The 288,358-nt window shown below is 40.7% G+C and overlaps 1 protein-coding gene across 3 annotated transcripts; it reads left to right on the top strand.

Annotated features, from left to right (window-relative positions):
• Positions 1–59,967: 59,967 nt before the first annotated feature.
• NR5A2 (nuclear receptor subfamily 5 group A member 2) lies at positions 59,968–258,809 on the top strand. Of its 3 annotated transcripts, none has more exons than XM_082264774.1 (7): positions 59,968–60,217; positions 110,038–110,156; positions 113,113–113,254; positions 117,785–118,431; positions 208,305–208,424; positions 229,345–229,492; positions 257,598–258,809. In XM_082264774.1, the coding sequence occupies exons 1-7, from the start codon at positions 60,154–60,156 to the stop codon at positions 257,843–257,845; spliced, it is 1,488 nt and encodes a 495-aa protein (XP_082120900.1). In that variant the 5' UTR covers positions 59,968–60,153; the 3' UTR covers positions 257,846–258,809. The 3 variants fall into 3 exon arrangements, with proteins under 3 accessions (XP_082120900.1, XP_082120901.1, XP_082120902.1); XM_082264775.1 differs by lacking the exon at positions 59,968–60,217 and adding an exon at positions 103,717–103,764; XM_082264776.1 differs by lacking the exon at positions 59,968–60,217 and adding an exon at positions 104,176–104,263.
• Positions 258,810–288,358: the final 29,549 nt, after the last annotated feature.

Genomic DNA, 288,358 nt, shown 5'->3' with positions numbered 1-288,358 from the left:
AGGCCTATCGCCCAAAAGAAGTACAAGAACTTCTTTTGGGCGTCAGGAGTCCATCGATTCTGTTTGCGTGATTTTACCGCGATTCATCGTGCAACAATCACAGAAAAATGGCGCCGCGTTTGTGGTGAAGTGACACGAATCACACGGGCATACTGCGATTTACCATGAATTGGGATCTCGCGGGCAGGATCGCGGGCAGAATCGCAGCAATTCTGCCCGTGATCCGGGATGCCAATATGTGAATAGAGCCTTACACTGACAGTGAAAATGTGCTCCTCTACATTAGTGATCAGTGGCAAAATACCATTGTTTTCTAATAAAAAAAAAACAAAAAACAATAGTACAAACACATGAGTCAAAAATCCAAAAAAGGATAGAAAGACATAATGGCCCTTGCATTGTTAACTGTGATTTTATGCACTATAAACTTATACTGTAGCCTTCTTTTAATGGACTAAGTAAAAGAAAATGTTTTAAGCATTACATTTAGTATGTGTTAATTAAACATTTTGGATCAAAAAAAAGTGGTCACTGTAAAGCCCCCTTATATTTGTGGTCTTTGAAGAAGTGTTCATTACATTGATGGTCAAAATACTGGGTGATTGCAGTGCCAGAATTATTCAGGTGACAGTGGGCTGATTGGTGCCACCTGTGCAAAGCACAACTGTCCCCTTTTCTGTGGCTTGTCATGGTTCATAACTACCTGTTTAAGTGGTGTTTAAGTGGTACTCCAATCGGTTCTATTTTTTTTTATTTTTAGAAAAATGTATAGGTTTTCACCAACTTAATACATATTCAATGCAACTTAAAAAAACTGTTAGTTGAAGGAAACAAAAAAATGTGTTTTCAATTAGATATTCATGGAAGTAGGCTTCAGGAATGACCAGATGCAAGTACAATCATCTGACATACACTATATAACCAAAAGTGTTGGGATGCCTGTCATTACATTTAATGGCATCCCAGTCTTAGTCCGTAGGGGACAATATTATGTTGGCCCACCCTTTGCAGCTATAACAGCTTCAACTCTTCTGGGAAGGCTGTCCATAAGGTTTATGAGTGTGTCTATTGGAATGTCTCACCATTCTTCCAGAAGCTCCTTGCCCCTCCCTCCTGTCGAGTGTCCCCACAGCAAGCAGCTAGCTATGGGGGTACCCGAGCCAAGCAGCAGCTCCGTGTCTGAATGGGCCCCTGCCCCCTCTCTCTCCTTATTGGCTAAGTGACTTTGATTGACAACCGTTGGAGCCAATGGTGCCACGGCTGTGTCTCAGCCAATCAGAAGGTAGAGTCCCAGACAGCCTAGGGGACTCATGGACATCGCTGGACAGAGAAGGGGCTCAGGTAGGTAATAGGGGGTGCTTGGGAGGCTGCTACACACAGAAGGCTTTTTATCTTAATGCATAGAATGCATTAAGATAAAAAACCTTCTGCCTTTACAACTCCTTTAAAGTTCATATGCGTGTAAAGGCAGGCATCCCTATACTTTTACTATCATATTGTATGTCCTGTGGATAGCTCATATTGGAAAACTGCAGTAAAATATATGTGATGCCCAATGACAGTAGATTTTGCCATCCCTGAGCATCCTACAGGTTTGGCCATTAATTTGAAAATAAAGGTATAAACATTGATGATCAATTTGGAAGCATTGCTGATTCACTCATTTATTTTATTTGCTGCAAAAAATGCATGCAGATCTGTCTGATCTGCTGAGCATTATGCAATTTTAAAACCTAAAGCATATCTATAAGTGATCAGTATGATTCCCTGCACATTGGACATATATAAAACGTGTGTTTACAGACATGTTTATCTTCCTATTTCTTTATTAATATCTCATCCACAACAGAATTTGTCTCATTTAGGATTTTCTATACCACCTCATTTCTTAACCTAACAGCTGCCACTTTTCTGACGTTATCAGGTTAACTTTTTCCACCCAGGCTTGTAATCGGCTAAGATACCCAGCTGCTAAGAATGACTTTCCTTATCATTGGTCAGTTTAGTATTGGCCCAGCTGTGTTTCTTTATTTTCTCAAACTCGAGCAATAAATAGTCAAATGGCTTTTTTTTTTTTTTTAGTGGTGCAATGCAAAGGTTCATGGAAGCAAAAAAAATAAATAAATAAATAAAGTGCAAGTAAACAAACATCTTTTATGTTAGTAGCTACAATAAAAGTATGCTACAATGTGTAGAATTACATAGAATGGAATCACATAGGATAGAATCACATAGGATAGAATCACATAGGATAGTATCACATAGTATCACATAGGAGAGAAGCTATAATTCATTGCACTTCTTTTTTATTTTGAATTACCACGTCGTGGACCTGAGGTATGTAACTAAAATGTAATGCGTCGATTTGGGCAGTTGAAAGCATAGGATTGCAGTCTATTTAATTTAACATTGAATGTGCCCTATCTTTCAAACATACATATTTCAGAGCTGCACTATGCAAACAGAAAATCACAGTAACAAAATTTGCAAATCACAAAAACTGAAAATTAAGGTACAGAAATAGTGAAATGGTAAAGTCCACGTGAATGAGTAGAAAATTCTTCTTTGAAAAGTTCATAGATACTGTAAACATCCATCATCAGCAGCAAATTGAAGCCTCCTTGTGCAACAACTCCACCTCTAGTATCAAGAGTGCTTACCAGGTGTAGTTGACCTTCAATTTTTAGAAAGGTCTAATAAGCGCTGAACATCCCTCAGCAAATCTTTCAGGCACTGATAGAGACACACTTCCTATAGGCACCAGAAACAATGGTCTTCCGTCTGATCAACCTCCCCACACACCGGTGATAAGGGTATGAAAAACAGAATGCTCCAATAGTGTAAAACCTTCCAAGGTATTTTATTAAAAGGTAAAATTGCACTTACACGCTGTATGGATAAAAACGCCAAACACTGTACAGTAATGTCACCGCCAACACATCCAAACCTGTGCTTCTGGATCGGTAGGGGCACAATGATGCCAGCACGCAGCTCCTCCCTACACATTTTGTCATACGTGATGCCGTTTTGGGCACCTGGGGAGATTGGTCCGACGGAAGATCATTGTTCCTGGTACCTATAGGAAGTTTGTCTCTATCATCGCCTGAAAGATTTGCTGAAGGATATATTCAGAGCTTAATAGACCTTTCTAGAAATAGAAGGTCAGCTACATCTGGTAAGTGCTCTTGATAAAAGAGGTGTAAGTTTTGCACAAGGAGGCTTCAATTTGCTGCTGGTGAGGGATGTTCATCTTTGAACTTCTTAACTACTTTCCGCCCGCGCTATAGCCAAAAGACGGCTACAGCGTGGGCCTTAATTGCCAGGAGGGCGTACACTGACGTCCTCCCGTGCACGAGCAGCCTGTGCGCTCCCTGTGGAGCGTTCCCAGGTCGCTCTGTGATCAGCGAGTCCATGAGACTCGTCTGATCACAGACCGGAGTAAGTGGGCGGTTCCGCCCCCTTATCATGTGATCAGATGTCAGCCAATGACAGCTGATCATGTGAAGTAAACAGCAGCCGGCAATCAGCTGTTTTTTTATCCTCACACTATCAGTGTGAGGAGAAAAAAAATGATCGCCGGCTGCTGTCAGAGGGACATCGGAGCTGAAGAGAAGAGGGCAAATTGTGCCCACCAGTGCCACCTACCAGTGCCCACCAATGTCACACACCAGTGTCCACCAGTGCCACCTATTGATGCCCACCAGCGCCACCTACCTGTGCCCCCCAGTGCCATCTGCCAGTGCCCACTTGTGCTACCTACCAGTGTCCACCCACCAGCACCATCTACCATTGCCACCTATCAGTGCTCACCAGTGCCACCTATCAGTGCCAATCAGTGCCCCATCATAAGGGTCACCTACCAGTACCTATCATTGCCCATCAGTGCCATCTATTAGTGCCCATCAGTGCCCATAAGTGCTGCCTATTAGTGCCCTTCAGCGCCACCTACCAGTGACCTTCAGTGCCGCCCATCAGTGCCACCTATCAGTGCTGCCTTATCAGTGCCACCTTATCAGTGCCATCTTATTAGTGTTCATCATTGCCGCCTTATCAGTGTTCATCAGTGTCGCTATCAATGCCCAACAGTGCAGCCTATCAGTGGCCAACAGTGCAGCATATCAGTGCCCAACAGTACAGCCTATCAGTGCCTATCATCAATGAAGGGTAAAAATTACCTGTTTGCAAAATTTTATAACAAACTATAAAAACTGTTTGTTTGTTTTTTCAAAATTTTCGGTCTTTTTTGTTTGTTCAGCAAAAAATAAAAACCCCAGCAGTGATTAAATACCACCAAAAGAAAGCTCTATTTATTTGACAAAAATTATAAAAATTTCATTTGGGTACAGTGTTGCATGACCGTGTCATTCAAAGTGCATCAGCGCTGGAAGCTGAGAATTGGCCTGGGCAGGAGGGGGGTTTTAAGTGCCCTGTAGGCATGTGGTTACAGAAAAAGGTTCTACTCCGCTAAAAAAAAATATTTTTAATTTTTGTGGATAGCAAAGGGAAGGGTGAACACCCCTGTAAGGTTTGTTTTGCTGTGTGTGCCCCTGTTCAGAAGATTTCACCTCACTTTCTGTCCCTGTGACAAATGGATCTTGAACATTTCAGGTTATAGTGGAAAAAAGAATTGGTGATAAAGCTTCAGTGGAGAAACTTTATTCCCTTGATAACTCACAGAATTGAATTTCCCTTCCTATGGGCAGATTTCTGCTCACTTCCTGTTTTACCCCTCCGTTTTTGTAAGTATGAGTTGTATGTAAGTCGAATGTTTGTAACTTGGGGACTGCCAGTAGTTCCCTGATGCACTTAATGCATACCTTTCGAGGGATGATGTAGACATTTTAAAAGCTTTGTAACTTTAGGACTTTTTCTTTATAATGCATCACCCAGTGAATGTTTCTGATTATACATTTTTAGCTAGGGTTTTTTGAGTCAGGGACCCTTACCAGTGGGTGCACCCTGTGTAGTATTGATAATAGTGGCTCCCCCTCCCCAGCCCCCTCTAAATACTCACCTGAACCCATTCTCAGTCCAGCATTGTGTGCGTCTGCAGCAGTTCTTCTCCCCTTTCCCAGTTCTGCCAGGCTTGGCTGAGAGCAGGAAGCCACTGGCTCCTGCTGCTTTAAGTCAAAACCTGTCAGCAGAGAGTGAAGGGAGGGGGAAGGGCCGAGTCGGGTTGTGTTTCTGAATGAGTGCCCCCATGGGAAACAGTTTCCTATGAGCACAACTGGGGGAGGAGCTAGAAGCCCTGGCAAAGGACCCAGGAAGAGAAGGATCCAGGCTGCTCTGTGCAAAAACCATTGCACAGAACAGGTAAGTTTGACAAGTTTGTAGTTTAAAAAAAAAGTTTAAGCTTTACTATCACTTTAAAGCTGAAATTGTAACATGAAACCGATGCATCAATATAGGTCCCACTGAGTATGTTTCATTAGTCGATTTCATAAAGGAAAATCCTATAGTGTTATTTGACCTAAACCTGGCTCGCAGTCTCTACTCTAATTCATCCCAAAGATGTTCTATCGGGTTGAGGTCAAGTTCCTCCACCCCAAACTATCCATGTCTTTATGGACCTTGCTTTGTGCACTGGTGCGCAGTCATGTTGGAACAGGAAGGGGCCATCCCCAAACTGTTCCCACAAAGTTGGGAGCATGAAATAGCCCAAAAAGTCTTGGTATGCTGATGCCTAAAGAGTTCCCTTCACTAACATTAGGAGGCCAAGTCCAACCCCTGAAAAAAACATAACACTTCATAATCCCTCCTGCACCAAATGATTTGGACCAGTGCACAAAGCAAGGTCTATAAAGACATGGATGAGTGAGTTTGGGGTGGAGGAACTTGACTGACCTGCAACCCTGACCTGACCTCAACCCGATAGAACATCTTTGGGATGAATTAGAGTGGGGACTGCAAGCCAGGCCTTCTCATCCACATTAGTGCCTGACCTCACAAATGCGCTTCTATGGACACACTCCTAAACCTTATAGACAGCCTTCCCAGAAATGTTGAAGCTGTTATAGCTGGGCCAACTCAATATTGAACCCTACGGACTAAGACTGGGATGCCATTAAAGTTAATGTGCCTGTAAAGGCAGGTGTCCCAATACTTTTGGTAATATAGTGTATGTGCAATTATAAATGTTTGCTCCAACCTATGGGTGCTCAGAGGAACAATGAAATATGGTACTTGGAAAGGCACAGCTTTTACATGAGAAGTATTATTTGAGGAGAACAGAGTAAAACATCGATACGGAGAGATTCTGTTACATTTGTACTGTAGTAATAAACATATTAGGAAATGTTACTCCATATATGATTTGCTCTCACAAACTGTACTGAGAAAGTTGTGCTGTGAAAATGAAGAAGGCAAGTATTAAAAAAGCTGTCTAAAAGTTAACAATAAAGAGAATATTAGAATTTTTGGGGAAGAGGGGAACCAGAAGCTGTTAGTTGGCACAGAATACAAATGTTTGGTATTACAAGCAGATCAGCACAAAGAGTAGCAAAAAAAAGAAGGTAATTACCATTCATCACCTAAGATAGAAGTATGAGAAATAAAATAAAGAGAAGAATCTCTTACGGCTGGAATAAAAGTTAGATGAGTTGAATATCTAGCAGCTTCTTTAGTTCTATTCAAGGAGTTCTACTTGTGAGTAATAAGCAGCCTGAAGGAATTTGAACTGGATAAACTTATTCTCTGTTAGGAGCAGAGAAGAATATGAAGATACAAATTATTTCTTTCTGTATCTTTTGCAAAGGCCTAACTTGTTCCCAGGACCTCAGTATGTCCTTAATCTGATTTTTTATTTTACATTAATCAAGGTGCAATATATCAATGTATGCCTCTGGTTAAGGTTACGTTGATGTAAACAAGATTCTAAAGTTGATAAGTCAACGACTATGGGCTATTTATCAAAGTTGGACTAAACTATGTCATGTAGTTAAAAACAGCCGTATCTTTGTATTATATAAAGTTAAACCTTGCAGATAGGTGGTAAAATAGTATCATGGTACAGACATTCTTTAGGAAATAAATGCTAAAAAAAAAAAAAAAAAAATGTAATGGGATTTATCTGAATTTACTTATTTTCACAGACTAAGAAAATGTCTCAAAGAGGGCTTACGATAAAATGACAGTTACACAACCTAATTGTAATGACTTCTTTGAAGCTTGTTAGGCTGCTAAAATGGTTGCCATAGATAATTCCTCATGTGGGTGTTAATGCTTAAGAGAATATTTTTAAGACCCTCTTTCACAGTCTCAAGATAAATACTTCCATTGTTGATGCAAAATTTTCCAAATTAGGCTTTGTCACGATTACCACTAGAGCAGGTGGTCAGACTCTATAGCTGAATACTGTGTTCTTCACCTATAGCAGCTCATTTTCCCATAAGGCAAGCAAGCCTACCGGTACTCAGTTGCCCCCAGGACTTATACACAATGCTATAGTGCCTGGTCATCATGCCAGGGCATGTGCAAACTGAGCAAAGCAAACAGGTACTTCCGGTTGGCAGACAGGCAGAGAGGGCCATCAACAGTCCAGGTAAAATGTAGGCAAAGTTCAGAGAATAGAAAATAGTTGATATCCAATCCAAGGTCATACACAGGGAAATCCAATCTAACAGAGCAGGGCAGACAAATAGGCAGCTTGATCAAGTATTTTACACTCTATCACACGCATGAGACTGCAAGCTTGCCTAGCTTAAATCAGGTTTGGTCTCCACCCAGTCTAGCAAAAATCAATCACCTTGCAAATGGACAGATAGACAAGGAGAATGCCATTGCCAAAACCAGGATGCTGGAACTATCAGCTATGGTGGAGCAGTAGCGTTTCTGACAGAACTCAAGCACACAGGACTTTTTGCAATCTCTCCTAGAAGCTTCCCCGCAAGCAGCGGTTTGGCAGAAAAAGAGCCTTGTAAAAGTGTCTAAAGCTTCTACAAGCCTTTAGGCATGTTTACAGGCATCAAGAGCTTGGGCGTTTATTCATTTTACTGTCCAGAATAATAATTTATTCTGGATATTGAAATGAATAAATGCTCAAGTGCTAAATGCACCTAGTGTTTAAAAGCGTTAAGGCACGTTTAGGCAGGTTTAGACACGTTTAGCATCTAAAACTCTTATTTTCTGCCAAAACTTTGCTGCTCCTGGATACAATTGCAGTAGTGCCCTGCCTCTAAGGCCTTATGTTCACTGGACATTGAAGACCTTACCTGGATGCTGGAACTTGACAGCTAGTGAACAAAGGTAAGAAAGTTCTGTTTGACCACTTTTACATGCCAAGTTTACCGGCGTTTATCAGCGTTTTCGTCTAGAAACATTTTTGCAGATAATAGTCTCTCTCTCTCTCTCTCTCCCTCTCCCTCTCCCTCTCCCTCTCTCTCTCTCTTTCCCTCTCCCTCTCTCTCTCTCTCTCTCTCCCTCTCTCTCTCTCTCTCTCTCCCTCTGTCTCTCTCTCTCTCCCTCTCTCTCTCTCTCTCTCCCCCCCCTCTCTCTCTCTCTCTCTCTCTCCCCCTCTCTCTCTCTCTCTCTCTCTCTCTCTCGAAAATGCCTATAAACTTTTCTAATATGTTTAGACACATTTGCAAGCTGTTACAAGCATTTGGCATTTCAAATGCCTATAAACTTCCATCCTGAACGTATTTTTGTTGCTTTCAAGAAAATACCTCTAAACGCAACTGCCTCTAAATGTCTATGAAAAACATGGACATGGACAGATAAGATAACACAGAGGCGAGTTCAGGGGCTGCTGAAAAAAAACGCACAACTGCTCCTGAATGTCCGTTTATCAGCAGCAGCTGGCAGCGCCTGAACTTGAGTTTAGGAGCTTTTGGCGTCTTTTTGGCAAAGCTCCTAAACTCAAAACCCTAAAAACCTATGTGTCAATGTACACATAGGCTTTTAGCAGAGTTTGGGAGCTGTCATGTTTAGGTGAGGTTAAACCTCACTCTTCTGAACGTGGAAGAATCACGTTCAGGATATTAACGTTTTGACAGCAGAGTGAGGGAAAATGCAAATCACTGTAAAATCACTGAAGAAACACAGTTTGTGTTTTTGCCACATTTTAGTGTTTTCCCACAGCTGCGGTCAGGAACTGCTAGAAGCCTAAAAGCTCCTGCCACTAAATTCTGCTAAAAGCCTATATGTGCATGGAGAAATATGCTAACATGCAGGGGAGTCCTGAGGAGGAAAACGCCTGACGCCCCTAGAAGCAGCTGCAAAAACATCCAGTGTGTATGAGGCGGGGCCTTAAGGTGAAAGTCACAGCAGCATAATCAAATCAACTGGTAAGAAATTAAACAGTGTGTTACATAAAACATGGCTTTGTCTTGTAGGATTACAAATATAATGCAAGGCAATAAAGCATTTTATAGACTTTTTTTATATTTAGTGAGGTAAAATGTCCAGAGCATATAGCTGTGATAAATTTTTAGGTAACCTGCTTGTATTTGGTTAAAATTAGATTTTCCCTGTCAAGGGGACATATGTGCATTTTTTCCCTAAAAAGAAGATCCTAGAAGTAAATATATTTTAGCATCATTAGATGACCATTTATTGTTGCTCCAAAAGTTATCTTCATCTATTATATAAATGTATTTTGGATCTAAAGGAGAGGTTCATTTTAATAAGAAGTACCGGTATTCTTATCATTCATTTATGATTCATTTTTGGAATATTCTGAAATACCAAATAAAATATTCTGAAGCTCTAATTAGTCTTTAACAATGTGTAATCAGTTTTTGCCATGCATAAAAATGTGTTAAATGATGCCTTAATTTCTAAAATAAATATTAAAAAATCACTAGCCTACTCTCTCTCTATATAAGTTATCGTTACATTTTAAGAATGACTTTAATGAGTATTTCAAATTCTATTAAGATAATCTTCCAGTATGGGCAGAGATATTATGCTTATAATAAATGTAGTTTATCATTTTAAATTACCTTTTCTGCTTATATTTATTAAAATGAACAGTAGCCAATATATTAAATAGCAGTTTTAGATATTTGCCTTATGAGTCACAAAGTACTAAATTAGATGTTTTTAACAAAAAATTGAAATGCCACTCATATATCTGCTCTAAGCTGTATGATATATTTCAGAAAATTTAGGACAACAGTGAGTAAAGTAAGTTTCTGGCAAGAATAGTAAATTCGTTTTGGAAATTTAGAAAACAAAGAGCACTTGCTTTGCCAGGTCAGGCCTCGAACATTCTAATAAATATATTTGAAACTGTTCATGTTTTAATGATATTCTTACTATAAAAGGGAGATGGAAATGCCCATATTTCTCCCAAAAAATGGATGAGGAGACTAAAGCCACAAAGAAATGAAATAGATATAATATCAGCATGCCAAAGGAAAATTAAGTAATGATGATATCATCAGAATACTGCCAAGAACCACTGAGTATCTTTATTAAAAAATGTAAGACTGGGTGATCCTGCCAGAAGGCCATGCTAACGTCATTCCATCACAATGCATTAGGAGCATCAGGATTCCTTCATTGCATTAAAGCGGTAATGATATAGGATATTCAAAGCAAAAATCTGATATGGGTACTCTGTTTTTAAGTTTATATTTTGGGTTTTGGTCAACTTTAACCACTTCAGCTCCGGAAGGTTTATCCCCCTTCATGACAAGACCATTTTTTGCGATACGGCACTGCGTTACATTAACTGACAATTGCACGGTCGTGCAACGCTGTATCCAAATAAAATTGATTTCCTTTTTTTCCCACAAATAGAGATTTCTTTTGGGGGTATTTGATCACCTCTGCAGTTTTTGATTTTTGCGCTATAAACGAAAAAAAAATTTTGAAAAAAAAAAACTATAATGCTATAAAACACATTCAATAAAAAAATGTAAAAATCAAGTTTCTTCATCAATTTAGGCCAATAAGTATTCTGCTACATATTTTTGGTAAAGAAAAAATCCCAATAAGAGTATAATAATTGGTTTGCACAAAAGTTATAGCATCTACAAACTATGGGGATATTTTTATGAAATTTTTATTATTAATTTTTACTAGAAATGGCCACGATCAGCAACTTAAAGCGGGACTGCAACATTGCAGCGGACAAATCGAACGCTAAGTGACACTTTTGAAATATTTTTGGGGACCAGTGACCCTAATTCAGTTATCAGTGCTAAAAACATATGCACTGCCACTGTACCAATGACACTGGCAGACAAGGGGTTAACATCAGGGGGTGATCAAAGGGTCAAATGTGTTCCTAGGGAGTGCTTTCTAACTTTGGGGGAGGTGCTTTGGCTGGGGGAAGACAGAGATCTGTGTTCTGCTTAGCAGAAACACATGATCTCTATCTTCCCTACTAACAGAACGGCGTTCTGCCTTATTTACATACGAAGACCGCCGTTCTGCTTCTCTCGGGAACAATCAGCGGGTCCTGCTGATTGGTTCCCGCTGTGTACAATGACGGTGGAAGCGGATCGCCGGTGGCTCGCATGCACGCCCCAGACCCAAAAGTGCAGAATGACGTCCCTGTATGTAAATCTGCACACATGAGCCGCTGCCCCACAGTAAATTTACATGAGGTGGTCGGCAAGGGGTAATATCAAAAAGCGATTACACCAGGAATAGGACACAAACCAATTTAGCAGGTACTGTATATTAAAATGAATCCTAAGTTTTATAGGGTGTGTGGGGTTTACTGCAAAAATTAAAAAATAAAAGAACCAGTGGAAACCTTCCACTAAATTTTCATGTGAATTTTGTCCTTATGATGCTGGAAGACCCAGAATACAAATGATTTTCGGACTGGAATGATTCCCAGCTTTTGATTGAAGATTTTGGCCCGCTATTTTTAGACTTTTAACATCTTTAAGAATGATTTAACAATCTCTATGTGAACATCTACATTGCATTCTATGCAAACACCAACTTCCAATAAGTGACCCTTAAAAGGACATAAGGATCTAAGGAATCTGTTTTAATAATCAGTGTGGTCACAACAGCCACAACAGTCTCCACAAGAGCTACAATATTTTGAGAAATTAAGACCATCTATAGATTTTGAGGCTTTATTTGAAAGGGTGTTACTACATTACCCCAAAAAGTTATCTTTTCTAAGGGTTTAGTGTGAGGGCACTATTTTTGGGGCCAAGGTATTTGTGTGTTAAAAAGCTAAGAAATTTGAAAATCCCTTGAAAATGATCATTGACACCTACTATTGATGGAGGCTTTATGATTTTTTTTTTGTCCAGCTTGAAACTTGTGAACTGAGTTGAGGTTATACTAAAAAAGATTGAGTTTGCTATTCAAGACTAACAGAGAAAATAACACAATTTGGACAATTTAGAGGTATGGCAGAGTTCAAGCATTCATATTTACAAAAATAATTCTTGACTTTATTAAAGCTGGACTCCAGGAAAACAGCTAAATACACTTATGAAACATATTTAAATGATGTGTTTTACTTGCCAAAGGATTTGTATTTCTGTTTTCCATTTGTCTGGTTTACAAGCTTTTCCTCACAGCTTAGCCCTTTCTGGCAGGAAAAATAACCTGATTTTTGTCTTTCTTTGCTACAGTCAGGGGCGTAACTACAGGGGTTACAGGGGTTGCAATTGCAACCGGGCCCTATGCTCCAGGGCCTGTGCGGTTTCCCAGTACACCTGGATAGGAGGGGCGGTGGGGGCAGCATGTAGAGAAATCACTGTCCTCCTTTTTCCTCCTGTAGCTGCAGGAGGAAAATGGAGGAGATTGGTTCCTCAGTATGCTGCCCCCACCACTCCTCCTATCTAGCTTTCTCTGGGTCCCTTTGTGCTCCCCTGGTCCCCCCCACACTGTGCTGCCCCCCCTCCCCCACACTGTGCTCCCTCCCCTCTCATACTGGCTGCTGCAGGTGATGTGTCACAATAGAGAACCAGGAAGGGGGTCGGTAAATATGTAATTTTCCAGCTCCTTCCTTTTCTGAATGGACAGAGTCATAGTCAGTGACATTGTAAAAAATAAAATAAAATGATAAAAAATAATAAAATCAAAATACCAAAAAATAAATACTACTGACACTAGTGGGTGAACTTCCAGGACCGCAAAGGTCACACTTGCAACCGGGCCCTGGCATTCCACTACCATGGGGAGGCCCCAAGATGGTAGGAAGGGGGCCCACTACAGAACTTATGAAAGGGTCCAGCTGCTGGACCATAATAAAGGGCCGCGCAATGAGAGTAAAGGGCCCCAGGCTTGAAAGAAAGGGCCCCAGCCAGGGGTCCCCTTCATAGTTTCTTGCACCGGGACCCCGAAGGATCTAGTTATGCCTGTGGCAACAGTTAAGGAAGTCTTACAGGTCTTCACCCTGGCTCAAGCCTCTGACTATTGAGTGAAAGGAAAAACAGCAGACTGTTGAGCTCTTCTTTATGTCACTCAGATGTCTCCTGCTGTCAGCATGTTTTTTGTTAGCACATGAGCACTGCAGTAAAAATAACTTTACCCATGTGTTGCTTCACCTTATCCATATCTGAGCTCTGCTGTAAAAGGGGTTGCAAAAGTCTAATACCAGGTAAAATGCAGGTACTTACACTAAGTTGGGGGTTTTCTAGCTCATTGGAAGTGCAAAAACAAGGAGTTTACTCCACACCACATGTACATTTCAGGGCTTTTCCTGCCCACTGATTTTTAAAGAAAGCAAAAATTCACAAATGTATAGCTTCCCACGCAGGGGGGTTCTCACCATCAAAGCAACAAAGAACAATATTCAAGCTTCCTGGCTCTCTTTGCAGCTCTATTGCTCAGGTCTCAAGCCCTGGTCCTCCAGACCATCTAGCACCCACTGCTAGTACACAAACACTGTGTCTTTCCTTTACAGCTCCCAGCTGTTCTGTCTCTCATAGACTCTCTCTCCGACTTGAGCCTTTGGCTTGGGGCACCTCTGACTCCCGGGTAAGACCCTGTGTTGGCTTCTTTCTCTCAGACTTGGGCCTCTGGCTTGGGGCACCTCTGACCCCAGATTGAAACTCTGTCAGCTTCTTGGCCTGTCCTGTTCTGGACAGCAAGGGTGCAAATGTGCACCTCTCGTCTCCCTTACAATCACTGACTCCCTTCAGGAGGGTGGGGAACAGATCTCTAATTCTGATACTAATAAAAGAACAGCACACACACCTGTGCCATTAGTGGGCCTGTTTTCTCCAAAACCTGGCACAGACTTCCTGTGACATGGTCTCGCCGTGCTACAGTATATATACCAGGAATCTTCAAAAAGTCTCCTCACTTTTACATATATAACTTATTTTTAAAAAATTCTGCAACTTTTTGAAGAACCTATATATATATATATATATATATATATATATATATGTAGCACAATTCCCAGCGTAGGTGCTGGCTGTGGGTCCCCCTGGGTCACCGAGTGCAACAAAAGTACCTTTCAACATGTTTCTCCAAGTGTGAGCACTGAGACAAGAACCAGTCCAGTATCTTTCGGTTTTTAGGTCTATCTAGGAACTTGGATGGGAGAAGGGATGAGTGGAATACTCCTACAATTTAACTATACACAACTTGCCCGGGACTCTGAATAAATGCTGCTTGCTTGACACTGATTAGCGCTGGCTTGATGCTGGTTAACGCTGGCTTGATGCTGGTTAACCCTGGCCGAATGCCGGTTAACACTGACTTAATTCTGTAACTTCCCTTTTTAATATGGAAGTCCCTTTTAGCTCCCTGAATCACTCTCGCCTGAGGTAGCTACTTGTACACCTTTGCTGCACTGCTGAACGCTTCAGGGCCCACACTGGTGCCCCTTTTTCACTTCCCTATCTTCAGGGCTTTGAACACTTGGCACCCCCTTTTCACTGCCAATACTACAGGTTAGCTGGCTCCTGGATCCCCTTGACCTTCTGGAGTGGTCCCCTTTCCTAGGCAGACCCCTGGGCAGACCTTGAGTACTCACGATACTGTTTTTCCTGAAGTTCTGCCCAGCAGCTCCACTCTGTCAGCAACACTCTGGATCCCTCTTTGCAGCACAGCTCAACCTCTGGTCCCCGTAGGTCAACTTCCTGCTCCACCTTCACTCTCTGACAGGAGGAGAGACAGCCCTCACCTCCTCCTGGGACTGATGCTCCCACCAAAAGACGCCCTGTCACATGCTCCCTTCCTATTTATGTGCAATCCCAGGATGCATTGCAGGAATGCCCTCCCACTGGAACTGACATAAAACAGAGTGTGCTACTGGCTGGGTTTCCTCCACTGTCCAATGAGCTCCCTCATTGGCTACAGTGGGGACACTCCCCCAGTGAATCACACCTGAAAACATGTGACAGGCTAAACTAATAGATCAGGCCCTCCTGATAAGCAGACAAGGCCACATATGTGTTTACCTATCACCTACCTAGGAGGGTGCTACATCTATATATATATATATATATATATATATATATATATATATATATATATATATATATATATATTCATACAGTATTTCACAAAAGTGAATACACCCCACACATTTTTGTAAATATTTTATTATATCTTTTCATGTGACAACACTGAAGAAATGACACTTTGCTACAATGTAAAGTAGTGAGTGTACAGCTTGTATAACAGTGTAAATATGCTGTCCCCTCAAAATGAGTCAACACACAGCCATTAATGTCCAAACCGCTGGCAAAAAAAGTGAGTACACCCTAAGTGAAAATGTCCAAATTGGGCCCAATCAGCCATTTTACCTCACCGGTGTCATGTGACTCATTAGTGTTACAAGGTCCCAGGTGTGAATGGGGAGCGGGTGTGGTAAATTTGTTGTTATCGCTTTCACTTTCTCATACTGGTCACTGGAAGTTCAACATGGCACCTCATGGCAAAGAACTCTCTGAGGATCTGAAAAAAATAATTGTTACCCTACATAAAGATGGCCTAGGCTATAAGAAGATTGCCTAGACCCTTAAACTGAGGAACAGAATGGTGGCCAAGACCATACAGCGGTTTAAAAGGACAGGTTCCACAAAGAACAGGCCTCGCCATGGTTGACCAAAGAAGTGCATGTCCTCAGCGTCATATCCAGAGGTTGTCTTTTGGAAATAATCGTATGCGTGCTGCCAGCATTGCTGCAAAGGTTGAAGGGGTGGGGGGGTCAGCCTGTCAGTGCTAAGACCATACACCGCATACTGCATCAAATTGGACTGCATGGCTGTCATCTCAGAAGGAAGCCTCTTCTAAAGATGATGCACAAGAAAGCCAACACACAGTTTGCTGAAGGCAAGCAGACTAAGAACATGGATTACTGGAACCATGTCCTGTGGTCTGATGAGACCAAGATAAACGTATTTGGTTCAGATGGTGTCAAGTGTGTGTAGCGACAACCAGGTGAGGAGTACAAAGACAAGTGTGTCTTGCCTACAGTCAAGCATGGTGGTGGGAGTGTCATGGTCTGGGACTGCATGAGTGCACTGAGGAACTACAGTTCATTGAGGGAATCATGAATGCCAACATGTACTGTGACATACTGAGCATGATCCCCTCCCTTCGGAGACTGGGCCGCAGGGCAGTATTCCAACATTATAAGGACCCCGAACACACCTCCAAGATGACCACTACCTTGCTAAAGAAGCTGAGGGTAAAGGTGATGGACTGGCCAAGCATGTCTCCAGACCTAAACCCTATTGAGCATCTGTGGGGTATCTTCAAATGGAAAGTGGAAGAGTGCAAGATCTCTAACATCCACCACCTGCGTGATGTCGTTATGGAGGAGTAGATGAGGACTCCAGTGGCAATCTGTGAAGCTCTGGTGAACTCCATGCCTAAGAGGGTTAAGGCAGTGCTGGAAAATGATGGCAGCCACACAAAATATTGACACTTTGGGCCCAATTTAGACATTTTCACTTAGGGGTGTACTCACTTTTGTTGTCAGTGGTTTAGACATTAATGGCTGTGTGTTGAGTTATTTTGAGGGGGCAGAAAATTTACACTGTTATACAAGCTGTACACTCACTACTTTACATTGTACCAAAATTTTATTTTTTCAGTGTTGTCACATAAAAATATATAATAAATAATTTACGAAAATGTGAGGGGTGTACTCACTTTTGTGAGATACTGTAAAATAATATATACAGTATGTTGAATATAATGCTGCGATAGCTTTTGTTTTTTTTCTGCTTAGAGTTCAGCCTTAACTCAGTCTGATTTTTTCAGTGCTCATAATTTTTAGAAACATATCTCCAAAACATTTATATAACAAAAAGTTAGAGTTATGACCACTTTAAAAGTATAAACAGTAAACCCATTTACACCACTACTGAAGCTGAAGACAATGAGAAGCTGACAATCACTACCAGCACATCTGGCTGTACCTTGGGAATTTAAACGGTTACAAAGGTTATTAGGTTACCATAAGTGTAAATCCCATCAATTAACAAAAATAGCAAGTATCAGGCACAGTAAGCAATATCTAAGTAGATCTAAATGCTAACTGTATGGTATTCATATCATAAACAATTGCCAGACATGTGAGCAACTTTCCAGCATGCATTAAAATTCTTAAACCACATGGCCAGGTTGGTTACACTGATAACTGCCCTCTCTCACCTCATTCCTAATGGAAAATTTACAAAAGATGTATACGCATCTGCTGCACTACCAGCAACTCATTCTGAACGGCTGGTTTGATGTAGTGTTTCCTTCATTCATCACCAAGAATAGGTAAAACAAAACTAGAGAGGGTAAACAAGAACTTCTTTCTATTACCTTTAAAGCAATATAGTTTATTTAGTTTAAATAATTCTCTGGAACCTTGACTGCACAGTACAATGACATCTAAACTTACTATGCACAATTGCACACCAGGGATTCTGTTATTTTACTAATACTGCTTTAGGCTTATACACCCCAACAGATTATCAATCCCTTATAGAGATGTACAGTGGGTACGGAAATTATTCAGACCCCCTTAAATTTTCCACTCTTTGTTATATTGCAGCCATTTGCTAAAATCATTTAAGTTCATTCTTCTTCCTCATGAATGTACACATAGCACCCCATACTGACAGAAAAACACAGAATTGTTGACATTGTTGCAGATTTATTAAAAAAGAAAAACTGAAATATCACATGGTCCTAAGTATTCAGACCCTTTGCTCAGTATTTAGTAGAAGCCCCCTTTTGATCTAATACAGCCAGGAGTCTTTTTGGGAAAGATGCAACAAGTCTTTCACACCTGGATTTGAGGATCCTCTGCCATTCCTCCTTGCAGATCCTCTCCAGTTCTGTCAGGTTGGATGGTAAACGTTGGTGGACAGCCATTTTTAGGTCTCTCCAGAGATGCTCAATTGGGTTTAAGTCAGGGCTCTGGCTGGGCCATTCAAGAACAGTCACGGAGTTGTTGTGAAGCCACTCCTTCGTTATTTTAGCTGTGTGCTTAGGGTCATTGTCTTGTTGGAAGGTAAACCTTCGGCCCAGTCTGAGGTCCAGAGCACTCTGGAGAAGGTTTTTGTCCAGGATATCCCTGTACTTGGCCACATTCATCTTTCCCTCGATTGCAACCAGTCGTCCTGTCCCTGCAGCTGAAAAACACCCCCACAGCATGATGCTGCCACCACCATGCTTCACTGTTGGGACTGTATTGGACAGGTGATGAGCAGTGCCTGGTTTTCTCCACACATACCGCTTAGAATTAAGGCCAAAAAGTTCTATTTTGGTCTCATCAGACCAGAGAATCTTATTTCTCACCATCTTGGAGTCCTTCAGGTGTTTTTTAGCAAACTCCATGCGGGCTTTCATGTGTCTTACACTGAGGAGAGGCTTCCGTCGGGCCACTCTGCCATAAAGCCCCGACTGGTGGAGGGCTGCAGTGATGGTTGACTTTCTACAACTTTCTCCCATCTCCTGACTGCATCTCTGGAGCTCAGCCACAGTGATCTTTGGGTTCTTCTTTACCTCTCTCACCAAGGCTCTTCTCCCCCGATAGCTCAGTTTGGCCGGACGGCCAGCTCTAGGAAGGGTTCTGGTTGTCCCAAACGTCTTCCATTTGAGGATTATGGAGGCCACTTTGCTCTTAGGAACCTTAAGTGCAGCAGAAATCTTTTTGTAACCTTGGCCAGATCTGTGCCTTGCCACAATTCTGTCTCTGAGCTCTTCAGGCAGTTCCTTTGACCTCATGATTCTCATTTGCTCTGACATGCATTGTGATCTGGAAGGTCTTATATAGACAGGTGTGTGGCTTTCCTAATCAAGTCCAATCAGTATAATCAAACACAGCTGGACTCAAATGAAGGTGTAGAACCATCTCAAGGATGATCAGAAGAAATGGAAAGCACCTGAGTTAAATATGAGTGTCACAGCAAAGGGTCTGAATACTTAGGACCATATGATATTTCAGTTTTTCTTTTTTAATAAATCTGCAACAATGTCAACAATTCTGTGTTTTTCTGTCAGTATGGGGTGCTATGTGTACATTCATGAGGAAGAAGAATGAACTTAAATGATTTTAGCAAATGGCTGCAATATAACAAAGAGTGAAAAATTTAAGGGGGTCTGAATACTTTCCGTACCCACTGTATAGTAAATAAGTAGAACTACTTCACTACTGTACTTAAGTACCAAAAGGCGGTATCTGTACTTTCCTAGAGTAGAATTTTTTTCTCCTACTTCTACTTTTACTTCACTACATTTTTTCAATGATTTCAATACTTCTACTCCGATATTTTTTTTTGTGCTGCATAGTTACTCGTTACAATTATAAAAATTACCACTGCCAGAAAAGTAGATTGCAGGTTTCATGAAGCTCAAAACATGTGTATTATCAGCGCATACGAAAATAAATGCTACTGTATGTATAAATAAAAGCTGCATTTGAAATAATAAAAAACAATATGATGTTCAAACTTTTATTTTTTTCTTTAATAACTACATAACACAGTACTTGTACTTTTACTTTCAGTACTTGAGTAGCAATTTTTTTTTTCAAAACTACTTGTACTTTTACTTTCAGTACTTGAGTAGCAAATTTTTTAAAAAAAACTACTTGCAATACTTAAGTACAAAAAATGTTGAATACTTTAGTACTTCTACTCAAGTCACTTTTTGATCGAGCACTTGTACTTTTACTCAATTATGGGTTTCGAGTACTTTATACAACTCTGATCCCCTATAACAGGAAGTATTTGAACAAGGACTTTCATAGCAGGGTCACCAGGAATACTTTTAGGGCCCTTTCACACACGGAGTCCACCAGGCGGATCAATCCCCTGCTGAGCAGGAGGATGACAGCTGTCAGTTCCCCATGCATCTCTATGGGGGAATGGGATAGGAACGGACCATCTGTCCGTTCTCATCCGATCCGATCTGATCCGCTTGACGGATGGAAAATAGGGTTTCCATCCGTCCAGATTTGACGGATCGGATGTCAGCGGACATGTCTCCGCTGACATCCGATGCCCCATAGAGATGCATGGGGTGACCGTTCAGATCCGCCAAAAAAACTGACAGGCGGATCTGAACGGTCCGCCTGTGTGAGAGGGGCCTTAGGCTCCATGCACATAGAGCTTAAAAAAATGCCAGTTCCCTTGGCAGAAAAAAAAACACTCATACTGATCGTTTTTGTACAGGAGTTTCGGAAAGCTTAGGAGCATTTTTTTTTTTGTTCTGCCAGAAGGCTCTAACCAAAATTGAAAAGCAGAAGGTTTTCTACTCCTGCCTCTAAACATTGAGCTTAACCACTTTAAGACCGGAAGGATTTGCCCCCTTAATGACCAGGCCCTATAATGCAATTCGGCACTGCATTACTTTAACGGACAATTGCACGTTCGTGCGACGCTGTACCCAATGAAAATTGACATCCTTTTTTTCCCACAAATAGAGCTTTCTTTTGGTGGTATTTGATCACCTCTGCGATTTTTACTTTTTGCACTATAAACAAAAAAAGAGCGACAATTTTGAAAAAAAAAAAAACAATATGTTTCACATTCTGCTATATGACATTCTCAAAAAAAAAAAAAAAATTTAAAAAATCCAAATTTTTTTAACATTTTAGGCCAAATTGTTTTCTGCTACATATTTTTTGTAAAAAAAATTGCAATAAGTGTAATTTGATTGGTTTGCGCAAAAGTTATCGCGTCTACTAACTGCAGGAAAGATTTATGTCATTTGTATTTTCTTTTTTTTTTTTACTAGTAATGGCGGCGATCTGCGATTGCAGCAGACAGATCGGACCCCTAACTGACATTTTTGACAATTTTGGGGGGACCAGTGACATTGCTACAGTAATCAGTGCTAAAAATATGCACTGTTACTGTAATAATGACACTGGCAGGGAAGCGGTTAACAGTATAGGCGATCAAGGGGTAAATGTGACCCTAGGGGAGTGATTTTAACTGGGGGGCATTGTGGCTTCTGAGATGACCATAGAGACATGTGATCCTATATAGAAGGATCACATGAGCTCTGTGATCATTTCAGGGAGGATGGTCGGCTGTGTTTACAACAGCCGACTGTCCTTCTCTCTCAGGGGGGAGCGATCGCGGGTGTCAGGCGGCAATCGGAGCACACGCATCGGCTTCCCCGCTGATGATGGGGGTCAGGAGCGCGCTGCCGGTGGAGCGGGCTCGCCCCCTAGCTGCCACCAGGCAACCAACGTTTTGCCTGTAGGAGCCACTCTGCCACTGTATATATAAAGTAAGCGGTCGGCAAGTGGTTAAAGTATGCCTGTAATAGTCCTAATGTGCATGGATACATAGGATAACATTGAGCTGCTTCTACAGACAAAACACCAAACTTCTGTAGAAGCAGCGTTTTTTAACCACTTGCTGACCGCCCCACGTATATACAGTGTCTTGCAAAAGTATTCGGCCCCCTTGAACTTTGCGACCTTTTGCTACATTTCAGGCTTCAAACATAAAGATATAAAACTGTAATTTTTTTGTGAAGAATCAACAAGTGGGACACAATCATGAAGTGGAACGAAATTTATTGGATATTTCAAACTTTGTTAAATAAAAAACTGAAAAATTGGGTGTGCAAAATTATTCAGCCCCTTTACTTTCAGTGCAGCAAACTCTCTCCAGAAGTTCAGTGAGGATCTCTGAATGATCCAATGTGGACCTAAATGACTAATGATGATAAATAGAATCCACCTTTGTGTAATCAAGTCTCCGTATAAATGCACCTGCACTGTGATAGTTTCAGAGGTCCGTTTAAAGCGCAGAGAGCATCATGAAGAACAAGGAACAAACCAGGCAGGTCCAAGATACTGTTGTGGAGAAGTTTAAAGCTGGATTTGGATACAAAAAGATTTCCCAAGCTTTAAACATCCCAAGGAGCACTGTGCAAGCGATAATATTGAAATGGAAGGAGTATCAGACCACTGCAAATCTACGAAGACCTGGCCGTCCCTCTAAACTTTCAGCTCATACAAGGAGAAGACTGATCAGAGATGCAGCCAAGAGGCCCATGATCACTCTGGATGAACTGCAGAGATCTACAGCTGAGGTGGGAGACTCTGTCCATAGGACAACAATCAGTCATATACTGCACAAATCTGGCCTTTATGGAAGAGTGGCAAGAAGAAAGCCATTTCTTAAAGATATCCATAAAAAGTGTCGTTTAAAGTTTGCCACAAGCCACCTGGGAGACACACCAAACATGTGGAAGAAGGTGCTCTGGTCAGATGAAACCAAAATCAAACTTTTTGGCAACAATGCAAAACGTTATGTTTGGCGTAAAAGCAACACAGCTCATCACCCTGAACACACCATCCCCACTGTCAAACATGGTGGTGGCAGCATCATGGTTTGGGCCTGCTTTTCTTCAGCAGGGACAGGGAAGATTGTTAAAATTGATGGGAAGATGGATGGAGCCAAATACAGGACCATTCTGGAAGAAAACCTGATGGAGTCTGCAAAAGACCTGAGACTAGACGGAGATTTGTCTTCCAACAAGACAATGATCCAAAACATAAAGCGAAATCTATAATGGAATGGTTCACAAATAAACATATCCAGGTGTTAGAATGGCCAAGTCAAAGTCCAGACCTGAATCCAATCGAGAATCTGTGGAAAGAACTGAAAACTGCTGTTCACAAACGCTCTCCATCCAACCTCACTGAGCTCGAGCTGTTTTGCAAGGAGGAATGGGCAAAAATTTCAGTCTCTCGATGTGCAAAACGAATAGAGACATACCCCAAGCGACTTACAGCTGTAATAATTTTGCACGCAAGTGCTCCCTCGGTGACCAGCTCCCGCTGTGATTGGACCCGATGGGACCCGCTAATCGTACCTGACAGGCAGATCGCCGTTCTGTGACAAGGGAAGACAGAGATCCTGTGCTTCTGCTATGCAGGAACACGGTTCTCTGTCTTCCCACAGTACAAGCACCTCCCCACACAGTAAGCAAGCACTCCGTAGGGACACATTTAACCCTTTGATCGCCCCTGATGTCAACCCCTTCCCTGCCAATGTCATTAGTACAGTGATAGGGCATATTTTCTTTAGCACTGATCACTGTATTTGTGTCACTGGTCCCCAAAAAAGTGTCACTTAATGTCCGATTTGTCCACCGCTATGATGTAGTCCTGCTATAAATGGCTGATCGCTGCCATTACTAGTACAAAAATAATTAAATAAAAAATCCATAGAAATATCCCATCATTTGTAGACGCTATAACTGTTGCTCAAACCAATCAATATATACTTATTGGGATTTTTTTTTTTTTACCAAAAACTTGAAGCAGAATACATATTGGCCCAAATTGATGAATACATTTATTTTTTTTACATTTTTAATAGGATGTCTTTTAAAGAAGAAAAAAAAATGTTTTTTTTTTTTTTAAATTAATGATCTTTTTTGTTTATAGCGCAAAAAAATAAAAACCGCAGAGGTGATCAATTACCACCAAAAGAAAGCTCTATTCGTGGGAAAAAAAGGACATCAATTTTATTTGGGTACAGCGTCGCATGTCGGTTAAAATACCGCAGTGCCATGTTGCAAAAAATGGCCTGGTCATGAAGGCTGGTAAACCATCCGGAGCTGAAGTGGTTAAGACATTGTGCATGAACCCTTAATTAAAGCTGCATATTAAGGAGGAGATTTATTAAAACTGCTGCATGTAAAACCTAGTGCAGCTCTGCATAGAAACCAATCAATTTACAGGTCTTATTGCCAAAGCTTAACTGAACAAGCTGAAGTTAGACGCTGATTGGCTACCATGCACTACATTCTGAGTTCTCCAATTTTGATAAATCTCCTCCTCTTCCTCTGTTCACGCTAGATGCAGTGAGAATTTTCTGCGGACTCCGCACAGCATCTAAATCGCAACTTTTCCATGCAAACCGATTGCGGAGTGCATGTTAAGTTAACAAGACCCCGTAATCTGTTTGCAAAATGCAGTGCAATTTGCAGAATTGGATCTCATGGTTGTAAACACCCATGAGATCCGATTCTGGTGTGGACAAAAAAAAGGTCCTGCAGCAGTTTGGTGCAAATCCGGTGCGATTTGAGCCATACAAATTCATGGCTCAAATCGCACCCCAGAGACACCACATGTAATTCGCACAGGATTGTGCTGCGATTCCTGTGCGAAATACATGCGGTCTCTGCACCGCAGCATTGTGAACCCAGGCTTAAAGAGATTGAAAACATACAGTGGAATCATGTTATTATGGTAATATATGTTTTTTAAGATTTTACAGAGTGGGTCTAGATATTCTTTAATAATATACATTTGTCAACTTTCTTTGCACAGAAAGAAAATATAGATTCAGCGGGTTTTCTAATAGATGTGATTATTCCTAGGAGATTATACAACCTGTAGGTTTTTCATGCCGTTCCCTGTGGGAATTCTGCATCTGGCATTTCAGATAATTGCTGGCAAAGCTCTATTAAAGGGTGGTAAATATGACACTCTGTTAATGGTACTAATAATTAAACCAAATGTTCCACATCAAGCAGTCATTCAAAAGCTGGAGTGGTGGAGGAACATGCTTTGTACAGCTTGAGCCATTTTACTGATCAATACTTCAAAATAAGAAATCCCATTTCTTGAACAGTGTTGCCAAAGTTTGACAACAATTCTGGCTTCTCATGTTTTCTCTATTATTGAAATTTCACCTCTTAGGGCTCTTTCACACATACGGTCCGTTCAGTTCATCAGTTCAGTCACGTTTTTTGTCTTCAGTCAACGTCCGTTTTCATCTCAGTTCATATCCGTTTTTCATCCTTTTTTCATCAGTTGTCATCCGTTTTTCATCCTATTTTCATCAGTTGTCGTCCGTTTTTCATCCTTTTTTCATCAGTTGTCATCCGTTTTTCATCTGTTTTTCATCAGTTGTCATCTGTTTTTCATCTGTTTTTAGTCAGTTGTCATCCGTTTTTCATCCGTTTTTCGTCAGTTGTTATCCGTTTTTCATCCGTTTTCATCCGTTGTCATCTGTTTTTCGTCCGATCTGTTTTTTTGACGGATGAAAAATAGGGCATTCATCTGTAAACATCCGTTTTTATCCGCTTCCATCAATGTCCGTTTTTTGGAACGGATGAATGCCCTATTTTTCATCTGTCAAAAAAACGGATCGGATGAAAAAACAGATGTAAACGGACAAATGGTCCTTTTTTCATTGGTAGTAGATGTAAAAAAAAACGGATGAAAAGCGGATGAAAAATAGATGAAAAACGGATAAAAACAGATGAAAAACGGATAAGAAATGGATGAAAAATGGATGGAAAACTGATACATTTTGACGTGACTGGACTGATGAATGGACCATATGTGTGAAAGGGGCCTAAAGGCTCGTACACACTATAAGAAAATCGAGCGAACATTTTCGTCCAAGGAATTTTCGTACGATTTTCGTATAGAGTGTACAGAACTTTCTACAGCCGATTCTGAATTTCCGTACGAAAATTCTCAAAGGGACAAACTCAAATTTTTTCTCGTATGGGAAAAAAATAACGATTTTCATTTAATGTGTACCGTTTTTGTCTGTTTTTGTAAGAAAAATCAGAAAAGAAAGACTGCGCATGATCAGAAACAATAAACAACAAAAAAAAGCCTTTGTCGTACGAGAACTTTCGTACGAATTTCGTTCATCGTTTCCGGTTTGCTGTGAACCCACAAGGAAAATTGGACGATCATTTGCCCGATTTTCTTATAGCGTGTACCCCACTTTAGACTCCTAAAAAAATGGCCAGTATTTTACCTGCATAGACAATTAAACAGGTGGAAGAAGTAAACACAAGAGCTTTCATCTTTTGCTCTTCTCACCTTCTACATTATAGCCAGAAAGTAAACCAAGTCCAGTATAACTGAAGGCAAATCTTAGAGATCTCAGAACTTAGAGATCTATAAGTTAAAGCAGCACACTTTATACATATCATATATACTTAGACACACAATTAACTCCTTGATTTCCCTAGATGTTAACCCCTTATCAGCCACTGTCATTAGTACAGTGACAGTGTATAGTATTATCACTGATCACTGTCACTGGTGAAGTCAGTGGCAATTAGCCAGCCCCCCCCCCCCGTGCCAGTTAGTGTCAAATTGTCCACCGCTCTATCACAGTCCCATTATAAGTTGCTGACCACTGTGTTTAGTAGTATATATATTAAAAAAAATTCCAGTATTTATACCATAGTTTGCAAGCGCTATAACTTTCCCAAAAACCAATCAATATACACTTATTGTTTTTTTTTTTTATTAAATACATATAGCAGAATACATTTTGGCCAAATAGTATATAGAAATTGATTTTTTTTTACATTTTTTTATTAGATATGTTTTGTAGCAGAAAGTAAAAAATTCTTTTTTTTTTTTTTTCAAAATTGTCTGTCTTTTTTTTGTTTATATCACAAGAACGAAAAACCCAGTGGTGATCAAATGCCACCAAAAGAAAGCTATATTTGTGTGAAAAAAAAAATGATATAAATGTTGTTTGGGTACAGCCTGTCATGACCGCGCAATTTCCAGTAAAAGTAGCGCAGTTGAATTGCAAAAAATGGACTGATCATGAAGGGAGTAACATAATTTAGAGCTTAGGTGGTTAAACTGACCAAGGGAAGCAGATGCCAGAGAAAAAAATTACCTCTCGCAAATGAATCAGATGGGACAGAATTATGCCAGTGTGCCTTTTGTTTTAGATGCTTCACTGGCATAACTCTGCCCTATCTGATTGATTCCTTCCTTACTACTGTGAAAGTACCACTTCTCTGGCATCTGCTTCCCTCAGTCCATTTAAACCATTAAAAAGAGGGGAGCATATTTTGCCCCCAAAATATTGGAGGGTAGCTTTTAAAATGATTGCCTTCTTTCCCTTAACTACTCAGTATCAATTAGCATTAAAGTCTCAGTACCTCTCAGATGTATCCTTTTAAAGCCTCTTACTCTTAGGCTTTCATTGATATCTGTGCCTCCATTAGGGAGATTCACCCCCTCTATTTGTTCCGGTGACCATCATCAACGAAAGTGACAGTAAAAGAAAACCCTAAAATTTGAGTGGTCACTAGAAAAGGAAAAGAGGGAAAATCTTGCAATGAGGACACTTCTGGTAACCATGATGACTAGCAGGAATTTTTCTCACATTGAAGGGATTTTCTGTCACTTCCTGTTTTAGTTATGGGGCAGGAACTGAAGGGAAATCTCCAGATTGTGACATAGATGGCATAAAAACCTGACAGGGGTTTAAACCCTTTATTACTTTTCCAAAATTTAAGGATGAGTTTTGCCTGCATTTTTACTTTAACCACTTCCTGCCCGCCCTATAGGCAAATGACGGCGGGAAGGGGGTTGTAAAATTCTGACCAGACGGGGGGGGGGGGCGCAGATCGTCGATTGGTGATGCGGCGTGTCACTCTGACACACCGATCTCGGTAAAGAGCCTACTGGCGGTGGCTCTTTACCATGTGACCAGCTGTGTCCAATCACAGCTGGTCACATAGTAAATAGGCAGTGCCGTTGATCGGCTTTCCTCAGGTCGTGCCTGACAGACACGAGTAGAGGAGAGACGATCTGCGGCTCTGCTGACTGGGGGAGTCTGTGCTGGTAATCAGAGCATTGATTACCAGTGCAGACCCTTGGGGGGGGGGTTTCACTAGAACCACCAGGGATGCCCACCCATGACCCCAGGGATGCCCACCCATGACCCCAGGGATGCCCACCATGGCCACCGGAGATGGCAATCAGGGCTCAGGGAGCCCGCCAGTGCCCTCCCTATCAGTGCTGCCCACCAGTGCCCATCATTGCCATCTATCAGTGCTACCCACAGTGCCCATTATTGCCCACCAGTGCCACCTATCAGTGCCCATCAATGCCCAGCAGTGCCGTCCATCAGTGCCGATCAGTGCCGCCTATCAGCACCCATCAGTGCCCATCAGTTCTGCCTATCAGTGCCTATCAGTGCCCATCAATTCCGCCTATCAGTGCCCACCAGTGCTGCATATCAGCACTACCTATCAGTGCCACATATCAGTGCCCATCAGTGCTGCATATCAGTGCTGCCTATCAGTGCCGCATATTAGTGCCACCCCATCAGTGCCACCCCATCAGTGCCTCCTCATCAGTGCCTGTCAGTGCGGCCTCATCAGTGCTCATCATTACAGGAAAAAACGTATCTATTTAAAAAATTGTATAACATAAACAAAAAAACTTTTTTTTTTCAAACTTTTCGGTTGTTTTAATTTGTTTTGCAAAAAAGAAAAAACCCAGAGGTAATCAAATACCAATACCAAAGAAAGCTCTATTCGTGGGGAAAAAATGACATAAATTTGGTTTAGGAAACAGTGTTGCATGACCGTGCAATTGTCATTCAAAATGCAACAGCGCTAAAAGCTTTAAATTGGCCTGGGCGGGAAGGGGGAAAAATGCCTGGTATTGAAGTGGTTAAAGGAGGCTTCAAAAAAGTAAATTAGTCTAAACATAAAGGAGCCTGCTTCCTTAAAAATTAACAACAAAGCCACCTTCCCAATAGTATACCATTACACAGTGAAACCAAAAGGGGAAATTGGTGCTAGATCAACTTTGACATGATAAAGCTAGAAAAAGAAAGTCCATAAATAAAGTCCATAGATCAAACTTGTTGATCCCATACCATAAAAATGTGCAATCCTCTTATATTTGAAGAGTGATCCTCCAGAAAGTCACCAATGACCACCACCAATGTCAAAAGTGCTCATTCACCGTAGCTCCAGTGACCCAGTGAATAAAGGTCAATAAACGCTTCAGAATATTGACTGGTCCATCAGAATCGATTACAGCCTTCCATTAGATTTCCAGATAGTTTCCTATTCTCCTCCTCTCTCTTCAAGGATATCACCACCATAAACCAAAGGGATACTATAGTGTAGTATGTTTATTCACCAATTTAAAAGATAACAAGGGTATTGCACCCACATGTATTTGTGCCCTGACTTGACACAAATGTATACAGTCTTATGTTTAAATGCACCATGTCTTCTCCCTCCCGGGATCGGCGTGCGGTCCGACACCAGGAAGTCTGTGACATCAGATGTAACCGGAAGTGACAGCGGCTGTAGAGCTTCCGACTAGTTTCGCAAAATGCGTCTTCAGGAAAGCCACCTTGCCTCCATACAAGTAAACCTTAGAAATAAACTATATAAAAGGCTTCATGTACATGCTGGTCGTGGGAAAATGCAGGACGTGGCAAAATTGTGGCAAGTTTTTAGGCCAGAGGTCAAAATGTTCCTATCCTGAACATGATTCTTCTGCGTTCAGGAGAGGGGTGTTGAGGGAGGTTGAAGTTCGCCTAACCGCAGCAGCTCCTAAACTCAGGTAAAAGCCTATCTGTACATTGACACAAAGGCTTTTATAGAGTTGAGTTAGAAGCTTTGGCAAAAAAACATCAAAATCTCCTAAACTCAATTTAGGAGTTATAGTGTACATGAAGCTTAATTACTACTACTACTACTACTACTACTACTACTACTACTACTACTACTACATGGTGAAAATTACTTTTTCAATCTGGCACCACAAACGCCAGCATGCAAAAAGAGGTTTCGTATAGAGGTTCCTACAGGGACTCTATTACATTAAGAATACATAACTTCAACAGTTTTATTAACCTATTCTTTACCAAGTTTTGTACTTTTCCGATCAGCCAAAGCCCTGAAACCTCTGGGTAGTTTTGGAGTGAGACTTTTATGTTGGCAGAGAGACTGCTGCTGGAATATACTCTAAGAGGATTTTTATAAATGTTTTTACACAAAATTCACACAAATCTCACTTAAGATTCACACATTTTTCTAACTGATATTATTTGGAAGAATGACGAAATCCTGGGTGAAAGTTGTATAAATTTTGTGTTAAAAAATTTCATATATAGACTTCTAAAGGGATATAGATATTTTAAAAAAATTAGCCATGCAGATATCGCAAGCATTCATACAGGTGCCACAAATGATTGTTGTATTTGATTATTCTCCCTGGAGAAGAGACGCCTGAGAGGGGACATGATGGCAATTTATAAATATCTCAATGGTGATCTTGGCATAGAAATACAGCGATTCAGTCGAAGGGATTGCATGAGGACTCCAGGGCATACAATGCGATTAGAGGAGAAGCATTTTAACCTCAGGCAACGCGAGGGGTTCTTTACTGTTAGGGCTACAAGATTGTGGAATTCTCTACCACAAGAGGTGGTTTCTGTGGGAAGAATGGTGGCCATTTAAAAGACTCTTAGACGTACCAAGGATCAGAACATTCAGGGGTATGTGAGATGATTACGGCCACACACACCTACACAGGTTGAACTGGATGGACTATCTTTATTCAACCTCACCTACTATGTAACTATGTAACTATGCTCTATCTAGTGGCCATAATACGGTATTTTCCTGAAATGTCTCAGTTAAAAAATACTGCATAATGGACACTAGATGGAGCTAACATTCATAGAAGATAATCATATTAAAAACAATACAACAATCATTTGTGGTATCAGTGAGAATTCTTAACCACTTGCCGACCGCCGCACGACTATCTACGTCGGCGGTCAGCCCCTCACAGGCAAACTAACGTAGGGCTACGTTACTTGCTTGTGAGGGTCTAGGGAGCGAGCGCGCGCCCCCGGAGGCGCGCTCCCGCTCCCGCGTGGTCACGGACCCCCCCGCGCGTGTGACCAGCGGACCCGATGTCCGCCGGCCACTCAGCGATCGGCGGGGGAGAGGGAGAATGTCAGGCAGCTTGTGTAAACAAGCTGCCTGTCATTCTCCTCGCTGTAAAGACACTGATCACATGGATCTACTATGTAGATCCGTTGATCAGTGTCCTTACAGCTCAAGCCACAGCCAATCACAGTAGAAAGCACGCCCCTAGGGACACACACAGCCCCTCCCTCCCAAATAAAGTTAACCCCTTCACTACCAGTGTATTTTTACAGTAACAGTGCATATATATAGCACTGATTACTGTAGAAATGTTACTGGTAACCCCAAAAGTGTCAAAAATGTCAGTCAAGGGTCCGATCTGTCCGCCGCAATGTCGCAGTACCGCAAAAAAAATCGCAGATCGCCGCCATTACGCGTTAAAAAAAAAAACAACAAAAATGACAAAAATCTTTCCCTTTGTTAGTAAATGCAATAACTTTTGCACAAACCAATCAAAATACGCTTTTTGCGATTTTTTTTACCAAACATAGGTAGCATAAAACAAATTGGCCGAAAATGTTAAAAAATTTTGATTTTTACATTTTTTTTGGGGGGGAATTTCATATAAAAAAATGTGAAAAATATTGCTATTTTTGCAAAATTGACGCTCTTTTTTTGTTTATAGCGCGTGATCAAAAAATCGCACAGGTGATCAAATTCCACCAAAAGACAGCTCTGTTTGTGGGAAAAAAGGACGCCAAATTCGTTTAGGTACAGCGTCGCACGACCGCGCAATTGTCCGTTAAAGTCACGCAGTGCCGAATCGCAAAATACCCCCTGGTCGGAATGGGGGTAAAATCTTCCGGGGCTTAAGTGGTTAAGATACCCTCACAGCGATTTTTTTATACAAACACCCCAAAGTGTCCAAAAGAGCAATACGCCCTCTACAAAGCCCAAACTTATGTTATGCCCCCAGCACCCAAGAGGTGACGCAGCATGGACAGGCAGGAAGGCAGCCTGTGGTATACTGGAAATGTACAGAGCAGGACTGTGTTACAGTGGTAGTTGGAGTCAGCTCTTTCTATGGAGCACAGCAAGTCTTTTCCTGCCTGTAAAAAAAGAGCACCCTGGCTCAATAAGTGCTAGTCTAAGCTTGTTCATAATGGCAAAGACATACATGCATTCATAGGACATTTTAAATAAATGTTATTATTTTAAATAGTATATTTCATGCTGCATTTTACCTGCATGTAGGTGCATTCAGTTTAGCTGCATTCAGAAAAAATTGAATTCTGTGCATCCAGGAGCAAACATGTTATCCTGAACATGTCTAAATGCAGGCAAATTCACATGGTTACTTTTTGTCAAGGTGAGAGGGTCAGCTCTCTCAAATTATAAGATTAGGAGGCATCCAGGGCACCTAGAGGAGAAAAATGAGACTAACAATGGAAAGGGTTTAAAACTTGGGCCTACATACAGAGTGCAGGGGTCAGAAATATGTAGGGTCAGGAGTGGGTAATGCAGAGAGTGCAGTGGTCAGGTGTATGTAACTACACAGTGCAGGGGTCATAAATATTTACAGCCCAGCTCCCACTATGATTCATTTTTCCTCCACCCCCCTAAGCATAGGACAACAGTACCCCTTATTCACACTGTCTGTATACACTATACACACACAGTTATACCTATTTACACACTGTACATATGCATATATACAAACACTGTTATACCGATATACAAGGTGTACAGTATACACATACAGTATAGACCAGTGATGGCAAACCTTGGAACCCCAGATGTTTTGGAACTACATTTCCCATGATGCTCAACTACACTGTAGAGTGCATGAACATCATGGGAAATGTAATTCCAAAACATCTGGGGTGCCATGGTTCGCCACCACTGGTATAGACATACGTACATATGGTAACATTGATACTGTAGCTGTCTCTTCAGGCACTTCTGCCAGCAAAAACGAGTAGGGGTGGAAGGAATTATCCTCAGTGCATTCCCGGCCTCCTCTGCCACTACATCCGTCACATTGACAGGTGCATGGCAGAGGAGTTTTGTACTAGGGTAGGTGGAGCCTGCTGTGCCCTCAATAACACGCAAGGTGGACCTGATGGTAAACTAGCATTAGCGTTCCCCATTATTATTATTATTATTATACAGGATTTATATAGCGCCAACAGTTTGCACAGCGCTTTACAACATAAGGGCAGACAGTACAGTTACAATACAATTCAATACAGGAGGAATCAGAGGGCCCTTCTCATTAGAGCTTACAATCTAGAAGGGAGGGTCAAGCGATACAAAAGGTAATAACTGTAAGGGATGAGCTGATAAAGAAAATGAAAGTACCGTTGTTGGGTGGAGGCAGGATAGGCTTCTCTGAAGAGAAAAGTTTTCAGGGATCACCTAAAAGTAGATAGAGTTGGAGATAGACAGATTGGGGTAAGGTATTCCAAAAGATGGGAGAGGCTCTGGAGAAGTCTTGGAGGTGAGTATGGGAGGAGGCGATGAGGGAGCTAGAAAGCCAGAGGTCTTGGGAGGAAGGAAGAGGACGATTTGGTTGGTATTTTGACACTAGATTAGTGATGTAGCTGGGGGTTGAGTTGTGGATAGCTTTGTTATTTAGTGTTAGTATTTTGAATTTAATGTGTTGGGTGAGTGGCAGCCAATGGAGGGATTGGCAGAGAGGGGTAGCAGACACTAAGCAGTTTGTAAGATGGATGAGTCTGGCAGCAGCATTCATGATGAAGTGAAGGGGGGGGGGGGGATAACCTATTTAAAGGTAAGCCATTGAGTAGGGAGTTGTAGCAGTGGAGGTGAGCGATAACCAGGGAGTGAATCATTCCCCATCAGGCTCTCCCTACCCAACAGTCGAATCATTGTTCATTTTTAAGATGGTGCAGACGGAACAGTTGCTGTTTGGTTTTTTTTAACCACTTGCCTACTGGGCACTTTTACCCCCTTCCTGCCCAGGCCAATTTTCAGCTTTCAGCGCTCTCACGCTTTGAATGACAATTGCGCGGTCATGCTACACTGTACCCATATGACATTTTTATCATTTTTTTCACACAAATAGAGCTTTCTTTTGGTGGTATTTAATAACCTCTGGGTTTTTTATTTCTTACAAAAAAAAAAGAAAAAAGACAGAAAATGGTGAAAAAAAAAAGTTTTTCTTATTTTCTGTGAGTAAATTTTGAAAATAAAAAAATGTTTCTCCTTCACTGATGTGCGCTGATGAGGCGGCACTGATGGGCACTGATAGGCTGCACTGATGGGCACTGATGAGGTGGAACTTATGGGCACTGATGAGGTGGCACTTATGGGCACTGATGAGGAGGTACTAATATGCTGCACTGCTGGGCACTGAGAGGCAGCACTGACGGGCGGCACTGATGGGCACTGAGAGGCGGCACTGATGGGCACTGAGAGGCGGCACTGATGGACACTGATGGGTGGAACTGATGGACACTGACTGGTGGCACTGATGGGCGGCACTGATGAGCACTGTTGGGCAGCACCATCAGTGCCCACACTCAGTGCCCATAGTGCTGCTAGTCAGTGCCCATCAGTGCCTAGATGAGCAGGCACTGATGGGCACTGACTGGCAGCACTATTGGCACTGATTGTGGGCACTGATGGGGGGCACTGATGGCGGGCACTGTGGGCAGTTATGGCATTTTTTCCCCTCTTGTGTAATCAGGGCACTGGTGATCAGTCCCCTGATTATATTCCTCTGTGTCCCCTTACCGCTGATCGGCTCTCCTCTTCCTCACACTGCAGTCTCTGTGTGAGGAAGGAGAGCTGGCGATGAGAGATGATCTCATATGTTTACATATGAGATCATCTCTCATTGCACGGTCCGATCACGTGGTAAATGACCGCTGTCATTGGCCATTCACCACGATCTGTGATTGGCTGTGTCCAAGGGACACGGCCGACACAGATTTTCCCCGATGCGCGCTTTAAAGACGGCCTCCCGGAAATTAGAGCCCGCGCTGTAGCCGTCTTTCGGCTATAGCTCGGGAGGAAGGTGGTTAAAAAGGACTTAAACAATTACAAATAATATTTGCAATACCTATTTAAGCAAGATTCACACAGGCGATAGTTCCACATTTTTATCACCCCCCCAAAACTGCCCACCTACAAAGTGACATGGCAGTCACCCAGCAGTGATGTTTCTCCTCACAGTACGGCAGTTTCAACTTAGCATGTCGGGTTTGGCAAGCGCTGCCACTTGGCAAACTTGCCCATCGAACCCATTAGGACCACTGCAACCACGACTCAAATATCTTATATCTTAAAAGTTATACAGCAAGCAGATTACCATAAATGTTGAATCTGCTTAAAATATCTGTTATTTGGACAACTTTGTTCATGCAGAAAGTTAAACACTCCTCTGATAAGACAAGAGTAGAAAAGATCTCTGTGATTTGGTAGGGCTCTGAATGTAAACTAACTTTATAAAGCTGCCCATTGTTGACCAATTGTAAAATGTATTCCCACTTATAAATGGTAACAATGGGAATGTAGCACAAACAGCAATAGAGTTAGTGTTTCTCCTTTTTTCTGGTCAGAGGGGAAGATAAGACATCTTTTATTTCAGTCATCTCATTAACTATCAGCTGTTCTCTTCCACTTCAAAGAGTCAACACACTGAACAAGGCAAAGTCCCGTGGGTGCCTTTGGTTCTCTCGAATTGCAAGTACTGTGTGGTCTCACCAAGAGTGAAGTTACCAACTATCTCTTCTATACCCTTTCTCTTGATTGAGGCTCTAGGCATTTCAATGGACAATCCATCATCACTTCTTCAGAGGTTCTCCAGCTTTATAGCTGCATGTCGATTCCTTCAATTCTTTCAATTAGAAAATGCTAGAATGCAGTGAGAATTATTGCAATATATGTTTATTTTACTTTGCATGTAAAGGTCAATATAAAACATATGTATGTATCTTGTGAGTGCCGATGTCATTGCATTTATCTGGACAATGCAGGTATCCAGCAAAAATGTAAATGTTGCCTATAAATATGTCACAACATCCTCTATTGAATGGAAAACTGCCCACAAAGATACATACATGTGAGAGCAGGGAACATTACAGACTGGAAGCAGGTTTTATTAAATCACAAATGTGTGCTATACAGTTAAAAGGGTTTTAAAGGTCACAGGGTACTATCATATGTTTTATATGGCTAGAAAACTGCCCTGTAACTTGTAATTTTCCTCAATTTAACTTTTTATATGTTGCCCTGTCAATTTACACACTGAGCTAAGTTAACCACTTACCAACTGGGCACCTAAACCCCCTTCCTAATCAGAGCAATTTTCAGCTTTCAGTGCTCTCACATTTTGAATGACTATTACTCAATCATGCAACACTGTACCCATATGACATTTTCACAATTTTTTTCACACAAACAGAGCTTTCATTTGGTGGTATTTAACCACTTGCCGACCGCTCACATTGAGAGTACTGTGGCAAAGTGGCTCGTTATCGTCCAGCGACGTAGACCTACGTCGCTTGACTCCTTACCTTGTGGGCGGCGCGCGCGCGCCGCCGGAGGCTCGCTCCCGCTGTATTCAGACACAGCAGGAGTCGGGCTAGGGGAGGAGAGGTGGTGATCACTGCCGCTCTTCCCCGATCATCGGGGATCGAGTGTGGAGATCCGCCGCTTGTGTAAACAAAGCGGGCGGATCTCCTATGTGACAGGCAGGGACAGATTACAGGATTCAGCATAGCTGAACCTGCGATCTGTGCCTGTGTCACACAGTCCCCTCCCCCCACACACGTCAGTAAGCACCAGGCATACATTAACCCCTTGATCACCAATAAAAGTTAACCCCTTCCCTGCCAGTGTCATTTTTACAGTAACAGTGCATATTTATAGCACTGATTACTGTAGTAATGTCACTGGTACCCTCAAAAGTGTCAAAAATGTCAGTTAGGGGTCCAATCTGTCTGCTGCAATGTCGCAGTCCCGCAAAAAAATCGCAGATCGCCGCCATTACTAGTTTAAAAAAAACAATAAAAATGACATAAATTTCCCGCAGTTAGTAGCTGCGATAACTTTTGCGCAAACTAATCAAAATACGCTTACTGCAATTTTTTTTACCAAACATATGTAGCAGAAAACAAATTGGCCTAAAATGTTAAAAAATTTTGATTTTAACATTTTTTTGGGGGAATTTCATATAAAAAATGTGAAAAATATTGTTATTTTTTTTCCAAATTGTCGCTCTTTGTCGCTACCACCAAAAGAAAGCTCTATTTGTGGGGAAAACAAGGACATCATTTTAATTTGGGTACAGCCTCGCACAACCGTGCAATTGTCCGTTAAAGTAACGCAGTGCCGAATTGCAAAATATGGCCTGGTCAGCAATGGGTTAAAATCTTCCGGTCTTAAAGCGGTTAAAAATACGCTCATTGAGAATTTTTTGTCAAAGACATGTAGCTAAATACATTTTGGCCTAAATATATGACAAAAATGTAATATATTGGATATTTTTTAACTGTCAAAGTAGAAAAATATTGTTATTTTTTTCAAAATTGTCGCATTTTTTATTAATATCGCAAAAAATAAAAAGCGCAGAGGTAATCAAATACCACCAAGAGAAAGCTCTGTTTGTGGGGAAAAAAGGACGTAAATTTTGTTCGGGTACGGCGTTGCATGACCGCGCAATTGTCAGTTAAATTCGCACAGTGCCGAATCGCAAAAAGTGGCCTGGACGTAAAGCAGGAAAATCCTCCGGTGGTAAAGTGGTTAATTATAATTGGGGTTTTTATACCTCCACCTGTATCCCATCCATCCATTAGCAGTCATGTGCTTCAATTGTGGAGACACTCAGGTTGAGTAGTGTTAGGACGGCAAGATACACAGGATGCCATGAAGAGGCCTTGCAGCTTACACATGCGTTTGCAAATGTCTGGTTTATTTGGTTTGTTAGCAGACTGGTGGGTCAAGCTAAGGGCTGGCTGTCTTCCCCACACCTCTTTTAGTCCCCTTTTTCTTCAGTTTTTTGGTGAGTTTTTTGAAGTTGTAATTTCTTTCCCACAATTCTTTATTTTTCACAAAATTGTCATATTACCAAGTTATTTCTCATAAACCTTATTGGCATACTTGCAACTACACCCCAAAATACATTCTGCTACTCCTCCTGAGTATGGTGATACCACATGTGTGGGACTTTTCCACAGCCTGACCACATACATAGGCCTAATATCCAAGTAGCACCGTCAGGCGTTCTAGGAGAAAAAATTACACATATACCGTATTTATCGGCGTATAACACGCAACGGCGTATAACACACGCCGGTGTATGACGCTCACCTCAATATTAGGAGAGAAATTTCAGGAAAAACACTTAAATTTAAAATAAACAGCTTTGAACTCAGAACATTTTTTTTTAATCAAATGACATCTCACCATTGCCCATGAATGCAGCCTCATCAGCACAGTGTCCAGCAATGCAACCTCACCAGCAGTCTCCAGTAATGCAGCCTCATCAGCAGTGTCCAGCAATGTAGCCTCATCAGCAGTGTCCAGCAATGCAACCTCACCAGCAGTCTCCAGCAATGCAGCCTCATCAGCAGTGTCCAGCAATGCAGCCTCATCAGCAGTGTCCAGCAATGCAGCCTCATCAGCAGTCTCCAGCAATGCAGCCTCATCATCAGTCTCCAGCAATGCAGCCTCGCCAGCGCAGTGTCCATATATGCTGCCTCGCAAGCGCCATTGACACTATCCAAATCAGTTTTAAAAAAGGCCGGGAAGCAGCGCCAAAAGCAGAACGGGGCGGGCTGGGCAGAGGAGAAGGGAGAACGAGCGATTGCTGTTATCGGAAGTCCCGCCTATGATAGACGTCACGTCACACGTCTCGGCAGAGGAGGTGGGACTTCCTATGAAAGCTCGTCCTTCCTTCTTCTCGGGGCCGGCCCGCCCCCTTCTGCTCTCGGCGCTGCTTCCTGGCCTTTTTTTTTAATATCGGCATATAACACGCACTATTGCTTTTTCCTCCATTTTTAGGAGGAAAAAGTGTGTGTTATACGCCGATAAATACGGTAATTTCCTGACAACCTATCACAATTTTGAAGGCCCTGGAGCACCAGGACAATGGAAACGCCCACAAAGTGACCCCATTTTGGAAAGCAAACACCCAACACATAATCTAGGAGCCATAATGAGTCTTTTGAACATGTCATTTTTTTTCACAAGTTTTTGGAAAATGTGGAAAGAAAATGAAAACGCATTTTTTTTTACAAAAAGTTGTCCATTTATAAGATATTTCTAACACGTAGCATGTACATAGAAAAAATGACACCCCAAAATACTTTCTGCTACTCCTGAGTATGGAGATACCACGTGTGACACTTTTCCAGAGCCTAGCCACATACAGAGGCCCAACATACAGGGAGCTTCTTCATTTCCTGATTTCCCATTACAATTTTGTGAGGCACTGTAGGGCACTGATAAGCACTGTAGTGGCACTGATGTGGCATTGATGAGCACTGACGTGGCATGGATGTGGCGCGCATGAGCACTGATGTGGCACGGATGAGCACTGACGTGGCATGGATGTGGCATGGATGAGCACTGAAGTGGCATGGATTTGGCACTGATGAGCACTGATGGGGCATGGATGTGGCACTGATGAACACTGACATGGCATGGATGTGGCACTGATGAGCACTGACGTTGCATGGATGAGCACTGACATGGCCTGGATGTGGCATGGATGAGCACTGACATGGCCTGGATGTGGCATGGATGAGCACTGACATGGCCTGGATGTGGCATGGATGAGCACTGACATGGTATGGATGTGGCACGGATGAGCACTAATGTGGCATGGATGGTGCACAGATGAGCACTGATGTGGCATTGAGAAGCACTGATGTGGCACAGATGTGGCACGGATGAGGCATGTATGTGGCACGCATGAGGCACAGATGTGGCACGGATGAGCACGGATGTGGCATGGATGGGCACTGAGGTGGCATGGGTGGGCACTGATGTGGCATGGATGAGCACTGAGGTGGCATGGATGAGGCATGGATGTGGCACGCATGAGGCACGGATGTAGCATGGATGTGGCACGGATGAGGCATGGATTAGGCACGGATGGGGCACGGATGAGGCATGGATGTGGCATGGATGAGGCACAGTTGATGTATGGAGGAGGCAGAGGAGGAGTGCAGCTGCAGTTTCTCTTCTCTACTCGCACACTGTACCGATCGTTGTGTACAGGGTGTGAGGAGAGGAGAGAAATGAACCGGACATGCGCCGGTTTGTTGACAAGTGATCACTCCGTCATTGGACAGAGCGTCATTGGACGGAGCGATCACCTGGTAAAGGGCCACTGTCATTGGCCCTTTACCACTCCATGTGCGTACCCTCCCAGAATTAGCCGACCAAGTTGTAGCCGTCATTTGGCTATGGCCCAGTCGGTAAGTGGTTAAAGTGATAGTAAATTAATTATTTATTTTTTGAAAAATAACAAACGGCAAAACAAAACAACAAATGTCATACTTACCTGGTCTCTGTAATGGTTTTGCACACAGAAGCCCCAATCCTCCTCTTCTCGGATCCTGCGCCAGTACTCTGGGTTCCTCTTCCTGCTGAGTGTCCCCATAGCAAGCCACTTGCTATGGGGGCACTGTTGCATGGCCACTCTCAAGCCACGCACTTTGTGTCCATTGACACACAGAATGGGGCTCATTCCTACCCCCCCCCCCTCTCCTTCCTCACTGGCTGTGTTTGACAGCCAATGGCTCCCGCTGCTGTGTCTGAGCCAATGAGCAGTAGGAAAGCTGGGAGAGCAGCTGCTCTCATACTCATCACTGGAACGAGACCGGGCTCAGGTAAGCATTGGGGGGAAAACTGCACACAGAAGGTTTTTTTTTACCTTCAGCCTTTAGATCCACTTTATTGCTAAATGTTCAACACTGGGGAAAATTATTATTTAAGTGATAAGTGCAAAGCTAAATGCCTTAACAAATAGTAACAGTAAGGGCTAGTTTACATTAGCAGTTGGGGGTGAAAAAACCACACAGTTGAGCCACCACTCAACTGTTCCCCATTTAGCTGAAAAGGAAGCAAGGTGTGGACGGTGCCCTAGTGGGAATGGGGAGGAGTGCTCTCTAGTGACCCTAGAGGCAGCCAGAGGCACGTCCCTACACACAGGTATAGCATTTAATACAGCTCTCCCCATAAAAGCACCACTTCTTCATGCAGACATTAGTTAACTCCTTGTAATCTGTGGCACATTTCTTTAACTCTTTTACTCTATACACTATACATAAGATATAGATGCATCTAATATAGATTTTAGCAACATTTCTAAGCCAGTGCTGGAGAGCATGCACTAGACCCACCACCTCAGTTACCAGTCATCTTTTCCCAGTGACGTTAATGCATATGTTAAGTTTGAATTCCAGGAAGCTTGACTCTGTACATAATAGTGATCGACCAATATCGTTTTTTCATTGCCGATACTGATACCGATATTTTGGTCATCACGTATCGGTATTGGCCGATATTTTCGTACATTTAATTATTTTTTTTTAACTTGACAGGTACTCTTATGGAGGGATCTGGGGGTCTAAAAGACCCCAAACCCCTCTTCTGCACTTAAAAGCATTCAAAACGTTTGAATGCTGTCTTTTTTTTTAATCTGGCGCCAGTACCCGGAAGTGATGTCATGACATCACTTTACGTTTTTTTGCATGGAGACCCGATCAGAGCCAAATGCGGCTTTGATCGGGTCTTCATCAACCATGCAGGCTGGTTGTCCAGTTCTCCCGATGGGACAGGAGACCTGGTCGAGCCGCGGAAGGCGGCGGGAAGGGGGGGACGTTCCCTTTCCGGTTCCTGTAATGACTGCCAAGCGGCTTCTCACCTCATCGGTTGTCATTACAAGACAGCCGACCATCGTCTATGGACACCGGTACCGGGGTGATGTGTCTAGCTGCAGGCATCACTCCAGTACAAGCACTTTCTGAAATATCGGTAATATCGGCCACCTTGGTGGCCAATTCCGATATATCGGGGAAAGTGCATATCGGCCCTCGATATATTGGCTTTGCCAATAATGGGTCGATCCCTAGTACATAACTTGTACTTATTTTCCTTGAGGCCTCATTCGATGATAAATGATATACAGGCTGGGTCCCTAGGATGCCCGAACTGCAAGTCGCACCATAATTGAGGTTTCTAAGCACATAAGCTCCTTCACTACTGGGACCTCCTGTCACCTATGACAAGTCACCTCCTGTTCCCGACTGGCTGAATGCTTATGCACCTAGATGCTAGTACTGTAGTCATTAACAAATGGCAACATAGCCTTTCCTTGGTTAGCTTGACAGCACATTAGACACCTGTACTGCATCTGTATTGTCTTGTCCCCTGGTGTGAACTATGTTCTGTGATATGCAATCTATGCATGCACCCCTTTAACTTATATCCTTATGTAGCTTCAGAACAGGCCAGTCCTTGACCTCCGGAAGATTTACCCCCCTGCGATATGGCACTGCAATACTTTACCTGACAATTGCGTGACCGTGCAACTCTGTAACTCTGTAACGAAAGAAAATATATGTCATGTTTTTCCCACAAATAGAGCTTTTATTTGGTGTTGTTTGATCACCACTGCATTTTTTATTTTTTGAGCTATAAACATAAAAATTCCGTAAATGTAAAAAAAAAAAAAAAAAAACTGTATTTTTTACTTTCTGCTATAAAGCATATCCAATAAGAAAATGTAAAAAATCTAACTTTTTCATAAATGTAGGCCAATATGCATTCTGCTACATATTTTTGGTAAAAAAAAAAATTAACGAATTAATACCAATTATCGTATATTGATTGGTTTATGCAAATTTTATAGCACCTACAAACTAAGGTATATATACTGGATTTTTTTTTCTTTTGTACTAGTAATGGTGGCGATCAGTGACTTATAGAGCGACTGTGATATTGCAGTAGACAATCGGACACTAATTGACACTTTGCCAAAACCAGTAACACTAATACAGTGATCAGTGCTAAAAATATGCACTGTCACTGTACTAATGACACTGGCTGGGAAAGGGTTAAACACCTAGGGCGCTCAAAGGGTTAACTGTGCACCTAGCCAGTGTTTGTGTTTACTATGTGTGCTGCTTTTACTAGGGAAAGAGATGGATTTTAGTTCCTGCTTTGCAGGAACAACGAATTTGTACATACATAAAAAAAAAAAACAATTTCATGTATATACATACCGATGACACATTACAATTTATCTACATAGATGGATATCATCATGAAACTTTGCACTATAAAATATTGAAAGCCATTGCTGCTCCGTATTGTTGGATCATTAAGAAAAGTAGAAGTTACATAGAAAGGTCTAAGAATAAAAAATGCAAAATGCACCGTATCTTGAAAACATATATGCACATAAAAAATGATGACGCATTTCTTGGATTCGTTCCACTTCTTGCATTATTTGTACCTGTTTATTTAAATTGCAACACATACACATGCATACATTCCCTGGCAATAAAATGTGCAGTTACGTCACTTTTTTTTCAGTGACCAATATACTCTTTTAATAAATCAAGTCCATTGAGACAAATTGGAGGGAAGGGGGTTTACTACATAAGTTGTTTTTTTGTTTTTTGTTTTTTTTAACAAGACTAGTAAAGTTGATGACGCAAAGTTTGTTTTCAAAAGTTAGCATCCTTTATCAAATGGTAACTCAACGTAAATCTGATAGTTCAGTTATGTTTGGGCAATGAAGGGTTGTGTCACTAGTAGAATCCAATTAAAAATGTTCAAATGTTCTAGCCACCTCTGTTCCCGTTATTTATCTAATTAATTGCTTCTCCTAAAATATGGAAAATCCATCAATAAGTGTGAGATCCTTAGTTGACTATGTAGTGGCCATGGAAACATGGCAGAAATGGGTAATCCAGCAGGACTATCTTACCTCTTTAAGCAGGCCATAGACGAGTCAAAATCTGAAGGAAAATTCTTGGTTGTTAATTTTTCACATCATAAGTGTGCCGGCTGTGACACATGATTTTCATGCCGCAATGGAAAGTGCCTTATCCAACATGCTGAATTTTGTTTAGAAAAACAAAACAAACGATGGCACAATCGTATGCGCCATTTTCGTTTTTTAAATAACGGAAGGTTTGTTTTTTTTACTCATCAATGGCTGGCCGCAGGGCTGCCATCAGGGGGGGGGGGGGGCAGCCCATACACACTTAGGTGGCTCCTGCATCACTAGGGGCACAGCCACTCTGGTGTCCCAAGCTGCCGAGGGGATGTCTCTTTGCTGGATTTGGATGTGTTTTTTGTTGGATTGGGCTGTCTGTTTGATGGAGGGGCTGTCTCTTTGATGGAGGGGCTGTCTCTTTGCTGAACTGAGCTGTGTTTTTGCTGGAGGGGATGTCTCTTTGCTGAATTGGTATGTCTCTTTGTGGGATAGGAATGTATTTTTGCTGAATATATGGGGCTGTCTCTTTGCTGGATTGAAATGAAATGGCCATGTGAAGGAAGGTAGGGTGAAAATATTACCCCCCTGTGAAATGGGCATGTAAAGGAAGGAGAGGTGAAAAATCATGGTGGCAGGCTTCATATTTTTTGGCCAAAATATAATTGCTTACAATTAAATCTTAAAAGCACTGATGACTTGGAATACACTCTTCATTTTCATATATTATGTTGTAGGAGTGTTAAATAAAAGTGGGTGCACTGAAGGACTTGGTGAGATGGACATTGGGCCCTGGGGAATGTTGGTGGTCAGGCCTGGGGGGCCCCGGCCTAAAGTTGTATTAGGGGCCCCAAAATTTTTAAAGGCTGCACTGGCTGGCCTTAGTGCTGATTAGTGCCATACATATACAATTATATATCAAGACGAATACTACAAAGATATAGTGCATATTAAAATAAAATACTTGGAAGGAAACTTGATGTGCACAAAGCAGGCTCAGAACACCTCAACCATTCTATAGACTCCAGATGTTAAATAAGCGTCAAGCCAAAAATGTTTTTTTTTTTTTTTTTTTTTTCAGGGGTTAGTGACATATATATCCAACATATATATAATATATATATCCTACATATATTTTCTCTCTCAAATATATATATATATAATATATATATATATATATATATGTATGTATATATATATATATACATATATATATATATATATATATATACATATATATATTTTTTTTTTCTTTTCTTTTTTTTTTTCATTGTAAAGGTATATAAAGAAATGTAAATCTAAACTGTGCCACCATTTTTAAACTGCCGATAAGCAACACCTGTTATTTGTCATATCCTCATTTCTCCTCATTTACCTGCTAGGAAAAAACCTGTGATTTTTCACATGAGGCAAAATAGCTTGTTTCAACTCTCTAAACAAAATTAGCTATCCAGATAAAGCTTCAAAGGAGCCATAGAACTCGTTAGTATAATATTTCTTTAAAATGTCAATAAGCGAGTCTGACTGGTGAATGGCAAATCGTAGGTGTTAGGAGGAGGGCAGGAGAATTCCCAGAGGTTCTAATCCAGCACGTTTTTGAATCAGAGCAGCGTCTGTTATAAATTAATGAAACTGTGTCTGGCAACTCTCATTTTCATATTCTTTCAGGATCATGACAAGGGAATGCAAAATATAAATATCTGTTAAAAGTCAGACTTTAACAAGTGAGTTACATGGGATACATTTTTATTGGACTCACTTAAAAAACAATAATGCATTTTTTCAAACTGACATCTAAAATTGCCTTCTTTAATTCTTCTGCTGAAATCCTTCAGTAGTTTTGGAACATCAAGATGAACGTATTTCTGGAGTTATTTTTGTGGTATAATAAAAAGTCACGGAGATGTTAAAGGGAAATAATTTAATATTTCAGTGATTGCGTACATTTGCTTTGCCTCTGATAAATATTAGGGAGGGCTGCTTATGCAAGAGAATATAAACATTTGTTTTGCTAACCTGGATTCTGCCTAATTTGCTTCTCATCACAGTTACAAAGTTATTTACAAATACCATTAGACTTTTGTGCAATCTGACTGTAAAAGGCCAACATTAAAAAAATAAAGCCATAATTTAAAACTTTTTTTTGTTGTTGTTGATGAATTATAAAACAGGCTGATTGTAAGGGTGGGACCAGACGTGACGTCACCACGCTACTTTGGCCGGTCTTTTCTGTGATGAGAATTTGCTTCTCATCACAGTTACACAGTTATTTACTAGACGAATACCATTAGACTTTTGTGCAATCTTACTGTAAAAGGCCAACATTAAAAAAATAAAGCCATAATTTAAAACTTTTTTTTGTTGTTGTTGATGAATTATAAAACAGGCTGATTGTAAGGGTGGGACCAGATGTGACGTCACCACGCTACTTTGGCTGGTCTTTTCTGTGATGAGAATTTGCTTCTCATCACAGTTACACAGTTATTTACTAGACGAATACCATTAGACTTTTGTGCAATCTTATGTAAAAGGCCAACATTAAAAAAATAAAGCCATAATTTAAAACTTTTTTTTGTTGTTGTTGATGAATTATAAAACAGGCTGATTGTAAGGGTGGGACCAGACGTGATGTCACTACGCTACTCCGGCCGGTCTTTTCTGTGATGAGAATTTGCTTCTCATCACAGTTACACAGTTATTTACGAATACCATTAGACTTTTGTGCAATCTGACTGTAAAAGGCCAACATTAAAAAATAAAGCCGTAATTTAAAACTTTTTTTTTTTTTAAAGAATTATAAAACAGGCTGATTGTAAGGGTGGGACCAGATGTGACGTCACCACGCTACTTTGGCTGGTCTTTTCTGTGATGAGAATTTGCTTCTCATCACAGTTACACAGTTATTTACTAGACGAATACCATTAGACTTTTGTGCAATCTTATGTAAAAGGCCAACATTAAAAAAATAAAGCCATAATTTAAAACTTTTTTTTGTTGTTGTTGATGAATTATAAAACAGGCTGATTGTAAGGGTGGGACCAGACGTGATGTCACTACGCTACTCCGGCCGGTCTTTTCTGTGATGAGAATTTGCTTCTCATCACAGTTACACAGTTATTTACGAATACCATTAGACTTTTGTGCAATCTGACTGTAAAAGGCCAACATTAAAAAATAAAGCCGTAATTTAAAACTTTTTTTTTTTTTAAAGAATTATAAAACAGGCTGATTGTAAGGGTGGGACCAGATGTGACGTCACCACGCTACTCCGTCCGGTCTTTTCTGTGATGAGAATTTGCTTCTCATCACAGTTACACAGTTATTTACTAGACGAATACCATTAGACTTTTGTGTAATCTGACTGTAAAAGGCCAACATTAAAAAAATAAAGCCATCATTTAAAACCTTTTTTTTTTTTCATGGTTGATGAATTATAAAACAGGTTGATTGTAAGGGTGGGACCAGATGTGACGTCACCACGCTACTCCGGATGGTCTTTTCTGTCTATGTACGCTGCAGCTTGATGTTACATCCGAATTTCTGACATATGATACATGCCCTCTTATCTTTGATGTTTGTAAGTGCAATCTTTTTTAATAAATGTATTTGTTCCATACTGTATTACGCTATGAGCCTTTCTTTATCCACATCCATTGGAACCCTCATGCTTTCGGCGAATGAATATTGCTGATGTCTCTACATGACTGGGATATCTATTTAGCATGTTTGGCTTTCCCATTAAGTTGGGGGCCATCGGATTCTGGTAAGCTGCCATCCTCTTCAGTGTTTGGTGTGGTGTTTTTCACATAGCGGAGTTGCTTTTGGAGATTATCCTTCACGCATGCTGGGACTGGTGGTGCTTTCTACACATTTTTTTTGCTTCAATATTTTCTATTATTGAACTTTGTTGGATTTTTTTCACTCTATTGTTGTAAATGACTTTTCATGATCTATTATCGCTATTTTTGTATTTTTGTGGAATTGTTTTGATCACTTCGCACAATCTTTTTATATTATATATATTGGATTTTTTTCACTTTATTGTCACATGTAAATGGACTTTTCATGATCTATTATCGCTATTTTTGTATTTTTGTGGGATTGTTTTGATCACTTTGCACAATCTTTTTTTATTTAATTTAATTTTTTTCATATTTGATTTTATTTTTCATATATGAATTTATTGTCTATATATATGATTCTATATACTTTTTTCACAATATTTAATCAATTTTTTTGTGAGCGCTGCGCTTTCTTTTATTTTTGCTGTAGGGTTTTATCTATTGACCTGTGCGAGATGCTACTGTTTATAATATTATTTATTTTGTTTTTCATCTATTGAGCTCAGGTTTTTTACTTTTTTCTTTGATTGTAAAAGTAATTTTACCCTTACATCCCCTCCAATACCGGGAAGTAGCCTCACCTTATTATTCCTGTAATTATTCTATACAGGAGGTGTCTTTATGGTTGATGAATAATAGTCGAAGGGGCAAAGAAGACCTGCAGTACTAAAGTAAGTGGTTCCATCCATAAATATGAGCAGTCACATTAAAGTGGAACTTCACTCTCCCAATCAACAATGATTATTTGTAATCCACATGCTGCTAACATTAGTAAATAGATAGGAAAGTATATCATATTTGCTTGTTTAAAACTTTTTTTTTTTTTACATTTATTTAGTTACTTCCTGGTTTCTTGCCTGGACAAATGATGTCATACATCCTAGGAGCCTTCAGGAGGGATGGAGATGAGGAGGGTTTTTCTCAACTAAGCACACTCTCCTGCTTGAGTTAAGGGCAGGAAGTAAATGCTACATGAATTATTTGCCCTTACTCAAGATGGCAACGGCCAGAAATGCTAGTGGGGTGTTTTCAAAGCGATTACTCACCAATATAAAGTGTAGAGACATGGATGAATGGGTGAGTTTACTTTGAATATAAAAAATGAATTAAATAGCGTTTTTGGTTTGCGGTGCTCAGATGCAGCGAAGATCTGTTTTAAACAATTATGTGTTAAGGAATATAGATCCCTGTGTACACCTCCAGTTCTGGTTTATCAGGGTCAAAACATAAGTGATAAGTGAGTATTCAGTCCTTTTTCCACCAGTGGAGCATCATCCAGCAGTTTATGAACTGAACTTATTCTCTCTGGAGAAGAGACGATTGAGGGGGGATATGATATCAATGTACAAATACTGTACTGGCGACCCTAGCATAAGGAACAAACTTAAAATACGTAAGGGGTTCTTCACTGTCAGAGCAGTAAGGATGTGGAATTCTCTTCCACAAGCAGTGGTATCAGCAGGGAGCATCGATAGTTTAAAAAACTATTAGATGGGCACCTTAAAAACCACAACATACAGGGGTATACAATGTACAGTTAACAGCAAACACACACACACACATATCATAGGTTGAACTGGATGGACTGATGTCTTTTTTCAACCTCACAAACTATGTAACTATGAACCAACCCAAAAGACGTTAGATTGAACAGAGAGACTATCATCTAAACTCTATGGGCCCATATATTATGTTGGCCTAACCAAAGGTAGAGGAAGTAGCTGAACAGGCCCTAAACTGCAGAGGAAAATTTTAAGGGCAGTGATAGGAAAGGTGGCCTAGACAAAAGCCCTGCAATGGAGCTTTGTTGGAGGTTTTTTCAACCTTAGCCACATAAACCCTTGTTCACTTGAATTGATTATTTAGAGTAAATAAAAAAATTGCATTTTATTTAAAAATAAAAATATATACAGTATTTGAGATTAGAAGTACTTTGTTAATCCAGCATAAATCTTTTTGATAAATCTGTGTATTATTTTAGTTTTAAAACTATTTCGTTGAAAAAAAAAAAACTTTAGCAAAGTTTCATCTTCTATTAACAACCCCCAAAAATTCAAAGGTCCTATATGCATAAAAGTTTATAAAATGTACTAATTCAGAAAGGCATTCTACATTCTGAATCCACTGTCAAAGTTTCTTTTCGTTTGTGAATTGACAACTCCATTTGAATCGACAGATTCACATAGATTGACAGTGAATTCACAGACTTGGATCAGCAGACTTGTAAACGTCAGGTCTTGGACCACCCATTACCAGTCACTAGAACACAGTTCTGCATCACTTCATATCAACTGCTACAGCTTAACACTTGCAAGGGGAAATAAGTTCAAGATGTGGGTCTGACAGTATTATGAGGGGCTCGCCCTCCTCCTCACCCTCACCTCCTCGTTCCTTCTCCACCCCAGAATCAAGTATGTTTACAACTACTTGGTAATTTTAGGTCTATGAAATCATTTGCTTGGTGTGAAAGGGGAAGGGGTTCCGAGCCAAAATAAATGTGCACACTGCCAAGATGGGAAGAAGAAAAGGATTTAGTAGAGGAGAAAAGAATGAACTGTTTCATGCAATGTATTACAAGTAAGACCCTAATAATATGGGTTTATTTGCTGTGGTTGGTTGAAGGTTGACAGCAGGGAGCTAAATAATATTTGTTGTTTTCCTAAGAGGGATTCAGAAACTGTTATTTTCACTGGTGACCTAAAGGAACTCCTCTGCATATAAAATAATTGTAAGGGAAAATGATAGCCAAGACATGGCTTATGTAAGTAGAATAAGGTACTGCACTATGGGGAAATGCTGACAGCATAAACAGCAGGATTAAAACAGATGTAGGAATATTGGAGAAAATGGCAAGACTGCAAATGCAAAGAAAAAATGTGAATAAACAAGGTCATTTTCGAAAAAGACAGAAACAATGTTAGTTTGAGATTTTTGGTTGGCTGTCAAAAAAGTGATATTGACAACCAATGTAAACATTGTAATCTAGTGATGTATAGTGTAAAGTATAACTGACACTAAACTCATTGTTGGTTGAAAATATATTGTTTGTTGAGAAATGTTTTTTCAGTTGATATTTGTTCAAGTGTGTAGGGGGGAGGGCAGACTCTTTTTCAAGTCATTGGTATATTTTTCTCTCTGTCATGTTCCAGGTATTCAGTTAGTCTCAGAGGTGTAACTACAACTTTCAGGGCCCCAGTACAAGAAACCATGAAGGGCCCCACGGACCCTTGCCTTCAAGCCTGGGGCTCTTTCCACTGATCCTGGGGCCCTTTACTCTCGTTGCTGGCCCTTTATTACGGTCCCTCAGTGGGACCCTTTCACAAGTCCTGCAGTGGGCCCCCTTCCTGTCATCTTGGGGCCTCCCCATGGTGGTGGAATGCCAGGGCTTGGTTTCAAGTGTGACCTTTGCAATCCTGGAATTTCACGACAAAAATGGGTATATTGGCGCTCCCGGACAAAATGGCACAAGGACAAAATGGATGCTGCTCGGAATCTTGAAACATTAAACTTATTTATTAAAAACAGTTAAAATAAGCTCCTTGACAGAAAAAACCAGTGGTGTGCCCAGGGTGCAGCAAGCAACAGTCAGATGTAAAACCGGTAAAGATACCTCAAAGCAAGGAGGACCCAGGAGCGGGGAAGCGACGTCTAACCACCTGTGAAGCCTGGATGGTGTGGCACTTGTGGGTGGAGTGTCGGCCTCGATCAAACCGGGAAGCTTCTCTGCTGATGTGCCTCCAGACTGGATGATGCCTGGGATGTAGAGAGGAGGCAGGGGGGGGGAGTGAAGTACTCAACCCCCACAGACAGCTCCGGTAGCGGATGGTGCACACCCGAGGTGGCGGCGGCCGCTGCTCCTCGGACCCGACTATCGTTCAACCCATGGGGGACAAGGTATTAAGCTTATAAATCCAGAACGTCTCTCTCTTGCAAAGCAAGGAGAGACGTTCGTTGATGGTCAGGGAGCCCTTGGGTACGCACTCCACCGCCCACACCTTCAAATCTTGAACTAGGCCCTTGTGATGGGTGGCGAAGTGGCGGGGGACACTGTGTGGTGGTTTCCCATTTTTGGTATTCAGTCCTTGTGCAATGCCCCTACGGTGCTCACCTATCCGTGTCTGCAGATGGTGGATGGTGCGGCCCACGTAGAGTAAATTGCAAGGACATTGTAGGATGTAAACCACATATTCAGTGGAACAGGTGATGAATTGACGTATGGTGTAACTCTTGCCTGAGGAATCGCAAAAGGAATCACGACCATGTTGGATAAAGCAACATGTGAGGCACCCTCTCTTCCTACACTGAAAAATGCCCACCTTGTCGCTGAAATAGGACCTAATGTCCAAAGGCCTGTTGGTCGTGGGTACGTTTAATTTTCTGGGAGCTATGGCATTCTTGATGGTCCGTGCCCTCCTATAGACCACCTGGGGTACTACGGGGAGATGGGGGCCTAATCTGGGGTCTGAACGTAATATGGACCAATGTTTCTTCAGGATGTGGGAAATTTGTCTGTAATTATTGTTGAACCCGGTGATGAATCGGGCTTGGTGGATAGTTTGCATTGTGGAGGTAGACCCGGGTGGATGGAGAGAAGATGTGTCCCTGCACTCGGTGAAGGCTTTTAGGACCAACTCCTCCGGGAAACCCTTTTCCAGGAATCTCACTTTCATGAGTTGGCCCTGGGTCTCGTAATCTTCCAAACGGGAACAGTTTCTGCGTAGCCGCAGGAACTGTCCCTTGGGTATATTGGTCTTCCAGGATGGGTGGTGGCAACTCTCGTAATGGAGATAAGAGTTGCCAGCCACCGGTTTGGTGTGATTCAGGGTCACAATCACGTTGTCGGCGTGTGTGAGCTCTAGATCAAGGAAGACCAGACGCACGGGGTCAATGACATGGGTGAAGGACAACCCGAAGGTGTTCCCATTGCAGTGATCCACGAAGGCCTGAAAGGTATCCAGGTCCCCGTCCCAGATGATCAACACATCGTCTATGTAGCGGCCATAATAGACTAGGTGTTTGGAGAACGGGTTGTTATGCCAGACCTGGATCTCTTCCCACAGACCCATCGTGAGATTGGCATAGCAGGGTGCAAAGCTTGCACCCATCGCTGTGCCCTGGGTCTGTAAATAAAACTTATCCAAAAAGGAAAAGTAGTTGTGCTCAAGACAGAAATGTGTGCCCTCCACTAGAAAGGAAACCTGGCGGGAATTAAGTTGGCCATCCTTGGTGAGGAAGTGTTGCAGGGTTCGGATACCCACATCATGGGGGATAGACGTGTACAAAGAGCACACGTCTAAAGAGGCCCAATGATAACGACTCTCCCAAGGGTAATGTTTCAATATGTCCAGCACATGGCCCGAGTCACGGATATGTGATGGCAGCTGTTGCACTACAGGTTGTAGAAACCAATCAATATATTCGGACAGGCCGCTGGTGAAACTATTAGTGCCTGCCACAATGGGCCTGCCTGGAGGGTCCACCAGGGATTTGTGGACCTTGGGGAGATGGTAAAAGTACGGTGTGCTACAGACCGAGGGGAGGAGAAATTGGCGTTCCCTCTTGGTAAGCACTCCCGCCATGGAGGCCGCTTGAACCATCTCCCCAAGGGCCAACTAGTATGCCGGGAGGGGATCGTGGGGGAGAGCAGTGTAGGTGTTGGTATTGGATAGGAGCCGTAAGGACTCACTGATGTAGGTCGTCCGATCCTGAACCACAATGCTCCCTCCCTTGTCTGCTTGTTTGACGACAATATTCTTATTCTGTTTGAGTGCCTTAAGGGCAGTCGTTTCAAAAGATGTCAAGTTGGACCTCTGTGAAGTAGTGTTGTCACACATGTTCAACAACTCCTTGTAAACAACGTGGTAATATGTCTCCAAGAAGGGCCCTCTTGATTGGGACGGATAAAACAAAGACCGTGGGCGGAAGGATGTGTGGATCACGGGGGGATCAAAACAGGCCTCGAGGGGTTGGCTATCTATGTGGCCCTCTTCCCAGAGGTCCCAAAGGTCTTGGAGACAGCCCGTCTCTGATATGTCCACAGGAGGGCTGATGACGGGGGAAGGGGTGTGGTTGGGTGCTGTCGGTGCAGGAAAGACAGTGGCCGTGGTGGGCTGTATGTAGTGCCGCTGGACCGTCAGGTTCCTGATGAAACGGTTCAGGTCTTTAAAAATTTGAAACTTGTTGGCTCTAACATTAGGGCAGAAGCTCAGCCCCCTGGACAATAGTGACTGTTCGGGCTCCGTCAGGGGATGAGAGGACAGGTTATAAATTTTGATTGTCGACTTGCTGTTACCTAATAATCCTTCCTGTCTTTTTTGTGCCTGTTTTCTTCATTTTGAACCTCCCCTTCTACCTCTTGTAGTTTTCTTTTTTCTGTTGGGCAGAGGGGGGGTGGCCCTAAAAAAGGAGACGAGGAGGGCCCAGGGATGCTGGTGGGTGCAGCGGGACTGCGTGGGACTCCCACGGGATCACTGATGGGGGGACCGGAGGAATGGGACAGAGGGGGACTGTGGGAAATGGCATGCGATGGGGAGGGTGCGACCAAATGAATGGAAGAAGAGGAGGAGCTACATGGAGCGCCAACTTTGTGGGGAGCAATGTTATGAGATGTCATGAGTGGGGGTGGTGGACCACCGGATGAAGGTACTCGACACTGCTGTTCATTCGGGTGCTTATTTTTGTTTTTATATTTCCTGGAAGTTCACCCACTGTTGTCAGTAGTTTTAATTTTTTGGGATTTTTAATTGTATTATTTGTAATCATTTTATTTTATTTTTTTACAATGTCACTGACTATGACTCTGTTCATTCAAAAAAGGAAGGAGCTGGTAAATTACATATTTACTGACCCCTTCCTAGTTCTCTATTGGGACACATCCCCTGCAGCAGCCGGCAGGAGAGGTGAGGGAGCACAGGGGGAGGGGGGCAGGGGAGCACACAGGGACCCAGAGACAGCAGAACACAGAGGAACCCATCTCCTCCATTTTCCTCCTGCAGCTACAGGAGGAAAAAGGAGGATGGTGATTTCTCTACATTCTGCCCCCTCCGCTTCTCCTATCCAGGTGTACAGGGGAGCCACACAAGCCCCCTGGAGCATGGGGCTCGGTTGCAATTGCAACCCCTGTAGTTACACCCCTGGTTAGTCTGTTCCACCCCTGTGCCAAGCTACGCAGTGGGTGGGTGAAGCTAGGTGAGGGGAATGGGTGCTCAAGATGGAGAACGTGGAATACTAAAAGGTGCCTATATGTTGTTCCACACCTTTGTGGGCACCCTGAAATGTACAATAACCAGATGGAAAAAAATGGTGAGCTTCAGGTTCTCTGGAACATCACATAGCAGGTAGCACTGCAGCAATCCTCTTTTTATAGGACATATGGAAAAGATAATGTGCTAGTTATATCAGCATATGGAGATGGGATTTGTGACGTATGGAAATGTTTATGTGTATACCAATGATGTACACTGTTTATCACTGGTGTAGGATCTAAAGCAGATTCCACACAGTTGACTACAGCATCCATGCATGAGACAGACTAAAGATGGCAGTAGGAGCTTCAGCCAATTCACAGGAATTGCCCAAAATTCTAACAAATGATGGCCCTGTTGGCTTGACAAATATTGTTTGCTTCCGTGAAACAAGCCGGGCCAAAAAAAATGTAAATTGAACAGTGCGTGCAGCTAATCAGCTGTACAACCCGTTCATATACTGTATTCTTTCCTGCATTGCATCCATTCACACTGATACGATGCAGGAAACGCGCAAGATTAACTGCGTTTCCCCACATCACATCGCACTCTAACCAATCGCACGGTGTCCATGCGATCTGCTGTTTGTGTCAATGTTATCCTAACGTCACCCCAAAACAGAACGCAGTGCGATTGCCAGAATTGCATTGCCTGGGTGTGAACACCCATGCAATGCGATTCAGATGTGGAGGAAAAAAAATGTTCTGCACCATTTTGGTGTGAATGCAATGCAATTTCAGCCATACAAAACTGTATGGTTGAAATTGCTCTGCACAGACATCCCATCTGATGTGCACAGGAATGCGGTGCAAATCACATGCAATGCCTGCAATCGCACCAGTGTGAACCTATCCTTAAAGACTGCACTAGCAGCTGTTGGAATACAATACCCTGGTAGGGGGGATTCCTTTATCCCCACCATTTGTGTGGATGGAGGGATCTGTTAGATTTTCAGCTGTGGACTGAATAAACAAATCCATCAGTGTATTGCCAGCTTAACGGGTAAGTCTACCCTAACACTAAAATCGCTACATCTACAAGCATCCATGATCTAAGACTAATCTATCTAGATTTCTTCTTTACAGGGCTAGATAGGTTAGTGTTAGATCATGGATGCCTGTAGATGTAGCAATTTTAGTGTTAGGGTGGACCTTTCCTTTAAGGGTATGCCCAGATTTTGGACTACAATCTCCATGATAGTGTCAAATTCCGTGCGATCAGATTAAGGTCAGGATGTTCATGGAATACAACATGCCTCAACAAATATCCTCAAAAAACCCTTCATGAGGAAAACCTCAATTGACTTGCTTGTAGTTTTTGCTAGATGCACAGAGCACTGTATAAGATAGAAGCATAAGATATTATATAGGCATGCAAAGGGCTTACAAGTCCAGGCCTCTTGGGAGATAAAGATAAGTGCTTGTAATTATATGAAGGTATGGCGTGCTATCATGATAAAGCAGAGAATGATGTATCACTTAAGGTAAACAATTATGAAATGGTATTACTGTATCATATATGCTCTTTGCTGCTTTAGTTTTTCAACCCAACTGCATCCAAGTCATAAGTCATCACACAGACTCTGAGACCTTAATAAATGTCTCAGTCGGTGGTTTCAATCAAGTATTATTCTAGACTGCTTTGCCATTTCTGTAGCTAGCCCATAGTTCTCTGTTAAGGCTTAAAGAAGATGTTTGAGGTTAATACAAAAAATAAAAAAAAGCAAGCATAAATACTCACCTATATGCTGCAGCAACGGTGTGATGCTGCAGCTGTCCACTGCTGACTCTAAGGCTGTCAGCCACGTGCTCTCCACTCTGCCCCTCCAGTGCTCACTGGAGTTCAGGGCTAGAAAGGGGCAGGCGCAGCTGGCTTTAGCTCAAAGCAATATGTTCAGTATCCTTCCAGACCCTGAAGTGTTTCTGTGACATAAGCTGACAGGAAACGTTAGCCCACTGTCGACTAATTCTGGGTCAGTGCACTCCTGTGACCCAGAAGAAAATTATGGTCAAAAAAGCTTTAGCCATTCTTTTCTTTTAAATGTTTTCTTCTACTTCTTAAAATGATTGTAAATGATAACCTTGTAAAACAACCCATTCAGTTTAAAAAATAAATAAAAAAACATTTGTGTATAGATATAATAAAAGATATTATAAATACCTTATTTCCCCTTTTTCTCAGTGATCACATTCCCTCTGTTCTCAGCTGCATAAGAACTGGGAGAAGAGAAGCAACAGTACATTGAGGTTCGCAGTGAATGTCAGGACAAGTCTGATCATTGGAGGAGAGCAGGCTGAGCTTCCAGCATAGCTAGAGAACTGACCGCAGTGTGTTCACCTGCGTAGAATGATCAGTTTTTTATAGGGAAGCAGAGGGACTGGCAAGAACACCAGGGATTTCACACAAAGGAAGCAATACTAAAAGAACAGAATACTTTTTCTTCCAAGTACATGGTATAGCAGCCACATATCTGAAATGCTGGGGTAACAAACACTTTAAGATTGTAAATAAACCTAAAAGTGTGAAATGGTCCTTAAACCTAATGCCCAACTCTAGGCAAAAATAGAACCTAAAGTAGAGCTACACCCAAAAGGAGAAGCTCCACTTGTTCGCACTCTTTCCCCCCTCCATTGCCACATTTTGAACTTTTTTGGGGGGAGCGGGTGCCTAGTTTTGACGGTACCCGCTCCTACTTCCGGGTAAGATCACCGCGGCAATCTCTGCGTATTTTCGACCTCTCTTCCTTCTCTTCACTGCCTTCTGGGACACACACAGGTCCCAGAGGACAGTGGGACCATTTAGAAAGTGCAGCGTAAAGTGCACATGTGCAGGAGGAAACCGGCTGTGAAGCCTGAAGACTGATCGGCTTCCGGTGCAGGTACCGGCATCTTCACTAAGGGAAAATGACTATGGAGCCTGAAGGTTGATCGGCTTCCGGTGCAGTCGCCGTCATCTTCACTAAGGGAAACTGGCTGTGAAGACTGAAGTCTGATCGGCTTCTGGTGCACGCGCCAGCATATTCACTAAGGGAAACCGGCTGTGAAGCCTGAAGGCTGATCGGCTTCTGGTGCACGCGTCGGCATCTTCACTAAGGGAAAATGGCTGTGAAGCCTGAAGGCTGATCGGCTTCCGGTGCAGTTGCCGGCATCTTCATTAAGGGAAACCGGCTGTAAAGCCTGAAGGCTAATCGGCTTCCAGTGCAGTGCCGGCATCTTCACTAAGGGAAAATGGCTGTGAAGCCTGAAGTCTGATCGGCTTCTGGTGCACGCGCCGGCATATTCACTAAGGGAAACCGGCTGTGAAGCCTGAAGGCTGATCGGCTTCTGGTGCACGCGCCGGCATCTTCACTATGGGAAAATAGCTGTGAAGCCTGAAGGCTGATCGGCTTCCGGTGCAGTTGCCGGCATCTTCATTAAGGGAAACCGGCTGTAAATCCTGAAGGCTAATCGGCTTACAGTGCAGTGCGGGCATCTTCACTAAGGGAAAATGGCTGTGAAGCCTGAAGACTGATCGGCTTTCGATGCAGGCGCCGGCATCTTCACTAAGGGAAAATGGCTGCGAAGACTGAAAGCTTCACAGCCGTTTTCCCTTAGTGAAGATGTTGGTGCCTGCACCGTAAGTGGATTAACAAATCGGCTCAGGGTGCGGCCATCTCTGAATCCCTGGACAGGTTAGTGTCCTTTTATTAAAAGTCAGCAGCTACAGTAATTTTAGCTGCTGTAATGATTCTGATGCAAGGAGGCATGGCGGGGTTTATGATCATGTGACGACTGTGATGTGGCTTTCACAGCGGTCACATGATTGGAAAGCTCCTGATAGCAAGTAGCAAATGGGAGCTTTCTGTTAGGCGCCAGTAACTATGCCGGGAGCGCGCATGGCGTACGATCTTGGCACAGGTTTGTTTACATTTTGGTACACAAATATGCGGCCGCTCAGCATTAAGCCCACCTGCCGAGAGGCTAAAAATCGCTGATCGCCGCCATTATTAATTAAAAAAATAAATAAATAAAAAGCCCAAAAATCTATCCCGTAGTTTGTAAACGCTATAATTTTTACGCAAACCAATAAAAATATGCTTTTTGGGATTTTTCTTACCAAAAATATGTAGCAAAAAATAAATTGGCCTAAACTGATAAAAAATTAGTTTTTAAAAAATTTTTATTGGGAATGTTTTATAGCAGAAAGTAAAAAATATATATATATTTTTTTAAATTGTTGCTCTTTTTTTGTTTATAGCGCAAAATCTAAAAACCGCAGAGGTGATCAAATAACACCAAAAGAAAGCTCTATTTGTTGGAAAAAAAAGGATATCAATTGTATTTTTGTACAGAGCCGCACAATTGTTAGTTAAGTGGTTAAATAGGATCCATAATTTTGGCAAGGTCTGGTTCTCAAATGACTGAATGTAAGCCCTCAGATTGATGATACAGAGTCTCAATACTGAAGTATTTATTTTTAATTGTTTCTCACCCATAAATCAGACAGCAAACAGAAAGAGTATCATAAAAATGAAGAAAGAAAAATTTGCAGGTGTTAAAAAAAAAAAAGTAAAATAGACTTTTGCAAATTACACTAGAAAATCACAACACTGTCCGCTCAATATGTGCACCTTTATAACCCAGCTCTCTTCCCTGTACCTTTCAGCTTGATAGTTAATCATTTGTTTGTCTCTATCTACTAGAACTTCTTATCTACTCTCCTGTCACTTTACAACCTGAGTTCTCTTATCACATTGACAAAGACCATGTGACTCAAAGCAACCAATGAAGTCCAGCAAACCCTCTCATTACATCCCATCTCCAAATGGGACGGATGGTTTACAACAGGTCAGTAATGCTCAGTAGAGTACAGAGTCCAGGCTGAGAAATACTTGTTACTTTCTGTACTAGGCATCATATTTGTACATCCCCAGTCACTTTCTCTGGAATATATGTGACAGTTTGTCCCATTGCAAGGCTTCTCCTGTTTTTTTTTTAATGTATTAGTTATCAGAATCGATGAAATTTTCAAGGACTTGGACAATATATATCATTTGGAGCTGACCATGGCTGCACGACATGAAAGTGTCATCATACAAGATCCCGTGAAACATGGATATAACCCACAGGGTGAGTGTGCTTAGTCTGGAACTTCTGAAATACACCCGTAGGTGGCAGGAGAAAATTATTTTGGCTGTTCTGTCCCTTGGTTTTACTACACTAACAGGTATTAGTAGTCCATTATTCAACTAACACCAAATCTCCACTATGTAATTCACTGAATAATGTGGCCTAAATATGTGCAGTAGTTTTATGTTTTTTAGGTTGGGTGCTACAAAATGTTTAAAGTGTATCTAAAGCTAAAACCTTTTTTTTTTTTTTTTTTTTTTAATTGGATAAAGTAGGAAATGGTTAAAGTTTTGCTACTGTCTGGGTTCGTAGGGAAGAAGATTCAACCATCCTAATTTGCCATGGTAGGAATTGTCTCTAAAACAAATGATGTGATGGGGAATTTTAAAAACTCTGTCTCTGGAACAAGAATAGAAGTCATCCAATGGGGAAGTCATCCAATGGGGACACTTGTAGTGATTGACTTGCAACTGTCTAAGAGGAAGAGAAGATGGGAAGGGAAGAAAAACCTGCACAATGGGAAATAGGGTACAAAAATAGAAACTGGCAAGGTTTTATCCACCATTTCCTAATCTATCCAAAACTAAAAAACAAAACAAAAAAATGATAATGCTGTGTTATAGGGAAATAAATGTATTTATTTGGTTAAAATGTATAAATTAACAGTTATGTTCATTTATTTAAAAAAAAAAAAAAAAAAGAAATAAAAAAATAAGGTGAAAGATACTATATTTCCGTATAACAAAAATTAAAAAAAAATTATTCCAGCTGCTAGATCTGTAGAGTAGGTTATAAAATAAACAAAGACGCCTAAAAGGTTGGCATGAGCAACAAAATCTTTTTTTTTTTTCTATAGAATTTGCCATATTGTATTTAAGTAGTCAAAAAAAAAAAAAAAAAAGCATGAGCAAGCAGAAAAAGAATAGAGCTGTTTAGTGGAATGTCAATGTGTTTGTATGAGACAATGTAGTAGGTCATAAATGATAATGACTGGACCAGTAGGAGGAGAAAAATGGAGCATTACAAGGAGCAGCACAGACTAGGTGATGTCATGTGAGGAATGAAAGATCCCAAAATTGTTTCAGAATTTCATTCAGATGTAATACAGATGTTTTCTCAGTTCTCCCTCTGTCACTTTCAATAAAGTTACAGAGACATCAGAGGCATGAGTGGAAATGATCAGACCCTGTTAAACGACTGCATTCTGCTAGCAACAGATGTAAGGGTGTACATAATTAAAAAAAAAAAAAAAAATATATATATATATATATATATATATATATATATATATATATATATATATATATATATATATATATATATAAATATATATATATATATAATACCTGTTCTAAAAATTAATTTTCGAAAATATTCTGACTGAAAAATGACTCCAAATCTAAGTGACTGTTGGAAGTAGCTTCATGTCTACTGAACTGGTGTACAAATGCTCTCTTTGGTAAATCAGTTCTATAGACTTTATATGTCTGGTTTTCTAAAGGCACAGCCATGTTCCTGGCAATACTAAAAAGTAGTTTACATAGATACATCGATGATCACACATGGAACATATTTTTACTAAGATCTAGTACCTATTCTCCTCGATGTAACTATGTATTTCCAACAATAGTTACTATGGGGCTTATTTATTAAAGTGGATTTACCAAGATGTTTGAACTGAACATCAGATCTCTTACGTTCCCTTTCCCCCACTTCAAACTTGAATAAATCTAGTAAACATCAAACTCAAAATTGCGTTGGGCAAGAACAAGATAGCGGGCTTGATTTACTAAAACTGTTGGATGCAAAATCTGGTGCAGCTCTGCAAAGAAACCAATCAGCCTTCAGTTTTTTTTTTTTTATCAAAGTTTAAAATATAACTAAAGGCCAATTTTTTTTAGGTTTGGATAGAGCAAAGAGGGGTTAGAACACCTGTTGTTTGCAGTCTGTGCCCCCATTAGGAAGATTTGCACTCTTTATTTGTCCCGTTTACCTTTATCATGAAAAGTGAAAGTAAAAGAAACCTCAAATTTTGTGTTGTCTCCAGAAAAGTAATAGAGGGGAAATCTTCCAATGGGGACACAAGTTCTGTTGACCTGGGGGTCCCCCAGGAATTCCTTTGATTTGCAGAGATGTTCCCACTTCCTGTTTTGGCTATGGGATGGGAAGTGAAGGTAAATCTCCTCAATTGGACGAAGATGGCAAAAAATAGACTCCCGTACTCTATCCGAAGTGAAAATAAAAAAGTTTTGCTCATAGTTCTTTAATTAAACAAGCTGAAGTTAGAGGCTGATTGACTACCGTACACAGCTGCACCAGATTTTACAGTCTCCAGTTTTAGTAAATCAATCTTAGCATGCTTTATGTCTTATGGCTTCAGTTCGTGCCAACATACTTCAATGGTTGCATCTTTTTGTGCAGCATGTTCTGTTGTACTGTAACGCATCCCAATGTGCTGTGCCTTAGGGGAATTACATACTGGACGAAAAAAACACTGCAATAAAAGAGAGCACTGTATCTTTAACGACACATTGTAGACTTGCAGTGAAAGTCAACGTGCATTCACAATGCCCACATTAACGCACGCCCTAAAATATACATATATTTAAAAGAAGTGAACTTCTCACATTCACAGACTGAAATGTCTTGCTGCACTGGAATCAATGGCACTAGCTGTAAGAGGAAGTAATATAATTATATAATACATTTTTTTTACATGCTGGCAAGCATCTTTTTTTTCTTACCTAAATTTTCAAGTTGCAGATATTCAAATGAACATAAATGTATTGCATTAACTAGTGAAAATGAACACAACCCAACCTTTACGGGCAGCATATGGTTGAGTGATGTGCTCTAAAGGTATGACCTGTATATATGATCAACATGGTCAATTAACACTGGGTGTTATTAAAAAAAAAAAAATTACCCAAAATCCACATTGCATGACTAGCTATTCATGTTGCTGTTTTTGCATCGCCTAGTCAAGAATATCTGCTCCTAGCCTGGGCCGCAGATGGAACTATGGGTCCACTTATTGCCATTTCCCCAGCACAGGACACAGTGAAACATACTTAAAGCTACACCAACTCCTGACTCCCTTCTACACCCAGTGCCCATGTGTACAAGCCTTTCGGGAGTCTGGACTGTGTCACTTTGGGTCACTTAAGCTGTTTCCATTTATTTACACTGTTTTAATTTGGTAATGATTCCAAGCCCCATTTTATGCCACACTAAGAAGTCATACAAGTGTGAATTTGAAAGCAAGGTCACACCCTAGAAATTGCTACCACCAACTGCTAAAGTCTTTTTTACAGCTGATACAAGCCAGAAGAGGAAGTGTATCTGTTAACTTTTTTTTTTAAATGAACTTTCTTTTTTGTTCCTGCTTGAATGACTAGCTGACAGTTTTTTTTTTTATTTAATATAAATATATATAATCTATTATTAGGCTACAGGTAAATGTACTTTTTACATATTCTGCATACACTAACCAGCAAGGGTTTTTTTTTTTCTGTTGCTATATGATTTTTTAATTATTATTGCTACTAATTATATTATTGCTTTTTTTGACCCAATACTTATCAAATACAAAGAATTATATGGCACCATACACTTGATAATAGCTATAGGCAGTTTTCAGCTGCATAAATATCAAGCTCTTTTTTTTATATGATAACTGTCCTGATTTTGGTAGGAAATGCCCATAAATTAACAAAAAATGCTGCATCTTGAAAACTGGACAGCATTTGAATATTGTGGTCTTTAAGAACATGTTTATTAAAATTTTAGCTGCATTTTTTAGCTTATAGGAAAAAAGCATTTCACTACTTGAGATGCTCCTTGCCAAAACAAAAACTCATATAAAATGCTTTTTCTATGTAGCACTCTGCAACAGTAAAATATTGTAAAATATCTATGGCTTTTATCTAATTTTTTCTTGTAACCAAAAAAAAAAAATCTGTTGGTTTTACAACAGACATACAGTTACAATTTCTATTTGGGATTTAGCATATTTTTGAATACATAATTGGTCTTTCATTTTTCTGAGACTAGACGGAAAAAAGACACATTTTTTAAATGTTTTTTCCAATGTAATCTCAAGTTCATGCATCAACTTTGCACATGTTTAGGGATAATTACCATAGTTTACATTCCTTTAATTGGTAGACACGTTGATGGCTTATGTGAACAAATGTTGCTGTGCCATTGTAAAAATGAACTACTCTGTTAACTAACTCTAGTTTTATAGTTTTAGACAACATTTCTCAACTGTCAATGAGCTGACAAATACAGAGAAATACAATTCTAATATAACTTTATGGTGATTGTATAAGAGATACCTTTTGGTCTTACACATATATCACAAGGACGATTTTTATTAGTTTTATAGAACAACTTTTGCCACCTTTGAATAATAGAAATTTGAAACTAACATTTCTCAAAATCCATTTTTTGTGTTTTGTTTATGGAATTTGTCCAGATGATCCTATGGAAAGTATACACACCTGATTTATAAAGGTTACCAATTCACGTACTAGGCCATCAATCGGAAAGGATAACTTACTCTGATTTCCTAAGGGTCTATGCACACCGTGTTTAAAAAATTCAGTTTCTACAGGTGTTTTGTGCTTTTTTTTTCCCATGCCTATAGAAGCAGCTCAGTGTTATCCTATGTGCCCAAGCGCATTAGGGCGTTTAGAGGCATATTTCAAGGGGAGAGTTTAGAGGCAGAAAAAAAAAAAAAACATCATTAGTGCGTTTTTGTGAGTTTTCAGGCAGAAAAAAAAATGCGTATAAAAGCAAATGCCCATAAACGCTCCAAAACTCTTGTGCAATATGGGCACTAAGAGCATTTTTTATGCTGCTTTTATGCCAGAGGTTCTGGCATTTTTTTCTGCTGCTAGTGAGCATAGAGCCTTAAAGCGGTTGTATACTCATAAAAAAACAACAACAAAAAAAAGCAAACCCTGTAAGACAAAATCATAATGAGCTAGTATGCATCGCATACTAGCTCATTATGAAATACCTACCTTAGTTAGAACGAAGCCCCAGCACGGTCATCTGGACAACGCTGAGGGAGCTGACATTCTCCCTACGTCACAGTTTCAATTTCCGGCAAGATCCGGCAAGGAGCTCTGAAGGTCCGCCGGACCTTCAGAGCGCATGCGCCACAGACGTCAGCGGCTGCATGCAGGTTTAGGAGATATTAATTGTACCTACAGGTAAGCCTTATTATAGGCTTACCAGTAGGTAAAAGTCATATAGCGTAGTATACTACCGCTTTAAAGTGCATGTCATGAAATCGATGTGCCTCTGAGCTTTTCAAACTCCAATTTGCTAAAGGATGTTATGGCTAAATGTATTTATTTTTACAATATTAAATTATAAACTTGGTGCCAGATTGTGTTTTCAAATTGTTGTAAATCACTTTAGAAATATGTTCATACAAATAAGCCTGCAAAACATTTTTTTTCATACACTTTACAGTTATACATTTATATCATAATATATACTTATTACACATATCTGTACTGTATATAATTACATATTCTATTATTATATCATATTACCTACTTATAATAATACTTTTTATATATTTTAAATGCTTTTATATTATTACTTATAATTGTAAGTACTTACCAGTAGGCATGTATGCTGATTTGTGTCCATCAGGTTGGAACTGAGAGACTGTAAAAATGTACTTTTATATTATATTATATTTTATATTGTACAATATATATATTCCACAACTGCTTTGTACATCCATGTATAACCATTCAAATATTTCTCCTAGCCATTGCTACTCATCATTTTGGATATCATTAAAGGGATTCTAAAGGTTTTTTTTTTTTTATATATACAAGTTATACTTACCTGCTCTGTGCAATGGTGTTGGTTGCACAGAGCAGCCCTGATCCTCCTTTTATGAGGTCTCCCATCGGTGCTACTGGCACCCCCCAACCCCGACTCTGAGTGCCCCCATAGCAAGCCACTTGCCACTGGGACACTCATGCTGGCTTACTCCTGAGCCTTGCTCTGGGAGCTGCTGACGGAAGGTTTTCTACCCTAATGCAGAGAATTATAGTAAAAAAACCTTCTATCTTCAGAATCATTTCAATGTTTATCTAAACTCAAGAAAAAATATGTAATATAACGTGTCTTAACAATCCTTAGGTGTAGTTTCTGAACTGTTTTTCACTTTTTAGGCAGTTTTTCGTTTATTTGCACCTTGTGATTCTGCAAGTAACACACTCCCTGTCCTGGGGGTGGGGGGGGGGGGGGGCAACTTTCAATCACCGTACTGTATCTACGGAGGAGCAGTGTTGGCCCCCTTTGTACATAAATGGGTTGATTTATTAAAGGCCTATAGACTGTGGATATGGCAAAGTGAAGTTGCTCCAGAGCTTAGTAAATGAGCAGAAGCTCTGCTGACGTCCATCATCCAATCCAATCATCCAAAAATGCATTTTTTTTATTTTCCTTGCACATAATTGGGTATTCTTTGCAAAGTGAAGTTTTACCTCATTTACTAAGCTGTGGAGCAACTTCTCCTGCAGAGTGCAATTGCACTTTGCAAAGTGCACAGTCTATTTGCCTTTAGTAAATCAACCCCAAAGTGAGTTAGGACTATAGAACACTTCCTCCCCTCTTTATCTTCATAACATAGGGTGAGATGATCTGTAGTCCATGATGAGAACTTTTACATATACTTACTAAAAACAGTACAATAGACATACAGTGCATAAGAAGTTATCAGCACAGTAGATTTCTGGAAGTATCAACAAGTATTCTTTGCACTAATAAAACAGATATAACAAAACACTTTCAATTGTATATTTACCAGACCAAAAGAAAGCCATTATGGGAAATACATTGTTAGGGTTTATTTTAAATTTCATATATTCTCTCTATCCCTGAATCTAAACTGGGCACGGAAAGGAGAAGAGCCCAATGCATCACATGTAGACAAAAGCTAAACTCCAGACAAACCAAACAAATAGTCGGGATGTAAAGTGGGGAGCTTTTTTACCTATCAAAAAATGTTAGTCTTGTCTAGAAAGGCATAAGCTTGGTGACCTGACTTTCCTTCACTATAGTTAAGATGGAACGTCCCCCAAAAGGGGATGTTCCATTTTAAGTCTTCCTCCAACGATTTTTCCTCCAACGATTTTCTGCCACATTTGGCATGTCATTTTTTTTTTGGGGGGGGGGGCAAGGTACCTAGTTTTGACAGGTACCCGCTCCCACTTCACCTAGGTAGGTCACCTAGGTAATCTGAGTGGAAGTTTGTCGTCCCCCCCCCCCCTCTTCACCCACAGCTTTCTGGGACACGTCACAGGTCCCAGAAGGCTGCAGGACTATTCATAAAGCACAATGTGGCTCGTGTATTAGGAAGCCAGCTGTGAAGCTGCAAGCTGTCACAGCTGGCATCCCACACTAAAGATGCCGGTGCCGGAAACCTGGAGACTAGTGAAGAACTAGCCCAGGTGAGGACAGTGCTGGATCCCTGGACAGGTAAGTGTCCTTATATTAAAAGTCAGCAGATACAGTATTTGTAGCTGCTGACTTTCAATTATTTTTTTCAGAGGGAAGGACCTCTTTAAGTAATGCAGCCAAGCAAGGCCAGCCTTGGAATAAAATTCAGCCCTGGAAATAATTTCATACCAGCCCCATAGCATTATTATACCAGCCCAACAGCATAACGTCATTATTTTCTTGTTCATAAAAGGGAAAACCATGCATTTTAAAGCACATTTGAAGAGTGTATTATATATAGATAAGACACATATGAAAGCACATAGGGCTTTATATATATAAGAGCAAATTCCAGGTAAAAGTGGTAAAAGTGCAGACATGTCACAGGAGGTGGTCATAAGCTGTGTGGACATGGTACAGAAGGACATGTCAGAGGCTGTGGACATGGTAAAGGAGATGCAGGGGCTTCGGACATGGTACAGGAGATGCAGGGGCTGCGGACATGGTACAGGACATGCAGATGCTGCGGACATTTTACAGGAGATGTAAGGGCTGTGGACCTAGTACAGGAGATGTCAGAGGCTGTGGGCATGACACAGAAGATGAAGAGGCTGTGGGGGCATGGTACAGGAGATGCAGAGGCTGCGGGCATTGTACAGGAGATAAAGAGGCTGTGCAGGCATGGTACAGGAGATTCAGAGGCTGCAGGCATGGTACAGGAGATTTCAGAGGCTGTGTGGGCATGGTACAGGAGATGCAGAGGCTGCGGGCATGGTACAGGAGATGCAGAGGCTGTGGGCATGGTACAGGAATTGCAAGGGCTGTGGACATAGTACAGGAGATGCAGGGGCTGTGGAGGGGTCTTGCTTTCCCATCGGCGCTATCACGTCACTGTGCATGCGCCGTCTGCCCGAGAATGGCCGAGCATGTACGGGCTTTCCCGAGCTGCGGTGGCAGGGCATGCTCAGTTGACATGTCAGGCCGGCGGCAGCCATATTTGTTTATGGGTGCCCCTGCAGGCAGCCCCAGGGCAGAGGGACCTGTCGGCCTACCGGGAGACTTCCCAGTATGCCAGTAGGCCAGTCCTGGCCCTGCAGCAATCCTTGTCAATACATGCAGCTAATCTGATTGGCCCTTAATGCACTTCCTCCATCGCCTAGTCTAAGTGCTGCTGTACAGGGTATTACAAGAAGCCGATATTTTCAAATTCAGGTATCTACACTAGCTGCATTTAAAAGTACATTTTCTACATTCTATTGAATTCATGCATGAATTAATTGCTGTTACGGATCTGAGATTTTCAGGTCCGCTAAACACACAGCAAATAAAAACAGGTAACAATATTCAGAATTTTAGCCACATGGGATTTGTTAAAACATCTGCAAGCCATAGATAGGCGGGTTCCCATTTGTGAAGAGTCAACCTAGTGATCAACTCTTCTTGAATGGGAATGTTGGAAAATTTGTGTTCGATTAGTGTATGCAGCTAATTGGCTTCAGTGCTGATCAATGTATTCTGGAAATAGAAGAGTCACCGTTGTCAGAAAACAATAGCACGGCAGGGAGGATTCCTTCATCCGCCTTCAATGCGTGGATAGGGCAATCTGTTCTTTTTTTTTTTAAATCAACCGGCTAATCAAAAAAAAAAAATTAAAAAAAAATTATCTATGGCCAACTTTAATCAAATATGCAGGTAAAAAGAACTCATTGATGCACTGGGTACACAGTCAGCATGTATAGGAGTGATTGTGGTTGTGTATCTGTGTGTACCAAGCAGTAGGATTGTGCATCATAATCACTTGTGCTAACACTTGTTATTGTGTTTACTGGGAGTCGTTCTATTATACTTAGAGTGTTTAGCACTGATTTTATCACAAAAACTCTACCTACACTATAATGCTATCTCCTAGATAAACACGGTTTATGATAACCTCTTCATGTGCATGACTAGTTTAGACTAGACAGATTTTGAAGCTGTAACATGATCAATTTAGAGCACTAGTAATACCATGTAACACAGGTCATCCATATACACTGGTGCAACTCCTAAATTACGTTTAACCATTTCCACCAAAGGACGTGCCCGTACATCCTTGGGTTTGAGTGGTTATACTGGGATGATGCCTGCACCTACAGGCATCATCCCGATACCGTTATTTTCAGGCGGCAATTCTCTACAAAGCAGAAGTGATCTTAGTAGCAAATTAGCCACTCGATCACTTCTGCGGGTGGTGAAAGGGGGTCCCATCCTCCTTACGCCGCTGCCTCTCCTGGGCTCTCTGGTTCCCATCACGGAGGCTGGGAGAAATGCGGCTGGCGGCGATGGCTGCCTGGGACAGAGAGAGAGGAACTGACGTCATTACCCTCTCTCTGTAACCCTGGAAACCGGGAGCGACAAGTATTCATCACTTCTGGTTCCGCCCCTTTGTTTTCCTGGCCACCAGCAGCCAGAAAAGCAGCCGATCGGCCAGAGAAGCAGCCGAGACCGGAAAGCTACAGCTTTCTACAGCGGACGCTACTGGCTTTTTTATAACGTCCAGTGTGCATGAGGCCTTAGGCTGGCATTGCAGAAACACATTAAGCAACACTCTGCCATTTTGGATGAATGGGCTGTTTTATTTATTATCATTTTTTTTTTTTTGTGGGGGGAATGTAATTATTAAAAAAATAAGTGACTGAACTTTAGGTAAATTTTTCCTTCAAGCTAAACCTTTTATGTTTGCTCATTCAGGGCAAGGTAACTGATGTCTTTATAACTTATTTTCTGTGTTACAAATACCCTCCCTTAACTCTCTTGCTACCTCTTTTACCAGCTGGAAGATTTGGTACTTGCCTGGTACTTCTGAGTATGGGGAGCATGTGGCCTCTTCCCCTTCCGCCCACTATAGAGTGCACACATGGTCAGTAGCCAATCACTAGGCTGAGAACTGTCATGTAGGTGTAGGGTTGTTTGCCCTTTTGAGATCCTTCATGGCATTGTGACAGATTTATTTAATTTAATCGGTCACTCAATCTTTTACTGTTTTTAAATTTCTACAAATGTCCTAAATCAGACATCTATCATGGGAAGATTATAAAAGAAATGTTTTTATTAATACAAGTCATTATCAAATGATTATATTAAACAAAAGGTACACAACAAAGCAATTTTTTTTGTTGTTGTTTTACTTGAAGTGACTGTAAAACCTTAAAAAACAATACATCTGTGGACACCTGTGTAAGGCTCCATTCACATATAGCTGTTTCAGATCACGAGCAGAATTGCCGCGACTCTGCCCGCAATCCCAAACCATTGCAAGTCATGGGACGCCCCGTGCGATTCTCGTGACTTGCAATGGCACCCCAAACATGGTGCGATTTTGCCGCAATTGTCGCCTGACAAATCGCAGTAAATTCGAGCAAACAGAATCAAGAGACGCCTGTCACCCAAAAGAAGTTCTTGTACTCCTTTTAGGCGACAAGCATCCTGCGATGCTTGCACAGAGCAGGTAAGTATAACATGTTTATTAATTTAAGAAAAAAAAAATATATGCCTTAAAACCATTTTAAAGATGTACAACTACAGCTAAATACACAGTTAGTACAGTGATATATGATCTGTATTATCTGCAGAGAGGATTGTTATGCTGTCCTACCACTTAAAGAGGTAAACCCCAAAACATTTTTTTTTTCTTTGTGCAACCTGAAAGAGAAACACATAATGAGCTAGTATGCACCGCATATTAGCTCATTATGAAATACTTACCTTAGAACGAGCCCCCGCCGTGCCGTCCGCTTACCTGTATGACGGGCGACATGTCCAGTCGCCTGTCTTCCGGGATCGCGGCATCCGGCCATCTGATTGGCCGGAGCCGCGGTGACGTCATTCCCGCGCACGCGCGCGGGAGCCGACGGTCACGGCACGGGGCTCTAAAGAAACGGCACCAGCGGCCGTTCCTTCAGAGCGCATGCGCCAGTGACGTCACTGGCTGAATGTAAGGTAAATATCTCCTAAACGGTACATGTTTAGGAGATATTTACAGTACCTATAGGTAAGCCTTATCATAGGCTTACCTATAGGTACAACTTGCAGAGGAGGGTTTACTTCCTCTTTAAATCATTTATGCTTTTTTGGTAGACATTGCAGTTAGGAAGGTGATGAAATTTACCCTGTTAAAGTTATCAAATACAGTGTTGAAATTGTTAAACCCTTTTAGCATATCAGCCCAGCTGTGTGCAGGGCAAAGGCTTTTGGGAGATGTGGTTCTGGGGATGTCGACAGCAGAAGGAACTAGCCTAGCAATAGCTGTTCCTGCAAGAATTTTTCAAGGCCTGGAGAGGAAGAGGGGGGGAGAGGGAGGTTTGTGATTAAATTTGTGTATGGACACTTTTTCAAATGGGACACTATATTATTATTGTCATTATTATGCCATTATTCTATTTTATTTATTTAGTCTGGAAATGCATAATTTTCCAATTTTGCTGTGTTACAATAAATTAATAGTAGACACCTAATATTATATATTATTATGTTTATTTATTATAATATTCATATTATTATATTTTTATATTATATTATTATATTTTCCAAGTCTTACATCTGTAGTTTGACCAATAAATTGCTAAGCTGTATCTTGTCACTTTTTGCATTAAATGCAATGTGTTCTGGAGAGATGGGAATTCGCCTCACAAGTGATTGCCCTGGTGGCAATGTTTAGGCCATTTTCTATGAATAGAGATTAACAAATAATGTATGGCCTGCCTTATAGGCATTGATAAGATGGTCTGCTGGGTTGCTTGTTGAGAAAAGTCGCAGTACTTTGGCATTACTTTTGTATAAGTCTTGCTGCCACCCACCCTGAGCCCAAAAGTGTAGTCTAATGCTAGCGACACACTAACAATTTCAAGTAAATTAAACTACTTTCAACCAGCTTTTAATTACAAAGATCTGAAGTTTTGGTGATAGGTTACCTTGTAATTACTCAAAAAGGGGGAGCGGTACCAAAACGACTAATAAAATAAAATACTGTAACATATACACTTTACTGACGAAGATTAAAATTGATCATACATCAATATATAACAAACCAATGCATCAGTAAAGCTCTGCATCATATGAAGTTCCATCTATTAAGGTGTCATTCAGATGGCAACGAGAGAACCTCAATGCATTTCAACTCATAAAGAACCTTCATCAGAAGAAAATTGATATATTACATACTCCAAGATACATTAATAAAAAACAACAGAGGAATGCATGTCCAAGTGAGAGACCCCAGATAGGAAATCAGATAGGATATAAGGGAGACAAGGCTCAAGTGACTCCAGTGCTATCCCTGTGTTGGATTTGTTGCTACCATTGAGGCGGTCCTTGGAGCCGTGGACTGTGTAACCGATTTGTATAAGGTCATTATTCCCTACCATCATTGCTCAGTTTGGTGTTTATTGCTAAATTGTTTTTTTTTTTTTGTTTTTGGTTTTCTTGGAATGGTGCATGTGATCAGCACAGAGCCAACCAGCACTGTCCAAACAGAGGGCCAAGGGTCCTGCAGCCTCATAGGACAGTTAGAGGAGAATGAAAACTCCTCCTACAATCTTTACCAGATGCTAAAAGAAGTCACAAGACTTAAAAATGCTGCTGATGAGAAAACAGATATAGCAGTTTATATTTACTAAAATAATTGCATTTCCATGTTCTGTGTACTGTGGGAGACCAGATATAGTGAATGCAGGGTCTTGGGTTTTAGAACAGAATTCTTGCCATTTTCACAGAAACGGGTTTCTCTGTTGGATAACCATCTCTGTCCTCTTGCTCTGATGCCAATGTGTATAGATTTCTCCTCACTTTCTGTCTTGGTAACAGTGCCCACAAGGACAAATGGAGGGGCCCAGTGGTGACTAAGACCACAATAAAAACGTGACAGAGGGCCTAATTCTTATCTACTTTATCCAAGACAAATATATACCTTTACATACACTTTATGGTACATATAGAAATTTAATTTTGGCAGGACTGGCCAATGCCCTTAGATCTATGGGCACTGTCAGACAACTTTCCTTACCTCAAGGCCAAGAATTCTCAGGGTAGATAGCCATTATTTCTATTGAAATGATGATGTGATTCCAAAGAGTTTATTTCTTAACATAAGCAAACACACTTCACCAATCTGAGATTAAATGTTTTGTGAGCTGCCAGAATACATAGATGCATAAGGACAGTTTTATTGTGCTTGCAAATATGACCGCCCACTCAAACATCTATGTATGGCCTCAAAGAACACTTAAAGACTCCAGTATTACAGTCTAAAAACTATGGAAGCAAGGTACTATGTGATGTACAAGCCTCACAAATGAAACCACAAATTCCTATATTCCAATAAAATATATCTAATGCGGACACAGACTGCAAAAATAAACCCAACCTAGGTTCCTAGTCTTCCCCAAGCCATCCAAAACAAAAGCCAAAAGCTTTTGTTTAACGATTAACCTTTGATTTAACCTTTTTAAGTTATATGTAATCAAACAATTGAACTTTATCAATTTACCAATCTAATCATCAGAATATCCAGCCTCAAAGCAGACACTATTATGACAATGACAAGTAAACATATTGTTGTCTACATATCTTGCTACCTGAGACTTCTACTGTTTTTTTTACAACCTTTACTCCTTTATGAGTTTCTTTTGTGTGTAAGGTGACTTTAGTATGTGGTTTACATATGTTACTAGAACATTTATATGTGTTCCCTTGCACTGCATGCATTTAAAACTAACAATATGGTAAAATAGATCTGCCAAACCAGTTATTTGAGTCAAACAACTTATGCACACTGCAGCAATGTAAGAGAAAGTGTTGTGGGGCTGCAATTATAGAGATTGCTATCATGGTTCAATAAACACTAGTTATAGAGCCAGGTTCTCTAAAAAGTAAAACTACAACTCAATTTATTCGAGTATCTTTTTGCATTAAAAATTACCTACATTTTGTTGGAGGTGTAACAGTACCAGATGCACTTACATTCACATTGGATGGGAGTGCGACAGGATTTGACCCTTTTAGCACTCCATTTTTAACAATGACCTACAGTATATGGTAATTCCCAATACCAACTCCTAAAATTGCATTATTGTCCATCCCCCCGGCTCAGTAGCTCATCAAAAACTCAGTTTTTATGACATTTTCTCTCGTATGATAGACAACTGATTCCTCATTATTGGAAGACCATGGAGACCTCCTCGTTGGTAAAATAGGTTGGCATAATGAATGATGTTATAAGAATGGAAGAACTCCTAGCTTTTGATACGGATACTACTGCTAAATGTTTTACCCTGTGGATAGTATGGAGTTTATATTTTGAGTCAGGTGCCTTAGGAAGTAGGTTATGACCCTGTTTCGAAGAGAAAGGTAGGTGACCTCACTCTAATATATGGAAAATTCAAACATTTATTAGAAGTAATTAATAAATAAAAGCACATCACAGGATAGAAAACAAATATTTCATGCAACAAGACCTTAGCCATAAATTATTTTGACTAAGTGCTTGTAGCATGAAACACATCAAAGTTCGGTCTCTGTCTTGACAGGCTGTGATGTGCTTTTATTGATAGATTATTTCTAAAAATCTTTTGGATTTTCCATACATTCGCGTGCGGTCACCCACCTTTCTCTATAAAGCATTTTGTGGTTAAGAGCTGGACCGCCTACTCCTTGTGTGGATTTGTGAGTTAGTATTTAGGTGGACTGACCTGGAGCAGTGAATTTGTATTATTGGATAAGTTGTGACCTTGCTTGCCCTAAGACAATATCTTAACATGTATCTCCACAATTATTGCACAATCCACAATTATTGTTACCTTTTTTCACTTCTTCGGGACAGGTTTTTTTCTCATATGAGTTCCAGACTAGGACCTCCCCTTCCCCCTTTGGTTCTTTCTTTGTCTTTTTCTACATTTCTTCTTTTTTCTTCTCTTTTTCTAATCTTTTATTATTGGTACTGTTCATTTTATTGGTTACACTGTTTGCGCTTTGTATGCTAGGTGTTTGCACTGTTTGACCTTAGGCTCCATTCACACCTGGGCTTTTTCAGCTCCAAAAACGCTCAAAAGAAACGCTTCCAAAACGCCCAACAAGTAAAACCCCATTCATTTAAATGGCCCCTGTTCACATCTGAGCGTTTTGCAAAACGCCTGTAGCTGAAAAAAGTACATGAGCTTCTTTTTGGGCTGATTACCAGCGTTTTTGATAGATGTCAATGAAAAACGCCTGAAAAAATCGCGGTAAAATCGCGGTAAAAATCGCAGTAAAAAACGCTACGCTCAAGTGTGAATGCAGCCTTAGGGTTGATTTTTGACATGCTCCATTTGGTAGTTTTCACATTTTGATCCCAGTTTATTAATGTATTTCATTGAAGATTGTATGTCATTCTATTACCAATTGTATAGTATAGCATTGACTCGTACATTTGCATATTGTACTGCACCAGACTATTCTCCTTTTCTCCTATTGTAAATTGTTCATAAAACATGTATTCAGCTATACAAATTACCTAAACTTTATGGTCAAAAGTTGGTGAAAATCTGATCATCACACATATGAGTAGGGCTGAGATTCAGGATCACTGCTACCATGGGTTCAAGGCAAATCCTGTGGGTTCAAGATTCACAGTCCTGGCACAGATTTGCCTGGGATAATTTTTTCAAACATAATGCACTGTATGACCTTTGAACTATGGGCACCAGGCTTAGAAGAGCTAATAAGGGGGCTTTTGGTTAGGCCTGGAGACTGGTGTAGGGGAAGCATAGGGAAAATTACAAACTACTTAGGGAGGGATTAAGGTAGTTTAGGAAACTGTACATCAATTCTGAGTTCTAGTTCTTTGTTCTTCTTTTCTGACATTTTTGTTATTATTGGGGTTTTTTGCCTTTTATTTTATTTTGCGGAGGATTTGAAGTCAGCGCCTACTTTTAGCTGTTGTCTCATCTAATTTTTTTGCTGCAAGGCTTTCCTTTAAAAAATGGGCTTTTGTTTCAGTGGGGGCATTGTGGGTTTTTATTTCATTTTAAAATATATTGTTTTTTATATTATGTTGATAGGGCCTTTATTTTAGGTTTACCTGTTTTTCTTTTAAATAGGGTTTTGTTTCAGGGGTGGCAATTTTTTCATATGGACTTTGTTTTGGTTTGGGGTGCAGAGCATTCAGTTGTTATTGACCATCTGTTCTTGGAGCTCTCTTTTATTAATAGCACATCAGTGCATTATTTGAAAGGAAAAAATGTATGTTCACTTACATTTATGGCACCCCTCTCCCTGTAGGTAAAATAAATGTTAGGCAAACACCAGTTATACCATGAATAAACTGTCCTACCAATCTTACATAGCGGAATCTTCTGAGCATCTCAGCCTGCACTCTCTGTCTATATGAGGTTGATTTACTAAAACTGGAGTACAAAATGTGGTGCAGCTATGCATGGTAGCTAATCAGCTTCTAACTTCAGCTTATTCAACTCAGCTTTGACAATAAAACCTGGAAGCTGATTGATTTCTGTGCAGCGCTGCACTAGATTTTGCACTCTCCAGTTTTAGTAAATCAGCCCCTATGAGCCTAGTCTTGTTTATTAACCACTTAAGCCCCAGGCCTATTTCTGACGCTTTTTGTTTACAAGTTAAAATCAGTATTTTTTCCTAGAAAACTACTTAGAACCCCCAAACATTATATATATATATATTTTTTTTTAGCAAAGACTCTGGAGAATAAAATGGCAGTCATTGCAATATTTTTTGCCACGCAGTATTTGCGAAGCGGTCTTTAACCGATTGCCGACCGCCGCAAGTAGATATACTGCGGCGGTCAACCCCTCACAGGCAAAGTGACGTTTATAAACGTCACTAGCCTGTGAGGCTCTGGGGAGCGAGCGCGCACTGCCGGAGGCGCGCTCCCGCGCGGTCACGGACCCCCCCCCCGCGCGTGTGACCGGCGGACCCGATGTCGGCCGGTCACTCTGCGATCGTCGGGGGAGAGGGAGAAAGTCAGGCGGCTAGTGTAAACAAGCCGCCTGTCATTCTCCCCTGTGTAGAAACACTGATCATACGGTTCTACTATGTAGGACCGTTGATCATTGTTCCTACACTTCAAGCCACAGCCAATCACAGTAAGAATCACGCCCCTAGGGACACACACAGCCCCTCCCTCTCAAATAAAGTTAACCCCTTCACTACCAGTGTATTTTTACAGTAACAGTGCATATGTATAGCACTGATTACTGCAGTAATGTCACTGGTAACCCCAAAAGTTGGCACCCTAGACACATAGCACATAGCACAAAGGCAGGAAAGGTGTCCAGTGTGTCCCCTCACCAATAGTTACAACAGTAACAAAGAAATGGCCCCTGCTCACATCTATAACTGGCCTTCACAGCAAGGAGCACATGGAGGGTCAAACGCATGAAAGACAAAACCAGAGAAAATTCCCAGCTCAACTTACCAACCAGTCTGCTTACCTACCAAACTAACCTGTCCAACAGTACGTGTTAAAAACAGGGGTTTTGGTTAGCACACATTTGCAAACGCATACCTCCAGGCTCACCTGCCTTCTATTCATCCATTAGAATGCATATGCTCCCACTGTGAAGACTCTCATAAATTTAGAAGGGTTAAGACTGCAAGTAATACAGGGTGTTGTGAAGGGGCCTTGCAGCTTACGCATGCATTTGCAAATGAGTGCTAACTAAACCCCTGTTTTTAACGCATACTGTTGGATAGGTTAATTCCGGAATATACAGCGCAGTGTTCAGAATGAGGTTGCGTGGAACAGGAAACGTACAGCACAGCATACAGAATGAGTAGGTACAGAAAGGGAATGTACAGTGCAGTGTAAAGAATAAGCAATGTGGAAAAGGTAATGCACAGCACAGAATAGAGAATGAGTAGGTACAGAATAAGGAATGTGCAGTACAGTGTATAGAATGAGGCTGTATGGAGTAGAGTTTGTACAGTGAAGTGTACAGAATGATGTGGTGCAGGATAGGGGAATATACACAGCAGTGTAAATGAGGCTGGTGACATCATTGGTTGTTATAACCACCTCAATACGGGACACTTTTACCCCCTTCCTGCCCAGGCCAATTTTCAGCTTTCAGTGCTCTCACACTTTGCATGACAATTACTCTTGCAACACTGTACCCAAACAAAATTTTTTATCATTTTTTTAGACAGCTAGAGCTTTCCTTTGGCGGTATTTAATCACCACTGGGTTTTTTATTTTTTGCAATATAAGTGCAAATATATATATATTTAAAATTTGGGGGAAAAAAACAAATAATAGAATTGTGCAAAAAAAGTAATTTTTCTTCACAAATTTAGGCCAAAATTTGTACTGCTACATTTCTTTGGTAAAAGTTACCCAAATCAAATCAGTATATATTATTTAGTCTGTGTGAAAGTTAGAGTACTAGCTATGGTACATACCATTGAAAATTGATCATTCCTGATGTACTGACAGCCTTTCTCATTTATTGAGGCCCTAACATGCTAGGAAAGTACAAATACCCCAAAATGAGCCCTTTTTGAAAAGTGGACAGTTTAAGGTGGGGGTCAGCAACCTGTCAATCGCGATCTACCCGTTGATCGAGAGAGGGTCAGGGGTTGATCTCAAGGTCTGGCAGTGCAGACCTTGCTTTCAAAACAACTCCATCCTTAGCAGAGCCGCACGCAGAAGCAGACAGCTCTGCAGCATGGCTACACTGACACCTGTGATCCTCCCCTCACATCTGTCCTGCCCATTTTCCTCATCTCATACAGGCACTCAGTATAGATGCCAGGGGACGGAAAGCAGCATGTCAGAACAGGCAGGTAAGGAACTGATCATTAGGGAAGGGTAAAGCAGTAGTTTTAAAAAAGAGCAGGTGAAAGGAGGATACTGACAGCTGGGCATAGGAGACATGGCAGGATCTACACAGGAACTTCGACCTGTGTACTACTGACCTGTGAATGCTAGGCCAAATATTCCTGACCTGTGAATGCTAGGCTATGTATTCCTGACCTGTGAATTCTAGACTATATATTCCTGACCTGTGAAGTAGTGATCAACCGATATCGGTTTTTCGTTGCCGATACCGATACCGATATTTTGGCCATTGCATATCGGTATCAGCCGATATTGGCCGATATTTTCATACATTTAAATTTTTTTTTTTTTTACTTGATAGGTACTCTTGTGGAGGGATCTGGGGGTCTAAAAGCATTCAAAACGCCAAGTATGGCTGCTTTGAATGCTGTAATTTTTTTTAATCTGACACCAGTACCCGGAAGTGATGTCATGACATCTTTAATTTGTACATATATGAGTGGCATATTCAATAACATTTGTAAATGGAATTATGCTATGTGACATCTTTTTACTCTTACATGAGCAATATTTGGAATATCGGCAATATCGGCCAGTTCCAGGGCCGATACAGATATATCGGCAAAAGTCAATATTGGCCATTGATATATATCGGAATGCCGAGCTTTATACTCCTGACCTGTGAACGCTGTACTGTATACTCCTGACCTGTGAAAGCTAAGCTACATATTCATGACCTGTGAACACTGCACTGTATACTCCTGACCTGTAAAAACTGCACTGTATACTCCTTTCCTGTGAACTTTAGTTATTCCTGACTTAGATAAGTTCATATTTTTACATTTGTATTATTATATTTTTCTAAGGGCCGGTTCACACCAGAATGCGGTGCAGGAAAGATGCATTCCATGAGCTGTTTCTGCACTGCCGGTGACCACACTGCCTTTGTGATCTGCATGCAGGTGGCAGTGTATTGGTAATGGCACCCCAAATACACATCACAAATGCAGTGTGTCTGTGGACATCATATCGCATGGTTCTGCAGTACCATGCTGTTTGGTGCAAAGTTCTTTTAAAAGTAATGCATACACTGTTTTTTCTGCATTCCAGTGTGATTTGCAACCTATTCAAACGAATAAGCTGTCAAAATGCACCACACGGGGAAACTTTTGGAAATGCACAGGAGTGTGTGCTACATTACCATGCGATCCCGGAGTGAATTGGCCCCAAGTTTTCAAAACTGCCTTACTTTTAATGGCCTTGATAGGTTAGCTCCCAAAAATAGTGTGCTGTGGTCAGTGATCTTTGATTTATACCATGTTGTTCAGATAGATCTTCACCGCTCTAAGGTTGCTGACCCCTGGTTTAATGTATTTAGTAAGCGGCATGGTGAGTTTTTTTAAGTTGTAATTTTTTTTTCCACAATTCAGTGGAAAATTAAGATGAATTTAATTTTTTTTCACAAAATTGTCATATTAACAAGGTATTTCTAACACACGGCATAAGAATACTTGTAATTACACCCCAAAACACATTCTGCTACTCCTCCTGAGTATGATGATACAACATGTGTGAGACTTTTCCACAGCCTAGCCACATACAGAGTGGCCCAACATCAAAGTAGCAACTTCAGCCATTCTAAGGGCATACATTACACATCTAATTTCCTGACAACCTATTAAAATTTTGAAGGCTCTGGAGCACCAATACCATATGTGTGAGACTTTTCCGAAGCCTAGACACATAGGGAGACCCAACATCAAAGTAGCACCTTTAGGCGTTCTTGAGGCATAAATTACATATCTAATTTCCTGACAACCTATCACATTTTTGAGGGCGCTGGATCACCAGGACAGTGAAAACACCCACAAAATTACCCCATTTTGGAAAGCAAACACCCCAATGTATTTTCTATGAGCTATAATTAGTATTTTGAACATGTCATTTTTTTCCACAAGTTCTTCGAAAAAGTGGAAAGAAAATGAAAATGTATTTTTTTTACGCAAAGTTGTTAATGTATAAGATATTTCCAACACACAGCATGTACATACCAAGAATTACACTCCAAAATACATTATGCTACTCCTCCTGAGTATGGCAATACCATATGTGTGAGACTTTCCACAGCCTAGCCGCATAGGGAGATCCAACATCAAAGTACCACCTTTAGGCGTTCTTGAGGCATAAATTACACATCTAATTTTTCTGAAAACCTATCACATTTTTGAGGCCCTGGATCACCAGCAAAGTGGAAACACCCACAAAATGACCCCATTTTGGAAAGCAAACACCTCAATGTATTTTCTATGAGGCATGAGTATTCTGAATTTTTTTTAAACACGTTTTTCTAAAAAGTGGAAAGAAATAAAAACGTATTTTATTTTACACAAAGTTGTCAACCCTAAAAAATATTTCTAACAAACAGCATGTACATACTTGGAAATACACCCCAAAATACATTCTGCTACTCCTCCCAATTATGGGGATACCACATGTGTGTGACCTTTTCAATGTCTAAACAGATTAGGTACCCAACATTGCAAGCTATGTAACACAAAAATCAACCAATACTGTATAGAAAACAATGTATTGAAAGGGTCGACTCTGTAAGAGTGGCCAGTAAATATAGCATAGTGTAGCCTCACCTACAACAGTTCCTGTTCCTAAAAGTCAAGTAAGCCTAACCTACTGGTATGTGCCTGCCCCCATAGCACAATGCTATATTCACTGCCCAGGAAGTATAGGAGGCTAAACAAAGGGTAAACAACAGATAACCTGTGGTTTGAAGAGAGCATTGGTCCAGGAAACAGGCAGAGACATAGTCAGCAACAGCCAAAGAAATCGTACAGGCAACAGGCAGACATATGGTCTATATACATGCCAGGGTCAGTACAGGCAGAATGCTGACATCCAGGCACCAGGCAGGAACATGGTCCATAAATAACCCAGGGTCAGTACAGGCAGCAGGCAGAGATATGGTGAGCACAGCCAAAGTATTGTTCCAGGCGGCAGGCAGGAACATGGTCCATAAAAAGTCCTGGGTCATTACAGACAGTAGGCAGAGATATGGGCAGCACAACCAAAGTATTGGTCCAGGCAGCAGGCAGAAACATCAGGCTTAGGGCCTCGGTCAGGAAAGAATGGGCACAGGGGTAGAGGTTTCTTCCCACCCAAATCTCTTTGAAGCCTCCAGTCTACAGACAAGGATATGGGAATTACAAAACAAAGAGAACACCAAAAAATGTTTATCTCTACTCAAAACACTATTCTGAAGCCCCTCACATACAGTATGTGAGACCCCTGTGTTATCTTGAATCCCACTACTACAGTAAAAGATCAGTCCAAATGGCAGGCAAAAAACATGGTCGATTAACTGGCCGAAGAAAGTGCAGGTAGAAGGCAGAAATGTGGTTGATAAACAATTCAGAGGGCAGGCAGAATTATGGCCGATAAACAGGCCAGGGTCAGTTCACATGGTAGGCAAAAACGTGGTTGATATACAATGCAGATGGCAGGCAGAGGCATACCCAGGCCAGGGTCAGTTAAGGTGGAAGGCAGAGGTATGATCTGTTGAGGCAGCAGGCAAATGATCAGCAGATATTAGAAATTGGGAAATGTCAGGCTTTTAGAAATATAGGGTAATATTTTAGTGATGTGTGATAATGTCAGAAGCCGTCTCCGATGCATAGGCTTAAGAGGGACATTGGGCACAATGAAAACTGGTGTCTCTTCTAATTCCCCCTTTGCTGCATACCTGACATCTTTTTTGGCATCCTCAGTCTGCTGTTGGTGACATGCTGTCAGGCAAATGTTTTCTGCATAAGGAAGATCCCTTCTGGGAGATAAGGGCAATTGTAGATAAGTATAGGTGATGATTTCTTCTATAAATTTGAGAAAGTTAGTGGATTTTCCGTGGATTTGTGGTAAGTGATATATGCATTATAAATGGGCAAATTAATAAGGTAAATTGAAACTTTTTTGTACCAGAAATGGGACTTTCTTGTTACTAAAAAGGGCTGTAGCATCTGATCATTTACAGTCAGGTCCATAAATATTGGGACATCGACACAATTCTAATCTTTTTGGCTCTATACATCACCACAATGGATTTGAAATGAAACAAACGAGATGTGCTTTAACTGCAGACTTTCAGCTTAAATTTGAGGGTATTTACATCCAAATCAGGTGAACGGTGTAGGAATTACAACAATTTGCATATGTGCCTCCCACTTTTTAAGGGACCAAAAGTAATGAGACAGATTAACAATCACAAATCAAACTTTCACTTTTTAATACTTGGTTGCAAATCCTTTGCAGCCAATTACAGCCTGAAGTCTGGAATGCATAGACATCACCAGACGCTGGGTTTCATCCCTGGTGATGTTCTGCCAGGCCTCTACTACAACTGTCTTCAGTTCCTGCTTGTTCTTGGGGCATTTTCCCTTTAGTTTTGTCTTCAGCAAGTGAAATGAATGCTCAATCAGATTCAGGTCAGGTGCTTGACTTGGCCATTGCATAACATTCCTCTTTTTTCCCTTAAAAAAACTCTTTTGTTGCTTTCGCAGTATGATTCAGGTCATTGTCCATCTGCATTGTGAAGTGCCGGCCAATGAGTTCTGAAGCATTTGGCTGAATATGAGCAGATAATATTGCCTGAAGCACTTCAGAATTCATCCTGCTGCTTTTGTCAGCAGTCACATCATCAATAAATACAAGAGAACCAGTTCCATTGGCAGCCATCCATGCCCACGCCATGACACTACCACCACCATGCTTTACTGATGAGGGGGTATGCTTTGGATCATGAGCAGTTCTTTTCCTTCTCCATACTCTTCTCTTCCCATCACTCTGGTACAAGTTGATCTTGGTCTAATCTGTCCATAGGATGTTGTTCCAGAACTCTAAAGGCTTTTTTAGACATTGTTTGGCAAACTCTAATCTGGCCTTCCTGTTTTTGAGGCTCACCAATGGTTTACATCTTGTGGTGAACCCTCTGTATTCTCTCTGGTGAAGTCTTCTCTTGATTGTTGACTTGGACACACATACACCTACCTCCTGGAAAGTGTTCTTGATCTGGCCAACTGTTGTGAAGGGTGTTTTCTTCACCAGGGAAAGACCGTGGTCTTCCGGGTCTTTTGGTGTTGCTGAGTTCACCGGTGCGTTCTTTCTTTTTAAGGATGTTCCAAACAGTTGATTTAGCCACACCTAATGTTTTTGCTATTTTTCTGATGGGTTTGTTTTGTTTTTTCAGCCTAATGATAGCTTGCTTCACTGATAGTGACAGCTCTTTGGATCTCATATTGAGAGTTGACAGCAACAGATTCCAAATGCAAATAGCACACTTGAAATTAACTCTGGACCTTTTATCTGCTCCTTGTAAATTGGATTATGAGCTGTGACGAGACCAATCTCGCCACTGGGCATTGGAGAAGCCTGGTTGCTCGCCTCCTGCAAGGTGACTATGGACCCTCTCATCAGCCCATGCCAAACGTAAACCCCATGGCAATTTGACTATGTTTGTGGCATCTGAGCGCTGTTTGGATATGTTGAGCGCTCAGATCCAGGCTCTCTGGGGATGGGTTGAAAGTGGGGGTTCTGTTCAGTAGACTGGGAGTTATGCATTTTTGTGTCTTTTTGTGTTTCTTTAACCATTGTGGCTAATGAAGTCTTGCCTCTATCCTGGAAGCTAAAACTTATTCCTGTAAACTGTAAGGAACAGGAAGTCAACTCCTAATATGGTCATTCCAGGAAGTTCTGAGGAGACGGACTGTCTAAGGTGGCTCCCCATTCACCTTTTGTCAGGTGTGCTAACGACCTCACCTGTTGTCTGCTAAGGGAGGTATTGACACTCAGAGTAATGTGTATTGAGGGCTCATTAGGGAACCATTGTTCTGTGTCTGACTATAGTTTACATTGATTGCCCCCTGGGGCTTCTGTCTCCTTGCATTGGTCAAAGCTATCTGACCAATCCCTGTTGACTCATTTTCAAGTCCTAATTTGCATAGCAGCCCTCCTGGTCAAGCTATCTGACCAATCACTACTGACTCATTTTCGAGCCCTCATTTGCATGTTTGGAGAGGACCTTATGGGGGACTGCAGGTACTGTGAAATTGACCAATGGGAAAGCGGTTGTTGGGGGAAGGATGTTCCAAATTTCTGTATAAAAGTGTGCTGTGTTCTTCCAATAAATGTTGATGTTGTTCCTGTTTTACCCTCAACTCGGAGCTTTGTCTCGTTCTTGGGGGGATTCACTGTATGCTGTTGGAGACTGATTGCTAGGAGTGTAAGCTGATGTATGCTTTTCCTGTTCGTCTGCTAGCAGCTATTCGTGAGGTTCCAGGTTGGAGTGCTATTTTGTATCCAGTTTGGGAGTTCAGTGTCCTGCAAGTAGCTGTGCCTGTCTCTCAGAAAGGGGCATATCGCCTAAACTGATTTTAACCCCTTGTCGGCTGAAACGGTCCGTTACATGAGCGAATAACACACACCTGGCCATGGAACAGCTGAGCAGCCAATGGTCCCATTATTTTTGGTCCCTTAAAAAGTGGGAGACACACATACAAACTGTTGTAATTCCTACAACTTTCACCTGATTTGGATGTAAATACCCTCAAATTAAAGCTGAAAGTCTGCAGTTAAAGCACATATTGTGTGTTTCATTTCAAATCCATTGTGGTGGTGTATAGAGTCAAAAATATTAGAATTGTGTTGATGTCCCAATATTTATGGACCTGACTGTAAATATTTCGCACCCCCCCCCCCCCCCATGTAGTGATTATAATCTTGGATGTACGCAGGCTTATGGATGGAACTAAACTTTTTGGGAAGCCCTTCCTGTTTGTTCAGGTGGTACCGCAGGCCAAGGTTTTCTCAAGGGACAGGTAGTGGAAAAGGGGCAGACTTGTATAGAAGTTATCCAGGTAGATGTGATAGCCCATTTCGAAAAGTAGAATTTCCAGGTCCCAGAAAATGTTTCCACTTGTGCCAATGTAGGTTGGGCACTCAGGGGGCTGGAGCTGAGAATCTTTGCCTTCTGTCACGATCAGGGGTCAAGATCGAAGTCCAGCTGCTATAGCAGTTGCGTAGCTACCACCGACCAGCAAGATAGGTACACAGGCAGTCACCCTGGTGGATGCTGTGGGCTCATCTGAGGTGCCGAGTCTAAGTACTAACCAATATTCACTAGAGCTCCTGAGGATGGAGATGGATTTTGCTCTGTGTTGGTACCAGGTCGCAGCCCTCAGGATCGCTCCCCCATATGTTTTGTTCAGGGACATAAAGTTCATCAAATGTCTGGGAAAAAAAAAAATCAATAAGTGGGCAAATTTTGTATAGTTTGTCTTAGTTAGGATGATCTCAGGTAGGGCACTGGGTATTGTCACTGAAATAAAGGAAGCACATGATCATTCCATAGCATGACCTGGGCATTACCTCAAAGTCCGTAAAGTCCATATATCCATGTCCTAGGAAACCCTGACTGGGTTCTTGCCAAGGGTCGAACAATAAGGCAACATTCAACCACATAATCTCCTCTCTGGTTCCCATACATGCAGATCTTCCCTTGTATTTATATGCCACCGATAGCGGGCGGCACCATGAACACTCGGAAATGGTGCACAACACTACCTGAGGGTTGCTGGAAGCGGACAGGTGGCCACAGACAGGGATTGCCAGGAGAGTCCGATGAGCAGGACGATGAGCAGGCAGCGGGTGCTGGAGACCATAGTCAGGATAGCAGGAGAAGCTGGGTGAACCTTCTCAGGCAGGATGGATGGATCTGGGGAAGACAAGGGCGTGGTAAGACAAGCCAGGGTTGGGAGCCAATCGGTAATGTAGGAGCCAGTGGGAGCAGACAGATGCGGAGGTCACAGGACAAGCCGAGGTCGGGGCAGGAGGAGAGCAGAGGATGGTCAGGACAAGCCGGGTCTGGAACTTGGAAACAGGATAGAGGTTCCTGTTACAGGTAACAGGAACCAAGGCTGAAGACAAAGCAGCACTGGAGCTGAGCACAGACTGGGTTTAAATAGCCCATTTGGCGCCAGCATCTATCGCACGTTGCGTACTTGCGAACGTGAGTGCACGGCTGCGCGAGTTCGCACACGCACATTCGCCATCACCTAGTCTCTGCGAGTTCTAACAGGAGCATGTCTTTGCATGTGAACAGCAAACCTCTTCTTACATTGCTCCCTCCCAATGGGCAGCCTCCGGATGCCCAACTGGGCAAGTTTCTCTGGGTGATTGCACTTAAATGCTTGGATTAAATCTCTTGCATGGATATTGTCCACTGGTTCCCATGACTTTTCCTCTGGTCCATAACCCTTCCATTTGATTAGGTATTGAACTTGGTTACCCCTTTTTCTGCAATCAATAATTACTTCTACTTCAAACTCCTCTTCTCCATCAACTAATACAGGTTCGGGGGGACCATTGTTCCTTTCAGGGAAGGGGTGTGGAATTGCAGGTTTCAACAGAGAAACGTGAAAAACAGGGTGCATTTTAAAAGAGTCGGGAAACACCAGTTCATAGGAGACGTCATTGATTTTCCCTTTAACAGAAAAGGGACCCACATATTTAGGTCCAAGTTTCTTTGATGGACAGGTTAACTTCAGGTTAGTTGTCGCCAACCATACCTGGTTGCCAGGTTCCAATACCAGCTCTCCCCTTCTTTTCCTGTCAAAGAATCTTTTATTATTTTCCTGAGCTTTTTCCATAGTCTCCTGCAGCAATTCATTATTGGATGCAAAGAAGTTTGTCCTGGACAGCAGGGACAGGGCACTCGGGAACTGTGGTGATCAGGAAGGAAGGGTGGTAACCAGAAAAATGTAATAGGCATTGCTTTGCGGCAAAAAACACTGTAAAAAATTGCGTGACTTTGAGGTCGCAAAAGTGTTAAAGGGGCCTTCAGCAATTAAGGTATAGCGTGCCCCTTTTCAATGCAGAGAGACCAGCGTGCCCCCTTTCAATGCACAGTGACCCCCCTTTCAATGCACAGTGACCAGCGTGCCCCCTTTCAATGCACAGTGACCAGTGTGCCCCCTTCAAAACAGTGACCAGCGTACCCCCTTCAAAACAGTGACCAGCGTACACACCCCCTTTCAATGCAGTGACCAGCGTACATGCCCCTTTCAATGCAGTGACCAGCGTACATGCCCCCTTCAATGCAGTGACCAGCGTACATGCCCCCTTCAATGCAGTGACCAGCGTACATGCCCCCTTCCATGCAGTGACCAGCATACATGCCCCTTTCAATGCAGAGACCAGCGTACATGCCCCCTTCAATGCAGTGACCAGCATACATTCCCCCAATGCAGTGACCAGCATACATGCCCCCAATGCAGTGACCAGCGTACATGCCCCCCCTGTGAGAAAGAAGAAAAACAGTGTAGATATTGTTCCAGTGTCTGATTGGTCCTTTCTGTCTGACCATTGGTCTGCGGATGATATTTTCGAAGAAAAGGACAATTCAATTTTCATTATTCATCATTTCATTATTCATTATTTTATGCCAATTTTCAATTCTGCTACATATTTTTGGTGAAAAAAATCCCAATAAGCATATTTTGATTGGTTTGCGCAAAAGTTATTGTGTCTACAAACTGGGGGAAAGAATTATGTCATTATTTTTTTACTTTCAATGGCGTGATCTGTGATTGTTTGCGGGACTGCGACATTGCAGCGGACAGATCGGACCCCTAACTGACATTTTTTACCCTTTTGGGGGGACCAAAAAATATATGGTTTCCCCTAGGGTGGGATTTTTTAGGCACAGCAAAATAAATTGTTGGCAGAAAAATAAGACTTATACATTTTATTAGCATACAAAATATATGATGAACATTAAAAACATAGGCAAGCATGAAATATACACGTAGTGTCAGAACCAACCACCCAGGCCAAAGTCGATGCCCGACGCGTTTCGAAGTCACTGCCTCTTCATCAGGGGTGACTTTGGATGGTTTTATGGTTGACTGCACATGGATAATGGATGCTTGCTCAAGTAAAAACAGCCTGCCATCGGGAGCCTGGTGATCCACACACTTCCTATTTTTGCTTTTTCCGGAAAAAGGCACCTATGCCGAAACATGTAAAGAGGACTAAGTCAGCCCAGCTGTTTTTTGTATTTTACACGCTATTCCTTCACGGATGTTTGTAAGTTTATCAGCTATTTTAAAATAAACCTGTTTTTAGCAATATTACGCTATGTCCCCCCCTGTTTTTTCTGATATACCATCCAACAAGTGGAAGTGGAGCCTCTGACTGAGTACATCCATTGGAGATCTATATGCTTTCTACTGTGGCCGGTGAATCCTATCAGGATACTTCATCCACTCTCAAGCCCGTTTGACCCATAAAACCATCCAAAGTCACCCCTGATGAAGAGGCAGTGACTTTGAAACACGTCGGGCATCGACTTTGGATTGGGTGGTTGGTTCTGACACTATGTGTATATTTCATGCTTGCCTATGTTTTTAATGTTCATCATATATTTTGTATGCTAATAAAATTTATAAATCTTATTTTTTTGCCAACAATTTATTTTGCTGTGCCTAAAAAATACCACCCTAGGGGAAACCATATATTTTTTGGCTTATCAAATAGGGATGTGGCACATTTTTTAGAAAGCCTCGTCAAGAGCACACATTGCTTTTGGGGGGACCAGTGACATTACTACAGTAATCAGTGCTAAAAATATGCACTGTTACTGTAATAATGACACTGGCAGGGAAGGGGTTAACCCAGGGGTGATCAAAGGGTTAAGTATGAGCCTAGGGGAGTGCTTTCTAACTGTATGAGGGAGGTACTTCTGGAATCAACACAGAGACCTGTGATCCTATATAGGAGGAACACAGGCTCTCTGTGTTCATTCCAGAGGGAACAACGGTCTGCTGTGTTTACAACAGCAGACCGTCCTCTCTCAGCGGGGAGCAATAGCCTGTGCCCGGTGGCCGCGATTGCCACCGGTCCTATGAATCGGCTTCCCCGCTTCCTAATGGGGGCGAGTGCACACCCCCAGGAGTGCTTCCACGAACCGATGTACCCATGTGCCGGGTTTGCGCAGCCGAGCCCGCTTGCCGCAGCATATCTGCGGTAGGCAGTCGGCAAGTGGCTAAAAAACACAAATATGATTGCATAAAACTTCTTGTATCTCCCAGAATAATAAAGGGGCGTGATTCACATACATACACCCAAATTGATGGATATGCATGTAAAATACTGACCAGTAGTACAGATTTTTTTTATTGATCTGGGGTGCTATTTTTCTGAAAATGATGTGCCTGTGTGTACAGGCTCATTGAAAGCAATAGGTTGCATTCTGATCATTAGAAAATAAAGCCTAAACCCCCAAAAGCATTGTGTTGTTGTCATCCGTGTGTAGGAGCCCGGACAGTTGTAATATTCAGACTAGGTTTCTGGATTCTGGACTGGCAGCTTCTCCCCACCAAAGAACTCCCACCATCTTCTTTGCAACAGAGAAAGCTTTTGAAGGGCCACTCCAGTAGTTGATCATCCAGACACAAATGTTTTCCTAATCGATATACTGCTGTCACATGACCCAGCTCTTTCCCAGCCTGTCTGCAGAGAAACATAAGCAGGAGGAGCTTCTAGTCCTCGCAGTGACCAGCGTACATGCCCCCTTCCATGCAGTGACCAGCATACATGCCCCTTTCAATGCAGAGACCAGCGTACATGCCCCCTTCAATGCAGTGACCAGCATACATGCCCCCACTGCAGTGACCAGCATACATTCCCCCAATACAGTGACCAGCATACATGCCCCCAATGCAGTGACCAGCGTACATGCCCCCAATGCAGTGACCAGCATACATTCCCCCAATGCAGTGACCAGCATACATGCCCCCAATGCAGTGACCAGCATACATGCCCCCAATGCAGGGACCAGCATACATGCCCCCAATGCAGTGACCAGCGTACATGCCCCCAATGCTGTGACCAGCATACATTCCCCCAATGCAGTGACCAGCATACATGCCCCCAATGCAGTGACCAGCATACATGCCCCCAATGCAGAGATCAGTGCGCGTGCCCCCTTCAATGCAGTGACCAGCATACATTCCCCCAATGCAGAGATCAGCGTGCGTGGCTCCTTACTTACCTGGAGCAGCAGCGGCGGTGGGCGGCTTCTGATCAGTCTCTCTGCGTCGGCTTCTCCTCGGTCCCGGCAGCGCGTCTCCTCCAGTCCTCCCACTCACGCCTCCTCCTCAGCCAATGGCATGGGGTTTGCCTTGCGGCCAACCAGGAAGCGCGTATCGGACGCGCTTCCTGATTGGCCAGGAGGAGGATCGGTGTGATAATTGCGAATTTTCATTCGCTATTGTCAAACAATGGGTGGGCTCGGGACGCACTGCTCTGTGCCCCGGCTCCACCCTTTGCATCGCCCTATTAGAGCCTCTGGCTCTAATCAGGTGATGCAAAAAAAAAAAGCCCCATTGAACTCCAATGCGTCCGGCGCCCCTGCATGCAGATTAGGGGGCCGGACGCATGGATGGGGGGCGGCGCCCCTGCGCCCTCAGTACACCGGCCACCACTGCTCATGACGAATCCACCGCTGGGACCACTTATGTGAAAGAAGACTACCAGCCATGTATAAAAATACCAGGGTTATGGCAGCTATCTGCTGCCATAACATCGGTATTTAATGTCAAAGTACTGACGTAAGTAAGTGGCAGGTGGACCGGAAGTGGTTAAAGTGATTGTAAAGGTAAATAAAAAAATAAAAAATAATAACAAACATGTCTATACTTACCTGCTCTGTGCAATGAAATTGCATAGAGCGGCCACAAACCTCCTCTTCTCAGGTCCACTGCCAGTGCTCCTGGCCCCTCCCCTCTGTCCAGTGCCCCCATGGGAAGCAGCTTTCCATGGGGGCACTCAATGCGTGCTTTCACCCGAGCCTCGCTGTTGCATTCATTGACACAGACAGCCGGACTCGACCCCGCCCCACGCTCCCTTATCACTGGCTTTGATTGACAGAGCAGGGAGCCAATGGCTCCAGGCGCCCCAGCAAAGCCAGTGAGACCCGGACGTGAGGGGAGAGAAGAGCTGCAGACGTTCACAGCACTGGTTTGAATGAGGGCTCAGGCAAGTAAAAGGGGGGGTGAGGGGGTGAGGAGGTGAGGGGGGATAATGAAACCTAAACATTTTTTACCCTAATGCAAGGAATGCATTAAAGTGATATTAAAGTCTCGTTTTTTAAAAATGAAAATAACAAACATGTCATACTTACCTGCTCTGTGCAATAGTTTTGCACAGAGCAGCCCAGATCCTCCTCTTCTCGGCTCCCTCTTTGGTGCTCCTGGCCCCTCCCTCTTGCTTGCTATGGGACACCTGAGCTGAGCTGTAGCTCCCTGTGTCCATTCAGACACAAAGCTGTGGCCTGGCCCTGCCCCCTTTCTTTCTTCATTGGCTCACTGACTTTGATTGACATCAGTGGGAGCCAATGGCACCACGCTGCTGTCTCAGCCAATGAGGAGGGGAGTCCCAGACAGCCAAGTCTCTCGTGCAAGATCGTTGCATCTGGATGGACCTCAGGTAAGTATTAGGGAGGCTGCTGCACACAGAAGGTTTTTTTTTTTTATCTGAATGCATATAATGCATTCAGATAAAAAATCCTTCTGCCTTTACAAACATTTTAAAGGAGTTGTAAAGTCAGAAGGTTTTTTATCTTAATGCATTCTGTGTGTAGCAGTCTCCCCAGCACCCCCTAATACTTACCTGAGCTCCATCTCTGTCCAGCGATGTCCACTATTTCCCCAGCCATCCGGGACTCTCCCTTCTGATTGGCTAAGACACAGCGTTGGCGCCATTAGCTTCAGCGGCTGTCAATCAAAGTAAGTTAGCCTATCAGGAGAGAGAGAGGGGCGGGGTCGAATTGCAGCTTCGTGTCTGAATGGACACAGGGAGCTGCTTGCTGTGGGGGCACTCGATAGGAGGAAGGGACCAGGAACAGCAGCGAGGGACCAGAGAAATGGGGGTTGCTCTGCGCAAAATCAACTGCTCAGAGGAGGTAAGTATAACATGTTTGTTATTAAAAGAAAAAAAAAAAAATGGGACTTTACAATCACTTTAACCACTTAAGCCCCAGCCCTATTTCGGACACTTTTTGTTTACAAGTTAAAACCAGTATTTTTTCCTAGAAAACTACTTAGAACCCCCAAACATTATATATATATTTTTAGCAAAGACTCTGGAGAATAAAATTGCTAAATTTTTTGTCACGCGGTATTTGCGCAGCGGTCTTTAAAACGCCATTTTTTTGGAAAAAATTTGAAAAATCACATTTCACTGCATTTAAAAAATACTAAACAGTAAAGTTAGCCCATTTTTTTTGTATATTGTGAAAGATGATGTCACCCAGAGTAAATAGATACCCAACATGTTACGGTTTAAAATTTCGCCCCCCCGTGGGATGGCGACAAACTACGGTCAATAGAGATCTCAATCTGCGACGCTTTAAATTTATTTAACGGTTAGCAGTTTAGAGTTAGAGTGTAGCTCTTTTTTTTTAATTATTGCCCACGCTCTGGCGATCGCGGCGATACCTCACATGTGTGGGTTGAACAGCAATTTAATTCGCGGCTCGACTTGCGTATACGTTTTTTTTTGTGCGCGAGCTAACGGTGACGGGGGCGGCTAAATTTTTTATTTTTTTTCCTATTTATTTTTTCTTTTTTTTTAACTTTATTACAGGTTTTTTAAAAAAAAAAAATCTGATCACATTTATTGCTGTCACAAGCAATGTAAACATCCCTTGTGACACCAATATGTAGTGACAGGTACACTTTATGGAGGGATCGAGGGTCTAGGGACCCTAGACCCCTCCACTACACTTCCCTGTATGCAAAACGCCGAAAACAGCCGTTTTTCAAATTTGCCGCCTTTTGCAGCACAGTAACCCGGACGTGACGTCATGGACGCCGCCTCCGGGTTACGTCATCGGAGACCCGATCGATGCCGTTTCCGGCATTCATCGGGACTCCATCCAGCCGGCGGACGCGCCGGCTGGGTGCTCGGGGCTCCCGGTGGGACGGGAGCCCCGAGCAAAGCCACGGAAGGCGGTGGGAGGGGGGGACGTCCCCTTCCGCCCCCCCGGGGTAACGATCGAGCGGCTCCCGAGCCGCATCGGTCGTTACCGATGGAAAGCCGACCGTCGGCTTCAAACCACGGTACCGGGATGATGTCTCTAGCTAGAGGCATCATCCCGGTATAAGCCCGCAAAGTTTACCGACGTAGCCCTACGTCGATATGCGGTAAGTGGTTAAGGTAAAAAATGTTTAGGCTTTACAACCACATTAAATGAACAAGCTGAAGTTAGAAGCTGATTGTCTACCATGCAGAGCTGTACTAGACTTTGCACTCTCCAGTTTTAGTAAATCAACCCCTGTGGTACTATGGAGAATGAATCTAGCCATCCTCTAACAGAGAAGGGCGACCAAACTGATAAGAGGCATGGAGGAGCTCAGCTATGAGAAAAGATTAGAGGAACTGAATTTATTCTCTTTTGAGAAGAGAAGATTAAGGGGGTTATGATCAACATGTATAAATACATAAGGGGTCCATATAGTGAACTTGGTGTTGAGTTATTCAATTTAAAGTCATCACAGAGGACAAGGGGGGCACTCTTTACATCTGGAGGAAAAGAGATTTTGTCTCCAAATACGGAAAGGTTTCCTCACAGTAGGAGTTGTGAAAATGTGGAATAGACTCCTTCAAGAGGTGGTTCTGGCCAACTCACTAGATTGCTTAAGGCTACGATCACATCTTGGAGTTGCTATTACAGGCGTTTTTATGGGCGTTTTTTCAGGCGTTTTTTCAGGCGTTTTATGGGCGTTTTTACAGGCGTTTTTACAGGCATTTTTAAAGGCGTTTTTTATGCAGGCGTTTTTAGATTGACTAGAGACCAATGGAAAACGCCTGTAATCTGCCCAAAAAGAAGCTCATGTACTTTTTTGAGCGTTGGGCGTTTTGCTCACGGCGTCAAAACGCTCAGATGTGCACAGGGGCCATTGAAATGAATAGGATTTGTCTTGTTGGGTGTTTTGAGAGCTGATCCTAGAGCAGAAAAACGCCCCCAAAACGCCTACATGTGAACGTAGCCTAAGGCTACGTTCACATCTTGGCGTTGCTATTACAGGCGTTTTTATGGGCGTTTTTGCAGGCATTTTACAGGCGTTTTTACAGGCATTTTTTGTGCAGGTGTGTTTAGATTGACTAGAGACCAAGGAAAACGCCTGTAGTCTGCCCAAAAAGAAGCTCATGTGCTTTTTTGAGCGTTGGGCGTTTAGCTCACGACATCAAAACGCTCAGATGTGAACAGGGGCCATTGAAATGAATAGGATTTGTCTTGTTGGGCGTTTTGAGAGCTGATCCTTGAGTAGAAAAACGCCCCCAAAACGCCTACATGTGAACGTTGCCTAAAAAAAAAAGCCTGGATTCTTTCCTAGGTGTAAATAATATAACTGGGTATTAACATTTATAGGTAAAGTTGATCCAGGGAATATCCGATTGCTTCAGGAAGGTATTTTTTCCCCTGCTGGAGCAAATTGGATCAGGCTTTTTCGCCTTCCTCTGGATCAACTGCGGATATAGGCTTGTGTATATGGGATTGTATAATTTAGTTTTTTTTTTATAGTTTTTTTGTTTTTTATTGGTTAAAACTTTTTTTCAACCTGACTATGAAACTATGTAACAGGGAGTCAGATCACAGCAAAAAAAAAAAAAAAAAAAAAAAAAAAAAAAAAAAAGCAAAAAAAAGGAAATTAGAAATGTAATTTGGAAGTGTCTAAGTTCAATAGAAGGTAATGTTTGGAGTAAAGAATGTACTTATATAGAGTTTTTTTATTTTTATTTAAAACATAAATTTATCATAGTTTAAATGTAAACCGTAACTTTGTCTTCATATTCTAAAAAATGAATATAAAAAATGTCTGATTGTACTGGAACTGAAATAAAAAAAAAAAAAAACAATTAAAAGGTTAAGAAACTTTTTAAGAGAATGGAAAGAGAGAGGGAGTGAGAAGGATAGGAAGGCAGAAAGAGATATGGATAAAAAGTAACAGAGGTGGGGACTTCTGTTGTCCCTTTTCATAGCTTTTTGTAGTTTTCAGTGTTTGCATACATCTATAAAATTTCCCTGAGCAGCTTAGTAAATCGCGATCTTTATGATAAGTGTCAACCTTTGCTGCCGACAACAACGTGACTTGAAATTCTTGTGCTATAGTAAAGAGGGCTTGGCTGACAGTTGAATGCCTATAAAATAAAAAGAACGAATGGTCCACTTCTGTCCCATGAAATCATAAAACAATCCCTACCCCTGAAAAAAAAACTAAAAGGATTGATTAAGGCATGATCCAAATATAGAAATCTCCAGGGGAATGAAATCGGATATTTGGTTAGGAAATAATTAGTAAAGAAATCGCTCATCTTGGCGTTTCCCTGTCTTGTGTGTATTCATCGGTTGCTGTCACCTGTGGACCCGACAGACAGGATTTTATTGCATTGAACGAAATATAGATTGACAGCATATAAAACATTCGTAGGAAAATAAAAAGGCTGTAAAATTGGAGTTTGGCCGATTCTTGAGCAAAGTGCATTTCAGAAAGTTTACAAACGAAATCCGTTTAGATTAGTCTGTTTTTCTATAACTTTTTGGCGTTTGAAGAAAACAATGGGGGGCTAAATATAGATCTAAATGAGGGTATTGTAGAAGAGTCGGGTGATTAGAGAGGATCATTAAATGCTACTAAATAAATACACAATGGGGGTCATCACTGGGGTCGTGGTTTTATCAAACAATCGCATGTATGTCTATAAATACATAAACATTCTACATACAGATCCATACAAGTAAAAAAAAAAAAAAAAATATATATATATATATAAACGAAAAAACGGATCAGAATAGATCTAGTATTTTTTTTAAATGCTATAAATATTTAAATCCCCCTTTTTAACTTTACAGATACAATATCAATCCATCCAGTCCAAAGATTACCCATAGATTTATAAAATTGCATTAACATCTATAGCGATAATTGTCCGATCGCTGCTTGTCAATTTGTTTCTGAGTTTAGATGTTTGCACATGTGTTGAAATAAATGACAGTAAAGATAATTTTCGGTGGAAAAATTCGTTTTTTTTTTTCCTCCTTTCCTTCTCTGGAATGCTGCTGGAAATAAAATACCTGTTTGCACAACCTCTTGACTCCAGCAGTTACGTGGTGATAAGGTTAATTTTTAATTAAATTGTGATGTTACATTGTGTAAAGAGAGCTTATTTGCACAGAGGGAAATAAAAACGGTGTAAAACTTCAGCTTGGTGCCTTTCCACATGTGTCTTATTATAATAACAGTAATCAGCAGCTGGGGTGCACCCAGACACCCCCTGTGGGGGTTATTTACTAAAACTGGAAAGAGCAAAATTTGGTGCAGCTCTGTTCTAGTTTTAGCCATTCAATATGTAAATTTTGCAAATCAGTGGGGTTGATTTACTAAAACTGGAGAGTGCAAAATCAGGTGCTGCTCTGCATAGAAACCAATCAGCTTTTTATTTCCAAAGCTTAATTGAACAAGCTGAAGCTAAAAGCTGATTGGTTACCATGCACAGCTGCACCAGATGCAGAGTGCACCAATTTTAGTAAATCTGCCCCATAGTTATGTCCTGTATAGTTGTAGTTTTAGCCATACAATATGTAAATTCTGCAGATCAGGGAGGTTGATTTACTAAAACTGGTGAGTGCAAAATCAGGTGCTGCTCTGCATAGAAACCAATCAGCTTCCAAGTTTTATTTTCAAAGCTTAATTGAACAAGCTGAAGTCAGAAGCTGATTGGTTACCATGCACAGCTGCACCAGATGCAGAGTGCACCCAGTTTAGTAAATCTGCCCCATAGATATGTCCTGTATAGTTCTAGTTTTAGCCATTCAATATGTAAATTCTGCAGATCAGTGGGGTTGATTTACTAAAACTGGATAATGCAAAATCAGGTGCTGCTCTGCATAGAAACCAATCAGCTTTTTATTGCCAAAGCATAATTGAACAAGCTGAAGTTATAAGCTGATTGGTTACCATGCACAGCTGCACCAGATGCAGAGTGCACCCATTTTAGTAAATCTGCCCCATAGCTATGTCCTGTATAGTTGTAGTTTTAGCCATTCAATATGTAAATTCTGCAGATCAGTATAGATATGTTCTGTATAATTCTAGTTGTAGTCACTCAATATGTAAAATCTGCAGATCAGTGATAGCAGTCAGCAGGCTGAAGCAGGAACAGCAGAGTTTTCTGGCCAGTGATACTTATTTCAACTCTTGTGTCCACCAAACATGCTTCAACCGATGTGCGATTCCCTCAAAACCATGTAATGGGTAAACAATTAAATAGGTATAACTTCCATTTCAACCAATTTGGACTCAAGCTGGGCATACATTATACAATTTTTTTTTTTTTAATTTCCTTTAGATTTACCTTTAACTATGTAGTGCAAGGGCCTGCCTGATTGCATACAAATTGAAAGTGTTTAGGTTTGAGATCCTATAATATGATGTTGGTAAATCTAAAAGAAAATTGTACAAGAAAATTGTATAATGTATGGCCAGCCTTAGGTCAGATTTAATCAAACTGCTGTGATTGGTCAAGGCCTCAAATGATTGATCTTTTTGTATGGATTGGCAGAACTCAGATGCTTTGGCTGTAAATTTATTAGTATTTCGCCAATCAGATTATGAGACTGCACATGGAAAACATAGGTGTGATGGAAAACTTGCAATTCTATCCTCCATCTGTCAATCAAAATCCAATTACCTGTGTGTGAGGTATCAGTTGAATGGGTTGTGCACTATAGATGGATTATTCCTTTTGAGAGAGATTGATCAGAAAGTAAATTGATCACTTATCAAAGTGTGTATGGCCACCGTTAGCCATTTGTTTGAGATTGGCTGTGATACTTACCTTGTGGGGCTAATTTTCTAAAGGAGTGGAGACTTTTCACTTAGAAAAGGAAATGCCAACTTTGCAAAGTTGAAAAGGCTCCTTTCACACGGGCGGTGTGCCCGACGGACTCTGTTTTGCTCAGCAGGGATTGATCCACCGATCCCCGCTGAGCAGGCAGATGACAGATTCATCTCTGCTCTCTGTGCTGAGACGGAGCTGTCAGATCCCCGCTGTCCTCTATGGGAGATCAGATAAGAATGGAGCGCCTGTCCATTTTCATCCAATCCTATTCGATCCAATCCTCCAGACGGATGGAAAGTAGGGTTTCCATCCGTCTGGATTTCACGGACAGGATCGGATCGGATAGCAGTGGGTGTCAGTAGAGATGTCTCCGCTGATATCCGCTGCTCAATAGAGGTGCATGAAGCATCCGATCAGGTCCTCCTGAAAAACTGACAGGCGGACAGGATCGGAAAGCCCAGGTGAAACGGGCCTAAGAAAGGGGGAGATTTACTAAAACTGGTGCACACAGAATCTGGTTTGTTCAATTAAGCTTTGACAATAAATCCTAGAAGGTGATTGGCTATTATGCAGAACTGCATCAGATTCTGTGTGCACCAGTTACAGTAAATCTCCTCTAAAGTGAACTGTGCTCATTACAAATACTCAATTGGTGATTTCAAGTCACTTTATTTACCACTCTCAGCAAATAATCACTTCGCTAAATTAAAAGTCACTACTCCTTTAGATCTTCTGTCAGTCAGGACACATGCGAAGAGCTTTAAATGGACGTGTTATACCTGATCTCTGTTTAGGTGTGTATAACATATGTGATCATTTACAACTGGAATTCAGTGCAATAATAGGATGTAGAAAGATCTTGCTGACATTATGAGTGTGATGTTGTAGATTCTCTCCCTCAGTATATAAGTACCCCCAACAAGTCATATTTTCAGGATTTTCTTCAGGTGACACTAAATCCATATTCTTCAAAAATATTCTACACACTTCTACTACTTAATGTCCCTGTAATCTATTTTTCATGAAACGGTTTCTTACTGTTTTCTGCCTCCTTGTAATGTCTGTGAGCTCCCAAACCTCTGTCTTCTCCCCTCACATTTGTTTGGAAGGAACAGTGTGTGTTATTTGTAGTCATCTGCACTGCTCTATGCACACTACAAATCCCACATTCCATAGTTTATAGTCCTTAGTGCATCTTGGGAGTAAGCAAGAGAGGGTGGCTACATGTCTTCATAAAGTGGGACCATTAAGAAGGTAGCCACATACAGTGGGACCATGGAGAAAGTAGCCACATACAGTGGGACCATGGAGAAGGTAGCCACATACAGTGGGACCATGGAGAAGGTAGCCACATACAGTGGGACCATGGAGAAGGTAGCCACATACAGTGGGACCATGGAGAAGGTAGCCACATACAGAAGGACAATAGAGAAGGTAGCCACATACAGTAGGACCATGGAGAAGGTAGCCACATACAGTGGGACCATGGAGAAGGTAGCCACATACAGTGGGACCATGGAGAAGGTAGCCACATACAGTGGGACCATGGAGAAAGTAGCCACATACAGTGGGACCATGGAGAAAGTAGCCACATACAGTGGGACCATGAAGAAGGTAGCCACATACAGTGGGACCATGAAGAAGGTAGCCACATACAGTGGGACCATGTAGAAGGTAGCCCTGTGCAGTGGAACCATGGAGAAAGTAGCCACATACAGTGGGACCATGGAGAAGGTAGCCACATACAGTGGGACAATGTAGAAGGTAGCCATGTGCAGTGGAACCATGGAGAAAGTAGCCACATACAGTGGGACCATGAAGAAGGTAGCCACATACAGTGGGACCATGGAGAAGGTAGCCACATACAGTGGGATAATGGAGAAGGTAGCCACATACAGTGGGACCATGTAGAAGGTAGCCATGTGCAGTGGAACCATGGAGAAAGTAGCCACATACAGTGGGACCATGGAGAAGGTAGCCACATACAGTGGGACGATGTAGAAGGTAGCCATGTGCAGTGGAACCATGGAGAAAGTAGCCACATACAGTGGGACCATGAAGAAGGTAGCCACATACAGTGGGACCATGGAGAAGGTAGCCACATACAGTGGGACAATGTAGAAGGTAGCCATGTGCAGTGGAACCATGGAGAAGGTAGCCACAAGCAGTGGGACCATGGAGAAGGTAGCCACATACAGTAGGACCATGGAGAAGATAGCCACATACAGTGGGACCATGGAGAAGGTAGCCACATACAGTGGGACCATGGAGAAGGTAACCACATACGTTTGGACCATGGAGAAGGTAGCCACATACAGTGGGACCATGGAGAAGGTAGCCACATACAATGGGACCATGGAGAAGGTAACCACATACAGTGGGACCATGGAGAAGGTAGCCACCCTCTCACAGGAAGTCAGATCGCAGCAGCAAACAGCAAAAAAAAAATGAGTTTGGAGATCTGAAGGTGGCTGAGAGCAATATAAAGTACTTTTTAATGTTAAAGTAGAAGTCCACCCAAACACTAAAATCCCTGCATCCATAGACCTCCATGATCTAACACTAACCTATCTAGCCCTGTAAAGAAGAAATCAGTAAATATACCATTTTTGAAGCCGACCCAATCCCACACTGATTTGTCAGCCGTTGATTCGCTGTGGTTGCGGGTGCAGAGGACACATCCGACAATGGAAACCCCATAGTAAGTCTATAGGTGACTTCACTCCTGATTTATTTGACAGCCGTTGTTGGCCGTGTCCTCTACAGAGCTTCCGCCGCAGGAGACCCAATAGGATCGGCTTCAAAAAAGGTTTGAAGGAAGGAAATCAGGAGTGACATCACCCAAAGACTTACTATGGGGTTTCCATTGTCGGATGTGTCCTCTGCACCCGCCTCCACAGTGAATCCACGGCTGACAACTCAGTGTGGAATTGGGTCGGCTTCAAAAAAGGTATGTATACCGCTTTCTTCTTTACAGGGAAAGATAGGTTAGTGTTAGATCGTGGATGTCTATAGATGCAGGGATTTTAGTTTTAGGGTGGACTAACACTTCAAAGTGTTACTAACCCCAGGACCCCGCATTCACTATATCCAGTCTCCCACAGTATACAGTACACGGAAATGCAATTATTCTAGTAAATATAAACTGCTAAATAACTTTTCTCATCAGCTGTATATAGCAGTCCTATAAATTCTATCAGCGTCTGGTTAAAGCTTGCAGGAGGAATTTTTATTCTCCCCCTGATTGTCCTATGAGGCTGCAGGCCCCCTGACCCTCTGTCGGAACAGTACTGATTGGCCCTCTGCTCATCACATGCACCCTCCCACAAGAAAAAAAACAAAAAACTCTCTAGCAATGTCCAGAGCGTCCCCACGTTTCTGTTATATCAGGAGATGGATTTGGACAGTGTAAGAAAGGGAGGATCAGAGAAGACAGGATCAAACAGCCTTTTTACACAATGCAGAGGATCAGGAGGTTCCACAGTGAGTATAACAAGCATGCTTGACTGCATATACACACTGATTTTACTGTTGTGGGTTTACCAACACTTTAAGAATACATAGAACCTTGTACAGGTATGTTGGGGGTACCTGAGGTTGGGGGTCACTCTTCTAGATAATTATCTACATCTGTATATTCCATATGCTACACAATGACTCATGATCTGCTTATGTGACTTACAATGAGCTGTCATTGGTTGCTGACTTTATCAAGCACTGTGAAGACACCAGCCTGCCATGACCAGTATTGACATGAGGGTGGGCTGTCATTGATTGGGTGACGTCACACATCAATAAGAAGGATGGTGCTGGCTAATGTCTGTAAACATCTGATCATCCTGGGCTCTTTGGATGAAGGCAGTGATGGCACATGGCAGGGTCAGAGGACAGTAATGGGAATTAGAAGAAGTGATGATTTCTGTGACTCTAACAATCTACATAATGTATAAAGGGAGAGCAGCAACCTAAGTGCTGATCCTACATCAGAAACCCTCTACATACATGAGGCTGGATGTCAGTGAAGAGGAGTGACCCCCATGCTCCCCCCTGTGCTCTATACTGCCGATCTCCTATCTGGATAGATAGAGGGAAAGAAGCACCAAGTTCACAACTTACGGAGACACAACAGAGCGAGGGAGGCGTGGCTACAGGAGAGGCCCCTGATTGGAGGAGACGCGGTAGAGGCGATCCAGCCCCCAGCGCTTGACAGAGTGACAGAGATGAGAGGAGACAGAGCTCAGCCTGGCCGGCTGGATCACACACAGCTTGGGAGGGGAGCCAGGAGGTACGGGATGTCCTTTCCTCTCCTACACACCTGACACACACACCGATATATACACTGATACACACACACAGATATATACACTGATACTCACACACCGATATATACACTGATACACACACACAGATATATACACTGATACTCACAGATATATATACTCATACTCACAGATATATACACTGATACTCACAGATATATCTACTCCTACTCACAGATATATACACTGATACTCCTCAGTCCTTGTGTACATGACAAGTCCACATCCTGTCCCCCACCCACCCACCTACCTACCTCCTCCTATCACCACAACACGAGCCAATGCCACCCTTCCATAGACACTAGGCAGGCGGCACATGTCACACCTATCACTTACCTCTCCTGACATCTCAGCGCACTCTGTGGGTGTCCCCTGTCCCAGACATGCTGCCCAAAGTGGAGTCCGAGGCTTTAGGACTGTCCCGGTCACATGGGGAGCACGGACACATGCCGGACAACATGCAAGGTAAGTGGCCCTCCCTCCGATCTCTACACAGGGGCCCCTACTCATCACCGAGGGGAAGGGACAGGGCACAGAGGAGCTACAAACTACTAACTAATGTCATTCCATTACTAGGGCTTAGGAAGGGGTAGAGACATTCTTTTATTAATCAGAGAAAAACAACATGCTAGGAAAAAAAGTATCCATCCATTCATCCATCCATCCATCCATCCATCCATCTATCTATCTATCTATCTATCTATCTATCTATCTATCTATCTATCTATCTATCTATCTATCTATCTATCTATCTATCTATCTATCTATCCTTCTCTCTCTCTCTCTCTCTATATATATATATATATATCCATCCATCCATTCATCCCTCTCTATCTATCCATCCATCCATCCCTCTTTATCTATCCATCCATCCCTTTCTCTCTTTCTGTCTCTCTGTCTATCCATCTATCCATCCCTATCTATCTATCTATCTATCTATCTATCTATCTATCTATCTATCTATCTATCTATCTATCTATCTATCTATCTATCTATCTATCTATCTATCTATCTATCCCTCTCTCTCTATCTATCCATCCATCCCTCTCTATCTATCCATCCATCCCTCTTTATCCATCCACCCATCCATCCATCCCTTTCTCTCTTTCTCTCTCTCTGTCTATCCATCTATCCATCCCTCTCTATTATCTATCTATCAATCTGAATTTTTTTCTCATATATATATATATATATATATATATATATATATATATATATATATATATATATATATATATATATAGTCTTGTTCATATATATATTTATATATATATTTATATGTATGGGTGTGTGTGTGTGTGTATATATATATATATATATATATATATATATATATATATATATACACACACACATACATGTATAGATATATTTACATATTTACATAAACACACACATTATATATATATATATATATATATATATATATACCCACACACACAGATATACATCTATATATGTATATATATATATATATATATATATATACATATATATACATATATATATACACATAGATATGTTTGTATACATGTATATCATGTATATATATATATATATTACAATATTGACATATTGTAATATTGTATAGTAGGTCTGCACCTATAGGCTGCAGAGGCATAGGGGTGGCTTTTCCAAGTACAGTTCCTGGCCACACATTTGCCTTCCATCATCAGTAGTTATGGTCATCTCATAAAAGCTTATATACACATTGAAGATTATTTGCTAAAGAAGTTGTGAATCTTCACTAACATTTAAAAAAAACTGCATTCCACGTATGTGAAAAGCATCATAATTGGGTATTCATAAGTGATCAGGTTCTGACTTGTATAAATAAAAATTTTTTTTTTTTTTGGTTAAGATTCTCAACTTCTTTACTAAATCAGCTTCATTATCACACATTATGACAATAATCTAAGCCAAGTTGGGACCATAAAACAATAACAAATGTCTGGTTAAGGAGGTGATCCTAAAAGAGGGGTCCCAAAAGGTGCATGCTTATAGATCTGGATATATATATATATATATATATATATATATATATATATATATATGTATACACACACACACACACACACAGATGGTATGTGTGTGTGTGTGTAAGCTGTATGATATAAGTGTGCCTAAGCTCAGATAGATGAGTGGATGACAAGTTGCACATGTAGTACTGTATATAAAATAATATTGTGTCAATTTCCCCTTCCCCACTTCCTGCATAGAAGTATGTGACAATGAGTATACAGGATATCCCAGTATAGGACTGTGACAGGGAATTAGGGAAGATGATCACATAGGGGTCATCCTCTGTCATGCAGTTGTTCTAGGATACACCGTATGCATGGTACAGATATTGCCAGGGACTGTTACAAAGCGCTTTATTGGACTCATTAGTGTTGGTGATAATGAGCATAATGAGAGAATAGAAATACATATAGACTATCAAACAGGCACTTTTAGTGTGCAGGAAACAGAGAGTTAATGTATAGGTACTTTTGTTCCCAGAAATTCCTCTAATTTCACTTTTTTTAATGCAGTTTTTTGCAGGAAGCGTTAATATGATTTATTTTAATACTGACGCCATTAAATATGTCCAGTTAAAGTATATCAGTTTGAGTAATTCGAGTTTTTATATCAAATTCAAATCCCAATTCTAAACCTTGGTTTAAACCAAAGCTTTAAGCTTACACATATACAGGCTTATATTCACATTTATATGTATTTATGGTAAAAGAAAAAAAATATAATAAAAGTAAAAATATAATAATCTCTACCAAGTAAGAATATAACTTTCTTATTGCACTTGCAATTTATTTTCATGTAAGTTTTTTAAGAGAAAATAAATTGTATGTGCAATAAATAAATTAAATTCGAGTTTATTATATTCCTACTTAGTAGAAATTATTATATTCTTACTTTGTAAAAATTATTACATTAGTACAGATTATTATATTCTAATTTAGTAGAGATTATTTGACACACAAAGACATTGAAAATCCCAGGTTTTCTTTCTATTTAATTTCATGGTTAAATTCTAAAAAATATATTTATTTTATTTATTTGAATTCTTCTTTCTTTTTCAAGTTTAATTTAAAAGGAATAAGCAGCCAAAATCTAGATTATTTTTAGAAATGTAAGTACTGTATACTGAGAAATTCACATGAATAGTAGACAAATTTTCCTAAGAAATGTTTGATTTGAAAACACTGCTGAAATTTTGGAAACTCCAACCTGTAACTGGAGGCGACTGTGCAGACAGTAGAATAGCAAAGTTTCTGTATGAAACTAATTGCAGCTCACATTTCTGCCTAATTCAAGCTGACTTGTTAAACTGATACAACATAGGCAATACAGTGCATGCAGGTTGTACAACTCAAAAACGATTTCATATTGACAGAGCTTCTAGTTTTTATTTCCATTTAGCTAAACTTGATGATTTCTGGTCCTGTTTGGTAAATGACTTGTATTTCATGTAGGGTGTTTATTTTGTGGTTTTTATTTTGTGTATGAAAATCAGTTTATTTTGAAGTTATGTACATGCAGACTTTTGCCATGAAGTCAAGTAAAAACAAAATAGAATGTTTGTTTTAACTGATAAACTAGCAACCAATGTTCCGGTTACTGTCCATGTACATATTATTGCACTTTTTACATGTATACACAGATACACAATGAGTTTATAATGTATGAATAGCATACAATGCTGTAATGTACTAGTGTGTATACAATGTTTCCTAATTCTTATGTGCGCTAAAGAGCCAAACAAGGTTTTATCTCTTTTTTTTTTTTAAAACAGTTTTGTAGGCACCAGGAGCTTACAATCTAATTGGGGTGGCTCTGATTTAAGTGGCATTTGTTGTGCAATGGGTTTATGCAAAATTAACTTTCTGTAGGAATTTATTGATGCCATATTTCAAATATGTGTTCTTATGAAAATACAGCTGACAGTAATATTTTGAAAATTTCTCATAGGCACTGCAAATGCTTCTTCTTTCTAATTCTGTTCTAAAATTGTGCAATAGTAAAATTAGCTATTATTTTTAAACACAATTTGATCATTTTTTTCTAACAGAGGAGAGATGCAGGTGATTTCCCTATGAAATGATCTGCACCCTCATCTGGGATCACCTAATAAATACCCAGTTAGATTTAGAGGAAATTAAATTTTTTAAAATTCTAAATCTAAATCTGACTGGGTATTTAAAGTGATTTTATGTAGGTCAGCATTTTTTTTTACTGTATTAGCACCAAAGGATTTTGCATAATTTTCCAAATTCAGATCAATTGATAGTAAAATGCTATTAATGTACAGTGTGAGAGATTTTTAGTAAGAAAGCCTATGTATTTGAGGAACACATAAAAATATGTAACTTTCTAAATTACACTGAAAGCAATATATATATATATATATATATATATATATATATATATATATATATATATATATATATAATGGACTTATTAATATGGTAACTGCAAAATACTTTTCACATAGACTTGAATCCAGTTATTTCTCCTGAACTGTTGTGATTATTTACCTGTCAGATTAGGTTCTTGGTGCAAATAAACAATTTTGCAATACATATAAAAACTGTTCATAATTTTGTATATTTATAGAAAGACATTTTGGTATTTTAAATATATTTATGGACACGCTAACTTTATATATATAGTATATATATATATATATATATATATATATATATATATATATATATATATATATATATATAAGGAAATGGAGTATGTAACACTATATATATATATATATATATATATATATATATATATATATATATAGTGTTACATAATATATATATATATATATATTTATATATATGTGTGTGTGTGTGTAGTGTATGTAACTATAATATATAATATATATGTATATATATATATATATATATATATATATATATATATTGTGTTTATGTGTCCCTATATTCATTATTTATATATATATATATATATATATATATATATATATATATATATATATATATATATATATATATATATATATATACATATATATATACATATATATATATATATCAGAATTCAGAATCTGCAGGATATAACTGTGGGATGCATATTAGCAGTTCAAGAGGGGTGTTACTTTTTTCCCAAGAGTCGGGTTTGGAATGATCAATAATATGACTGCAGATTTTATTAGAGGATAAGGATAATTTAGTGGCCCAGCTGCAGCCTGTTTTTAAATTATAGTTAAAAGCTAGACTGTGTTGCAGCTATTAATATCATTTCTAATTCATGAATCACAGAGCATTCACACGTGCACAACTCCCCAAATCAGGTATAGGCAACCTGTCCCTCCATATGGTATGCTGCTGTTCTGAGCCACAAAACAGAGGTCGACAGGACAGGCTGGGACTTATAGTTCCACAACATGCTGATTAACAAATAGCTTCCGAGATAGGAAGTAATGGGCTGTGTTAGACTCAAACTAAATGTTTTTTATTTTTTCTGGAAGATTTTTGAGCTGCCTTTTAATTAACACTAGCGCATACACAACATTATGTTGTCTAATGTATTTAAGGGTAGATGTATGGTACTTCAAGTAAATCTGTCACTTTCAAAAGAATGCAGGGACATGCAGCAATTCAATAATTAGACAAACTAACGTTTTTCTCCAAGGCCATTTTTATCCAGATTAATGTTACAATGTAATCATGCATTCACCGTGGTGCTGACACATGAGATAACTGTGAACTATGTCCAGAGACAGAGCAGTGTGGAGAGATCCAGTTCTGTACATCTTCCTTCAGCTGATAGGCTGCTTTATGGATATATGTTGGAGATTTAAATAAAAGGTGCCTCTGATGTTATTGGGGAGTAACCCACAACTTCAGCATGGACTTAAAAAAACGGAAATGTGATTTCTGTATCATTTCATCCTGCTTTACAACACAGCTATTGTTTTTTTGTGACAGGTTCACTTTAAGGATCGTATTGGAAAAAATTAAGTCATGGTGGAACATCTGTCTATAATCTTTAACTTTTACAAACCAGCTGTACAATTTTAGTCTCCTTGTAAGCTCATCAAAAATTGTTCTCCTCTTTTGCAGCATTTTTTATGTCTAAAGTACTTCATTTTAAAATCAGCATTCATTTCGATATTTTTCTGCTCTTAAAAAACACAATGGTGTTATTGGGTGTAGGCTTTTGCTACCTACAGAAGCATACATTTTATTTTTAAGCTTTGTTCTCATTTTTTTACTCAGTGTCACAGTTTAAAATGATGGGTTACTCCTATGATGAGGACCTGGAGGAGATGTGTCCAGTCTGCGGGGACAAAGTATCTGGATATCATTATGGACTGTTGACCTGCGAGAGTTGCAAGGTGCGTAGTTAAGAATGTCAATGTGTGCTGCATGCCTACAATCCAATCCAAAAAAGATGCTTAACTCTGTTATTGCTCATTACTCTTTAATTGCACTACTATTGGTTACATAGTTCTACTTAGAGGTCATGTAAACTTACACAGCTGTGTATGTGAATATATCTGAAATTAACAGAAATATATATATATATATATATGTAAGTATGTATATATATATATATATATATATATATATATATATATATGTATATATATACATATATATATATATATATGTGTGTATATATATATATATATATATATATATATATGTATATATATATATATATATATATATATATATATATATATATATATGAAATAATATCTGATGTCATCCTGGAATATTCCCCCGGCTGTCCAACTGCTTCTGGTGTTGTCGTAGCACTATATGCTGCAGGTGGGTTCTCCCCACACCTCCCTGGATTACTGCATTTTTCAGCCTGGCTCCCTGAGATGACTTTCCTTGGTTTTAAGATATGCCTTCTTTGTTCCTAATGTGAGTGTTTTTTTTTTTTTTTTTTTACGGTTTTAATAATAAACATTAACTTGCTACATTTAAAAAAAAAAAAAAAAAAAAAAGGAAAAAATAAATAAAATATTATCCAAAGAAACAATGCTATAAAACCAAATAATAAACCTAAATTTATAATATAAATACAAAAAAAAAATCTTTAATTGTACAGTTTGCATTTTATTTTGCGATGTAGTTATGTCACTATAGTGCTGTATATGTCTAAAATCCTGAATGGCTGTTATTTAGGGTTCTAAGTGAAGAACGTACAAAGTTTCACCAGGTATAGTTGTGCATTAGAAGCAAATAAAGCTGTCTAAATATGTAACCTTATATGTAGTCTGTATGGTTATCAGGTTTATATACAGTCAATGGAAAAGGACTGAACAAATCTCAGGATTCTATCTGGGGCCTACTTTTTGTAATAGGCTTTCTAGATCTGTAAAAGTCTTTATTGATGCTTAGATTGACCTGACTGGTCCCTAAAGCCTACCGTACATTACTTTGTCTATTCTGTGTCTGGACTGCATTTATCAATAGGAAGCACAAAAAAGCTGTTAGATTCATAGCGAGGTTTATAAAGTAAAACAAGTCTCGGACAAAATGATATTTGGAATCCAGAGTTAGGCTGGCCATGCATGTTCAATTTTCTGTTAGATTTACCAAAAACCATATAATATGACGTCAAAACTAAACAACACTTTCAATTGTATCCAATTAGGCAGGCCTTTGTACTACATAGTTGAAGGTGAAATTAAAGAAAATTGCACAGAAAATTGTATAATGTATGGCCAGCCTTAAAGCCTCGTATACTTGCTTGTCTGATCTTTCAGTGTACCATTAGCTGAGCATGTCACTGCTACATACACAATTGCTTTCAAACTGAAGAACGTTTGCAGCAATTTAAACATTTTCACAGTAGCAATGCAATACAGTTTAGCTGGGCTACTGTAAAAATCCTTCCTGGAAATACATTTTAAATCACTTGAGTAAAGGGATTTTAATCAAGGTTGATATTTTATACTGGATACTTAGATAAAAATATCTAATAACTGTCAACATTAAACCGTAAAGGTTTGGGGTAAGATTGCCAAAGTGGTCATTTTGAGTTGACAATGGCTGTTCAGAATTTGAAACAAATAACATATTAACGTTTCACCTATCTGAGTGGGTAGAGACTGTGACATGTTTAAAGGGGGATTGTGAAAATGACTATTTCTGAATGTCACCCCGTCTTTACTTTGTACTGTGGTCAACATGAAATGCTACCCATGCTATTGCCGGCTTATTCTTAAAATGAGACGCCTTGGCCTAAGTGCCTGCCTATTTTACCCTATTGCAAAACTTATTTAGAGCTGTATTACAGAAAACTAACAATCAGTAGTACATGAAAGAGGAATTGCAAAAATTACTGTTTCTAAATGTCATCCCTCTTTTACTTTTTACGATGGTCAAAATTCAATGTTACTTGTGCTACTGCAGGCTAAGTGCCTACCTTTTTTAAAGACTATTGCAAACATATTTAGGTTGTTTAATAGAAAACTAATAGTCAGTTGCATATGGACATCTTTCTATCTTTTAAAGTCATGAATAACATGTTTAAATATACAAATAAGATATGATTTATTTATTATTTTTTTTTTCATATTGAGGTTGCTTTACTAAAGAAGTAGAGGCTATTCACTGGGCAAAGCCAATAATTGTTTTGCAAAGTGAATGTTCAATAACTTAGTGGATAAAGTGAAATTTACGAATCCCTCAACGGTGATCTCAGCATAGAAAAAAAAATATTCATTCGCATAGAGTGCAAGAGGATACAAGGTCATTCAATGCGATTAGAGGAGAATCGATTTAACCCCACACGACGCAAAGGATTTTTTACAGTAAGGGCAATACGATTTTGGAACTCTCTACCACAAATAGTAGTAACTGCGGGGAGTATGGCTACATTTAAAAGACTCTTGGACATACATCTCTAAGATCAAAACATTCAGGGTTATGTGAAATGATTGCGTCCACACACACCTACACAGATTGAACTGGATGGACTATTGTCTTTATTCAACCTCAACTACTATATACATAAATACTATATATAAATTGTGTTTACTTCAACCACCCAATAATGTGCAAGATAAATTAATTAAAAAATAGATTTTTGCATACACGTGATTGGATGGTTGGTTTCAACATAACTTTATGGTATTCAATAAATTTAGTAAACAGTTCTACTCCTTAAGTAAACTGGCCCCATTGGGTAAAAGTGTCTTAGTAAAGGCAGGTCAACGGTTTGGTCACCTGTGGTGAAAAGTAGAAAAGTTCTTCCACTCAAATCATAGGGCAGGTATCTTTTGTCTTTCGCACATATCCAGTGATAACTTTACTCCTCTTATACACCTCAAGGGCTTTTTCAAACGGACAGTTCAGAACAATAAAAGATATACTTGCATCGAAAACCAGACCTGTCAGATTGATAAGACTCAGAGGAAGAGGTGTCCTTACTGCCGATTCCAGAAGTGTCTCAGCGTGGGGATGAAGTTAGAAGGTAAGGTAATAGTAATTAAGCAGTGAAAACCTATATGTATTAGGGATGGACCGATATCGGTTTTTCATTGCCGATACCGATATTTTGCCCATTGCATATCGGCCGATATGGGCCGATATTTTGTACATTTAAAGTTTTGAAAAATAAAGACAATTTTTGACACAAATCTGGTACTGAACATGTGGGGTAGGTCTTTTAGCTTTAATGTGCGGTCTTCCCTTCCCTCCCTGCCTGCCAGGAATCCCGTGTGAACCTAGTTTAGTGTCATTAAAATCCTAGAATCCACTTTATTAGTGTTTTATTTAATGTTCAGTGTTGGTTTAAAAGGACAAGCGGCAATGTAATGAAGGTATTTCACACTATTAGATTACAAAAACACACACTGGACATTTTATAAAACACTAATAAAGTGGATTCTAGGATTTTACATACACTAATATTACATACAGTAATATCGGCAATATTGGTAACCTCCGGGGCCGATACCGATATATCAGGGAAAGTGCATATCGGCCCTTCGATATACCGGCCTTGCCGATAATCGGCCGATCCCTAATACATATAAATGCTTTTATTTATGTAGTCATAGAATAAAAACATCATCCTATGTTTCAGTGCCAAAGTTGTATAACAATATCACTACAATTATTATAAATACATTTTCGACTTTGAGTTGGAAGTTCATTTGATCTCAGTACAAGGTCCAATGTATTACACTGGAGTCTGCATTTTATAAAGCCTACTTCCGTTCCCTAGGAGATTCCCTAGGAGATTGCAACTCAGATGGGGCCTTTGCAGTGTCACAGGGTGATGTTTTATTGAAAAGCATTGCATTACATATCAATGTGCAATTATTCTGCAACACAGAACAAATAATGTACTGGGGCTTAGCTGTAAATATTAGGAATTGATGCCAATCATTTCTACTGGTATGATCTCAGTTGTTTTTTAAAAGGTAATCGTTGGATATTTATGTGTGTGCCGAGTTTGTCAGTGACAAAAATAATGTTACAAAACAATCCAAAATTCAGTATGGCTGTAGTAATGCTAAATGATTATCCACAATATATATACACAGGGCAGTGCAGAGAATCCCAACCAATGGCTTGCTGCCAAGGTGTCAGAGGTTCAAATAGAAAGTAATAGGAAAAAAAGGGGTTGATTTACTAAAACTTGAGAGTGCAAAATCTGGCGCAGCTCTGCATGGTAGCCAATCAGCATTTAAAGTCAAACTTTGCCAGCAGCTGTTTTGTGCTGCTCTTTACCATTTTTTTCTTTAAATCAGCATTTAAATTCAGCTTGTTCAATTAAGCTTTGAGAAATTAAAAAAAAAACTGGAAGTTGTTTTCTATGCAGTGCTGCACCAGATTTTGCACTCTCAAGTTTTAGTAAATCAGCCCCAAAAAGACTTGCTTTTTTTCCCACCGCTGATTACTCAGCAATAGCAGCTGGAATTTAAAAAGTAAATGTGGAAATGTAAATAGTGATACAGTACAAGGGTCTTGCATGGGACAGATTTGGTTTGAGTTATAAAGCTAGGGATTGTTGAAGCCAACCTGAGGAATTACAAGCAGCTTACAATATGTAAAGATTGGCTTTAGTTCCTGTGATAATAAGTGAAAATGCAGAGCAATAGAAACGGTGTCGCTAATACCCTCTTATCCTCTGAAGTCGGCAATTTCAAGGACAAAAAAAAGAGGTTTCGAGCAAAAGGTCACCAGGGTCAACCAAACCACAAATACATTTTTTGATTATCACCCTGCAACTGATCTTTTCATTTGGGACGTCAAACTTTCTTTTCTCTTAAAAAAAGACACTTTTATAGGTTTCCAGATGTGGAAAGTATAGTATATAAAATGCCTAAAAAGAAAAATAAACCCAGCAGACAGGGAAATGTGAGAAGAACATTTTTTTTTTTTTTTCTCGAGGACTTTCTTTTCCACCCCCAAAAAAACTTTCTCTGTATCTAATTATTGAAAGAATTTCAGAATTACTAAGAAAAATTTTAAGAAAAAATAACATTTCTGATGTACTGTTTTACAGTTTGTTATAATCCTAACATATAGATTACGTTAAAAAAATCTGTATCTGTCTATAACCCAAAAAAAGAAAAATATATATATATATGTACACACACACACACACATATATATATATATATATGTATATATATGAATTCATATATATATATATATATATATATATATATACACACACACATATATATATATATATATATATATATATACACACACATATATATATATATATATATGAATACATATATATATATATATATATATATATATATAGATCTACACATATATGCCAGGATAGATAGATAGATAGATAGATAGATAGATAGATAGATAGATAGATAGATAGATAGATAGATAGATAGATAGATAGATAGATAGATAGAGAGAGAGAGAGAAAGAGAGAGAGATAGATAGATAGATAGATAGATAGATAGATAGATAGATAGATAGATAGATAGATAGATAGATAGATAGATAGATAGATAGATAGATAGATAGATAGATAGATAGATAGATATATGATGTACTGTTTTACAATTTGCCATAATCCTAACATATATTATTTAAAAAAAATCTGTATCGGGCTATAACTAAAAAAAATAAAATATATATATATATACATATATATATACATACACTTACACATACACATGTATACACATATATGCCAGTATAACCAGTATAACTAGCAGAGCCCTCTGATTCCTACTGTATTAGTGTATTGTATTTGTACTGTCTACCCTCAAGTTGTAAAGCGCTGCGTAAACTGTCGGCGCTATATAAATCCTATATAATAATAATATACCCACATTATCACTTGATATAAGTAACATGATAACGTATACACATATATGCCATTATAACCATATAATTGCTTGATATAAGTAACATAATATTTTTAGATTCCTGTAATAAGATGTACATCTACTTTAATGTAGCCTTTGTCCATAACTCATACTCCACGTAATGACACCACAGTGTATACTTTGCTAATAGACCCATTAAACTTAAATTGTAGCCTATAAATTACTCAGATTCATTAATTGCAGAAGTCTTTATGCTGGATGTGTATCTGAGATCCCCATGCATTTTTAATGGTGCTGTAATCACTCCTTTGCATAAGAGCCACTGGCCAAGGTAGGCTCAGTCAGTGTCACTCGCTATCCCATTAAAGTTGCACTGCAGCGAAACTCACCGCTGTGCTAATCCCCATTAAAATCCCCCCCCTGGCTGCAGCTGAACCACACTTCTGTTTAATTATTCCTAAAACTGAAGACTTTTGCTTTTCACAAGCTTTTGTTAAAATAAATTGCTTTTCTTTTTTTTTCCCCTTTTTACGAAAGTGACGAGCTGACAAAATTATAGTTTCATTTTTGAAGGCAGAAATATCTTGACGTGTATCTAGGAAAGGATTTCAATTTAAACTCCTGTGACAAATGGCAGATTTTGACTTCATCCTTTTAGCAGTTGTACTCAATACTGTTTCTATGTACTTCAAAAAGCATATCTAACCCTATGTATTAAAAAAATAAATAAATAAATATTTAGCTGTAGCATTCTTTTGAGGGGTTAATTAAGCTACTTTATTTTTTTTAGTTTACACTATGACTTATTGAGGGCCTAAAGTGGCTATGTCTTGATGGAGTTCATTTACTAAGGTAGTTTAGGAAGCTGATTACTTCAACCATCCAATCACGTGCAAGGAAATTTCCTATATTTTTAATTTCCCCCAAACATGGGGGTATGTTGGGTTTTTAAAGTAAAAAGTGCCTACCTCTTTAGTAAATCAACTCTAATTAGTAATCTCTTTTTTTATAACAAACATATAGATTAAACCCCCCTCCACCCTATAACTTACAGATTGTGTAATATAGTACCTACATTCTAGTAGAGAATAAAATAGGATCATAGGATCAAGATTCCTGCTTGATACCCTTGAAAAGCAACACTAGTTTTCCAATGTGCTCTGCTGTTCTACAGCTGTCCCGAATCATTTGCTAGCCCAAATGAATATATTATATTTATAATTTGTATATATATTATATAATATACAATGAATTTAATATTTATGTTAATGAATGAATAATGAATGATGGAGACATATTAGACCCTAGACTTGGACTCAGACAGAAACCCATGTTGTCATGATATCATGTAGCTGCATCGGTAAGCTGTTTTTTATGTCAGCTTCCTGTTTAAGTATACATAAGGGCGCCAGAAACAAACATGGTAGGTTGGGTTTTGCATTTTATTACTTTAATTTTCCATGTATAGTAAAGCATCAGGTCATCATGAGAATAAAGGAACCACTGTAAACAGTAGAGTCGTGGCTACATAAATGTATATTATTTTATCACAAATTAGATCAAGTAGATTGCAAATCTAAATCTTTATCTTATGATAGTCACCAGGCCTTATTTGTAGTGAGGAGAATCAAGGATACTGTATCTTCAAAATGTGTTTGACTTTTTTTTTTAAATTTGCTTTATAGCTGTGAGAGCAGACCGGATGCGAGGAGGAAGAAACAAATTTGGGCCAATGTATAAAAGGGACCGAGCTCTTAAACAACAGAAAAAAGCTTTAATTCGAGCAAATGGACTCAAACTAGAAGCTATGAGTCAAGTCATCCAAGCCATTCCCACCGATCTCACTATTTCATCAGCTATCCAAAATATCCATTCTGCATCCAAGGGTCTACCTCTAAACCATGCTGCCCTTCCCTCAGCAGACTATGACAGAAGCCCCTTTGTAACTTCACCCATTAGCATGGCTATGCCACCTCATGGCAGCCTGCAGAGTTATCAAGCCTATGGTCACTTCCCAAGTCGAGCTATCAAATCGGAGTACCCGGATCCCTACACCAGTTCTCCAGAATCGCTCATGGGATACTCTTATATGGACAGTTATCAGTCCAGTTCCCCCTCCAACATCCCGCACCTTATAGTGGAACTCTTGAAATGTGAGCCAGATGAACCTCAAGTCCAAAGCAAGATCATGTCATATTTGCAGCAGGAACAGGCCAACAGGAGCAAACATGATAAACTCAACACCTTTGGACTAATGTGCAAAATGGCTGACCAGACGTTGTTTTCCATTGTTGAATGGGCAAGGAGTAGCATATTCTTCAGAGAGTTAAAGGTAAGACAATCCTTGATGGCGAAGAGGTAATCTTACAGAGCTTAGTATGAGTACAGTATTACTTAAAAATGGTTGAGTACTTTAATCTTGAAATAAATGTTGAAATCCATACATGCCTCTTGGAGTATAGCAGGTAGGCAGAAAGTCACTTTTACCAGCAGTAGGTAATTTGTAGGGTTTTTTTTTTTTTTTTTTTTTTTTTTACGTATATGCTGTCTTAACCAGGGAAGCTGTGCTTACTTTAGTCATCGTATGCTAGACAAAATCCTGTTTTTTTGTTTCATGAAATTCTTCTGCACAAGATTTGGTATTTAAAGTGACCATAGCTCCATTTATTTAGGAGAAAATTCACTTTTTTAATGCATCCCCACTGGCATGAAGTCCCAAAGCAGAGTGTGAAACCCATTCCCCTGTCTTTTGCTGAGGACACACAAAGCGAATCACTTATCTTTAGCTTGCGTTTCCTTACTACTATTACATTTTTGGCGTATTGAACAACACAGGCATAAAATAATCTTACTCAGTGACAAACTGAATAGCTGTGCTTTGCTGGCCATACACTAGCCGAAAAATCGTTTGAAAATCTGTCATATGGTCCATTCGTTTTTCGTCCATGTAATGGGCACAAATAGAAAATCAGTTTTAACTTTTCAGAGCTGAAAAATCAAAGAAACAGTTTGGAAAATTCTGCCGAAAGAACAATAAATTTAAAGTTTAATATGTTTCTCCCCCGAACTGTTTGCACTTGGCATATGTGACAAAATTAACGAAAAACTGATTCATTTTTGTCCATTGAACGATTTATCGATCAAAATTCGATCATATGTATGTAATGGTGAAGGATCAATATTCTAGGATACATATGAGAATACCAATCCCTAGGTAAAATTAGCCAAATGGACCAGCCTATGTTAAGATGTTGAGAAATTACATTTTTTCTTTTATACTATATATTTTTTTTCTCTCTTCTTTCCTTCTTCTTTTTCTTTTTTTTTTTCTGTCATAGAGTATAGATCATAGATTTCGATATTGTGATCGTTATTTTTCTTTCTTTTTGTATGATTGTTGGTTATAAAATGAATAAAAAGAGTTAATATAGAAAATTTGATCATTACATGATGGCACGATCGTCTGCTCTCAGGGCCGAGTGTTCGTTTTTCGAAAATGATTTTGAACGATTTTTTCAGATAGTGTATGGCCAGCATTAATATAGTCATATAATGAAATGTTTATACACAACTGCCTAGACAGTTCAAATATATTATATGCATGATACTGTTTTTAATTCCCTTTGGATTTCAGTCTTTTTTTTTTTCATTTAAATATAATGCATCAATTTTCTCCCTTAAAGAAGCGGTTCATATAGCTCTATATAGTTTACAGACTTCTAGAGGAAAATGAGGCATAAATGTCATGTTAGGAAAATATTTTGGAAAGCCACAGAGAGCAGCGGATAAGTGGTTATTATTTTTATCAATTGACTTTTTTTTACTTCTTGGACTGAAGTTCAAAGAGTGAATTTACTTTGGTTGCATCAAACAAGCGCGCACTGTGCCCGGTAAATTATTATGGGGTCAGAGAATGTGTATTTGCCAATTCAACATAAAGTACGACGTCAATGAACCTTACTGATTTGGTTTCAGCAATATCTAAACTTCTGCACAGCACAATCTTGTGGAGTTCACTTAAAAACTCATTCGAGTTATTGAAAATACACATGACTGACCCACAGGGTCAGGACTTTCCACGGCAGCGCTGAAAGGATGTTTAATTATTTAGGCTAACAAGTCACATATAATTAGACAGCTAGAAGTGTCTTGGTTTTTTTTTTTAAAGTTATAAAAGCAGGAAATGTCTCTAACGGGCTTGATGAAAGGAACGTTTAGGTCTGTTCTTTCAATAACTGATCGCACACAGCAGGCACAGCAGTGGGCCTATTGTACAAATAACTGAATTGTACAACTTCCCTGCCAGTTATTACAAGACACCAGTATTTTTCCAGCTACTTGTCTTGGGGAACGAAGACCTTTGTATTAGCTATGGGTTTAGGCCTAAAAAGTTTATGCAAGTCATAGTATGAGCGAATCTCACGTTTTCTCTTTCTTTGATGCATCATGTCCTTAATTAATACATCTTTTCAATCACTTTAAAAAAAATGGCCATAGTTCTGTCTACAGATATTGGGTTTTCCTGGCCCTGCTTTGAATCTTTACTACCTGGGTAGTGGATATGTCATTTGCACTTCGTCTTCTTTGGAGAAGTGTTATTGGAATTTTCAGTGAAGACATTTACAATAATAGGGATACCTTACTTTAAAAATACAAAAGATCACTCATCTAAGCAGGGCTAGGTGTTAGAAGGCCAACATCCCTGGAAAAATTATTGAAAAGAAAAACCCCCCTGAAGTGAATGGGACTCTTGTCTGACCTGACAAGTATTTTATCATGTTATGTGTCTGTATTTCCTATTTGTTGTTTTTTCTATGCAGTTGATTTTATGTCTACTCAATAAACTCATGTTTTAATTAATTATTTGGTGTTATTTCGGCCTCAAAAGTCCCATTCCCTTCAGGTGGGATTTTCTTTTCAATAACCTTACTTTGAGAAATTCTGACTTTCAACAGTAAAGTGCTGAATTAAACTTCTGCTTGTATAGACTTTTGAAAGAGAGGATTCACTTTGCTTTTCAAAGATCCGCGTTTTATAAGACTGATATCTGGTAAAATAGGAAAGAAATATGCTTGTAAATAACCTTTAAAGGAACGCATGAATAAAGTATAGGCTGCATGAATAAAGTATAGACTGCATCAAAAAGTAACAAGGCACGGTAATGCAGTCAAATACACATCTTTATAAAAGTCATTGATATTTTTTATTTATTTTTAGTTCAGAATGCTTTTTGCAAGATTACTATAGGCTGTAGTCTATCCCGCCTCCTTTAAAAAGTTGATAACGCACATATTGTATATCTAAAAATGTTTATTCTAACACTAAACCACCGGTATTGGAAAAAATAATTTTTTTAATTAAATTAAAGAAATAGTTTATTAGTTAAGAAATATTCTACCAATAACATTTATTTTTCAGCGTAGGATATGGCTTCGGTGAACAAGGCCAATATTCTTGCGTTATATGATTCATTTATGTTAATCTAGCGCAGCTTCTTTTGATATATACATTTGTTATAATTCTTACGTCATGCTTAGAACTAACAAATTAGGAATAGTGACATATTTATCATATTCTGTCTTCATTGATAAATACAATAGCATTTAGCAGCAAATCAAATTTTCCCTGTTACCTTAAATCAGAGGAATACAATGAAATGTTGATTTCTGCCAGATGACTGAATGGGGATGATTTACCAAAGGATTCGAGACTGCATTTAGCAAAGTGAATGTTCACCAATTTGTCCAATCATGTGCTAGCTAAAATCCTGTCTTTTCAATTTCATAAATGGGTGAACACAGCTTCACATTATTTACTGTCATTTGCTTTGCAAAGTGAACAGCCTCTACTGCTTTACTAAAACGACCCTATTGTGTATTTATTATCTTAGTGAATAGGCCTTAATGGAATACCTTAATATCTTTTCAAATAAAAAGCATTCAAAAAAAATATATTATAATTTTTCATACTACTTAAGCTTATATCACCACACACTGTCAAAATCGTATTTTTTTTATACTACTTGATTCGCCTGTCTGATGTATTGAAAATGTCATAAATGTTGAGATTTTTTTTTTTTTTTTTATGCTAAGTGCTCTATGTTAAGTGGACTCAATCTAAATGTTTTCATAAAAATTGCCTTCAGAAATAGGTAGTTAGGGGAGCACTTTTTTTTTTTTATTAAAACTGATAGCAACAGGTTTTTGTGAAGAATGGTACTCTGATCCCAAAATGTTTTATAAAGTCCAAATATAAAATGGTTACAGAAAGGTCAATATCCCCTGTGTCATGAAAGTAAACTATTAAAAGCTATTTAAATCTACTGACTTTAAATAAACCCCAAATTGAAGAGTGTGTAGCTTTGGATTTGCCTAATAAACAGAGGAAATATAATGAATAAAGTGTTCTACTCTCGGGTCCTTTTTATATTTAGCACTTCCAGTAATTTGAGCCAAGTAGGAACAAAAGGAGGGTTAAATATAGACGAGGGATAATAGATAGCCACAGCAATATTCCTCAGATAATGTTTCCATATCACAGGGAACGTTCAAAGGGGCAATGATTATTTTTAAGGATTTCTCATATTAACAATAGGGCTCTATACTAACAGTGGTCATGTTGTGATATTTCTGCGAATACCAACACATAGGATGGTGTACTCCAGTCTTCAGTTTAGAAAATAGTAGAACAAAAGAATATAATCTATACAGAATCTTTGTAATTTGCTACCAACTCACCACTGTTTGGTCAGAAATATAATTTAATATTACTTATGGTGCCAAAATAGAGGAACCGTGTTTGCTACATCCAGTCAATGAGGTTTGAGTGGAAAATTAAAATTCAGAATAAACAAATATTCTCTAATCTGATTGTGTTTTTGAAAGCCACATCCTCTTTGGGTTGGCGAACCCTTAGTAAACCAAACTATTTTGGATTAGTCATTTTTTTTTACCGTATTTTATTTCATTTATTTACTCAATCAGGCTTATGGAAATGTTCTATTATTATAATTCTCTTAAACCTAATCAGGGATTTAAAGTTAACAAGACTAAGCAGATAGTGATTATTTTAGGAACCTGTCCCTACTGTGTTCATAAAACATTTACAAGACACATTGAAAATATACGTTATCTTAATCACGCCACCTTTGGTAGCTATCTTGATGGCCTGGGACAATTCATGAAATAATGAGAAGTTAGAAAAATTTGCTACAAGTAATGAACTAAGCTAGCCCTACATAACTCGCTTTTCAGCCAATCCCTGCTTCATTGGTCAAGCTTTTGATTGCCCAACCACCATGACAAATGTCAACTTAAAAATCAACTGAGCCAAATAGAAATTTCTCAAACAATGACTTTGTCCTATCAGATGTAGTCACTGTTCGGGTATTCATACACTTTTGGGTGCTGTGACCAAATGAATACAATAGCCCAGATGCAGATTCCTCTATCCAGGCTCAATTATAGAAATCTAAAGGTGTATAGAAAGATTAAGGCTTTACGATACAATTTTCTTACAATTTTCTGAACAATTTTCTTGAAATTTACCTTCAACTATGTAGTACAAAGGCCTGCCTAATTAGATACAAGTGAAAGTGTTGTTTAGCTTTGACCTCATATTATGTGGTTTGTGGTAAATCTAACAGAAAATTGTACAACAAAAGTTGAACATATATGGCCAGCCTCCCTTTCACACATACGGAATGTTTATTTTATCAGTTCAGTCACGTCAAAATGGATGAAGTATTCATTAGTTTTTCATCAGTGCTCATCAGTTTTTCATCAGTGGCCATCCGTTTTTCATCAGTGGTCATCAGTTTTTCATCAGTGGTCATCAGTTTTTCATCAATGGTCATCAGTTTTTCATTAGTGGTCATCAGTTTTTCATCAGTGGTCATCAGTTTTTCATCAGTGGTCATCAGTTTTTCATCAGTGGTCATCAGTTTTTCTTTAGTGGTCATCAGTTTTTCATCAATGGTCATCAGTTTTTCATCAGTGGCCATCCGTTTTTCATCAGTGGCCATCCGTTTTTCATCAGTGGTCATCAGTTTTTCATCAGTGGTCATCAGTTTTTCTTTAGCGGTCATCTGTTTTTCATCAGTGGTCATCCGTTTTTCATCAGTGGTCATCAGTTTTTCATTAGTGGTCATCAGTTTTTCATCAGTGGTCATCAGTTTTTCATTAGTGGTCATCAGTTTTTCATCAGTGGTCATCAGTTTTTCATCAGTGGTCATCAGTTTTTCTTTAGTGGTCATCAGTTTTTCATCAGTGGTCATCAGTTTTTCATCAGTGGCCATCCGTTTTTCATCAGTGGTCATCAGTTTTTCATCAGTGGTCATCAGTTTTTCATCAGTGGTCATCAGTTTTTCATCAGTGGTCATCAGTTTTTCTTTAGCGGTCATCTGTTTTTCATCAGTGGTCATCCGTTTTTCATCAGTGGTCATCCGTTTTTCATCAGTGGTCATCAGTTTTTCATTAGTGGTCATCAGTTTTTCATCAGTGGTCATCAGTTTTTCATTAGTGGTCATCAGTTTTTCATCAGTGGTCATCAGTTTTTCATCAGTGGTCATCAGTTTTTCTTTAGTGGTCATCAGTTTTTCATCAGTGGTCATCAGTGGTCATCAGTTTTTCATCAGTGGTCATCAGTTTTTCATCAGTGGTCATCAATTTCTTTAGTGGTCATCAGGTTTTCATCAGTGGTCATCAGTTTTTCTTTAGTGGTCATCCTTTTTTCAACAGTGGTCATCAGATTTTCATCAGTGGTCATCAGTTTTTCATCAGTGATCATCAGTTTTTCATCAGTGGTCATCAGTTTTTCATCAGTGGTCATCAATTTTTCTTTAGTGGTCATCAGGTTTTCATCAGTGGTCATCAGTGCTCATCAGTTTTTCATCAGTTTTTCTTTAGGCACCTTTCACACTGTCCGCTCCGTTGGCAGACTCAGTTTTTCTCAGCGGGGGATCGATCCGCTGATCCCCCGCTGAGCAGGCAGATGGCAACTCCGTCTCCGCTCTGTGTGCAGAGACGGAGCTGTCAGGACCCCGCTGTCTTCTATGGGGGAAGCTGATGAGAACGGACTGCCTGTCCATTCTCATCCGATCCGCCAGACGGATGGAAAATAGGGTTTCCATCTGTCCGGATTTGACGGACAGGATCGGATCGGATGTCAGCGGACATGTCTCCGCTGACATCCGCTGCCCCATAGAGATGCATGGGGCATCTGTTTAGAGCCGCCTGAAAAAGTAACAGGCGGATCTGAACGGTCCGCATGTGTGAAAGGGGCCTAAGTGGTCATCAGTTTTTCATCAGTGGTCATCAGTGCTCATCAGTTTTTCATCAGTGCTAATCAGTTGTCATCAGTGCTCATCAGTTGTCATCAGTGCTCATCAGTTTTCATCAGTGCTCATCAGTTTTTCATCAGTTTTTTACATCCACTACCAATGCACAAACGTATGAAAAACTGACCATTTGTCAGTTTACATCTGTTTTTCGTCCGATCCATTTTTTTAACTGAAAAAAAATAGAGCTTTGATCAGTTAAAAAAAATGGATGATGACGGATGCGGATATAAACTGATGTAAATGGATGATCATCCATTTACGTCCATTTTTCTATAGAGATGCATTGATGTCAGTTTTTCATCCATCAACAGATGGATGAAAAACGGACAAACGGACAGCATGTGTGAAAGGGGCCTTATTCAAATGTTTAAGTTATATAAACACATAAACAAAGCTATAATATATTTCAGCTTACAGTCTAAGGCTGGCCATACACTATACAATTTTCTTGTTCAACTTTCCATTAGATTTACCAAAACCATGTAATATAGGGTCAAACCTAAACACTTTCAATTTGTATGCAGTCAGGCAGGCCCTTGCACTACATAGTTTAAGGTAAATCTAAAGGAAATTGAATAAGAAAATTGTATAGTGTATGGCCAGCCTTAGATGTAGCTGTATTCTTTTTTTCAAGCTTCCTTTTTCTTTATTTTTACTGAGCGATCCTGCCACTGGCATACTTCCTATCCTAGAGTGACAGTTCTCTATCATCCTATTGTATCTGTGGAGGAGCAGTGTTGTCACCTTGGGATGTAACTTAACCACTTCAGATCCAGAACATTTTACCCCCTTCATGACCAGATAATATTTTGCTATTCAGCACTATGCTATTTTACCTGCCGATTGTGCGGTCATGCAACGCTGTACTCAAAGGAAATTTATATAATTTTTTTCACACAAATAGAGCTTTCTTTTGGTGGTATTTGATCACCACTGCCATTTTAATTTTTTGCAATATAAACAAAAAAGGAATAAAGACTGAAAATTTTGAAAAAAAAAAACAATATTTTTTTACTTTCTTCTATAAAACATATCCAATAAAAAAATGAAATTTCTTCATAAATTTTGGCTAAAATGTATTCTGCTATATATTTTTGATAAGACAAAATAGTTTGTGTGAATCTTTTAGCACCTACAGACTATTTTATATATTCAGGAATTTCATTTTTTGTTTTGCTTTTTTAAACTACTAAGGGCAGCGATCAATAACTTATAATGGGACTGCGATATTGTGGCGATCAATCTGACACTAACTGACTCTGGGGAGAATTGACTAACTGCCACTGACATCACCAGTGACATTATTACAATGATCAGTGTTAAAAAGATACACTCTCACTATACTAATGTCACCCCCTTGGGAAGGGTTAACATGTAGGGTTAAATATGTGCTTAACTATGTGTAATGTGTATATAGTGTGCTGATTTTTAGTAATGATCTCTCAAGTTCTCATCCCTGCTTTGCAAGGATGAGAAACTGACAGATCCCTCCCTGCGTGCAGAGCTCTGTGTTGAATTCAACACAGAGCTCTCAGCTGTGAATGTACAAAGCTGATCAGCACGTCCCGGCTGTGAATCATTGGCTAGGACTTGCTGACTGGCTCCCGCTGTGTACAATCAGTATATCACTTTGCCTACAGCGGCCACCCGTCCACAGTACAATGCGGGTGGGCAGTCGTTAAGTGATTAAAATACCTCCCCTTTCCTGGTCTCCATAACATAAGGGGAGGGGTATGTAGAACTCAAAGATATCTCGGGATGATGTAACTGATAAGAATGCAACACAGGCAGAGAGCACGGGATGTTCTCAGCTGACAAGGTCCAGCAGGTTCAACAGCTATTTTGTGCATTTATCAAACAACTATAAGAAAAGGATTTTAAATATATAATTTCACAGAGCTAAAAAGGACCAAAGCTCATTGTTATGGTTTACATGCTTTTTAACCTCTCCTCACCCACCCTGGTGTCCTTTTAAAGGATTCTGACTGCCCTGGGTGGAGAGGAGGATGGGCGATCATGGGAACATTGTGATTGGCTGTCACAGTGGTCACTTGATTGGGGTCTGGTCCTGCCAACTACCAATCATTGGTGCGGACTGAAAGCTATCTTTGACAGCTCGGTCTCTGTGCTGGGAGCGCACAGTAAGTGTACTCTCAGCACAGAGCCATTGCCCACCCAGTGATGCATATATGCAATTTGTGGGTGTTAAAGCCCACCCTTTTGCTACCATACATATGTTTTAGATGGGCAGCAACAGGTTAACCACTTGCCAACCAGCCGCTGTAGTTTTATTGCGGCTGGTTGACTCTGTTACGCGAAACGATGTACATGTACGTCACTTCGTGTAGCAGTAAGTGTGGGTGCGCGGAGGCGTGCGCACACAACAAATGGCTAGAGGGGAAGCCAATCAGCTGGTCCGGCGGCCGCGATGTCCGCCGGACAACCACAATTGCTCACCATGGACACAGAATGGCGAACTGCTGATGTAAACACGGCAGACCGCTGTTCTGTCTATAATGAACACAGGGATCCTATGTTCTTCCTCTTTAGGATTACAGGTCTCTGTGTTCATCCAGTGAGCCCATCCCCCATACAGTTAGATAGTACCCCCTAGGCACACATTTAACCTTTTTATCGCCCCTGGTGTTAACCCCTTCCCTGCCAGTATCATTAGTAAAGTAACAGTGCATATTTTTAGTACTGATTATTGTAGTAATGTCACTAGTCCCCACAAAAGTGTCAAAAATGTCCGCAATGTCACAGCCCCGCTAAAAATCACTGATCGCCGCCATTACTAGTAAAAAAAACAAAAAAATTACATAAATCTTTCCCCTAGTTTGTAGACGCGATAACTTTTGCGCAAACCAATCAATATACATTAATTGGGATTTTATTAACCAAAAATATGTAGAAGAATAGATATTGGCCTAAAATTATGAAAAAATTAGATTTTTAATTTTTTTTTATTGGGAATGTTTTATAGCAGAAAATGAAAAATATATATATATTTCAAAATTGTTGCTGTTTTTTTGTTTATAATGCAAAAAGTAAAAATAACAGGGGTGATCAAATACCACCAAAAGAAAGGTCTATTTGTAGGAAAAAAAAAACATCAATTTTATTTGGGTACAGTATCGAACGACCACGCAATTGTCAGTTAAAGTATCGCAGTGCCGCATCTCAAAAAATGGCCTGTTCATTAAGGGGGTAAAACCTTCCAGTCTTTAAGTGGTTAAGTGCCCTGTTGTTACAAGTTTATGTTGAAACTTTAGGTCTCTGTAATCCAAACTCACAGTGAGTGAAATAAATTGAATGGCCAGGAAACCTAACTTAACTTGCATAGTTACTAAGATTGCAAAAAAAAAAATTATTTTTTATTTCTAGAAAGCCAGTATAGGATGAGCAGTATGTTAATTATGGGTGGGGCATTAATTTTGCAGGCATGGTTTACCTTTAAAAATGGTGGGAAAATGGGTGTGGTTTATATTACGCTACACATCTGTGTTCATTCCAGAGAGAACAACAGTCTGCTGTGTTTACAACAGCAGACCGTCGTTCTCTCTCCACAAGGTGCAATCGCGAGTGCCCAGCGGCAATGGAGGCAGCCGGCCCCATGGATTGGCTTCCCCGTTGCCTAATGGGGGCAGGTAAGTGCCCACAGGAGCGCTCCCACGAACAGGTACGGGCTTTTTGTGCAGCAGAGCCAGCCTGCCACAGTATATCTGCGCCGGGCAGTCGGCAAGTGGTTAAACAGGTTTCTTGTGCGATCACCAAGGCCGGCCACATCCACATCCGCCCCACTCAAATTGTAGGAGAAAGAAAGGGGAGGCAGGTTCTGCCTAGAGTCCCCATGAGTGCCTGAAGCTACTGGAGGAGGAGGTAGGGGGAATGTGCACAGGGCAGCATGGCTCTTCATATGGGCAAACTCCCGTTGTCCGTGACAGAGCCTTATTTTCGGGATTCTGCCTGGACAAGCTCTAAATGGGACATCTGTCTGATTTCCAGGAATGTCCCAGGCAATCCGCGACTGTTGGCAACTTGTAGAACAGCTAATATGCTCTAGTATCTGTTACATATTTACCATTAACAACTATATCTCATATCTACTGGCAGTTTTTAAAATTAATTGTTTTAGATCCTGTCATGCCCACATGGGTCCTTTCCCATAAGTACACACTGTATTCTGCATTTTTTTTCTTCATGCTAATAGGAGTTAGTACTAGTAGGCACCACAGCATAGCAATCTACAGGTCTCTGAACTGAACTAACATTTACATTTTTTTTTTTTTATCTAGAGAAGAAATTAGACTAATATTGTATGTATAATAATGGGTGAGGTTAGCAACAATTGGTTTTGGCCACCTACGCCTTTATTTGTCTTAACTATTTGTGGAGCTACGACACTACAAAATGTCCCAAATTCTGTCAGACTGTCCCAGAATTAAAACAGGATTCCAGTATCCTTCGGATCCAAGCTGTATCCCAGAGCCAACTGCAGAAACATTGTTTCCAGCACTTAGCTACTCTTTGAAGAAACTGTGGGTGCAGTGGTCTTTATTCAACAGATCCTACATAGCCCGGGCCAAGAGAAAGATCCAGTGGGGGAAAGCAGCTGTGGGACATAGACTAGTACACAGTAAGTGCCCACTGAGCACCAATGTACCCCTCCAGCCCCCCACTGACCACAAAAGTATCCCTCTGGGTGTCACTTACCACCAGTGAAACCCCCTATCCCTCGCAATGTGCCCCATCAGTCCCCACTGAACACCAATGTACCCCTCCACCCCACCACTGACCACCAAAGTGTCCCTCTGGGTGCCAGTTACCACCAGTGAAACCCCCTATCCCTCGCAATGTGCCCCATCAGTCCCCACTGAACACCAGTGTACTCCGCCAGCCCACACTGACCACCAAAGTACCCCTCCTGCCCGTAATGATCACAGATTTACCCTTCCACATCCATAATGATTATCAGTATACCCCATTAGCCCCCACGGTCCACCAGTGTATCCCATTAGCTCCCACAACCCATCAAAGTACCAATTTGGCTTCACACTGATCACCACTGTGCCCCATTAGCCCCCCCCCCCCACTGACAACCAATGTGCTCATCAGCCCAACTGGCTACCACTGGCCCTCATTGACCACCTTCTTACTCCTTCCAATGTATCCCTCCAGATCCCACTGACACCGGTGCTGTTTTTCTTCCCACCAATTTATTTTTTTCCTGGATGGTCTCAGTCTGGATGGTCACATTATTTCTCCTATGAACGTTGGTGTCAGACATTTTTTTCCTTGCACTAGCTATGAAATTTACCTGACATTTTCACTGAAAACAGTACTTTCCCTCCTGCTACCTACTGATGCCAGACATTTTTTCTCCCCACTAACCAGTATTATTAGAGACCATATAATACATACTCCTGGTCATTGCTGTGTGGTACATCAAGTAAACCTTACCCCTGCACTCTAATATGCTATGTTGTGTATTACATAATCCTGACCAAAGTGTTTATTTTCTTAGCAGTTAATCATTGCTATGTAGTTTGCAACTATTTTAAGTTTAACTTTAAGCTAGGGTCAGACAAAATGTTAGCTCCCTGTCTTGATTTTGTTGCATTTGTCTTTAATGATTCTTTAGGTTCATGTGTATAAGACTGCCACTTACAGCATAGTAGTTAAGGGGGATTTTGTGGGTATTTGAACCATGAACACTGTAAAGTGTATACTAAAGGTAGGCGCAGCTTAAACCATGCCCAATATTTTGTACAATGTAGCAACTGCCACTTCTGCTGTATTGAACTGTGTATCCTTCATTTCTTCATCAATCAAAGTGTTCCTCTTTCCCAAGTTCCACGGTTGGTAAGTATGTTAAAACGATCTAAAAACAAAAAGCAAAAAAATTAAATGGTATCATGTTAAGGGGCTGCGTGTAATCATATGTAAGTGAGGATTTTAGAGTTAAAATTAAAGTCATATGTCTTATGACAGAACAAACCTAAGCATAATTATCTTCATACGAAACAAAAAAAAAAAAAAAGCGATTGATAAAAATGACGAATGTGCATTTTTATGCGCAATATTAACACCCATTTAAAGAGCGTTGGCCCAATAAAAAACTAGCACCATTTACAATAGTGGTTAACCTGTGTACACTTTACAGCGTGCTTAAAAATGCATAGGGGTGAATGGGTTATAAAAGCCATCGGTGCCAGTGAATGTAAAATGTTCTCACTACAGATATGTCAAAAGTTACAGAAAACTGTCTTTCCCATTGAAAAAATAGAAAATCTAGATGTTGACTGAATGGTGGTGAATGTAACTTGACTGGGAAAACCCACATTGTTGATGCAAATGGTATATGTATGGAACTGTGGGTGGGGAAAGATGGACTTTAGAGGCACAATTAATATAAAAATACAAATTTTGTTCAAAGTTATGAAAAAAACTAAAAAAATACATGTATACATGATAGGAAAAATAACATCAAAAACACTAAATAGTTAATTGGCTTATCCCACTCCAGTACTAAGATACCAGGCTGATGGAGAGATGAGCCTGATAGTGTTAGAATATACAGCGGATTAGGCTCAACATGTTTCGCGATACACCGCTTCTTCAGGACCCTTTTTTCTTTTGTAATCTTTCTTTTATGTTCTATCAGGCATTGGTAGCTCAGATAGATAATAAACTCATAGTCGTGGGATCTGGGGCAACATTCAGCGTATCTATACGGGGGACCATTTGCATGGTAGGGAAATCCTCTTCAGACTAGTCTGTATTGTTATTCAGGAAAAGTTATACTCATAGTGTGAACTTCCTTGTTAAGAAGATGAATACGAAAAGCTTCAATATATGGCAGAGGTAGATGTTCCCACCTGTAGTTGAGAGGACCCCAAGATATATTTGATATGTAGGCATGGGTTTGTCCCAGGACAGGGTAATCTGCATCAGGTCCATTGGTAGCAAACTGACAGCTGGTGGAAGGGGCAGCCGAACAACAGGGTTCCCTGTATGGATATGCCGAACGTTGCCCCAGATCCTACAACTTTAAGTTCTATATCTATCTGAGCTACCTGTCCCTGATAAGAACATAAAAGAAAGATTACAAAAGAAAATAGGCTCCTGAAGAAGCGGTGTATCGCAAAACATGTCAAGCCCAATCCGCTGTGTATTCTAACACTATCAGGCTCATCTCTCCATCAGCCTGGTATCTTATGGCGCTTTTCCACTGCATGGAACCGAACGGTTCGGCTCTCTTTTGTGCTTTTCCACTGCTGGTACCGCATGGTACGGTGTAGGAACGGTTCAGTACGGTACCGCATAGAACCGAACGGTACGGCTCTCAAAAACAGTACCACCTCGATTGTGGTTCCAAGAGGTACCATACCGGTACCATATCCCACAATCCTTTGCATGCAGTCACTACTAGCCACTGATTGGTCAGAGAATCGTTGTTATCCCACCCACTTAACTTTAGTACTACTTTAGTGGAAAAGCAAACCATACTGTACCGAACCGTTCCAACACCGTACCATGCGGTACCAGCAGTGGAAAAGCAAACCGGGCCAAGCAGGGCCGAGTAGAGCCGAGCCGGTACTTGCAGTGGAAAAGTGCCATTAGTGCTGGAGTGGGATAAGCTTATTGTAGTGTTTTTGATGTTATTTTTCCCACCATGTATACATGTATTTTTGAGTTTTTTTATAACTTTTGAATAAAATTTGTATTTTTATAATAATTGTGCCTCTAAAGTCCATGTTTCCCAACCCACAGTTCCATATATATTCTAATTAGTAGGACGTGGCACTTTTTTCTATTTGTTATACACTCACAGTACCACCCTGTGTTGGTGTGATTTGTCAATTTATGGTGATTTTGCCTAAAAATATAGCGCATTTTTTGACATCTAATAAATGATCAGCAGTTCTTTCTAAATATGCTCCTTTGCTTTCACCTTGTATTTATAACTGCTGTAGGGTTTAGTGCAAGCTTTCCTACTTTGCTATCAGTTTTGATGTCAAAGGGTCAAATGCACCTTTGTTCAGTTGGAATACAGCCAGCAAGGGCAATGTATTTAGAAGAAAAATGTACCCGCTGTAATGAGATTGGACACTTTATATCTCTAGGTCGAGTTGCTATAATTTTTAACGTGCCCCATCAGCCCCATTTTTAACATGCTTTTGGTTGAATTGCATACTTTAAGATATTGATTACAGTTTACAAACTGTCCCCCCCTGTCCCCGTACCCCGTATTGCAGCAGTGTATGCTGTACCTATGTTTTGCATTTTTAGGGAATAGCACATTTTAAATTTAAGATAACGTTTTTTCTACCAGTAATTTCAATTTTTACTTCCTACTACAGCAGACTATTCCTCCATCAGCATCATTTCATTATACATGCAAGTCTTGTATCCTGCTATACATTTCTAAATGATAAAAGCATTTTATATTTCTGTTTTAGCAGAGCTTTCAAAAATCTAATTGTCCTAACAGACGTGACATGGATTTTTTTCATTAATCATTCATTAAACAATGGACAAAAAACCTGAGGTTTTAAACAATTGTTAAAGCAGTAGCTTTGAACATGTAGTAGCTCCATTTTCCCCTGACATCTGTTATTACATTGTAATGCTGTTAGCCAGCTCATAATCCATTGTGTACTGTATCCTGGTCTCATTTCTCATTGTAACTCTCACTGTCTCCGGTACTGTAACTGCAAGGTAACATTGCTTTTTCTCACGAATACATTGCAAGCAAATGATAACTTATTTATTTAATATATTAGTGAGATAAGTCGCTGGAGATGGGTGAACTGGTTCATGCAAACTGGGATTTGGCCTTGGTCTCACTAGTTCTTTAAATGAAGATATGTACAGAATTCTGGTGGTTTGCAATACTTTTTGTTTTGGGTATTCTTTGACTGGTTCCTCCATGGTGCACTGCATGACCTACCATACTTTGCATGCATTGCTATCCTTTCACATAGCAAATCAGAAGTTGTGCCATCCTATATACATCCTATCCCATATTGTTGCAGAAAAATATCAGTTGAAGCTTTCTTTGTGAACTGTAGCTGGATATCGGTCATAGTGCATTAGTGGCTATTGTCACTCAGTTGCATAATTATCATGACCATTGTCATACCACAATCACTGAACAATGGCTAATTGCCATTGTTCACTATTAACTATCTCTATAGACTAGCCTTTTTCAACCAGGGTGCCCAGGCCTTGAGGTTTCTTCAGGGGTGCCTTGGCAAAAATGCCAAAAAATGTTATAGAAGCCAGCGTGTCGATGAAGCCTGCCTTTTAGTTACACAAAGCCACAAGTTTTCATTGTGCACAATTACAACCTTCTAGCTGCCGGCGTCCTAATGACCAATGACATCATCAGCTGATACAGAGGATGTCAGTTGCCTGCACAGCATCCTTGTTTGACCCTCTCCTGCCCCTCTCCATCAGCATTAAGATCAATTTAGCTGAGTGATGGAGAAAAACTGAGGGAGAAGAGAAACATTGGAATAGTAGTCAGTACCAGTTTGCAAAAGTGTATTTGCTTTGGAAGAATAAATCCCCTCCAATGTTGGGTGTCCTACTTGTCTGGATGTTGCTGCATTATGTGAAACTGTTATGTGAATAGTTTTTACATTTTAGAATGGGGTGCCTCGATATTGTCCATCATTTTTAAAGGGTGCCTTGACTGAAAAAAGGTTGAGAAACACTGGTATAAACACATGTACTCTTAGACTATAATAGCCAATTGCAGTGTATAAGGCCCCTTTCACACATGTCCGATCCTGCCCGTTCCGTTTTCTGCTCAGCGGGGGATAGATCCGCCGATCACACTCTAGAGCATCATAAGGAATACATTTTAGGCCTCTTGCACACTGGACGTTTTTACAGCAGCTGTTTTTGGCATCAGACGTTTTTTCTGCAGCCAGTAAACTCCCCAATATGTTATCCTATGTGTCCATAGGCTGTTATCAGCAGTTTTTTGGCAGGGACGTTTTCTGGCTGGAAAAAACCCCAGAACTAGTGGGTTTTAACCACTTGCCGACCGCCGCACGACTATCTACGTCGGCGGTCAGCCCCTCACAGGCAAAGTGACGTAGGGCTACGTTACTAGCTTGTGAGGGTCTAGGAAGTGAGCGCGCGCCGCCAGAGGCGCGCTCCCGCGTGGTCACGGACCCCCCCGCGCGTGTGACCAGCGGACCCGATGTCCACCGGTCACTCTGCGATCGGCGGGGGAGAGGGAGAAAGTCAGGCGGCTTGTGTAAACAAGCTGCCTGTCATTCTCCCCTTTGTATGAAGGATGATCATACGGTTCTACTATGTAGAACCGTTGATCACTCTTCATACATCTGAAGCCACAGCCAATCACAGTAGAAAGCACGCCCCTAGGGACACACATAGCCCCTCCCTTTCAAAAAAAAGTTAACCCCTTCACTGCCAGTGTATTTTTACAGTAACAGTGCATATATATAGCACTGATTACTGTAGAAATGTCACTGGTAACCCCAAAAGTGGCAAAAATGTAAGTCAAGGGTCCGATCTGTCCGCTGCAATGTCGCAGTACCGCAAAAAAAATCGCAGATCGCCGCCATTACGCGTTAAAAAAAACAACAAAAATTACAAAAATCTTTCCCTTTGTTAGTAAACGTGATAACTTTTGCGCAAACCAATCAAAATACACTTTTTGCGATTTTTTTTTACCAAACATATGTAGCATAAAACAAATTGGCCGAAAATGTTAAAAGATTTTGATTTTTACATTTTTTTTGGGGGGAATTTCATATAAAAAAATGTGAAAAATATTTACGCTGTTTTTTTGTTTATAGCGCGTGATCAAAAAATCGCACAGGTGATCAAATACCACCAAAAGAAAGCTCTGTTTGTGGGAAAAAAAGGACGCCAAATTCGTTTAGATACAGCGTCGCACGACCGCGCAATTGTCCGTTAAAGTCACGCAGTGCCGAATCGCAAAATACCCCCTGGTCAGGAAGGGGGTAAAATCTTCCGGGGCTTAAGTGGTTAAGAGGCGTTTTTCAGCTGTAAAAACGCTCCAACTCTGATGCGCCAAAAAATGCTGAAAAACACAGCTATACGGCACTTATCATCGTTTTTGAGCCATAAGCTTTTGTGGGAGTATAGTTTTGCTTAAAAAAGCGACAAAACGCTACAGCTGAAAAAAGCTAAAAAACGCTGAAAAACGCTGCTGCAAAAAAGCTGAAAAAAACTCCTTCTACAGCTTTCTGCTGAGGTTTTAATAATGCCCAGTGTGCAAGAGGCCTTATAGTTCATGTTTAGCGGAATATTTTCCATATTCTGGTACATTTCTATACATAGTTACATAGTTGGTTGAAAAAAGTCCATCTAGTTCAACCAATAAAAGGGGGAAAAAAAACATAATACGGTTTTCAGTACTCCTATTTTCCGATTCAGCATCCACTATCAATAAAATTATAGTTTCAGATTTCACATGCCATTCAGTATTGGTGAAAAGACATATCGGGTTGATTTACTAAAACTAGAGAGTGCAAAATCTGGTGCAGCTGTGCATGGTAGCCAATCAGCTTTTAACTTCAGCTTGTTCAATTAAGCTTTGGCAAAAAAAAAAAACCTGGAAGCTGATTGGTTTCTGTGCAGAGCTGCTGGTATTTAGCACTTGCATATTTTGCACTCTCTAGTTTTAATAAATCAACCCCATTGTAAATATCTAAAAACATACAATAATGCCCAATGCACCCAGGGCGTTTTTGCAGCTGCTGTTAGGAGCATCAGATGTTTTTCTTTGCGGCTTAAAAACGCCCCTCCATGTTATTCTATGGCCTCATGCACACACAGGCTTTTAGGAGCTCCAAATGGCATAGCTGCGAAAAAACCCAGGGCCAGTGCGTTCAGGAGCAGCAGCGTTAAGCTGTAAAAACTCCCGACACTGCTAAACGCGGCTTAACGCTGTTTATTGGCTTTTAGCAGCGTCAGGCGTTTTTTAAGATGTGAAAAATGAAAAATGTGATTGGTCACAAATAGAAGAGGGTTGTGTTTATTTAAAAACGCCTAAACGCGCATTGACGCCAATGCGAAATGCTGCTAAAGGCGCGTTTTTGACGTCGCTTTTTCCTGGCTTCAGAAATAGCTTTGCAGGTCATTTTTTCTAAAGCCCTGTGTGCATGGGGCCTTAGTATTATAATTTACCAGACAAATACTCACTGCCTGAGCAGGTATCAGTTGTATTTTATTAATTTATCAGCTTCATCACCTACAAAAAAAGAGGACACTGACATTCTACAGTTAAAAATACTGGAAAGGGAGGAAAGTAATAAAAATGTAAGGGGTTGTAGGGAAGTTAATAGGAGCAGCAACAAGCAACAGCAACAATAGAGTGGTGCCATTCTTAGTAACAGCACTGTATCAGTGCCCTGTATGTTTGACAGAATGGTTCATGTAGTTGGAATATGATTAATATGATACCTTTACTTGGAACCAAGGTAGCAATCAGTCCTTTTTAACCCATGCAAACATTTTTCCTCAAAGTTTTTAATCTTTACAGCTTTTTAGATATATATATTCCTTATTAAGCACCGTTGATTTAAGAATTTTCCCTTAACCAGTTCTGGACCGGAAGGATTTGTCCCCTTAACGACCAGGCCATTTTTTTGCGATTTGGCACTGCGCTATGGAAAACTGTGCGAGCGTGCGACTGTACCAAAATAAAATTGATGTCCTTTTTTTCCCACAAGTAGAGCTTTCTTTTGGTGGTATTTGATCACCTGTGGGATTTTTTTTTTTTTGCACTATAAACAAAAAAATTGTTTGTATTCTGCTACATATTTTTGGTAAAAAAATTTCAATAAGCGTATTTTGATTGGTTTGTGCAAAATTTGACGCGTCGAGAAAATAGAGGAAAGATGTATGTCATTTTTATTTATTTATTTATTTTTTACCAATAATGGCGACGGTCTGCGATTTTTAGCAGGGCTGCGACATTGCATCGGACAGGTCGGACCCCTTACTGCCATTTTTGACACTTTTGAGGGGACCAGTGACATTACTACAGTAAACAGTGCTAAAAATATACACTGTATTAATGACACTGTCAGGGAAGGGGTTAACACAGTGGTGATCAAAGGGTTAAGTGTGAGCCTAGGGGAGTGTTTTCTAACTGTATGGGGGCGTGGCTTGTCAAATGACCACAGAGACCTGTGATCCTATATAGAAGGATCACAGGCACTCTGTGATCATTTCAGAAAGAAGAACGGTCAGCTGTGTTTACAACAGCTGACCGTCCTTCTCTCTTAGCGAGAGCAATCTCGGGTGCCTGGCGGCAATCGCGGCGGCCGATCCCGTGGATCCCCGCTGCTTAGTGGAGGCGAGAGCGCGCCAGCGGCGGCGTGCGCTCGCTTTCCAGCACCCCTCCCGCGACTGACCTACCCTACGTCATTTCGCGCAGCCAGGTCAGCCTGCCACAGTAAAGCTATCGGCAAGTGGTTAGGCCGGGCTTACTTGAATAAAATTTCGCTGTTTCCTGCTGAATTTTCCAAAATTCATTCTGTGGGTGGCCCTGTCAGCACTAATCGACACAGCAAATTTCTACAGAGCAGCAAACTGTCAACCGAACAGTGGCTGCGGTCAATCAGCTGCAGGCATTGTTTGGGTATTCTGACAGCCGCGGCTGTTAGAATACAATAGCTAGCAGTGGGAGATTTGTCCATCTGCTCTGTTTAGTGTGGATTGAGGAATCGGTTTGATTTCTTTTGTTCAAGCCCATGGGCTAAACAAAAGAAAGATATGTGTGTATGGCCAGCTTAAATCGAATCAAGTTGTAGCTAAAAGAGAATGGAGATGAATCAAAACCCAACTCAAATCAAAACTTTGTATTTAGGCTTAAATATGATGAGACATTAGAAAATCGGCCCTACAGTGACAATAAAACAATTTTCATTTGCCATCTCGACGGTGGCGGTGCTGATATATGGGATGTTTTAAGCGGAGTCTGTTACTCTGTCAGAGCCTAGTAGTAAGGAAGTTGACTGTGTTCTTTTAATTCTGGCACAGGCCTTGGCACTCTTTCTCCTTCCATCCTGCTGCCTCCTGACCTGGAGCCATAGCCGATGTAAACACTAAAGGCCTTATAGGCATCAATACACTTTTTTAAGTGACTGTTCCCTGATCTTAGTAAAGAAGGTAACCATATTCAATCGACCAATCACATGCATGCAAAAAGCCTGTATTTTTAAATTTCCCTCTCACATGATTGACTTAAAGCGGAGTTCCGGGCACAGATGTCATTTTTTGCTGAACATACCCCCGGGACAGTCAGGGCTAGCACATTCCACAATGGCTAGCCTCTGATCTGTCCCGGTTCGCACTTACCTTTTAGAAGAAATACTTACTTAGAAAATTTCTTCCACAGCGTTTCCATCTCTGTTGTGGGCAGCTGAAGCCGGCGCGGTCCTCTTCTCTGTCTTCTTCCGCGTCTTCGTGTCCCAGAATGCACTGCACCGGCCCCTCTCGTCACTTCCGGTGCGGCGCTGCATTCCTAAACAGCTTCTGGGCATGCCCAGAAGCTGTTTAGCAGGGGAATGCGGCGTCGCCCGGAAATGACGAGCGGGGCCGGTGCCGTCGCATTGATTCCTGGGAGCTATGACGTTTAGCTCCCAGGAATCATCGCGAGGCAGGAAGTGACGGGGTGAGCCTCGGCGCTGGAGGAGGAAGCAGTCATAGGTGAGTATTTACGATCTTCAATAAAAAGGTGAGTAAACAAAAAAAATAAAAATAACTATCCAATTCCTTTTCAGGTGAGCTCTACCTAGGGGAGGGGCACAAAAAAAAAAAATCGTTTTTGTGCCCGGAACTCCGCTTTAACTAAGTGAGTAGTTTTACCTGTTTTAGTCAATGTACCATTAGATCTATTGAGGCTTAGAAACAATAAGTAGTTTGTATTTTTTAACAATGATTAAATTAGTAATGAGTGGGACTGATGCCTTTTTTAATACCAGAGCCTTGATGGCCCAATCAAATTTAGGCCGCATATCATATCTAACCCTTCCTAACTTGTAAACATTTTCAGTCTGATTGACCATTACAAATGATTGCTTATGTAGCAGGAGTGGGGTCCTGCATGCAATGGGGTTGATTTACTAAAGGCAAATAGACTGTGCACTTTTGCATGTGCAGTTGTACTGTGCAAGTGCAGTTGCTCAGAGCTTAGTAAATGAGCTAAAGCGTCGCTTTACAAAGGATACCCAATCACATGCAAGGAAAAAAAAACAACTACATTGTTGCTTGCACATGATTGGATGAATGAAGTCAGCAGAGCTCCCTCATTGACTGAGCCCCGGAGAAACGGCACTTGCAGAGTGCACAGTCTAGTTGCCTTTAGTAATCCAACCTCAATATATCTACACGTTTTAACCTCAGGCAACGTGGGGGGTTCTTTACTGTTAGGGCTACAAGATTGTGGAATTCTCTACCACAAGAGGTGGTTTCTGCGGGTAGTATGGTGGCTTTCAAAAGACTCTTAGACGTACCAAGGATCAGAACATTCAGGGCTATGTGAGATGATTACAGCCACACACACCTACACAGGTTGAACTGGATGGACTATTGTCTTTATTCAACCTCAACTACTATGTAACTATGTAACCCAGAGGGGAATGTTTTTTTTTCTCAACAAAAGCGGAGTCACGCTTTAAATGGGTTCCTGGGGGCAAACAACTATCTAAATAGAACAATCTTCACTATTATGCTTGCTCCACCTTTAATTGCACATTTCCTCTATTTGTATATCAGAAGAGTAGAAAGTAGAAAAAAACATAAACAGCATAAAATCCTTTTTTATTTTTATAAAATCACATTAAAAAGGAACCACTTGCATTTATAGTGTGCAACATAGTACTATGTAAACTGCATTTTTTCATGGCATCCAATTGTCCGCGTTCCACACACTCCTGCTGTGGTTAGCAGTGTGTATATTATCTACTCCTTTCCTCCTGTTGCTAGGCTTTCCCCTGCAAACTTCCAGATCTGCCAATTCTTGAAGCGATGACTGAGCAAGTACCTACCACAGCCGTCACTCCCTCTTCAAATCATTTCATTGCATGATTGTATTTGCTGATGTGCGGGAATTGAAGATAACAGATTTTTCAGTTATGTAAACCAGCCCCCATCATCGGGGTCAGTCATTCTGTGATTGGTGAAAATAATGTGGGAAAATGTTGCCTTGTTGATGTATATTTTGCATAGTTGCCAACATTTGAAAAAAATTTCCAGGGACACTTTGCAGCACAGCTATCAATTACTTGCCACACCCACTTCCCTGAAGCTCCGCCCACTCCACATAATTAATCTCTGCCTACTCATCATCAGATTAAAGAGAGAATTACAGAAAATTGAAAAAGGAATTTTAAACTTGAGGCCAAAGTAGCAGAGTTGGGATAATTCTCCCATTCAGCTGCACTACTTCTGCCTAAAGTTTAAAATTCTCATCACAATTTCCTGCAATTCTAAAGTGTCAAATGTGCTCAGGTGTGACCATACAAAAATGTAATGTGTAAATATAAATAAAGTGCAAAGTGTAAATAAATACATTGCTGGGACAATGTAAATTACCGGGGACAGGCTCCTATTTTCCGGCACTGTCCCGGCAAAAACGGGACAGTTGGCAAGTATGATTTTGATCAAGTGGTTAATGGGTAGCCCAAGGAAAGTTAAAATGTGAGCCTTCTAGGCTAGTTCTTAGAGAAGTGATGACTAAATCACAAACAAAATTGAAACAAGGTCGTAAAATAGCGCCAGTAGACTTTATTATTTTAAAAAAATGTAACATTTAGCAAAGGGTAACCGTTTCACTATTTTCTTATTCAAATTCCTTTAGATTTACCTTCAACTATGTAGTGCAAGGGCCTGCATGATTGCATACAAATTGAAAGTATTTGGGTTTGACCTCATATTATAGGGTTTAGGAAAATTGTACAAGACAATTGTATAATGTATGACCAGCCTAAGTGTCTTTATATGTATAGCCTGTACTATTTTGAAAATGTTGTACTATAAACACTCTATAGGAATAGATGAAAACTCAAAAAGACCGGACAACCCAGCTTGATTGATCGATCTTTGACAAACCATGCTTAATAATTAATTCTCATAATTAATCAAATACAATCAGTACATTAGTATCAGTCAATAAACTGCGTTCCGTTAAAAGTGTCAATGGTTATACAAAAAAGTGTGTCAATAAGCATTTGCAATAGCAATACTACATAAATACAAAAAAATATGTTAATAAAAAAAAAAAAAAAGTGCATTCCATGCAAAAAGTGTTGCCTAATGATAAAAAATGTGAGCATTTACAATTGCGAAAAATGCATAAAGTGCTATAAAAAAAAAAAAAAAAAACTGCATAAGTTGATGTGTATTGTCCATAATCACCAACGTGATTCAAACATGCAATTGTGATCTTAGATCCAAAATCCTCCAAAGGATGTGCTGTGATAAGCTTGTGTCCACCACCAGTAAATGAATTGCCTTCTCACGAGAGGTAAGTAATGATCTCACATAGTAGGATGAGGGAAACCCTCAAAAACTGGTGAAATATTTCTCCACCAGGACCTCAGCGATCAGTCACATCAAGGGGGACAAGACAAAAAGGCTTCCATAGTTTAGTAAAAGAAAACAATTAAAATAACGTACAATGCTTGCAAGTGAACTAGAGCTCTGTCCGAGAAGCAGGGACGCCGATTGCGTTCCACCTGCGTTCCAACCGGCGGAAATGATATAGTGGTAGTGGACATATATATTATATTCCATTCATATTCAATTTCACTCTATAGGAATAGCAAAATAAATTGCTTGACAAGACAAGGGTTATGGCCTATCATTTTATTGTACTTGTCCCTAAGGTAGTTCTGAAGATTGAATATGACAAATAATCGGCTTTTATTTTATGTTATATTAGGTTATGCTTTTGTTGATTATTTCAGTAAAAGCTTTTCAACTAAAGTATATTAACCAAATCTATATCATAGATATCCCCACTCCCTACGTAGTTACAACTGCTAGTATCAGCAACTGTTCAGCTATACTAAGTACATTGTTATATTGACTTGACTTCATTGGCAGTGGCCTGTTTAAGTGGTCAGTTCCCCTATGAGTAAAATGTATTAACAACAGTGAAATGTCTAATGGGCCTGTCTCTTAACCAGAATGCTTTGCCGAGAATAGCCATTACGAGACATCATGTGTTGTAAAGATATTTTTCTCTCTTCATTCATCCATTGTGCCTTTTTCACAACAAATGTGCTGGCTGTAAAACCTGCTTTTTGTTAAAAGTGAAAAATGTATTAACTCCAGAAAGGCCAGCACTCAAAAAATATGTCTATAGAAAACTGATACATATTTTTGCCATTATTACATAATGTAATTTGCTTATTGTGTTTTTTTTTTTTTTTGGGTGGGGGGGCAACTTGTAGGTTGGACCGCCAATGAGATTTCAAATACTATTTATTCTAAAATGCAGGAAATACTATTGGGGCTTTAGAAATGTGTTGCCACTTGGGACCCCATCCTATGAAACTCTATACATTCAAATTCTGAACCTCTATGCCATATACATTTTTTTCATTGTCATATTATATTTATTGTAGGTCATCGCTATCCTAATATCTGATTATAGATGAGCATATTTGTGCAACAGGATTAATCCGCATGTTTAGGTATATTCAGCAATCTTTAGCTGGTTGCCCTTTCAGAAGCCTGACCAGATTGCTTCTGCTGTCACTGGGGACTGTTTGTGTGGTTGGATGATGACAGCACACACAGATCAATAGCAGACATAAATCATCAGACATGGTGGTCATTTTTACGCTATACAACCCAACATGAGACCAGTTACCCGTAATCATTGTCAGAACTGCAGAATGTATGGCTGGCATAGGTTTCCATAGACAGATGTGAGATATATAGAGAGGGAAGATTGATAGATATTGGATGGATGATTTAAGAGAATGATATAGATAAAAAAGAAAGAGAGAGAGAGGATGTTTGTGAGAGAGAGAGAGAGAGTAGATAGATAGATAGATAGATAGATAGATAGATAGATAGATAGATAGATAGATAGATAGATAGATAGATAGATAGATAGATAGATAGATAGATAGATAGATAGATAGATAGATAGATAGAACATTTATAGACATTTGGATTGATGATTTCTTACCTTAACGTGTATATACTCCAAGTACCTAATGAGGTTCCTTGAAAACAAGAAATTCATCTGAACCCTATTGAGTAGTTAAAGTACAGGCTAGGGAATAAAGAACATTTCTTTAGTAAATAAGTTTGAGTCAGTCCGAAGGTGGGTGGGAAATAAAAATGAAAGATAGATGGGACTGACAGGTATACATACACACTGAAAACAGACATAAAAGGGATAAAAGTTACAGGAGGGTCCCAGCAGTATATGGATAGATAGATAGATAGATAGATAGATAGATAGATAGATAGATAGATAGATAGATAGATAGATAGATAGATAGATAGATAGATAGATAGATAGATAGATAGATAGATAGATAGATAGATAGATGGATAGGTAGATAGGTAGATAGATAGATAGATAGATAGATAGATAGATAGATAGATAGATAGATAGATAGATAGATAGATAGATAGATAGATAGATAGATAGATATCTATCTATATATATATATAGATATATACATATATCTATATATATAGATATATTTTTTATATATGTATATAGATTTTTTATATATATATATATATATATATATATATATATATATGTGTGTTTTTTTCTTTTACTGCTCTTAAATTTTCCCCAGCATGTCTTTCATTTAACATACATAAGTAAAGAAAAGAGCAACACCAGGAGCCGCTCCTAAATATCACACATATAAAACAGGAGTATAACGCTATGACATGTATGACAAGTAATGAAAAAAATTAAACAATGAAAATAATTTCATTCAGCTGAGCCTGTCATCATCCCTCGCAGCATTGCTGTTGTTGTAGAAGCTCTTGATACTGGTTGAAGATGATCATTCAACTTGAAAAGTCCAAGTAAACTTGGTAGGATGCCTTCACCCATCTAACCTTTGTTTAGGATCAATACCTAAAGAACATCTAAAATGTGCTTAAAATATATTGTATCTAAAGCTGAAACCTTTGAGTCAGAAATGGTAAAACCCTTTTTTTTTGCTATCTGTGTGCAAAAAAAAAAAAAAAAATTGCCTTTACTTTCTACCTTGTGGACACAACTAAAAGTCTAAAGGAAATTTTGCTAAAGTAAGGCAAATTCGCTTTAAACCAAAACGGATAGATTCGCCCAATTGGCTGAAGCTGCTGATCAACAAAAAATGTCCAACTTGTTCAGTTGATCAGACTTCTGTTGAGTGGGCATGGTCATACACTGATCATGCCCACTTGGTTGAATATTTATCTGTCTTTTGTCCCTGAAAAGAACATTTAGAACCCAGGCCAAAGCTGTACACAAGCCTGGACTTTTTTTAAGTCAAGAAAAACTCCTACCCCTTTTTTTATGTAAAAACCCACCCCTCTATAAGCTGTCAAATTCAACAGCTGCACAATCAATGACAGAAGTTCTGGCATTTGACAATGGAATTAGAAATGTGCAGATCTCAGATGTCATCTTCATAGCTTTTGCTGTAGCAGTTAGTACACAAGATGTTGGAGCAAAATTGTACATTGTCAATGAAGGTTTGTATGTGTGTATTTATGTGCTGTGTGATATACACATGATAGACAATGTTTACTTTGCCTAGTGACATTGTTCATTTTGAATACCCTATCGCAGTGATGGCGAACGTTGGCACCCAAAATGTTTTAGAACTACATTTCCCATGATGCTCAACTACACTTCAAAGTGCATGAGCATCATGGGAAATGTAGTTCCAAAACATCTTGGGTGCCAAGGTATGCCATCACTGCCCTATCGTATGCAGGGGAATGTGAGAAAAGAAAATCACTCCCACCCCCAAGATGTTTCATTAAGGCTGGGTTCACACATATGCAAATAGGATGCGGCTTTCCTCGCATCCAATTTGCATGATATGAGAATGTGACTGCCTCCCAATGGAGCCGGTTCACACCTGTCCAGGGCGCCTGCGGTCCAGATTAAAAAAGGGTCCTGTGCGTGTTTGGGTCCAGTTCAGGTGTGAATTCAGGCAAAAATTCAGACCTTAATCCCACCTGAACCTGTGAACAGACACGCACCAGACTCTGGGCACAAACCCGTAACCCAGCTGATCCAGCATTGTCCTGCTGCCGTCTGCAGGTCCCACTTTGCCATCTTGGTCCCCCTTAGTGATTGTGAGTCTCCACCCATGGCTGTTGCGTGTCCCTACTCCTGTGGGCTGCAGGAGATGGTAGAGGTGAAAAAATGTAAAAAAAATATACAAAGCCACAAACAAAATCCCACAAAAAAGTAAAGGGGGATAGGGAACCTAAAGTCACCTAGGGGAATAAAGCTCTGCTTTAACTATAGTATACAGTATTTCACATATAGGTGGACTTTTACTTTAATTGCAAGGTGTATTATTTAAAAAAAACAAGGCAATGATCAATAATGAAAAACATTTCCACGTTCTGTTTAAAGCATTGTTTTCACCTGCTGATGTAGCCAGTAAGTGCCGGTTCACACTACCGCGGCACGACTTCGGGGGCGACCTGTGAAGTCGCGCGCACCGCAACTTCGGCGCGACTTGCACGGACTTCATCGCTCCTATTAGAACGGTTCCCGTAACACTGCATGGACCGCGGCTTGTCAGGCTGACCAGTTGCCTGAAAAGTCGCGGTACTATGAATGGGCACTTAATCTATTGTTTTTCAACAGAACAAGCCATCCTGCAGATTTAGCAGTTGGAGGGGTGAGAAACCATTTAACACTGACAGGGGTGCCTATAATGATCAGCTTTTATTTATTTACCGTATATACTCGAGTATAAGCCGAGTTTTTCAGCACATTTTTTTGTGCTGAAAACGTCCCCCTCGGCTTATACTCGAGTCAAGGAAAAAGAAAAAGTTTCCTGTCCGCTCCGACGGGTTTAAGGTTTAAAAATGGCGCCGCCCGTCGCATACATGTCACCGCGCACGTGCCGCCGCCGCTCGTGTAATTTCGGCTATTCCCGGCGCCGCTCGGGAGAGGCCGGGAATAGCCGAAAGTATACGAGCGGCGGCGGCGCGTGCGCAATGACGCGTCGGCGCTGGGCGGCGCCATTTTTAAAATGAAGGCGCCTCTGGAACAGCTAAGTGAAACAGCTTCACTACCTGCCATTATGCAGGGCTGCGGGCACACTACAAGGGATGCAGTGCTGCGGGCATGGTCCACATGTACCATGCCCACAGCACTGCATCTCCTGTAGTATGCCCACAACCCCGGATCCTCCTGCACCATGCCAGTACCCTGCATTCTCCTGCACCATGCCAGTACCCTGCAATCTCCTGCACCATGCCAGTACCCTGCATTCTCCTGTACCATGCCAGTACCCTGCATTCTCCTATACCATGCCAGTACCCGGCATTCTCCTGTACCATGCCAGTACCCTGCATTCTCCTGCACCATGTCCACAGTCCTGCATTCTCCTGCACCATGCCAGTCACCCTGCATTCTCCTGCACTATGCCAGTCACCCTGCATTCTCCTGTACCATGCCAGTACCCTGCATTCTCCTGCACCATGCCAGTCACCCTGCATTCTCCTGCACCATGCCAGTACCCTGCATTCTCCTGCACCATGCCAGTCACCCTGCATTCTCCTGCACCATGCCAGTCACCCTGCATTCTCCTGTACCATGCCCGCCGCCCTGCATTCTCACCCTAGGCTTATACTCGAGTCAATGATTTTTCCCTTCTTTTTGTGGTAAAAGTAGGGGTCTCGGCTTATACTCGGGTCGGCTTATACTCGAGTATATACGGTATGTAAAACCCTTATTCTGAAAGGAACAAATCTGTTACTCTAACTGCTTAAAAAGGGTTAGCTGGAGTTTGGCTATAATTTCTCATCTGTTAGTACAGCTAACACTCCCCTCCCCCTCGGACTGACTGTGCTGCTGTCCAAAGGTGTCTTTTTTGCTCCTTCATCCATTGTGGAGACACCCAGAAACAGGAAGTGTGATACTGTCTGAATCACCAGGTGAAAATAAAGGAATACAAGTCTAAAAAAGAAAATGAATGCAGCCACCACATCTAATGATTGGTAGGCCTCTTTCACATGGGTCGGGATCCGTCCAAACGGAATCCGTCTGCTTAACAGGGGATCTCTCTGCTGATCCCCGCTGAGTAGACGGATGACAAGTCTGTGTCCGCTCCACTATGCCAAGCGGACACGGACACAGCTCGCTGTCCCCTATAGGGCAGTCAGATGGAAATGGACTGCATGTCTGTTTCCATCCAATTGTCATCGAATTCAATCCGCTGGGTGGATGGCGAACGTATTGCCATATGTCTGTTTTCAGCAGATTTGGTCTGATTGGATGCTGGCGGGTGTCAGCGGACACATGTCTGCTGATATCCGCTGCCCCATGGAGGACAATGGGTGGTCCGATCAGGTCCGCCTGAATAACTGACAGGCAGACCCCATCGGTCCGATCGTGTGAAAGGGACCGAAAGCTGTAATGTATTAAATTTTTGGGTTTTTGGGTTTATTACCGCTTTCATTTTAATCTGAAGATGCTTAAAGATGTGCACGCACTATTTATATCTGTGTGTATGCATCCTTTTATCCATGTATGTAATGTATTTATTTATTATTATTAATTATATAGCACCAATTATATAGCGCTTTACAACATACATATATTTTGTGTGCAAATTGCAAACATTTACAAATACCATTGCGCCTTCAGATAAATTTCCTTTGTAATTTCATATACTACTGGCTGCGGTGATAAGAGGCTGTTTGAAATGATTTCTGGTGTAATGTAGTTTTACAGACTGGCTTCCATTGCTGGATGCTGTCTTCTCCCATTAGAGGTTACCTCTGCATAGTCACAGATCTAGAAGCTTAAACCTGTCACAAGCCTCCTTGCTTCATTGCCTTTGAATTATCTCAGAGCCCTCCCCGTGTTCTACATCCTCAGAAGATGAGCAGTGAGTAAGAGGACAAGGGCAGGGTCGTCCTCTGAAGGACTGGGGGATACCAGGTGAAGTGTTAATGGACCCGGAGCGTATCCACTCTCTTGATATATGGGGCCACATCCTAAAGCCGGCATTGCTTTTCAAAGATATATTATTTCATTTGAGCAGAGTCGTCCGAAACGGGCTGCGCTGCTGTCCTGATAGATGATCCTGTGTCCACAATCTGTTATGGAGTGTGAGTTTTTCTCTGCTGCCCCTTCCTGCAACTCATAAAAATTGTGCTGAGCTCTCTAAGTTTCTGTCAGCTTCCCTTTAACCCTTTGGGTCACAGGTGCAGAGAAAAATATGTGTACGCCAGACCGCAGGCATATTAGCCGCAAAGGCAGGCTGAACGCATTTGTAGGTTAACCTTTTACTAGGATGAAACTACGGTCTATGACCACAGGTGTGTAGAGACCAGAGACGTCCATCAGGAAGAAAGAGGAACAAAAGGTTCTTTATGACCTCTGTAGAGCTAAATACAGCATTATTCTCCATGGTTCTGCTTTATACATGGGCTTTTACTACCATGTTTACTTCTACAAAACAAAGTTGCTAGCCGTAGCGAAAACAGCAAGAGGTATGAGTGATATCTCTGCTTATATGTGTGCTTTATACATGGGCATTCCAGTATGCTGAAAGTTAACGTATTCCATTTTTATTAGATATTTTGCAAAGTTACATTCAGAAAGCAGATCGTCTGGGACAACGTGATCCCATATATCATGACATTAGTAGAACAGGAATATGGAAGTCCTTCATAACACTTCATATGAGCTAAAAATAAGATCATTATAAATATACATTTCCACCTGCTCATAAAGAACATCAATATTGTTGTAGCCAGTGTTTCCCATAGGCAAGAGATCTGCCCAAAAAAGTAAGAAAAAGGCAAAAAAAATAAAAATAAAATAAAGTAAAATAAATGTAAAAAATGATAAAGAAAAGAAAATCACACTCATAGCTATCTATCTGTCTGTCTATCTGGGGAGCTCTCTCCTGACCATCCGAACTGCCATTTTACATCAGGGCCGGGCTCCAAAATAGAAGCTAATTTTTTAAGTATGCTGAAACTATATCTACTTGGACTGCTATTAAAATGTTGGCAGACCCCCCCCCCCCCCACTTACAAATTGAGAGTGCTAAAAAAATATATGTAGGGGTACCAGTAAGGACCAATAGGAACACACTTTTTACTGCATTGCTCCTTTCCTTCAGGTCCATCCTGTCTCGACTCTTTATCTTGCACTGCCATTTTTACAAATAATGTCATCGGTGGCCAGCTTCCTCTTCATTGTAAGTGACATCAGTGTCTGATCTCACACATGCATTATATGGGATCTGGCAATCTGGCACAGCTGGTTAATAAAGAGCCATACCATATCTTGCAGAGCGCAAGCGCCAGATCATTTGACAGCTCTCTGGAAGGCACTGGTAACATAGCCTTCCCAGGTGGCAGCTGTGAGGCCCTGGCTAAGTCACCAGTGTATTGAAAATCAGGATCTGGAATTGGCTGGCTATGGTTTAATAAAGAGCCATGCCATATCTTGCTCAGTGGAAGTGCCAGATCAGGGGAGAACTCTCTGAATGGCACTGGTGACATAGCCTTCCCAGGGAGTAGCTGTGAGACCCTGGCAAAGTCACCAGTGCCTTTTGAAAACCAGGATCTGAAATGGCTGGTTATGATTTAATAAAGACCCATGCCATATCTAGCACAGTGGAGGTGCCAGATCAGGCGAGAACTTTCTGGAAGGCCCTGGTAACATAGCCTTCCCAGGGAGCAGCTGTGAGGCCCTAGAAAAGTCACCAGTGTCTATTGAAAACCAGGATCTGGCATGGCTGGTTATAGTTTAAAAAAGAGCCATGCCATATCTCGCACAGTGGAAGTGCATGATCAGACGGGAACTCTCTGAAAGGCAAGAGTGACATAGCTTTCCCAGAGAGCAGCTGTGAGGTCCTGGATAAGTCACCAGTGCCTATTGAAAACCAGGAAGTAAAAAAAATTGAAATAACATTTTTGATTTTAAAAATTCATTTAGGGATCTGCATGCAGAGCAGCATGCACTGTAGACTTTTGTTTTTGGGATAAAAATCTGTTATAGGCTATATTCACATAAGGGTTAAGTACTGTCTAGCATTCTGCCTTATGTAAACAAAGGATGGCCTTACCACACAATAAAGCTGGCTATACACTGTTAGGTTTTTTTTTTATGGTTTAACCAGCGGTGAGGTGGAAGGAGGAATTCCCCCTGGCGGTAGATTGTACTGTATTCTGACAGTTGCACCCACTGCTGTCAGAATGCACTGATCACTGGCTGCAGCTAAGTGGATGAAGCTGCTAATTGAGGAACGTTTTCCAACATTTTCCTTTGTTTGATCAACTTCTGTCGACCGGGGATGGCCAGACACTGATTAAAATTAGCCTGCTCAGCAGGGGCTGGACACATTTCAATCACTGTATGGCCAGCTGTAGTGATCTTTCAGGCAGGGGGAAGAAGAGCACCCTGGGAAATCAGTGGGGTTGATTTACTAAAGGAATAGGGGCTGTTCACTTTGCAATGTGTATGTTTGTTTTGAAACTTGAACAGTGAAGTAAATGAACGTACGTAAATACAGTAAGGCTGTATTTATCTTGAATATCCAATAGCTTCAAATGTAAAATAATCATAGGATTTTTACTAGCACATGATAGGTTGCCTGAAGTGAACACTATATTTACTAAGCTCAGTGATCATTCATTGTCTCTTAGCCTCAGTGTGTATATAAGGAAGCAGAAGAAAGCAAACTGTTTTAGAACATTCAACTATACTGACCCAAAGTTGTACACCTGCAAACCTTAACAGTTTTGCATATGTATTTTTATGTGAATGTGTCCTCAATGAATTACTGTTTTTAATACTTTTGCCTACATTGTTCTAAGAGAACGTTCAAGGTGGCAGTTTGGATTGGCAGCTGAAAGCAAATCATAAATTGTCTTCCTTTTCTTTATTTTATTTTGGACTTATATCTGAAAAATATACTAACAACAAAACATCTTGTTATCCCTAGCAACTAATCAACTTCCATTTCTGCTTTGCAGGGAAAAAGAAAACACAGATTCGTATTTGTTTAAATGGACAAATAGACATTTTCTTACACATTTTGCATACAAAAAACCCAAAAGACTTTTATACCAAAACCCCATTAATGGGCTTCTGTAAATCTTTTCATAATATTGGTTGATAAATATATAAAAGCTGAGGTCTAAGGCCCCTTTTACATGGGGTGGATCCATTTGGACCGACCCTGCTTGCTCAGCGGGGATCGCTCCGTTGATCCCTGCTGAGCAGGAGGATGATAGGCCCCATCTCCACTTACTGTGCTGAGACGGATCTGTTGGAGTCCCGCTCTCCTCAATGGGGAGATCTGATGAAAATGGACAGCCTGTCCATTTCCATCTGATCCGACCCGCTGGATGCTTGACTGAACATATCGCCATACGTCTGTTTTCAGCAGATCTTGTCTGATTGGATACCAGGCAGGTGTCATGTCCGCCTCCCCATAAAGGTCAATGGGTGGCCCAATCGGATCCGCCTGAAAAACAGTAGGTCCAATCGTGTGAAAGGGCCTAATATGTAGAGAATATATGTTTATATTACTTCTAGCTGTTACTGATAACATGCAATTGTCATTTGGTGCCACATATTGTCATTTGGTGACACATTTTGCCTACAGTGAATCTGCACAGCAAAGTTACATTAATGTCAGCTAGCTCAGTTTCAAAAAATATATAAACGTTGTTACTAAGAATATTAGCAGCTCTTTCACGTAATGTAATTTAATATAATTTTTCAAACCCCTAGCTTGGAATTCTAGGGTATGCTTTTTTGGCTACGTCATGCTCCAGGGGGCCCGGTAGCAAACCAGTGGGTGAACTTCTAGGATCTCAAAGGTCACACTTGCGACCGGGCCCTGGCATTTCACCACTGTGGGGAGGCCCCAAGATTGCAGGAAGGGGGCCCACTGCAGAACTTGTGAAAGGATCCTGATGCGGGACCAAAATAAAAGGCCATGCAATGAGATTAAAGAGCCCCAGGATTAGTGGGAAGAGCCCCGGGCTTGAAGGGAAGGGCCCCGGCCAGGGGTCTGGGGGGCCCTTCATGGTTTCTTGCATCGGGGCCCTGAAGGTTCTAGTTACGCCTCTGATTCCCTTAAACCTTTTTTCAGGATAGGTGGCCCTATTGCGATCTGTTCTACTAACAGTATAGCTCATTGGGCTCGTTTACACTAGTGTTGGCCAGGCATGAGTGTTTGATGGGTAGTGTGGAGGCATTTTGTGAGGGCAGTTGCGATGCAGCCCCATTCCCTTGAATAGATCAAGTTTAGTGTTCAGTACTGCCCGCTAAACATGCCAGGGGGTTTAATTCTTGCTGTGGCCATGGCATGTGTATGCCCCCGTCCGGCTGTCTTTGTAGCTTAAAGGCTAAGTTCAATTTTTTTTTCTCAAGTACAGCTTTCCTATGTACCAATATACTATTAGTGTACCACTGTTGCAGAAAAAAAAAAACTGTCCCTATGTTCTGGAGCAGGATTCACCTCTGTTTTCATTTATAGAAAACTCCTCCATGTAATTGCAAACAAGACCTTAGAGCAAGGATCCTCAAACTACGGCCTTCCAGCTGTTGCAGAACTACACATCCCATGAGGCATTGGAAAACTCTGACATTCACAGACAGGACTAAGCATGATGGGAATAGTAGTTCCTGAACAACTGGAGGGCCGTAGTTTGAAGACCCCTGCCTTAGAGTCATTAGACTACACAAGCTCCACCACTATGTTAAAGTTGGGGGTATCTTCTGTTGATAATAGGATTCATTGTGTAATAGTATATTCATTTAAAGGACTTGTGTTGATGCGCTTTGTTCGCATCAGACAGGTTTTTGCATTCCCTTACATGTCTATAGAGAAGCAAAAAGCCATTTGAAGCAGGTCGAATGCAATTTAGGTAAACTGCAGATTAAGTGCTGGTTCACACTACTGCCATTTCTGATGTGACTTGAGTCACACAGAATTGCATGGCAAGGGAAATCACATCATATTCAATGGTGCCTGTTCTCATCAATGCGACTGAGCACAGTGCGATGTTGGAAAAGGTTCCTGTGTTACTTTGGTGTGATTTACAGTGTGATTTGACCTAAAAGAAAAAACACAACAGATCAAAGTCACGCTACATAATTGTGCTGAAAATCACAGCAAAAACGCATTGTATTTATGTGAACCAAGCCTAAATACACTTGGTAAAGTGGAACTAAACCCTCCTATTGTTTTCAGCCAAGGAAGCTGCCATTTTGGCCTCTGTTTACTCTTCAACTGCCATGATGCTGCACATGTAATCAGGTATGACACCAGCCGTTGGATGGTTTGACAGTTTTGGTTGAGAGCACAAGCAATGTGACAGTTAGCATTCCCAGCATTAAACTGTTAAATTGATATGTTTACTTCCACTAATAATGAATTCTGAATGACATCAGATGCATCCAATTAATGCCATCAATCAAGTCCAAATCTCTAATGTAAGGACCATTGGTGCTCCTCAGAGGCCACCCATATGGACACCAAGCAAAATAGTTTATAGGAATACTTTTATTGTTCATGGTGTAATTTCTGACAAGTTGCTTTTACAATATATTTATATTACTAGCAAAGACAAATGAGGCCATAACCTTTCAGGAAAGAAAATTGCAGAATACCTTAACATGATAAAAGAAGTCGTATATTGCTATTAAGTTTAAGAGAGCCCTGGTGGACGTCTGCCAGGCTGCTGCCCCCCTCCCCTCGTTACTTATGTAAAAGCAGTTTGTTCTGGCACTGGAAACTTGGCAGTGATTTGGGACCTGTATGCTCCCAGTAAAAAGGCTGCGGGTGCCAAGGGAGATAAGTATGCAGCGGAAAAGTGGTTAGGGGTGTTTAGGGTTAAGTATTATATCTATAACACATCTATACATAAAATGTATTGTTTTTTTACCCTAATCTCACCCTCGATATTTAACCTGGCAACCATTTTTATTGGGACAGCAATTGATAGAACATCTAGTAACAGCTCTCTAAGGCTACATTCACCTTATAGTGTTTTGTGGGCACATGCAAAATATAATTGTGCATATGTCTGTTTTTATGCATTACACGCATTGGGCTGCCTATTCATTTCAATGAGCTATCTATACAGGGTAAAGTAGCTCATGAATCTTTTTGAGCTTTAAAGCTTTTGTAAAGTCAGAAGGTGTATGCATTAGGATAAAAAGCCTTCTGTGTGCAGCAGCCCCCCCCCCTCCCCCTATTACTTACCTGAGCCCCATCTCTATACAGCAATGTCCACAAGTGCCTCGGCTGTCTGGGACTCTCCTTCCTGATTGGCTGAGACACAGCAGCGGGAGCCAATATCAGATTCCTCGACCCATACTAAACAGAGCTGATGGACAAATCTCACACTGCTAGCTATTGTATTCTAACAGCCGCGGCTGTCAGAATACCCAAACAATGACTGCAGCTGATTGACCACAACCACTGTTCGGGTAACAGTTTTCCACTCAGTAGAAATTTGCTGTGCCGGGTGGGGCTGACAGGGCCACCCGCAGAATGAATTTTGGACAGTTCAGCAGGAAACAGCTAAATTTTATCCAAGTAAGCCCAGCTTAACCACTTGCCGACCGCCTGCCGCAGTTTTACTGACGTAGGGATACGTCAGTCGCGGCAGTGGTGCTGCGAGCGGCGGCAGGTCGTCCCCAACCTGGAACAGGGAAATTTGACCCAAGTAAGCCCGGCTTAACGTGGTTGTAAAGGCAGAAGGTTTTTTTTAATCTTAATGCATTCTATGCATTAAGATAAAAAACCTTCTGTGTGCAGCAGGCTCCTTCAGCCCCCCTAATACTTACCTGAGCCCCATCTCTATCCAGCGAGGTCGACGAGTGCTTCAGCCATCCAGGACTCTCCCTCCCAATTGGTTGCGACACAGCAGCAGTGCCATTGGCTCCCACTGCTGTCAATTAAAGTCAGTTAGTGAATAAGGAGAGTGAAGGGGCGGGTCCGAACCTGTGGCTCCGTGTCTGAATGGATACACAGAGCTGCAACTCAGGTGCCCCCATAGCAAGCTGCTTCCTGTGGGGGCACTCAACAGGAGGGAGGGGTTAGGAGCTCCAAAGAGGGAACTGGGAAGAGGGGGATCAGGGTTGCTTTGTGCAAAACCACTTCACAGAGGAGGTAAGTATAAAATGTTTGTTATTTTTAAAGAAAAAAATCACTTTAGGCTTTGCTTCTGTTTTACTGCATTTGGGGTGCCATTAATAGTAAATAGCACTGTAAGTATGAGTAGGCACATCTGCGCTGCTAAACTTTTCCCCTGATCCCTGGTGGTCTTAGGTCCTCTGATGTCAAAATGACCAATACAACACAAAGCAATCACTTCCAGCACTAAGAATTCCTTCACAGTTGTATAGGACTATGTGACACTAAATCCAAATGCTTGGCGGATGCAACCCTCTAAGGACTGGGGAATCCAAAGTGGAACTACAAAAACAAATAAACAGGCATGCACAAACATCTAGTGCATTACCTAAGATATTTATAATATAATTATAAATTATTATATGAATTAAAACAGGTAAAAATGGATACTCATGAATGCAACTAATAAAAGCCCATAGACCACAAGATGCCATACAGTGCAGGATATGGGATATGCGTCCAATTACACCCGCTGTGGTACCAAGCTAACATGTTTCGGGGACATACCCCCTTCCTCAGAGTTGGACTCAGAATCCAAAAGCATTTGCTTGGCATCACAGCAGTAAGTAATTGGAGTACGCATATCCTGCACTGTATGGCATCTTGTCAGGGCCGGCCCTACAATGGGTCTCACTGGGCAGCACTTAGAGATGGGCAGAAAATTGACTCCCAAGATTTTTTTTTCCAGCAGTTTTGTGTGTCTTCAGTTTGCGGTGCGTTACGGGTGGCATTTCCCCATCTCATACTGCCGCTTGTAGTGCAAACTGAGAAGGTGGAGTGCCTCCTCCGGGGAATGTCCCTTGCATGATCGTGGTGTGCGCAATGACATCAGACATCAGTGCACTGCATCTTATGCCGGGCAGGCTGGATCTTCTAGGGTGGTGGGCGCGGCAGACACAAAAGTGACAGGAGGACTGAGGACTGAGGACAGACAGTGGGTGTTTGGTGGACCGGTCCCGTGGTGAGTTATGGGAGAATATAACAGTATATATAATACTTTCAAAATGTTATATTTATTTAAAATAATGGGGCCTTTTGCTGGGTGTGCTTTTTTTTTTTTTTTTTTTTTTTTAGGGGGCAGCATTTCATTCTTGGACGCAGGCAGCATAATGCCTTGAGCCAGCCCTGCATCTTGTGGTCTATGGACTTTTATTAGTTGCACTCTTGTGAATATCAATTTATCAAACAACTGAATCACCCAAGCGTTCACTCCAATGGGAATAGTAGGCGTGCTGCTCTCCTCAGGCTGGGAACTCCAAACAGAAGTGCATATGAAAGAGAAAAGGAGGCGCGAACACCTAGTGCATTACCCTTGGACACCTTAAAAAACTTTTTATTAAAATTACAAAAACACACTCACAGATATGAAGAGCAAAAATCGCATTGAATGAGTCCACCACATGTGGATGTGATCATCCCTGTAATTGGACCGCTGACGCATTTCGGGAGACACGCTCCCTTCCTCAGAGCTATCCATTTTTACCTGTTTTAATTGGTAATGAACTAGGTGCTTGCACCTTGCTGTTTGTTTGTTTTCGTGGTTGCAAAAAGACCAATGCAGGGACCACTGCCCAAGCATGGGGGAGCGCTGTGTGTGGAGGGAGTGGGGGATTAGGTAAGTAAAGTGTTTTTTGCCCCTTAGACATTAGCCGGTAACCCTTGCAGTACGGACACAGCCCAACTGCAATGGAGGGGTTTTATGTTTCCTGGTTTTGGGCTTTAATATGAGAAATAAGTGCGATAACAATGCGTATTGGAATATTGTTATTCTAGGATTTGTGTTGCGTAACACAAATCCACATTTCTGGTGTGCTTATTTCAAAAATGTGACCCATGAGCTTAGATTTTTTTTTTCTGCCTTTACTGCACAATCAAGCAATAGCATCTCTCATAAACCTAAAATATACAGCCAGTTCCACCGGCATTTATTCTTCTTTTAACTTTCAATAAAGTAGATAGTGTAAACCCCATAGCTGCATGCTACATATTAACCTGGCCGTTGCAGCATTCGATAGAAAATCAAATACAGACTTAAATAATGGTATGGCACATGATCCGGCCTGCATATAACAACGCTTTACAACTCCTTTTGTAGCAGCGTGACAGTAACATGTCTCAGGTTTGCTTTGTGAGTCGGTGGCATTTGCTCTGCAGAATTAGGTTACTAGTGTGTCATTATTAGGATTCTTTCCTAGATGTGTGTCTAACTTTATAGATACAAAGTCCAACAGATACTTGCTGCATTAACACTTTGAATCCCACAAGAGCCCTAACAACTACGGATCAGTTTCTTTTTCCTGCTAGATGACAATTAGGCCAATCACTTATTTTCTATTATATAAATAACGAGAAATATTATATCTAATCGCCGTATAACTGATTTGAGTTAATAATGTAATGTTGATTCAGGCTGGGATCACAGACATTGCGTGTGATTTGCATCACATTGCTGTGCAGATCACATGAGATGTCTGTGCGATGCAAATTCAGCCATACAAACTGTATTGCTAAAATCGCATCCCGTTCGCACCAAAATGGCGCAGGACCCTTTTTTTCTTTGATCTACACTGGAATCAGATCGCATGGGTGCTCACATCATTCCTGTACCATTTGACAGTTCGCACTGTGATTTGCGAACCAATCTGGAGGTGTCATTAAAGCAGAGTTCCACCCCCCCTCCAAAAATTAAAACAAAGCAGCTACACATACGGTAGCTGCTGACTTTTAATATTAGGACACTTACCTGTCCTGGAGTCCAGCGATGTCGGCACCGCAGCCAATGTTTCCATCGGCTGTTGGGTGCTCCCACCGCCATTATTGGTCAGGGAACCCGGCAGTGAAGCCTTGTGCCTTAACGGGCGGGTCCCTACTGTGCATGCGCGAAGTGCGCTGCGCATTCAGATTGGCTCGGTGGCGGAGGGTAGGAGGAGGAGACCTCACTTAGCCGTTCCCGGAAGTGGGGAAGGGTACCTGTCAAAAACCGGTACCCGTTCCCCCTCCCCCTGAAAGGTGCCAAATATGGCACCGGAGGGGGGAGGAAGCAAATGAGCGGAAGTTCCACATTTGGGTGGAACTCCGCTTTAACTTTACATTAACACCCCCAACTGTTTGCAGATGTCAGTGTGAACCAGTGTGCGATTAAATTGCTGGGTTTCCCGCATTCCACCAGCGTGAAACGGGACTCAAAAGCAAGTTTTATGGTGAGTTTCAAACATTTGTCATGCTGTCCTTTTTATATATTTGTATATATAAGATATATATTTATAAACAGACTTGTAGGATCTTTTTCTATTATGTTTTCTATTATGTTTTCTATTATGTTTTCTATTAGGGCCCTTTCACACGGGCGTTCCGCATGTCCATATATCATCCTATTTTTTTGTGGGTGATATACGGACATAATGTAAGTCAATGGCATTGCGGATGTCAGCGGATGACCATCTGCTGACATCCATTTTTCGTCCTTTTAGTTCTGTTCCATTTTTTGGAACGGAACAGAACCCTATTTTTGTTCCGTTTAAAAAACGTAACGGATGCAAAATCAGATGTCAGTGGTGTCATCCGTTGACATCCGCAATGCCCATAGACATACATTATGTCCGTATATCATCCGAAAACGGATGGGATGATATTCGGACATACGGAGCGCTCCGTGGAAAAAAAAAAAAAAAGTGCCGGAGCGGATTGCAATGCGGTCCGCTCCGTATGAAAGAGCCCTATGTCACATAGAGCAATAAACATTCTTGCTGAACAACTGTTGCAAGAAACCAATTTATTCCTAGGTAACTTTTCATGCACGGATACTCAAAGACAGCCAATAGCACAATTGTTCATTGGCTCCCACCTAATACGGTAACAATTTATTCCATATAAAAAATAAACAAGCAGAAAAATATGACCATATTAAGCGAGGAAGTAATGCATGTTTTCCTGAATGATTCCTACTTTAAAAGATCTCTGAATAAATATATATCTCAAACTGATGCTTAGAAAAATGTTACCAGGAAAAACAGACAAATCAGGATCCTTCCCTGGAAGGGTTTAACCACTTGCCGACCGCCATCAGTACATATACTGTGGCAAAACTGCTATGTTCCGCAAAACAATATAACTGTACTGCTAGTGGGGGCGCCAATCAACGGGTCTGGAGGCCGCGATTGCTGCCAGGCACCCGCAATCGCTCGCTGTCAGTAATGAACACAAAGATCCTGTGTTCCTCTTATTTGGGAACACGGGTCTTTGTGTTCATGCAGCAAGCCCACACCATAGTTAGAAAGCACCCCCTAGGGACACATGTAACCATTTGATCGCCCCTGGTGTTAACCCCTTCCCTGTCAGTGTCATTAGTACAGTAACAGTGCATATTTAAAGCACTGATTATCGTAGTAATGTCACTGGTCCCCCCCAAAAGTGTAAAAAATGTCAGTTTGGTTTCTGCAATGTCGCAGTCCTGCTAAAAATGCTGATCGCCGCCATTACTAGTTAAAAAAAGAAAAAAAAAATTCCCTAGTTTGTAGACGTGATATCTCTTGCGCAAATCAATCAATATACGCTTATTGGGATTTTTTGGACCAAAAATATGTAGCAGAATACATATTGGCCTAAAATGATGAAAAAATTTGATTTTTACATTTTTTTTATTGGGAATATTATATAGCAGAAAGTAAAAAATATTGTTTTTGCTTTTTGTTTTTTTGTTTTTTCAGAATTGTCGCTCTTTTTTTGTTTATAAAAAATATAAATTTGCAGAGGTGATCAAATACCACCAAAAGATAGCTCTATTTGAGGGGAAAAAAGGACATACATTTTATTTGGGTACAGCGTCGCACGATCGCTCAATTGTCAGTTAAAGTAACGCAGTGCCGAATCGCAAAAAATGGCCTGGTCATTAAGGGGGTAAAACCTTCCGGTCCATAAGTGGTTAAAGGTCACTCAAACATTAATAGCCAGTAAGAAAGCCATTTCTAAAGCTGAACGTCATTCCTTTGAAAAAGATAAAATGTACTGTAAGTAAACTCCAACATACATTCTCGTTTTTGGTCTGTTAAATATACAAATAAAAGCATTTTTTATATCTTGTCAGAAGATCTAAAAATTAAAAAATTTAAAAAAAAAGCTGCTATTCATCCAGCCAGAAATCTTGTGAGCCTCTGGAAAGTTATCAGTTAGCTTTGTTCCCTACTATCTCCATGGATTATAATTAACTCCCCCTGCTCTGGAGAAGAGAGGGAGGGGTTTTGTAGTCCTAACACACTATCTGTCTTAGGTTGACAACCCTGCTCAGTACGGGAGGGAGGTAAGTTAAAGGTAGGATTAGCAGGGTAAAATAAAGAAAAACATGTGAAAAAAAAAAAAAACTAATACAGTCACCACATCTAAGGACTGGTAAGCTGCTGCATTATTCTGTTTGTGTTCTTGTGTTTAGCTGTGCTTTAAAAAGTTGTTGCCCTCCCTGCCCTCCTCCATGCAATTCCTACAGCGCAATAGTTAATGTCTTGCTTTGCTTGGAGGAAAAGGGGGGGGGGCTAGCTTCTTAACTTTTTTAGCTGAGTGGAGTTCAGTTTTAAGTGGAGTTCCACATTTGGCACCTTTCGGGGGGGTACCTCTTTTTGACAGGTACCCGTCCCCACTTTCGTGAGACCCAGCTGCGACCAAGTCCCTGGGAAGTTTCCCCCCCCCCCTCATTCCTCCACCTCCTGGCCAGCTAGAAAGCGCAGTACGCTCTGTGCATGCGCAGTAGGGAAACCGACTGTGAAGCCAAAGGGGTTCACTGCCGATTTCCCCTACCACGAATGGCGGCAGCACACGAGAGCCAATCCAAAAATCGACAAAATGCCGACACCATGGGACCCCTAGACAGGTAAGTGCCCTAATGTTAAAAGTCAGCTACAGTATTTTTAGCTGCTGGCTTTTACATTTTTCGTGGGGGGGGGGGGGGGCAGGCAAGTGCAGGCAAATTTTTAAAAAAGCAGAAAAATCAGCACAAATGACAAAACTGACGGCCAGTAGTATGTGTCCCTTGTGTTGATTCCTCTGCTGTTAGTAGTAATTCTCCCCTGTCCTGCCCCCGCCTAGCTCCTCCATTCAATATAATATACTACAGCTTCCATGAATGAATGGTTTACTATGAGTGGAGGAGGAGCAGATGATTGATAGCTCTGCTCCTTTCCTTTCATAGATGGAAGACTACAGTGGTAGGAGTAGGGGGGAGAACTACCAATAACAGCAGAAGAATCAACACAAGGGACAGACCCTAATGACAGTCAGTTACGTCCCATGTGCTGATTGTTCAGTTTTTTGTTCTATTTTTGATTTTGGCTAGACTTAGCCTGTAACCTTCCTGGCGGTATTCCCAAGTGTGGCTCGGGGTTAAATTTAAGGGCCATTAGCGGTAACCCAGAGCCATACTCGTGGTACCGCCAGGGAGCATCACTGGATCCTGAAAGAGAGGGTACTCACCTTGTCCTGGGATCCAGCGATGTATCCCGGCATTGTACGGCGGGCAGATCTTCCACCCGGTGCTCTGTGCCCGACTTCCGTCTCCTGCGATGTGACGCTCGCAGGGGGGTGGAACCGGCGGCAAATTCAAAAAGTTAAAAACACAAACGCACTGATATATTGTAATCCTATTGGATTACTTTACTAAAATAGAATAAATTGACCTTAGCTTGCCCCTCAGTGCTTTCTTTATTGCCCTTCCTGCATTTTTTTCCTGTACTTTGTGTCTGGAAACTGCAGAGCGACCATGGCATCAAAAAAGTGCGCCGCCACCTCAAAAGCGGTATATGACCTGCTGGAAAACAGCGACAGTGATACAGAATCGCTTGCAGAATGGAGTGATAGCGATTCATGGGGAAGTTCGTCATCGGACTCAGAAAGCGATTTTAGCGATGATCCTGCGACTGTGCCCAGCGATGTGCGGACTTGGTGCTCGATTGACTGCGGTACAGAGCACGTAGCGACCCCAAGGTTCCCGTTAATGGAGCACCTGGTATCAAAGTGGATGTTGAGGATGACAACCCCTTGGCATACCTCCAACTCTTTTTGACCGATGAGGTTATTGAAAATTTTTAATGCTGTCGTTTTTTTTAATCTGGCGCCAGTACCCAGAAGTGATGTCATGACATCACTTCCGGGTTTTTGCATGGAGATCCGATCAGAGCCGAATGTGGCTTTGATTGGGTTTTCGGCGGCCGGTTTTTGGTCAGGTTTTCGGTGGGACGGGAGACCCGGGCAAGCCGCGGAAGGCGGCGGGAGGGGGGGACGTCCTCTCCCACTCCTTGTAATGACAGCCGAGCGGCTTCTCAGCCGCATTGGTTGTCATTACAAGACAGCCGACTGTCGGCCATGGACACCGGTACCAGGGTGATGCCTCTAGCTGCAGGCATCACTCCAGTACAAGCACTTTCCTGAAATATCAGCAATATCGGTAACCTCCGGGAGCCGATTCCGATATATCGGGGAAAGTGCATATCAGCCCTCGATATATTGGCTTTGCCGACAATCGGTCGATACCAAATATATATATATATATATATATATATATATATATATATATATATATACACACATTAGCACAAATATTTACATTAAATTGCTTAGGTCCAAATCCTTAACTAGGGAAGACTAGTTTTCATTTAAGAAATGCTGCATGATTTAAAAATTTAATTAATTAGAGTTGAAGTCAAGTCTAAACTATATGAAAATTTAAAAAGGCTTGAACCTTTTGTCCTCACAACACACATAGCATGCTTGTGAAGTGCCTAAAGAGCACGTAATCATGGTCGGTTAGACAAAAGACTATTTTAAATCACCAAAACTAAGGGGTCATATATCAACATAGTGCAGCTGTCACTTCATAGAAATTTCACTATGACAGATGCATTCTTTACCTTAACTGGCTCCCTATACTAGAAGACCAAATGATTTCATAGGGGAAAATGGATATATTCACTGGGATTTTTATTTATTCTCAAATATTTTTGATAAGGTTATAAGATACAAAACTTCTCATAAAAAATAACAGGTTTGAATGCACCCTAAGAGAATCAATTTAAGGCTTGGTTCACATCTATGCAGTTTACTTTAATCAATTTCTGCAGTGTTGTGCTGTGCGTGTTGCGATTTTACTGCGATTTTGCCACGTTTTGCATTTTTTTATGGGCTGGGTGATGTGTTAGGAACGAAAGGATGCCACATCGTTTCATGGAAATAAAAATTATCAATCTACAGAGGGCTGAATTCAAAGACACCCCGAAAATTAAAATGAAGTACGGTAATGATGCAGCAGTCTAGTCCATTTTGCTGAAATGTCATTGCAGCAACTCAAAATGATACTCAGTAGTTTGTATGGCTCCCACGTGCTTGTATGCATGCCTGACAATGTCGGGGCATGCTCCTAATGAGACGATGGATGATGTCCTGGGGTTTTTCCTCCCAGATCTGGACCAGGGCATCACTGAGTTCCTAAACAGACTGAGGTGCAACCTGGCGGCATCGGATGGACTCAAACATAATGTCCCAAAGGTGTTCTACTGGATTTAGGTCAGGCGAACGTGGGGGCAATTCAGTGGCATCAATTTCTTCATTCCCCAAAAACTGGTGCATACTTGCATACTCTCGTCACATAAGGACGGGCATTGTCACGAACCAGGAGAAACCCAGGACCCAATGCACCAGTGTAGAGTTTGACAATGGATCCAAGGATTTCATCCTGATTCCTAGTGGCAGTCAGGGTGCCATTGTCTAACCTGTAGAGGTGTGTGCATCCCTCCAAGGATATGCCTCCCCAGACCATCACTGACCCACCACCAAATTGGTTGTGTTGAACGATGTTAGAGGTGGCATAACGTTCTCCAGACCCTTTCACGTCTGTCACATGTGCTCAGGGTGAACCTGCTCTCATCTGCTCCTTCTCTGGTGGCGGACCTGCCAACTCTGGTGTTCAATGGCAAATGCTAATTGAGCTCCATACCGGGCAGTGAGCACAGGGCCAACTAGAGGACACTTGGCCCTCCGGCCACCCTCATGAAGTCTTTTACTGATTGATTGGTCAGAGACATTCACACCAGTGGCCTGCTGAAGGTCATTTTGTAGGGCTCTCTCAGTGCTCATCCTGTTCCTCCTTGCACAAAGATGGTTCGAGGACCTTCTACGAACCTGCCCATCTCTCCTAGAGTAACTGCCTGTCTCCTGGAATCTCCTCCATGCTCTTGAGACTGTGCTGGGAGACACAGCAAATCTTCTGGAAATGGCACATATTGATTTGCCATCCTGGAGGGATTGAACTGCCTGTGCAACCTCTATCGGATCCAGGTATCGCCTCATGCTACCAGTAGTGACACTGAACCTAGCGAAATGCAAAACTATTGAAAAACAGTCAGGAAAAATGAGTAGGGAAAAAACTTTCAGTGGCCTTCACCTTTTAAACCATTCCTGTTTTGGGGGTTGTCTCATTATTGTCCATTTAGTGCACCTGTTGTTCATTTTATTAACACCTAAGCAGCTGAAACTGATTTACAACCCCCTCCACTACGTTACTGACCAGATCAATATCCCAGGATTTTAACTGACTTGATGCTGTGCTCTGATTAAAAAGTGTTCCATTAATTTTTTTGGGATGTGTACATACAATATATTGGGTGAATAAATGTCATATATAAATATATACAGTATAACAGTATATATATATATATATATATATATATATATATATACACATATATTTATATAAATAGTTATTTTATATTATATAGTTTTACTAGATCCAATAAGAGCCAGTTCACATAGGCGCGACCCGACTTGCCGGGGGGACCTGTGAAGTCACGGTGCGCAGCTCGCACCGCGACCTCGGAGCGGCCGGCACGGACTTCATATCATTGAAGTCAATGCAGGTCGCTCCAGGTCACCCCAAAGAAGTTCAGGACCCTTTTTCTAAGTCGGAGCGTCTTGTGTCGCTCCGATTAGAACGGGTCCTGTGCTACTCTATGGCAGGCGACCCACGGCGACTTGTCAGGCGACCAGGTCGCCTGACAAGTCGCCCCAGTGTGAACGGGGTCTTAAGGTTGTACAGAGTAATGTGTATGATCAGTATTGATACTATTGTTAATTTGAAACAAACTGGAGTAACAGATAATGGGAAATTTTACAGGTAGCCAAGTAGTATTATATCTTCTTGGAAAGAATTGTCTCTTTCTCTTTTTCTATCAGCTTTGTGGGTCAACTGATGGTAGTGTAGACTTTTCAATTATATTTATAAAAATTTATGAAAAGAAGATTCTATTAATGTAAATAATGTTATCAATGTATGTTCATGTTTTAAAAATTATTCTATAATAGTTCATAATTAAATAAGTACATAGGGCAACTATATTTGCTTCATAACATATTGAGGCTCTGCTTTCTGTTTTGCATTGCGGCATAATGCTTTACTGCTTTTACACACAACGAATGGACCACTATTAGTATTCTGACTCATTCGGGTTAGTCTAGTAAAGGAGTAGAGGAAGTCCACTTAGAAAAGTGAATGTTTGGTAAATAAGGCAAACCTGTAGTCATTTCGAAAACCCAATCACATCCAAAAAACAAAAAAGAATTTTGGCTAGCACATGATTCGTTGATTAGAATGAACACTGTTTACCGTGTTCACTAAGGCCAGCCATACACTGTTCGAATCTCGGCCGGTTCCTGCTGAACTAGCTGAGATTCGAACCCTTAATGGGCAGGCTGAATCTACCAAGTTGATGATCAACTTAGGTACAACCAGGCCCGGCAGGAGGAATTCCCACATCAACACTGTCTGTGTTGATAGGCAAATCAAGCAAATTTCTTTCCTGCATCCTTTGGTTGCAAGGAAGAAATTTGCTCGGTATATGGCTGATCTAAGCTCAGGGAGCATTCACTTTGCAAAGTAAACTAATCCAGTGGAAATAATGCATGTTCTATGCATCTGATCTTATCTTAGTAGCTTTAGGCTTAGTTCACACTACTGCGATTTCAGATATGATTTGGGTCGCACAGAATCACATGACAATGGAAATTAAACGAATACAGTGTTTCCCTTTCAGATCAGTGCAACTCAACTGCAATGCATCTTTGGGAAAAGTGTATCTAAATACAAAAACAATTCATGAAGATATTGCATCGCTTATCGGGCCTCAGATGTGGTGACCACATTATTGTAAGATGTAATGACTGCATTGGAATGTTAAATAAGGATAAATAAAACACAGAGCTCCCTCTAGTGGTCAATTTACATATCTCTATAGTTAATACAACCACAAAAATATGGAAGAGCAAGCATGTAAAAATGCCTCAAAACGTATGTCAAAACACTGCGGGAACAGCTCAAAATATGTGTTACTCATTGAAACACTATAAACTATTTTTAAGTTGTGTAAAATCTTATTGCCCATTCAAACCTCTCTGTTCTTGTGTGATGTGATAATGCATGGGCATTATCGCAAATTGCGTTAAGGCAGCCTATTCATTTTGAATGGTCTACCAACACACAAGATCGAACCAAATAACCAACATGCAGCATTTTGCACCAGAACACATGGTAAAGCATTGCGCCTGCATTTCCCTAGTGTATTATTGTGTGTTAATGTGCTTTTCAGAAACTTGCATCTTACTGCCGCGCACCGCATCACAAAGGTGTGTTATTTGTTCTTATATAATATTTTTTACTGGAAAGCTGAGGTTCTCAACTCATGCATTGTAATCCTTGAGCTGCAGAAGCATTTTGATCTGTGCATGTTTCATCCTCTCGTGTAGTAAGTGTCATACCATCTGATATGTCGCTTCCCATTGCAGTTATATCACTTGTGTACTTATATACAGTGCACACAGGGAATATAACGGTTTCTCATAAAATGACAGTCTGTGTATCATCGCAGTTCACAGTGGCAGCAATATCTCCATGCGTTGTACACTGTTTGTGAATGTATGTATATGGTTTGTATTTTATGTGTGTATTCATGTACATATATTTTCTTAAAATATAAAAGGTAAAAATACCGCGCTAACCACCAAACTAAAGCTGCCAGCACTACCAACTGACAAAAAAGATTGGTGAAAAGAATAAAAAATATAAAGTGCAGCACTGCACTTTATATATTTTCTTAAAGCAGGGGATCTAAGCCCATTGCCAAAAATAAAATATGTTACAGATTTCCAGTCCTAAAAAGTGGTAGCTACATTTTCTGCAAGCTCTGAAATTGCCTGTTGATCTTGCTAGAATTCCAGAGTCCTTGTAGCGTCATGTGCAATAAATTGATATTGCATACTGAATCTGATTTCTTTGTTGTCTTCTATAAACTACAGAGCTCCTCCTCCCTATGTAATGGAGATGAAGTGATAAGAGGTGTTTGTAGTCCAAATCAGGAGGGGTGACAATGCTACTCCTCCAAAGATACACTGAAGCTAGTAAGCATTGTCACCTTAGGAAAGGATGGGTTACTGGCAGGGTTGCTTATTTACTTGTTTCTGGTACTTGTATAGTATTGTCAATTTACATATTCACGTCAGTCCCTACCCTCATGGGGCTTAGAATCTAAAGTCCCTAAATCACATTCATACATACTGTATATATGCTGGCTCCAGTTTAAACAAGATCCAATTAACCTACCAGCATATCTTTGGGGTGTAGGAGGAAGCCAATACAGGCACAAAGATTACATGCAAACTCAAGACAGGTAGTATCATGGTTTGTATTTGAACCGGCAACCCTAGTGAGGCTAGGTGGATGTGCTAACCACTTAGCCACTTAGATTGCTAAGTGAAAATGAAGGAAAAACAACCTAAAAGGGTTAGTTCTCCTTTTCAAAAAACAAGGAAAGCTGAGCTAACTCACAACACCCTATCCACATCCCCGGACCCTGCAGTACTTACCTCCTGAGATGGTTATCTTTCACTGCTCATGCTAGCTCATCTAAGTGGCCTGGGTATTTGAAAGTCCCGCTCTTCCAACCCTTCTTTTTTCTAGGACACCGGGATGGCTCAGACCGATTCTCTTATTGGTCAGTGTGGTCATGTGTGGTCATTGGCCATCGCCTGCTCACAATTGTGAGCATTTTGTTTTTTATTTCTTTATTGCAGCAAAAGTACAGTACAATGAAAAACATAACAGAGTGCAAATGTATCCAACTAAGGAGGATTACACTTATATCCATAAATAAATGCAAATCACATAACACAAAACATTCTGAGTGAGCAAATGTAATCGAGAGTACTTTGCAAAGATTTTGTTAGAAAGTGGGTGACACTCGGATCTTAGAAGCAATAGAAGCAATAAGTGGAGCAACAAAAGGAAATCCAGCTATACTATGACTGAGCGAACCCTGAGAAATGTCTCATCGACTTATGAGCAGAAACAAGAATAAGCAGCATATCATCAGATTACCATAGGGAGGGGGGAGTGGAAAAGGTGGAGCAGGAAGAAAGAGAAAAAAAAGGGGGGGCAGAAGGACTACAAAATATACAAACCAACACAGTATAAATAAGCACAGAGTAACAGATTATTAGCATGAAGTCAGGTGGAGCGCTGCGTGCCTCCGCTAGTCCTCAGTGCCTGTAAAGTATACCCAGGGCCGCCAAGTTTCCCACAATTTTTCTTCGATTTTATTCAATGTAGCCGTCAGTTCCTCCATATGGTGTATTTTATTTGTTTTGGAGAACCATAATGAATGCGAGGGGGGCTGTGTTTGACGCCATGTGGCCAGAATACAAGCCTTAGCAGCATTAAGAAGTTGAATTGTCAGAGATTTCTTGCATTTCCATATAGGGCTCCCCAAGAGATGGAGTAGGCACATTACAGGGTTGTCTCTCACCTCGGCGGATGTTAACTCTTTGATAATGGATGCCACCCCACAATTGTGAGCTTCTGGGCTGTGTACTGCATTTTCCAGGTGCCTGGACCTCTAGACCAGCTGGCCTCAGCAGCAAAAGATAATCAATAAAGGAGATGTGTGCAGTTGGGTTCTGGGCTAATGGAAGGGGGTAGTGAGCTAGCTCACCTTTTTTTTTTTTTTTTTTTTTTTTTTTGTGAAAAAGTGAACTTATAAACTGCAATATATCACACTTTTGCTTTGGGTTTAGACACATTTTAAGTATTAGCAGGTATGCAGTCCTGGAAGATTTTTGTAGAGCATCAGTGGGCTAAGTAATGTTTTTGCGACTGTCAAAAAGATTAATAAAAGATTAGACCAGGGTTCCGTGGAACCCTAGGGTTCCTCCTGAGGTTGCTAGGGGTTCCTTGAGAAATGGGCAATTTCTGACTCTCAGCTAAGTTTCCAATGACACCATTGTTCCTTTTAGCTATCTGTAAGGGGGTAATTCTTCCCAATGATGACAAGAGTAAGGAGCATTCTTCCTGACTGTCACACTAATGTGTCATGAGTTGTAGATTTTAAATTTTTAGCAGGGGTTCCCCGAGACCAGAAATTTATTTCAAGGGTTCCTCTGTATTGAGTGCAGAAAGGCTGGATTAGACTGTAAATTGAGCATACAGTAACTTGTGCAAATTTCAGCGCTAGATTATCACCCACACATGTAGAATTACCCAATATTGTTGCTAACACAGTAACACTAAGCCAATCTGAACTGTTACACAGTAGCGAAGGAATGTGATTAATCACACAGAGGTGGGCAATACCGGGACATGTACCGTGCCATTGATGTATCTTCTGGCATCCTGAGCAATAGGTGTAATTATCAGTGGAGAAGCCAAGATTTGGTTTGCAGATGAGCAGATTTGCAGCTTACTTAATAACTTCTAACAAAGATCAATGGTCATGTGCAAAGTGCAGTTTACTCACACGTGTGTTTATGATATTATCCTCTTGAGTGCTATCTATTCCTGACAAGTGTGTAAAGAACCCATGTATTGGTGGCCCATGACGACTGCTTTCCTTCTCAATCCTGAGTTAATATTAATCAGTCATTCTCGCTGCTGCGGCTCTGTGTAATTAGCTCTGTAAAAACACTCATTAGTGTCTCCTTGCCTGCTTTTAATAAGAACCCTTAATTAAATTCTGACTAGGTAGGGGTCACGTCAGTGTCACTGGGTGGCAGTAAGGGACTTCACCAACTCTTCATTCGCTGTGTGGCAATACATCGAAGATTTTATTGCTTAATACAAACCCATACATGAGATAAATTTACCCAAGCAGTATTGTAGGTGGCAGATGTTAGTTAAATGATTTGCCGCACAAGAGTTTGCTATTTTACCAGTAATGCTGCCGTTTTTTGTAATAATACAGCATTATTATTATTTGTTATTGATTGCTAATGAAAAGCATGAAAAAAGCAAGAAAAATTGTAATTAACTCCTAAATATATAGAATTATGCCAATTATAGTAATGTTGATATTATTATTATTATTTTTTTATTATTATTATTATTATAGTGGTAGTAAACTCCCAAATTACAGGAAAAAAATGTGGGCCCTGGGTATAATGGGGCTTATTTACTAAAGGCAATTAGACTGCACATTGCAAAGTACAGTTGCACTCTGCAAGAGCAGTTTCTCCAAAGCTTAGTAAATGAGCAGAAGCTCTGCTGACTTCCATCATCCAATCATGTGCAAGCAAAAATGCTGTTTTTTTTTTTTTTTTCAAATTTCCATGCACATAATTGGGTATTCTTTGGAAAGGGAAGGTTTACCTAATTTACTAAGCTCTGGAGCAACTGCACTTTGCAAAGTGCGCAATCGATTTGCTTTTAGTAAATCAACCCCAATATATTATAATATTTTTAAAAATATAGTTATAATCTTTCACAGAAAAGAAATACAGTAAAATAATGAAACAATGGCTGGTCTACACCTTCTAAGGCAGGATTTCTCAACCAGGGTTCCTCCTAAGGTTGCTAGGGGTTTCTTGAGCAATGGGCAATTTCTGCCTCTCAGATAAGTTCCCAATGACACCATTGTTCCTTTTAGCTATCTGTAAGGGGGTAATTCTTCCCAATGATGACAAGAGTAAGGAGCATTCTTCCCTCTGACTGTCACACTAATGTGACATGAGTTGTAGATTTGTAATATTTAGCAGGGGTTCCCCGAGACCAGAAATTTATTTTAAGGGTTCCTCTGTGTTGAAAAGGTTGAGAAAGGCTGTTCTAAGGGCTAATTTACATCTTTGTGGTGCATTAACAGATGTAGTTGAAGACTTTAAAAAGTACTTATCAGCACCAGGAGTTCAGTGCTGCCTTACCCAAGGTTGTTCTTACTGCTGCAGGTCCTAGGTGCCACCATCTTGGATATGTGAGATGGCTGTGGCTACCTGAAGAACTACAGCTGGCTCCGCACTGTGCATGTGCAAGTTTGCATGGCGATTTGTGGATGGTCCTGCAGCCTCCTGGGAATGAATGGTCGCTTACCCCTCCTGAAAGAAACTGTATCTGTTACAGGTTGAGGGAAGGAGCAAACCAACTGTCCCAACTTGTGCCAACACAATGCAGTGGTTGTGGCTTTTCTACAAGCCTAATTCCTGCTTTGTAACATGTGTTATTAATTTACAGCAAGCCTCTATCTGCAACGTACAGATCTATTAAATGGGTTAATCAATAAGAAATACTACATCTGTTTTATGTATTACAGAATTAAGTATAAAGTAAAGCAGTGCCAAAGTGCAATAAAAACAATAATTACACATAAATTGTATGTAACAAATAGTGTAAAAATTAGTGTAGAAAAAACAAAATTAATGTGAAAAAAAATCGTCCAATACAATAGTGCATAATTTCTTCCAAAAAAGTGCAGTGCAATCGGAGACCAAAGAGGGGATCACCACCACCAACACACGCCTCTTACCGGATCAGCAGGACCATAAATTGTAATGGTCTAATGCACTCAAGAAAGCAGGTGGATAAGGATAATTATCTTAGATGGAAGACTTATCAACAGGCAATGGATCCCATATGGACTTGAGAATAAATAAGTAGAAAAACTCCCATAGTGAAGTCCATTAAACTCAATAAAGTGTTTAATAAAAGAAATAGATGGCTACAATTACCTTAAAAAGGTAAAAATCAGGCATATATGGTAAGTTGTTCCAGCAAGCTGGAACAACTTTCCATATATGCCTGCTTTTGTCCACAGCTTGCTTGAACAACTTACCAACTTACCTGATTTTGACCTTTTTAAGGTAATTGTAGCCATCTATTTCTTTTATTTCACACTTTACTGAGTTTGATGGACTTCACTATGGGAGTTTTTTTATTTATTTATTCTCAAGTCCATATGGGATCCATTGCCTGTTAATAAGTCTTCCATCTGAAATAATCATCCTTATCCACCTGCTTGCTTGAGTGCATTAGACTGTTATAATTTATGGTCCTGCTGATCCGGTAAGAGGCGTGTGTTGGAGGGTGTTGGTGGTGATGATCCCCTCTTTGGTCTCCGAATGCACTGCACTTTCTTGGAAGAATTGATGCACTATTGTATTGGACGATTTTTTTCACATCATAAGTGTTTTTTTCTGCACTCATTTTTGCACTATTTGTTACATACAATGTATGTGTTATTACTGTTTTTATTGCACTTTAGCACTGCTTTACTTTGTACTTAATTCTGTTTGACTGGTATCCCAGTTTTCAAAGTGGCTGCTTTTGTATTTTTACTGAGCGTGGAATCATTTTGTTTTATTTGTTATGTATTACAGAATAGAGTACATACATACAAGCTGGGGGCTGCTTTGTTGGGTTGCTTATAATAGTCTGACTATTTCGGGACAGGAATTCCTATTGTGAGAAAGATGTTCTAGGCAGTGTGTGACTGTCTGCTTAATCTTAAAGTACTATTACTTTTAATAATTTTGCAAACAACAACTGATTAAGAATTGTGGAACTGTCCCTCGAAAAAAAAAAAAGGGACGGTATTTTTTCCAAAGCAAAGTTATTTGTGCTCAGTAAAATCAAAAAGAAGTCATACTTTTATCTAGATGTGCATACGCCAAAGAGACATGTCCTGGAATTATGCACTTGGAAGGAAAGCATGCATTTCCATTTTTCTGGAGAAACTGCTGTTTTATTCAAAGACAACAAAGGAGGAACCCTGGCATTCCTTTAGATGTGAGCAGAATTGTATTTAATTATACATTTCTCTCTCACATTTATATCTACTTCCCTTTTTTTACTGTTTCATTTCTATTGTTTTGCACGTTCAAAAGAATGGCAGAGATGCCCAAATTCATATCTGTGATGTAAACAAAGACAGTCAACTACTGCAGCTGTATAAATTAGCCTAAGGGTAATGTATGCAAGCATTGAGAGTTTGATTGAGAAGCCAATTGAGGGTCATTATTGGCTGCTATACCTAACCCAATTCATGCAAATGATCTATTGATTTGAGCATTGCTTGCAATGATTGGATAAACATTGAACCTTGTAGCTCTTCCCCAGAGGGCACAACAATGTGCAAAAGCACCTGTAGAAAATGTCAGTGGGCGCCAGATGTTCCTTTTTCTACAGAGAGAACAGAGGAGTATCACCTAGCATGTATCGCTATAAAAAAAGATCAAGGTGCATCAAGGTGTTCCAGTGACAAATTGAAAGGAAACATCCCCCATCATTCTCAATGATATGTCTGCTTGTCTAAAGGTTGCTATACACTAGTAGATTTTCACATGAACGCTCATACAAATATTAATATGAACATTTGCTCAAAAGTTCTCATCAGCACATGCTTGCTGAGAAGTATTTCAAAAAAGGTTTGCTTTTAACACTTTGGAGTTAATGGACTTTCCGGAATGAAACCACATTCAGTTTGTATTGACACAACAGAGACCTGTGGAATGATTCACCACTCGGACAGATCTCTGTTGCCAGTTGTGGTAGGTGGCAGTGTGGTGCGCAGTTTATCACATCACAGGGCTCCCTTTGCTTTTTTGTACAAACTTTATTTGAAGTGTAGAAAACATAAACTTTATTCACAGCAATGTCCCATGCGACTGAGCACAGTGCACTGCGATAAAATGCAGAATGTCTGCATTTTATTGCAGCCCTAGACTGCATTGCAGTTTGAATGGGACCGCAAATGGTGTGAATTCACCCTTACTGTTAGAAGCTCATTCATTTGAGAAAAAAATTCTATCCTGATCCTTTGAATTTTCTCAAAACAGTGGTTGAAATTTTCTCAACACTGTGGTTGAAAATGAACATCAATTTGACCCCGCTAATGATTAGAAAATCATAGAAAAATTCTTAAAATTAAAATGATTAAATAAAATTCTACTGGTTTGAGTATTCTTCCAGAAGAGGTCAGGCACCGATGTAGACAAGAAGGCCTGGCTCGCAGTCTCCACTCTAATTCATCCCAAAGATGTCCTTTCGGGTTGAGGTCAGGACTCTGTGCACCCCAGTCAAGTTCCTCCACCCCAAATTCGCTCATCCATGTCTTTATAGATTTTGCTTTGCACTGTTCCAAATCATTTGGTGGAGGGGGGATTATGGTGTGCGGTTGTTTTTCGGGGGCTGGGCTTGGCCTTTTAGTTCAGTGAAGGGAACTGTTAAGGAGTCAGCATACCAAGACATTTTGGACTATTTCATGCTCCCAACTTTGTAGGAACAGTTTGGGGATGGCCCCTTCCTGTTCCAACATGACTGCGCACCAGTGCACAAAGCAAGGTCCATAAAGACATGGATGAATGAGTTTAGGGTGGAGGAACTTGACTGGTGTCCTGACCTCAACCTGATAAAACACCTTTGGGATGAATTTGAGTGGAGACTACAAGTCAGGCCTTCTCGTCCACATCAGTGCCTGACCTCACAAATGTCCTTCTTGAAGAATGGTCAAACATTCCCATAGACACACTCCTAAAACTTGTGGACAGCCTTCCCAAAAGAGTGGAAGCTGTTATAGATGCAAAGGGTGGGCCAAATCAATATTGAACCCTACGGACTAAGACTGGGATGCCATTAAAATTCATGTGCCTGTAAAGGCAGGCGTCCCAATACTTTTGGTAATATAGTGTATCTATGATGAAATAAATAATATTGGACTTGAGCCCTTAGGTAGCACAATTTTTTCTGTACACTTAGGCCTGATACACACTATGAGTTGTTTTTTTCCATTCAACTCAGGGGGTTTGAACGAGAAAAAACTGTCAGCTCTGGCCAGAGACGCTGCCCTAATTATGCGAACTATGGGACCCCCGCCAGAACACTCTGATCAGATCTCTCCGCCATTGGCTGAGAGCGCTGATTGGGAATCGGTCGGCTGCTGGTTTTCCAAATGGCCGTCTTCTGTCAGACAGGGTGCCATACACATGGGCCGAATGTCGAACATTTTTTTTTTTTTTACTGGCCAATGTCTCCCGACTTTCGGGCCACATGTATGGGGCTTTACTCATACACATGAGACAGAATTCGGAAGGCTTGTAGACAATTCTTCAGGCAATACAAAAGATAATTCCATAAACAATATTTACTGTTTCTATTGAAAGATCTAATAGCCCAAAATAATATAATAATAATCAAATACTGAAACAATGAATCTAGGTATAGTAAATAGCCATTATTATCTTAAAGCGTAACTCCACTTTTTTTGAGAAAAAAACATTCCCCTCTGGGTGATCTCTGTACATTACAAGGATTGTAACAAACTTTGTTGCAGATTCCTACCTTTTGTTATTCAGAAGAAATCCCTGCTTGTTCCTCTGTGCCCCTGTGCTGAGTGAGTCTAATGGGATCGGTTTCATAATTATCAGTCAACTGTGGCAGCTGCAGGGCACTAATGAGAAAATCTGCTGGGCCTGCATCCCTTTAGATATGCTCCTATTGGGAGTATCTCACCAAAAATGACATTTTTATTGCAGGGGATGCCAGAAATTTGGCTTGTATCTTAATGCAGACTTCTGGGAAAATTGGTGAGCCAATCACACAAGCAGGAAATGATGTTTCCGGGGTGTGATCAGTATACATTCTGTGTACAGAACAGCTCCAGGTAGCCATATTGCATTGCATTTTCATAATATTACAACAGCTGCAGATTGAAAAGGAAAGTTACTTTTTAATAATATTCAATTAAAATATTATTTTTGTCGCAATTGTGCACACAATATTTTTTCCCATGAAAGTGGAGTTACCCTTTAAGATGTAAAAGATTGTTTATCTGACATACAGTAGATATTAATAGATAAAAAAAGTGAAGATCCTGCACTTTAGATATAGGTGTGATAGTGGAGAGATATATTTTGTTACACCCAAAACACTTTGCGCCTATTAATTTCACAAAAGGGATCAGCTAGCGAATTCCATCTAGTCCCTGCCAGCCTAAGATATGGGAAATTGTTGACCTTGCTCATACCTATGCATTTTTCATGCATATGCAAATGTTTAATAAACTGTAAATTAACTTTTTCAGGAAAAGATGAACTAATATCCTACAATCTCCCCCACCCTATCCTTAGTCCTTGCGGTATTTACTTCCATTGTCAGTATCTATGCAGCCAGTGTAGCAGTCAAGGGATCTGAAATCAGGACTTAGGAGATCAAAGCGATTCTGATTGGTCAGCGTCGCCACATAGCTTTGGTCTGATCCATGCTGAAAGCCCTGCAAAGAGAAGAGTGAGAAAAGCGGGAGTTTCAAATCCCTGGACTGCTCTACCCCTTGCGTTGGCACTGAAAATTCATTATCTATGGAGGTAACTACAGTTGGGACCAGGGGGTAGGGAGGCTGTAGGGTGTCAGTTCATCTTTTAATTTTTTCCTGAAAAGGGAACCAACCTTTTAAACAAACTGTACCCAAATATTTTTTTATTGTTGGATGGAGTGCGTTAGGCCTTGATTTCCTTGATCCTTACAGCTGCATGTGACCACTATCTGCTATAATTACAAAACCCTGTGTCCTGGTGTGAGGTGGAGTCCTCAGTTTATTACATCCTCAAAATACTGGATGCCTATGAAGAATACATTTGAGAGAGGCAAAAAGGGAAGCTACGTTAACAACCAAGGTTGTAGCTCCAAAGGCAATCCCAGGGGAGATGAGAGCTCACTGCCACGGTTGCAAATACCACTAATCATTTTGTAAGAATCAAACCAACACACTTCAACCAAGAATGAAAAAAAAGTTTGGGTTCAAATCCATGTAAATTGTTCTTTACATCAGGCAACTTGTAAGTTGCCAAAGCGGATGGTTTTTAATGAACAAACTTGGTTGGATAGATCCCTAGATGGATAGATTTTGTTCGTAAAAAAAAGGTTAAACAATATTGTCTCTTAACCCTACTCTGCAAAATCTACTTGACCAAGTCACTCTTTAAATGGCCATCCTAATGTCTGTAGGTAACTTTAGGCACATAGTCGCTAAAAGTCAAACTGATTATGCATAGAATTCCTGCAGGTGTTTTCATAATGTGCAATCACCCACAGCAATGGAAGGTAGGTACTCCCCATCATCACTCTGTTGCACCTTCTGCCATTTTCTCTGGGTTTATTTACTGGTATATGTCTTCTATTTCCAGCCATTGGTCAACCACTGAAAATATAACCCTAACACATGCACATGGAATTGTACAAATGCTGGGATTGTACAATATACCATGCATGTGCATATTGTTCAACCATGTGTAGCGCTACCCCCGACGTAGCTGCTGGCTAAGATGGGCCCCCTGTTTTTAGCCTTAACCTCCTCAATAGCCTCTGCCCCTCTAACACAGCACATAAAGAGAATACAAGCAAATTTAATGGGACACTGGAAATTATTCCTGTTACCCATTGTCAGGATTATTGAGTTGATAACCCCGCAAGCACAAGCAAAATTGTTATAGTCCAGCACACTGAATGGTTAACAAAAAAAAACTATGAGATGTAGGACAACAGAACAGTAGCAGTACAACCCAGGATGCAATAACAGGCAGTAGGAAAACACGGTCAAACAATAACAGAGATGTACTACCTCTATGCTCTAGTGGTGGCTGTGCTAGGCTCTAATGGTGGCTGTGTTAGGCCTTGAACAACTGATTAATCAGAGATTAAACAACATAAACAGTGTAGGAGTATATGAGGAACTTGTAAGATGGATGGTGGTGAGGCAGTCTTTAAGATTTATCTCCTGCTGGCTAACGTTGGGGCTTTTTTTGAAGAGCATTGGTGCACTTATGATAGTCCTTAAACCTGCATGCAGTTAAGTGGCAGAGGTGCAATGTAAACTGTGGTATGAGAAACAAACTGGGCCAGAGGTGGTGATTGTGCACTATGACCACAGTTCATAGGCAGGAATGGTGTGGCAGGAAAGTTGCAGGCAATAATATAGATGTCTTACTTTCAGTAACTTAGATACTGCTGACAGCTGCCAGAGGCCCTCTCACTGACTTGCGAGTGGCGATGGACTTTAAGTGGTGAAAGGGGCCCCTTCGGGCTGGTCCCAGTGTGGCTGCAGCTCACTCAACAAGATGAAGGAGGCTGGCAAACTCCTCTCCCCCACAGCAGCCATCCTGAATGGGCAGCGAGGCTGTTCTGTATATGCGAATGACTCCTTGGCGCTGCCACTCTCCACCTTGGGCTCTTTAGGGCTGGCTCAAACTCCTGCTCCCGCCAACAGGTCCTAATCTGCAAACTCCCGCAGCACCAAGAGAGCAGACTTTTCCTAGACAAAAGAATATAAAGACCTCTAGGCTGCTCCTGTATCCCACAGCCTATTGGGGCCTGTAGTTTAGAAAGTCAGTTGTATCATTACATAGCCTCCACCTCGAACTACTCCTCCCATTATTCCAGATGTCTTACGTATAAATCTATGGGTTCACATCTACTTAGCACTCCCCCTGCTGGCCAGAGGATAAATTTGCAGCTCTGTATAAACAACTTAGACGGGAGAAATGAAAACAGAGCAATATTTTGGTCTCCTTATTGTTGTAGCCCAGTACCTGGCTACACATATAAATATACCTACTAGTGATTTCTTTTACATTTAAGTGTAATTCCATTTTAAAGGGAAGGTATCGTGGTTTTGCACATATTTGCTTTCTGTAATTATGATGGGCAGAACAAAATGTTATTTTGGCGTTTTTTTGACAGGTAAATATAAAATAGTGTATATTATTATGGTTGGTACACAGGCAGGACTTTAAAGATGTCTTCCTCCCTTAATCTCCATGACATGGGGTTTAAGGATTAGTAGTTTATACAAAATAGATAACATTGTTTTTGTTTTTGTTTTTAGTTTATCTCACAGGAAATACCAAAGAACATTGCATTTTTGGCAAAATGAACAGGCATTTTCTGTATTTGCTAAAAATGTTCTTGCCTGGAAAAAGAAAACTAATGCTGCTGCTACATCTAAAGAATAGTAAATGTAATATATTACATTTTTGTGTTGGGTTCACGTATGCTTTAAAGTGGTTCTAAAGTCTAAATGAAATGTTAATATTAATAATGTTATTGTATATATCGTAATGCTAAAATTATTTTTCTATGACTCACATCATTATGTAACTTTCTACTTTATTGAATGTTATTTCTCTTCCAGACAAGCACAAACTGCTGTTTATATACCTAACAAGTGCCTAATATTTGTCTGAATAATTGATTGGACTATGAGGCACGCATAATTAGTTCCTAGTCAGACTGGTGAAGCAGCCTTTCAGTCTCCAAGCTGTTTTAATTTATTAGTAATATATATAAGACAAATACATCTAGAGGTTAACAGAGAAGCTTTTTTAATTTATTCCGGGGGGAAAATTAGGGATTACAGCGGTGTGAACAAGACGGACTCCGTCTTCTCAAAGCATCTGAGCGTCCTAAATTCTCATACATCGGATATTGGGCAATGCATCCTAAGGGGCTAAATAGCTTTTTAATAACTGATTTGCTTTTAGGTAAATGTTGGTTTATTTTATTTAACTATTTAATATAGTGCTGATATTTTTGTAGCTAGAATATCATGTAGTTGTACACTTGTGCAGTAAATGAGCAATGCTTTTTAAAATGCGATGTCCATAGCCAGAAAAATAACAAACATTCAGTGGTAATTTCTGGGGGTTAAAGTAGTGCACACTTTTTCGTATTTTTTGCCTGCACTGTATTGCACCGGCACACACCTGTCAACCCTGGCGGCATTAAAAATGCGAAGACTGAATTTCCACTGTTGCAGCCAAATTGCTGCCACATTTTCGAAAACATCCACCATATTAATATTATGAGGTAGAGCTGCACGATTCTGGCTAAAATGAGAATCATAATTTTTTTGCTTAGAATAAAGATCACGATTATATTACAATTCTCTGCTTAACATCATCTTTTACATTATTCTAAAAAATTGGGCTAACTTTACTGTTTAGTTTTTTTTTTTAAATTCATTAAAGTGTATTTTTTCCCCCCAAAAACTGCATTTGAAAGACTTCTGCGCAAACACAGTGTGACATAAAATATTGCAACAATCGCCATTTTATTCTCTAGGGTCTCTGCTAAAATATATATATATAATGTTTGGGAGTTCTAAGTTATTTTTGAGCAAAAAATACTGATTTTAACTTGTAAGCAATAAGTGTCAAAAAAAGGCTTCAAAACACAAGTAGATCAGCAAAAATATTTCCAATTTCTGAAATAATTTTTTAAGGCCGAAAAGTTGAAAGAGATTGCCGTTCGTCATCCACTAACTATATAAGAATATCGAGCGAACGATCGTCATTATAGATTTCCGGCCGATTTTTCTGCTAGTGTATGGCCAGCATTATTAGTCTTTAAAGTGGAGTTCCGGCCTCAAATACCTTTTTTAACTAAAAATACCCCTATAATACTAATCCATCGAACTTTACAGAACCGCTATTCTCATACTAACAAGGTTTACAGTATTGGATTTTAGTCAAAATCTTACTTTTAAAAAACGCTGTCTGAGTGCGGCCATCTTGGATGTGGGCATCTGAAGCCGCAGTGTAATCTGCTGGGTCCTTCTTCCTGATTCCAGGGAGTGTTCTGGGAGTTCTTTCCTGATTCCAGCCTCCTGGGAGTGATGACAAACAACTCCCAGGATGCAATGCAAAGGCGGAAGTGATGTCGATGGCCACGGCCACAGAGGGGGGAGAAGGAGGAAGTACAATCAAAAATGCCCTAAAAATAAGGTAAGGGGCCCCCGAAAAAAATTGAAAATGCCCAATTGTTGATCAGCATAGCGAGTACTCCAGGAATCACTAAAGTTGCAAAATAGGCTGGAACTCCGCTTTAAGAGGTTAAACTGCCCTCCCTTACAGACGGAACTTCATTCCATTGATCTAAAAGAACAAAAATATAAATTGTAAAGCATTGTGTTTATAGTTATCTTATCAGCCTTAACAATATTGATAAACATTTGCAGGGGCTCTTTTTTTGGGAGAATGGCTCTGTAAGAATCAAGGACACGCAGTTTTAAATCGTGGGGGGGGGGGGGGGCGTGTGAATCAAGATCGTGGAGGCAGATTTACTAAAGGCAAATCGACTGCAAAGGGCAGTTTCTCCAGAGCTTAGTAAATGAGCAGAAGCTCTGCTGACTTCCGTCGTCCAGTCATGTGCATGCAAAAATGCTGTTTTTTTAATTTTCCGTGTACGTGATTGGGTATTCTGTGCAAAGTGAAGGTTTACCTCATTTACTAAGCTCTGGAGCAGCTGCACTTGCAGAGGGCAACTGCACTTTGTGAAGTGCACAGTCTATTTGCCTTTAGTAAATCAACCCCTGTGTGTTCCTATTCACACAGCATACCTAACAATAATTTAAATAAATAACTCTTACCTTTCTAGTGGTTTCTTTGGAGCAGGGTTGTATATAGCAGTCAATAGGTAGCTGAGATTTAGGGACATACATATAGTTACATAGTTAGTCTGGTTGAAAAAAGTCCATCTAGTTCAACCAATAAAAGGAAAAAAAAAAGCTCCTAATAAAAAAAAAAAAATCATACAATCCTATATACACAATCCTTTACCCACAGTTGATCCAGAGGTAGGCAAAAAACCCCAGCACCCAGCAAAGCATGATCTGATTTTCTCCAGCAGGGACAATGGTTTAAATGTGCATTAATATACATTGGGGGAGATTTACTAAAACTGGTGCACACTGAATCTGGTGCAGCTGTGCATAGTATTCATTCAACTTCTAACTTCAGCTTGTTCAATTAAGGCTTTAAGGGTACGTTCACATTGAACGTGGGTTTGAAATCGTGCGAGTTCAGCTGAACTCGCACAATTTTAAACCCGCATTTCAGTGAGAGTTCGGGGGGTGATTTGAATGACATCTGTGCGGGTTCATGCACAGATGTCTATTGAAATCGCCCCCATCGTCGCCAGAAGTAGTGCAGGACTACTTTTAGAAATTGGTGCTGCGCCACAAAGTCGGCATCACATAGATTGTGACAGTGCTGTTTCCGGCAATAGGCTGCTATTTGCAATGCAGCTTGACATGTCAAATCGCGCCGATGTGAACGGGGCTAAGCCTAGGTTCACACTAAATGTGGGTTTGAAATCGTGCGAGTTTAGCTGAACTCGCAGGATTTCAAACTCACATTTCAGTGCGTGTTCGGGGGCGATTTGAATGCTTCATGCACAGATGTCTATTGAAATCTCGATCCAAATGTGAAAAAACTATCAGTGCTATGGAAATAATGTGCGAAAAAATGTACAAAAATATATGCAAAAGAAAATAATAATTGTATGTATGGTGATCAGCTGCAAACACTGATGTGATTACACTCCACAAACAAATGACTCAATAAAACAAATGTGTTGCGCTAAATCATACAAGTGCACATAAGGTCAAAAAAAGGAATGAGCAACAAAAGTCCATGTGATAAAAAATAGTGCTATATAAATCAATATAATATATACAAAATCCCCGTGTGCAAACGGTGCTGTGATAACTTGATTCAAAAACTTCTCCAACCAAAATGTGACAAAAACTGCTCGGTGAATGTGAAAAAATGCACCACCAGATGTGCAAGCCTCTCACCTTAATGTCTGATCCAGGTGCTACCCAGGGTCAAAGACAGCAGTCCCCTATACAGGGGTAATCAGATAACAGCAAACAGGCAATGCAGGAGAGTCCAGGATCAACACAGCTCTTCCATCCACATCACAGGGCCATAAGTAAAGGGGAAAAAGCAAACAAAATCTAGTGCTCTCTGTAAGGACTGTAGAGATAGGAGCTTTAATGCAAATCAGGGTACTCACAAACGCACGTACATAGACAAGTTACATCAACAGCAATGTATCCATAGAAGGGTATGAGGTCTGCAGCACAGCTCCGCCCCCCTGTACGCGTTCCGTCAGCGCTCAGGGCTATTGACTCCTTCAGCAAGGGGTCAGCACCATTTGCACATGGAGATTTTGCATTTATTATATTGATTTATATAGCACTATTTTTTATCACATGGACTTTTGTTGCTCATTCCTTTTTTTGACTTTATGTGCACTTGTATGATTTAGCGCTAAACATTTGTTTTATTGAGTCTATTGAAATCTCCCCCAAAATCGCAAGAAGTAGTGCAGGAACTACTTTTGGAAATCGGTGCAGCGCCGCAAAGTAGTCTTTGCACCAATTGGGATGCTATCGTTGCTAGCAATAGACTCCGATTTGGCATGCGATGGACATGTCACATTGCATGTCAAATCGCGCAGATGTGAACGGGGGCTAAAACCTAGAAGCTGATTGGTTACTATGCACAGCTGCACCAGATTCTGTGTTCACTAGGTTTAGTAAATCTCCCCAATTGTGTCTTGAGATCTTGAACCTTTTGTTAGGGCAGTCAGTGTTCACATCTAGAAAATCTACAAACTAATAATAAAGATTATTATCAGCAGAGGAGCTGCTGAAAAACGATGGGTTCTACCATTTTCATTGATGACTTACCTTTTAACAGGACAGGATCCAACAAAATGGGCTTAAAAAACCCCATCCAATGGGCTAAAAAAAAAAAAAGCCTCAGGGCACACTAACAGGCCAGGTTTGCAAGAAAACTGAAATACATCACAGATGATATAATTTGCTGCTCAGTGATTGCAGTATTCTAGTCTGCAACTGCCCAAGGTAATACTAAAAATCTGGCCTGTTAGTGTGCCCTGAGGACCGGAGTTGAGAAACACTGGATTAAACAGCAGTACAGGCAATAGGTCAATAGGTTAACTTTAGCACAATTCAACAACACTGTAAGGAAGGTTGGGCTGGTGTTCACTCTCTTTATTACCGGTGCTGCTTTGCCTGAAATGCAGTGGCCGAGTAGAGAACAATGCTGAAAGCAGTAAATGGCAAGAATTAATATAACAAATATTCCCTCAATTCAAAATCAGGGATTTGACTGACTATTGGACCTGACTACAATTTCCTAGATCCTATCTAAGCACTGGACAATGAGTAAATCTACACAAAGTCTGCTGGCGGTGGGACCTTAAGCTCTAAAGTGGAGCACTTAAAGTTAGGTATTTGTAACCCTCAGAGCAAAGGTATCGTTGCAAAGTGTCATCAATCGGTAGATAACAGATGCAGAGGTCCCCTTTAAGAAAGTTCAGCCTTAAGTGGGGTACACACTAGTAGAAAATCTTCCGAAAATTCCTTTCAAGGTAAAATCGTACGATTTTCGCCTAGTGTGTACACAACTTTCAGCAGCCGATGCCGACATTTTCAACGAAAAAAGAACAGAGGGAAAAACACCAAAATTTTTATCGTCTGTCCCCAGACGACCAATTTTCGTTGAATGTGTATGCAGTACGTCCGTGAAAAATCGTATACGAAAGACTGCTCATGATCTGAAGTTGCTGACAACCCGGAAGTCTAGGAACAAATGTCCCAAAAAAAAAAAAAATCGGACGAGAAATTTTGTGAACATTTATGCACTGTCAACTAAAAACGGTTATGAACGCTGAGCAAGAGAGAGAAAAATCGGAGGATATTTAGTCTGATTTCCGTCAAGTGTGTACGGGCCTTTAGGTAGCAGTGTCCCTCAAACAGGTGTAGGCAAACACACAAAGGGGGGACAAAAACTCATCCAACAAATGTCCTCCTGGATGCAGTCTGTTCTCGGATGATCATTTCTGCAGGATGGATGGAGCCAGAGGAGATATAGGTAGCTCCTTCCTGGCTGGATGATGGAGGAGGCAGGCCACTCAATCCCTGTAGTACAATGGACAGGGGCAAAGTCTGGCTTTTTAGGAAGTCAGTTGAAGGAAATTCCTCAAATGGAGCCCTAGAAAGTAGTAAGACCCGCCTGGATCTTTTCACATGCTACCTCAAACTAAAAAGCGGGTTTTGCATGGAAATACACATAACCAAACTGATAGTATCCTCATAGGCAGATATGATTGAAACATAAAACTATACTCTATGAAGCAAAAATGGAAGTGCTTTATATTTACCTAATCCAGTTTCAGATTATTTTTGCAAATCTGACTGTTTTTTGATTTCAGGCTTTTAACTTTTTACTATCGCAGGTAACTGTATTAAATGTTAACTGTATTAATATATAGTATATGTTTTCCAAAGTGTGATTTGATTGGGCATATGGAGATACCACCAATAGTCAATAAGTATCTATATGATTTAATAAATATATATATATAATATATGATATTTTATGTTGTCAGACTTACGATTGTACCAATCACATCTACATTTATATCATATTGTGTTTTGTTGTAGCCAGGGCTTTTTTCATGCAGGGAGAACGCATTTCCTCCACCTCCAGCACTGAATGTATTCAATGACAAGGGGTCCTGGGGTGCGATGGAGGGTCTATTTGATGCTGGCTGCTGGGGGATCTATTGTTGCTGGAGGGGATCTATTTTTGTGTGACGGTTTATTGTTACTGGTGGAGGATCTTTTGTTGCTGGGGGATCAATTGTTGCTAGAGGGGATCTGCTGTTTTTTAAGGGTCTATTGTTGCTGGCTGCTGGAGAGTCTATTGATGTTGACTGCTGGAAGATCTGTTGTTGCTGGGGTGGTAATTTTCTGCAGGGTTCCATTGTTACTGGGGAATGGGGGGTCTATTGCTGCTGGCTGTGGTGGATCTATTTAATTGCTTTTCTTGGTATTATTACCAAATTCTATACAAATTGCTTAGCACTGCACAATGATACTTGTCACTGTAATCTCTAAAAGGGGTCATACTGGGAGGTGGGTAGGGTAGATGGAACCAAAGGTCGTTGCTTGAAGTTGGGTAAGCGATGGAGACACAAAGTGGCTCAGATGGGGAGTTCCTGGACCTATTCTCTGAGAAATAAAGTCCTGGTTGTAGCTTTGATGAAGGGGGAGAGTTTTTTGGCCCCAGAAACATGCTGACTGTTTTTTAATGCAAACTATCAAATGAATTTGGTCTCTTTTATCATTTAGTCTGGTGTTCATTCCATTGGTGCATGTCTTTTTTCTGGTAACCTAATGGGTACTTACTGTCTATTGTCAGCAGCCTAACCTGAGCCAGTGAGCTCTCCGATTGATTTTTCCTCTCACTGCTTTGTATGAAGTCACTTCAAAGACCCCTCTTGGATTCGTTTTGTTTTCATTGGATATCTCTATCTAAAGGTATCAACTTTAGCGGAACTAAAGTTCTATTGTTGTTCGCTGCAAGCAGGCAGGTTCTTTATTGCCTAAGAGACATGAAATGTTTCTTCTGTAATAAAATGAACTTGCTTCCAAGTAACAAGAAAAGCATTGATGCTATGAGTATGGCTATGGACGAAACGCATTTGATTTTTACCATGTTGTACACTGCTGTCATGTTGTAATAAATTGCATCAAAAGGAAGCATTTGTGTGCCAGCTTTTCTTGTTACTTGGAAGCAATTGCATGCATCTGGACGCTGCAGCCTGAGCATTGACACTCAGTTCCACATTCATTTCACTATGCGGTAGAGCTAGGATGAGTTTGCATCTATTCTAATAAAATGCACTTACCTGCCTGTTTGCAGCATTCCCCAGCATGTAAACTGAGCTGCACATCGGCTCCTGTAGCTGTCAGTCAAATCAAGAGAGGAGGGAGTGATGAGCCACGCTCTTTGTGTCTATAGACGCACAAAGCCTGGCTTGGGAGGCTTGCTACGGGGGCACGCGGAAGGAAGGAAGAGCCAGGAACCCCAGCAGGGGACCCAAAAAAAAAAAAAGAAGGTTAAGAGCCCATTCACTTCAGCCTGACAAGTCGCGCTCGGTCGCGGTCCATTGATTAGCACAGGACCCGTTCTAATAGGAGCAACAGAAGTCGCTCCGACTTAGAAAAAGGGTCCTGTACTACTTTGGGGCGACCTCGGAGCGACTTGCATAGACTTCCATTATGTGAAGTCTCTGCAAGTTGCGCCGAAGTCGCGGTGCACAGCGGTGCACGCGACTTCACAGGTCGCCCCCCAAAGTCATATCGCGCTAGTCTGAATGGGCTCTAAAGGAGCTCTGTGCAAAACCCTTGCACAGAGCACACGTAACGTTTGTTATTTAAAAAAAAATCCTTTACAATTACTTTAAGTACTGTATATTTAAAGCCAAAACATTTTGATAGAATGGTCAGATTTTTATTGTTGCCTCTGTCCCCACTTGGAAAATACATCCCTGTATTTGTCCTTGTGTCTATTGGCCACTGCATGGAACCGAACGGTTTGGCTCGCTTTTGCGCTTTTCTACTGCATGGTACCGCATGGTGCGGTGTTAGAATGGTTCGGTACAGTACGGTACGGCGGTGCTTTTCCACTACATGGAACCGAACGGTACGGCTCGCTTAAACAGTACCACCTCAGTTGTGTTTCCAAGAGGGCCGTACCGGTACCATATCCCACAATCCTTTGCATGCAGCCTTAACTGTTTGTCACTACTAGCCACTGATTGGTCAGAGAATCGTTGTTATCCCACCCACTTTACTTTAGTACCGAACCGTTCTAACACTGTACCATGCGGTACCATGCAGTGGAAAACCAAACAGAGCCAAGCAGGGCCGAGTGGAGCCGAGCCGGTACTTGCAGTGGAAAAGTGCCATATTATATCTGGGACTGGCAGTGAGGGAAAATCCAAAATTGTGAGTATTCCTTGAATAAGAATATAAGGAAATAAATAAGTATTCCTTGAATAAGAATATAAGGAAAATCTTCCAATGAAGACATTTGATAACTATCTAAGAGGGGATTTCTGTTACTTTGGAGGAATTTTCACTTGCTTCCTGTTGTGTCTGCATGGCAGGAAGTGATGGAAAATCATACCACTGGGAAACAGATGGCAACAAACTAGCAGTGTTTTTTTAGTCCCTGTTGTATCCAAAGTTTTAAAAAAAGAGTTTGGCTTTGCATATACTTCAATTACTTGATAACTGTGCTCTGCCTCAACTAGTTCTACTACATTATATAGTTCTGGTTTTCCTACAATGGCAAAATGATGTTCTCTTGCATGTGCATCTGTACTTACACATATATGCACACTTACACAGGTAAACATGCCATGCACATGTGACTCAGTGAATCATTTCCCAGATTTAAAAAAAGTATCAATAAAACAATAGGTCCCTGAAGGAACATGCATGCCCATGGAAAATGTCACAGATTCAAGGCCAGTTCACATCATGCCTGCATCTGAATCTCACAGAAACACACAGCGCGTTCACATGCGGTTCTTTGCGGTGTGATTTCTTCCCATTCATATTGATCGCTCCGCCCCAAACGTAGTGCATGCAACCGGATTGCATGGTACAAAAGTACCTTGCGACCTGCGTTTGGGCTGTCATTAACTTTTTATCGACACCTGCTGCAGAACGAAAATGTAGTGCACTTTGCATGCGGTCTGAATGGCGCAGGAACGCACAGCACATTCCTGTGCAAATCAGATGCAGGCATATATTTTTATATATTATTATATATATATATATATATATATATATATATACAGTATCTCACAAAAGTGAGAACACCCCTCACATTTTTTCATGTGACAGCACTGAAGAAATTACTTTGCTACTTTGTAAAGTAGTGAGTGTACAGGTTGTATAACAGTGTAAATTTGCTGTCCCCTCAAAATAAGTCAACACACAGCCATTAATGTCTGTCTGTGCTGGCAACAAAAACGAGTACAACCCTAACTGAAAATGTCCAAATTGAGCCCAATTAGCCATTTTCCCTCCCCGGTGTCATGTGACTCATTAGGGTTACAAGGTCTCAGGTGTCAATGGAGAGCAAGTGTGTTAAATTTGATGTTATCGCTCTCACTCTCTCATACTGGCCACTGGATGTTCAACATGGCAACTCATGGAAAAGAACTCTCTTTGGATCTGAAAAAATGAATTGTTGCTCTACCTTAAGATTGCCTAGGCTATAAGAAGATTGCCAATGACCTGAAACTGTGCTGCAGCTGTGTTGAGCGTGATGTCATCATGGAGGAGTGGAAGAGGACTCCAGTGGCAACCTGCGAGGCTCTGGTGAACTCCATTCCCAAGAGGGTTAAGGCAGTGCTGGAAAATAATGGTAGCCGCACAAAAGATGAACATTGCCTTGATAAAGAAGCTGAGGGTAAAGGTAATGGACTGGCCAAGCATGTCTCCAGACCTAAACCCTATTAAACATCTGTGGGGCATCCTCAAACGGAAGGTGGAGGAGCGCAAGGTCTCTAACGTCCACCAACTCCGTGATGTCATCATGGAGGAGTGGAAGAGAACTCCAGTGGCAACCTGTGAAGCTCTGGTGATCTCCATGGCCAAGAGGGTTAAGGCAGTGCTGGAAAATAATGGTAGCCGCACAAAACAATGACACTTTGGGCCCAATGTGGACATTTTCACTTAGGGGTGTACTCACTTTTGTTGCCAGCGGTTTAGACATTAATGGCTGTGTGTTGAGTTATTTTGAGGGGACAGCAAATTTACACTTAGGGCTCTTTCACACGGCCGCTCCGCTGTTTTTCTCCGCTGCGGGACTTTTTTTAACGTGTTCGGGAGTCAAGCCCCCTTCCTCAGCAGCTCTGAGGAAGGGGGCTTGACTCTCAAAACACGTTAGCGGTCCTGACTTCAAGGACACGTTCCAGTTCACGTATGGTGGATTCTTGTAACACGATTTTATTATCTTCATGTCTGTGAGTACGCATTTGGCATTTTATTAAAATTATACAAACAGTGACCACGGGTAATGCACTAGGTGTTTGCGCCTCCTTTCTCTCCTTTTATATATATATATATATATATATATATATATATTACCCACTGTGTTGAACGGAAAAAAAACTAGGCATGTGTATCAGGCTTCAGCCTTGACAACTTAGATAGCATGCTCTTTGACTAACAGGAGCATTGTAGATGCGTGGAGTCAATAAAGAGTGCACGCAGTCTGTTGTGTTCAATCTGACAGAAGATGTCTGGTAGGCCGTCAGTGCAATTAGATGCTTAGCAATGCAAGAACAGAAAGCAGAACTCGCAAATATAATCAGAAAATGTAGCTGTCCCCATAGTCATCAATTATCACAAGCTACACATGGGAATAAGATTTTTAGGTCATTGCTAACAATTCAAATATTTACAGTAAATGGTGCTTTTTTTTAATATATATACATATATATATATATATATATATAACTAAATAACACTTAAAAAACACAGTTGGTCCTTTGTAATTCCAAAAAAACAGCGCAGACAGTTTCTAAACATTATGATCTCTATATGGCATAAAACTCCCGAGCAGAGAACTACTGAGCTTATGCATGGATTATGTATGATGACTTTACTCAGAATTTTGAAGTGCCAGGTGAAGTGGTGTCCCTCTTATGAGATCTGTAATGCAATAGTAAAAGACAGCTGAAAAACTGTCCACTCGAGAGAACTGAGAAAACCGTGCCTGGCACCCAGATTTGCTAAGCTCTGTTTTAAACAGATGTAAATATGCAAACTAGCTAAATCTCAAACTAATACTAAATTCTAATAATGTTTATAATTGATTATTATAATTATATTCTGCAATTAAAATATGTCCTGCAGCTATGCCTGAGGATGTAAGATGGAGGAAATAAAAATCTATAGATGTCATAATTTAAGAGAAAAAAAGTGCTATAATTGTACGATGTGAGAATGAGGTCGGTGGGGAGAAGAGGAGGTCAAAGGTGACAGTAATGAAGTTCTCCTTGCAGTTCTTATTTGGGGCCAGATCAATTTCCTTGCTTTAGGTTATTGATCTCACATCCATCGGTCTATCTTTTCCTGGATTGATTGGCGTGTGTAATATGGGGTGGATGAATTTCTGACCCCGAACATCATAAAAGAGAGAGTGGGTGACAGGGTGTCCTGATCTATTGAGGCTCTGATATTGGCGCTTACTGGGATTCGGTTCGCTGGGCATGAAATAAGAAGCAGGGAGTTAAGGCAGAAGGATGGTGGGTCAGAACGCGGCCAGCACAGATCGGACACTTCAAATGGGCAATCCCTCACAGCTTACTAACAGATCAATATAATAAACAAAGTATCAGTGACATTTCCTTTGCTAATTAGGTGTAATTGGGATTAATATGCTAGTAAAAAAAAAAACCTTGTGGGTCCAGTTCACTTTAATCTACTTTCTCATATTGGCTTGCTTTGTTTTGTGTGTTTCTCTTTATATAGAGCTCATTATAGCAGTTGCATATAGCAACCCATCAGGTTTATTCTTCCGCAAAGTAATTGGTTGACTGCCCCTTTTTTTATCCAACTTTTAAATTAGCATGACAGGAAAACTGTTTTATGTTGAATGGTGTAAGTGCCGGTTCACAATATAGTGATGTCAGACATCGCATGCGATTAATCGCACTGCACTGCTCTACAAATCAAATGCTATGTCTGTGCAATGCGAATTCAGCTATACATATTGTATGGCTGAATTCGCATCACATTCGAACCAAAGTCGTGCAGGACCTTTTTTTTGGTCCGCACCAGAATCGGATTGCATGGGTGTTTACACCTATGTGATCCGATTCCTGTCTGAATTGACAGTCGGAATGCGATATGCGAACTATTCGGGGGGTGTCATTAACTTTGTATTGACACTCCCAGCAGTTTGCATATGGCAGTGGGAACTGCCTGCGAGTCGAGTGCGATGTGGGATTCATAGGGTTCCTCATCACACTTATGTGAACATGCACTGAAAGTACCCAAAAGCAGCAAGATAAAGTGTCAATAGGGGTTATTATTAGTGATCGACCGAAATTGGTTTTTCGTTGACGATACCGATATTTTGGCCATTGCATATCGGAATCGATTTTTCGTACATTTAAAAACATTTTTTTTTTTTTTTTATTTGACTGGTACTCTTGTGGAGGGATCTGGGGGTCTAAAAGACCCCAAACCCCTCCTCTGCACTTAAAAGCATTGAAAGCGCCAAGTTTGGCTGTTTTGAATGCTGTCATTTTTTTTAATCTGGCGCCGAGTACCCGGAAGTGATGTCATGACATCTCTTCCGGGTTTTTAAATGGAGAACTGATCAGAGCTGAATGCGGCTTTGATTGGTTCTTTGGTGGCCGTGCAGGCTGGTTGCCCAGGTCTCCTGGTGGGACGGGGGACCCGGGCGAGCTGCGGAAGGCGGCGGGAGGGGGCGTCCTCTTCCGCTCCTTGTAATGAGAGCCGAGTGGCTTCTCAGCCGCATCGGTTGTCATTACAAGACAGCCGACTGTCGGCTATGGACGCCGGTACTGGGGTGGTGCCTCTAGCTGCAAACATCACTCCGGGACAAGCACTTTCCGAAATACTGGCAATATCGGCCACCAATATATCGGGGAAAGTGCATATCGGGCCTCGATATAACGGCTTTGCCGATAATCGGTCGATCCCTAGTTTTTATGAAGTAAACCTTATCAGGCCTACATAATTACCAGGAAGTAAAGACTAGCGAGCGCAATTAAATTTTTGACGTGCTGAGATATTGAGGTTTATTTACTAAAGGCAAATGGGTTTTCACTTGGCAAGACAATTTTCACTTTGCAATTTTCCTTAGCTTAGTGAATATATTAAAGCTCTGATGACCGCCATATTCTAATCGCATGCAAGTAAAACTAGTATTTTCCTTTATTTTTCTTACATGTGATTGGGTATTCTTTGTAGAGTCAATTTTTGCCACATTTACTAACCTAAGTAAAAATTCCCTTGCAAAATGGGCTGCCTATATGCCTTTACTAAACCAAACCCATTGTATTCTGTACACATGGAGAATCACTCATAGGTTATTATAGAATGTTATCATCGATGTCTCTGCATTGTAGGATAACTTGTCAGTCACATTAGGCTATGTATGACCACCGTTTACTGCTCATGGCAACCTTGAAGTGACAATTTTAAATAAATAAAAAATAGGTAACTTACCTGCTGTGTGCAACATTACTTTACATAAACATTGTTTTCCTCCTCTCCTGGCAGTCCCCCATTGACACTGAAGGCTCCGCCTTTCAAGAAGGGGTGCTAAGGAGGCATCGGGACCTCTGCCCATAGACACACACAGCGATGGTAAGCCACACCCATGATCCCTCCTCACAGGAATTTGATTGACGGCAGCAGGAGCCTGTTGCTTTGCTGCCCTTAGTTTCTCCTGTGACATTAGGAAGTGAGGGGAGTGATACTGGATCAAAAGACAATGCTGCAGCGATGACATGAAGCCACGTAAGTATTTATGGTCATGTGGGGGAGGGGAGGGGGGGCGGTTAGGGCAGGCAGGAGTGGAACTAAATTGCATCTGAAAACTACAAACTGAAAAAGCTTTTTAATTCTTTTTTAATATTCAAAGCAAACTCACCCATCCATGCATGTTTCCATGCTTTTGTTTTGTTCTGAAATCACTACCTAGTATTTCTAGCTGCAGCCATCTTGAGTAAGGGCATGTAGCATTGACTTCCTGGAATCCATCTGCTCTTAGCTCAGACATGCAGGCAGGAGGGTGTGCTTAGTTGAGAAAGCCCCTCGTCCTCTCCTCCAGATGAAAGAAAATAAAAATGCCCATGAAGACTCATGGGATGTATGATATAATTTTAGCCTTAGCCAGAAACCAGGAAGCAACTGAGGAAATGTAAAAAAAAGAAAAGAAAAAAAAGTTATAACAAGAAAATATAATAAATCTTTCTATCTATTTAGTAATGCTAACAGCTTAAGGATTAAAAATAGTTAATGCTGATTGGGCGAGTTTTGTGACGCTTTAATACAGAGAATGCATTAAGACAAAAAACATTTTAACTTAAGAACTACTTTAAGACTACATTCACATGAGCGGCTATAGGTGGTTGGATTGCAGTGTTCAAATGTGGCTAAACATGGATGCAGTGGCTACTCCACTATATATGCAATGATCACAGGCAAACTAAAAAATATTTGTATCCAGTGCTGGGACAAGGTCTTCAAGCGTCCATGGCACAGATGCCCAAATGCAACCCCCCACCCCTCCAAAAAAAAAAAAAAAGAAACGTGGCAGCAAAAATCCCCCCTCCCCCGCAAAAAACTGAGCCCTAATTGTCACACTTACCCTGTAAATTCCCTTTGCAAGCTAAAATTCTCCACAAACAAAAATGTCCTCTCTTCCAGCACAAATCCTGCCTCCTGGCTCAAATCCTCTCCCTCCCCACATCCCCCCTCCTAGCACAAGTCCTCTACCCCTCAAATTTCCCATCTGAGCATAACCCCCCCCCCCTCAAATCCCTCATTCCCAGCACAATCCCCCCCCCCCTCCCAGATCCAATCCTTCCCCCAAATTTCCCCTCCTAGCACAAATCCCCCAGCACAATGACACTCCCAAATCCCCCTTCTTAACAGAAATCCACCCTCATAGTAGCAATCCCCCCCCTACCAAATCACCCCTTCTAGCACAACACCCCAAATCCCAATTGCGCCCAGGGCAGCCGCCACTCCTGCCCGCCTCTCGTCCCAGCCCTGGCTGTATCCAGTCTGTGTGTGGCCAGAAACACCATCCTTGGGACGCAAACGCATCCAGGGCCAGTCAGAACACCTAACTGCATATTACCACTCGGATGCATGGAAAACAAATCTGGTTGTGCGGCTGCCCTGGACGAAACGTATCCACCGACCATGATTGCACATGTTAATGTAGCCTTGGTCCTGCTAGTGCAGGTATTGTCAGATATTGTCAGACATTATGCTAACACATTTTACCTTGTTTACAGGTAATATCACATGATTTCACCCAAAAAAAGAACATTCCTGTGTGTGCACCTGTGTCCCTACCCACTCATTAGCCCACGGCATACATATAAAGCAGGGAATATACTCTCCTGAGCTTTGCTAAAAGAAGCAGCAGCTTCCCCCGTTGTCTTCCTATTGTTCAGCAAAGACAAGTGTGAGTTCCAGGAGAGAATGTGTTAGAATGAAATTCTTTCACTTCTTATCCCATAACACAGGAAGGAAACTCTGCTGTATACAGGAAGAATCTGCTATATCCCTTCAACACCACTGCTTTAACCTCATTACATCACACCTATTTAGCAAAAGAAAATAAAATTGATATGTATAACACTCATTGCATTACTGATTAGCTGTATGATTGCTGCTTATTATGACAAGAGCACACTTATTGAAATATTGCCTTTGTCAGCTTTTTAACTGCCGCTGGATCCACATAAATATGCGATTGATGTGTCATTGCTGTATTTACATTGCTTTAAAGTCTCAGCATTGCTGTTTTCACAACTCGGCCGTATATTGCTGTGCTTCTCCTTTCGCACATTCAATTATTGCTTCCGTATTGACACTACAATATAATCATTGTACCATGGCTCTGTTCATACAAGGGTATGTTTACTGCACCACTGTGACAGCACCACTCGATAACACAGGGTAGGTCAAATGCTGGCTTCCAGCTACTGAGGAACTACAGGTCCCACTATGCCAAAGCAGGTGCTTCCTGATTGACAAAACTGCTCTGCTGTCATATATACCCATCTGGTGTGTACAACATTGTATTGTAACAGCTAAGACCATGCATATGTATAATACAATACCTCTAAACTCACACTATATTTTAATAGATAAATTACCATTTATTTTCAAATTTACATACATGTATAATGTAAGGAAAACGGGGGGAAATAAGATTCAAGGCCCCCCCCCCCTTTCCTCATGGGATTGTGGAGGCAGCAGTTTCATGAACGTTTATGAGGTACTTGTTTTCTGATTGGTCAGTGAAGTCAGTTGGTTTAGGAAATTTCCAGAGGTTGGGAAAGGTGACACAGGATTGGACCGCTGGGTCACCTGACCCTTGGAAAATTCTAGAATGCAGGGATTTGTTTATGAAAATCCACTTTTGGCGCAATTTTTAGTCAGTCAGGAGAAGGATTTCCCAAGACAACTCCCCATCCCTCGTCACGGCTTTTTTATGTGGTGGGACCCCCTTTTCAAAAAGAATAAAAAGGGAGGGGGGATCATTGTTAATCTTGTTTAAAGTTTAAGATGTTAGGCTTGAGCCGTAGTGGCTGGGCCATGTTTTGAAGTTTCAATATCTTGAGAGGATTAATTCAATAGTATGTTCAAATGGTTGGTTGTATTTTGGTAATAAAGCCGCAGCCGTGATTTATCCAATTAACCACATGCCGACTGCCGCCCAACTATATACGGCGGCGGTCAGCCCCTCCCAGGCAAAGTGACATACCGATACGTCACTAGCCTGGGAGCGAATAGGGGTTGAGCGCCCGCCGCCGGAGGTGCACCCCCGCTCGTACCCAAAGAAGCAGGCGCGTGTGACCGGCGGACCCGATGTCCGCTGGTCACTCGCGATCGTCGGGTGGAGAGGGAGAAAGGCAGGCGGCTAATGTAAACAACGCCGCCTGTCATTCTCCCCTGTGTAAAAGCACAGATCACTCGGTCCTGCTATGTAGGACCATTGATCTCTGCTGTTACACACAAAGCCACATCCAATCACAGTAAGAAACACGCCCCTAGGGACACACTTAACCCCTCCCTCTCCAATAAAGTTAACCCCTTCCCTCCCAGTGTAATTTTTACTTTAACAGTGCATATGTATAGCACTGATTACTGTAGTAATGTCACTGGTACCCCCAAAAATGTCAGTCAAGGGTCCGCTCTGTCCGCCGCAATGTCGCGGTACCGCAAAAAAAATCGCAGATCGCCGCCATTACTCGTTAACAAAAAAACAATAAAAATGACAAAAATCTTTCTCTTAGTAAACACGATAACTTTTGAGCAAACCAATCAAAATACGCTTTTTGTGATTTTTTTTACCAAACATATGTAGCAGAAAACAAATTGGCCTAAAATGTTAAAAAATTTTGATTTTTACATTTTTTTGGTGGGAATTTCATATGAAAAAATGTGAAAAATATTGTTATTTTTGCAAAGTTGTCGCTCTTTTTTTGTTTATAGCGCATGATCAAAAAATCGCACAGGTGATCAAATACCACCAAAAGAAAGCTCTGTTTGTGGGAAAAAAAGGACATCAATTTTATTTGGGTACACGGTCGCACGACCGCGCAATTGTCCGTTAAAATCACGCAGTGCCGAATCGCAAAATAGGCCCTGGGCAGGAAGGGGGTGAAATCTTCCGGGGCTTAAGTGGTTAAGGATTATGTGTGATTTATTTATTAAATAAGTAGCTTGCCTCTTACAATACCCATTACCAGGGGTGGCCCAAGACATTGTGCTGCCTGGGTCCCAGAATGAAATGCCGCCCCCCCTCCAAAAAAAATAAATCATGCCCACCAAAAGGCCCCCCACATCCGTTATTTTATATCCTGATAATTAAAACTAATATTACATTTATCAGGAAGTCAGATTTACATGCAACAGCTCCTTGTCTATATGCAAAATTATATGACATATCATTATGTTCAATTTCAAACCACAAACTCCAGTTTTATAGTGTGTGTCTGAATGTCTGACGTCATTGCGCACACCACAATCATGTGAGGGACGTTCCCCGGAGGAGACACTGCACCTCACTATACTCATACTCATCAGTTTGCACTACAAGCGGCAGTATGAGATTGGGAAATGGCACACATAAGGAGCCGCAAGCTAATGACAAAAAATCTTGGGCGTCAATTTGCTGCCCCTCTCAAAGTGCTGCCTGGGTCCAATGGATCCAGTGGGACCCATGGTAGGGCCGGCCCTGGGTGCAACAGTAGTTTTGTAGTTAGCATGTAGGCCTTGTTGCAGTGGGGTCCTCTACATGGAGTTTGCAGATTCTGTCTGTGTTCATATGTTTCCTCTCACAATCCATAGGTATGTTGGTAGGTTAATTGACTTCTGTCTTAATTGGCCCTAATATGTGTGTACAAATTGGCTATGTATATGTTATCACATTCTTCGTGCTAGCTCCGAGCCCCAGCTATTGGGGAAGGTTGAGGAAACACCTGGTGATACCTTGTAAAAAAAATTAAATAAAATATGTTTTTTAGATGTATGCAATGCACAGAATCTGGTGCAGCTGTGTATATAGTAACCAATCAGCTTCTAACTTCAACATGTTCAATTAAAGCATCTGTTACAACTACATTTCCTATTCCTAATACAGTATGTGCTTGCTAGAGCTGCACGATTCTGGATAAAATGATAATCACAATTTCTTTGCCTAAAATAAAGACAACAATACTCAGCGTAACATCATCTTTCACATTATACGAAAAAATTGGGCAAGGGTATGTTTACGCAATTTTTTGGAAAAAAATACACTTTAATGAATTAATAAAAAAAAGAACGAAACAGTAAAGATACCGTTTCGTGTTTTTTTTTTTTGTTTGTTTTTTTTAAATTTATTAAAGTGTATTTTTTATCCAAAAAATTGCTTTGAAAGATTGCTACGCAAATACAGCATGACATAAAATATTGCAATGATCGCCATTTTATTCTCTAGGGTCTCTGCTAAAAAAAAATATATATATATCATTTTTTGGGGTTCTAAGTAATTTTCTAGCAAAAAAATACTGATTTTAACTTGTAAACAACAAGTGTCAAAAAAAGGCCTGGTCTTTAAGAGGTTAAACTGCCCTTACTCACAGACCTAAATTCGTCCCCTTGATCTAAAAGATGGAAATGATACTTTGTTTCTCTTTATCTCTCAGTGCTGAGCATTGTTGTGATAAACTTTGCGTGACAGCTTTGAGCAGAGAACTGCTCCATACTGTTACATGAATCGTGGAAATGCCGAATTAAGATTCTTTTGAAACAGAAAGTAGAAAATATATATTTTTTTCAAAATGTTCGCTCTTTTTTTCGCTTATATCGCAAACAAATAAAAAACCCAGTGGTGAATAAATACCACCAAAAGAAAGCTCTATTTGTGTGAACAAAATGATAACAATGTAATTTGGGTACAGTGTAGCATGACTGAGTAATTGTCATTCAAAGTGCGAGAGCACTGAAAGCTGAAAATTTGTCTGGGAAGAAAGGGGGTGAAAGTGCCCAGTATTGAGGTGGTTAACGAATAATTGGGCAGCTGTAGTGCCTACTATGCCATGTACTTGCATGATAAAGTATCCTGTTCTCTTTGTATTGCTTCCTTTGTGTGACATCCCTGATGTTCCTGCCAGTCCCTCTGCTATCCTTATTAAAAAAAACTGACCACGCTAAGCAGGAGAGCACAGCGTGGTCAGTTCTCTAAATATGCTGGAAACTTAGTGTACCCTCCTCCAATGATCAGACTTGTCCTGACACCCCCCCCCCCTGCTGCACAGCCATTCACTGGGAAGCTCAGTGTGCTGCTGCTTCTCCTCTCCCCTACTCTCTGAGCTCCTTATGCAGCTGAGAACAGAGGGTATGTGATCACTTATAAAAAAAAAGGGAACAAATGGTATTTATAATGTTTTTTTTTTTATAGCTATACAAAAATGTTTTGCATTTAATTTCTATTTTAAACTGAATATGTTGTTTTACAAGGTGATCGTTTATATTCATATTTTATAATATAATATATTCAAAATTAATATATTTTATTTGACAATAAAATCTAGAAGCTGATTGGGTACTGTGCAGACCTGCACCAGATTCTGTGTCCACCAGTTTTAGTAAATCCCCCCCCGGCAGTGCCCAGAGTGCTGTCCCCACAGAATCACCAAGAGTCTAATACATCCATAATCACAATACCGCTGATTTAGCTAGGTAAAATAATCTATGTAAAATAACACTGAAATATTGTATACAAATCCTAAAGGAGAACATTTCAAAGGAAGGGACCCCAGATCCTATAAAACACCAGTACCAGGAGCTTGGAATCCAGGTTTTACCTGCAGTGCCTTCTTCTGGTACATTTTGGTACTACAATTCCTTCACTTAGGAATCAGGCTCATCCAACAGGTCAGTGTAAAAATGCGCAAAGTGCAGCAAGCCAGCTAATGACATGCAGTGTATGTTTACTGCGGTCAAATTAGTTTGATCATTTCAGATCTTTTTCAGCCACAGGTTGTAGACTTTGCATTTCAGTGCTTTTTGCACTGATTAATAAAACACGGATGGGTGCGGATGGACGTTAGTCCACTGAATTAGTGAGTTTTGGATAAGAAATTGGGTGGAATGCAGCTTGTCAAGTGCGTCCACTTATATTCTCAAGTGCTTCAATTTTTTTAAATGACAGCAAATTCTTTTACATAACGTGAATTCACAGAACCTAAACTGTAATTGAAAGGGCCACTACACACAAATAATATCACTTTCATAAACTGGATTCAGTAAAGAGGTCTTAATATGATTAATAGATACACATGAACTTGTTTTAGTAGATTAACAACAGAATGGAATATGACTAAAGTTAAGGTAGAACAAAGAGGAAGAATATTTTCCTGTACATACAGTAGCTGACATCCTGTGAGAAAGTCTCATAAAAGAAGACCACCAGCTCCATCTGCACTGACGTCATATGCTTAGTAAATTCATTTTTCCATGATAATTGTCTTTTAAATTGGTATTTCACCCACTTTTTACAAAATTGCTGACAGATATGTTTTTTTTATGACAGACGAGACCCTGTTGGCCTCTTCTTTCTTAAATGCTTCCCCTCAGCCTGTCAGCTGTCATGTACACTGAGCTGCGCATGCGCAACACAGTCTACATTTACGGCACGCGCTCTGTGACGTGACTCCTGTGTGCATGTGCAGGAGGAATGTCATCTTGGCTCAGCCATTCCATTGACAAAACCCAGAAGGAATCCCAGGTGAAAATGGAAGCACTTGGGACCAATTGGAGCGGTGACAGCGCAGTGGTGGAAGGCTTCCTTTGACAGGAAGTCTTTCATAATGTGCTAGTATGCGGTGCCAACAAGCACATTGATAAGAGGCATGGAGGAGCTCAGTTATGAGGAAAGATTAGAGGAACTGAATTTATTCTCTTTTGAGAAGAGGAGATTAGGGGGGATATGATCAACATGTATATTCTAGATTATAAGCTCTAATGAGCGGGGCTGTCCAATTCCTCCTGGATTGAATTGTATTGTAGCTATAATGTCTTCCCTCATATTGTAAATCGCTGCACAAACTGTTGGCGCTATATAAATCCTGTATAATAATAATAATAATAATAAATACATAAGGGGTCCATATAGTAAACTTTGTGTTGAGTTATTCACTTTAAGGTCATCACAGAGGACAAGGGGGCACTCTTTACATCTCTAGGGGAAAAGAGATTTCGTCTCCAAATACGGAAAGGTTTCTTCACAGTAAGAGCTGTGAAAATGTGGAATAGACTCCCTCCAGAGGTGGTTCTGGCAAGCTCAGTAGATTGCTTTAAAAAAAAAAAAAAAAGCCTGGATTCTTTCCTAGGTGCAAATAATATAACTGGGTACTAATATTTATAGGTAAAGTTGATCCAGGGAATATCCGATTGCCTCTCGGGGGATCAGGAAGGATTTTTTTTCCCCTGCTGCAGCAAATTGGATCATGCTTATCTGGGGTTATTCACCTTCCTCTGGAACAACTATAGGGTTGTGTATATGGGATTGTAAGGCTGTGTTTTCTTTACTGTTTTTTGTTTTTTATTGGTTGAGCCAGATGGACTTGTGTCTTTTTTCAACCTGACTAACTATGTAACAATGTAACATTATGGCATACGGCCTGGTAAGAAAAAAAATCTTTTTAACAGAGCTTAATACTGTTTTAAACAGAATCAGTGTAAAAGTACTTGTAGCCTAACTCCAGGCTAATATTTTGAAGAAAATGGCCTCCAGTAGCTGTAAAAAAAAAACCAAAAACTGTAAAACTTACCTTCAATCTGGAGCTGCCTGTCCCGGTAATTCCTTTTCACCACTAAATGTCCTCAGAGTGTAGATTGAGGGCATATTGTGGGTGCAAGGAATTATTGCCCCACCAATGGAGAGGATGTCCCCACATTGCCCTGCATGTCAATATATCAGCATTCCTCTCTGCATTACTGAGGACTGTCCAGCACTGGTGAAAAGGTGAGGATTAAGGACACATGTCCAAAAAACACTCACAGGGAAACAGTGGGTGACTAAGGTGGGGAGGGGGGGGGGGCTGGAGTTAGGCTTTTTTGCAACAACAAAGCTGTAGTGCCCTCGTAGATCTCCATTAATCCTATACCAAGGCTGTACCTACTTAGCATTAGGGTGGAACCAAACCTCGATGTGAAGCAAAGTCTTATGTACAGCCTGGGTCTAGGACCCTAGACCAGGGATCCTCAAACTACGGGCCTCCAGCTGTTGCAGGACTACACGTCCCATGAGGCATTGTAAAACTCTGACATTCACAGACATGACAAGGCATGATGGGAATTGTAGTTCCTGAACAGCTGGAGGGCCATAGTTTGAAGACCTCTGCCCCAGACTAACACTAAGACACTTCCACACTGAGGTGCTTTTCAAGCGCTTCGGCGCTAAAAAAAGCTCACAAAAACCTATTCCCATTCAAATCAATGAATGCTTTCATACTGGGGCAGTGAGCTGGTGGGGAGGTGTAAGAAACCTGCAAGCAGCATCTTTAAAGCATGTTTGGAGCGCTAAAAAAAAACACCTCAAATACACCCCTCTCTATTGAAATGAATTCAAAGCGCCTCAGAAGCGCTTCAAAAGCGCCCCAAAATGGTTCTTGAAGCAGTTTTTGAGTCACATGTCCTTAAAAAAAAATGCACCGCTAACGCCTCAAAAGCGCCTGAAATCACCACAAAAGCGTTCAGCGTTTTATATTTCAAGTGCAGCAGTGTGAAAGGGCTCTGATGCTTCACAAGATGCCTTTCCTTCAACACTATTATCCTTTGTACTTTATAGGCCATGGCAGGTTTACTTTAGCCACTTGCTGACCAGCCAGCGTACATATACTGCGGCAGGTCAGCTCTGTCCTACGAAACGACTTGCCTGTACGTTGCTTCATGGGACCGCTAGCGGAAAAGCCAATTCTCGGGTCCGGCGGCTGCAATTGCTGCTAGGCACCCGCAATGGAGACAGAATGGCGGTCTGCGGTTGTAAACACAGCAGACCACTGTTCTGTCAGTTATGAACACAGGTATCCTGTGTCCCTCCTATTGAGGAACACAGGTCTCTGGGTTCATGCAGCAAGACCCCCCCCCCCACAGTTAGAAAGCACCCCCTAGGGACACATTAAACCCTTTGTTCACCCCTGGGTTAACCCCTTCCCTGCCAGTGTCATTATTACAATAACAGTGCATATTTTTAGCACTGATTACTGTAGTAATGTCACTGGTCCCCTCAAAAGTGTCAAAAATGTCAGTTAGGTGTCTGATCTGTCTGCCATAATGTCGCAGTCCCACTAAAAATCGCTGATCGATATTAACAGTAAAGTAAAAAAATAAAATAATAATAAAAAAGACGTAAATCTTACCCCGTTTTGTAGATGTGATAACTTTTGTGCAAACCAATCAATATACAAGAATACAAATTGGACTAAAATGATGAAAAATTTATTTTTTTTTTAATTGGGAATGTTATATAGCAGATAAGTAATAAATATTGTTTTTTTTTTTTTTTTCAGAATCGTCGCACTTTTTTGTTTATAGTGCAAAAAATAAAAATCGCACAGGGGATCAAATACCACCAAAAGAAAGCTCTATTTGTGGGGGGGGGGGGAGACATCAATTTTATTTGGGTACAGCGTCGCACGACCACGCAATTGTCAGTTAAAGTAATGCAGTGCCGAATCGCAAATAATAGCCTGGTCATTAAGGGGGTAAAACCTTCCGGTCCAGAAGTGATTAAACACGTTTGTGGCACTTCAGTCCTGATTCTAGCTATTCGGGTTCAACATCTGCGCAGTCATTAAAATCTATAATCTAAACTAAAATCGTTAATGGCAAAATGGAAGACTGGGAAATAAAGAACAGAAAACCCTTAAATACAATTACGAGAACAGAGGTGTTCCATTCACAGACATGTTCTGTTTAAATGATGATTAATGCTTAGCAGTTGATGAGAGCTAGCAGCATTTTTTGACACTGCATTTTTCTTGTGTGTTTACCGAAGTTTTTTTGCTCTTTCATGGAAACAGGACGCCTTTAATCATTAACAATGCTGCCCCTGAGAACACTCACCCCATTAACAATACTACTCCTGTATGATCGCCGTTCCTGTGCATGGCAGCGGTATCAAGCATTCACATTTCTTTACGTGCCAAGATAATTCTGCCTCCATCCTATAATTAATGAGCTTGGCGTATATTATAGGGAGAGAGGAGACCAACTCGGGTTCCCATAGAATAGCAACTCGTTGGACAGATCTTTAACCCCTTTCCGGCCAGGAATAAAAATCTCTCCAAAAATAGGCGAGTGTTCTATAATAGAACACGTCTCTAAAATTAAACCAACCTGAATAGACAACATGATATCAAAGGTGGTTCTCATGTATTGGCTACTGGATGGTTTGCTGAGTCTTCATTAGTAGTTTTCTCTTGTATGTAATTTGTGAATGCAAAGTCAGTAAGAACACGTGAGATTTGACCATATATTCATAGGCGTGTGCCAGGTTTGCCTGGGCACACCCTAACCACCCAGTGTTGTGCGGATTCCCCCTCTTTAGACTCTGATATTTCACCAAAGCCTCCTAATGGGGCTCCTTAAAAAAATTGTAAAAAAAATAAATTAATTAATTAATTAAAATAAATAAAATTGTAAAAAATAATAAAAAATAAAAAATATGGACACTGACCACTGCCCTACTGACACCAATCTCTGCCCGACTGACACTGTCCACTGATCTAATGACACTATCAGTATATATACACATACACACACATACATGTGTTTGAGCTTTGGGGTGCACACCCTAAGGCAATAGGCTGTGTATACCTATGCATATAGTGTATACTGTAGTGTATACAGTATGCCGTCATATTTCTTCCATTGCCATCAAAAACTGGCCAAATGCATACAATTTTCTTCTTTCTTTCCAGTGACTTATTTTTTTATAGTGTCTTCTTTCTTTCCAATATCATTAAACCCACATCATTAAGAAATATCAATAAATGCTGTATTACATGCTGTTTCTACTCACTTAGTCACTATTTGTGGTTGTGGTTGTGGTATTTGGATTCATTTTCTGTGCAAAAAAACTTAGGTAATCCTGCTGTTCTCTATCATCCCCCTCCTGTCCATGTCCCAACTGCACTTGTGGATTTTACAAAGCTGTGTTGGCAGTTAGTGCACATTCTTAGTTTTCAGTGTATTTTCTACCCTGAGCATTTCCTCCCTATCACATCTGAGCAGCCCACGTGACTATAGAGCAGTGATGGCGAACCTTGGCACCCCAGATGTTTTGGAACTACATTTCCCGTGATGCTCAACTACACCGCAGAGTGCATGAGCATCATAGGAAATTTAGTTCCATACCATCTGGGGTGCCAAGGTTCGCCATCACTGCTATAGAGTCACACATATGGGCATATACCCAGTGGTAAATGAAGCTGTCCTCTCCTCTCCTTCATGCCTACTAACCAGCTAAACACAATAGAGGCAGGATATTTCATCTTGATTGATGGAGGCTTCACCTCCCTGTTATTCTAAGTCACAGACTGGAGGGGTGTGACATAGCCTGTGACTAGCAGAAATCCACCCACACCCTGTTATTGCCAAAAAAATAAAGATTTGATTTCAAATATATATGTGTATGCCAATTTAAAATAATTTATTGACATTAATTATTTATTTTCATTCTGAATTCGGAACGCAATTTTTTTTTTTTTTAACACGTGACCAGCCAGCGGCAGAGGACTAGAAGCTCCTCCTGCCTCTGTTTCCCTACAGACAGGCTGGGAAAGAGCTAGGTCACGTGACAGCTGTATATTAATTAGAAAAAAGATTCTTAGATTTTTTTTTTTTTTGATTAATTAAAATAGTTCCAGTGCCATCATCCACATACAGAAAGAGAAGTGATAATGTAAATTTAACAGTGTGTGTACTGTTTAATATCAAAGAAACGCACAAAATTAGGCTTTACTGGCAGGGAGGCAACTCTGCTGGGGTCCAAATTTTGTTTATAATGGAATACCCATTCAAACCACTGAGCATGTGTTTTATATACTCGAGACTTGAGACATCATCAGTTAAATGTTCTAATAGCATGGTCATATTGTGGAAGTATCAGGTAAAATAAAATGTTATTTTAATATTATCGTTTTCTTTTTGAACACAGGTAGATGATCAAATGAAGCTTTTACAGAATTGTTGGAGTGAGCTACTTATTCTAGATCACATATTCCGGCAAGTTCTACATAGCAAGGAAGGCTCAATACTTCTAGTTACGGGACAGCAGGTAAGTGATGACTATGGACTCCACCCGTGTTACACTTCATATGTTTTGGTGGTATAAATGGTTATTGTCTCCTATTTACCTGGTCTCTAAATAAAAAGGGTGTATAGACAACAATATAGAGATTTTAGTTTGAAATTCAGTGAAGATAGGCAATACCCTTAGGTATTTACACTGGCTACAGACTGGATATTTGCTTAGGGTAGATCTGTCTTTGTGGACTACATCAAAATATTGAAACCAATGTCCCTGACCAAGTTCTGTAAGGACTGTGTACATTTTTTTGATTAACTAGGTTGTCTTTTTTTTCCATTTGTTATTGTGTCACCCCACTAATCAATAAAATGTACCCTGATATTGTTAAAGGAAAGTTTAGTGTATTATAGTGAGGGTACATTTTTAGTTAATATTTCAGTGTTAATCTAACTTATGTCATTTGTTTATGGATGGTTTTCATACTTGTCCATGCTTGCTCCCCATATTTTTGTTATTGTATTAAGTATAGACATTTTTAGATAAACCACTAGATGGAGCTCTCAGCTGCTCGGTTCGGTTATTCATTCTCCTTCTCAAAAGAGCGCTATTGCAAACAATACTGGATTCTAATAGGTGTATGTGGTTTATACATATTTCTATTTTACCTCTCCATTTGGATGCTAATCAAGCTGTCTAACAAATGTGGCAGTGAAAGGGACACACTGCCAGGGGTTCTTGAGTAGTTTCACTGAGAGTTACTTATAAAAAGAAGATTTCAGCTGTGGCAACATACGCGGACCATTGTAAGCACCTGTAGTAGTGTTAAACTTTATCCAAATCCCTAACACTTTCTCCAGACAGCTTGGCTTGTGTGTATACATAGAGAAAATTGGAATAAAGACACCAGAATTAAAAAAAAATTATATATATATATAGAAATATAGAAATATATATATATATATATATATATATATATATGTATATATATATGTATATATATATATATATATATATATATATATATATACATATAAATATAAATATATATATATATTAAACATATTTAGTGCATATGTTTATATATATGTATGTATGTATATATGTATATATGTATATATATATATATATATATATATATATATATATATATATATATATATATATATATATATCTTTTACACATATTTGGTGAATATAGTTAAATATATAAATATATATACAGTATATATATATATATATATTTATTTTTTGTTTTTTTGTAGTGATCCTGCATCATATGGCAGGAAAAGATATCAGCCACATAGGCAATGTGCTGTTTTCAAAGGGTGGGCAGGCTTAAAGGGGTTGATTTACTAAAGGCAAATAGACTGTGCAGGTAAAGCTTCACTTTGCAAAGAATACCCAATCACTTGCAAGGCAAATCTAAAAGAAACAGCATTTTTAGTTGCACATGATTGGAGGATGGAAGTCAGCAGAGTTTCTGCTCATTTACTAAGCTCTGGAGTAACTGCACACCCCTAATTGTTATAAGGAATAATAAAGCATAACCATTGCACAGCAAAGCACAAAGTAGAGCCAGGTTGTGTAATTAGTCAGGACCCACTTACACTTGTGCATTGCAGCAATGCACACTAAAATACATGCGTTATTTCCTATTTCTGCAAGGCATGGCAACATACCTGCTCTATGTGAAGTGTATTGCGGTGTCATTCATTGTGAATGGCATCCCAATACATTGAACAGCAGAGCTAAACACACAATTCCCCACAGCGCACCAGATGCAGATACCATGCATTGTGGTGTGCTGCATTGCTAAAAAAAGAGTAATTTACAGCACAAATGCTAACACTGAGGGGTTGATTTAGTAAAGGCAAATAGACTGTGCATCTTGCAAAGGGCAGTTACACTATGCAAGTGCAGTTGCTCCAGAGCTTAGTAAATGAGGTAAAGCTTCACTTTGCAAAGTTCAACCAATCACATGCAAGCAAAATACACTGCGCATACGAATGCAGTGGAACTCTGTGCTATGATTATATGCAAACTAGATAAATAGCCGTATCCAGTGCTGGGAGAAAGTCATCTAGAGCCCAGTGCCAAGATCATAAACAGCGCCCCCTCCCCCCAAAATGTATGAGCATGGGGTGGATTTACTAAAGGCAAACAGGTTGTGCACTTTGCAAAGTGCAGTTCCTCCAGAGCTTAGTAAAAGAGGTAAACCTTCACTTTGCAAAGAGTACCCATTCACATTCAAGAAAAATTAAAAAAAAAATGAATTTTTGCTTGCACATGATTGGATGATGGAAGTCAGCAGAGATTCTGCTCATTTACCAAGCTGTGGAGCAATGGCTCTTGCAGAGGGCAACTGCACTTTCCAAAGTGCACAGTCTATTTGCCTTTAGTAAATCAACCCCATAGTACACAGAACATGCAGGCAACAATCATTTATGATCACAGGTACTTTTAAACAGACATAAAGCAATACGTATGCATGGGAGTCAGTGCTTGCATACAAAGACATGAGAGTTTACTTAGAATGCAGGATAAGCACCAACTTGTTGTGGCTATTCCGGGACTCGCTCATACAGCACTGCAACAGGTGCACATTGTCACAGCTGTCACGGACACACTGAACCTGTCACCTGTTTTCATGCTTACATTTCACAGGCAGAACTTGGGGTGACCTTATGACTTTGACATGTTTATAGGGTTAAAGGGTCAGTCCTACTGGATAGTAATTTCATGGGACTGACATGTATAATGAGATAAAGGGTCAATTAAACATAGGTACAGTGACAGGCTTAATGGGTTAAAGGTCAATCTAATATGGAAGCACACTGACCTGATGAATCATTTGTCTGGGTCAAGTCAACATATTAGCAATGGCCTCCTGACAGCCGCATATTCCAGGTTGGAAGGGTCTGGTGGATATGATGACCAAGCTAAACTGACATGCTCGTTGCAGTGGGTCAGCTCTGTATTATAGAAAAATGACAAAGGAGTTGATATAATGGTATAAAAAATTAAGTAAATTATGCTAGATGATTGGCCAAACATTAATTTAGGTAAAACTACCTACAGGCGGTCCCCGGGCTACAAACAAGATAGGGTCTGTAGGTTTGTTCTTAAGTTGAATTTGTTTGTAAGTAGGAACAGGAAAATTTTTTAGGTGTAGCTCCAGCCAAAGAAATCATTTTTAAGCTTTTTGGATAGCATAGGGAAGGGTTAAGGTTTGTTTTGCTGTCTGTGCCCCTGGTAAGATTTCACCTCACTTTCTGTCCCTGTGACGATTGGATTTTGAAAAAAAGCTTCAGGGGGAGACACCTTTTCCCCATGATAGCTCTTACAGGAGTGAATTACCTTTCCTATCGGAGATTTTCTCTCACTTCCTGTTGTCTCCCTCCGTATGTAGCTTCCTAGGGGAGATTTTCTCTCACTTCCTGTTGTCTCCCTCCGTATGTAGCTTCCTAGGGGAGATTTTCTCTCACTTCCTGTTGTCTCCCTCCGTATGTAGCTTCCTAGGGGAGATTTTCTCTCACTTCCTGCTGTCTCCCTTCGAATGTAGGAGTAGGAGTCGTTTGTAAGTCGGATGTTTGTAACCCAGGGACCACCAGTAATGAGAAAAGGGTTAGAAAAAAGGCCCCAATGTGTCCAATCACAGCAGGAGCAGTTCCCTGGCGGCGCGCATGCGTGCCCCAGACCTGGAAATTTAAATGACGTACAGGTATGTGATTTCGCTGCTGCAATATATGTACAGTGGGTACGGAAAGTATTCAGACCCGCTTAAATTTTTCACTCTTTGTTATATTGCAGCCATTTGCTAAAATCATTTAAGTTCATTCTTCTTCCTCATGAATGTACACATAGCACCCCATACTGACAGAAAAACACAGAATTGTTGACATTGTTGCAGATTTATTAAAAAAGAAAAACTGAAATATCACATGGTCCTAAGTATTCAGACCCTTTGCTCAGTATTTAGTAGAAGCCCCCTTTTGATCTAATACAGCCAGGAGTCTTTTTGGGAAAGATGCAACAAGTCTTTCACACCTGGATTTGGGGATCCTCTGCCATTCCTCCTTGCAGATCCTCTCCAGTTCTGTCAGGTTGGATGGTAAACGTTGGTGGACAGCCATTTTTAGGTCTCTCCAGAGATGCTCAATTGGGTTTAAGTCAGGGCTCTGGCTGGGCCATTCAAGAACAGTCACGGAGTTGTTGTGAAGCCACTCCTTCGTTATTTTAGCTGTGTGCTTAGGGTCATTGTCTTGTTGGAAGGTAAACCTTCGGCCCAGTCTGAGGTCCAGAGCACTTTGAAGAAGGTTTTTGTCCAGGATATCCCTGTACTTGGCCGCATTCATCTTTCCCTTGATTGCAACCAGTCGCCCTGTCCCTGCAGCTGAAAAACACCCCCACAGCATGATGCTGCCACCACCATGCTTCACTGTTGGGACTGTATTGGACAGGTGATGAGCAGTGCCTGGTTTTCTCCACACATACCGCTTAGAATTAAGGCCAAAAAGTTCTATTTTGGTCTCATAAGACCAGAGAATCTTATTTCTCACCATCTTGGAGTCCTTCAGGTGTTTTTTAGCAAACTCCATGCGGGTTTTCATGTGTCTTACACTGAGGAGAGGCTTCCGTCGGGCCACTCTGCCATAAAGCCCCGACTGGTGGAGGGCTGCAGTGATGGTTGACTTTCTACAACTTTCTCCCATCTCCTGACTGCATCTCTGGAGCTCAGCCACAGTGATCTTTGGGTTCTTCTTTACCTCTCTCACCAAGGCTCTTCTCCCCCGATAGCTCAGTTTGGCCGGACGGCCAGCTCTAGGAAGGGTTCTGGTCGTCCCAAACGTCTTCCATTTGAGGATTATGGAGGCCACTGTGCTCTTAGGAACCTTAAGTGCAGCAGAAATCTTTTTGTAACCTTGGCCAGATCTGTGCCTTGCCACAATTCTGTCTCTGAGCTCTTCAGGCAGTTCCTTTGACCTCATGATTCTCATTTGCTCTGACATGCATTGTGATCTGGAAGGTCTTATATAGACAGGTGTGTGGCTTTCCTAATCAAGTCCAATCAGTATAATCAAACACAGCTGGACTCAAATGAAGGTGTAGAACCATCTCAAGGATGATCAGAAGAAATGGAAAGCACCTGAGTTAAATATATGAGTGTCACAGCAAAGGGTCTGAATACTTAGGACCATGTGATATTTCAGTTTTTCTTTTTTAATAAATCTGCAACAATGTCAACAATTCTGTGTTTTTCTGTCAGTATGGGGTGCTATGTGTACATTCATGAGGAAGAAGAATGAACTTAAATGATTTTAGCAAATGGCTGCAATATAAAAAAGAGTGAAAAATTTAAGGGGGTCTGAATACTTTCCGTACCCACTGTATATGTCACCCCCCTAGACCTGGTGAAAAATAAGTAATAATCCTGGATCATGGTCAATGAATGCCTTTCGGCAATATTACTCCACAAACAGGCTTATTTTGATAAAGTCTGGAAGCCCAGGATTGATAATTTATCAGAATTCCATATGAAGTATTATCAGTAATGCTGGCCATACACTATACGAAAAATCGTTCAAACTCATTTTCGAAAAACAAACACTCGGCCATGAAAGCAAACGATAGTGCCATCATGTAATGACTGATAAATTGTTCAATGGACATAAATTAATCCATTTTTGGTTCATTTTTAACATATACCTAGGGCAAACAGTTTGGACGAGAAACACATTAAACTTTCAATTTATCGTTTGTTCGGCAGAAAATTTCCAAACTGGTCCTTCGTTTTTTTTGGCTCAAAAGGTCACAACTGATTACCGATTTGTGCCCATTAACTGGCCAAAAAGTGAATGAACTGGCCAAATTTAACAGAATTTCGGCCAATTTTTCATATAGTGTATGGCCGGCATTAGCCAAGCACTGGTAAGATGGGGTGCACTCTTTTCCTCACTTTATTCTCCTCCCCCTCCCCTTCTCATCTTTCTTCTTTTCTAGTTTCGCATTTTCTTTTTATTATATGTTTCGTTTAATCTGCCAGTGAGCTATACAATAAAAAAACCTTATACCACAAATGAGGGGTGGGTGAGGATATGACAGAGCGGTGACGGCCCTTACGGTTTTCTGCTGCGCCCTTCCATCCCCATTGAGTTCATAACTCATGGGGACCTATGCAACAGATTTCTAGTCTTATCATTCCATTTTCCCTCTCTCTCTCTCTCTCCAAATTGCACTTACAGGAGCGACAGGGAACATGGGCACAGGTATACTCCTTTCTTTTTATATCTTTTTGGTAAATATTTTTGAGTGAAGTTATGTAAAGGCCGGTTCACACTGCAGCGACGCTACTTCGCACCGCGACCTCGGAGCGGCCGCCACGGACTTCATAACATTGAAGTCTATGGCGGTCGCCTCCGGGTCGCCCCAAAGAAGCTCAGGACCCTTTTTCTAGGTCGGAGCGACTTGTGTCACTCCTATTAGAACGGGTCCGCAGCTTCCCTATGGGAGGCGACCTGCGGCGACCTGTGAGGCGACCAGGTCGCCTCACAGGTCGCCCTAGTGTGAACCGGCACTAAGAGGTGTGCTCATTGAAATATATTCATAGGTTACACCTTCAATATTTCTTGAACCTTAATATATTGGTATTATACACTGCCTGGCCACAAAAAAAGAAGTCACCATCTGGAATTAACTAAGCAAATAACTAAACTAAGAATGCAGTAACTATCCTATTGGATAGTTACTGTTTGTGCCCAAAGAATGAGGTCAGCTGACTACCTGAATATACTGAATGACCAGGATATTCCATCAATAGATTTTTTCTTCCCTGATGGCACGGGCATGTTCCAAGATGACAATGTCAGGATTTATCGGGCTCAAATTATGAAAGAGTGGTTCTGGGAGCATGAGACATCATTTTCACACATGGATTGGCCACCACAGATTCCAGAACCTAACACCATTGAGAATCTTTGGGATGTGCTGGAGAAGGCTTTGTGTAATGGTCCAACCCTCCCATCATTAATACAAGGTCTTGGTGAAAATTTAATGCAACACTGGACGGAACTAAATCTGGTGACATTGCAGAAGCTTATCCAAACAATGCCACAGAGAATGCGTGCCGTAATCAAAGCTAACAAAATATTAGAGAGTGTGACCATTTTTTTTTTTTTTTTGGTGGTGACTTTTTTTTTGGCCAGGCAGTGTATGTTAAGCATACTTCCTTTCCCATATTTATAAGTATTAGAAACGTGTAATCCTTTTTGAATCTTCAATAAAAACTATAAAATAATATAAACTGGAAAAGAAAATTAAAACACAAAATAGCTCCACTCCTAATTCACCCCCACGTCGTAAAACATCACATTTATGGATTACATCCGCACCTAAGGCACGAGCACCAAACAAGCAAGTGTGTGCAATGTCATTCAGATTTTTAGTGATTAAGAATCTGTGAAAATGGTAGAGTGGTACTTAATCTTTGTCCCCAGAAGACCGACTCAATCTCATTTTGATGATTTATGCTTCCTGTTTGCAACATTTTTTTATATTGGATGGGAAAAATGTCTTCTAAATTAAAAGGTGAACTTTGACTTGGGCTTTACCACTTTGCTTTGTTATGTAAAAATCACATCATGCGGTCTTCACATTGACACAGATGGCTAAAACATTTCAGCAAATAGATTGACAAGCAGATTGGAAAACTATGCCCAACACAGGGCTTGATTTACATCCCAGTAGCACAGGAGATCTGATGTCTTAAGCCCCACCCATTACCAGGCCACACTCCTGTTGTGCCGCTTGCCGACCGCCGCACTACTATTTACTGCGGCGGTCAGCCCCTCACAGGCAAAGCGACGTAGGACTACGTCGCTAGCCTGTGAGGCTCTAGGGAGCGAGCGCTCCCGCTCCCACGCGGTCACGGACCCCCCCGCGCGTGTGCCTGGCGGACCCGATGTCCGCCGGGCACTCGCGATCTTCTGTTACACCGGAAGAAAGGCAGGCGGCTAATGTAAACAAAGCCGCCTGTCATTCTTCCCTGTGTAAGAATGGAGATCACACGGTTCTACTATGTAGGACCATTGATCTCTGTTCTTACACTAGTAGCCACAGCCAATCACAGTTAGAAACACGCCCCTAGGGACACACTTAACCCCTCCCTCTCCAATAAAGTTAACTCCTTCACTGCCAGTGTCATTTTTACAGTAACAGTGCATATGTATAGCACTGATTACTGCAGTAATGTCACTGGTAACCCCAAAAGTGTCAAAAATATCAGTCAAGGGTCCGATCTGTCCTCTGCAATGTCGCAGTCCCGCAAAAAAAATCGCAGACCGCCGCCATTACTCGTTAAAAAAAAGAACAACAAAAATCTTTCCCTTAGTTATTAAACGCAATAAATTTTGCGCAAACCAATCAAAATACGCTTTTTGCGATTTTTTTACCAAACATATGTAGCATAAAACAAATTGGCGTAAAATGTTAAAAAATTTAGATTTTTAATTTTTTTTGGAATTTCATATAAAAAAATGTGAAAAATATTGTGTATTTTTGCAAAATTTATGCTCTTTTTTTGTTTATAGCGCATGATCAAAAAAATCGCACAGGTGATCAAATACCACCAAAAGAAAGCTCTGTTTATGGGAAAAAAAGGACGTCAAATTTGTTTAGGTACAGTGTCACACGACCGCGCAATTGTCCGTTAAAGTCACGCCGTGCCGAATCGCAAAATAGGCCCTGGTCAGGAAGGGGGTAAAATCTTCCGGGGCTTAAGTGGTTAAAGTAGATCTTCAATGCATCTGAGCACCACAAACCAAAAAACACTACTTACTTCATTTGTAATATTCAAAGCAAACTCCCCCTTCCATCCACGTCTCCATGCTTTATTTTCTTGATAGATTAATTTGAAAAACAACCCCATAGCATTTCTGGCTGTAGCCATCTTGAGTAAGGGCAAATGAGCCATGTAACATTTACTTCCTGGGATCCATCTGCCCTTAGCTCAAGCATACATGCAGAAAAAGGGTGCTTACCTGAAAAAAACCCTCCTCTTCTCCTCGACTCTTGAAGACTCCTGGGATGTATGACATCATATGCCTAGGCAAGAAACCAGGAAGTAATTGAAGAGATTTTAAAAATGTAAAACAAGTAAATATGATATACTTTTCTATCTATTTACTAATGCTAGCAGCGTGAGGAAAAAAATAATAAATGTTGATTGGGAGAGTGAAGTTCCACCGTAAATCATTTTTTTCTCTTAATCGCTGTTATCTAGTGTACAAAAAATAAAATGACCATTTGTATGTAACAACTGGTTCAGAGGTACCTAGTGTTAAACAGCAGTTGGATTTTGCCACTTTAGCTACCTTACCTTTTTATGTTATATGGACCAGAAACATTTATTACAAGTTAGCTATGGGGCTATTTGTTTGGTAAAAACGTTGTCACTACTTAAAGTGTTAGTAAACCCACAGCAGTAAAATCAGTCTGTATATGCAGTAAAGCATTCTTGTTCTACTAACGGTGGAACCTAAGGGGTAATCATTTGCATTGTGTAAAAAGGCTGTTTGATCCTGTATTCTCTGATCCTCCTCTTCTTTTACTGTTCCCAATTCATCTTCTGATAAGAAAGAGCCCTTGGAGGCACTCTGCACATGCTCACCTGTTGTGTATTGGTAGGCAAGGTGCATGTGATCAGCACAGGGCCAATCAGCACTATCCAGACAGAGGATCAGTGGTCCTGCAGCATTATAGGACAATCAGAGGAGAATGAAAACCCCTCCTTCAAACTTTAACCAGTGCTCAGCCAGACACTTATAGAAGTCACAAGACTGCTATATACAGTACTGCTGATGAGAAAAGGTATTTAGCAGCTTTTACTTACTAAAATAATTGCTTTTCTATGTTCTGCTTACTGTGGGAGACCAGATATAGTGCCTGCAGGGTCCTGGGTTTAGTAACACTTTAAAATGGAGTAATACATACATAGCTTTTTTAGGAAACACATTTTTCTTTCAGCAATATTGTCTTGCACTTTCAAAAATAATTTGTGGAAGTTGTTTGCGGACCGTTTATAGAGGAACTGCTTTCAGAATCCTTGCAACACAGACCTGGACCCAGTTACCCAATGACAGAACCTTAAACACCCCTTTTATAGTGAAACCTATGGTCACAAGCCTACTGTGCTTCCTGGAAAAATTGCCCCCTAGATAACCTTAAAGCGGAGTTTCAGACGTTTTTGTGTTTATTCAAAGTCAGCAGCTACAAAAAATGTAGCTGAAATTAGATATAAGAGATGGCGCTCAGTATGCATGTTCAGTGTTGCTATCCCCATACATCGTCACCACATTAACTTTACGGGTTTTTGTGTATTCTCTGTGAAGGGACATTCCAGGACTTCATCATCTTGGAGTAGCGCCAGAACTTTTTGGTAATAGTTACAAAAAATGTAGCACCTGACTTTTAATAAGCACACACTCACCTGTCCCATGATCCAGCAATGCGGCCGCCCGAAACATCGGTTCTCTCCGTCGCCTCTCCCTGGCGCCGGCATCACAAGTGAGGGCAGCCAGCTGTGACAGCTTGAGGCTTCACAGCCGGGTGCACACTGCGCATGCGCGAGTCGCGAGTGGCCAGGCAATCTTCTGGGACCTGTGACGTGTCCCAGAAGATTACAGGGAGGAAGGGGGAGAGGAGAACTTCCGCTCTAGCCACCTAGGCGGCCCGAGCTGAAGTGGGAGCTGGTACCTGTCAAATCTACCTCCCTTTTGGGTGGAACTCCGCTTTAAAGCGTTTGTTAACCCAACACTTCATATTTCTGGTACTTGTATGATAAAGTATCCCATTCTCTTTGTATTACTTCCTTTATGTGAAATCCCTGGTGTTCCTGCCAGTCCCTCTGCTCTCCTAATAAAAACTGACAACACTAAGAAGGAGAGCACACTGTGGTCAGTTCTCTAGCTATGCTGGTGGGAACGCAATCTGCTTTCCTCAGACACGTCCCCCCCCCTTCACGGTCATTCACTGGGAAGCTCAGTGTGCTGCTGCTTCTCCCCCCAGCTCCTATGCAGCTGAGCACAAAGGGAATGTGATCACTTATATGAAAGGGGAGAAAAATGTATTTATTTATTTATTTATTTTATATCTCTATACAAAAATGTTTTGCCTTTTACTTCTATTTTAAACTGAATAGGTAGTTTTACAAGGCGATCGTTTACAATCGCTTTAATCTGACAGTATTACCAGTCAGTTCTCTCCCCTCCTCTGTGCCTAGAAATATGAATGGCCAGCCAGTTTAAGGTAAATGCCTCCTGTTTGTGTCCCCATAGAGAAGATAATATTTGGCCAGGTAACATTGATACTCGAACCATACCATTTTATATAATACATTTTTTTTTCCTTATTTTCAGTCATATTGAACAATGCTTTGGCACTGCTTTTGGAGAGTATAAAAGCCTCTTATTACCGTGGTTATTCTGTGTTATATAGTTTTCCCAAATTCAGCAAAACTGTTGTGTAGGCAGATCAAAGGTGTAAATAAATTTGTTCTTTATATTCAGGGAGCACATACTTAGAATCATGGCGCTGGAGTGATCATATTTACATAGCTCCCAACTGTCCCTGATTTCCAGGGACTGTCCCTGATTTGGAACAAAGTCCCTCTGTCCTCCCCTTTTGTCCCTCATTTTGGTCTTATCTATATAGTTGTATACAAAATATACTTTTTATCTATCAAAAGATGTTTCCCAGTGCTAAACCTTTCATCCAATTTCAAAATTGCTGCATTTGTGAATTCCAAAAGCCAGTATAAAGGAACAGTAGCGGTTAAAAAGCACATGTAGAGGCGCGTGTCCAAGATGGTGGCGGGAGCAGATGTGTAAGAGCTGAGCTCTGTTGCCTGATCCTGCTTTGACCCGTGATTTTGGAGCAAAAATCGGTGCAGACACACTACTCGATTCCGGGAGGCTTACCAGATGATGACGGGAGGTCAGCGGAGGACTGGGACACGTAGAACACCAAAAGAGACGATGAGTGATTCCCAAGACACTGCACACGTGGCCAGCATGGCGACTCAGTTGACCAGGTTGAGACAGACCCTGATCTGTTTCAGGCCCCAATGCAGGTTGCCAGTCTACCCTTACTAAGAAAATAGATGCCCTACTGATGGATATTGGCCTGATCAGGAGAGACGTTTAACAGTTAAACTTTGATTGTAACGAAGGATGATGCCCCCGAGAATCTCCCGGGCGATCTCTCCAGAGCTTCTTGTGTACGAAAGGCAACGTGACTGACTCTATGTGCTCTTTGAATTACTTTTAATATCCTCAGTTCTCCCCCTTTTAATTTTTTCCTTGGTTCTTGTTTAGATGTATGTTTGGACACATCACAGGGCTTGAAATTGTGGAGATTATCTAGATATTAGATTTTGGATGAGAAGATAGAACCCCAAATGGTTAGGGATCTTTCTGACTATTGGTTGCGCAGCTCTGGGACGGCCTCCCCTGAAGTGGTTTGGGATGCCTTCAAGGCATTCACTAGGGGACAATATAACTCTCATATGAATAGGGCCAGACGTGACTCCCAGGCTGCCCTACTCGTGGCGGAAACACGGCCAGTAAATTGAGGGTTGATATGCTACCTCCATGGTGGGAACAGTATACAAAGATATGCTTCTAGCATATAGGGATGTTTCTTTACATAGAGTCGATACTTCCCATAGGGCCCTTCTACACCAGTTCCAGAGAGTGTTTGATTAAGGGGGGTGTGGCAGGGGGGTGTGTCCTATGCCTACATACTTTTGCTAATGTGGTGTCCCTCATTCCTATTTCAAGGTATCGAGGTAAGTATTTACTTTGGGAGTGCATATAACTATATTGGGGTTAAACTACTAAAGTTGTAGAGACTGATCAATTATCTTAGGAAATAAGGCGTAACTGTGTTCTTTTTTAATATCCAATCATCTGCAAGGGCAATAAAAAAAAAAACAGGAATTTTGCTTCTACGTAATTGGATGATTGAAGTGAATCATACTGCATTAGGCTCAGTATACATTCATATTATTAAGTGAACAGTCCTACTTATTTAAGCCTAGTACACATTATTAGATATTGGGACGAACAATCATTTATTTATTTTCCCAATATTTTGTATCATGTTCAAAATGAGAATGCCATTAATGGTACGAAATTTTTAGAACCACACAGGAAAACTTACCACTTATGTAGATACGTCCCAGCGTAAAATCGGGAGTGTGATGTGCATGTGACCCTTCTAATCATAGTAAAAACAATATTATTGAGTAAAATCAAAAATAGTATTAATACTAATAATCATAACAACAACAACAAAGATTCATAACCCTTTATTTGTAGTCCAAGAGATAATGGGGTGGATTTACTAAAGGCAAATAGACTGTGTACTTTGTAAGTGCAGTTGCTCCAGATCTTAGTAAATGAGGTAAAGCTTTACTTTGCGAAAAATACCCAATCGCATGCAAGGAAACTTAAAAAAAAAAGGAAAACAGCATTTTTGCTTGCACATGATTGGATCATGAAGTCAGCAGAGCTTCTGCTCATTTACTAAGCTTTGGAACAACTGCACTTTGCAAAGTCAAAGTCTATTTGCCTTTAGTAAATCAACCCCAATGAGTAACTGTAAACTGCTATTCACTTATCACTATCACAGAAATTTCAGTTTATATCTCCTTAATAAAATATTTTATTACCCTGTATAAGATAATTATTTTGTGTTTACGAAAAATTATTTTCGTTGCTATCTTCTTCCGGGTAGTACTTTGTTGCCAAACATGCGCAGTCTTGATCATCTGATTTTTTTTTTTTCGAATACTGTACTAAATAAATGAAAAACGTTCGTTCTGGGAGCTAACAAGATAAATTTTCCAACCCTTTGGAAATTTTTCTTCTGAACAGTAACATTGGCTCTCAAAAGCAGTACACTAACAAACAGAAAATCAAACAATCGTTCTGAATATGCATATTTTCGTCCAATTTTTTAATAATATGAAATATTATTATTATTATTATTTATTATTATTATACAGGATTTATATAGTGCCAACAATTTGCACAGCTCTTTATAAATCAGCCTCTGCGTGTAAACTGCCCATGTGTTCTTAGTGCATCTCCAGTAGGTGTGTTTGAGACTCTTTGGCTTGTATAATTGTTAGCTCGGGAATTAATAGTCTCAGAACAGCAGGTTACCAGTAAACAAACAATGCCAGGATGAAATACAAAGGGGTTTGGCAGGTCTGCTGAATCCTCTGTATGTGTTTAAATACTTAAACTTTCTGTTTGACTAAAATATACTTTGATAACAGTATTAGCAGACTTGAGTAAAAAAAAAAAAAAAAATAGGTAAAACGGAAGCTGAACTTATTTTATGAGTAACGTTATGGGTGTATTTGTGGCTAAGCGACTAAACCTTTATATTGAGACATCTATTGAAAACATACTAAAATAAAAAACAAAAACAGTACTGCAATCAGTAAGTCCTGATTCACACATATGCGATGTCAGACAACACATGTGATTCGCAGCGCACTGCCCTGCAAATCACAGGCGATGTCTGTGCATTGCGAATTCAGCCATACAGATTGTATGGCTAAATTTGCATCGCATTCAGACCAAAGTTGAACAAGACCCTTTTTTCGGTCCGCACCAGAATTCATGTCCGAATTGACAGTTCGCACTGCGATATGCAAACTGATCTGGGGGTTTTGTTAACTTTGAATTGTTACCCCCGGTGGATTTGCAGGGTTCCGGCATTGCATATGTGTGAACCCGCACTAAATGTATAACATGTACAGCTGTAAATATGAAGTTCATAGATACATTACAATAAGTAAGCACTGTCACCCTAGGACAGGAAATGTTTTACTGGCAGGATCATGAGATGAAAATAAAGAAACAAGCCAGTAAAAAAAACTATTGCAGCCACCACATCTAATGATATCCCTCTAAAGAGTTTTTACTGATATACATGACCCCTTTGAGAAGCTTTACCTTTTTTTTTTCCTTTCCCAAAGTCCATGCAGGACATAAGAAACATTTCTCCACGAGGGCAAAAGAAAAAAAAAATTTAACAAAACGGTAAGGGGCTGGAGCCTCTGTAATTTTATTTAGGAACTCAAAGAACAGTAGAAGTGTAGCGCTACCCCTGAATGAGCCATTTGATAATTTTGGGTTCTCTGTTTTGCAACTCGTCTCCAAGAACCACCTCAGCCCCTCTGATGCACACCTAGTTGAATCAAAATTAACTGCAAGCGCGTATAAAGACATAAGCAAATACCTTTACCCTGCCTGTGGGTTATCACTAGAAAATAAACACACACCTGCTTAGTGGTAAATGTTCATAATCAAGTAAATGGCAGAGAGAGCTGAACTGTATGAACAGAACAGCTTTGCATAGTTTGCATAGTTTCATAGTTTGCAACATAAAAAACTCATAGTGTGTACCAGGCTTAAGATCAGGTTCTATACCACTAACTGATATCAGTATGTGACTTATTAAATCAGCAATAAACAATGTAAACAAACGTTGAATGCACTAGGTGTGATACTACTACTACTCTGACTTCTAAGAGATTGGCTGGGGCATGATGCAGCATCTCATAAGAGGTACCTGTTAACTCAGCAAAGTGGGGAAATAGGTCTCTGAATAGCAACAGTTAGAGGGAGAATTTTTAGTTCTGTCTCTTCAGCTGGCTAAACGTTGGGGTCCAGTAATTGTTGGTGCACTCAAGTGTAATCAACAGGCCTGCAGACAGTAGTATGGCTATAGGGCAGCTGGTTATGTAGTTTCCCAAAGCTTAGTCTCTACAGGAGGAATCAAGCAAAGACCTCAAGGCACTCTCACCAGATCAAGCAACACGACAACAGTGATCTCTCTGGCTAGAAATCCACTCACTCTGGGTTGCCTATGGCAACTCAGGTAGGCAGTGTAAGGAGAAAAAGCCGCACTCCGAGTTGAAGATGAAGATGAATAAAAATTTGTTTATTTGTATCAAAAAAATTATAAAAACATCTCAAAGTACATCCATAATAGCCAGAGACACAGGGGGGGTGCACAGCGGTTGATGCGTTTCACGGAAAACGTCCGCTTAGTCGTAACCAGACTCTGCCTCTCTGCATTCAGGTCACAGCCTTGTTCTCTCTGGCTTCCCAGTGGCTCAGTTTATCTCTCTCTTGGAATGGAGCCCCACAGCACGGTCCTCTTACACTTTCTGTCCCTCCCTGTAGAATTAGCCTGGCAAAGTTCTTCTGTTTCCTCCTCCTCTGAGTATGGCATGCTGTGAGCTGTAGTTTAGAGCCCCATAATCTTCAATTGGCAGCGCTACCTTCATCATCCTCTCCTCTGTATTGATTGGTCCTAGTCTGTCTTTTTCCTGGAGGGAGTGGGAAGTAGCAGAGCAGGCAGCAAACAGGGAAGACACAGACCCTGCCGCTGCACCTACGCTAAGCACAGCTGATCCAAATCCCCAGCGTGTCGTCTGCGGGAAGGGGGGGTGGGATCTACACACACAGTACCATGAAAGCAGGTGCAGGGCCAGCAGAGCTACAAACGTCTAAGGCTGGGAATAGATTATGCAATTTTCTCACCTTCAAACACAGCTGGAAGGAAAATAAAAAAAAATACTTAATTTCACCATCAACACAGTCAGTGTCAATGGAGGTTTCCCTGCTATAGCTCCTGGCAGTGATTGTATGGAAAAAAACCGACAGGCTGGATGTACTGAAGTCATTCATTAGATCAACTTCAGTACAACCAGCCTATCTATAGATAGATCCAAATTTGACTAATTTTCAATCTGTGTATGGCTGGTTTTCCAGAGGTTCTATTTCTTCCCATCTATCCAAAACTAAGAACAAACATCTTTTAACTAGAATTTCACAATAAAATAAGACATTCTAAGATTGTCACATTCGTAATTTACATCAGCTCATCTCCATTAAGGGAACCATTGTTGTGTCTTTGAATTCACAAGTTGGGCCATACTTTTAAATCTTATGCTTTTCTGATGAATTGACTCTTTTCAGTTCAGTATCAGTTCTAGTCACAAATCCCAAACGCCTAGTTAGTGAATCGTGTTATGCACCCCTGATCAAACAAATCTGTATGTACATATTCAGAAGAATTGAAAAATTATGATTCTCTGGAAAAGAAATTATGATTCTCTGGTCGATTCACCAGTATTTTTTTCTGGACAGACTTATTCACCTCTAAATATAATGATATAATATCATGATAATAAAAAAAAAACTTGTTAGATTAGCTCCTGCTTTTAATTGCAAATTCTTACAAGAAAATCTCCAGACAATCCCACTCAAACGGTGGGGGTGGCAGGCGCATATAATTATGGAAATTAGCCATCAATACATATAAAAAATTCATCTTGCATGGTCTGGCTGAGTGACAGGTAAGAGGGGGGAAAGATGTACCATGATTATATTGCTGTAGATGCACTTTTAAGTTTCAATTGCTGGTATTCTTGCATGTACTTTTGAGCAACTAAAAGAAAAAAAAAATCTAGGCTTAAAATTACATAGGAAAAGAATATGTCAATAATTAAAAAATAAGGATGCAATCTGATACACTAAAGCTGATTTACTAAAACTGGAGGGTGCAAAATCTAGTGCAGCTGTGCATGGCAGCCAATCAGCTTCTACCTGCAGCTTGTTCAATTAAGCATTGACGAAAACACTGGAAGCTCATTGGTTTCTATGCAGAGCTGATTTTGCATGCTCCGGTTTTAGTAAATAAACCCCTATATTTGATATTTAACAAATCATTTTTATAAAGCTTTATATGCACTAGGCACATTTTTTAGGGGAGAATAGTTTCCTAGAATATGCAGTAGCTGAACGAATCAAGTAGCGGTGTTAGTTTTTTAGCACCTTAGTACAAAAAATGATCCTTCTTTTTTAACTATAAATGTTAGAAAGTTTGAAAATGTACCTTTACCAGCCCACGAACTGCATTCCTAAAATGTGTATGTCTCTGCATTTGGTTTTTAGAATTCAGCTTTAAGCAGAATGACTGTGATTACAACTTTGGAGGCTGAGCTTAGAAAAAGGAGGCCAATGACAAGGGACTAATCACCAGTATGGCCTGTGGTCCCCTTGCAGCTGATCATAGGCTTTGTTCTGCACATTGTCTCTATATGGGGTGGCCATCTTGCTAGAGGCAAGGCTTTGCTTCCTTATGTCAGAGACAATTGCAAGAAGAACAGTGAGCAACACAGCAATGGTTTTACCAAATCCCACTTTGGACTAGCAGTCATAGGTGAAAGTACCTTAATCTCACACTGCAGATATATACCGTTGAGATTGTAGGCCCAAGCATACCTGGGCATCTTCACATCTCAGGCAGTGAACTGCTTTCTTTTAAGAAGAATTTCAGAAATGGTATATTTTTCAGGATACTGCTTAGGCAGAATTATCATTTCTAAATGTTCCCTATAACATGGAAGATCTCCTTTTAGAGTTTAGTTCTGCTTTAGGTCCTGCATTCAATGTGATGCATGTGATGCATTCAGAGAATTTGTTGCAAACTGAAAACAGAGGTAGACCTTCAAATTAAAAATATATTATTAAACTTTGTTATTTAATTGACTTACATTTGGTTGAACTTTTATAACATAGATATAACCAAATTTATTTTAAAATATTTGTTGCCGATAACCAGTGTCATTCACTTATAGATACATTTCTCATAAACCTAAAAAAAAAAAAAAAAAAAAAAAAACTAAATATTCTTTATTTACTATTACTATTTACAGAAACTATCTCTGGTATTAGAAATATGCCCTGTATTAAAGTAAGTTTGCTAGTAAAAATTGCAAGATAAAATAAGTACTAGTTTGTAGGCACCATAATTAGTAGGTACTCAAACAACCTTGCTTGGTCCCCTATTACCTGATCCACTTATTGCTAGGCCAGAGCACTTTAGGAAGGCAGTAGAGAGAAAGAAGCTGATATGGAGAAGGTAGGGACATGTTTAATGCTGGCCATATACACTGCGGTTTTCATATGCAGTGCAGATGGATAAATCTCCCGCTCCGGCCAATGCTTTTCTACCCGGCTCTGCTAGACTGGAGAAGGGGAATTTCAGGAGCTGAAATTCGAACAGTGCATAGCCAGCTTTAGACTTTGCATATATTTAAATGTGAAAAAAAATTCCGCACTATCCCTGTGTATTACTACCTATTACTCAACTCTATATACTATAGGAAGCAGCTAGCACCACTATGCATCCAACCACCTGTACAAAATTTGCATATAATAACTTTCATAAAGCTGGTTTTGGCATACCACTTTTTTTTATCAGTATAGGTACTCTTTAAGTATGTGCCACTAGCTGAATAATTTTATTGCAATAGAAGTCTTGTAAATACCAGAACCAGGTGGTTCCTGCAGTGCCAGACTTTCTGCTACATGAATTACAGCTTATAAAAAAGCCCTTATACTTGCATAAAGCTGGCCATAGATGGTTTGAATCTCGGTTGCTCAGCAGGAGCAGCCGAGGTTCGATCTATGTATGGCCAGGCTAATTGCACCATCCATCTTTTGACTTGAGTAGAACCAGCATGTTTGATTTCTAGCATGCGATTACTGCCGGGAGAACACAATAGCTCTGCAGGATTCCCCCATCAACATTGACTTTGTTGATGAGGAATTAGACATTTTTTTTTCTGCTACCCGGAGTTCTGCCAAAAACTCCAACTCGTCAAAATCTCCAACCACGTGACTTCTGTGGACTCTATAGCAGCAATAATTGGAGATTTCAACGAGTTGGTGTTTTCACAGAACACTGGGTAAAAAATGTCACTGCCTTGGAGGCGGCCATGTTGTTGGTTACTAGCGGGCAGACTAATAACGTCCACTCATTATATTGTGTACCCTAGTGTATACACTGCCGGTGTTCTGTGAAAACACCAACTCGTCGAAATCTCCAATTATTGCTGCTGTAGAGTCAGTGGAAGTGACGTGGTTGGAGATTTTGGCGAGCTGGAGTTTTCGGCAGAACACCGGCTTTAGAAGTAATTTGCCAACAAATTTCTATGAAGTCTCAGTAGAGACATCCTCCGTTCCTTTTCTTGCTAGGCAGATAAGTCATTAGTAAGGAAAGAAGACATTAGCCTCCTGCTGCTGGCTGTCACCTTGTGAGCTACTAGAAGGGTACAATATTCCAATAGTCTCTGCAAGTGATCACTGGGGGAAGAAATGTGTCCTTGTGCCAGGGCAGACTGGTGACATAATTCCATAAAGATGCTTCTTTCAGGCCCAGACCCAGTCACTTGACTGAAGTTCGTGGAGTACTTTGGTATTGTAGTTTTTTACTGTTATTGTTTGTCATTTAAAGCGTAGCCCCACCCAAAAGGGTGCTTATCTGCCTCCTCCCCCCTCCAATGCCACATTTGGCACCTTTCGGGGGGGACTGGGTACCTGGTTTTGACAGGTAACTGCTCCCACTTCCGGGTGATGTCACCGTGGCGAGATTACCCAAAAGTCCCCCCCCCCCTCTCTACTTCCCTCTGCTGCTGGGCCATTCACAAAGCGCTTCACTGCCAGTTTCTCTTATAAGCAACGGAGGCGGCAGCACCTGAGAGCCGATTGAAAAGTCGGCTGGGGTTAAGACACCGCGGGATCCCTGGACAGGTAAGTGTCCTAATATTAAAATTCAGCAGCTACAGTATTTGTAATTTTTTTCTGATGGAGCCTGGACCTCCTCTTTAATTATTTTGTTGCTGCATATTGTGGCAGGTTAGTGTTTATCTTCTTTCACTATAGATAATATCATCATTCCAAGGAAGGTTGTTGGTATCTTACATTTTTATTTACCTTGATAATAACGTCTGACCTTAGTAATTATCATAGTTGCACATAGACTTTGGTTTCCTGTTCTTATTCATTGTATATTTTTTCAGGTGGATTATTCTGTCATCGTGTCTCAGGCTGGTACCACGCTAAACAACCTCATGAGCCATGCACAGGATTTGGTGGCCAAGCTACGATCGTTACAGTTCGATCTGAGAGAGTTTGTGTGTCTAAAATTCTTGGTGCTCTTCAGTCTGGGTAGGTGTTAAGAATTATATGTACGCTTTATGGACCTGTTCTTGTAAATAGTATGCAATTTCACCGTAATGTAGTACACCTTTAAAACATATATATTTTTTATAGTATGGTCAGTTTGATCAGTTACTTCAGATCTGTGAAAAAAAGAACTTTGCATGCAAGCTTATGTGTATAAAGAAAGATATGTAAGATATGTCACATAGAGCAGAACAATAAGGGGTCACAGTTCAAATATCCTGAGCTTCTTCATGGCAATGAATTGCTACATCTAATTCTAATTCTAAGTTTTTATTTTTTACATAAATCAGCTTGTGTTCAGTTTAGTGGTCATGTATACACAACAGCAAGCCCCAGACATGCAAGAAATTTAGTGCAGTATGCTTTATCTACTACAACTATATGTGTATACGTCTTCTTTATACACAGCAGAAAAAAATGTTATTTTCATCTAAAAGCATACTGTATATACAATGTTAAGATACAGGTATCTGCTTAGCTTTTTGCATTATAGGGTGACAGTTCAAGTGTGTGATCTTAATTTAAACGGGCAAGAGCTCCACTAGATTTTGATAAAAAATGTAGCTCTTTATTTACAAAAATGTTGACTAAACCAGTGGTGGCTAACTTACTAGACATTGGAGGACTCTAGAGTGGCCTCTGATGTCAGAGGACTGCAAATAATATTTAGTTTACTGGATATAATGATACAAAAGACTGTCAGAGATTGTAGAGATGTTACAGATGATGGTTGTGTTAATTTACTTTGTGTGTATATATACACTATATTGTCAAACGTAGTGGGACACCTGCCTTTATACGCACATGAACTTTAATGGCAACCTAGTCATAGTCCGTAGGATTTAATATTGAGGTGGCCCATCCTTGCAGCTATACCAGCTTCAACTCTTCTGGGAAGGCTGTCCACAAGGTTTAGGAGTGTATCTATGGGAATGTTTGACCATTCTTCCAGAAGCGCATTTGTGGGGTCAGGCATTTTGGAATGGAAGGCCTGGCTCGCAGTCTCCGCTCTAATTTATCCCAAAGGTGTTCTATAAGGTTGAGATCAGGACTGTGCAGGCTAGTCGAGTTCCTTCACCCCAAACTCGCTCATCCATGTCTTTATGGCATTCAGCTTCAGCTTGTATAAGAGCAGTGTCTAAAATAAATCAAAAACGAAGGGAGGAGAAAGTGCCTTCTAAGTGTAGTGTTAGGAAATACTTTATTGTTAAAATGACATTTGGCAACTCACATTTTTTAATATGAGGTTCGCTCATCACAAGTGAATAGTCCCCTGGTGTGTACATCCCTGGTTCGTCTCTCTGTGGCTGGTCTCTATCAGATGTGTGTGCTCCAGAGCCAACAAATGGTCTCTCCACTTCGCCAGGTGGAAGTGACATAGAGATGAGGAGGACAGAGGGTATGGCTATGCGTTTCGGAGCATGCACACTCCTTTAATAAGGCTTGATACAGACACCAAGGAATTTTTAGGTTGTGATGACCAAACCTCATATTTAGATATGTGGGTTGCCAATTGTTATTTTAACTATAAAGTATGTCCTAACACTACACATAGAAGGCGCTTTCCCTTTCTTTTTTTTTTCATTTATTTCAGAGATTGCTTGGGTCAGCAGCCACAAGTGTAAAAAGCACATTGATTATTAGGACTTTTTCAGAGATTTTAGCTTTGACTTTCATACTAGTTTTTATTGTCATCCCCTTGGTGTCTTTTTCCTGGTTGTGCCATCCACTCCTTTGCTAATTAAAGCAGTGTGAACAGAAAGGTTTGACAAAGCATTGCAACTTGAAGCTTTGTTGAAGCTTTTAAAGTACCATTTAACTACAGTTTGTAAACGTTGAACACAGATCCTAATGGGGGTGTTGATTACCACTTTAAGCAAGCTGCTAGCAGGTTTCAGCAGGCTTTCAACAAGCTTTAAAAGTGCCGTTCTCACTGCTCTTATGGTAGGTGTGCGCGCAGGGTGTTCTTGTTGTGCCTGGGCACACCCAAATCATCCTGTGCGACGCAGATTCCTCCTGCTGAACGCCCCTACCCCGTGGCAGCTGAGGTTACAGAGAAAGGGACTGAGGAATCTCTGTCCCCTGGCGCTTCTTAGTCACTTTCTCTGCTATTATACCAAAACCTCTCAATGGGGCTCCTAACAAATTGTAAAAAATAAAATTAAAAATAAAAATATTTTTAAAAAAAATTTAAAAAAATAAATACAATTGTAAAAAGTAATAAAATAAAATCCACTGCTCTACTGACACCATCCACTGCTCTACTGCACATGTGTGTTTGAGCTTTGCAGTGCACACCGTAATGCAAAAGGCTGCGCACACCTATGGCTCTTCTACAAGCTGAAGCTCGTGTGAAACTGGTCTTACAGTAATTTTTATATACATTTTCTTCACAATTACAGTAATTTGACTTTAAATAAGGCATTTTCAAAATATAAGTGATATCTTTTACTACAGTTTTAGCAAAGTGATGTAAAAAGTACAGTGATACAGACAATAATTTAATGTACACTTATTCCATTAACAAATACATAGTTACATAAGTTTTAATTCGCTGCATAATGTTTGTGTATTGATAATCTATGAACATTACACTCATAAAGGACATTATTTGGAACAAAAAGACCAGCAATACCAATCATTTCTTCCTCTTTCTTTGCTAAAGTGCTCCCTATTGTATCTTCTTCAAATGTATAAATAAATTATGTGTGTTCATTCTCTGGTAAAAAGTTTTGCAGTGTCACTAGACAGATAGGAGTCCCGCTCTATGACCAATGATGGATGGCAATCTAAACACTTTATCAATGAACAAATAATTACCTGGGCAATATTGATCTGTCAGTCTTTAGGAGCCAGCTCTGGTTCTAAATGATAACTTATGTCATTCTAAAACTCATGTAGGCAGCCAGTTATCTTACCATTTCCAATACCTACAACCTGCCAATGTCTCTAGGAGACTTTTGCATTGTGCACTTTCAACAATCCCATAATAATATATAGCAGACATCATGTACTTGTTAAATGAAATAACATCACTGCAGAATTCTCCATACCAGTTAATTGGATTGGATTGGATTTTCATCTTGTAGTTGTCTCTTGACAAAAGGATAATTAGGCTTACAATGTCTTGTTTATCAGAGTTGCACAAATGTCTTGAATGATAAAATGGAGGAAAGTGATGGCAGAAATGCTATGTCGAAAAACTCCAGTGAGGATGCTGGTTTCTACCTACTTATCTACCTAACATAAGTTAAAATGATAGAAATACTGTATTACCTCATTCTTGTATGAAATTATTTGTATTTGTTGGCTTGCGTTGAAAGCCAGATGCAAGCGTAGACATTTTCCGTGTATTGTCACCCCTTCAGGTTAGCATCATGTAAATTTGTGTGACCTTATGTTTTGCTGTGAGACAACATCATACTGTGAAGTGGGTGAGCTCAGACACACTTAAGTGTGGAACGTGTTGGCTGTTCGAAAATATTTTTTTTTATATAATACTGTACAAACTGGTGTGGCGCTCCCATCCTTTCAAAACTCCCCTTAAAATAAGGTGACCAGATTTTTAAAATGAAATCCGGGGACATTTTTGTTTATTGGCAAATGGCACAGGCTGCTTAATACACAGAACACTGGGCACAGGACCACATAATACACAGAGCACTGGGTACAGGACCACATAATACACAGAGCACTGGGCACAGGACCACGTAATACACAGAGTGCTGGGTACAGGACCACATAATACACAGAACACTGGGCACAGGACCACATAATACACAGAGAAACTGGGTACAGGACCACATAATACACAGAGCGCTGGGCACAGGACCACATAATACACAGAGCACTGGGCACAGGACCACATAATACACAGAGCACTGGGTAAAGAACCACATAATACACAGAGCACTGGGCACAGGACCACATAATACACAGAGTGTTGGGTACAGGACCACATAATACACAGAGCACTGGGCACAGGACCACATAATACACAGAGCGCTGGGCACAGGACCACATAATACACAGAGCCCTAGGTACAGGACTGCATAATACACAGAGCACTGGGCACAGGACTACATAATACACAGAGCGCTGGGTATAGGACTACATAATACACAGAGCGCTGGGTACAGGACTGCATAATCATCAGGGCGGTGGGTACAGGACTACATAACACATAGAGCGCTGGGCACAGGACTGAATAATACACAGAGCGCTGGGTAAAAAACTGCATAATACACAGAGCATTGGGCACAGGACTGCATAACACACAGAGCGCTGGGTACAGGACTGCATAATAAACAGGGCGGTGGGTACAGGACTGCATAACACATAGAGCACAGATACAAAAAGGGTACCCCCAATGGTTTGGGACTTTATATGCCACTAAAACACTGAAAAATTGGACAATAAAGTATAAAAATTACATTTTATTAAATAAAGAAACACAGAGCACTGGGCACAGGACTGAATAATACACAGAGCGCTGGGTACAAAACTGCATAATACACAGAGCATTGGGCACAGGACTGCATAACACACAGAGCACTGGGCACAGGACTACATAATATACAGAGTAGTCGGCATTCGAGCCACCAGGCTATTTCTCAGCCAGCATGGGATGCCCTGTCTATGGTATTCTGGCCCTGAATCCAGGCACAAAACCGGGGACATGCTTGGCCTGGGGACAGTGTTCTCAGTCCAGGGACTGTCCCCAGAAATCGGGGACGTCTGGTCACCCTACCTTAAAAGCATAGTTCACCTTTACCAAAAAACCTGCCTATGGTAAGGGTTGTTTGTAGATTAAAACAAACTGTGCAACTCCGATTAAAGATGAATAATGTCCTTTCTATAGATGTAGGCCATTTACATACCTTATGAAGCCTGACTGGAGTACTTCCAGGACTTTTCTAAGTGAGGCCTAGTGGTCACTGCTCACTTCCACCATCACAGGAATGAGCTCTGATTCAAATCCCCTCACATACTCTTTCTCTCCCGTGATGCTGTAACCCTGAGCTTAGCATTTAAGAGCTCACTCCTGTGATGATGGAAGTGAGCAGTGATGATTAGGCCTCACTTAGCAAAGTCCTGGGAGTATTTATCAACGTCCTGGGAGTATTCCAGTCAGGCTTCATAAGGTGCGTAAAGGACCTACACCTATATGCAAGGGTATTATTCAACTTTAGTCAGAGATGCACAGTGTGTTTTTATCTACAGATGCCCCTTATCTGCATAAGCACTTTTGTGTTAAAGGCAAACTATCACTTTAACCACTTCAGCCCCCAAGGTTCTACCCCCTTAATGACCAGGCCATTTTTTTCTGATACCGCACTGCATTATTTTAAATGACAATTGCGCAGTCGTACATGTACGTTAGGCAGTCGGCAAGTGGTTAAACAAGCTGGGATTATATAGCAAGTGAACATATGCTGTGTTCATTTTCCCTTTGCAAGCAAAATGTTCTTGATTTTCTGTATATGACTGTGTGTGCTCATGTGCTTTTCCTCAAGGGAAAATGACCTTGCTTGTTCTCTGGGATGCAGCTACCTTGACATCACACTTATGGCCCGTACACACGATCCGAAAATCCTAGGAAAAATACTGCTTTTGAAGTGATCGTATGATAATCTGATCGTTAGTACACCGCTTTCGAGAGCCAATCACGTTTATCCGATATTATCCGACGGGACAAGCACGAAAAGTTTTCTCGTACAAAACCAGATTGTACGATTTTCCTTTAATCAGTACAGTTTTCTATCAAAAATACAATACAAATATACTACTCGGCACTTTAGTAAACTCTTTTTTTGCAATATGAGACTAGCGAACTATTGGAAACATTCCTCAGAGATTTTGGTTCATATTAACATGATAGCATCACGCAGTTGCTGCAGATTTGTCAGCTGCACATCCATGATGCAAATTTCCTGTTCCACCACATCCCAAAGGTGCATCAATGCTTTCATGTTGATGATTGCCAAATTCTGGTCCTACCATCTGAATGTCACAGCTGAAATAGAGACTCATCAGACCAGGCAACATTTTTTCCAATCTTTTATTGTCCAATTTTGGTGACCCTGAGCAAATTGTAGCCTTAAATTCCAGTTCTTAGCTGACAGAATTGGCGCCCAGTGTGGTCTTCTGCTGCCTCAAGGTTCAATGTGTTGATGGTATTCTGCATACCTTGGTTGTAACGAGTGGTTATTTGAGTTGCTGTTGCCTTTCTATCACCTTGAACCAGTCTTCCCATTCTCCTCTGACCTCTGACATCAACAAGGCATTTTTGACCATACAACTGCTGCTCGCTGGATATTTTCAAATTTTTCGGACCATTCTATGTAAACCCTAGAGATGGTTGTGCATGAAGTAGGTAGGTCAGCGGTTTTTGAAATACTCAGACCAGCCCGCCTTGCACAAACAACCATGCTATCTTCAAAGTCACTTAAATCCCCTTTCTTCCCCATTCTGTTGCTGGGTTTGCACTTCGGCATGTTGTCTTCACCTTGTTTAGATGCCTAAATGCATTGAGTTGCTGCCATGTGATTGGCTGATTAGCAATTTTTGTTACCTAACAATTGAACAGGTGTACCAAATAAAGTGGTCAGTGAGTTTATATTCCCAAGATTGCGTGCTAAGAATATGCCATAATTTCAGGGCTTGTTTCCACCAGTTTGTACGCTAAAAGTGTGGGCTGTTCTTTTGCTTTCTTTTTGCAATCACTGTAACATTGCAGAGCACCCTGGCCTAAAAAGAGGATCAGAGACAGTATGTATCCTGCTCCAGGCAGCTATTACCTATGTAAACTATGGTTTCAAATGTTTTCCCCTACTCAGATTTGCTTTGGGCTCATATAATACATTGTGGTTTTGATATCCCTGAAAAAAAAACAACGAGGCAATATATTTCCTTTACAAAATAATATAAAAAATGTTTATACTGATGAGGAAACAGGAGCTGAAAAGGTTAAAACCTTTGCTGTCTGAGTTGCATCTTTATTAAACTGAATGTAGTAAGTATTTTTTCATTTTGTGGCCAAAGCATCTCATTGATCATAAGTCACTGAGAGGTTTTATGTCCAATCAATAGTTATTTGTTTGGTAGGATGGAAAAATAATGCAAAATATATGGAGAGTGCTGAGTATTTTTAAATAGCTTAATAAAATATTTTGATTGCAATCTCATTTGTTTAACCGTTAGTGGTAGGGAGGGTTTTGCAGTGCTGAAGCGCAATACAGATTTCGAACCGTGCATGCAAATATATTCATGCTTCATTGGTGCCATTTGGGAAGAATGTAGAAGGAAGGAAGAAGGAAGGAATAAACTAAAATATTCAAGTACATGAGGCAAATATGAGCATTGCTATTGCTGACCATCTGAAAATGCTAGTTGCCTAGCTGTGACATACATCCAAAACAAGCATGCAGCGAAAGGATGCCAGAAGTCAGAAACCCTCATACTGTAGTTTTCTACCTGTTCAAGGTCAGTGATTCAAAGCATTAAATTATGCAACTCTGCAATCTTTATTACATCATTCATTGTATGTGTAGCACTGCCCCCTAGAGGACTGCTGAGAATTACACTTTCTGGATTCCCCTGGGTTACCCTTAGCAACAGATAAACAGCAATGAAAGTCCTTGGCTCAGTCAATAATCAATCCAGGGGATGTTTTTTTTTAGTTTTGGAACTTGGATAGGAGAAGGGATGAGTGGGATACTATTAACTATTCACAGTCTTGAGTACAGCTAACTGTAGAATGTGGCAAGGCCGCTGCTTCACCCTGCCACTGAAGTGAAGATACTTTAAAGGTTCCTACTTGGTTATTCTCTTCAGGGTTCTAACTTGGCACCCCCTTTACTCTTACTGCCTGTGTGCTGACAGCCGTCCGCTGACTCTAGCCTCTGGATTGGTCCCCTTCTGGGCAGACCCCTGGGCAAGTTGTTCTGTACTCACACACACTGTTTTTCCAGAACCACCGTTGCCTCCAACTCCACTAGTCAGCTTCCACTGGACCTCTGGGTTCAGCTACACTTTCTGGTTCACTAGGCCGACTGCCTGTGACCACCTTTCACAGCTTCAGAAGAGGAGACAGCCGTCACCCTCCTTCTGGGACTTGGCTTCCCGCCCAAAGACACCCTGCCACATGTGTCCTTGGCTTTTATAGCATATCCCAGGATGCACTACTTGTCTGTGCCAACCCACTGAGACAGCTACAAAGCCTGTGTGTCACTGGCTGGGTTTCCTCCACTGACCAAAAGGCCTCCCTATTGGACACAGTAGGGACACTCCCTCAGCCCAGATGAATCACACATCAGACACACTGAACAGGCCTAACTAGTGATCATGCTCCCGTGATAAACAGAGTGCAGCTATGTTTTGCCTGCTGCTCTCCTGATAGGCAGGCAGAGCCAAAACTACTCTCCCTACCTAGCACCTATCGAGGAGGGTGCTACATATGTTTAAGAAATTGAGTTCCAGGTGTCACAGGGGTAAAGGTTATTAGTCCCAACACCATTTTAAAACAGAATCAGCAGCTCCTGTGGTTCTCTGCCAGCATATAGATTGCAACTGCCAGCTGTCAGTGGTAGCCTGCATCCAATACTGAAATGATCAACTCTTGGGCTTTGAATCTTGCTACACAGCTATCCATTGGAGCGCTTGTAGCAATTCACTGTTGCATTGTAGCAGATGCACTTTGCCCTTTGTGTTTACATTGGAAAGTGGTGTGACATCATGATTGGCGTCACAGCACTTTTTCTGCATATGGAGGCTGGGACAGAGCTGTTGCAGCTTTGTCCAGCATCTCCCTGCAACAAGAGATCATTGCTATAGTTATCTATTGCTGCCCGATTGCTGCCAGGGGTAGATCACATTAAAGTGATATGTTGCTGCACAGTGTCATGGGGGTCTGGACCAGGTCTCCACTGTCCACCCCCATGAAACAAAAGTGTACTGTATATTTGTGATGGCAAGTGTAAAAAGTAGAATATATAATATATATATATATATATATATATATATATATATATATATATATATATATATATATATACAGTATCTCACAAAAGTGAGTACACCCCTCACGTTTTTGTAAATATTTTATTATATCTTTTCATGTGACAACACTGAAGAAATGACAGTTTGCTACAATGTAAAGTAGTGAGTGTACAGCTTGTATAACACTGAAAATATGCTGTCCCCTGAAAATAACTGAACACACAGCCATTAATGTCTTAACTGCTGGCAACAAAAGTGAGTACACCCCTAAGTGAAAATGACCAAATTGGGCCCGATTGCCATTTTCCATCCCCGGTGTCATGTGACTCATTAGTGTTACAAGGTCTCAGGTGTGAATGGGGAGCAGGTGTGTTAAATTTAATGTATTCGCTCTCACTCTCTCATACTGTTCACTGGAAGTTCAACATGGCATCTTATGGCAAAGAACTCTCTGAGGATCTGAAAAAAAAAGAATTGCTGCTCTACATAAAGATGTCCTAGGCTATAAGAAGATTGGCAAGACCCTGAAACTGAGCTGCAGCACGGTGGCCAAGACCATACAGCGGTTTAACAGGACAGGTTCCACTCAGAACAGGCCTCACAATGGTCGAACAAAGAAGTTCAGTGCACATGCTCAGCGTCATGTCCAGAAGTTGTCTTTGGGAAATAGACGAATGAGTGCTGCCAGCATTGCTGCAGAGGTTGAAGGGGTGGGGGGGTCAGCCTGTCAGTGCTCAGACCATACCCCGCACACTGCATTAAATTGGTCTGCCAGCTGTCGCCCCAGAAGGAAGCCTCTTCTAAAGATGATGCACAAAAAAGCCTGCAAACAGTTGGCTGAAGAAAGGCAGACTAAGGACATGGATTACTAGAACCATGTCCTGTGGTTTGATGAGACCAAGATAAATTTATTTGGTTCAGATGGTGTCAAGCGTGTGTGATGGCAACCAGGTGAGGAGTACAAAGACAAGTGTGTCTTGCCGACAGTCAAGCATAGTGGTGGGAGTGTCATGGTCTGGGGCTGCATGAGTGCTGCTGGCAATGGGGAGCTATAGTTCATTGAGGGAACCATTAATGCCAACATGTACTGTGACATACTGAAGCAGAGCATTATCCCCTCCCTTTGGAGACTGGGCTGCAGGGCAGTATTCCAACATGATAACGACTCCAAACACACCTCCAAGATGACCACTGCCTGGCTAAAGAAGCTGAGGGTAAAAGTGATGGACTGGCCAAGCATGTCACCAGACCTAAACCCTGTTGAGCATCTGTGGGGCATCCTCAAATGGAAGGTGGAGGAGCGCAAGGTCTCTAATATCCACCAGCTCCATGATGTCATCATGGAGGAGTCAAAGAGGACTCCAGTGGCCACCTGTGAAGCTCTGTGAACTCCATGCCCAAGAGGGTTAAGGCAGTGCTGGAAAATAATGGTGGCCACACAAAATATTGACACTTTGGGTCCAATTTGGACTTTTTCACTTTGTGGTTTTGTTGCCAGCGATGTAGACATTATTGGTTGTGTGTTGATTTATTTTGAGGGAACAGCAAATATACACTGTTATACAAGATGTACACTCACTACTTTACATTTTAGCAAAGTGTAATTTCTTCAGTGTTGTCACATAAATAGTTATAATAAAATATTTACAACAATGGGAAGGGTGTACTCACTTTTGTGAGATACTGTATATATATATATATATATATATATATATATACAGTGGGTACGGAAAGTATTCAGACCCCCTTAAATTTTTCACTCTTTGTTATATTGCAGCCATTTGCTAAAATCATTTAAGTTCATTCTTCTTCCTCATGAATGTACACATAGCACCCCATACTGACAGAAAAACACAGAATTGTTGACATTGTTGCAGATTTATTAAAAAAGAAAAACTGAGATATCACATGGTCCTAAGTATTCAGACCCTTTGCTGTGACACTCATATATTTAACTCAGGTGCTTTCCATTTCTTCTGATCATCCTTGAGATGGTTCTACACCTTCATTTGAGTCCAGCTGTGTTTGATTATACTGATTGGACTTGATTAGGAAAGCCACACACCTGTCTATATAAGACCTTCCAGATCACAATGCATGTCAGAGCAAATGAGAATCATGAGGTCAAAGGAACTGCCTGAAGAGCTCAGAGACAGAATTGTGGCAAGGCACAGATCTGGCCAAGGTTACAAAAAGATTTCCGCTGCACTTAAGGTTCCTAAGAGCACAGTGGCCTCCATAATCCTCAAATGGAAGACGTTTGGGACGACCAGAACCCTTCCTAGAGCTGGCCGTCCGGCCAAACTGAGCTATCGGGGGAGAAGAAGAACCCAAAGATCACTGTGGCTGAGCTCCAGAGATGCAGTCAGGAGATGGGAGAAAGTTGTAGAAAGTCAACCATCACTGCAGCCCTCCACCAGTCGGGGCTTTATGGCAGAGTGGCCCGACGGAAGCCTCTCCTCAGTGTAAGACACATGAAAGCCCGCATGGAGTTTGCTAAAAAACACCTGAAGGACTCCAAGATGGTGAGAAATAAGATTCTCTGGTCTGATGAGACCAAAATAGAACTTTTTGGCCTTAATTCTAAGCGGTATGTGTGGAGAAAACCAGGCACTGCTCATCATCTGTCCAATACAGTCCCAACAGTGAAGCATGGTGGTGGCAGCATCATGCTGTGGGGGTGTTTTTCAGCTGCAGGGACAGGACGACTGGTTGCAATCGAGGGAAAGATGAATGCGGCCAAGTACAGGGATATCCTGGACAAAAACCTTCTCCAGAGTGCTCTGGACCTCAGACTGGGCCGAAGGTTTACCTTCCAACAAGACAATGACCCTAAGCACACAGCTAAAATAACGAAGGAGTGGCTTCACAACAACTCCGTGACTGTTCTTGAATGGCCCAGCCAGAGCCCTGACTTAAACCCAATTGAGCATCTCTGGAGAGACCTAAAAATGGCTGACACCAACGTTTACCATCCAACCTGACAGAACTGGAGAGGATCTGCAAGGAGGAATGGCAGAGGATCCCCAAATCCAGGTGTGAAAGACTTGTTGCATCTTTCCCAAAAAGACTCCTGGCTGTATTAGATCAAAAGGGGGCTTCTACTAAATACTGAGCAAAGGGTCTGAATACTTTGGACCATGTGATATTTCAGTTTTTCTTTTTTAATAAATCTGCAACAATGTCAACAATTCTGTGTTTTTCTGTCAGTATGGGGTGCTGTGTGTACATTCATGAGGAAGAAGAATGAACTTAAATGATTTTAGCAAATGGCTGCAATATAACAAAGAGTGAAAAATTTAAGGGGGTCTGAATACTTTCCGTACCCACTGTATATATATATAGATATATATATCTATATATATATATATATATATATATATATATATATATATAAATATATATACAAAATTAAAAAGTATTTCCTTTCCACAATAACCTCTCGGTCCTAACAATTAATGCAGATGATATGGATGAGATATACATTTACTGCTCATGTGTCAAATACTCACAGGAATGAATGCACTGTCACTTGAATTTTTAGCAATTGCAACTCTTTGAAAGAGGTGTGTTAATGTGTTCCCTCACTAACCCAAACAGGTCATGTCTTAATTTTATCCTAACAGCATACCCAAAGCAATGTTTTATTCCATATATACTATGCAATACAGCGTCATAAAGTAAAATGCCCTCCTAAAGTAAAACATGTGATATATTAAATTAATTGACAGCCTTTGGAGTTTATATTTAAGGTAAATATTTGGGGATCCGCAAATTCTGTAAATGTTGCGTTCGTAAAACAAATTACGGTAAATGCAATATTTTTTTAATTTTTCACTATTCTTTCCAATAAATAACCTAAGAAAAAAAAAAATATATATATATATAGATACATCAGCTACCACTTGTTTTAGCTAAAATCACTAAAAGGCATACCATACAGAACCAGGACATGTCAGAAACAAAAAAAGCATTTTTGGTCCTGGGGCTAAGAGTAAAAAAAAAGGCCCAGGATTTCAAGAGGTTAAATGCAAGCAGTGTAAGTACCGAAATCGAACTGGCACCAGCCTCCTGCAGTCCCAGTATAGCAGAACTGAAGTTTGAGAGGATGTACAAGAAGACAATACGTTCATGTGTTTAAATAAAGCATGCCGATAGGGAAAGAAAGCAGAGAGATGAGCTTTTTACTGTGTTTTTCCTTTAACTGTCTAGGCACAGACTGGGGTGGGTCCAGGATGACCTGGATCCAGAACAAGTGAGTTTTGTGATGCTGGCCATCAGAGTGAACATATCTACTGGCAGAAAAAATACCACAGAGAAAATCTTTGAATTGAAGCTGAATATCACAACAAAAGCAGTTTTTTTTTTTTATCTTTGAATAAACTATCCCTTTTACATTGCTTTTTTTTAGGTGGAATTTATTTTTAATGCCTAGGGCAGTGATGGCGAACCTTGGCACCCCAGATGTTTTGGAACTACATTTCCCATGATGCTTATGCACTCTGCAGTGTAGTTGAGCATCATGGGAAATGTAGTTCCAAAACATCTGGGGTGCCAAGGTTCACCATCACTGGCCTAGGGCCTAGCATTTTCTAAAGGAAGATATCAGCAAAGCCATTCTACATATTACTCTTGAAATAGTGTGAAAGATGGAATCCATTCCATGTCAACAAGTTCTATCCAGTCCTGTCCTTACTTTATAGAGATAGAAGTAGATGAAGGTGGAGTACTGTGATCAATGTTTAACATTTATAGGTAAATTCTACACTTACACATTACTTAGCATGCATGCACTTAACATAAAAAAAATCTAAAGCAAGGTCCACTTTAAGAAGTCTTGGCTAATTTTCTATGGTAATGTTTATGACAGGTTCAATTTAACTACCAAAAACCTGTACTGTGTATCCCCCATGACATAAACTCCTCTTTTAGAATCTGTATTTCTCTTGTAAAAAGCAATTGTAAGCTTTACAAGGGCTGCTAAATCACAGAAAGAATCTATATTTTTCATAAAAGTCTATAGTGTATAGTTTTAGTGCAGTAACTCTACAGAATAAGCATAGTTTTCTCTTAAAATGACCACACAATCAATTCTTGGCTGTACACATTCTAGAGAAAACATTTCACAGGGACATCATTTAGAAATATTGGAAGTTCTCATCACCCCATAAGGACGTGGCCTGATTATTACTATCCATGCTGGAATTAGTCACATTGTTCTTTTATTGAACCAAATATGGCCACCCATAAACAGAAGCAAGAAGAGACCACATCTTCTATCTTAGCTGTCTATTGAAAATAAAATAACAAGGTGCCTATGAAAGTTAGATGACAGTCGTACTATACGACCATTTCTAGCCAAAATGAGAGATGGACCAATGTCTATGGGGTAGCAAATTCAGCCCCCAAATGAGCATTCTCCAGGGGACCAAATATTTGGGTAGGCAAGAAAACCTTGCCTGGTCACCACTGCACACAGCTCCTTCTCTCTCTTCTATTGCTAAAAACAGAATCTAGAGTCCTCTTGCATAGGGGAGTAGCTGGATCAGAAGACACTGGGGTTGATTTACTAAAGGCAAATAGACTGTTCACTTTGCAAGGGAAGTTGAATTAAGGAATGTTTCCCAGAGCTTAAAGTGGTTGTAAACGATTGCCTTGTAAAACAACCCATTCAGTAAAAAATAGACATAAAAGGCAAAACATTTGTGTATAGATTAAAAAAAACATTATAAGTACCTCCCCCCTCCCTTTTTTTTTTATAAGTGATCACATTCCCTCTGTTCTCACTTGCATAAGAGCTGGGGGGAGGATAGGCAGCAGGACACTGAGCTTCCCAGTGAATGGCTATGCAGCGGGGCATGTCAGGACAAGTGTTCCAGAATGATGCAGGACAGTCCCAGGATTTAGTCCACTATCTTATCAGGTCCTCATCCCAGCTGCTGTCGGAGCTGCTGTACTAACAATCCAATATTAGTACAGCGATCTCCCCTGCTGTCCTATTGTGTACTAACAGAGGGGCAGCCTCCCCGCCAGAACACTCCGGTCAGTGCTCAAGCTGATCCAGAGTTAGTTGGCAGACCTTTTTCGGTCATGTCCGACAGAAGCCAGCCAAACCCGACACAGTACACAGGGGCAATGTCAGAAGGTTTTTGTTAAACCTGCCGATGCTGCCCAACATTCAACCTGTGTATATGGGACTTTAGTCACCTACAGAAATTAGAAATGCATGTCCTATTAAAGTAGATGCAAACCCTAACTGAGTGGCAGAAAGTTTGGATATATTATTTCGCATTTAAAGCGGAGTTCCGACCTCAAATACCTTTTTTAACTAAAAATACCCCTATAATACTAATCCATCTCGCTTTACAGAACCGCTATTCTCATACTTACAAGGTGTATAGTATTGGATTTTAGTCAAAATCGTACTTTTAAAAATGCTGTCTGGGCGCGACCATCTTAGATGTGGGCATCTGAAGCCGCAGTGTAATCTGCTGTGTCCTTCTTCCTGATTCCAGGGAGTGTTCTGGGAGTTCTTCCTGATTCCAGCCTCCTGGGAGTGATGACAAACAGCTCCCAGGATGCAATGCAAAGGCAGAAGTGATGTCAGTGGCCGTGGCCACAGAGGGGTGAGAAGGAGGAAGTACAATCAAAAATGCCCTGAAAATAATTGAAGGGACCCCCCGAAAAAAATTAAAAATGCCCAATTGTTGATCAGCATGGCGATCACTCCAGGAATAACTAAAGTTGCAAAATAGGCCGGAACTCCACTTTAAGTTTAAATAAAATACTTTTTCAATTTTTTTTACTTATTTTTGCAGCTCTTTTTTTAACCCACTTCATCTCTACATGTATGTAGTCCAGCGATTGCTGCCTAGCATTTCTCATTGTAGGTTTCCTGATAGGAACAATGGTAGACAGCATTGAAATGGCCACTTGTAGCCTCCATTGTAAGCATATGTGACAGTGACAATGCAAGAGCCCCATTGAGAGATAGGGACAGAGCATTGTCATCTTGTAACAAAAAATTGCCTGAAAAAAGGCATCATTGTAGGCCCAAAATGTACAACTGTAATGAAAGCTGCAGAGAGGATGAAAAGTGACATTTCAAATTATATTACCATGTTAAATTTAATATAAGATTTTAATGATTTTTACTATATAACCCAACCCTTCGGAAAATTCAAACATAATGCTTTACCAATAGAAATGAACACATTTTGTTCCATACTTCTGTTTGTCATATTTTATTGCCATGAATATCTACTTTATTAAGGTGTACACCATTTTACATTCAAGGCTTTTTAGGTTCATATTTCATTACCGTTAGGTCTCATGACTCATTCCGTATTCCAGAATGGTCTGACTAATTTCTCTTTCATTCCCTGCCTGCTTCTTATTTCTTTCCCCTCTCTCTCCCCTCGGTCTCTCCCCCAGCTCTAGTTTTGCTACACCTCTCGTCCATCACCCTCTCTAAGTTACTGTCGGAAACACCAAATAATCCAGTGTCTCTCCTCCTTGCGGTGAAACATTTTGCTTTCTTTTTCTATTGATGTAACACTTACAGGCAGCCATGGAAAAATCAATAGAGACTTTTCATTTAGTGTCCGCTTGCAGACCCAGCCGGGACTTGCGATGGCCACACGATTAATCGCTGTTATTTCACTTTCAGTAAAAAATGTCTGCGCGTGTCCCCTCTTATTTAGACATAAGAGCGCGATCTGTCATGTTTCTGTAGCAGAAATCCTGCAGGAAGAGGATTCAGCTGCCTGATTTATTTGCATATTGAGTCTTTTTGATAACTTTCTATCTTTTTCAAAGAAACTGCACAAAAAATGTATAGTTAGACTATATACCATATGAACGTAGGCTGAAGAATAAACTTGAATAGGCATTTTAATAAATTATTTTTAACTAAAAATGTTATTTGGATACCTGAGTATCCAATTCCTACTATGTGTATATATTTACAGCTTGTATACTAGTGTGTGCTATCATGGCTGCATTTGGATATTTATCTAAAAATGTAAAAAAAAAAAACAAAAGATAAAAAGATGAGGATGGTGCTCAAGTTATACCAGTATTCTTAAAAAAACAAACAAAAAAACATTTTCTTATATTTATTTAGTACTTAATTTTGTGATGCTGCCCTTAGGTCTTCAAACTATGGCCATCCAGTTGTTCAGGAACTACAATTCCCATCATGCCTAGTCATGTCTGTGAATGTCAGCGTTTTCTAATGCCTCATGGGACGTGTAGTTCCGTAACAGCTGGAGGGCCATAGTTGGAGGATCTCTGCCTTAGGTTTTGAAATATTAACATCAGCAATGTACTTCAAAGTGCAAACCTAAATGTGACATAAGCTTTGTTTTCTCAAGTTTAGACTTTAGTTGAGGAATGGTAGCAGTGCATCCAAAGTACAATTTTGGCCCATTTCTTCATGCTGAAGAAAGCTTGGACTTCCTGCATTCTTGAAGAGAACATGTCAGACCATGGTTTCTCAAGGAACCTGTAGATACCTTTGTTTGCCAGAAAATCTCTTCAGGGTGTTCCTCTGATTTTGGTTTGCTTTATAGCTTAGGGCTCCCTAACTACAGAACTAACTGAGCCTGTCCAAAGGCTTGCCTGCGGAGTTGAGCCCTTAGTAACAAAGTAAAAGTAAAGTGGGGTACACACTAGTAGAAAATCTGCCAAAAATTCCCGTTCGAGGTAAAATCGTACGATTTTCGGCTAGTGTGTACACAACTTTCAGCAGCTGATGCCGACATTTTCAACGAAAAAAAAAAACGGAAGGACAAACACCAAAATTTTTATTGTCCATCCCCAGGCGACCAATTTTCGTTTAATGTGTATGCAGTACGTCCGTGAAAAATCGGATACGAAAGACTGCGCATGATCTGAAGTTGCTGACGACCCGGAAGTCTAGGAACAAATGTCCAAAAAAAAAAAAAAATCGGACGAGAAATTTCGTGAACATTTATGCACTGTCAACTAAAAACGGTAATGAACGCTGAGCAAGAGAGAGAAAAATCGGAGGATATTTCTTCCGATTTCCGTCAAGTGTGTACGGCTTTTATGAAGTACACAGAAGAGACTTCACTGGCTTAAAATGATAAAAATAGCAGGCTTCAGCCATAATCTGGGTAAACCACTTGCAAACTGCAATGTATATATATATATATATATATATATATATATATATACATATTGCGTCCCGCAAAAACAGTAGACATTAAGGAACCTGTACTTAAGAAGAACTTTTACATTTAAAAGTCAATGGCCGAGAGGTCCCCATTAACAGCTTTGTCGTGTGGCTTACTGGCTTGCTTTTAATACATTTCCATTAACATTATAAGTAATAATTGAATGTTAAATAAACTAAAAATGTTTACTTCACAGCCAATGTAAAAGTTTGTGTGGTCTCCTTGAAAAACATTTATCGTCACTAAAGTATTTTTTGGTTATAAAGTTTTAGGATTTAGCTGGGTTATATTGTAATCTCTTTGCATATCAGTAAAAAAGGGGGGCTAGAGGAGATTGTCCTATGTAGCCTCAGGGGAACTAGCTATAATGAGTGTAGATGTTTTAATAATTTTGCTCTTGATTGATGAAGAAATATTAACAGTTTTCGGTTCCTTGAAATTTCAACAAAAATCATGAAATTTCAGCAAAAAAAATTCTATGTTGGAAATTCACTGGAGGAAATGGGGAAGACAAAATTAGGGAACCTCTTGGTGGTCTTTAAGGGTGCAGTGTGGTTTAAATGGCTAAGAAGGGTTACAAAGGTTTCTTCAGATCTGTTCCTGTGCTGCTGCCCCTCATTAGATACTTTTTTTTCACAGATGGCAAAAAAATTAAAAGTGAAAATGTGCATTAAAATATTTAAAGCAAGAAATACACAAAAAAGGGGAAAAACATGAATACACAGAAACCCAAGTTACTCGAAAACACCCCCTCCCCTCTTTTTTGTAAATAAACAAAAAAAATGGCTTTTTTTCAAGCAATTTTGTCTAAGCAAAATCGAGAACTTTAGTTGCTAAGAAACTTTGCTGATGGTGAGATCGGTACTTTCACAGCAAATACGTTTTAAAAGAATCACCCTTTTATCTCTACTCTTTAGCACTTACTGTAGTTTATGATGTTAGAATAAATGAAACATATATTTATTCCTAATCTACATACATATGCTCTATATACATTGTTTGCATTTTCTGCAGTAAGAGATTCACATACTTCATTATATGTACATGCTTTGGGACAAAGCAATCAAAGTCACTTAAAAACAGAGCAGAAAGTCTTCAGTCAGCACTGTGTCTCCGCCAGGCTGAGATACGAGGCCTCCCCGACTGCACTATGGATTTGCTGTCTATCATACACGGAATACAGTACTCATGTTAATGGATGGATTATTCAGTGTGTAATGATATTAGAGCATTATTGATACAGACGGCATAGAGGTGACCTTGTTAGACCACAACAACTATATTAATTGATCATTTGGCTTCCACCAGTTTAATTCCCAAGGCAATCATTAACCCCTTATAATAATTTCCTAAACAACACTGGAACATTGTAGAAGAAAGTGGGAAAAAAAGATCAAGTTAAAAAAAAAAAAAAAAAAGGTTTATTTTAGACGATAATATCAAATTGTATGTAAATGAACCTTCATGTATTGTTTTTATGTAATAAGCAATTGATGGAAAGTGTTGCAAATGCAAAAAGCTGCTGTTACCCATCAGTTTTATTCTCTTTTGACTGTAGGGGAATTCCATTTTTTTCTTTTTAAGGCATAAATATGCCAATTTATATCACACAGCTATTATTGCTAAAATATGACTTCTCAGAGAGATAGTCCGACTGCCTTTGTAGGGTAAGGTAATGTTGATTTGCTAGGAGTTGAAGGTTAGTCAACCAAAACTAGTAGAAAAGGAATAAGCAGCATTACTTACCTTATTCTATGTTCCCCTGACAAGTGCTCTCCTCTGTTCCCAGTATGTAGCCCAGAACCTTGAGGTTCTCACATACAAAGCAGGACCACTGGTCCTGCATTGTACGGGATGAAGTCAAAGAGGCCATGACCAGACAAGCACTGAAAAGCAGCACCTTCATTGGACAGTTCATATGTGATGAGAAAGCCAGCAAATCAAGGAATGAAGCCAGGCATAGGCGGTTCGAATCTCGGACAGTTCACTAGATTTAAACCATGTTTAGGCAGGCTGAATGTGTCCTAGTTAATTGATCGATCAACTTTGGTACAACCAGCCTGCCGGAATTGACATGCGATCATTGCTAGCGACTGTTATAGCCATTAGCAATAATCACTGTGTTTTCCCAGAGGGGACGGCTTCCCCTGCCCCCCCCCCCCTACACAGGAGGGATTCTCCCATCAATACTGCCTGTCTTGATTAGGTAATCAAGCGATTTTCTTTCCGGGAATAAAAATTGCCCTGTATGTGGTCTTCTTTAGATAGGTACTGCTGCTTATTCGTTTCCCCTAGACAAGACTAGCATTCAACCCTTGCAGTGGGGTGGGGTGGGGGGGGGGGGGATTAATACTGCATAGTAATTTTTTAGTGCAGGCTGAAATGCCTGTCCGAAGCTGGACTTTTATGAATAAGCCAACAAATAGTTAAACCTTACATTTTCAATGTTTATTGATGACTAAAACAGCCTAATAATCAACCATGTTACAGTTTGATTGTACAACCTGCTTCAGATTTACCAACAACTGTATAAGGTGATGGCATACCGTATCTGATGTATGATATAAATGATAAATGCATTGCTTATGTGAGCCTTTGTGCTGTTGATAAATCAAAAGAAGATTATTGAGATGATTAGTGTGTTGCAATCAATTTTGTTGCAGTGTTTAAAATGATCCTAAACATTGATATAATATGGTAATATACAGATATGGATCAATAGAAGAATTATACAGAGCAAGGGGACAGGTGTAAGTAAACAGTAGACAATAGCACCATGTAAAACCATTAGCTCATACAATAGATCAAAACAATTAAAAGCAATTACAATCAAATGGAATGTCCTTCCTTGGAAAGCAAGCATGCCTTTCAGCTGTACCTTCTAACGAGGTAGGTTTAGTCCCACGCACTGTACCTTTGGGCAGATCTTTTTCCATTTGATTAATTAGAAATTTGACTTTGACAGATAGAAGGAAGACACAGAGCAGGCAGTTTAGGACAACACAAACTAGGACACCCCTGTAAAAATGTGCCCAATCATTTTTCATTGTCACTTCCATACGTAGTCTGCTATTGTATGATAATATTGGTTCAGCAAATACATCAGAAACGTATTCAGTGAAGCTATATGCAAAAGCATGGGATGACATTCAACTGCTTGAAGCTTTTTGTCTGATTGACATCCCATGATAAGGCTCTCTGTGAATGAAAGGAGTTTTTTCAATGAGCGCACTTGTGTTCTAGTAGGGCGGCCTTTAGCCGCATTGGCCTCCAGTCATGACTGCTAGCTGTCCGTGGAGAAAACAATCGGCAAATGAAGCCATCTTCATACAGTCTTTATTAGCCTGTGGTTGTTAAATGGTTAATGATCTATTTGATTAACAGATATCAGGAAGCAGCCTTCACAGCTAAATAACGCTTTAACGTTTGCTTAAGTCCATTAAGAAAGTTAAGCAGTGCTCTGATGCTGTTTAATTAACAGACGGAAGGCTTGATTACAATAATGTATGCAGGCTAGCCTGGGTACATGAAGGGGGAATGCCTCCGCTGTCTGCCTGTGTGTAATATATTCAAAAGGACCTTAGGGTCTACTGTTCAATAAAGATAGTACATGGCCCTCTATGCTCTTATTTGGAGGTTGTTTCATGTAAAAAAAGAAAAAAAAAAAGAAGTAATTAGTCCCCGAGTGAATAAAACAGAATAGATTAGACGTGGCTAGTGCAGGGGAACTAAGAGAAGCTGATTCTGCTTAAGATGTTACTTTCAGACACTTTCCTTTGTTGTAAGTAAACATTTTTTACTTTAAAGTGTGTTTGACTTGGAAATATTACATTTAGTCCATGTGACTGATCTTTCAGGATATCTGATTTAAAACAGAAATATTTGGAGTATCTTTATAATAGGTGCGGCATTCTTCCTAAATTTTTAGCTTGATCCTTCTAGCGCAGTGATGGTCAACCTCAGCACCCCAGATGTTTTGGAACTACATTTCCCATGATACTCAACTCCACTGCAGAGTGCATGAGCATCATGGGAAATGTAGTTCCAAAACATCTAGGGTGCCAAGGTTCATCATCACTGTTTTAGTGTATCCATTTTTAAAGTACTGTGTATTATAAACAAAAGGCATTTTGCACCTTTTTTTCATCCATCATTGCATGTCAGTACTGCTGATCTCCTGCAGCGGCTTTGCATCCACTTCCAGTCTATATTAACTCGAGCAATAAATGGCTTTTTAAAAGGTGGGATTCCTGATAGTGACCACGGTGGACCATGCCTGTGCAATGTGTAATAAAACGATCACTTGTGGTTGCAGTCAAAAGCCAAAATCAGAAGTGTAACAAAAATGCACATGCAAAATGAAGAGACAGGGTGTTGTCACAAGACAGGAAGTGTCTGAATGAGAAGCTTCCTAGCAGGATCTGTAACAATTTCAGAGGCTCCATGCACACTAGCGCTTTTTTAAGGCTAACAAAATGCTGGATAAAAAAACGCTGGTAATAGCTTTTTGTAGTAGCGTTTTAGCAGTGTTTTAGGGGCGGTAGAATTTTATCAGCGCTTTTGCAGTAAAAGGAAAAAGCTCAAAAAATGCTATTAGTAGTGTTTAGGAGCGTTTCTGCTGGAAAACGCTCCAAGAAACTCTAGAAAAAACATTTTCGCTGAGGCTCAAAAAATGCTAATAGCCTAAATTAGTGTGCATGGGGACATAACATAACATTATTTAGCTTCTAGGAGCAGAAAATAAATTCAAATAACAGCTTTTAGAAGCTTAAAAAAAGGCCTCTTTCACACAGAGCGGACCGTATTGCGATCCGCTCCGGCACTTTTTTTTTTCTTTTTACGGACACGCATGACACTTGTGTCATCCGGTCCGTTTGTGGATGATGTACGGACATAATAATGTATGTCAATGGGATTGCGGATGTCAGCGGATGACACCGCTGACATCCGATTTTGCGTCCTTTCCGTTTTTTAAACGGAAGAAAAATAGGGTTCTCTTCCATTCCAAAAAATGGAATAGAACTGAAAGGACGCAAATCGGATGTCAGCGGATGGTCATCCGCTGACATCCGCAATCCCATTGACATGCATTATGTCCGTATATCACCCGCAAACGGATGGGGAACGTCCCGTGTGAAAGAGGCCAAACGCTAGTGTGTATGGAGCCTTAAACATATTGAAAATGACTGTTTAGGTTAATGTATTAAAGTTTATATGAAAATTTAGTAATTAGGTTTATGTATACTTTAATTACACGGTTTAAAGTAACAGACCTTACAGGTAACTACTTGGTTTATTTAGCAAAAGTAAAGCCTTTTCTTCAACTGTACCTCCTGTTCCTAATATAACTTTATGGTATTCTGAATAACTAGCTATAGAGAGACAGTTAAACAGAAGCAAAAAGAGAAATATTTCAAAAATAAAATATAAAATAAGTCAATTGGGATAAAAATATTTGATGTATACGTGTTTTGCCTTACAAAAATAAGACATGCATATATATATATATATATATATATATATATATATATATATATATATATATAGTGTGTATATATATTTATATATATATATATTTTTTTTGTTAGTTGTTCTTTTCCAGTACAACCAAAGATCTGATATCTGTAATTTCTCTAAATTTCCTCCAAACAGCGTGTAGAAACTGTCAGTAACATTGATCAGTGTATGCTAAATAAAAACTGTACTGTTGCTCAAAGTCACCAATCTAGTTCTTCTGTTATGACAGTTCCTATTTCGCACACATTGATATATTGGGCCAAGCGTTGTATTCCTGTTGAATCAAATAATTTTTTATGGAACTGTTCGAAGGATGCATTCTTTTTTTACATTTTCACTGTCAAGTGCAGCAGATGATTGTTTCAGAAACAAAGTTGGTGACTTCACTGAAATTATTTAGGTGGACTCCAGCCTGTTACCATCAGAAATATTCCTAATCCACAGCTACATTTCAAGCACCACTAGGATAAAATAGAGGTTTAAAAGTGTGTCACTTCATTCAATAAATTTTTAAAACATCACTTGAATTATATGTAAATTGCTGCGGTCAATCAAAGTTATTTTACTGGCAGAAAAAAGAGATTGCCACCGATAAACAAATCTGAATCTGATGCTTCTCTTCAAAAAACATATTTTTCCCTATACAGTGCAGCCTATGTTTTATGAAAGCAATTCAAAAAAATGAAACCTTTCAACCAATTAATGCTAAAGATTATCTCTCTTGAGTTATCCAATCAGGTGCAAGGAAAAACCCTGTTTTCTTTCTTTTGTTTTCCAAAAACATCTTTATTGGTTTTGAATTCTTTTTTTATATTCCTCTGCATATGAATGGATATTAAAAGTGAGCATAGCTTTACTTATTGAACAATTTTGACTCCTGTAGTACATCGACCCTCTTATTTCATTATTTTGTATAGGTATTGTACAATGTACAGCCTATTATCACGTTTTGTTCAGTGACAAAAGCAAATTCCTGTACATTAGATGAGTATTTAAATTTCTCAAACCTGTGAGTACTAAAAATTCAATTTAACATTTTTGCACTAATTTACTGCTGCATTGAAAACTAGGCAGCATAAATGCAAAGAAAGCCCCTCTCGCTATTGTGGTTTCCAAAATGCAGATGTTTTATTTTTGGATAAGCTGGCGTTCAACTTTATACATCCAATGAAACATGACAGCGCCCTTGATTCACGTTAGTCCTAAGAGAGGGTGACACCTTAACCTTCTACTTTACACACCTCAGATGAGGATATATTGTCTATTCGATATAAAAATAAAAATGCATGAGAATCTTCAGCAAGGTTAAAGGCCAGCAGACCATCTATTTTCCACTGATGATCAGTCACAGAGATATATATTTTAGAAGGTGGTGCCTCATGAAGATCATTCTGCTCTCCAGCTGAGTGTAGCAGATGGTTCATTAGCATAGTCTTGGCCTGTCCCAGGATTTTGCTATCATTTAGAAAAATGTCTCACGGAAACAAGACCTCTTGTCTTGTTTTATTAGAATTCACGGTTTGGCGGGTCAGTTTCTAAATTCACCTTGGGTCAGAAAAATTAATCTGAATGATATGAATTGTGCTGTACTCTGGTTTAAAGATAGGATGGACCCTGGAGACTCATTAGGAGACCATATATTATGTTCAGGCTGTGAGAATCTACAACCCTTGTGTCACTAAAGGGTTTGACCTTGTTCTATTTAAGCTATCCTTGATTCTGCTTGATTGAAATTGTATTATGAATTTCTAATGAAAATCCATCTGAAGTAGTTTATGTTTCAATTTTATCCCGTACGTTGTCCCCAGTAAACAATTAGTACAACAAAATGGAAACATACTTGTGCTAGAACTGAAAATATGACAAAATTGACTATTAATATAATGACTATTATTGTAGACTTGAAATATTAAAAGGCATATCAGAGCAACTGTTAAATTAACATGGGGGCGAGGGGTATTTTCTAGTCTAGTTTCTAGTTGACTTGCTGCCTAGAAATCTCATAAACTAGTCCCATCTGTAATTTTGTTGCCTCCTATCGATGACACTGTATAGGCAAGCTTCACGGAAAATGTACATAAATGTCTGCCCAGTTGTAGGGAAGTCTTAATTAAGTGGTAAATGTTAGTAACTGCATAACAGGGTGGTTATAACGTAATTCTTGTTTTTGGCTACCACTCGCCAGAGATTGACTTTAGCTAGCTTGATTTAGTAAGCAAATAGAATCTGAAATTTTCTTTGACTTCTATTGATCTTTATAAGGCTAAGGAAGCTTGAAATCTAGATATTTTTTCTGTGCTTTGTGATAGCTGAAATGGTTTGTAAAAGCTGAAAGCTAGATAACTTTTTTTTTTTTCACAAATACATTTTTATTGAATTTTAGTTATATATAACCAAAAACATGAAAAGGTAGCCGATGTGTAAAACCATTCATATACATTTTGAGAAAAACAAAACAAAAAGAAAAGAAAAAAAATAACTTTTTTGCTTCATGAATACTACACAAGTTTGCTATCTATTCACATCATAAAATAGTAAAAAAAAAAATATACAAGTTTAGGTTATTAACATAAACCCACTGTTTGGAAAATGCAAAAAGAACAATGCAGAAATACCCATATTTGCAGCTTGTCCTGGATTTACACAGATCATCTTTAACCACTTCAGCTCCGGGAGGTTTTACCCCCCTTAATGACCAGGCCATTTTTTGTGATATGGCACCACGTTGCTTTAACTGACAATTGCGTGGTCGTGCGACGCTGTACCCTAATAAAATTGAAGTCTTTTTTTCCCCACAAATACAGCTTTTTTTTTGGTGGTATTTGATAACCTCTGCGGTTTTTATTTTTTGCACTATAAACAAAAAAAGGCAGACAATTTTGAGAAAAATGGCTGCTGAGCCCTGACACAGTGGTCAGTTTACATGTCTCCATTTGCCACTGCTCTCCTCTGTCCTCTCCTCCCCCCCCCCGTCGATCCGCTGTATACTTTTTTCATAGCGCTGCTCAGCGCTCACATGACCATCTGCCTCTCTCTTCCTCTCCTCCTCCTGGCTGATGTCACCGGGGATTCTCAGCCCCTCCCACTGTAGCTGTCAGATCTGGAGAGGAGAGTGGCGGGCGGTCATGTGAGCGCCGAGCGGCGCTATAAAATAAGGTATATAGCAGCTTATTTTTACAAGAACACATGCACTGGGGCACATCATTTAATATAACAGAGGAGATTGTAGGCATAAGACACAATGGCTTAACAACCAATTTAAGGTACTTGGAGATGCTAGATCATACATACAATTTCCTGTTAAATGGCATGTGTTCTGTAATGAACTGGATATTTTTAAAATTGTAAAATTTGGGAAATTGCTTATATATACTGATAATTGCTGCATATTAGTCTTTTTAAAATTTTAATTGTATCTCCATACATACTTTTTCTTAGTTCTAGATAGAGTGAAGTAGGATTAGAAGCCCTGCCAGGGGTTCAGTTGGAAACCTTTACTTTCTGTCCTGCTGACAATATTTTACCAAACACAAAGTGAAGGTGACACAGCGATACAAACAGAAATAAAATGTTTTTCTTTAGTAGAGTAGGAGGAGACCGAAACCATTGTCATATTTGTATTTCTCTGTGTCCCAGTTACATTTTTACTTACTTTCTGTCTGGAAGACCTTTGTCATTAGGATATCAAATGCAAAAGTAGCTCTAATCCTTTCCTACTTTATCCAAAACTGAACAAGTAGTTTTTAGCTTGATGATCTCTAGTTGGTACCTTTTTTTGACGTCATCGTATGGCTGTGATGGTAGATGTGTTTGCACAAAGACAGCAACCCATCCATATATATACTATCTACTCTCTAATGCCAGTAATATTAGCTATAACAGCATGTTAAAATTATATTTTACAAACCTTTTGTTTTTACATTTTTTTCTCTTTTTTTCTCTTTAAATAAAGGTTAAATATACCCAAAGAGCTGCTTAGTGAAACATTTTATCAATGCAACACTCATGCATTATGGTTTCCATAAGCCCTAGGAGCTTCTGCCAAGCATTGTTGTCTGCATTCCGGATAGGAAGGTTCTTCTCAATTCCTATCCCAGGTCACCATACCAGGATGTGGGGGAAATCTCCCTACCGGTGATACTTGCAACAATAAAAACCTGATAGAGTTCCCAACCTTCTCCATCTCTATCCAAAGCTATAAAAGTTTAAATAAAGTGTTTTCATTCTGAGGCAAGTGAAGAACTCAATTAGACCTCTTTAATCTAGACAATGCTTATACAATGAATGTAAATGTCGTATTACTTCTTATCAATACAAGAGAGTGCACTAACTGTTCCCTAATTGTTTTCTGTTTTCTTTTTGTGATCTAGACGTGAAGAACTTGGAGAATTTCCAGCTCGTAGAGGGAGTTCAGGAACAAATAAACGCTGCTCTTCTGGACTACACCCTATGTAACTACCCCCAGCAAACAGACAAATTTGGGCAGTTGTTGCTACGGCTTCCAGAAATTCGGGCTATTAGTTTGCAGGCAGAAGAATATCTATATTACAAACATCTCAATGGTGATGTGCCATGTAACAATCTCCTAATCGAAATGCTTCACGCAAAGAGGGCCTGACCTATTTTTTTCTCGTCAGCGGAACTGTGCACAGTCAAAGACTATTTAAGCTTAAAAACATTTGAAGTCCAAAAACTATAATAATCACAAAATTCTTAATAGTCAATTTGTGATGCATCAGGGTATTTGTATTTCAAACTGTGAATGACATTATTATGTCCCACGAAGGATTTTACACAGGACATTCTGCCTGAATTCAAGCATAGTCACGTGGTCGTCCTTTGCTGTGTATCCTGAAGTGGGCTCATCTCTATTGGGAAGAAGACTGGGATGCTCATTAAAAACTCATTTAAGAGAACAGAAAATAATTCATCGTTGAAGAATCTTAATTCCTTACAGTCAGTACAAAGTTACGCCGAATATGTCTATGCATTTCCATTTCCAAGAGTGTTTTATTTATGAGTTGGCCAAAATACAAACCAAAAATGTTCATATATATATAAATATAAATCTATATAGATATATTTGCATGTAAAAAATCTTTCTCCATTTGTTGAGTATTTGTCTTGTTAGGGAAGCAGCATAATGCACAGAGATGTTCAGTCTAACTGTCATACATGAGTTTCCATTTTCAAGACTGCATAGGCCAATCTTTTTGTTAGTAATGTTAAACATAATAGAGGTAGTCTCTTGTCTCAAGCAGAAATCAGAATATCTTCTATTGCAGGACTGTGTTTATAGTGGGTGATGTGCTACTATTTTGTTTTTTATATTCTTTGCACTGTTTTTCCATTAATTATTACAAACTGCTTCTCAAAAGTGTGCAAGTAATAATTAAAGGTAAAAACTTTATTTTAACCGTATAGTGTATATGTGTATGTGAACCCTAGATCTTTTTTTCGTCATGTTTGGCATCTTACCTCACCATATGAAGCTTTCTTAAGAAAAACATTTTAGTAGATCTGTTGCAAAGTTTCTGCTAGTACCGGCTCTACCCATTGCAGGCTGCAGCGTAAGGGTCCTTTCACACGGGGTTTCCGCCCGGCGGACTCCGTTTTGCTCAGAGAGGATTGATCCGCCGCTGAGCAGGCGGATGACAGGCCCGCCACTGCTTACTTTGCAGAGACGGAGCTGTCATATCCCCGCTCTCCTCTATGGGTGATCGGATGAAAATGGACCGCCTGTCCGTTTTCATGCGATCTGATCTTCCAGACTGATGGAAAATAGGGTTTCCATCTGTCTGGATTTAATGGACCAGATCAGATCGGAGAGCAGCGGGTGTCAGCAGAGATGTCACTGCTGACATCCGCTGCTCCATAGAGATACATGGGGCACCTGATCAGGTCTGCCTGAAAAACAGACAGGCGGACCTGATAGCACTGATTACTGTAGAAATGTCACTGGTAACCCCAAAAGTGTCAAAAATTTCAGTCAAGGGTCCGATCTGTCCGCCGCAATGTCGCAGTACCGCAAAAAAAATCGCAGATCGCCGCCATTACGCGTTAAAAAAAAACAACAAAAATGACAAAAATCTTTCCCTTTGTTAGTAAACGCGATAACTTTTGCGCAAACCAATAAAAATACGCTTTTTGCGATTTTTTTACCAAACATAGGTAGGATAAAACAAATTGGCCGAAAATGTTAAAAAATTTAGATTTTTACATTTTTTTGGGGGAATTTCATATAAAAAAATGTGAAAAATATTGTTATTTTTGCAAAATTTACGCTGTTTTTTTGTTTATAGCGCAAAAAGTAAAAATCGCACAGGTGATCAAATACCACCAAAAGAAAGCTCTGTTTGTGGGAAAAAAAGGACGTCAAATTCGTTTAGGTACAGCGTTGCACGACCGCGCAATTGTCCGTTAAAGTCACGCAGTGCCGAATCGCAAAATACCCCCTGGTCGTTTAGCAGGAAAATCCTCCGGGGCTTAAGTGGTTAATTTAACAAGCTGAAGTTAGAAGCTGATTGACTATCATGCAGAGCTGCACCAGATTTTGCACTCTCAAGTTTTAGTAAATCAACCCCTAAGTGTCTTCAAGTTTCATTGCCCATGCTAGCTGATAGCTGTCTGGGAATTCAAAAGCCGCACTCTTCTACATCCTTCTTACTTCTGGGGTGCTGCCCTAGAACAAATAGGATATTCTTATTGGTCAGCATGGTCCTGTACCAGTGCTGACCAATGCCCACTCACCATTGTGAGCATTATGATGCTACACAACTTTTGAGCTGTGTATTGTATTTTCAGATGGCCAGACTGCTACACTGGCTAGCATACTAATCACTAAAGGTAAAAAGAAATAAATTCAGCAGGGACTGGAAGCGTGGGAAGGATATATTAAGTTAGTTCATGTTTTCGCTGTTTTTTTTTTTGTGCAAAAATGAACTAACCTTTTCAGTTAGCCGTTGGGCTGCCTATTTATTAGACCTAATAGGCATCCGAATAGCCAACTCAAGGAGCATACATGGCAGGCTGGCAATGCTGCTGAAAGTTTGGAGGCAGTGGCTTAGCATTGTCATCCTGCAAAGGAAGTGATATTGATGGCAGGATCTCCAGGAAAGAAACTGCAACAGATTAAAAAAAAAATGATTTCTTTAAGTAAACTTTATAGAGTAAGACATGGTGCCAAACATTCCTAAAAATAGCTTCTGAGTTTACAAAACTCTTTAAAGTCAATCAGCCTTCACCAAACTTTTAAATATGATTTTATATATATATATATATATATATATATATATATATATATATATATATATAAACATTCTCAGTATTTTATTATTTCCACTGTAAAAACAGCTACTTTTTCATAATGGCTTTGGCCTAATGGTACTAGATCACAAAGGTATTGCTAATTTTGTATTTCAAAATAGTAGTACCATGGCTCTTTAAACAAGTAATATATGGCTCTCTTCTAACTTTTCTACTTACTGGAGCTAAAGTTAATATTATCTATGCTGGTGCAAGCTATGTGTTTTTGAGTTATTTGACCATTCCTGGCATTCTCGAAGTAGATTCAATGTAGAACTGATGATTACAAAGCATATGAGAGCTAACTCACAGAAACCGGTCACTTCCATATTCTTGTGATACTTCAGTGTGCAAATATGTTTATTTGTAAATTAAGATGAACTATAAAGAATCTTGTTCTGTAGGCTAGGTTCACACCTATGCAGATCAGCTCACGAAATCGTGCACATTCCCAACCCACAGCCAAAGTACACTACCCTTTGGCAGACACATGTGGGGCCATTTAGTCTTAATGGCACCCTCACACATCAGCAAACCACGTACGGTTTCATGTGCACAAAACCGCATGGTGCAGTGTGACAAGATTAAAAAAAAAGGGTCCAGGACTTCTTTACCTGTGTTTCTAAAGGTAGGGCAGCCCGTTGAAATTAAGCAGCTGCCCTCCCGGCTGAACGTGGGTCTCACAAGTGTGAACCTAACCTTAGTCCTTTATACATTTAAAATACAGCAACATACAGTAACCACAAGTTGCCAGTAATCAGCTTTCTTTGCTCTGATTTATTTAAAGTGCTTAAAGATGAAATCTGATTGGTTGCTTTGTGTTATTAAACACCATGTTTCCTTGGATTATTGGTTATAAATTTTTACCATAATTTGGAAACCACACATTTTCTCCCAGAATCAGCCATATTGGTTGTTATATGTACATCTCCTTTCCTCTTGGAGATCAGACAAACATGATTACTGTGATTAGAAACACATGCATTAGTGGACAACTTTTCCAGTGCACTTAATAAATGGATCAAATACAGAAGATTTATAATTATATATTTTTTTTTTTAGACAAATACTCAGTAACAACGACCATTGGCTTATTTTGACTGCAATGTCACTGTGTGTAGTTGGTTCATAGGCGAGCAGTAATTGAATTAGGAGTTATCAGAATTACAGTTTTAAAGGGGTCATGGCTGATTTAAAGTGGACAGTCAAGTTCCCCAATGGAAATAAAGCATTTCACTATTACACTTTCTTAAGAAGTTATCAATAAAGGTGGTTGAAATGACATCCGGTATTTGTTTCACAGCAGTTCTCCAGTAGCTGATAAGCTATAACTCCTATATTGCTCTACACATTTCATGCTTAGGCTACCCTTGCCATTGCTATAATACATTCTAGGGACAACAGTTATAAGAGTTGATTGAATCAAATAATGAAAGCATTTTCTAATGATTTTTTTGAGTAATTTTGTCTGAACAGTGTTGCTGTTGTGAGACTTAAAAACTTCTCTTTACTGTTTTTAGACTGCTAAATGTAGTCTAATCGCTTTGTATCTTGCAAATAAGTGTATAACTGCCACTCAACATGGACATTTATGACTAGAGTTCATTTTATTTCCACTACTGTAGAAACCGTATGAGCTTCATCCAGAGCAATCTATGTTTGCTTCCTAACAGTATGTATCGAAACCATTTTGTACTTGAAAAATGTGTGTATGAGGAATCGGACCAGTAAAGCACAGCATTCTGGATCTACAATCCTCAGCGCTGTGTGCTTATAGCACCTGTGGAGCAGCACATCCCATCTACAGCAATACCAGCAATGGCCTCCACCAACTGGCTGTACAATCGTTCAGACAGAACTTTCAGTCTCTGTGTTATTTGCTTTATAAATAGTTTATTTTTATGGAACAGTTGTTCCCATTGTAGACAATTCCAATTCTAATTTATTGTCCTCATGGTTTCATCTTTCTGTAAAATATATCCACAATAAAGAAACCAAATATGTCATTTAGAAGTGGTGTATTTCATTACTAGTGCATTTTACAAACACAAAGCAATATAGTCCAAAACTATGACAATAATACATATTGTTTCAGGAACTGACCAGAACTGCAATAAAATTGCTTCATCTGTAAACTAATAGTCAAGAATTTACCATGAACTGTCAACAAAATAGTGCCAATTTTACTGAAGATTTTGAGTTAACCTAGAAAAGAACTGTAGTAAGCGGGGTACTTTGGAAAGAGAAAGTGAATAAAGCAAGTAACAGTGGCCTTATAGCTAGAAAGCTACTCAAGAAATTAAATAAACAGGTAAACCCACTTGGATCAGCACTAATCTGAGGTCTAAAAAATCAATTGTCAACAGTACGACCTTATGTCACATGGTTCTGTCCTGTACAACCTACCTCTCCGAAGGGCTGTAATTGGAACCTGGGCTAGCATTTTTAAAGACCTTGATATATGGCTACTGGGTAATCCCTGTATGGTTTTAGGCTTCCAGACAGAAAATGTGGCTTGAATATCAGAACAGGGGTGGACTGACAACTCATGGGGCCCCAGGCAATCAGAGATCATGGGGCCCCCTGTGTCCACAATTAAGCCACACAAAGCCCCACCTACAAATCGCAGCTCAGCCACATAGAATGGGCATTTAAATATCTACCACAGCATAGCCTGCATGGAAGTTCCTGGCTTCTTTCTGTAGTGTGTAGCCTCTCATGGGGCCCCCTACTGACTGGGCCCTCGGGCAGTGCCCTAATCCCCGAATGGTCAGTCCGCCCCTGTATCAGAGACATTCAGCTGGAAGGCTGTGTCTCTGAGGCAGTGGCAGTGCCAGGGGGTGTTGGATGTGCAGCAAAAAATTCTGTACCCCCATCATGCAGATTTGGTTAGCAGCTGTGAGATACATTATAGTTTTTCAGTGCACCTGACCAGCATAAGGGGAGAGGGAGCATTTTGATCGCCTGCTCCTCCTCTAGCTGACTACTTTTTCTGCCTACACATTTTGACTTCAAACAGCTGGGGTCTCAACGTTCCAGGGATAAGAAGCAGAAGCACAGCTGACTCTTCAGCTCCTAAAAGTAACATCTCCCATGTGAGTTAGTTTTTCTCTACATTGGGACTAGTGAGGGACAGAACTAACATCTGCCAGCATGGAGAGCAATGGGCTTTAGCAGAGATAGTACAGTAGACAGTAGGCTGGACCATAGGGTTAAAGGCCATAAAGCTCTTCATCAGGGAAAGTAGAAGCAATAAGTTCTACCTGTGAGCCCCCTAAAGAAGTGAGAGGGATCATAGTCGAAAATCAAGCAGAGAAAACTGAGAGTAGTGTATGTCCTAAATAATAGCTTGAAATCAGTCATGGGGGGGCAGCCCTGAAGTTGGAGCCCTGCACTGTTTTTGCTCAGCCTGTGAAAATTAGATGGCACAACTCACTAGTGTTAACTTTGAGGAGCTGACATTTGGGGAGACTGCTATGCCAGTAAAAAAGATTGGTGCGGCTGATTAAAAGTATGAAATGAGACCATAAAAAATACAACAACAATGAAATGAGAAAAAGTAAGAAGAAAAGGAACACATTGTGCAAAATGCTGTGTTCTTTCTTTGGATTATTTTCATATCCAAAGGCAGTATGATTTTTCCTGCTACCTTGGTGGTCAGTGTAGAAGCCCCCTTACACTGTTGGTCAATGCAGAAATCTCCCTTACGGTACATTGGCGGTCAGTGTAAATTTTCCATTACATAGGAGGTGAATGGATATTTTGCATTACATTGAAGGTGATTGTAAATTCTCCATTACATTTCCCAAGTACATTGGTGGTCAGTGTGGAATCCTTCAATATATTGGTGGTCAGTGTACAATTTTTTTATCACGCCAAGAATGTTCTCAATATATAGAAAATATATGTTGATTTTACAAGAATTCAATGTGGTTCTCACTTTATGTAAGCTGCACCGAAAAATATCTTCCTTCCTAGCAGTCTTCTGTAAACCCCCAATTGCCCTGCCCTCCATTTAATGGAGATGAAGGGATACAGGCAGTTTGTAGTTCATATCAGGAGAGCAGCCTAGGGTGACAACCATGGCTTCTTCCATAGACACAGTGGAGGAATGACAAAGCACTCTGGGACAGGATGTGTGTTATTTGCAGGATTACCAGGAAAAATAAAGCAAAAGGCGCTTGAAAAATATTACAGGTACCTAAAGAGAAAATAAATGCAGCCATCACACTAAGGACCAGAAACCTGCAATATATAAACATCTCTGATTTTGGATTTAGATACACTTTAAGAATGCTATTGTATAAGCATTCCATCTGAAACGTATACACTTACTTACATTAGGGTTTACAATAATGTCCGGAGGATAAACTGGGGGATCTCATTACGAGAGAGTATCTTTCCTTTCTTTTATAGGAAATCCAGAAACTTTGAGTTGATTAACAGCAAACAGACTGTTCACTTTGCAAAATAAGTAAAGCTAAGTGAATGTAGTAAAATTCACAATGCAAAGAATTAGGGATCGACGATTATCGGCAATGCCGATACGCACTTTCCCCGATATATCAGAATCAGCCCCTGAGGTTACCGATATTGCCGATATTTCGGGAAAGTGCATGTACCCTGAGTGATGCCTGCAGCTAGAGGTATCACCCCGATATCGGCATCCATAGCCAATGGTCGGCTGTCTTGTAATGACAACCGATGCGGCTGAGAAGTCGCTCGGCTGTCATTACAAGGAGCGGGAAGGGACGTCTCCCCCCTCCCGCCGCCTTCCGCGGCTCGCCCAGGTCTCCCGTCCCACCGGGAGACCCGGGCATCCTACCTGCATGGCCGCCGAAGAGAAAACCCGATCAAAGCCGCATTTGGCTCTGATCGGGACTCCATGTAAACATGTCATGTCATCACTTCCGGGTACTCAGCGGCAAATTCGAAAAAATGACAGCATTCAAAACAGCCAAACTTGGGGTTTTGAATGCTTTTAAGTGCAGAGTAGGGGTTTGGGGTCTTTTAGACCCCCAGATCCCTCCACAACAGTACCTGTGAAAAATAAAATTTTATTTTAAATGTCCGAAAATATCGGCACTAAAAAAACGATATCGGTCGATCACTACAAAGAATACCCAATCACGAGCAAGGAAAATTTTTTAAAAAGTCAGCAGAGCTTCAGCTCATTCACTAAACTAAGGTAAAATGACCTTGCAAGTTAAAAATTCCCTTGCAAAGTGAACAATCTATTTCTCTTTTGTAAATCAACACCTACTGCATGTGGTTGCTTAGGTTTTGCTAAATGATTTTCCTGCTAAATTAACCAATTTTCCATCTCAGCCAAGCAAACCCATATCAGATCTTATTTGAGGTTTTACTAGTTTTTGACACTATAACAGCCTCTGAATGAGTCTCTTTTTACATCCACAATTTGAATCTGTACGGGTTAGGTCCCGAAATTTCACTGTGTTTTAAGGGACACAATAAAATGAGAAAGATAAATCATCAGAAAGAATATAACAAAAAAAATAATGTAAATGTGGTGTCAGAATATCCACTTCCCGCCCGCCCTATTACAAAATGACGGCGGGAATGTGGTTGAGTTATCCTGACCGGACGTCATATGACGGCGGCAGGATAACACCGCTCTGGGCGCCCCCCGGGGGCGCGCAGAGCGGCGATCGGTGATGCGAGGTGTCAGTCTGACACCCTGCATCTCCGATCTCGGTAAAGAGCCTCTGACGGAGGCTCTTTACCATGTGATCAGCCGTGTCCAATCACGGCTGGTCACATAGTAAAACAGGAACAGCCGTTGATCGGCTTTCCTTAGTTCGTGCCTGACAGGCACGAGTAAAGGAGCGCCGATCGGCGGCTCCCCTGACAGGGGGGGGGTCGGCACTGGTAATCAGATCATTGATTACCAGTGCAGACCCTCAGGGGGGGGATCTGCCACTAGATCCACCAGGGATGCCCACTATGACCCCAGGGATGCCCACTATGACCCCAGGGATGCCCACTATGACCCCAGGGATGCCCACTATGGCCACCAGGGATGGCAATCAGGGCTCAGGGAGCCCCCCATTGCCCTCCCCATCAGTGATGCCCACCAGTGTCCTCCCTATCAGTGCTGCCCACCATTGCCATCCTTTAGTGTCGCCCACCAGTGCCCATTATTGCCCACCAGTGCCGCCTATCAGTGCCCATTAGTGCCCATCAGTGCCGCCCGTCAGTGCCGATCAGTGCCGCCCGTCAGTGCCCATCAGTGCCCACCAGTGCTGCCTATCAGTGCCCATTAGTGCCCGTCAGTGCCACCTATCAGTGCCCGTCAGTGCCGCCTATCAGTGCCCATCAATGCCGCCTATCAGTGCCCAGCAGTGCCGCCTATCAGTGCCCACCAATGCTGCATATCAGTGCTACCTATCAGTGCCACATATCAGTGCCTATCAGTGCCGCCTATCAGTGCCGCCTATCAGTGCCGCCTATCAGTGCCACCCCATCAGTGCCACCCCATCAGTGCCACCCCATCATTGCCTCCTCATCAGTGCCTGTCAGTGCAGTCTCATCAGTGCTCATCAGTGCAGGAAAAAACTTATTTATTTACAAAATTGTATAACATAAACAAAAAAACTTTTTTTTTTTTTCAAACTTTTCTGTCTTTTTTTATTTGTTTAGCAAAAAGTAAAAATCGCACAGGTGATCAAATACCACCAAAAGAAAGCTCTATTTGTGGGGGGAAAATGATATAAATTTGGTGTAAGTACAGTGTTGCATGACCGCGCAATTGTCATTCAAAATGCAACAGCGCTAAAAGGGGAAAATTGGCCTGGGCGGGAAGGGAGGGAAGTGCCCTGTATTAAAGTGGATATATTTTGTTTGTAAGTAAAGTACTGCATTTCTAAAAGTGTGTATCAAATGGGCACAGTATTTTATAAATGGAAGTAACCCAAGCAGCCAATCATATGTCACCTTTCATTAGTTTAGAACAGTCAAAACAATGAGATATAATACATTATTATTGGTGTTTTTTTCCTCCCAGTCTGAATTCTGGACAGATGTGAAACATAATTTATAGTTAATCAGCATTGCATTGTGCTGTCAGTCTAACCCTGAGAACATGCTTACAGGGGAGAGCATCAGAAGTGGCAAAACTTCTGCCTCTTCATTGTCCAGTCACATGCTGGGGAGGGTCTTGAACCAGTTTGTATTACCTCTGGAAGATATAAACCCAATCAGTAAAATTCCATATACACTTTAACATGTTAATGTAATTTCAAACATTGTTTTCAGTCTTCTTTCAAATCTGTAGCCTTAATTAAAAAATGACCTGCTGATTCTGCCTTTAAGGTGTTTGTCCAGGCACTTTATGTTATGGAGCACCCTGCAATGTCACCCTGTCACAGTCACCCTTAATTGGGACTACGATTGGCATGCTGACAAATGTGTAGAGATGGTCCATGGCTGTCACTATCAGGAAGCTGGATCAGCGCAACGATAAGCAGCCTTTATTTGCAGAAGCTGTCATTTCTATGCATTTCGCGGAATAGCGCCCACTTCATCAGGGGGCAGCCACAGTTGGTTTATGGGTACATCTATGGAAAAGTCAGTATGCAAATAAATTTTAATTTGTATATTTATTTTAAACCTTCAGAAATATGCCTTTTATATTCTATTATTCTGTTGGACTGTAACATTTATTAGCCTTGATTTTATGTGGTTCTTTTAGACAAAAAAAGATACTTCTACATTTTCAACACAAGTAATTACTTGTATCATAGAAAGACAGCTAGTTTCGATGAGTTTTTCTGCCTGCTGGAAAAAGTATTTCATGATAAAATTGTTAGACATATTTCAAATATATCTAAGGATAAAACTATTTTTTTAATTTTGGATAGAGTAGGTTAGGGTTTAAACCTACCAGTTTTTTCCATTTATACATCTGTTTCTAAGTAGGGAACTTTTCTTTCACTGCCTGTCTTATAGACTCAGCAGGAAGTTAGAAGATATCTTTCTGATGTGTGGGGAAATCCCCTATTGGAAAACTGTCCCATTAGAAGATTTCCCTTCTAATCCTCTTTGAAAGCTCAAAATGTTGGATTTACCTTTTTGTACATGGAAAGAAAAACAGGGCCCCAATGCTCAGACCTAAGCAGCACTCAGTCCCCAATATTCCAGAACAACCAAGAAGACAATTTGCCCATGGGACTTTTAAGAGTGATGCTAAGTAAATTGGTACAACAAATGTATAAAAAAATATATATATATATTTTAATTTACATAAAAAAAACATATACACGTACATGTTGATTGTGTAGGAATAAAAACACTGTTTCACCAATGTCCATTTGCAGAGGCTGTAATTTCTATGCAGTTTGCGGGATAGCGCTCATCAGGAGACAGACGCAGTTGGTTTATGTGTACATCTATGGAAAAGCCATGTCAGTATGCAAATAAATTTAAATTTGTTCAGCATTTTATAAAATATAGAAATGCAAATTGTATTAGACAGTACATTTGTTTCTGTAGATAAGGTCCAATGATATACATTGGTTATACTCACATGGAAGTTATTTGGTAAAAATCTAGTCCACATGATAAGGGTTAAGAGAGATGATATCTAGATCTCAATGCTGTGAAAGAACTCCACAGCAGGGATTCCCCCCGGGAGCTGAGGGTAGATGGGTGACCAGGAGGTGGGGAAAAGAGGCCCATAGGCAAATTGTCTTCTTGGTTTTTCTGGAATACTGGGGACTGAGTGCTGCTTAGGTCTGAGCACTGGGGGCCCTGTTTTTGTTTCCATTTACAAAAAAGGTAAATCCAACATTTTGAGCTTTCGAACAGAAATAGAAGGGAATTTTTCCAATGGGGCAATTGTTCCCATCACAGTTTTCCAAAAGGGGATTTCCCACACATGGGAAAGGTATCTTCTAACTTCCTGCTGAGTCTACAGGGCAGGAAGTGAAGGAAAAGTTTCCTAATTAGAAACATATGTATAAATGGAAAAAACTGGTAGGTTTTAACCATATCCTCTGTATCCATACTTAAAAAAAAAGAGTTTTATCCTTAGTTATATTTTAAATATGTCTAACAATTTTACCATTAAATACTTTTTCCTGCAGGCAGAAAAATGAATTGAAACTAGCTGTCTTTCTATGATACAAGTAATTACTTGTGTTGAAAATGTAGAAGTATCTTTTTTGTCTAAAAGAACCACAAAAAATCAAGGCTAATAAATGTTACAGTCCAACAGAGTAAAAAAACATAAAAGGCCTGTTTGTGAAGGTTTAAATAAATATACAGCCACTGTTTTCCTACTTTCATTCCATTTCCCAGATTGACCGATCTATACAGATTTAAAAGATGCCACAAGGGTTAACCTAGAAGGCATTTTGCATCACATTTCATGAAAGGAGTATATTTAAGGCTAACAGCTTGTAGTAAGAAGGAGAGTTCCCGATGTGTGTCCCGCATGGAACACTTAATCACAGGTTGAAGTATTTATGGGGTGATCTCTCCATGAGGATTCTCCAGTTCAAGGCCACTGTCCCTTAGAAGTGATATAAATTTTGGTTCTTTCCACCCTGGTCTGTACCATGGTGTTTGTGTGAATATCAGGTAATGACGTGGAAAAAAGTGTTTTATATATACAAATATATATATATAGTGCTGTGCAAAAGTCTTAGCCAGGTGTGAGAAAATACTGTAAATTAAAAATGCTTTCAGAAATAGAAGTGTTAATAGTTTATTTTTGTCAATTAACAAAATGAAAGTTAATGAACAGAAAAGAAAAGAGAAATCTAAATCAAATCAATATTTGGTGTGTCCACCTTTTGCCTTCAAAACCAGCATCAATATTTCAGTTCTTCTAGGCACAACTGCACACAATTGTGCAAAATGAAAATGAATTTAATTTTCATTTTGTACAACTGTTTCCTATCGGGATGTGGAGTCGACGTTGTCAGCCAGGACTATATACACTTTTTCTATATCAATTTTTTGAAGGAACTAGGCAGGTAGGTTGTTCTAAATATCTTGGAGAACTAATCACATTCCTTCTGTGGATTTAGACTGCCTCAATTCCTTCTGACTCTTCATGTAATCCCAATGATGTTGAGATCTGGGCTCTGTGGGAGCCAAACCATCACTTCCAGGACTCTGAAGATAGTTCTTAATGATATTGGCTGCATGTTTGGGGTCATTGTTCTGCTGCAGAATAAATTTGGGGGCAATCATATGTCTCCCTGATGGTATACCATGATGGATAAATATCTGCCTGTATTTGTCAGCATTGAGGACACCATTGATCTCCAACTCCATTTGCAGAAATGCAGCCTCGAACTTGAAAGGGACTTCCACCATGCTTCACTGTTGCCTGCAGACGCCCATTATTGTACCGCTCTTCAGCCCTTCCCAAACAAACTTTCTTTTGCTACAGCCGAATAATTTAAATTTTGACTCATCAGTCCAAAGCACCTGCTCCCATTTTCTTATGTTCCTAGGTGAGTCGCTTGAGCTTGTTTCCATGTCCTATGCATGAAAAAATGTTCCTAATGTCCTGGAAAAAAAGTTCTCAATGTCCTTCAGTAATAAAAACAAAATTCCAGAGATATTTAAATGGGAGGTTGCAAAAAAACACCAGAAACACCTAAATACCTTACCCTAAATAATGTGACTGTCAAACAATCAGATTTCAGTGTGCTTCCTAAGATAATCCTGGTGATGGTTGCTCACTCCCATGTGAAAATCTTTTGAATGTTGGTTATATAAGGACATTGTAAATGTATGTGAAAGTGCTGCACTTTCAGTTTTTTATATTTTTTTGTGTGATCTGTGCACAGGCTTTAACAACTCAATATAATAAACATCTATTAGCAACTGCCAGCAATGTCCCACAAGGCCATTCTCTAATGAACACTCAGTATCAAATATGTGGCAGTTCAGTTTTACCAGGCAATTTGCCAGGTGCAGGACAGCTAATGTTTCAAAAAGATCTGAACATTGCATCAAACCTTCAAGCCAGTAGCTCAGTAATCACAGACTAACATAACTACAGTTTTTCTTACAGTATCCCTAGGTCATTAATCACATTAGAAACTCCATTGGAAATAAGGACCACTGGGGTGATAAAGGTAGTCATATGCATGTCATTTTCTGTCATGGATAGTTTTAGCACTTGATTGTCAAATCAAAGGTGTAAAATTAGCAAGCCCTTGCCGTGTCTTTCAAGTAATGCTTCAGTCTGTGGTAACAGTAGGCACTGCAAACCACAGTATATAAAGGCACTGCAAACCACAGTATATAAGCATCATCTGAATGAAGCCAATGGTATGTGTTGGTATGGCTATTTTAGAGATTATTTTATAGCATAAAATGATGGAATAATGCATTTTAGTTACTATGCATTGTTTTAGAACTCAGGCTCATTTGACTGGTTCAAGGAGCTCATGAAAGAAGTAGTGATGTTGGCAGGAAGTACAGGGAGGGAAAAATAACAAACACAGCCATGTGCTGAACACAACGGAAGCACTAGTAGTTTTGGAGGAATCCAAGAGGCAAGAAGAAGTCTGGAAGAGATCCTGGATAGAAGGAAGATGACACCACACCTTAAAAAAGGAAAAGGGCTCTATAACAGCAAAGAAAATTTATGCCAGAGAGAACTTCATAGGACCAAGGAAGGAACTTCGCCTGGGGAACAAGATGATTTCTTGCAATTGCTTGTAGAGTAAGCCTGGAGCCCTGATCACCTCCAAAGATTGTTAAGTCACCATAAACCTGAGCTAAGTGACTTTTAGTGTATCCCTCTTGTACACAGACCCTTGTTCATGCTCATTTGCTAGAAAGGTTAGGTAGCGTGTGCATGTATTGTATGTATCTGTATGTCATATGTTATATATGTATATATATGTTGTATGTATCTGTATTACTTGTTTACTAAAGTATTTTATTGTTTTAGTTTACTAGAGCACATTAATACACTATAGAGGTTGAAGGTTGCAAAATGCAATGCAATTGAAAGAATCGGATCCCATGGGTGTGAACTGAGCACATACAAAATGAATGGTGTCAAATTGAACTGCAAAAAATCGCTTGTGATTTGAATAGAAATGCGGTGCAATACCTATCCAAATCACATATGGTATCCTGCACTGCACAAGTGTGAACTCAGGCTAAAAAATACAACCCTAATTCTAAAAAAAGTTGGGATGCTCATAAGCCCATATTTTATTCACATTAGAAAATAGAAAACATGTTTAACCCTTTTACTGCCAGGTACGTAGGGCGTACAGACCTACAGCACTGCCTGCAGCTGGCCAGGTCCGTATGGACCTCATTTCTCCCGCTCCTATAAGCTCATGGTCACTTTAATGACCATGAACTTATAACAGAATTGTTCAGCAGACACCTTCTGAACAATTCTATAACTCTGATCAGCAGATTACAATTTGCTGATCAGAGTTATTACCTAAAATGTGACTGCCCCCCCATGCTGCCGCTTCTCTGTCCCCAGCCTCTTCACCTCCTGCCCGCTCCATGTCAACTAAAACTACTCCCCCCACTATTATTTCTTAAGTCCTTCATCCTCCTTCTTCACCCCCAGCACTGATTCCTTCCCACCACAACTGATTTGACACCCCCCATCTCGCAAACCCGATCCCCTGCAGCTACCTTTAGAAACTGGCATCCCTCCTTTGCCGCTCCTGCTGGCTTCAGGTGCTGCTGGGGCTTGGCGGGGATCTCAGCACGTCCCCCCCATTTATACGGTCACCCATCCGGTCACCCCCAATACCGGCCACCACACCCCTGATCCATCCCTGCTTCAGCGGCATCCCTCCTTCCCCCTCCCGTCGCCTGCAGCTGCTGACCAGCACTATGACTGGTGAGCTGTCAGCCTGAAAGTGGGTGGGGGGTGGCTTCATTGGTCCTGGTGAAGCAGGGGTTTGGTTAACATGTGTTTACTAGCCCCATCCCTGTAGTACAGTGGATCTAGGTATCCATCCAATGGCTCCTATGTCCACTGACAGCTGATCATACTAAACTGAGAGTTTACTATGTCAGACTGTCAGTATATGAATACATACTCCTTATTCATTCATGTAAAGAGCTACAAAGAAAGGGGCTTTCTTAAGTCTCTTTCTCTGTCTCAAAAAAAGAGAAATGGGGGTCTGTTTAGACCTCTGATAGCTCACCAAAGACCCACCCTCTCCCCACCCCCACCCCCCTTCCCATACCCCCAAAAAATACATATATATATATATATGTAAAACATTTTTAAAAAGTTAAAAACAAAAAAACATGGAGTGCACTCTGTCAAGAAGATCCGAATCTGTCAAGCAGATCATGTCTGCTCTGCAATAATTTTTTTGATATGACTTGTCCACCTCAGAAATGCCTACAGTTCAACCCCTTGAAAGTTCAGACATGCAGATAAAGAGATAAGTAAGGGTGCAGGATTTAATAAAATGTATAGTTTTTTCAATAAAAAAATTTACATAAAAGTTGCTTGTGTAGAACCTGTGTAGCAGAGATACTGTATGGATGATCAGTCAGGAGCCCACAGTGGGGAAACGAAACAATGTAGAATGTGCCAATAAGCCCCAGTTCAATGGCTTAGCCTTAGACCAACATTGTGTAGTCCAGCCCCACAGCGTGTACAACTGTACACTGCACTCATAAACACAAGGCAGCAAGTTGGAAGAAGGGGTGGGGGTTGCACCCTCCCGAAACTCTGCCTTGTGTTAATGAGTGTGGTGTAGAACATTTTCCCAGTTTCACTTATAGACTGTTCTTATGGACTTATAATTTATATTATGATGAGTATATTGTCTTAACCACTTTAAGACCGGAAGGATTTGCCCCCTTCCTGACCAGGCCCTATTTTGCGATTCGGCACTGTGTTATTTTAACGGACAATTGCGCGGTCTTGCAATGCTGTACCCAAATAAACTTGATGTATTTTTTTTCTCCACAAATAGAGCTTTCTTTTGGTGGTATTTAATCACCTGTGCGATTTTTTATTTTTTGCGCTATAAACAAAAAAAAAATGACAATTTTGAAAAAAAAAAAACAATATTTTTCACATTCTGCTATATGACATTCCCAAAAAAAAAAAATTAAAAATCAAAATTTTTTAACATTTTATGCCAATTTGTTTTCTGTTACATATTTTTGGCAAAAAAAATAGCAATAAGCGTATTTTGATTGGTTTGCGCAAAAGTTATCACGTCTACTAACTACGGGAAAGATTTGCCATTTTTATTGTTTTTTTTTTTTTTTTACTAGTAATGGCGGTGTCCTGCGATTTTTTGTGAAACTGCGACATTGCGGCGGACAGATCAGACCCTGACTGACATTTTTGACGCTTTTGGGGGGACCAGTGACATTACTACAGTAATCAGTGCTAAAAATATGCACTGTTACTGTAATAATGACAATGGCAGGGAAGGGGTTAACTTATGGGTGATCAAATGTGAGCCTAGGGGAGTGATTCTAACAGTGGGGGGGGGGGTGTGGCTTCTGAAATGACCATAGAGACATGTGATCATATATAGCAGGATCACATGGGCTCTATGATCATTCCAGGGAGAACAGTCAGCTGTGTTTACAACAGCTGACCCTTCTCTCTCAGCTGGGAGCGATCGCGGGTGTCAGGCGGCAATCGGAGCCACCTGCCCGCTGCATCGGCTTCCCCACTGATGAGCAGGGGCGGGAGCGTGCCGGCGGGAGCGCGCGTTCATCCCCTAGACTCCCGAGAGGTGAGCGCCATACATGTACGGCAATTTGCCTGGGAGCAAATGCCTGCCGCAGTATATCTGCGCCGGGTGTTCGTAAAGTGGTTAAAATGGTAAAAAGCCCAAAACCAAGAATGTAATATATTACCGCTTACCAATGATTAGATGTGGTGACTGTATTTCTTTTCTTTTCTTGGGCTTTTTCCCTCTGTTTTCATCTGGCGATTTGGCCAGTAACACACAGCCTGTATTAGAATTTTAAAGCAGACATACAATATATATAAGTGTATAAATATATACACTGCTCAAAAAAATTAAAGGAACACTTCGAAAACACATCAGATCTTAATGGGGAAAAATATCATACTGATATGGACTGGGTAATGTGTTAGGAATGAAAGGATGCCACATTGTTTAATGGAATTTAAAATGATTAACCTACAGAGGGCTGAATTCAAGTAAACCACAAAAATTAAAGTGAAAAAATGATGCAGCAGGCTAGTCCATTTTGCTGAAATTTCATTGCAGCAACTCAAAATGGTACTCAGTAGTTTGTATGGCCTTCATGTGCTTGTATGCATGCCTGACAACATCAGGGCATGCTCCTTTTGAGATGACAGATGGTGTCCTGGGGTATTTCCTCTTAGATCTGGACCAGGGCTTCACTGAGCTCCTGAATAGACTGAGGTGCAACCTGGTGGCATCAGATGGACCAAAACATAATGTCCCAGGGGTGTTCTATTGGATTAAGGTCAGGCAAGTGTGGTGGCCATTCAATGGTATCAATTCCTTCTTCCTTCAGGAACTGGCTGCATACTCTTGCCATATGAAGCCAAGCACTGTCATGCACCAGGAAGAACCCAGGCCCAACTGCACCAGCATGGGGTCTGACAATGGGTCCAAAGATTTCATCCCAATACCTAATGGCAGTCAGGGTCCGTTGTCTAACCTGCAGAGACATGTGCGTTCCTCCATGGATATGCTTCCCCAGACCATCACTGACCCACCACCAAACTGGTCATGCTGAAAAATGTTACAGTCAGCATAACATTCTCCATGGCTTCTCCAGACCCTTTCACATCTGTCACGTGCTCAGGGTGAACCTGCTCTCATCTGTGAAAAGCACAGGGTGCCAGTGGCGGACCTGCCAATTCTGGTGTTCAATGGAAAATGCCAATCGAGCTCCATGGTGCCGGGCAGTGAGCACAGGGCCCACTAAAGGATGTTGGGCCCTCAGGTCACCCTCATGAAGTCTGTTTCTGATTGTTTAGTCATAGACATTCACACCAGTGGCCTGCTGGAGGTCATTTTGTAGGGCTCTGGCAGTGCTTATCCTGTTCCTCCCTGCACAAAGGAGCAGTTATCGATCCTGCTTATGGGTTAAGGACCTTCTTTGGCCCTGTCCAGCTCTCCTAGAGTAACTGCTGGTCTCCTGGAATCTCCTCCATGCTCTTGAGACTGTGCTAGGAGACACAACAAACCTTCTGGCAATGGCACAGATTGATGTGCCATCCTGGAGGTGCTGGGCTGCCTGTGCAACCTCTATAGGGTCCAGGTGTCATCTCATGCTACCAGTAGTGACACTGACCGTAGCCAAATGTAAAACTAATGAAAAACAGTCAGAAAAGATTAGTAGGGATAAAAATGTCAGTGGCCTCCACCTGTAAAATCATTCTGTTTTGGAGGTTGTCTCATTGTTGCCCACCTAGTGCCCCTGTTGTTAATTTAATTAACACCAAAGCAGCAGAAACTGATTAACAACCCACTCTGTTACTTAACTGACAGATCGATATCCCACGAGTTGAATTGACTTGATGCTATACTCTGATTTAAAAGTGTTCCTTTATTTTTTTTTGAGCAGTGTATACAGTGCCTTGCGAAAGTATTCGGCCCCCTTGAACTTTTCGACCTTTTGCCACATTTCAGCCTTCAAACATAAAGATATAAAACTGTAATTTTTTGTGAATAATCAACAACAAGTGGGACACAATCATGAAGTGGAACGGAATTTATTGGATATTTCAAACTTTTTTAACAAATAAAAAACTGAAAAATTGTGCGTGCAAAATTTTTCAGCCCCCTTAAGTTAATACTTTGTAGCGCCACCTTTTGCTGTGATTACAGCTGTAAGTCGCTTGGGTTATGTCTCTATCAGTTTTGCACATCGAGAGACTGAAAGTTTTGCCCATTCCTGCTTGCAAAACAGCTCGAGCTCAGTGAGGTTGGATGGAGAGCGTTTGTGAACAGCAGTTTTCAGTTCTTTCCACAGATTCTCGAATGGATTCAAGTCTGGACTTTGAGTTGGCCATTCTAACACCTGGATATGTTTATTTGTGAACCATTCCATTGTAGATTTTGCTTTATGTTTTGGATCATTGTCTTGTTGGAAGACAAATCTCCGTCCCAGTCTCAGGTCTTTTGCAGACTCCATCAGGTTTTCTTCCAGAATGGTCCTGTATTTGGCTCCATCCATCTTCCCATCAATTTTAACAATCTTCCCTGTCCCTGCTGAAGAAAAGCAGGCCCAAACCATGATGCTGCCACCACCATGTTTGACAGTGGGGATGGTATGTTCAGGGTGATGAGCTGTGTTGCTTTTACGCCAAACATAACGTTTTGCATTGTTGCCAAAAAGTTCAATTTTGGTTTCATCTGACCAGAGCACCTTCTTCCGCATGTTTGTTGTGTCTCCCAGGTGGCTTGTGGCAAACTTTAAACGACACTTTTCATGGATATCTTTAAGAAATGGCTTTCTTCTTGCCACTCTTCCATAAAGACCAGATTTGTGCAGTATACGACTGATTGTTGTCCTATGGACAGAGTCTCCCACCTCAGCTGTAGATCTCTGCAGTTCATCCAGAGTGATCATGGGCCTCTTGGCTGCATCTCTGATCAGTCTTCTCCTTGTATGAGTTGAAAGTTTAGAGGGACGGCCAGGTCTTCGTAGATTTGCAGTGGTCTGATACTCCTTCCATTTCAATATTATCGCTTGCACAGTGCTCCTTGGTATGTTTAAAGCTTGGGAAATCTTTTTGTAACCAAATACAGCTTTAAACTTCTCCACAACAGTATTTCGGACCTGCCTGGTGTGTTCCTTGTTCTTCATGATGCTCTCTGCGCTTTAAACGGACCTCTGAGACTATCACAGTGCAGGTGCATTTAAACCGAGACTTGATTCCACACAGGTGGGTTCTATTTATCATCATTAGTCATTTAGGTCAACATTGGATCATTCAGAGATCGTCACTGAACTTCTGGAGAGAGTTTGCTGCACTGAAAGTAAAGGGGCTGAATATTTTTGCACGCCCAATTTTTCAGTTTTTTATTTGTTAACAAAGTTTGAAATATCCAATAAATTTCGTTCCACTTCATGATTGTGTCCCACTTGTTGTTGATTCTTTACAGTTTTATATCTTTATGTTTGAAGCCTGAAATGTGGCAAAAGGTCGCAAAGTTCAAGGGGGCCGAATACTTTCGCAAGGCACTGTATATTGTAAAGCAGTGTTTCTTATCATTTTATCAGTCAATGCACAATTTAAAATTATTCACAATAAATACAAAATGTAAAAAAGTGGACTAATAGTTTTGCAACAGCATCCACACACACCATTAGAGGTGACTTATCCTTCTTACAATGTAAATGCCTTTGCACACTGGTACTTACTACTATTCCAGCATTTCTCTCTGTAGCGGCCCCTTTGGCATTGAGTAAATAACGAGAGGAGAGCTTCTGACGGGTGCAGTACTTTTATTCTTTTGCATCAAAGGTGTGCAGGAGGGTTGAACACCACCAAAGTTAATCACTTTAACACCTTGAGCGCCGTAAAGCATAAGCAGGGCTCAAATTTTCAAATCCTGGGCTACTAGCCAGGCCTTAAGAGATACTTACCACCAGTTGCCCTTACCCTGGCCTGACCCTAATTCCGCCCCTAAACACACCGTCATAAATTATCATGTTTGTCTCCTGTGCCATCTCTACAGTCTCTGACCCTCTCCTGTACCATGTCTGCAGTCTCTCTGGCTGTCTCCTGTACCATGTCTGTAGTCTCTCTGGCTGTCTCCTGTACTATGTATAATCTAAATAAAATATCTATAGCATATTTTAAACTAACAGCATGGACACAATTTATGCCTCAGAACATATACACTTTTATATATAATGCACTTTTACTCCGCTTGCCAAGGGGTGCAACTTTAAGCCTTAGAAATCCTCCACGCAATTACCTTCCCATGAGTTTCTGCTGACATGCTTTGCATATAAAATCTGAGTGACAAAAAAGCCTTCCCTCTACACTTAGAGAAAGGAGGAGTGGTCTGGTTATTAACCACTTGCCGACCGCCGCACGACTATCTACGTCGGCGGTCAGCCCCTCACAGGCAAACTAACGTAGGGCTACGTCGCTTGCTTGTGAGGGTCTAGGGAGCGAGCGCGAGCCCCCGGAGGCGCGCTCCCGCTCCCGCGTGGTCACGGACCCCCCCCCCGCGCGTGTGACCAGCGGACCCGATGTCCGCCGGCCACTCGGCGATCGACGGGGGAGAGGGAGAATGTCAGGCAGCTTGTGTAAACAAGCCACCTGTCATTCTCCTCGCTGTAAAGACACTGATCACATGGATCTACTATGTAGATCCGTTGATCAGTGTCCTTACAGCTCAAGCCACAGCCAATCACAGTAGAAAGCACGCCCCTAGGGACACACACACAGCCCCTCCCTCCCAAATAAAGTTAACCCCTTCACTACCAGTGTATTTTTACAGTAACAGTGCATATATATAGCACTGATTACTGTAGAAATGTCACTGGTAACCCCAAAAGTTTCAAAAATGTCAGTCAAGGGTCCGATCTGTCCGCCGCAATGTCGCAGTACCGCAAAAAAAATCGCAGATCGCCGCCATTACGCGTTAAAAAAAAACAACAAAAATGACAAAAATCTTTCCCTTTGTTAGTAAACGCGATAACTTTTGCGCAAACCAATCAAAATACGCTTTTTGCAATTTTTTTTACCAAACATAGGTAGCATAAAACAAATTGGCCGAAAATGTTAAAAAATTTTGATTTTTAAATTTTTTTGGGGGGGAATTTCATATAAAAAAATGTGAAAAATATTGCTATTTTTGCAAAATTGACGCTCTTTTTTTGTATATAGCGCACAGGTGATCAAATACCACCAAAAGAAAGCTCTGTTTGTGGGAAAAAAAGGACGCCAAATTCGTTTAGGTACAGCGTCGCACGACCGCGCAATTGTCCGTTAAAGTCACGCAGTGCCGAATCGCAAAATACCCCCTGGTCGGAATGGGGGTAAAATCTTCCGGGGCTTAAGTGGTTAATAAATTCCCCAGGGAAACAAGCGGAAGGCAGAAAGGTTCCACCTGGCAGTAAGTGCTGAACAAAGATAAGCGATAAGCGGACAGTTACACTCTCCATCTTTTTCTCTCCCTTACTCAGCTAACATGACCACAGCACTGACTGAGAGAGGCAGGGGAGGGCAAATGAGGATGTTGTGCTGGTGCACAATGTACTCCTTATCAACTGATGATGTCATTGGTTGTTAGGATATCAGAGGTTGACCCGCAAGATGGCCAATGTTGTAATGCTATACTAAACCAGTGGCTTTGGGTAACAAACAGGCAGGGTTGATCCACTTGCTAGCTTAATGACTATTTTGGGCAATTTGGGCTACTTTTTAGGCATTTTGCCAAGGCACCCTGAATAAACCCAGAGGTGCTACCTCCATCTAGTTGAAAAAGGCTGCTGTAGAGTATTTAGACGTTTTTTTTTTTAAATTGTTTTTATTGAAGATTTATAAAGTAGTCTCACATCTTCTACAGGGTTCAACTGCACAGTGGAGACCTGTGGGATAAAATGGAAGGGAAGGGAAAGGAAAGACGGTGAAGGGAAGGGAGGACTAGGGAAATGGGGATGGAAGAAAAGGAAGGAGGAGGAAAGGGAGGGGAGAAGGCAGGAAGGTAAAGGAAACAGGTGTAAACCAGGTATATATCATTACATATAATATTTAAATAGATATAAATATATATTAGGAATCAGAGATTAGCCTGAAGGTATTAATTGTCCAGTGATAGCCTTGAAGTTCCCAGGGTGAATGATTCCATTGGAGGGCAATAAAGAGGTATTGGACTATAGAGCCCAGATCTTCCAGAATTTTGGGCAGCCGCTGTTCTGATTTATTTAGTTGTTTCCAGAAGGAAATTGTGGGAGGGGTGTGTTTCTTCCAGGACATTAGAATTTAAATATTTGAATTCCAAAATTCAGAACTTTGATATCAGTTTTGATTGAAGTGTTCTAAGTTAAACCACCATAGTGTACATGACCCAAGATTTCTAAAGTGGTTCTCCCAAAACATCATAGTTTATAATATATTATTGTTGTGTCTCCTGGAAGAAAAGGAGTTATGCATTAAAAATATAGAAAAGACAAAAAAAATACATCATCCCCATGCTGTCTTCTCCTAAATGAGACCACCATTTCTTCTTTTCTCCCGCTTTTCAAAAAATCATCCATCACAAAACTTCATTATCCCTAAAGCCTCACCTGTCCATCTAACATCAAATAAAAAAGATTCATTTAATTCTCTGTCTGGAGAGGTGGGGATGTAAAATGAGCGGCCATCTGAAACACTTATCAAACAATAACCAGCATAGTAATGCCGAATCGGCTGTATATTTACGCCATCTCTCTGAATGTCTGGCTATCCCTCTTCCCAATGCGACAAGCAGATGACAGGAAGACATTTCCTGAAAGCCTTTGTAGATGGGGTTTCTTACGCTGCTAGATGACATCCTTCAGTTATATGTTCTTTCCAGATTTTTCCCCATAAATGGATATTTGGAGTTGCTCATGCAGAGCAATAGCTGTATGTATTTTGTTAACTGGTTGCAACAAAGTGTTCTCCTAAAGAATATGTAAATCAGTATTTTAAGTGAAGGAAAATATCTCCAATGGGGGGCCACTGGAAGAATTAAAAAAAAAAGTCTAGTCCTATCTATCCAGCATCATACACTATTTGCCATGTTGAGGGTGCACAGCCAACAGGGATACCATATTATGGTTCATTTAGATAAATAGCCATCATGTCAAATAATAGTTATTGGCTATTAACCACTTGCCGTATCGGTACGTCACTAGCCTGTGAGGCTCTGGGGAGCGAGCGCGCACCGCCGTCGGCGCGCTCCCTCTCCCGCGTGGTCACGGACCCCCCCGCGTGTGTGACCGGCGGACCCGATGTCCGCCGGTCACTCAGCGATCGTCGGGGGAGAGAAGGAGAAAGGCAGGCGGCTAGTGTAAACAAGCCGCCTGTCATTCTCCCCTGTGTAGGAACAATGATCATAAGGTTCTACTATGTAGGACAGTTGATCATTGTTCCTACAGCTCAAGCCACAGCCAATCACAGTTAGAATCACGCCCCTAGGGACACACACAGCCCCTCCCTCTCAAATAAAGTTAACCCCTTCACTGCCAGTGTAATTTTACAGTAACAGTGCATATGTATAGCACTGATTACTGTAGTAATGTCACTGGTAACCCCAAAAGTGTCAAAAATGTCAGTCAAGGGTCCGATCTGTCCGCCGCAATGTCGCAGTACCGCAAAAAAATCGCAGATCGCCGCCATTACGCTTCGAAAAAAAAACCAACAAAAATGACAAAAATCTTTCCCTTTGTTAGTAAACGCGATAACTTTTGCGCAAACCAATCAAAATACGCTTTTTGCGATTTTTTTACCAAACATATGTAGCATAAAACAAATTGGCCGAAAATGTTAAAAAATTTTGATTTTTACATTTTTTGGGGGGAATTTCATATAAAAAAATGTGAAAAATATTGTTATTTTTTCAAAATGTACTCTCTTTTTTTGTTTATAGCGCAAAAAGTAAAAAATCGCACAGGTGATCAAATACCACCAAAAGAAAGCTCTGTTTGTGGGAAAAAAAAGGACATAAATTTTGTTTGGGTACAGCGTTGCACGACCGCGCAATTGTCAGTTAAAGTCGCACAGTGCCGAATCGCAAAAAGTGGCCTGGACGTAAGACAGCAAAATCCTCCGGTGGTAAAGTGGTTAAACATGATGGCTGCCTTTTTTTTTCTTTCTTTTTTTTCAGGACAAAAACATTCCCAGCAAGTACAGAAAATACCTGTTGATCTTACCGGAAATGCAGTGTCCTAACTTCCTGTGAACTTAACAGAAAGCACAGACAACAACCTCATCTTTCTTCTGTAGACTACTAATCCCATCGACCCCCTATGTAATGGAGATGAATAAATGCAGACATATTTGAAGTCAAGTTTGAGTGCCATGGCTGCCTCCATAGGGACAGGAAATGTGTGATTCACAAGATCTCCTGGTAAATATAAAAGGGGTACAGTCTGAAAAAAACATACCTTATGCAACCACCTCACCTGAGGACTACCTGAGGTGCGCTGCAATACATAAAACATGTGTTTCTAGGTTTTCCCCACTTTATCCAAGACAAAAAAAAATTCTGGAGTTAGGCTTTCAATCCTGTGCAGACATTACAACAAGAATGACAAAATGTAAAGGTATGACAAAATATTAAAGGTGAAATGTAAAAGTAAAATGACAAAAAAAGGACAAGACGCTGAATTCTTGGAAATATTGTCACCTTGGGCATTGTGGGTAATTCAAGTATACTTTCTAACACTAAGGCTCAGTTCACACTGGGGCGGCACGATTCTGTACTACTTCGGGGGCGACTTGTGCATTCCCATGCACCACGACTTCGGAGCGTCTTGCATGGACTTCACATAATGGAAGTCTATGCAAGTCGCTCCGAGGTCCCCCCCGAAGTAGTACAGGACCCTTTTTCTAAGTCGGAGCGACTTGTGTCGCTCCTATTAGAACGGGTCCTGTAGCAGTCAATGGACCGCGAGGGAGCGCGACTTGTCAGGCTGACAAGTCGCATGACAAGTTGCGCTAGTGTGAATCGAGTCTTAAAGTGTTACTAAACCCAGGGCCCTGCATTCACTACATCTGGTCTCCCACAGTACACAGAACATGGAAATGTAATAGTTTTAGTAAATATGAACTGCTAAATACCCTTTCTCCCCAGCAGTATATAGAAATCTTGTGACTTCTATTTGTGTCTGGTTAAAGTTTGTAGGAGGAGAATTTATTCTCCCCTGATCAGGGCTGGTGTGAGGATTTTTGACACCCTAGGTGAAACCTCATTTTGCCCACCCCCCTGACTGCACCTCCTTCACCCTGCCCATGTATACCCCACCATTTTAAAGACTGCTCAAAAACTTAAAATAAAACTAGCTTAAAAGTTGCTGCTTTCTCCACAAACCAGACTCCAGCTCTTCCCCACAAACCAAACTTCTCCTGTTCTCCTGTACCCTGCAATCCCCGCTCCCAGCACCCTGCCATTTCTGCCACACCAGCACCCTGCAATCCCCACTCCCAACACCCTGCAATTCCTGCCACACTAGTACCCTACCATCCCTGCTCCCAGCACCCTGCAATCCCCACTCCCAGCACCCTGCAATTCCCGCCACACCAGCACCCTACCATCCCTGCTCCAAGCACCCTGCAATTCCCACTCCCAGCACCCTGCTATCCCTGCCACATCAGCACCCTGCCATCCCCGCTCCCAGCACTCTGCCGTCCCTGCCACACGAGCACCCTGCCATCACTGCTCCAAGCACCCTGCCATCCCTGCTCCCAGCACCCTGCCACACCTGCACCCTGCAATCCCCACTCCCAGCATGCTGCCCTCCCTGCTACATCAGCACCCTTCAAATCCTGCTTTCAGCAACCTGCAATCCCTGCCATACCAGCACCCTGCAATCCCTGCCACATCAGTACCCTTCAATCCCCCCACCCAGCACCCTGCCATCCCTTCTCCCAGCACCCTGCCATCCCTGCTCCCAGCACCCTGTAATCCCTGCTGCCAGCATTCCCCACTCCCAGCACCCTGCCATCCCTTAGCCTAGCCTGCCACCCCAGCACCCTGCCGCCTCTGCCCCCAGCAATCTTTAGTCAGGATGTTGAGGGGTGGGCAGTCCCTGATCCCGTGTACAGCAGAGCAGGAGGAATTATCACTTATCTACCCTATCCAGCCTCCCTCCACCTCTTCCTAGGCTGGCTGAATCAGACACAAGGCTGATCCAAAACTACAATGCCAGCACTCACCCCTGGAGCTGCAGTGCCATACAGATCTTACTGCTGCACCAGCCAGCTGCACTCTTCAGCAAGTTCCTCTCCTCTGTCCTCTCCACCAACCACTCCACAGTGTCTCTCCAAATCTAGTGATCTCTTGCCACGACTAGAGTTGCCACCTCATCCCTTTAAAACAGAACACAAATTAATTACACAGGTTCTGAGGCTAATTTAATGCAGAGAAGGCTCCAAGTGAGTTTAATTACTACCTTAATCAGCCACAGAACCTGTGTAATTAATATGTGTTCTGTTTTAAAGGGATGAGGTGGCAACCCTAGCCACGACCTCCTTCCTCCTCTCTGCAGTAATGTTTGAGTGCCACAGGCTTCCTGACACCAGGAAACAGTGTGACCTTTTCAAGGGGCATCTGAGCAGCAATTGTCTCCCTGCACCCCTGGCCCAGTTCGCCCCTAGCTGATAGGATGAAATCGTTGTTGGGGCGGAAGGGCCAGGAGAGGAGACACAGACATGGCCACCTCTCGCTGTGCGGTCTGGACATGCAGAGGGGCATTCTTGACTGATGTGCGCTCTAGGCCAGCACTTACCTTGCCTATAGGTAGCACCAGCCCTTCCCCTGATTGTCTTTTGAGGCTGTAGGACCCCTGGCACTCTGTCTGGACAGTTCTGTTTGGCCCTCTGCTGATCACATGAACACTCCCAAGAAAAAAAAAGCTCTCATGCAATACACACCAAACTCAGCATGTGCAAAGTGCCTCCAAGGCTCTGTACTATCAGGAGATGGATTGGGGACAGAAAAGAAGGGGAGGATCAGAAAAGACAGGATTAAGCAGCCCTTTGACACAATGCAGAGGATTAACCCCTTAAAGTGGTTGTACACTCAAAAAAAACAACACAAAAAAAAAACAAGCCCTGCAGGAGAAAGGCATAATGAGCTAATATGCATCGTATACTAGCTCATTATGAAATACTTACCTTAAAACTAAGCCCCGACACGGTCGCCCGGACACCGCTGAGGGAGTTGTCATGTTCCCTCGGCGTCTCTTCCGGGTTCGGCGGCTCCGGTGATGTGAGTGGCCAGAGCCACGATAACGTCAATCCAGCGCATGCGCACGGGAGTTACTTTCCGGCAAGGAGCCGGCAAAGAGCTCTGAAGGTCCGCCGGACCTTCAGAGCGCATGCGCAGCTGGTGTTAGTGGCTGCATGCACGGCGAAATAATCTTAGTAAATGTCAATGTGGTAAATATTTACTTTGTAAATAATGCCCAATCAGGTGCAAAAAAAAAGCATTTTTGCTTGCACATGATTGGATGATGGAAACCAGCAGAGCTTAAGCACATTTCCTAAGCTCTGGGGAAAAGCTGCACTTGGAAAGTGCACAGGCTATTTGACTTTAGTAAATCAACCCCAATGTATTCTGTGTATTTAAATGACAAAGAGGAAAGGGGGCTGGGAAAATGACATCAGTGCTGCAGTCTGGGACATTTACAGCTCTTATATCTGGACAGCGATTTGGTCATGCACAGTGCATCCGGAAAGTATTCACAGCGCTTCACTTTTTCCACATTTTGTTATGTTACAGCCTTATTCAAAAAAATTTATTAAATTCATTATTTTCCTCAAAATTCTACAAACAATACCCCATAATGACAACGTGAAAGAAGTTTGTTTGAAATCTTTGCACATTTTTCAAAATAAAAAAGGAAAAAAGCACATGTACATAAGTATTCACAGCCTTTGCCATGACACTCAAAATTGAGCTCAGGTGCATCCTGATTCCACTGATCATCCTTAAAATGATTCTGCAACTTGATTGGAGTCGACCTGTGGTAAATTCAGTTGATTTGGAAAGGCACACACCTGTCTGTATAAGGTCCCACAGTTAACAGTGCATGTCAGTGCTTCAAGCCATGAAGTCCAAGGAATTGTCTGTAGACCTCAAAGACAGATTTGTATGGAGGTACAGATCTGGGGAAGAGTACAGAAAAATGTCTGCAGCATTGAAGATCCCAATGAGCAAAGTGGCCTCCATCATCCATAAATGGAAGAAGTTTGGAACCACCAGGACTCTTTCTAGAGCGGGCCGCCCGGCCAGACTGAGCGATCGGGGGAGAAGGGCCTTAGTCAGGGAGATGACCAAGAACCCGATGGTCACTCTGACAGAGCTCCAGCATTTCTCTGTGGAGAGAGGAGAACCTTCCAGAAGAACAACCATCTCTGCAGCACTCCACCAATCAGGCTTGTATGGTAGAGTGGCCAGACGGAAGCCACTCCTCAGTAAAAGGCACATGACAGCCCAACTAGAGTTTGCCAAAAGGCACCTGAAGGACTCTCAGACCATGAGAAAAAAAATAATTCTCTGGTCTGATGAAACAAAGATTGAACACTTTGGCCTGAATGGCAAATGTCATGTCTAGAGGAAACCAGGCACCCCTCATTATTTAAAAGTACATGAGGAAGGCAGCGCATGAACCACACCGGGATGCAATGGATAAGAAAGTCAGGTGAACATCCAGTATAGAAAAGGTTAACAGTTTATTGGTATTGATAACCGAAAACAAAGTACATAAAATGCTTACATCCCCCTGGGCTGGAGTGGATAAGGGCACCTGGCAGCAAGCAACACAAGTGCGAGGAGGTCAGTCTCCCAGGACTGCTGAGCAGTGTGTGCACTAAGCCGGAAACCAGCCGGCGCGAGGATGAAAGGACTCTGGTGTAAATTCCGTAGCGGTGACATCAGCCGGACAGTCGCCACTTGCGGGGAAGTACCAGGAACCAGGGTGGACCACAAGCTATATGGTTGCCATGACTACATGTTTCGCGCTATGCGCTTTATCAAGTCATCTTATTGACCAATACCATCTCTACAGTGAAGCATGGTGGTGGCAGCATCATGCTGTGGGGTTGTGTTTCAGTGGCAGGAACTGGGAGACTAGTTAGGATTGAGGGAAAGGTGAATGCAGC

Source organism: Pelophylax lessonae, assembly GCF_965119305.1.
Source record: "Pelophylax lessonae genome assembly, chromosome: 8".
NCBI classification, from domain to species: domain Eukaryota; kingdom Metazoa; phylum Chordata; class Amphibia; order Anura; family Ranidae; genus Pelophylax; species Pelophylax lessonae.
This window is presented reverse-complemented; position numbering and strand designations above follow the sequence as displayed.

Bases quoted from the DNA above. Each gene is read 5' to 3' on its own strand.
- NR5A2 (XM_082264776.1), top strand. From the start codon at position 104,182: ATGCTGCCCAAAGTGGAGTCCGAGGCTTTAGGACTGTCCCGGTCACAT. The intron at 110,157-113,112 runs GTGCGTAGTTAA...ATACACCTCAAG, and splicing joins TGACCTGCGAGAGTTGCAAG to GGCTTTTTCAAACGGACAGT. The intron at 208,425-229,344 runs GTAAGTGATGAC...ATATTTTTTCAG, and splicing joins TTCTAGTTACGGGACAGCAG to GTGGATTATTCTGTCATCGT.